Genomic DNA, 288,358 nt, shown 5'->3' on the forward strand with positions numbered 1-288,358 from the left:
AGTTGTTGCCCAGAGAGGTCAGCATGATTTTTTTCTTAATTTTCATTTTTTATTTTCTTTTTGTGGGAAGGTTACCAGGGTGGAGTGCAGATCTGGAAGGACTGGGAAATTAGTGGGATTGGGGTGCATGATATGAAATCCACAAAGAATCAATTAAAAAAATGCAGAAAGAAAAGAAAAATATTCAGAGCCTTATCTTGATAAACGATTGAAGATGGAGGGCCCAGCCCACTGTGAGCAGTGCCTGCCCTGGGCGGGTGGTCCTAGGTTCTATAAGAAAACAGGCTGAGCACGCCATGAGAGGCAAGCCGGTAAGCAGCACCCCTCCATGGCCTCTGCATCAGCTCCTGCCTCCAGGTCCCCAGTTTGTGTTCTTGCCCTGACTTCCTTCATGATGGGCTGTGAGCTATATGCTGAACTTCAAACCCTTTCTTCCCCAAGTTGCTTAGGAGAGCTGTTTAATTATCTTAACAGACAGCAAAGTAGGGCAGCCCACCCGTTCCTCTTCTTGTGGTTTCAACTGAAACATGGCTTTCTTGACCTCAGTTTGTTGTTGTTGTTGTTGTTGTTGTTGTTGTTTTGGGTTTTTCCCCCGTGGAATAGCATGAGCCACTCATCCTTCAACCGCCAAGGGCAGGTTACAAAACAAAACAAAACAAAACTGGCCACACTTGTCCTCATCCACAAGTAGTGCCAACTGATCAGACAGAAAGTCAGAGGAGTAACAGTTAATCCTGTCCCTGGATCTGGTTTCCTCCAGAGACTGACCTTACAGGTGGCTCAAAGTTGGGGCGCACAGGGATGTGGAGAAATGACAACCTCTGAATTATTAAGCAGTCATATAAAGCACCCATCTTTCTTCCCCCTGTCTACCCCGCTCAGCTTCATCATTACGAACCCTATAATCATCATGGCTTGTGCCCTGTGACAGAGCTTCTCGTGCAGTTTGTCCCAGGCAGTGGAAGGTGACAGAAACCTAGGAATGTAGCAGCCGCTGATTCTCACAGGAGCGACGAAAGACTCTAAGTAGCAGGGACCGTGGTGCTCTGGCTGATTGGCCTGGGAGTTCTTGTCTAGATGTAAAGGCGCTTAGGTTTGGAACCCGGACCCGCGATCCAGAGACTTTGTGACGTTTGAGAACCATCTAACTTAACTGAACTGTTTTCATTCTCCATACAGGGGTTAAGACGAAGATGGCAGACCAGATGCCAAAACCTTTCCTGCTGTATTGTGCAGTCCTCTTGTGAGATAAATCTCCCCTATGTGAAAAAGACTTGGATGAGCACCAGGACCCATCAGTCTCCCAGAACACAACCAGGACATACCCTCTGTCTTCCCTCCCAGCCAGAATCCCTCCCATTCTGCCAGCGTGGACATGTATGGTTTCTCCACAGATTTCAAAGGAAGTGCACCTGCACATGAGAGTGACAGACCACCTAGGGGTCTGGAAACTAGGTGCTGTGTGTTCTTAATGTCTGGAGCAGGTAGGGCCTGGCAGCTAGCCTAAAGCTCACAACAGTCAACATGTCAGTCATAGATATAGGAAGTCCCCAACACTCTGCCACTGGTGTTGCTGGAGTCCCTTGTCTCTACCTGTGAGAACGGGTTTCTCATTTTTACGCTCATCTCTTACACTTGAGCACTTTGAGGTCACTGGGACAATTCAAGCTTTATCTTAAGCACAAGCTACTGACCCTCGCAATCATATAAATGAGATGACCATGCTAATTTTACAGATAAAGAAACTGAGTCTAAGCCGGGAGGTGGTGGTGCACGTCGGGAGGCAGAGGCAAGCGGATCTCTGTGAGTTCGAGGCCAGCCTGGTCTACAAGAGCTAGTTCCAGGACAGGCTCCAAAGCTACAGAGAAACCTTATTTTAAAAAAAAAAAAAAAAAAAAAAAAAAAAAAAAAGAAAAGAAAGAAAAGAAACAAACAAACAAACTGAGTCTAGGAGGCATTGGGGGTTGTTGGAGACAGGACACTTGGGTGAGCGCCACAGGTAGAGCCCAGGGCTGCCCCTGAGCCTGGCGCTCATCTGCTATAACTGAGCCTGTGATGGGACCTGGCTTCTGCATCCGCTGGCATCCAGTCTCCAGGTACCTCCCTTCTGCAGGACTGCTAAGGTGCTTAGGGGTTCATCATGCCTCTCCACCATGTCATCCACCCTGACAGCAAGAGCCCAGTTGCAGGGCACACCTCTCTGTCAGGCACAGAAGCAAGCTGGCCGAGAGATCTGAGACTAGGTGTTGCTAAGTATATGTTTACAGGTTCAGCTCACCGGGCTAAGCTTCTGGAGAAACACCTCCACCCCATCTCTTCCCACCCAGAAGATGCTGTAATTCCACTGCTTTCTGGAGGTAGACAACCTAGGTCCCAGACACTGGGCTAGGAGCATTTGTGGAACCCTGTGTTTGCTCCTCGAAACTACCCTCAGACCTCAGACTTAGGTCACAACTGCCATCTCAGACATCAGACACAGTCCACCACCAGCCTTTGTGAAGACAAGAGCTTGGCCTTTATTGTGGGTCCAGGAGGGCACAGGGACAGGATGCACAAGGGTCGGAGGGACCCTCTGGCTGGTCAGGCCATGGCACAGGCAGCAGCAGGGGTCCACTGCAGCTGCCCAGGCCTCACTTGCTGCATTTCCGGGGAGAGCACCTGCACTGCATGGCATTGATGACCTCGTGGTACACGACGGAGCCGTTGGCGCAGTGCAAGGGCACACGCATAGGCTCCGTCCTCGAGGGCCAGCAGCAGGAGCATTGTTCCTGCACATCCTCAATGTCAATGGAGTACACGGCTTTGCTGGCACACTTGCCCTGTAATAGAGCAGAGGAATGAGGCATGGCGATCCTGAATGGGGCGGCAGGACTGGGACAGCCTGCACCCATCCTCCTCCTGCCTTCCTAAGCAAGACGGGCCGGGCCTCACCCAGAAGCGCCTAGGAGAGTTAGGCAACCTGTAAAGGTGGCTCTCAGGAACTACCTTTCTCCAGTTATTACACACACACACACAGCCAAATCCCTCTTGCTGTGGTTTCTACACACACTGACTAATCCTGAGTCCCCGTCTTCAAGAAATGACTTCCCGGTCTCTTTCCAAGATTTGCTTTGGTCTTACTTCTGGGTCCAATAATTCTACTCCCTAAATGAAACAATCACTTTAAAAAGCAATGTTTACAGTTTCTCGTATCTCTCTTCCTTGTAACTTTTCCAGGTTCTTCTAGATGACAACTAGGAAACTTTACCCTTTCCCTCCCAAGACGTCTTGGAGTCGCACAGCCTTACCTGGCAGTAGTGAATGTCCACTTGCTCTTGGGACTTACAGTCTCCCACTTTGACATACTGCAGCTTGGCTGTGATGTCCTTGCAGTCGGGTTCCTCACCTATAGAACAGGGGAGGGGTGGAATGGGAGGGCTGGCCGGCTGCGGTTCTACAGAGCGTTTTCCACATCCAGCGCCTTCCCTAAGTTGGAAAGGGTCCTCCTTCTATCAACAATTAGCCAGAGCCAGTTGCAGGAGGAGGAATTAAGTTTCTCAAGCTCGCCCCAGTTGCTCCTGGCTCCTCCAATTCAGAGATATCATTGCTACTGGATAACTCACTTAACGGCACAATTTTGATTGCAGAAGGAGCCTAGGTTGACTGTGCTTTGGTCATATAGATGGATGAGGCTTGCTTTTATATAATTTGAAATTCGGAAAAACGTCTTGGCCTGAGCAATCTTGTCATGCTGTAACTATACTCAGAAGCTAATGGACAATGAAGTTGCCACTAGATAGAATTAATATAAGTCCATCCCTGTCCTTGGCTAAGAAGACAAATGCCATGACCACACAGACATATTCACTCCCTCTACAGAGACTGGGAGACTCCTAAGAACCTTTGGGCCACCATCTCCTTGAGCATTGCTACTTCAATGCCATTGACATGAGTATTATTATATACAGTGGCCTTTACTCCTGAAGCTCTGCTTGACTCCCTGGGAAGTCTAAGCTCTGCTACCAGCTCACTATGATGATCTGAGTCCTGACAGTTTCCCATGTTGCATGGTTCCACATGTAGGCCAGCCCTGTAGACATATTAGCCTGCCTCCCAACTTCAGACTAACTTCTTGTTAGACAGAAAATTTTCCAACCGCACAAGAGGGTGAATCTGGAGCCAACGTGCAATATTCTCTTGTTGTAAGTTTAAATCCTTGAGCCTAGCTTACTTTCCTTCCAGGAGGCCTTACAACCTCCTGAGCATGTTGGCCATGGAAGACACTTTATTGCTGGTTTTGTAGAGAGCGGCCTCTTAGCCAAATCCCAAGAATAACGTCTTCTCTGATGGCTTCCTAAATTCATAAACTTAGACTGTTCAGAGGAAAATTTGCAAGGAAACACTCTCAGAGTGTGTTTCCTCCTCTGCAGTTGGGTGATGGCAGTCACTGGGGATGCGATAGCAAAGCCACCAAGAAAAGAAAAATGACAGAGGCCATTCATGTTTTCACTCTTCTCTAACTTCAACCAAGCATGAGTTCATGACTCCAAAATGAAACTAAACAAACTAAACTAAAAGAAGAAATATTAGTGTAAGCAAAAAAAAAAATGTGCTCATGAACACAAAATGGATGGGGACCTACTACCTGGTGCACATCTCCAAACCGCCCACCTCTGATTGGCTCTGCCAATCAAAGCCACTGATACAGTCAAGTGGGACCAAGGTTGATGAAAATAAGGCTATAAACTTGGACTGGTCTTGTGATGCTCCCTCATGATAGATATATGAACGATCAACTGTTCTAAAGTTCGTAAAAGGCTAGAGATGGAGATGGGAGGAATTAGGAAGTAGTTGCTTCATGGCAATCCATGAGATCTGAGCAGGCTGTGGGCTAATGAAGGTCAGGAAGGGAAGGCAGTTGACCAAAGGGATGCGCATAATGAAAAACTGATAGGGTAAGAACCGTTTTTTCTGGAATAAGGTTTTCTTCAAAAAATGGTGCCTGCCCTTGGTCTAATGGATGTCAAAGCATAGGCTGTTAGGAATGGACTCACATGTATCACAGCAGGTGCCTGGAATTTTCATGATTTTCCCCTAAGACAAAAAGAAAAGTACAAGATCAGGCGCAAATAATTCAACCTGGATGAGCTCTCAGGTCACGTGAATTTCTGGCTCTGAACGCAGAGCTCTGAGCTGAAATCCCCAGGTGTAAATGGCTTTTCCATCACAATTGTGAACCAACTGAATATTTCACCTAATCAGAATAGTCTTAATTCCCAGGAAAAAATGAAATAGGGTCCATTTAAGTGTTACAGCTTGAAGGGAAAGGTTTCCCCTATACAAGGGCTGCAGCTCTAAGGGGAACCGAGGAATACCACAGAGTCACCGCACAACAAACCTCACATAAGAGATTCATTGAGAAAGACACAGGGGGGTGACTGCCTCGGGTCAGGTGAGAACTGAGCAGGAGGCAGGCTTTATGCAGGGTGTCTTGGAGACAGAGATTTCCAGGGTAAGAATTGGTGAGATTTCAAGGAAAGCCCAGACATTGGTGGGTTTTCGAGATCAAAGATTGGTATCTTTGGGTGAGTTTTCAAACCTGGAAGTAGGCTCTGACCTTTTACCCTACAATCAATGCCCTGTCTTCCTATTCAAAGATCATGGCTTCCCTCTGGTGACCAGCTATTTTCAAAGCATCCTCTGCCTCAGAGAATTCTCTCCATCACCATCTCACCGATTCCTCTACCCATACATGGATCTGTCTTGGACACTGTGAGATTGCATAAGAGTTGCCCTTACTGTTGCATAGAACTCCACCTTGGAGTCCAACAGTGAGATCTTTAAGACAAAGAGAGTCTGAATTCTAACTACTCACGCCTTCAGCCAGACACCTGTGTTCATCGAAGGGCGGGCAGCCTGTGACTCTCTTCTCCCAGATGTACTCTCCTCTCTCGTTGACCTTGCAGAAATGGCTGTCACAACCATCCTGGAGCGTCTCATCTTGCTGTAAAGAAAGAGGAGACTCGATAGAACGAATTAAAGACAGCGTTTGGATCCAAAACGACTGCCGACCATGGCCTTGCACCTCTGAATTGCTAAAACAATGTGGAGAGCTACAGAAAAGGGATGAGACGATGTGTACAAACCACACACTCAGAGTACAGACTGGAGGGGGTGTCTCAGCGCCATCATTTATCCACTGTGATGACAGCTGCAGAAATACAGGAAGTCCCCGGACTCTTCTGGCCACGTACTTACAAGATGGAGATGCAGTGACAGTAAACTCATTGATAACCAGATGTGCTATGAACCGAGACACCACCTCAGACCCGCCAGTTAGTTCTAGAGGACACCCTGATTGCCTGTCCAGTCCCATAGGGCCTCAAGTCCACAGAAAATCTTTTTTAAAAAAAATAAAATGAATCTGCTCCAGATGAGGTCATACACCAACTATATGTTTGTCAGGAATGCAAAAGTCTAACAAAATCAATGAGGAAACCCTGTGCCTTCCACAAGTCATCTGCACTTCCCTTAGAAGACGAAGTGAGGAAAGAGGCCAGCAATGAGCCCAAAGATAGCCCTCCTGCTCGAAGAAAGACACCTCTCCCAGGGAGGAACCAACGGAGAGTGAGAGGGGACTCCTGAGTTCAGCTCGTTCCCACCTTCAATGTCATGATCTGTCCTCCTCTTAGCTGAATAGTGCAAGCTGTAGGCAAGCATCTCCCACAGCATTCACCCTGGTTCTTCTCTTCACGATAGCCCTGTATCCAGGAAAAAAATCAGCCATGGTTAAATGCCCAGAGCCCCGCAGTTATAACTCGGCTCACCAGACTGGCTTCTTGCCTCCGCAATCCCATAGTTACTCCCAGAGTTCAGCCAACATCCCATGGCTGTTCCCAGAGTTCAGCTAACATCCTACTCTACCTAGATCTTTCCAGGTCTCACTCCCTCTGACATTTCTTCCCTCCAAATAGGCGCATCTCACTCCAGTTGCAGCAATCTGAATTATCAGAGAAGACTTCTCCACTGAGCTCTGAATTTATAAATCCAACTGTGTACTAGATAACTGTTCGTCTAATTGTCTTGAGACTTCTATCCAAAATGAAACTTGACCTTTTTTTTTTTGGTACACCAAATATCATCCTCTTCCAGTTTTCTTTATCTTGGCAGATGACCTAACTGCTCGAACTGGACATGCGGTTGTTATAATGACTCCTCCATCTATTTTTCTAGTGCTTCCGCCACAGCCATTACCAAGTCCTGCATCTCATGCGCATCCACTGTTAGTCATAATCAACCCCTTCTATCCTTTTCTCAATTATCTAAGCCATCGTCACCCCCTACTGACTCTGGCAAAGTCTTATCTTGTCTCCCTGCCTCTGTCCTTGCCTCCTACCATAGGTTACCACATGTCCATTAGAATGACCGTCTTAAGAAATGTCCCACCATGACACTGTCCCTCTTAGGACCCTTTGCGTGCAGACCTGGTTCTAGTGGTGGCACAGAGGCTTGTATTGGATGGACCCCACCCCTCAGATAACAACGGCAAATGACAGACAGATGTAAAACAACTATTAGCGGCAAAATAAGAAATAAATTGTTGGTTGACCCTTGGAAAAAACTGAAGAATAATGAACAAAATTCACATTTTAATGTCTTTTCCCACCGGGCAGTTTGTAGGGCTCTGGACTGCCAGAACTCAAGAAGATTATTAGATGAGTCTACTCCTGGCAACATAAAAGACAAGTTCATAACTGCTAGAAGACCTGAAGACTCAAAAAGAAGAAATCAAAGCGAGGAAGCCTACAAAGCCCTGTGTAAACTCCCCTCAAGTGTTTGGTTAACCTTTGGTTATGTGAGTACTGAGAAGCCTGCAAGAAGCCCAGGGACAAAGGACAGGTGGACACTCAAGAGATGTGAGCAGAAAGTTCATCTGCCATACATCAGAAGAAACAGTTTGTGGGAGCTAGGTAAACAACTTGGGTGTCTAAGGAAAATTCACAAAGACACGAACTTACAGACACCAAACGAATAACCCTGATACAAGAGCCTATCTAAGGCATTGTATTTAAAAGGCGAAAATCAGAAGCCTCTCACTCTTCCATCATAGACATGAAAGTCCCATTTTTAATTATAAATAGATCTAGATGTAGATGTAGAAAGGGCACCATCATGACTAGATGAGGTTTATTCACAACAATGGTAACCTCACCACGTGAAACAAACAATGTAATTCTTCATGTCTCCAGAGTTAAGGGGAAACTATCAGATTGTCTAAAAACAAAAAGCTATCTGACAAAACTCAACGAATTATTCACAATTTAGACCCTCATCACTGTATGACTAGAAAGGAATTTCTTCCATGTGATAGAAAGTGATACACTCCTGTCATGCTCAGAGAACCGGTTCCCAATCGATTAAAACAGTTACACTCATCACTTCTATTCATTATCACGCCAGTACGATGCACAAGAAAAATAGCCTGGCTTGGTGGTGTACACCTTTGATCCCAGCACTTGAGAGGCAGAGGCGGGCAGATCTCTGTGAGTTCAAGACCAGCCTGGTCTACAGAAAAAAAAATACAAGAAAAATAAACAGAAATTATAAATATTTCAAAAGAAAAAGTAAAATCTGTCTTTGGTTGAAAGCATCATAATTTGTTTACATAAAAGATCCTTGGGGATCTGTTCTGCAAAAATAAATAAATAATTAATTAAAATGCTATTATTACTTCATTTAATCAGTGAATTTGCTAAGGCTGTGGAATACAGATACAGGATCAATGTGCTAAAAAATTAATTGCATAGTATCAATAAATGATATAAAGATAACATTTTAAAATTCTATTTATAATACTATATAAAACTCTAAAATTCTAAGAAATAAACTTTTAAAGGTTTGTGCAATACTCCTACATTAAAAGCCACAGATCACTTGGAGAAAAGTTAGAGCCGTTGCTGCAATGGGAACACATGGGTCCCTCTAATGTTTTAAATGCTGAAACTTAAACCTCAAAGTGACAATGGTGAGAGGCTGCGATCTTTGGGAAAATGACTGAGAGTTGAGGGATCTGCGCTCATGGATGAAATCAGTCCCTTGTAGGCGAGACTGACCAATATGTCTTCTGCCCGCGTGATGGGACGACATCCCAAGAAAGCATCGCCTATGAGGAATGGGCCAGACAGCAAGTCAACTGGGAGGCCATAATTTTAGACTTGCCAACCTCCAGAATTGTGAGAAAATAATTTTTTTCTTTAAAAATTACCTTTTCTCACCGGGTGTGATCCTAATTGTGTATAATCCCAGCACCTGAGGAAGAGTGAGAATTCAAGGCCAGCCTGGCAAGACCCCGTCCTTAAGACGGACGTTACCTAGTGTCAGTATTGTCTCAGAGTGGCGCAAGAGACTGAGACAAAACCTAAATAAATGGAGAGATACACTGTATTCAAGGATGAAAAAACTCAGGACCGTCAAGGTGTTCACTCTCTTAAGACTAAGTATATTCTGTGCAATCCAGTAAACTTTTAAAATCTTTTCATAAAAAATAAAGAGTTGACACTAAAGTTTTATGGAAATAAAATGACATACGATCACCCAGTCTTATAACAGAACAAATCTGAAAGAAAGCCTTACACTATCTGATCCAAGACTTAACTGTAAAACTACAGTCATCAAGTCAAGGATGTAACCACAGAATTCACACATTAATTGGATGACTAGAAAACGGAACCCAGCAACAGATCTACATATCCGCAGGCGATTCACTTTTACACAGGTATCAAGATAACTCAGTGAGGAGAAAGGTAATCTCTCAATAGATAGTGCTGGAATCACTACATAGCCACATTGGGGGTGTGGCTTAAATACTGTTGGTGGGGGTAGTGTGTGTGTGTGTGTGTGTGTGTGTAGGGGTGCGCTAGGGGAGTGTGCATGTGTGTATATATGTAGGGGACACACACATACATGCAAAACTAAATCCAGAGTGGTCATAGATCTAAACACAAAACTCAAACTATAACCCTTTAAAAAATAAAAAAAAATTATTTTCATGGCCTTGAAATATGGATTTCTTGAACAAAAACTTAAAATGAGAGGCCCGTGTCTAAAAGGCAAGCTGGACAGCTGACCTCTGGCTTTTGCATGTAAACACAGACACGCAGAAATAAATAAATAAAATAAAAATATAGATTTAGTTCTGTAAAATACAAACTCTTGCCATTCTTGTTTTCACTTGGCCACTTTCAGGGATCATCACACTGGAACTATTCACTGGGGTCCGGAAGACCCACGACAAAACTCTGTAACACTCTACGCATAGTGCCTCATGCCTAATCCTGACATTCAGGAGGCTAAGGCAGGAAAAATATTCTTATGTTTTAGGCCAGCCTAGGCTACAATATAAGATTCTATCTGGAGGGGGCTGGAGAGATGGCTCAGAGGTTAAGAGCATTGTCTGCTCTTCCAAAGGTCCTGAGCTCAATTCCCAGCAACCACATGGTGGCTCACAACCATCTGTAATGAGGTCTGGTGCCTTCTTCTGTCCTGCAGGCTTACACACAGACAGAATATTGTATCCCTAATAAATAAATAAATATTTTTTAAAAGGATTCTATCTTGAAATACAGGGAAAACAAAACAAAACCAAAAGCAAAAACAAAACTCTAACCAACCCGTTTTACACCCCAAAGAAGTCTCTCCAATGGGAAGGGCAGACATCAGTAAGCTTGCCCAGAAGTGAATTTAAGTAATTTGCTCCTCGTAAATCAACCTATGCACTCAATGTGCCTTCTAGGGGTGGAACATGAGGATGGAGCTCAACACAGAAGCAGGGAGCCTGGGCCAGGGGTCAAAGGCACCACTTTGAAATGATGCTACTGGATTTGAGGACCACATGATAGAGCTTCAGTCCTGAGGTTGAACCTGGTTTGAAAATGCACGGTCCCTGGAAGGTATACTAGCAAGGAAAATTAGAGAGGAAGGAAAGAGAAGGACTAGGCACCGGGTGAATGTGACTGATTGATTGGTTCTGAGTCCAATGAAGCTGCAGGGAGGCTGGTTTCACGGGAACTTGTGTTGGAGCATTTTTAGCGAGTGGCAGAACCGCATAGGAATTGGTGTCCTGATCAGGAAAAGGGGGCAAAGTTTCTCTCTACCCAAGAAGCTAGGAGACAGCTGCAAGAAGGGATGTGGTAGGAAGAGATAGAGAGTGGCTGGGAGGGCAGCCCACACCCCAGGGAGGCAGAGCCCAGCCAGGAATAGCAAAAGCAGAGAGGACTAGGAAGGGCAAAGGAATAGAAAGGGAAGAGAAAGAGAGTGGAAAATAAGGAAGCTGTAGTTTTCAGGGATGGTGAGGCCTTGGAGACCAGAAGGCTATGCATCAGCACAGGAGTGTGTGAAAGAAAACAGGTCCCTTACCCTCCCAACAATCCCCCACCCCCGACCCTCACCATGTCTGCTGCCCTGTGAAGTAGTTGCAGCCATTGCTAGGCCCAGAACAATAAGGGGACAGGAAGAGAGCCTTCCTGAGCACAGCTGGACACTCAGGTGGCCACTGCCAGCAGGTGCCACTCCCCTGGACATCCAATTAAACAATCAACTTATTGTGGAAAGTACACACACACACACACACTGTCTCTGGCCATCACTGGACTGTCCAATCACTGCAAGAAAAGACCAACTCTTCCTCCATCAGGGGGTCAAGTTCCCAGCCAGCCAGCGACATCCCTGCTACAGCCAGCGAGTCCTAGTTACAGCCATTTTAGTTCTGCTTCCTCTGTCCCACCTTGTCCCAAAGCTCCGCCTTGCTAACCACACCCTGGCAACTGTTCCACCCTGTTCTTGTTTGACCTTCATCTTGTTGTGGGAAGCCAGCTGAGCAGTCCACAGCAGAGCAGCCTCTCCTCTTCACACTTTCCCTATGCTCGTCTCTCAAACCTCTTCTCCCCACTCAGCACAAACCATCTTGTTCCGGTCTCCGTGAGAGGAGATGCTAACACTTGTATATTGATGGAGGCAGCAAAGAGGTCTACCTAGATGTCACTCATAGCGGTTGCCCTGCCCCCAGAGCCTTACTGAGGTCCTTCAAGGAGTATCAAGACCAATTAAAGATACCCACCTACAATAGGACCAGCTGAGGCAATTCTCAGCAAAGTTTGCAAAAACAAATGTAGAAGGTGACTAATCTAGTGATTCTAAAGGGGGCCACACTACCCTAGCAAGTTATGAAACTGTTGGAAAAAAAAAGGAATAATATAGAACAACACGGGCATGTGTTTTCAAATACGTACATCACCTCTGTGGGCAAAGGAAGTGACTGTACCACACTTTCTGAACACCAGGGGGTGCTGCTGCTGGAGGGGGGAGGTTGATAGACCTCCCTCACCCACACAAGCTACAGCCCCACCCCCTACCCTAGTCCCAGCTCAGCTTCCAAATGACAGTGGTGTGAATCTCTGAGTCTGTTTCCTCACTGCCTGGGATGCAGGTCAGCGGACAGCAAAGGAGAAAGGTGGCCTGCAATTCCAGACTCCATGATGAAGGCCTCAGCTGCTGCAGGGGAGCTGGTTTTGCATGTACATGCTAAACCCCGAATCCTAAAACAACAACTGCAATTTTGCAAAAGATTAAGAAACTATGTTTAATTGGTTTCTTTTTCATCAAAACATATGCATTCTCTTTGAATTGAACCCTCTATCAGAAAGAGCTGCGGCTCCCACAGGGCCGTCCATTCCACTGACCTTCCATTAAGTCCTGCTTTGAGCCTGACACTGTATAAGTGTCATGGAAAACACAGACATAGGTCACATGTCCCTTATTCTGATAAAAGCGGGAAGCACACACATGACCTCTCCACTCCCACTCCCAGGTGCCACTTTCCTGCCATACTCACAGAGGCCCCTATCCTATGTTTTTGTAGAGCTGACAGGGAGACCCCGTTGGTGTCACCTGAGTTACTGTGAAAATTCCTGCCTTTAGCTCACAGGAAGCTCACTTACCAACATATTGTCTAAAACAACTGAAGCCCAAACACAAGGGCAGCTAGAGGAGAAACTCGGGCCTCTTCAGACACTGTGTGAGGCTTATAATATCCCTGTTACATAGGCCTAAAAGCCATAATGAAATAATAATATTACATACCTCAAATACATATAATTTATGTGTCAATTAACATTAAGAGTAGATTAAACTAAACTATGCTTTTGAACTATGGCACATTGATTTTTTTCACCTACCAAACAAAAGTTATCCACTTGTCAGTTCTCTCCTCAAGACTGTATCCAGAACAACTGAGAATTACAACTTGATAAAAAATAAAGAATAAGAGTGTGTGTGTGTGCGTGTGTGTGTGCATGCGCACGCACACATGCATGCATGAATGCGTGTATGCATGTGTGCGCACATAGGAATTTATTTTCCACAGGCACCTTGTGGAGGTCAGAGGGCCACTTCAGGCTGTCCACATTATTCGAGATAGGGTCTCTTTGTTGCTCACCACCCTGTATGCCGGGGCCCATAAACTTCCAGGAACTTTCTCTGTCTCTGCCTCCTGTCTCTCCATAGGAGCAGTGAGATTCCAGACATGCTACTGCATGCAACTTTATGTGAGTTCCTGAGATTCGAACTCAGATCCTCATGCTTGTGCTGAAAGTGCTTTGCCCCCTGAACCATCTCCCTAGCCTCAAGATAAACTATTTAAATGACTGGAATGCCTACTAATGAAAAGTAGATTGTATACATTAGGTCATATCCATTTAGATGAAGGCCGTGTAGGGTCTTGCACATTACAAGGGTCTCACAAATATTTCTTGACTAATTGTTAATGTTTTCAGAGTATGGTGGTAATGTTTCTTAAAATATGTTTTTAAAGATACAGAGCTGTGAGTATCAAATGCCTTGAAAATATTGTGTTTATTTTTAAAAACACAAGAAGAAAATGCTTAAAATTTGTAAGACCAAATTACAATTATTTTTGAGGGACGCAGTTTGGGTAAGGGTCCTGATAGTTGTCAGATAGCGGCCATAATCAGAACAAAGGCAAGGTTTGAGGAACCCAGTGAGGTCCGGTTGCTTGGGTCCCACAGAGGCCGAGCATCCCTTAGCCCCTCGGAGGCTCTCTTACCGTGGGGCAGGCCGCACAGGTAGTCTTCCTGCACTCCAGCTTGAACCTGGAGATGGCCCCTGTCTGCACAACGCAGCGACAGGTGGTGCACAAGTCAACCATCACGCTTTTCTCAGGCTGGAAACAGAACCAGAGTCAGGTTTTCCCACAAGCCAGACACTCCTCCTGTCTCACCCCTCAAGCCTGCCTGCTTGCCTGAGGCTGCTAGTAGCCATCACTGAGATGATGTATCCCCTGCCTCTTATGGCCGTTCCATCCTGCCTCCCCACCTTAAGTGAGGACATGGGGAAAATAAAAAGAAGTGGCCAGACATGGGGAAAGGTGCTAGATGGGAATACGCTCTGTGACTGTGTTTTACATGTGCTAAAAACCATGTCGACATGTTGGGGTGCAGGTCAGGAGGTGAGTACAGAGCAGCCAGTCCAAGCCCTGAAGAGTGGGCAATGTAGCCCCACTGTGGCTATGAGGCTGAAAATCCCTAAAGAGGTCTCCAGCTTTCCCTCAATTCCATCTTAGTCTGTACCCACCCTTCCCCCACACACCCCCATCCCATGCCACCACCAGCTCCAACTTACCCCAATAATGGTACCATTGAGCAGGCAGGCTTCCACAGGCTCTGGGGAGAGAGGTAACACGTGAATATAGACACACCCTCCTCAAGCCTCCCTTACCAGTCTTCTCCATTTCTCTTCTGACTCCCAAAAGTTCTCCACATCCCCCTTATCCCATCCCCCAGGGTGCTGTGAGTCTTCCTGCTTGGGCTCCAGGGACCTCTCTTTCCCTTTCAACCGATAGATAAGAACTTCCCGATTCCTCATTTCCCATCCTAATAGAAGAGCCTCTAAGGCACTAGTTAGCTGGGATTGTGTTTAGGGAACAGATAGGTCAGTTGTCCTCTGGGCTTGCAAGAAAAAAACATAGAGCTTATGATTTGTTACTGCTGTTTGTCTATCTGTCTCCCTGCAAGCAGTGTTCAGGGATAGAAATGCCTTCCCCTAGGTAAAGCAAAGTTTTACTATAGAAAATGTGGCTCCAAAGTCAGAGAAACCTGGCCGAAGACAAATCCACCCCCTAGTCAGTATCATAAGGATTGCACAAGATGATGGGGAGAACGCCATCATTGGGCTCAAGCTAGGCACGGCGGCCTGCACAAAGCTCCCATTGTCTCCTCTCATCTGCTTTCTCCCAGACTCAGTAGTGACTGTCATAGTAGATTGTGTCCATTCCTCTGAGTTGCCAAACAGGCAGAGAACTCAGGGAGCTGAGGAGAAAGAGTTCTGAAGGTAAACCCAGGCCCAGCCAGGCCTAACCAGCCCTACTCACCACAGTGACAGCTGGGACAGCAGGCTGAGTTCTCACAGCTCAGCTGGAAGCCTGTGGGACAGGTGGGGACAGCCAGCTGTGGGCAGGAGATGTTCCTCTGCTGCACAAAGACGGCCTCCTCCACTCGGACACACTCGTTGACAAGGCAGGGGTTCTCGGGGACAGCCCACCGAGAGCCAACCTGCAGAATACCAGAATCCATCAGGGGTGCCAGGCAAGGCTGGGGCCCAACATCTTGGGGCAACATGCTGTTCTTGGGGAATTTTTTAGACTCTGAGGGTGAGCCCTCATTCAAACCAAAATCGAAACCATGGGGTAATGTTCACAGAGGGAATGACAGAGGTCATCACAATAAGTCTTGGTCTAAGTCACCCTGACTAGATCCTAGGCCAAAGACACATGTCCCTGACCCTGAGGCTCTCTGGGATTAGCGTCTCCCAACTCCATCCTCTCTAACTTCTGATTCTTACACCAGCTATAATTATCTAGGAGGTAATTCTCTGCTGTTAGTAAAATGACTTGGGCATAGCATGATGGTACCCAACACTCAGGAGACTGCAGGCAGGAGCATGAGTTCAAGGACAGCCTGGTATACATTGTAAAAAAAAATAATGTCTCCAAAAACGTGAGGAGACAGGGAAGTTTCTCATTTACACAGGTGGAACTTTAATGCAGGCACTCAAAACTGGCCAAAGTGCCAATAATACAGAATGGCAGAGTGCTCATCCCTCAATAAGACAACTTTAGCACCCCTCCAAGGCTCAGGGACTATCATAGAGGGGTAGAAAGAATATACATTCCAGACGGGGAGATGCGCTGCCAAAGAGCTGTCTTCTAGACAGGACCCGCTGTTGCACTCAGAACCTCACGGAAGCTGCAGCTATCTGCACAAGACCAGCACAAGACTGGCCCCTCCAACCTCAACATGGAGGCGGAGGAGCCTGCTGTGCAGCAGGTTCCTCCCAGACAAAGCTTTCATCTGGAAGGAAGGTCTTTAAGAAACAGGATGTTGTAAGAGGAGGCAAAACATTCCATTCTTTAAAATCGGAAAGTATGCAACTCAAAAGTCTTCAGGAAGTTACTGAAACTGACCAGAATCACTAGTCCTCCCCCTCTCCAAAGCTATATAAGCTATAGACTGCTCAGAGACATTCTAGACTAGCTGAGCTTCCTAAAAAAAGCTAAGACCAACTGAGTTGCCCGTAAGAGAAGGGACCAGCCAAGGTGCATGGAAGAGGCTCAGACCAGCTGAACTGCCTATAAAGGAAACTCTCTAACCCACTGAGCTGCCTGGAGGCCCTGCGGTGGGCTCCAGGTTTCCACCTCTAGTGTGCTGTCACCATGCTGGGGCGAGCTTTGCTGATGTAACTTCCTGTGAGTCATTTCTGCTCCTGCAAGTAACCCCAATAAAACTGATTGGTTTACCAGGCTAAAATTTGGTGTCCACCCTTTGATCTGTCAATGGTTTCCATTCTTGGGTCAAGAGATGATGGGTCATGTCTCCAAAAATAGTAGCACACAAGAGAGCCCACGAAACCCCCTTGAGGGGCTATCGGCAATTGACAACTGTTGGGGCTAACCACTGATGTTCTCATAATAACCTCCTATCCATACCAGGAAGAGAAACTTTAACTGAACTCAGTGGGCCACACACAAAAAGAAGGCATGAAAACAGAAGAGAGGCATATTAAGAAGGGCTTCAGAGAAGAAGGAGAGGAGAGAGTTGGGAACAGGACATGAAAATGACTGAAATTTATTATATAAATGTATGGAACTGTCAAAAAAAACCAAAAAATGCTTTAAGGAAAATGGCTTGATGAGCTGTCCAAAGTGAACCTCCAGGGATCACAGAAGACAGCTAACCAAGCTGCTCTGAACTACAGGAAGGAATTCCGCAGGCAGAGGAGACAGGAAAGAGCAGGAGACAGGGGTCAGCAATGCAGCCAAATGCTAAACCTAGATTTGCAGGAACCGCTGAGGAACTTTGCCGACAGTCTACTTGTTGCTTTGAATTGTAAGTTTCTCCACCCTCTCAGTCCACTGGGAAAGTTTCTATGGAAGTTAATGACAAAGTCCAGGGCTGACCAGCACGGTACAGTACAGTGCTTGTAGCCTGTAAAACCTGATGGACCACTTACTATCCAAGACGATGAGGCCAGCCCCCTCAACCACTGAGGGACTGCCTGACCTCAGAGTCACTGTGAGCTGGAGACCATAAGTCCCTGGGAGTTTATAGAGCTCTCAGGGAGGCCACCAGGCTTCTCCTCGAATCCACAAAATGGGAAGTCTGAGACAGCCTTAACTAGTTCCTAAGGGGTAAAGGGAACCCAGCTGGGATCCCAACAGTACCAATCGCCAGATAAGCTCCCTGTAGGAGAAGCAAAGAAGAGGGAGAAGAAAACCAGGCCAGAACTGATGAACAGCAAAATGGATTTCCAGGTTGGAGTTCAACACCTTCCTCTCCCCCTTCCCCGGGGCCCAAACTTACACTCTTCCAGGCAGAGTGGGAATCTCCCCGCAGAGAGCCGGCCACGACCTTGCAAGCAGAGGGCAGGCACCTTCCACAGCACTCCCCTTCACGGATAACATAAGAGAAGCCCTGAAAAGAAAAAAAACACAGAGTGGAGGCCAAACCGGCAGCTGAGAAACAGGGCTGACCTAAGCTTCAGGATTGCTGATCCCTGGGGCTGACCAAGACATGTGGGCTGGATATTTTCATCCTTGCTGCCCACTAGCCTCAGAATCACACCAAGAAGTGACCAGGAGACTCCAGTCCTGGGTCACTAAGCTAGGTCTTTGCTGGCTGAAGAGATCAACACCCCCTCCGGAACATTCCATGTTGAGACCAACATCTAGTGCGAGTGAATACTGAAGACAGTCGAGAGTTCAGTTAGACACACCTAATGAATCTGACCATGGCCACACCTAGGGTAGCTTGTTGACTGCCACACAACCTCCGAATGCCTGGGCTCTTGTCTTTGCTCTGCGGTGAGGACCTGCGCAAATGCGTATCTTGATCCTAGCACTCCTCACCGTGTGTAATGCTTTGGCTCTTAAATGTCCCTGAAATTACCACATGTTGTTCCCTAGCCTGTGGTACTACTGCGAGGTGGTAGAAAATTCTGGAGAGCCTAATGGAAACAAATTGGATCACTGAGGGTTTTTCCTGGCAAGGACAATTTTGGACCCCAACTGTGGTGATATTTTGTTTGTGTTTTAACAAATAAAGCTTGCCTGAAGATCAGAGTGCAGAGTTAAGCCACAAAAAGCCAGGCAGTATTGGAACACACCTTTAATCCCAGGACTCGGGAAACAGAGACAGAGGGATCTCTGTCAGTTCAAGGCCACCCTGGGCAATACTGAATCTGTCTAAGAGAAAAACAAAGCTCACACAAAGGTGATCCCAGCACTTGGGATCCCATGCCTTTAATCCCAGCACTAGGGAGGTGGAGACAGGAGTGATATGGCTGGGCAGAGACAGCAATATAAGGCGGGAGGAGACAGGAGCTCAGTGCAGTCTGAGGACGCAGTCTGGGGAGCCGACAGTCTGAGGACGTAGTCTGGGGAGACAGTCTGAGGACAGGATCGCCCCTTCAGTCTGAGCAGTGGTGGAGGTAAAAGGTCTCTCTAGTGGCTGCTCTGCTTCTCTGATCCTTCAGCTTTCACACCCTAATATCTGACTCTAGGTTTTATTTATTAAGACCAACTAGAATTCATGCTACACCCAGTCTGCCTCTGCACCCTCCCTTCATCTCTCCCCTTCCCTGACTACCATAAGATAAACTCTGCTGCACAATACCTTCCCCACAATGATATCCAGCCTCCCTGAAAAGAGAGTGACTGACCACCGTCTGAAACCATGAGCCATAATTAACCTTTCCTCCGAGCTGATTTTCTCAAGTGCTTTGTCGTAGTGATGCAAAGCCAGCTAGCACACTAATTCGTAGACATGAGCATCCTTGACATTTATCTAGTAGTTTAAACATTATTGCGTCTATTTAAAAAAAAATGTGGTGAGGAAAAGATAGAGACTGACCTTCCCCCAGAGACCCTCACATGGAAGGCCAGCATGCTAGAAGTTTGTCAGTCCATCTTGCCTCTGGAAGATCCTCTAATATGGCAAAAATATTAAGAACCCAGATTAAGGGGCTGGATGGATTACTGGGTGCTTAAGAAGACCCAGATTTGATTCTCAGCACCTACATGGTAACTCACAACCACATGTAACTTTGGTTACAGGGGATCCAACGCCTCTTCTGACCTGTGTGGCCACCAGACATGCATGTAGTACACACACATAGATCATACACCTAAAATTAAAACTTTAAAAAATATTTTTTAAAAACTCAGATTAAAATCCTCCTCTGAGCATCATGGGCAAAAAATGACAATGGCAGCGTGGCTGAGTCTGGAGCTCAGGGCAAAGAACCCAGGACAAGGCTTCACTCAAGGCTGTGTCCTTAAGAGAGAAGGAAAAGCTGGCTGATCCAGATAGCAGGGATGCCAAGTATACGCGGCTCCCCAGGCACACTCTAGCGCAGGGTCAAATCTGAAGAGGTACCAACACTGCTTCCCTGGGGACGTGCAACCACCCCAGAGACTTAGCTCGAGTTCACACCATCTCCATGGGACTTATTGACATCCCTACCCGCGTCACAGCAGTGCGCAGCAAGCTGTCCCTAGCCTTTTATCAACTAAGACTCGAGTCATTTACTGTGCATAGATGAGGTGCAGGGAGCCACGGAAGAGCTGACGAGCGGGATAATATACTCTATACACTTTCCACTATAAAACAGCACATGCCAAAGGCCGTGAGGGAAGCAGAGACCCCAGGGAAACCTGGGGGAGTTAAGCAATGCCTTCAGGCATTTGGTATACCTCCCTAAAGTCTTTAAAAGTGCCAAGTCATCAGGATGGCCGTACTCCTGTAGTCTTCTGATGCACCTCACACTGTCACTATTACAAACAATCCCTAGCTACCTTGATCCCAGAGACCCACTGGCTTCTCATGCCCAGATGCCCCAGCCACACTACAGACTTCCTCTTGCTAAATCACCCTCCCAACAATCTCAGAAGAGTCAAACAAAACAAATGTTTTCTTCATCTTTTTTTCCATTATTCCCCCAAGCTCTCTGGCTTACATGTATATTGACATGTCTTGTCAAAAGACTCATCTAGGGCCCTCTAACCTACTCTTTTTTTCACTGGCTCTCAAATTAAGAGAAGAGAGTATCAAGTATAGCCACCCAACCTGCAGGCATTCACCACTGGAAAGCAAATTCCTAATGTCCTTAGCAGGACAACCCTTCAACCATGATTACCATGACTGACATGTAGATGGAGTTCTGAGGCCATGACCCCTGTAGAGACTCTCTGGGGCCACATGCTGAAGACCCCATCCTTCTTTCCAGAATCCCACTGGTACATGCACCATTGGGAATATTAGTGACTTCTGTGTCGTTGTGAGCAAGTTCCTCATAGCAGAACAGGAATCAGGGAACCAAACAGGGATGGAAACCCGATTCAAACCTCACAGACACTCTCCCAGTTCTTCCAGGTAGGCCTTACCTCCTGCAATTTCTGCCACCACCCGCATGGCCCTACCACCTGGAACCAAGCATTCAGCACAGGTGCCACCACCCACATGGCCCTACCACCTGGAACCAAGCATTCAGCACAGGTGCCACCACCCGCATGGCCCTACCACCTGGAACCAAGCATTCCATTCAATACAGGAGTCTATATTTCATATTCAAACCATAAAACTTGGGTTTCAGTTGCATTGCCTAACAAAATGGGCTGTGGGCTGCTCTAAGTCACCCAAACTTTGCTGGTTTTGATGAGTTGAAGAGCTGTAGCCAACTCCACTTCCTATGCTGGCCCCTCATTTCTTATGGACAAATATAAAGAACAGCCTTCACTCTTCTTTCTCCTGAAATCATGAATATCATGAGAACGAATAAAACATTACCCTGTACCATACTGACATTCCAATCAACAATGGGCCACATGTATGGCAGTGTCTGATTAACATTACAATGGAAGCAGGCGTTCTATCTGGCACATGCCTGTAATCCCAGGACTCATGAGACTGCAACAGGAACAACACAAGCTTGAGGCCAGTCTGGGCCACATAGCGAACAATGCCTCAGTATTTTCTCTGCTTATGTTAGCACACAAATGTATTAGAGCGGAGCTAAAACATTCCTATCCTCTAGCATCCTAACATACTAGCACAGTGCACTGTTCTCAAGCTTGTGACATTGCTGTCAACAGACCTATGACCCAACCAGTCACATAAAAAGGTGGTATACACACTGCCACCAGTGTGCAGAACCTAGTGAATGCCTGTGCATCTAGTCTGTGCAGGCACGATACAATCACCATTATTTTTAATATATTCCTGCTGCTTGTAAAATAAAAAAAAATACTGAAAAACAAATCATGTCACACTGGAAACCACCTCACGCTGAGTGTGTCTTTAGATGACATCAAGAGGCCTGTCGAATGATTAACACAAACACCATGTAGGTCTAAGTACTTTCTGTCATGTTCTTACAACTATGAAGTCACCCAACAACGTGTGTCTCAGAAAGTGTCCTTGTCATTATGCATTGCCACAGATGTGACAAGAAAAAAGGAATGTCACATGACTATGCTGCCTTCCTATATACCACACCATTCATTTCTAGAAGGCGCCTCTGTATCTTTCCTTGTAGATTGTTTATTATAGTTACTGTAAATGGGTTCTATCCTTTGAAATCAAAATCTCCCAATGAAAATAACTATAACAAGGACGCCAACTGCTCAACATGCAGAGAATAAAAGACTACAGAGTACTCCGCCCCAAATGAGACATTCATATACTACTTCTCCCCTCTAAGGCTCAGGGGTCTTTGTGGAAGAAGAGGCAGGAAGACTGTGAGAGCCAGAGGTGGTGGATGACATCAAGGGAATGGGTTTTCAGACACCACAGGGCAACTGCACATGTGGACTCGTGGAGATTGTGACGTCATCACAGGCCTACTTAAGCTCCAGACAGACATAACCCCACCATAGGGTGGGGAAGGTGGATCAAATCCCACCACCAGCTGAGGAGCTGGAGGCATCTGAGAGAAGAGCGCCCACTTTCTTTAATGATGTAACCGACCCCTGATAGGTTGGCCCCCACTCCCAAGGTGATCTGGACAACACAAACTCATTGGGAAAAGAAGAAAAAGAAGAAGAAATCTCAACGTTGGTCGGTCATGATGGGAGAGTGGAAATGTTGGTAATAGGAAGAGTTGGGGGAAGTATAAATACATTCAATATACATTATGAAATTCTTAAAGAAGTAACAAAAATATTGCAAAAACATTGGGTGTCAAGTTTAGAAAAATGAACTCTAACACCTCTCTCCCTGTCTGATAGCCAGTTACTATCATCTCTGCCAATGGTCAAAGGGATGGAGTAGAGACCAGTGGAGTTTCAAAGCTGGGGTTCCCAGAAGGGCCTTTGTGGATTCTACTGCATCCCCTCCCAAAGGCATCAGCAGTTCCACGAGTCCCTCTGTAGGTAGCACAGCAGGTAAGTGGAAAGTTCTCCCATTCCAGAGCTTGTTCCAAAGCCCACACTTGCCCCATCATCCATATACCCCAAACAGCTTTGAGAGCACAGCCTTCCCTGCTGTGGACACTGACAGCAGCAATTGCAGGCACATGCACTTGCATGCTCAGCAACTCTGCTCTAACATGTCTGGGTTTACTAGACTACAGCGATGACACAGGATCAAGCCTGTGAGATCTGTTTGACCCACAGGTCTCCCTAAGGATACATGGTCCCTCCTTCTGGGGTCTGAGCAGTCATCGGTATGCTAGAACAAGTTCCCTAGCAGAAAATGACAGAATTTGGGGAGTACAGGTCACATGTTCTAGACCTCAAGTGATCCGAAAATTGTCAGTCTGTGTGGAAACACTGCCATGCTTTGAAGAAGGTGTGATTACAGAAAACTCAGTGTGGGTCTGTTCTAGGGTTAGCTGGGTGGTGTCTGAGGGTGGAAGAGACAAGGGTGATGAAAACGACATTTTCCTGTGACTCTGCTCAAACCAGTTATGGACTTAAAACCATGCAACAGCCACACCCACTAGCCAAGGCCAGACCACAGAAGGGCCGCATGACAATCTTTTTCTTACACTTCTTTCATTTTACCCAACCTTCTGAGGCCTGGATCTGAATGAAGTGTTGCTCCAAACATTCATGCGTTGAGGGTTTGAGCAACATGCACCGGTGTTTAAAAGCGGGGTCTTTGGGTGGTAACTGGATAATGAGGACTCCAACTTTATCAACAGAGTAAACCATGGGATGTAGAGCTTCACTGAATATTAGGAGACATGAAAACTTTAGGAAACATGGCCTAGCTAAAGGTCTATGCTATATTCTTTCTTCCTTCCTTTCTATACATCCATCCATTCATCCATCCCTTTCTCCCTCTCTCTTTCAAGATAGATAGATAGATAGATAGATAGATAGATAGATAGATAGATAGATAGATACTCTTCCTTCCCTCCCTCCCAACCCCCACATCCCTTCCTCTCTTCCTTACCCAATGGTTCCATGAAGCACCCAGCCCTTATGCCCCACTTACTGGCTGGCAGCTGTCTTCACAGGGCTTCTGAGAGCACTGGGCCACCCGCAGGCCCATGACAGTATCCTCCATGTCGGTGCAGGTGCAGGTATCACAGCCCTCCTCCCAGAACCGGCCCACGGGGTAGATGGTGCCTCGGTGGACACAAACCTGATGACAAAGTTTCCGGGAATGAACTCACTTAGAATCAATTAACCATTAGTGATAGCCATGGTGTGGAAAGCGTTTAGGGAATGGGAAACCATATTCCCCCACACACCAAGTCCATCATGGTGGATCTCTCCTCTTTCTACTGCTATTTATAGCTTACTGTTTGGAATTATAGACTAAGGCAATACATGCTAACAAGAGCAGAAGTCAGGATTGCATTCTACATGGTTCCCATAACACTGAACATAACACCAGTCTGTTAAAACATTGTAGTAGCTTGAGTGTGTGGATAGAGAGGATGGATGCATGGATGGATGCATGGATGGACTGAAAGCAATGGACAGATGAGTACATTATTAACTACTCTCTAAATAATCCTTGCAACCATCGTCTCTCCTTGGCTAACCTTGTTCAAGCCATGTGACCTCGGCGTCTAGCCTTGACGAATACATAGTAGATTCACTGTCACTACCTCCTGAGTTAATGACATTTCCCTGTGCATGAGAAGGAACACTGACTGCTCACCCTTGGTTCAGGGTGCAAGAGGGCTGGGAAGTTCAAATCTCCTGTGAAGAACAATGAGTGGGCCAGCATCGCAGCCAGGGGTGGGCAGTGCCTACCTTGTCGGGGAGACAGGTGGTTGTGGTGCAACCACAGTCGTTGGTGGTGGCTGAGGCCAGGTACCCGAGTGGGCAGCTCACTGTGGAGTTGGCGCAGCTGCAAGCACACTCATACTCATCACAGCACTGGGTCTTCCTAAGGGTCGGTGTCCGATGCGGGGGGCAGGTGGGTGGGGACACTCTTTTGCACTCTTCTTTCCTGCAGGCTGGGGTGGATACAGGTGACACCCTCAGTCCTGCCACACGGAGCACCATCCTCTGCTAGTGCTACGTGCTCGGCTGAGGCAGGGTTCGAGGAACCAGACCCTATTGAATCAGGCATGCGCACGCACTCAGCTCGGTGGCTATAGGATATTCAGATACCCCCAAAATGGCCACTCTTCTGAATGCAGCACTAATGAGAAATACAAGGAGTGAAAACCCTTATGGAGAATGGAGAGGCCACTCAATCCCTACACTACCAACCATAAGAACATGTTGATGGGGCGCGGTCCTTCCAACCACAGACTCAGAGAGATACCAGACACTTGCATACGCTGTCAGCTAGCAGGATCCTATCCCCACCTCAGGGCCTCAGACATCACCTTCTGGTCTTACCACCTCAAACAACGCACAAATGAAATGTTACCAACCAACAACACTGTCACCCACCACAATGTTATTTTACAGATGTTCGAGCCCATTCTTGTACCCTACACCTAATCCCAACTTCCTTATAATGTGACCACTTCAACCCCAAAGCCTGCATCGAGGAACTCAAGGGATGTTCCAAAGTAGGAATCCAAGAATGCCCCTAGACTTGAAAGGGACCCTTGGTAACTAATCACAGAATTCCATGTCTCACCGTGTCTAATTTTAGCTCACCTCTGCGCTAAAAATGTATTTTATGATTAAATATATAAGCGTGCAGAGAAAATACCCTATTAAGTTTGAAAATAAGGTTCCATGATGAAGATAGGCAAGGCAATGTCCCTTCCACTTCGTGGCAGAGAAGACGAGGCGAACAAGAAACTGTTGGGTTTGAAATCTCACTGCCCCAGCCCCATCATCTTCTTTGTGTTTGTTAGCTTGTTTGAAGTTTATTTCAGTGTGTTGATGTTTTGTCTACATGTATATCTGTGCAACACATGTGTGCCTGGTGCCTTCAGAGACCAGAGAAGAGTGTCAGATCCCCTGGAACTGCAGCTAACAAAGTTATGAGTCATGCGGATGTTGGCGATCAAACCTGCGTCCTCTGGAAGAGAAGCCAGTGCTTTCAACCACTGAGCTACCTCTCCAGCACTCCTGTGTCTTAATGTACCCCCCAAATGACATGGCTGCACCCACATCCACACTGGTACACCTGCGGCTGATATAGTCAGGGCTAGTAGAAAACTCAATTACATATGCACTTAACCCTTTTTTCCAAATGTACCCTAAACCGTAGGTTCAGCTAGCTGAAAAAGAAAATGAAACAATCTTGGTCCCCAAAGCAGAAGATGACTTTCCAAGGCTAGGATAGAATGGCCCCGCAGCTGCTCCTCCCCACGGCAGCCTTACCACAGGTGAAGGTGGGTCTGCACTCTCCAGGGTTGGTCAGGGTTAGCTGGAGCCCTCCTTCACACGGAGGCACTGGAGGCAAGTTGCAGTTGACCAGGTCACACACTTGGGTTCAAGAAAGAGTGGTTTATGCAGGTTTTGGTTAGGTTACTCTTGTAGTGCTTGTCAGTGAGATCCGCACACCCTCTCCTGTGGATTTCTATGACTAAAGATGGTGATAACCAATAGAGGTGGGTGGAGATGGAGATTTAAAGAGAGAGGGGTGAAACGATGCATGGATGGACAGATGGATGGATGGATGGACGGACGGACGGACGGACAGACGGACGGATGGATGGACGGACGGATGGATGGACGGATGGATGGACAGGGGTAGGGGAAGGTGAATGAGAGACAGCTAGTAGTTGTTCAGGTGAGTAGATGCTTAGATACAGAAGGAAGATGGATGATAGATAGATAGATAGATAGATAGATAGATAGATAGATAGATAGATGGATGACAGATGTCATGTTACCTTCACATGAACTAATATCATTTGCAAGGACTTGGAGCCTTTCCACCAAGTCTGAATTCTCTAGATCTCAGTTTCCTCTTTGGTATAGTGGAAACTCTAATATACCAGGTTCATTAGGATTTCATGAACTAATAGAAGTACAGTCCCTAGCACATTATAGAAACTGAAATTTGTCTGTAAGCTGGGAGACTGAATGCAAATGATCCCCTAATTTTCCCTATCACTAACATTCGGGAGATCTATTTGATAATATTGTTCTCAAACCAGATTGAACCCCTTATAAGATTTGTGTTGATATCTGATCCAATTTCATCAGAATAAATCAACTTCCCAGCATTCTGGCTTCCTGTCTAGTCTCTTGGTCTTTCCCTGGGCCTCTCTGCTCTCCCTTGAAGATCCACCTTCGGAGCATGAATTAATAAACACATCTGATGGGGCAGATATGAGAACGCCATTAGCGCCCTGTCATGCAGCCACGCATGTCTCTGAACCCCCTGAATTACGCGTCATTCACCACCATCACCGCCCCTCCCTCTCCCCCATACACAGCCATGTGCTAAAGGCCTGCATGTGGCCTTCCCCATAGCTCGTGTCCTCAAAATCTCACTGGAAACGTCTCCTGACAAAATGGCATTTTCCTCAGCAAACCTCTGTAGCTCCAGCAATCACCCCCAACGCTGTCATGGCTCTTAATCTCACATTCAAGCCACGCTGTAAGAAGCTGTCGTCTCCCACCCCCTTTACATACCCTGTGACTAAGAACAGAGCATTTTCGGGTATCTATGACCTGACCCACTTGGGGCTGGACTGGGGTCTGGACCTTGGAAGAATTGCCTGGGTGGACACATACCGCACTCATACTCTGGACAGCACCTGTTTGCACTCTCCTTGAGGCGAGCCACTTCACACGGGCCACATGTGGGAGCTGGGGAGAAGAACAGACACAAAATTCAGGGGGAAAAAATCAACTACGGCCCAGACTAGAGAAGGTTTGCAAAGTTCTCAGTCACAGAAAGCCAGCACAGACCCCACATGGGATTCCCAAAGCATTGGGACCATGGGACCAAGACAGGATGCTGGACAGAATGAGTCTTCACAATGGGTCTTGCTAGCATCCTCAGGATTTCCCTCCAGGGGCCTCTGAGTCTGATGACAGCACTGGGTGGAAGGACGGGGGAGATACAAGAGCATCTGCTCCAGGCGCCAAAAGGGACTCCTGGTCTCAGCAAATGGAAATGAGGTCTCTTGAAGAAAAACACATCCACGTGACCTTTACTTGGATTGGCCCATCATGGCAGGGTGGCTGGAGGCCCATGGAGTCCTTCTTCCTGCCGGGACAGCAGACATCAGCCTCACTTACCTCTGGCTGTGGGGCACGGCTGCGCAGTGCAGTTGACTTTCCTCCCACTGAGGCACACACAGATCTGACAGGGCTGATGGTCTGGGACCCAGGTCTCCAGGAACTGAGGGGAAGACAAAGCCACGCAGGGGTACAGGACACTGTAGTCTGAGTCAGTACTCCCACCTATGGCTTGGCTTGCCCTCTTGAGGGCCTGGAACATGGGGCATGAGGCAGTTTGCGCTACTTGTAAGAGGACCCTGTCTCAGAAAGAAACGTGGAGAATGGAGGAGAGGAGGACTGGACGCAGAAAACCACAGAAGAGCAGGAGAGGGGTGGGGTGTGTATACCTGTAATCCCAGCCCTGGGGAGACAGTGACAGTGGGATCTGGAGTTTGAGGCCAGCCGGGGCTAAATATAAGAGCTTGAATCAAGGGGAAAAAATGAGGCTTCGCATAAAGGAGGAGAAGGAGGAAGAAGAAAAAGAGGGAGAGAGGATGGAAAAAGAGAAATGCAAACCAAAAGAAAAGAAAAAAAAGAAAAAATGAGGCTGTTGTAGATGCTATTTCAGGCCAAGGCTTGGAGTCCCCGGAAGGTGCACAGGGCAATGGCTCCCTTCTGGGGCAGGAAGCTGAGAACGACAGCTGAGAAGGAGGGAGTCTTGCTGTGATGTTTCTGTTCTCTTTTATCCTTACCCATTCTAAATGCGGACCTCAGCTATCTAAAGAATAAAGCCCTGTCCAGCGATCAGAACGTGGGGTGCTGATAACGCGGTACGATTGACCTCCCTCCCACCGAGGCACGCGCAGACTCCACGGGGCTGACGGTCTGGAGCCCACCATCGAAAAGATACCCAAAAATGAGTGTTCAATTTATTCTTCTAGGACTTTTCACCTTCCTGGGAAGCTTTAGCCAAGCATACCCAAGGCAGGACACCGAATCAACTGCCCCTGAAAAAGCAAGTAAGTTCAGCTCTTGGAGATGCCACCAGACTGACTGCAGCAACTATGCCAGCAGGGGGCGCTATTACACAGGCCCAAGCTGTTTGCAGGCTGAACTTGTCATCCACAGAGTCCAAATCAAGGCGCGGAACAGGTATAAGAACAGCTGGATTTCAAGATTAAACAAAGGGGCCAAAAGAACAGGCTGCAGAGAGTATGGGGTAGGAAAACCGAAATGCTCAAGGCCAGTCAAAAGACACATGTCGCGATACGCCACCCACTAGAAGTTGCACGGTTTATTCAAGTGGAAGGTGCCAAAGGATTGTAGCCCTTAGCCAGAGCCTGAGCTTCAGAGCCTCTGGAGAAAGGAGGTGCCAGGCTATGGGCACAAGGTAAAGGATGCATGTCCCCCTGAACTGAAGGGGTACTCTGAATATCGATCGCTGCACCAGCAGCGGCTCCCGGGAGAGACCACAGCCTGTGCGGGACTCCAGACCCCATCTGATCCTACTACAAAAGCTCACATCTCCACGGTGCGTTCTGTAAAACAAACAAGAGCTATGGAAACTGGTAAATATTTTCCCTCTTCCCGGGGTATAGCAGATTTAAGCCCCGGTTATTTCCCTGAAGGAAGGTTTTCTGGGCTTTCTGTTTCAGTCTAAAAATTCATTTAATGGAAATGTTCTTCATATTAGATTTTCATTCTTTCTCGGCTTTAAAGCGGATGCTGGGAACACAGGTGGCTGGATAAGCGCTTGCTTTCTCCCATTTAAACTCTATTTTCTGAATAACTAAAACCGGCTGTGTTCTCGTCAGAGGTTTTGATTAATTCTATACTTGATTTTTTTTTCAAATATAAAACCGCTCTTATGTCCAAAATCATGCGCTTTTTGGACAGATCCCTTAATGCAACTCATATGCCTATTCCAATTTGTTGTGTGGAAAATAGAGGGAAGGAGAAACAGAGTCAGAGAGGAGAGGGGGAAGAGAGTGTTGACCACACCAAGGTTACAATAAAAGTCACACGTTTCCTGCCTTTGGGACCTGCAGACAGGTGACACTCCTGGAGCCAGGAACAGTCAGCTGGAGAGCTTACTCCTCACCACAGGGGGCCAAGGAAGAGGGCAAGACCGTTTCTGCCTTGAGAGGAAGCGCTTTGCGTTTCACACAATTTGGAATGACCACCGGGTGGGTGTTACCGCCATACACAAACGCCTTAGAGTCGCCCGCCCACCCCGCAGGAACCCAGGAGCCCTGAGGATCAGGGAGTGAAATGTGAAGTTTTGCCAACTCACTCGGGGACTCTTATGTCCCAGGACTTAATTAGCTCAGCAATTTGAAATATAGTAGACAAGTATGTCTGGGTTTCTTCCCTCTTCGCCTATTCATGGTGAGAAAAAATGGGGCTCACTGGGATGAAGTTCAACTACTGACCTCAAGCAAGAGACCCCACCCAGTCCCCAGCACTGCTCACATCAGTGCCCCTCTCAGCGCGGGTCCTCCATGGTCCTCCTGAGGTCCATGGCAGAGCTGGGACAACGCAGGATGACCTGGTGCCATCAACAGCAGTCCCGTCCATATAGCCCATGCCATATGAACCTTGGACTTCTCATCCATTAAATATGACATGTGATAACGACCCCACAGGGACTTGGAGAAAATCAATGTCACAGACTAAACAATGGAGCTACTGTGACTTTTGATTGTCTTTATTCTCTTTGGTTGGCTAGCTTTACCACAGCTTCCACCAGCTGTGACTAAATACAGGGGTAAGTTACCCCAGCTGGGCCATTAAGGAAAAAACGGTTCTCTTGCTGAGTGTGGTGGCTTGAAAGAAAATACGGAGTGGCACTATGAGGAGGTGTGGCTTTGTTGGAGTAGGTGGTGCCTTGTGGAAGGAAGTGTACCATTGTGGAGATGGGCTATGAGGTTTCCTGTATGCTCAAGCCATGCCCAGTGTCTCAGACCACTTCCTGTTGCCTGCGATTCAATATATAGGACAGACACTTGGCTACTTCTCCAGCACCATGTCTGCCTGCATGCCATTATGTGGCATCATGATGATAATGTACTGAACCTCTGAAAATGTAAACCACCCCCATTAAACGTTTTTTTTTTGTAAGAGTTGCCGTGGTCATGATGTTTCTTCACAGCAATAGAAACCCTAACTGAGAGAGAGGCTGGGTATGTTAAGTTTTGCAAGCACATTCCCCTTAACTGGGAACCAAATAGGCTTCTATATCTACCATGCTTGATGAAGTCACTAACAATGATGAAGGACGGGGCCACTATGTACCTCATCTTGTAAATATAGGGGTTATCAACTTAGAAGAGAAAAGACCACTATTATTGACCAATGGAAGGGTTGATAAATAATATCCTCTGGAAGTGTGTTCATGAGCTCCCGGAAAGCTAAAAGAATTGGCAACTCAATGATTCCCAAGCAAATTATCCCAGGAAGAATTGCAGTAAATGCTTCTGAATAATAGAAAGGGCAGGTCGTCAGAGTTACACTGAGCTTCAAATGCCAAGCGCAACATCAAACCCATCTCTACAAGCTGGATCCACAGGAAAGTTGACTCAGCTGGGTTCCTCGAGGGCTCTCTCTATTTAGAAGCAGGGTAGGTTAAAGTAGCATCTTCTGATAGAGCCTGAGTTCAAAGGATGTTTTATGCGCACGCACGCACACACACAGATACACACACACACACACACAGAGAGAGAGAGAGAGAGAGAGAGAGAGAGAGAGAGAGAGAGAGGCAGAGGCATGCACACACAGACACATGCTTCATAATCAAATAGGTTAAAGAAGCAAAAACCTTCTGAAACATTCGCCGTGTGCATCAGTCCACTAAAAGCAATAAAGAACCCCACATTGAGGAAAAGTCATGAACTCCTCATCTGTACCCCTTAAACTCACTCAGTCACAGGTGGCTACAGACACTCTGGAGGAAGAGAAACATGTCTTTAAAGAACATGAAGATAGCATATAAAGTACATAGTATGTCTGAATAGTGGCAGACATCATCTTATGTTATTTTCTCCTTCCCTCCTGAGTTCCTATATCACTCTACATGCATGAATAAAAATAATATTAAACGATATGCTAACACTTTGGTGTTTGGTCCCACAGCTACTCTCTGATCTGTCTGAATCCAGTGCTGGTATGCATGCGACCTTCCTATTCCTCTATAATTCCTTAAGAGTCAACCCTGCTGTGGGAAGTAGAAGGGCCAACCCACCGAGATGGAGATGCCAGGCTCCTACCTGATGTCGGACTCCATCCTCCCCAACACACTGAGTGCAGGCCTCCTCAGGGACACAGCTGCCATCCAGCATGACTTGGTGTTGGGGACAGAAGCAGCCTTCTGAGGGGTGGTCCCCACAGGAGCTAGTGTTCCCGTCACAGTGCCGAGGGCAGCCACGCTCACAGTGGTTATACACCAGGGACGGTGGGCACGACAAAGCTGCAGACAGAGAATGAGGTCATTCTCAGTAGCCTACACCAGCCAGAAGCAAAAGAAGCACGGCCAATTCAAGATGGCCAAGCATCCGGCAAACTTTCCAGAGCAGACACGATTGGTCTCCCCCAGTGTCCACTCTCTTCACCTTCCACTGTACCAGACTCCTTGCTTTGGCATGCGACCACTCAGAAGAACGAATACAAAACCTTCTTTGTGATTGTGTGCACTCACATGACTAAGTTCTGACCAATTAGCTGGGAGAGGAAGGAAATACCCTATCGGTGGGCCCCTGCAATCTATTTTACTTTAGAAAGACAGCTGAGTCTCCTTCCTGTAGTTCCGGTCAGACCCTGCACTTCATACCAAGAGCTGCATCTTCAGCCTTGGGAAGATGACCATGGTCAGCACCAGTGATGCCACCCCCGTCCCCCTGATCATCTAAATGACAGGAATTCTTACTTCTCTGCTACTTGCAGCCAGCTATAACCCCAACCAATAATATGAAATCTCTGCCATTCTTTCTTTGGAATACAGACATATCTGAGACTTTAAAAATCCTCTTAAGAGAAGCCACTAGGAAACTCCCTTCACACATTATAACCTGGCTGGACAAACTCACATGGCCATATTCATACAGCTAGTGGTGGTTTCCAAAGGCCTAAAGCACAGGGGTTATCTCTGTGTGCACAATAAACACTGAGGACGTGCACAACGCAGGTAAACATAGAAGGTGCTTCCATAATGCAGACCACAGCTTCTGCCTGTTGGTCTGCAAGCGGGTAGAGTGGAAGCCATATCATCCACATGGACATGAAAGCCTGCTGTGGAATATTATTTTAACTATGGAAAGATGTGTTGCATTTGTTTATGTTATAGAATATTACTTTAACTGTGTAAAGATGTGTTACATTTGTTTCTGTTGCATTTATTTAATTATGAAAAGATGTGTTGCTGTTTCACCTTGCCTGCCTGAGGCACCTGACTGGTCTAATAAAAAGTTGAACGGCCAATAGCTAGGCAGCAGAGAGGTAGGCTGGGCTGGCAGACAGAGGAAATAAATAGGAGGAGAACTCTAGACTCAAAAAGAATGAGAGAAGAGGAAAAGAGAACAAGGAGAAAGAGAGGGACAAGTCAGACAGCTGCCAGACAGACAGACAGACAGATGTAGAGACAGCAGGAAAGTAAAATATACAGAAAGAAAGAAAGTTAAAAAAAAACAAAGCAAATGTAGATAAAGAGAAACATGTTAAAATAAGAGCTAAGATAAGGTTGAACATTTATCATTAATAAATCTCTGTGTCATGATTTGGGAGCTGGTTGGTTGATATAGGAGGGTCTTCTGTTTTCTGCTGATTTCGTTGGTTAAATAAAGAAACTGCCTTGTCTTTTTGATAGGGCAGAAAATTAGGTAGGCGGAGTAGACAGAACAGAATGCTGGGAGAAAAAAAGCAGAGTCAGGTAGGCGCCATGAAGCTCTGGCCCGAGATGGACGTAGGTTAGGATCTTTCCCGGTAAGCCACAGCCTCGTGGTGATACACAGATTTAATAGAAATGAGTTAATTAAGATGTGAGAGTTAGCCAAGAAGAGGCTAGATATAATGGGCCAGGCAGTGTTTAAATAAATACAGTGTCTGTGTAATTATTTCAGGTGTAAACTAGCCCGGGGAGCCGGGCGGAGGGAAGTGGCTCGCAGCTCCCTTTACAGCTGGTAGCCCTAAAGAAAAGGCCTGGTACAATAAAACCCAAGAACTAAGAAATGTCTGAGGAGGCAGGGGACTAATCTGGTTCTTTATTCTACTTTGCCAAACCTGAGGTGTGGGAAGACTAAGAGAATAGCCGATCACTAGATGAGATGCCCACGTCCACAGCTCCTGGTCAAGGATGCGGATACTCTGTGCTGATGGACTCTGAGACACCAACATGTACAGAAAATCAATGATGCCACTTGGCATAGAGCAGGATGTTGGTGTTGTGTTCACACTAGCAGCTTGCGGGAACAGAATCCACATCTGATTCCCGCTGGTAGTCTGCGCGTTTCAGATGATAAGCCAAGGGCAGGCTCAATTAGGAAGGCTGCCTTGACGGGGCAAGGTCTACACTAGCATTTCCCTTGGTAAATCAGCAGTTCTGAGGAGCCAAAAGACAACATGCCACTCCCACTTCAAAAGCCTGCCCAATGGGTGCTCATTCCCCATTGGTGGAATTTCAAGTTCTATTTTACTGGTTTCACAATACTTAGCTGATGTCTACCTGTGTCTTAAACACAAAATTCACAACTATTTGAATTAAAGGAATGCACTTTTATCTCCATAAAAATTCTGCATTCAAAGGGCTTCCATATCTACAGTCTTGTTTGAGCCTAACCGGAATCCTAAAAGGAAACTCTCATCTTCATTAGGAAAATGAGAATCTGAAGACCAGAGAGTGTGAACGATCCCATACTTGATCTGTTTCCAGTGTTGACGGAGCGCATACGGGGACTCACCACAGAAGTCAGGTGTCCTCCAATCAACACAGACTCCATTGGTCCGACAGAGGTGAGCATAAGAAGCAATCACCTCGCACACTCGCTCTTGGTGGCAACTGTCTTGCTGGCAGATGGCATGGAATGTGGCTGGAGCGAGGACCTTGTGGCATTCAGCAAACAGGGCTGAGAGGAGGACCTGGCAGCGGGAGCTCTCCGAGACGGGACACTGCTCCTCGGGAACAGGCTGGCATGTGTGCCCTGGCTGTGGCACCGTCCATTCCTGGATGAGCCTTTTCCAGTCAGTGGTGACCGTGCCATCCCTCAGCATGAAGTCATTGGCCCCATTCTCATCACAGATTCCTAGAGCAACGAGAAGAGACAGCAGTGCCAAAGACTTGGCCCTTCTCCACCCTCAAGGATGCTCTGACCCTCACCACTGGATGCTTGAAACAGGATTCAGTAATATAAGCGCCAACCTCCATACATCCAGCAGGCATGGCTGGGTTTACAGCACAGAAGAGGGGCGGAGCAAGCACCTCCTTACCACAGAGACCGTACATCTTCGAAGCAAAGGTCTTGGGGCTAAGTTGCAGTTGGAATTCATTGTTTTGCGGAGTGAATGTGAGGATGTGGCCAAGATGGTTGAACCTGACTTCATACATGATCGCACCGTAGATGCTGACTTCCATGTCTCCGCCCATGTAAGGGGCAGGGACCAGTCTCCCATTCACTGCCATCTGCTCCAACAAGAAAAAGGTCACCAATAGTTCTCACGCATCAGAAGCCGCAGGGCTTCCCTCTTGCTTCTTACTGAAGCTACTGGGAGTCTCTGCGCTCACACTCCTCTGACTGCAGAGCTTAGCCCACGCCTGATGTTTGTCAGCAGCTCTTGCTAAACAAAGGGGCTTTGGAGAGCTTGGCAGCCTAGACCACTATAATAACACTGTGCAGGCAGCACAGACCACTGTATCACTGTGGACAGCTCAGACCGCTGTAACACTGTGTGGGCTGCACAGACCGCTATAACACTGTGTGGGCTGCACAGGCCGCTATAACACTGTGCAGCAGCACTGACCACTATTACACTGTGCACAGACCGCTATAACAACACTGTGCAGACAGCACAGACCGCTATATCACTGTGTGGACAGCATGCTCCTGAACCAGAAAGCCCAAGGCTCCAGGAACCTGATCTGTGCACCTCAGTATGGAAAGATGACCCCTTCCCGATAGGCCAGGGAAACTGCCATTGCACCAACTCCTGGGGCAGGGTCTCCAGAAGGACACCTGCCAGGATGGCTGCAAATCCTTCATACGAGCACAGTACCTTCCTTCTGAAGCCCCACCAGAGAGCATATCAAGCATATTAAAATGTACTCACATTCTGCAGCAAATGTAATTTTGTTGTAAGAATTTTGGAAGGGTTTTTTTTATCACTCTGATTTTAAGAATTCTTTGGCTATGACTCCTCGTTTGATATATGACTAACTCTGATTTCTCAGCAATTAGTGCTCGTACTCAGGAATCCTTACCAAGTGAGAAAATCAAGTCTACAAGTTGTTTTCGCGCCATGAAATATTTATGATTTCCAAATGAACAAGTAAAGACGTTGGCATAACATAACCTTTTGTAGGCATTTAATCAAACATTCATTTATAGCGGTTTGGCAGTCTCCTCTCTAAATTTTGAAGTCATACGTTTTTTTGTTGAGGCCCTAAATATTTTCAAAGGCCCTGATTTAAGCACTAAATATTTCCGTTTGGAAAGACCCCAGGCCTTGGGTACTGGGCTCACAATGCCTACTGCGTCCACGGTCCTGGTGCCAACCCAGTTCCTAATCAATGCCAGAAACTGGGACTAAATTCATAACTTGCTATCTAAAACTGATCCGCTCTCCCAAATCTGGACCCAGAGCAACGTAAAATCATGCCAAGACTGGGGAGATGGCAAGGAACCCCTCTGAAGGAGGAAGTGCCCTGCTAGTCAAGGCAAAGCTGACTCCCAGCACCATGCGGATTTTCCTAAAGCTCCGCTCTGCCCGGCCATGGATCCCAGAGCAAATTCATCTCACCTCCATGTCACTGTGCAGTCCCACAGAGAGGCCAGCATGCTTCACCTCAATGGACTTCATGCAGGCTTGCATGGGCCCAGGGCTGCAGGCCCCGTTGTGGAGAATCACCTCCAAGTCTTGCTCTGTGTTTCGAAAGAGGACGTAGGAGCAGTTGCCAGTCAGCTTGAAGTTCTGCCCATCGAAGGTGACGATGTGCCGAGTGGAGCTGCCCGTGCACACACCTGAATGGGGAAGGCAGACGATCCATGGAGCCTACCCAGCCCCCTCATGCAGGCCTGCAGCAATGTGGCCAGGCTGTGCCCAAAGTGAGCCGGCGGCTCTCCAGGTGAACCTGGCCAAGGGAACACAGTGATGTTCCAAGGGTGCAATGTCATGTTGAAAGCTTGAGCCACCGAGCAAGCTATTCATGACCTCGCTGAAAATTCACCTTAAGACTTGTGTCCCTTCATCTAACAGTACCGGTTGCCGCAGTGACTTAATCCCTCAAGAGATTACATGAGAGAAATATTTCCTGGGCCAAAATAAACAATTGGGTCTCAGAGCTCACTCAGGGAGCCACATTCATGTATAATCAGCAGATTCTCAATGTTCCTACTAAAACAGTATGTGAATGCTAATCACTGGGCATCCACATAAGACGACTGGGGAATGGGGGAAGGTCCCACTTTGAATGCCCCAGTGCCACTGATCTGAAAGCAAATCTTGGACCTAAATGAGTTTGGAGATGAGTTTTTCATGCAAATCATGACTCATTTATAGAACGAATGAACAGAAGCCAAGACATGAGAGGAAAGCTCAATGAGAAGCCGCCCACACCCCTTACTCATAACCAGGTCGGGGGCACCACGGAAGGTGAACATCAACACAGCTTGTCACTGGCAGGGTTGGCTGCACCATTCCTCAGAGCTGAGCAGCCTCCATGGCTTTCACTCAACGTCCCCACGTCCGTAAGCATTCATCAAGTAACAGACGGAACGCCACAGTCCTGTGGGTACCCATGCTGCTAGGGTGCCCTGCTAGGGTTTAGGCACGTGTCCCCCAAAACATTGGCTGCTGGCTGCTGGCCCTGCTGGAAAGCAGTAGGATTTTAAGGGGTGTAGCTGAGTAGAAGGGAATTGGGTTTTTTGGGGTGTGCCCTTGAAGGGAACATAGCACACCAGTCCCCTCCTCTCTCCTAGCCATGAGGTGAGCGTCCTCCTCCTGCCGCGTGTTTCTGCCAGAATTTTCCTCACCCAAGTCCCAAAATAAATGGAGCCTGGCAACCATAGACAAAAACCCAAAAACTTTGAGCGAAAGTAAACCTTTCCTTTGATTTTAACTTTGTGGTATCAGGTGTTTTGCCATAGTGGTAGAAAAACTGAACAACATAATCCCCCCAGCTCTGCTGTTAACAGCATTACATCAAGGCAACAGCCTCGATTGCCAATGACAACAAGTTATTAAATCACAAGACAAAGACTGTTAACCAGAATGGCTCTGTCCACCATCAGACCAACTGTGACACGGTAAGTTGGAGCCAAAGGAGCTCCGAACTGAATTGTGTTTTGCCGCTTGCTTGTGCAAGACCCTGCTTGAATACTGGACTTCAGCAATCCTCTCCTATCCCTCTTGCATGATAGGACTGCAATCACAACTTTTGGGGACTGTCATGAGAACTGGTGGCAATCTAGACTAAATGCCAACCTGACAGTACGTGGCATGCATATTCATGTTTCACGGATGAATCTGTTAACCTTAGGACTAAGCTAATGCCACAAATGAAATTCAACAGCTTTTAGTCATGACATCTCAGTGTGAGAGGCTTCCAGAATCTGAGTGACTTCTGTGTTCAGAATACCAACTTATCTTTCAACAAACCATCACAGTGTCACAGAATACTCCAGTTTGCTTGCTGGCCAAGCTTTCTCTCTCTCTCTCTCTCTCTCTCTCTCTCTCTCTCTTTCTCTCTTTCATCCCTCCCTCCCTTTATTTCTTTATTTAATTTTTTAGGTATGTACACGTATTTTGCCTGCATGTGTTTTGTCTGTGGAGGCCAGAAGAAGACATCAGATCATCTGGAGCTAGCGTTACAGAGAGCTTCGAACAGCCATATGTAGGCTGGGAATCAAACCTTGGACCTCTGGAAGAACCCCAAGTGCTTTTAACCACTGAGCCATCTCTCCAGATCCTACTACTACCAGTTGTAATGAGCCATATATATTAACAAACTCCAATGTTCAAGACACATGAAAAGTTAAAAGAAAGCTCCAACTGAAGAACGAGAATCTGAGACTTACATAATGTTATCACAGAGCTACAAAATATTTTTTAAATATACCACTCATAAACATATTCTAGAATCCATTTTATCTCTCCTCTCTTCTCCACATCCTATTATCTCACCGTCACTCCACATAGCAGAGAAGAATCTAAAGCCAAGCATTTTGTTAAAACTATAGTCTGGGTATCAAAGAATAACGGACGCACATAACAGATGTCAACTGACAAACATAAAGATTGACAGAGATGCTGGGAGCCGGAGACGGAGCTCAGTGGTACTGGGCTTGCCTAGTGCGTGTGAGGCCCCAGGTTCCCAGCACCAAAATCAGGGGAAGGAAATGGGAAGCTATTTGGCAATTGAGAAGCAACACATAAAAAATATCAAAGAGGGAAACTGGGAACCTGGAAAGACATTTTAAAGAGAGCTGAAACACCCCGTAGATGTGAAATTCTGCACACACATCACTAAGGAAATGACTTTCCCAACTGGATCATTGAAAGCAAAAAAAAAAAAAAAAAAGAAGAAGAAGAAGAAAAAAAGAAAAGAAATAAAACAGACAGAAACAGATCCACACAATGAACAATGAAGAAGGTGACAAAGTCTGTGAGAATGACTGTGGAAATCAGGAAGTAAAAATCTCAATAGAGACTCTATCCCAAAAATGTCATGGGAGAAAACTATGACAGGATATATGGTAATTTAAATATACTCAAAAATTTACAAAAAAAAGAAAACTATATTGAATATTTAAGGACTAAGAAAAGAAACAAGGCCAGACAGGTGGCTCTTGCTGCCAAGCCCAACGACCTGAGCTCCGTCCCCACGGCCTACATGGTGGGAGGAGAGAACTGACTCCCTATGCTGCCGCCTGACGTCCACATGTGTGCCACGGCATGTGGGATCACATACACAGACGAAAACACGTAAACAGAAAATGCAAGAAAAACTCAGAATGGGGATAGGTTTTTAAAAAGTTGATTGGGCTCAGGAGGAAGAAACGGATAAGATCAAGTCAAAAATGAAGGGCCCAGGGGCAAATGAACCACAGTGAAAAATGGAAAAAGAAACATTGAACAAAACAAGAAGTCAGCGTGAGAGCGGAGGGGGTGTATGAAGGAAGCAGGGGAACCAGAGAGGAAGTCAAGACCGCGTGGGGATGGAGTCCTTAAAAGGGATCAGAAAAGACATGGCATTTAAAGACTTGGTCTGACTCATGAGAAGACTCCGGACCACAAAGAAGAACCAAACCTGGATGCTGCCAGCATGTGACAAGTGTCTGCAAACTTTTACCCACATCTGCTGGCCCTGAGTAAACCTAGGGAAAGGGTGGAAAGGTAGCAGCAAAAGTATTCAACTTCTCCCGAGATGAGGTGTGGAAAAGAAAAAAAAAGTATTCAACTTCATTTTTTTGTTTTGTTTTATTTTTTGTTTTTCAAGACAGGGTTTCTCTGTAGCTTTAGAGCCTGTCCTGGAACTAGCTCTTGTAGACCAGGCTGGCCTCGAACTCACAGAGATTCACCTGCCACTGCCTCCCGAGTGCTGGGATTAAAGGTGGGCACCACCACCGACCAGCAAAAGTATTCAAGTTCAAAGATCAAGAAAATAACACTCGGGCTGGAGAGATGGCTCAGAGGGTAAGAGCACTGGCTGCTCTTCCAGAGGTCCCGAGTTCAATTCCCAGCAACCACATGGTGGCTCACAACCATCTGTAATGAGACCTGGTACCTTCCTTGCCAGCAGTACATTGGATACTTAATAAATAAATCTTTAGAAAAAAAAAAGAAAATAACACTCCAGGTGTCACGTAAAGGTATCCAGTAGTTCACAAAGTGAAAAACAAACCAAAACACAAAGCTTATCATCAGAATTCTCAAAAACAATATACAAAGCCATGAAAGCCCTGAGCTCCATTCTCCAACAAGAAGGCAGAAGTGAATCAAGAGCAGAGATAGAGGGGAATGAGACCAGGGAATAACATCCGTGTGGGCAAGCCACAGAATAGTTCAAACCCGTTCTTAAAAACTGCCTTTCCAATTAACAAATGATTAAATGAGGGAAAAGAGGGGAGAGGGGAGGAACTTCAAATCCCCACAAATGCATGTGTGGTAAAATTCATCAATATGAACAATACCCTATTTGATAAATACAGTAAAAAATAAACCTAATAAACAGCATAGCCACTGAAGGGCAAAGGGAGGGAGCTAATGTAAACAACTTGGGAAAACCAAATCTCACTCTGAGACTCAGTGCAGAAAGGACGGCACACAAGTGCTTTGGCTGGACTTGTTCTTCATACTGACTCTAGAGTGATATTACATGAATTCTATGATTAGGATTGGACGATGAGATCCAAGATTTATGCTGTCTGAGAAAGATCAAGTATGAAAGATGCCAAAAGGACTCAAATCAAATCAAACAGATGCCCAAGAGCCACAGCTCGGACCAATGAAGCAAGAAAACAACTGACGATAGCCAACTCGTACACAGAGTAGAGAAAGGCAAGAACCCATGGCATGGCTGCGTGAGCACAAATAGTTATTCCGATTGATTAATTAACTAATGAGAGATGTGATAAAGTTCTTTTGACAGAATTCTAACTAACATATATGGTATGGATGATAGGAATTGAAATCCCTCCCGACTGGACTAACAATACAGAAAAGCAAACCAACAATCATCAGTGGATGCTAGAACTGGGGGCAGAGGCTTTGTGAATGCTATCACTATGTACAATGAATATCCACCAACAGAACTGTTTTAAGACAGACTTCTAAAGTCAGAAGGAACTTTCAATTTTAAAGTATTTAATACCCCCAATATAGCTTTGTCACTTGATGCCTTTCACCCGTGGGTACAAAAGGAGGGGGTATTAGTACTAGGAGGTATTAGTACTAGGAGGGGGTATTAGTACTAGGCTGAGACTATCTTGACAGGATAAATCCTTTGTTGCCCATTCCCTAATAGGGAGAAATAGGAGGGCCATGCCCAGTGAATGGGACTCTCAGGAGGCAGGAGCTAAGTTTGCGTCCCAGTCAGTCATAGGGAATTCAGGACCAGTATCTGATTCTTGCCTGCGGGATCTTCCGGTCACACGTGGCCAGACAGCAAGAGGACGCTTACTGATGTTTGAGAAGAATCAGTAGCTCCGTCCCAGAGGTGGGATAAGGGCCGGACTAATCTTGGGGACTGGGTAGGAGCTAGGAAGGATGGCCAAGGGGCTGTGTTCAAAGTGATGCTTTCTAAGAGAATTTCTGTCAAAGAAAGAAAGAACTCTGTGGAGGGATTCAAGACGGACTGAAGACAAAGGCATCAGAAACTTTATGAAGAAATAGCAGCCGTCCAGGCCTGGGAACAGAAGCCCAGGGCAGGACTTCATGAAAGCCTCAAAAGAGCTCATGCACGGTCCCGTGTGACCTTCTGAGCCCATCCATCCCCTTCGCCGTGCTCCCAGCTATGAGAGAAGCTGTCCACACTCTTTTCCCCAAAGGCAGGCAGTAGCAGCTGCATCCGAGCAGGTATCTAAACTCTAATGGAGTTCCAAGTTTCAGTTATTACACAGCCACCTAGTTACCAACTGAGACTGTCTGACCATAGAACTCTTTATAAATAAAAGAGATGGCATGGACTCTGAGACATTTTCATCTAAGCAGAAGGGAAATGTTGCCCCCTTACATACATCCTAAAGGGCAAGTGAGATTGCGAACCACAGCCCTGATGGCATCCTACCTTTATGTCTGCTTCCATTGTTGAGAACAGATCATCACAGAAGCCATTTCCAACCATGAGGCAGAGGGCTGCCCCTCCCTGATGAGTATTCACCAAGGTTTACAGGGGATGAACCTGGGTACAGCTCTTATAACCAGGCCACCTGATAACATACAGTTGCATGCAGTCCCATACAACTATAGGTGTGACTCGGGAGGACTCTGGAGATGCCTTGGGCATGCTGCTATACTTCTGACATCCCAGTGCTATACATTCTTAAGGATTGACTCGAAATGGCCAAGTTGAATTAGAACCTCAGAAAAACAAGTTCCTGCAGTTCTGGGAAAATACATCTGTCTATGGATTTCCAGGACTCTGTGAAAACACATCCAGATGCCATTGGAGGAAAGGAGAAAAGGCAGGACAGGGCAGGAATGTTGTGAGGCAGGGGTACTTCCACCTATCCCCTTCCACACTGTTGCCTACACAGTGAGTTAAAAACCTGCCCCTTTACACAATCTAGACTAGGGAAATGAAGGACTCACAAGGGCAGGTCCACCGGCAGCCACAGCTCTCCTCCACTCGAATAGGGGACTGGCTGTTGGAACATGAAGGCCTGGGGCCATGGTCACAGTTGACTCTGTGACTCTGCAGCAAAGTCTGGCCATTTGGCAAGCAGGTCACTGTATGGCATTGATCTGGCAAGGTCCAGACATCCCCAGGCTGCAAAAAGAGAAAACAGATTTGAGAAAGGATCAAGATGAGTCACACTAAATCTAAATCCACCCACCATGGCACTGCCTGCCTCTGAAGATGGGCCAGGGCTGGACCACAGCCTTACGTTAAGGAGGCTCTACATGAGATTTGCCTCAAAATAGGCTAAAAACAAGCAGGAGAACGAGGCTAAAACCAACCAGGGTAAAACTAGTCAATAAGAACAAAAGCCCCCAACATTTATTTCTGACCTTTCCCCCAAATCAACAGGAAGGGACTTACCTTCTTCTCATTCCCGTCCTCGTCCACACAAACTCCAGAAAACCCTGAAACGGACATAAAAAAACTTGAGTAATCACCTACAACCAAGAATTCTAAACCATTCACATCTGCTAGTCAATGCACAACATCTGCAAGTCAACACATGGCATCTGCTAGTCAATGCACAACATCTGCTAGTCAGCACACAACATCTGCTAGTTAATGCATGACATCTGCAAGTCAACGCACAACATCTGCTAGTCGATGCACAACATCTGCTAGTCAATGCAATCTACTAGTCAATGTACCACATCTGCTAGTCAACACATATCTGCTAGTCAACACACAACACCTGCTAGTCAACACATAACATCTGCTAGTCAATGCACAACATCTGCTAGTCAGTGTACCATATTTGTAAGTCAACTCATGACATCTGCAAGTCAACACACAACATCTGCAAGTCAACACATGACATCTGCTAGTCAACACACAACATCTGCTAGTCAACACACAACATTTGCGAGTCAGTGCACAACATCTGCTAGTCAATACACAACATCTGCTAGTTAACACACAACATCTGCTAGTCAACATAACTCTAAAAAGAATCTGAGTGGGCTTCACATTGACGATATGAGTACACAAGGAGGTGACAATCTTATGGTCCTTCAGATGTACTTTATGATAATTAATAATTATGATAATGATAGCTATCACATGCAGTAACTTTCACTTATCTCATTTCATGCTTGCCCGCAGTAGATTGGGGGGGGGGGGTGAAGCAAGATCCATAAAACTTGAAAGAGATATACTTCATGGTTGCTGCCAAGGTAGCTACCATCTATAAGGAAAAGTCTGTAACTCTGCAGAAGGTTTTAATTTAAAACTATTTACAGGGGCTGAAGCGATGGCTCAATGGTTAAGAGCACTGGCTGCTCTTCCAGAGGACCCAAGTTCAATTCCCAGCACCCACATGGCAGCTCACAACAATCTGTAACTCCAGTTCCAGGGGATCTGATACCCTCACACCAATGCACATAAAATCAAGTTAAATAAATCATAAAAAATAATAACTACATTAATATATACACCAGGCCAGAAAACAAAACATGTTTCTAAAGTCCTGTATATGTGTGTGTGTATGTGTGTGTGTGTGTGTGTATGTGTATATATATATATTGACAGCAAATATAGGAGCATGACCTGTAGGATGCTGGGGTTCCTTCCTTAGATCTTCCAGTTCTTACATCCAAAGTCCCAGGGACAAACAAGCCAGGACTACTTCTGCTTCCGCTTAAAAAGTCGGATGGACATTTCAAGGAAGCAGGTTGGTGTACAGAAACTTTTCCAGAGCCCCCTGGAGGTGACAGTATATGCCTTCAGCAAGCAATGTGAAAGTTCTGAACCATATGGCAATCTTCATTTAAGACTAAATTTTATACATCAGCATCCTTGAGTCACCAGAGTGGTAGTTTGGCTTTTATTCGCTCTCTGGTTTAGTAGTGGTCATGGTGGCAGTAGTTATATGAGAACTGGAAAAAAACATATATCAGACAACTTACCAGAGCATAGTTTATGGAAGAAGGAATTGCCCAGGGTAACGAGGGTGGGGAGGTCTTCAACCTGCTGGAGCTTTACCACGTTGGAGTTGGCCCCTGGGCCTGCCAAGATCCTCAGCTGGGCTTCATCGTAACGATCCCCAACCCCAATGGGGAACACTGACACTCCTAAATTAGCCGAGCAATGAGAAAGGGTCTAGGTCAGATGAGAACAACATACACACTGCATCTAGCACTATGCAGAGCCCCTGCGATGCAGGCCACACACACAGCAAGCCTGCAAGGGAGAGGTGCACACAGGCAGCACATGCTGTGAGCTGCTCCTGTTCCTCAGGCTCCCTTCTCAGCAAAGGGGATACAGCAGTGAGCCAAGCAGATTAAAGCCCCCATCTCCTGTCTCCATGGCTAACACTAGAGGAATGCAAACAGCGCACACACAAAATAGTAAATGGCACATTCAGGTGTAGACAGATGCTTGGAAGAAACTATGAAATAAGAAGCATTGGGAAATGCACAGAGGGGGGAAGAAAATAATCATTTCATGGGGAAAGACCTGTGTGGTGGTTTGAAATGGCCCACAAAGGGAGTGGCACTATTAGGAGGTGTGGCCTTGTTGGAGGAAGCATGTTACTGTAGGGGTGGGCTTTGACGTCTTTTCCTCAGGTTTCACTCAATGTGACAGTTGACTTCCTATTGTCTGCAAGACGTAGCTCTCTCAGCTCCGGCACCTTGTCTGCCTGCATGCCACCGTGTTCCCTGTCATGATCATAATGGACGCCACCCTCAATCAAATGTTTTCTTCCTAAGAGTATTGGTGGTGTCTGGCCACAGCAATAGTGAACCCTAACTAAAACAGCCTGGAAAAGGCATGAAGGTGCCAAGAACACAGCTGGGCAAGAAATGCTCCACACGGAGAGTGTAGCAACTATAAAAGACCAGAGTGGAAGCAGAACATAGAGCATGCATGAGAGGATGTGAGGTCTGGAGTGTGCAAATCCTCACTGCCCACAGCACCAACCCAATGTCTTCTCCGAAGGAAACAGAAAGCCAAGACCACGGAGAAATGGCAGGAGCTCGTCTGTACAGCAGCTGTGCTGAGGATAAGCTATGAGGATGAGAGCTGGGGTCCCACTTAGAAGGCTGTCCCTGTCTCTTGGGTGTGAGGTGGTGGGGTTGGCACGCAGTAGAATGAGTCTCAGTATTTTCTGAAGATTTGGCTATTTGATTGGTTACGTTTGAGAGAAAGGGGGGACCCCAAAGGGGCTGGGATTTCTAACCTGTATAGCTTCAAAGAATGGAAAAGATGACAGGAGAAGGAACTGTGGGGATGCAGCAGGAGCAGAGTTACTGATGAACTGTGTGTCAGATCTAGGCTAGGTGAGGTCAGAAGTCTGAGACAGCAGTGTCAAGATCAGTGGTCCATAAATATTTTTAGACCCGTGACCCTGAAAGAGATCACTCAAGGGGATGAGTGTGAAAAGAAGAGGCTGGAGACCCGGCTCAGTAGTAGAGTGCTTGCCTAATGTCTGCAAGACCCAGGGTTAAGTGCCCAACACTGCAAGAGACGGGGGGGGGGAGGAAAAAGAGAAAGAACGCCCACCTACCCACGCGTCCAGCCTTTCAGCAGGATCTCAGGATTGAGCACCAGACACTTACGGTTGGATGTGGCAGCATCCGCTGCTGTGTCCACTGAATCCAAGGAGGTGTCCATGATGAGGATGACCACTGCTTTGGAGGCTCCAGGCCTGGCTCCGTGGATTTGTGAAGTTACATAGCGCACGGCAAAGGCCAGAGCATCCCCTGAGGAAGAAGAAAGGTCTAAGTCTGGACTGAGCACAAGGACTGAGTTTTCTAAACCCTCTGAGTATTGGGCTTAAAGTGGACCCTCAGTGAATTCAAAAGATGAACAGTTATGACTCAGAGCAACACTTGGGACGAGAAAGAGACCCAGGAGACCGTCTAGCTCCTTGCCATCCAAAAGAAGAAACTCAGGCCAAGGATTAAAGTTACTGGCCAAAATCACCCGGTCCCTAAAGTCAAGATCAGAACCAGAACGCAGATTTTCCATCTAGCTTGTGGGTCCAGCATTACCAACTTGGCTGGGGCCGCCCTCCCGCTGCATGAGGTCCACCAGACTCAGTAGGTGGGCTTTCTCCTGGGCCCCATTCCACGGTATGTCGATGGTATTGATGCTTCCATACTGCATGACGGACACCTGAGTGAGGTGGGGCCCTAACAGAAGAGAAAAGGGGAGACATTTAGAAGGAAGTGGACCCCAGGAAGAGCAGCTCCTACCTGCAGCCTCAGGGGCATCACTCACCAATGTTGGCCTTTGAAATGAAAGCCTTGGCAAAACTCTTCATGGTATCAAAGTAAGACTCTGGCAAACCGGAGGAGCCATCCAGGAGGAGGACCACATCCAGGGGTTGGCTGCAGTCTGCCAAGAAGAACAAGAAGATGAGTACACGGTGCCAACAGAAGAGCAGCCATCAGCCACCAGCACAGCCAGTGGCTCCTCAGGGCAGCAGTGAGCACATGGCAACACCAAGTAGGGGGGCATTTACCATCGAGGTCACAGCATGGGACTGGGACAGTTAGAGGGGCAGAGGAGGCAGTTCCTGAATCTGAGTTCTGTAGATTGAGAGACATTGAAAAGATCCCAGTCCCACCCACAGGCCGGCCATGCCTGCAAACGGAAGGAAGGGGCTGCACTCTCAAAAGCAGGAAACGTAAGTGGGGCTGTGTGGGGAGCAAGGGAGTCAGAAATCTCTATATATGAAAATGCCATTGTAAGACCCATGATTGTGAGAATTAACTAAACAATAACTAAAGCAATTAATAAGGAAATGGACTTCTTGTTATTGGGTCTAAACCTGGATAAATAAGGGGAAAGACACAGTATAGTGTGTAACGGGGAAAGAGGCTTGTGACCTTTGAAGGGGTCATGGAAATATGGCTTCTGTACATGGCAGAGAAGGAAGCTGTGTCATGAGAAAACTCACAGACAGAACGTATGCTAATGCCAAGGCAAACAACACAGTTAACACAGTTACTTCTCTTATTAGCAGGAAAAATTAAAGCAATATTAACTAAATAAAACAAAAACCAGGACTGAGTGCAGGGATGGAGAGACAGTAAAAGCAGCTGGTTCTTCTGCTGTAGTGACACCAGCTTGTCATCCTAGCTCCTCAGGAGTGCTGCAGCTTGTAAGGCCTGCTTGGGGCAGCATGAGCTTCAGGTCAGTCTGGGCAGCTTTGTAAGATTCTGTCTCAAAAGGGAAAGGAAGAGAGAGCTAGGTGGCTCCAGGATAGGGCACTTGCCCAGCTCAGACCAAGCCCTAGGTTCAATCTTTAGTCTCAGCATAGAAACAATCAAACTAGATACTGATATAAATTTGACACTGATATAAATTAAGAAGGCAACAGTTTAATCCCAGCCCTCAGAGGCAGAGGCAGAGGCAGGAGGATCTCTGTGAGTTTGAGTCATACCTGGTCTACATGGAGAGTTCCAAATCAGTCAGGGTCACTTAGTGAGACCCTGACTCAAAACAAAGAAAAAAAAACAGCAACAGCAACAGCAGCACGTTTTGCGTCAAGCATTTCACAAATAGTTGCTACTATCCGCAGTTCATAGACAGGGAGAATGGCAAGCCCAAAATTGTCAGCCACTGAGTGGCAGTTCTGGACTCTGGGTCTGGATCTGTCTGTTTAATCTATACCTCTTTTCTGACCGCCCCCCAGGGCCCGCAGCTTTGCCTCCAAGAACATAAGATACTTGGAATAATTCCAGGCATCAATGTGACCCTAAAGAGAAGTAACCATCACCAAAACTAGCAGAAGTTACTTGCCAGGCAGAAAGTGAGTCTGGACTGGGTGCGGGGGTAGATTAAGACTTATAATTTTTTATGCATTCCCTGTATTATTTAAATTTTATCAATGGGCCCCTACTACCACTGAATTTACAAGCCTGGGCAATAAGAAAAGATCCTTCTCACCCAAGGAATAACAGTTCAACTCTCTGCCTGGAAGAAAAGGAGAAACACAGGCAGGGTGAGGCAGGGCTGTGAGCTAGGAAGTTAGCATTAGAACCCAGGGCTTCCGGCATCATCAGAGGCACACAGTGCCAAGGCCATCACACACAGGCTACCAGCGTACCAGGAGTGGGGGAGAGGGTGGGCAGCTGCAGCCCCTCCCTGGAGCAGCACCTCTGCAGGACCAGGTCAGGAGCCTCTCGGGGAAGTGTCTCAAAGTCTCGGATGAAGATGGGAGCGTGGGGCCAGCCAATTCTCTCCAGTTCCTGTGGGTTGGCATGGGGACCCACCCCAATGGGTACCACCTGGATGTCTCCAGGCATCCTCTTGATCTCATCTGAGGCAGGGTTCCCTGTGACCATGTAGACGAGATTAGGTGCCTGCTTCCGGTCCCCCTGGCTGGGAGAGAAGCTGTGCTCAGAAAGGTACTGTAGGGCCTGCGCTGTGTTGGTCCTGTTGCCACCGTGGTAACGGATCTCCCGCACGTGCCGCAGCACATCGTCCTTGGTCTGGGCCTCGTTGAAGGTGTATTCCACAGTCACCTTGTATGAATACTGCAGCACCGAGATGTGGATGCCCTCCTGGCCCACATCCATGCGCTGTATCACCTCCTCCAGGAACTCCTTGCTCTTATTGAAGTTGGCTTCACCAATTTCATCTGACCCCTCCAGGACAAAGACCACATCCAGAACCATGGACTTCCGCTTAGGTCCAGGTGATGAAATCCCAAGGATCCCTGGACCCGTAGTGATTTGTGCTACCTGGGGTGGCTGAGTAGGGGCTTGGGCCTCAGGGGCAAGGTCACAGAGGTAGTTGATTATTTCATCCCTTCTCTGCTCCAGTTCATCCACCCCACTGAGCAGAAAGGCCTTGTTTTCGGGGGCCTGCTTCTCAATGAGGCGGATCTGCTTGAGACTGGCATGTGGCCCAATGCCCACTGGGATCACAATGACCTTCTTCTTCTTCAGGCCCTGGACATAGCGGACCAAATTCCTGGCTAGTCGTGGTGGCTCCTGGCTAGCCGTTAGAAGCAGAGCGATGCGGGAGGCTTCGGGGCGATCAATTTTGCCAAAGATCTGGAACATTGTGTACTTCAAAACCTCGCTGGTGGAGGCCACCTGGCTACCTGCATACTTCACCTGGCTGGCAATGCGCCGAAGCTCTGAGGGCCGCTTGCGGGCTGTGAGGTCGATGTAGGCATGGGATCCATCGTGGTATTCAACCACCGCCACACGGATGCGCCTCTGGGAGATGTGCAGCCTCTCCATCGTGCCCACCACGAAAGTCTTGAGTACTTCAAACTCAGCCTCGGACAGCCTGGAGGAGCCATCCAGCAGGAAGACAAGATCTAGGAGCTTGCTGCAGTAGAAGCTGTGCAGAGGTGGCTCAGGGGTGTCCTCAACATATGGGGTGGTAGAACTGACCGGGGTGTCTGTTGGGGGTACCACCAGGCCTCCAGGCTCCCGGCAAGCTTCACAGGTAAGGTTGACACCATCACAATGGCTGTGGCAGAAGGGAAAGAAACCAAAATAATTCAGGAAGAACCAGTGGGCAGGTAGGACCATCTCACGGGTCCACTATAGGACCTCCCCTCTGCTCCCACTGAGGGCCTTTCACCCTAATGAGATGTCACTTTTGACATTTGTTCCCAGGTGTGTCTTCAACACACAAGCATGCGTGCATGCGCGCGCACACACACACACACACACACACACACACACACACACACACACACGCATGCATGCACACGCATGAGAGAGGGGAGAAAGCAGAGCCTTCCTAAAGCTTTAATCCATCTTAGAAACTGAAAAACAGTCTTTGTTGTTCTAAGCCCCCCACAGCCATTTAATGTTGACTTCTTTCCAATCTATGTCTCCAACCATATTAATATTTAATTATAATCCAAACCTTCTTATAAGTGTCTCCAAGGGCAAATATCTTTCTAAAATGTTGGCACATGCCGGAACTTGTAAATGTTCCACTGGAGATAAATGGCTTACATTAGAAACCATTATAGATGTTATTGGAATTTAAGCTGTATGGATGTTGATGCGTGTTTAATTATGTCGGGCCTTAAGGAAAAGAAAAAAAAACTAGAGTAAAAAGATTTTAGAAAGATGAATGAAAGTTTAAAACCCCGCCGTTTCTTTCATCCAGCAGAAGAAAAGACCGTGGGAGGGCTAGGTGTGGTGGCTCCGGGAAGCACAGTAGCACCACCATCCCTTCTGGCCCACAGGCAGATGCTGAACACAGAGTGTCTACCAAGAACTGCCTAGCCCTCAGCCCCGCCCCAGGATACCCACAGTTTGTGTTGACTCATCACCTAGTCCACGGATTTCTAGAGTACCAGACAACCTTCCAGCCTTTTCTAATCACTGTAGCCTTTTGCCGTGTTCTAGAAAGTAAAGGAACAGGCCAGCCCACAGAGAAAATGAAGATGTGCTGTGGTGGGGATCCCCACAGGATGGGGTCTCCTCCATTCTGTACCCTTGGTCTTCAGTCTTTACAATAAATCTGAGAAGGTGACCTAAACCCTGAGCAGGTCCCATGGTCTCACTGCCAGCCAATGTCCCCAACCTTGAAACTTGCGCACATGGTGGGCAGTAACAGCTGCCCCTCTCTGCAGGCCAGCGGAAGAGACATGAGGCGCCTGGAGCTTCCGTGCCCTTCGAGCTGGACACCCTAAGTAAGCTTGCAGTGAACACCCTTTCCTTACTCCTCAGGTCTGTTTCAGCACAATGAAGTTGGGTGGGATCTTACCGGGAAGTCAGTTCCTACCTCCTCCTAATCCTGCGATTTATTGCCTCCATCCTTGGTTAACGGTGCATGAGTGACATACTTTCTGGTTTCCTGTGCTTGCTAGAAAATTCACCCTGGGCAGTGCTTGCTCTTGTTTGTGCAGATGGTGGCGGCAGGATCTGGCTATGGCAGCTGTGGCCACAGCCCCTCCCCAGTGACTTAAGGTTCTCAAGTTGAGGCTCCCATTATTCTTGATTGGTGTCAGGGAGTGGTGCTGACTGTGTGAGCGTTTTAATAAATGTTCCCGACCTAAGGGCAGGACTTCAGAAAACCCAGGAATCCGCCTCAGGACTCCTCTCCTCCCCAAAGCCAGGTTCCCAGAGTTTGTTCCAGCAAGAGCCCAAGGTAGCAGTGACTGTCTTCCCTCTCAGCTCTGAAAAGCCACGTCCTGCGGCCTGGACCACAGCCCTAAGATGCTTGTGTTACACTTAGGACCAAGGACCCTATCTCTCTTTTCCTTCCTACATTCACAAATCTCCTCAGATTGGATGTGATGGCCACTTATATAGTGAAGTAGAAATACTAACTGCCATTGCTTGGTCATACATGCTGCATACGTGTGTTAGGATATTATATTCCATCCCCCAAAATGTGTATTTTCCACAAACAAAACAAAAAGTCTTTAACAAATACTGGGGGGCAGGGGGAATCTCTTAAAGAAAGAGAATCAGGTTCCAGAAACAAAACTCAACAGCACAGTAAAGGGATGGATGGGTGAGTGGGTGAGTGGATGAATGGGTTGATGGATGGGTGGGTGGATGGATGGATGATTGGTGAGTGGGTTGATGGATGGGTGGTGGGTGAGTGGGAGGATGGATGGATGGATGAATTGGTCGATGGGTGGATAGATGGATGGATGAATGGATAAGTGGGTGGGTGAGTGGATGGGTGGATGGGTGGGTGGATGGGTAGGTGGGTGGGTGGATAGATGGATGGATGGATGGATGGATGGATGGATGGATGGATGGATGGATAGGAGGATGGATGGATGGATGGATGGATGGATGGATGGATGGATAGGTGGATGGATGGATGGATGGATGAATGGATAGATGAATGGATGGATGGATGGGTGAATGAGTGGATGGATGGATACACAGGTGCATGGGTGCATGGATGAGCTAATTAAACTCAGCCTCAGTCCATGGTGCCCCAAGGTGTTTTCCAGGGCCCAGGTTCTGAGAGCCAGCATGGGGAACAGCCAATCAAGAACTCTGCTTTACCAATTCTGACAGTGTGCAGGGTCATCAGGGTTCAAGGTAATTTTCTTTCCAGGGGCCAAACGTCGACCAGCCACCTCACACACAGGGCAGTCTTGGGGGTCCACACAGGTCTGCAGAAGTTCATCCAGGATTCTCCCTGCACAACACACCACGTTAGGAGCCCACCTCTCATATCAATCAGGTAGGTTCACCTGCCACTGAAGGAACCTGTCCCAGAAACCCACTCTCTAAGCTCCCAGGCGGTCACCTCACCACACAGGAAGCATCCTTCTTCTTTGGCGCCTTGTCTGCCCCTCTGGGAAGCTGGGATGGGGCTTCCTACACATCTCTTCCCTTCCCAAGCCCTAAGACAAATGAAATCTTATCTCTAAACAGTTGGGGAGTGTCTGGGCTCAGCTGGCTCCTCTCAAGAGTGAACTCAATAACTTTAGAGCTAGTCTGTCTAACGCGACATGCCATGAGGCTACTTCTATATAAATGAATCATAATTCAGCGAAATAAAGAGGCCTTTTCCTCACACCTACTAGCCGTCACTGCATTGACCAGGATGTTGCTGCCACTGCAGCAAGGTCTGCTGGAAAGTGTTGCTCTCTTTAACCCAGGAGGCTGAAGCAAAAGGATAGTAAGTTTGAAGCCAGCCTGAGCTATACAGAAAGACTTTACAGGGAAGGAAGGAGGGAGGGAGGAAGAGAGGGAGGGAAGAAAGAATTGACTGTTCTATGTGATAAACCCACAAATGAAAGGGATTTTCAGGAGGAATGGGGTGAAGCTAAGTGAAAGAGCACAAAGGGCAGGTGAGACAACCCTAACGTGGCAAAACTCAGAGCCGGCCTGGCTTTGATACAGAGATCCAGGCAATCAGACTTGCTTGAGGTCCAGTGATGGGGCGGCAGGAGATACCCCTGGACAGAGGAGGCCAAGCTGAAGCAAAAGGAATACACCTAAGAGCCCGTTCCTCCATCTTGCTCGAGCCAAGGAGAGGCCTCACCTGAAGGGCAGTGAGCATGGCACCCCTCCACACACTGCACAGGGCAAACCAGAGGCTCGGGGTGCTGACAGGTGACTGGGCAGGCAGGCGCACAGCTGTTATAGCGCCACTCGCACTCGTAGCCATTTTCCCGAAGGTTCCTCTCTTCGCAGGTCTGGGCTGTGGAGGCAGAGAAAGAGATGGTGACCCTGGAAGCTCCAGGTGACCCTGGAAGCTCCAGGTGACCCTCGGCAACACAACAGTGTCTCTTCCTCCAGGGTTTCTCCAGAAGTCTCCACATAGCCATCTTGACTCCACGACCCTACTCAGTCTGACTGTGAATTCCTTACTCTTGTCATCATATTAACCTTCTTCAGCATCTGTGTCCCCCTCACTCTTACGGAGATGCCTTCATCCCCGTCTTAACTCCCATATTTCCATTATTCCTTTAGTTTTTTATTTTTTTAAAATATATATTATGATTTAAAGTATTTTCTTTTTTAAAAGATTTTATTTATTTATTATGTATACAACATTCTGCCTCCATGTATGTCTGCATGCCAGAAGAGGGCGCCAGATCTCATTACAGATGGTTGTGAGCCACCATGTGGTTGCTGGGAATTGAACTCATGACCTCTGGAAGAGCAGCCAGTGCTCTTAACCACTGAGCCATCTCTCCAGCCCCCACTATTCCTTTAGTATAAACTTCCTCACCCCGCCGCTTCATCCCGCTCCACCTGTGCCTCAGGGCACTGGGGCCAGCCCTCTCCACACTAAGCGTGCTCTCCCGTTCTCCCCACAGACCTTCAAGCCTAGGTACTTATAGGAAGTTGCATCTGAGACTGTGAGACTTGGGAACTCACGGCACAGTGTGGGCGTCCTCCAGGCTACCACCTGGCCGTGTTGGGCACACACGTGGGCATAGGCAGCGATGGTGTCACAGAAACAGGTGCAGTCCCCAATGGACTCACAGGAACAAGTGTCATAAATGCAGACGTCAAGGTATGGCTCAGGGTCCACCTACAAAAAAGAACCTCACATGGCCCCAACCTGAACCTGGGGTGAGAACTCTGGCTTATGGTTAGGGTGCTAGGGATGGGGTGGTGAGCTCCTGCACCAAGGAAATGTAGAACGTGGGTCTTAGAGAATGAATGGATGAAGAGGCAAAAATTTCTTTGTTTCTAATCTGGATTCCACTAAGAAATACTAAGAAAAGCAAGGCTGGTAGCCACTCCTGCATATTGAGATACCCTCAGAATTTGCTAGAAGGTTCCCTCTGCTCTCTCCCACCTACCTGCCTAGCTGCCTGTCCTTCCCTGTAACCATGAGTGTGGAGTGTTTTTACACAAACACACAGATTGGTCACTCTCTGTCCTTGCCTCAATGCAGCAAACAAAATGTAGTGATGAATCAGAACACACAAGATGCTCCCCTGAGGAGCTATGGGGCAGCTCTGCTAGACAATAGGGCCTGGCTGGGCTCTGTTAGTTCCTGATCCCAAGTCTCCCTGTAGGGAGGCGTGTCTGCCCACAAGCATGACCAATCACATTGACCACTTCACTTTAATTGTCTCCAAAACATGCTACTATACCCTCTTGGCTTTTTAAAGTAGTTAAGAAGGAGATGAGTTCATCAGCCAACGAATTGCTGCTCCCAGAACATTTCATCATCCCATGAGCCCCAAGTCCTTCCCCCTGCCTTCCTTCTTCCAATGCAGATACTAGCAAACCATAGACCTCTGGCAGACTGGACATCTCTGGAAGGCTGAAGATCTGAGGTACATGTACTCAACCCATCCTCCATATGTTCATGGTACTGCATAGCACAGGTGTGTGCACATGGCTGTGTTTCTGTGTGCACATAATCACACATACTCACATGCACGCCTGTGAATGTGCCTGTATTTGTGCTTGCATGTGCGTCACACACAAATGCCCAAAGAAAGAAGTCCATCTAACTCCAGAGAACTCATCACTCTCATTTGACGCCGAGGAATAAAAGGATGCCAAAAATTCAAGGACCCCCCAAAATCTCTGGCGTTAAGGCCAGGGAAAGTTAGGATGAGAAGAGGACTGGGGACTGAAGCAGTGGTTTGCTGCTTGTCTTGTGTGTTGATGGTTGTGGGGGTCCTGATTGGGTCTGGTGACAAGGAAAGGAATTCCCTGGCTCTGGCAGGATACATGCAAAGAGGACTAACTTCAGACCAAGAGTCTTCTGGTGTATGGAAAAGTACTTGGCCAGCCATTGCTTTCCTCAAAAACTACCCATGTTCCCCCTCAGCTAGAAGCCAAGAAAGCTACCATGGTTTCTCAATAGGAATCATTTCAGGGCTCTGCCTAGGCAGTATTCACATTAGACATTCACAGTCAAGGAAGTCACAAATCTTTTTGACCACTCTGCCTCCCTCCACCCGCAAAGCCTCACCAGCCTGTTGCAGCCCTGGAAGATGTCGCTGGTAAGGATTCTACAGGATGAGTCCACCATCGTCTGCTTCATGATGTTGTTATGGCAGGTGGCCGGGGAAACATCTAGCGACAGCTGGAACAGGAGAGAGTACCAGAGAGGCCGAACGTCAGGCAGCCTTGTTGGAGGGACTCAGCCCAAAAGCCCAACTCTGCCACTGTCTACAGCTCCTGCCGCCACAGCCGCCGTGAGAATAGGGGAACCCTCCATCTGCTGAGCTGCCAGATGTACCTTTCTCGCGTCGGCACACTGTGAGCTCACTTTCCAGGAATTCCCGAAGTCGACAGGGTCTTCCTCCACCTGAAGGCTGCTGCTAGTGAAGTCATTGTTCTGAATGCCATCAAAGTTCCCGCACAGGCCACAAACCTGATCCTGAGTGAGGGGCGGGGACACACACTGTAAACCTTGGCACACTCTCTGGGTCAGGGGAAGAAGGTACCAGGTGACCAAGGAGTCAGAAATCATCAGAGGAGGAAGAAGAGGGGGAAACAGAGGAAGGAGGAGGAAGCAGACAGGGAGAGAGACCCAGGGAAGAAAGAAGGAGATCAGCAAAGTCTTGTCCTCATGCAGCCTTTCCCTGAACTTCCGCATTGACCCATCTCAAAGTCAAGGACTCAGAGAGAGATGATGTGCCCAAGCCTCATGGTCAAGGGCAGCAGGCAGCTTGACCCCGGGGTCCCTCTGTGAGTCATCAGTCTCCCTGGTCAGACTGTAAGCTGAAACAGGAGCAAGCACCACTGTGCATGGGTGAGAGAAGGAAGTAAGGAGGAAATAGGACAGCCCTGCTCTGCAGCAGACCTGTCTAAAGTCATGTCCCCATAAGAACACAATCTCCACTGTGGTGATGGAAAGCAAACTGTTGGCTCCACCAAAGATGTCCGTCCTGAACCTGAGAACTGTGACTGTGTTACCCTACTCGGGACTACAATTTTCACATGGCTTCCGTGTGCAGTTGGATTCCCCCAAAAGCTTATTCTCTGAAAGTTTGGGTCCCCAGTGTGACACTGAGAGGTGGTGTAACCTTCAGCAGGTGGGACCTAGTTAGATGCAATTGGGTCACTGGTGACGTCATCCTTAGAACAGATGATGTCATTCTCATAGGACCCCAGTCAGTTCCCACACCATTCAAGCTTTGTTCTTGTTTCTTCCTAGAAATGGAGATAAAGTAGCTCAGCAGATACAGAGGCGTCAGCTGCCAAGCATGGTGATCTGAATTCGATCCCTGGAACCCACGCAGGAGGCCTAGAGGGAATTAAGTTGTCCTCTGCCCTCTACATACCATGGCACATACATGCCCACACCCATAGATAGATAGATAGATAGATAGATAGATAGATAGATAGATAGATAGATAGATAGATAGATAGATAGATAGATAGACTGAATTTTAATTAAAATAAGATTTATCAGGCTAGGCCCTTGAATCCCTCTGAGTCCCTCTCTCATATGTGACCCCTCTGTATGTAGCCATTTTTCCTTCCCTGTCTACTGTTCCTTAATTCCCCACTGCCATAGCCAGGCCAATGCCTGCCACAGACCAAACAGATGGAACCACCCAGTCCTACACTTTCAACCTCCAACAACCGTAAGAGTTGAATAAACCTCTTTCCTTCATACAGTACTCAGCCTAGAGTGTCCAGAACATGGGGAAATCCCCAGGACAAAGGAACTTGGTACCGTTAGGTTAAGATCTTGAGATAGGAAATTGTCCTGAGACATCGAGGTGAGCTGTATGTAACCACGGAGTCTAACAAGGAGACAGAAAGAGGAGAGTGTGCAAGGCATTTTGACCAACAGAAGCATGGAGGGGTGGGAAGGCCTGAAGATACTACTGAATAGCAACTCACTGAATACAGGAGGTGGGGCCACAAGCCAAGGAGTGCAGCCAGACTCCAGAATCAAGAAAGTGTCTTTGTCCCTTGAAATCTCCACAGGAGTGCAACACTACCAACTTTCTGACTTCCAGAGCTAAAATGTAATACACTTGTGCTGTTTAAAGATACTGCATTTGTCCATAGTGATTTGTCATGGCAGCATGAGATATCTCTCTCTTTCTCTCTCTCTCTCTCTCTCTCTCTCTCTCTCTCTCTCTCTCTCTCTCTCTCTCCCTCCCTCCCTCCCTCCCTCCCTCCGTGTCTCTCTCTCTCTCTCTCTCTCTCTCTCTCTCTCTCTCTCTCTCTCTCTCTCTCTCTCTCACACACACACACACACACACACAAGATTTTTGCCCCTGCTGTACCTGCAGTACTTGGAACAGCCAATACATTGAGTAGAAACATAGTCAGGATTGTTAGACCTTTCTAGAAATGCAGTGGGCTGCCTCGTGCAGCCCTCACTGACATAAACAATTTAGACACAGACATTACTGTCAGCGATGTTGCAGGCACCACTTTCAACAAAAATAAACAGAGCTCCTTGTCACCGTCACACCACTTAGTAATACCATCAAAGCCCCCAAGTGTGGAAACCTACACAAATGCCATCGTAAGGAGATCCTCAGCAGGCTAACCAAGTACTCCCAAAAAAGCTAACCTGGGATCCTAAGAGGTAAGTCAAATGGTGACATGCTTGCCGTACCGGCATGAGGACCTGAGCTCAATCCCAGTACCCACGTAAAAGAGACAGTCATAGTGGCGTGCACATGTGACCCCAGCACTAGGGAGGCAGAGATAGCAAGTCCCCAGAGTTCACTAGTCCCCTAGCCCAGCCTGACTGATGAGAAATCCCAGGTCCCAGTGCAAGACTTTGCCTCAAAACACAAAGTGGATGGCTCCGGAGAATGATGCCCGAGATTGCCCACTGGCTGCCCTCCAGCAATGCCCACACATACACTGACATACATATGAACATGCATGCATACGCGTACACATGCATGTGAGCATGTGTGCTAGCCTGAGCTTGCTGATAAGATAACATTCCAGAATGGATGGCAATGATTTAATATTATATGTGCTTAATTTGCCTCTTTGGGTTAAGAAACCTAAAAAAAAGTCACCCTGACTACTCCTGTTCTCCCTCCCCTGGGCAAACAAAATTGTTCCTTGCTGGGCCAATCGAGACACTGTTAAAGATGCCTCTGTCCTCCCTGTGTGCAGCCAGCCTCCGTGGCTGCTTAGCTCTCTTTGTGTGGGGAGTAAGGAGGCTGGACCAGAGAACACTGTCTTCCAATACAATGGGGATGGGCAGCAGGTAACTACGTGAGCCACATGAGTCACAGGCAAGATGGAGCAAGAAGGGCCGCTGACCTGGTGTGTGTGCTTCAGGACCACGGAGACACTGAGGCGGCAGTCCCAGACCACAGAGAGGCCTTGACTCAGCAGCAGGATGATGTACCGGCCAGACTCCACCACCTCGAAATGAGACTCATCTTTTAGGGGCTTCTTCACGTTTACCTGAAGAAAGAAGGAACCCGGAAGGGAAGTAAAAGAAGTCGGAGTCCAGGGCTCCCCTCTCTGTTCATAGCTTGTCTGTCTGCCTTGCCAGCCGGCACCAGCGCTGGCCCTCGAGACCTGCGTGGGTCACCAGCCACTTTCAGAACTCCCTGAGGCCGGCACCACACCTGGGCTTCTGTGTCCCTCTGACCAGACACCCTCCCATGCTAACAAGATGGCAGTGAGAGCAGACTGGCCCATTTCCCATTACCTCATGAGAAGGGGAGAAGGGAGGGTCTCTGACCCTTGCTTGTCAACTATACCAGTCCCTGGCTTGTTTTCTAATGTGGTGATGATTTTAGACATCTTCAGTCACCTGGGTGAAAAATATACCCACCTATAACACTGAGCCCCCAACTCCTCGTACCGCCCTCCGTTCTCCGGGGTGACTACCATCAAGAGCCAAGACTGAAGGACAGGGACTGTTAAGCTCCATGCTTCAGGCAGAAGCTTCCAGAAGTCTGGCCTGAACTTCTCTCCCTGCCCAAGTTGTCTCCACTGACAAACCCTCAAGGGCCACCGCAGAGCACTCAGCGGATTGTCGGGTTCACAATGCAGAGGCTGAGACCAAGAACCTGCCAGTCTTCACGGAGCTCCTCTCCCGAGGAGCCTGCCTCACGTGGGGCTCATCATCTCTGCAAATTCTCGCCCCGCAGATCTGCCATCACCTCTGCAGGCTCACTGCTATCGTCTGCCCTGGCTGAAACTGAACTCTGAAATAGAGTTGGCCATGTCGGCTCCTAATCGGCACACTTACTAGACAAATTTTCTTTCCTGTCTATAGAAAATGCACTTCCAGTCCCCAGCTGTCAAGGGTGGGCATTAACAAAACATCGGGAAGCAGGCAGGAGCCACGGGAGCAAATGAACCCAGTCTTTAGGAGTCTGTAGGGTTGCACATATCCAAACCAACTGAATCAGATCTGTGACCCAGGGACAACCAACCAGTGCAAATGTAGATTCTGGGGCTCCATCTGATCTACCGAGGTATGACTCTGAGGTGGAGCCTGGGGACCTACACCTAACCCCTTCTTAAGCTATCAGGATACAGAGGCTGCATCTGTAGCTTCTGCTTCTCTTTTCACCTTGTCAAACCTATTCATCTGAGGAAATGAGGGTGTGGCTTGGTAGGGGAGCGCCAGCTCAGCAGGCCCAGGCCCTGGCATCCATACCTGGCATGTCCCTTCGATGGATGCACACGCGGTAGTCCCCACATACCATTTGTTTTGCTTTCTGTAGTTTCAGTTGATTACGAAAGTATTGAATGGAAAATTCCAGAACAGTGATTAAGCTTCAAATAACTTCCATCACAACAGATTGCATTATTGCTCTATTTTATTATTAGTCAGCATTCGTGCCTTTTTCTCTTTACTTCATAATCCAAACATTATCATCTGTGCTAGATAGTTTTATGTCAGCTTGACACAAGTTAAAGTCATCTGAGAGGAGGAACCCTCTGGTGCGGGACAATTGTCTATATTCTCTCAATTATGTTTTAAATAAATGTTGATTGGCCAGTAGCCAGGCAGGAAGTATAGGCAGGACAACCATACAGGAAGTAGAAGCAGGTCAATGAGAACAGGAAACTTCTGGGAAGGAGGAAGCCTATTCCTCTCCAGTCCTGCCCAGACATGGAAGAAGGAAGATGTGACCTGCTCCACTGAAAAAGGTACTGAGCCATGTGGCTAACATATACTAGAATAATGGGCTAATATAAGTTATGAGTTAATAAGAAACCTGAGCTAATAGGCCAATCAGTTTATAACTAAGGTAGACCTTTGTGTGATTTCTTTGGGGCTAAATGGCTGTGGGACATGGTGGGAGGACAGAAACCAGGCAGGACAAAAATCTCAGTCAACCCTCAGTTGAGAAAATGCCTCCATAAGATCCAGCTATAAAGCATTTTCTTAATTGGTGCTTAGTCAGGGAGAACCCAGCCCAATATGGGCAGTGCCACCCTTGAGCTGGTGGCCCTGGGTTCTAGAAGAAAGCAGGCTGAGCAAGCCATGAGGAACAAACAGCTCCCCTCCATGGCCTCTGCCTCAGTTCCTGCCTCCAGGTTCCTGTTCTGTTTGAGTTCCTGTCCTGAATTCCTTTGATGATGAATAGGAATGTGGAAGTGTAAGCCAAATAAACCCTTTCCTCCCCAACTTGCTTTTTTCCCATGGTGTTTCATCACAGCAATAGAAACCCTAAGACATCACCAATGTATATAATAGACCACACTGGTCTATACTATCTGTGACTTCAGGCATCCACTAGGGGTTTTGTCCCTCTGTCATGAAGAGTGACCACTGTATGTGGAAGGGAAACTCCTCCCCCAGTCAGCGCGGCCTCTTCCTGTATATAGGCAGAGATTACTGCTCATCGTTTCCCACACGCAGACCACACTTGAACCACAATGGGCTCACACACTCTGTATTGGTCTGTCATTGCTCTGCTCACAGGATAACATGTCAGGACCTGCGTACGTTGCTAGGCCTCCTTCTCCACACTGGCTGCCCATTCTAGCGGCACACTTCTCCGTGAACACAGGGTAAACACTCCTGATAAACTGAGGGACAAGAAGGGAAGGGGGGAAACGGGCGCTTACCTCTCCATCAAACAGTTCAATCTCCCCTCCCTCCACCAGGACAGTGACTCGCTTCTTGCACTTCACTGAAGGGTAACTGCACCCCTCATTTCCCACCAGGATCCGGAAGGTTCCAGGGTTATCGCCACAGTAATCCTGGAGGAAGAAGGCACCAGGAGGGAAAGATTAGCCCTTCTCCCAGACCAGAAGATGATATCATGACCTCTGGGGGAGTCTTTGAATACATGTCACAGAATATCATCAGATGTGCTGTGTACATGGGGGACAGGGAGCGGTGTTCACAGGTAAACTCGCCCATGTGTCCAACCTCAGGCCTCACAGATGATCCCGGTACCCATGGTCAGTGCAGTGACATGATAATGAACACAAAGTGGAACAGGGGAGCTAGAGGAGTCAGCATGTATGTCCACATACAAATACATATATAAACATACACCTACCCATATAATACACATATGTACACACATGCATGTACAAATACCTGTGCATATTTATACAAACTTGCACATACATATATGCACTCACATACACACATATACATATACACACGTATATACATGCAACTACACAAGCATACAACAATAAAGATGCATACACATATACATAAGTAAACATGTATCCACAGGTGCACACCTGCATACATACGTATAAAATATGTATGCGGTCATGTGTACCCATATACACATACATGCACACATATACATACACATACTCACACACAGATACAGAAAACACATCCCTGTGTCTGAAAGGGAGCATTAGTCCACTTCCTGGCACGGCTGGGTGACATGGCTTGAGCTGGTTCCTGGTCACACAGGTTAGAAGCAGAAGAAGGCTGCAGGTGTTGGCTTGCTTTTGTCCACAGCTGGCTTTCCGAGGGAGAAAGCTAAGCCTATAATGCCTCCCACAGGAAAGGCCCCAGGAGAAGGAAGAGGATCAAAGTGGGGGAGGAAGCCAACACAGGATCTGAAAAAGAATTTCTGAAAACAGGGTAGCTCTGCAAGGCTTGCCAGGCAAGGGGTGCCAGGGAGTGAGTAACGCCATCCCTAAATCCATTGCTTCTGGAAGTCATTAGACAGGCTGACCCTTGAAACTGGTGCCACCCTGTCTTTTGATGCTCAGGCAAAGAGTCTGTGGGGAAGCTCTAGGGGAAACACCCAGAGGCATCAGAAGAGCCATTTCAGGGTGTGTGCACATTGTCTCCCCAACACACTATCTTCCTGGGCCAGCTGGGGTACGTGAGGCCAGCCTGGCTGGTGCCCCAGAAAGTTCCACCCCCTCCAAGCGTGCTCTGCACATGGTGACCATGTTTACCAATAATGCCTGACACACATGTCCTACAGCCCCATCTCGGGCTTTGAAGTCCTACCTTCAGATCACTCCAAGCCACCACCTCCCCCAGAGAACAGAGACCCCAGGAGCTGCACCAGCTCAGTGTGTCACAGAGTACACAGGGCTGAGCTCTGGGGAAAGCTTTTGTCCTCCTTGATAAACCAGTTTTTCAACAAGAAAAACTCACAGCAACCCACAAAGCGGGGATAAGGAGGCACACGGGCTGTCAGGGACTCACTAGTTAAGATGTCCTAAATTCTTACTACTGGGCTGAATGGCACCGTGACCCCAACCTCCCCTCCTCACTATGTGAAACTGACCAGGATAGAGATGAAAATGGTAGCAAGTTTCAGTAGGGTCATAGGTCAGGCCATGTCCTCCAGGGAAAATGCAAGGAAGCCTTCTGCCCAGGGGTACTTCACAACAGTGGTCTGCCAGGGAGGGTGAAATCCAGCCAGGATCAGCTCCCCACGAATCCTGGTGTAGGTGTCCACCAAACTGAAGAGCTGTCGTTCTCTAATCTATACCTTACCTCACACCAAACCAGCTCAGAAAATTAAATTCTGTTCTCAAACTCCATAGACCTTCAGGTACCCTTTGGGGGCTTAGAAAATTACTCTCACAAAAACCAAACCCCAAAGTTCTTCCTACAGACAGAATCTGATCAGGTAACTCCCACACTGCAGCCAGCATGTCCTGCTCTGTTAGATACAGACGGTCCCTCCTCCCCTTGCTCTGGGTCTCACCTGCGCCAGGACATACTGGCACTCCCCGGGGAACAGGTACTTGAGTCCATCAAAGGTGATGTAGTGGGCCATGCCAAGGGCAGAGCAGGTGGCGTCACACACATGGTTCGTGCAGTTCCACTTCCGGTCCCGGCAGACACTAGGAAAAGCAATCCCATGTTGCTGGTTTGCACCTGAGTGCCAGGGGCTCAGTCGGGTCTCGTGAAACAAGGAGGCAGTGGGGGACAAGAAGACGCCAGATAGTCACCAAGGTAGCTTCAAGAAGTTAAGCATTTGCAGCCTGTGGAAGGAGCCTGGGCCTTACAGGCCTCACAGAGGATCTGCAGGGGAAAGGGAGGCCATGCTGTTCTCTAGCTCCAAGGATGAAGCAGGTATGGCGTGAAGCAGGTGTCCAGGGTGATCCAGGAAGTTGAAGGGAAGGTGGGAGTTCTCTATGCCACCTGCCATGGACTCGCTAAAGCGTGGCCTCACCCTAAAAGCTGTAGAGTGCCTGAGATTAGCCACAGGGTCACTGTCTTACAGACAGACCAACAGCCATCTCAAGATGAAGAAGCAGGGACATTCTGAGGCTGGAAATTTGAATGGGTGTGTGAGTCTGCCAGGAGCGGTTTTGTGTGTGTGGTTATGTGTTTATGTCTATGCCAATTTGCTGGCCACATGTCCCACCCCTCGCTGCCCTTAACCAGAGCTGATCTAGGGAAGCCCACTCATGCGTCAGAGGTGGTGAGCTCAGACCTCAGGCACTCATGGCTCCCCGACCTCTGTCCACATGGGCCCCTAAGATTGCCTACAGCCAGAGTAGAAGCTGGGGTGAGTGTAGGGGAGCCAGGGAAGGGTAACCAAAGAAGGCAGAAGGAAACCGCCACTGCCTCCTCACCCTCAGGACACTCATGGACAGCACAGGGATAGGGGAAGAGACGGACCTTGAAATTCGGCCTTAAAGAACAAAATGGATCGTTTGCACAATGGAACCTGGATCATCATGTTAAGCAAATTAAGCCAGACTCGGATAATTATCATGCTTTCTCTTGTATGCAGGGTCTAGATTTATTTAAAGGATGCAATAGTAGAAGAGGGACAACTTGTGGGAGAGGAAGGGACAGTAAGAACAGAGAGAGGGACAGGAGACGGTGACACAGAACATGTGTGCAAAATATACCCTACGCATGTATGTAAATGACTTAATAAAATCATTGCCTTGTATGACTATTAAAAATATATAAAAAAGAAGAAAGGAAGAGGGAGGATTGAGAGGACCTTTTCAACACCACCCCCCACCCTGGTCACTGGACGCCTCAGTGGAAGAAGTTCCGAGAACAGAACTGCCCGTCTGTAGGGAGCAGGTGCGTGGCCAAGCAAAGGATGGAAAGGGGCATTTGACAGACGGGGAAGCAGAGGCAGAGTCAGGACAAGAGCACTCAGGTTCTCAAGGGTGTGAGGACAAGTGTCACAAGTCCTGTGTCCCACAGACCCTTAGGCCACCTCGATGACTGGTCCCCAGGGCATCCCGAGAGGCTCACCAGGTATTGCAGCTGATCTTCACCGTATCTCCTGGGGCGTACTCTTGGCCCTGGTGGAAGCAGGGGCACCGCTCCAAGGCCACACACTTGTTTTCATGGCGGACCTACAGGAAAAGAAATCAAGTGTGTCGAGAGCCATAGGGACTGCTATCACTATTACAAAAGTGTCATGATCAAGCCTGCCAGGAGCCCAGCATGAAGAGAGGGACCGAGCCAGGGCAACCTCAGCAACAAATGAGCTAGGGCAAGAGTCAACACCAGGCTGGGTGTTGGCAGACACAGGCACCCTCTACACTGTTTCTCCCTGTCACCAGAGACACACTGCTTCTGCCCTGCTGGGTGATATAACCTGGGACACATTTGCAAAGACTTCAGAAACCCATGTCAGAAGCCCTAGGAGTGCATCTCCCAGGCTCAGCCATGCCACACAAAAGATGGCTCCAGCGGACGTGGGAGTTACGGGTGGAGACCAAAGGAGAATTATTTACCAGTGAGCGGAAAGGGGGAGAAAGGAAAGAGTCAAGTGTTCAGAGGCAGGCAAATGATGCAGTTCTAAAGGGACCCCAGGATCTGGTTTGCTGTAGGGTGCTAGAGGGTCCTTCACAGAACTCTTTAATGAGGCGAGCAATGCCTACCTACGTCGCTAGGCTTAAAATGGGGAGGAAAACTGCACACACGTATGGTTCCAATTTCACATGCATGTAATACAGATTTCATTGCTAACCAAAGCTAGAAGGAAATAGGGTGGCTGTCCCCAGGTAGTGAGCGTGAGATAAAGACATTCTGGGCTTATTTTCTTTTCTAGTTTTAATTTTTTCCCCAAATGTTCTTTGACAAGTAGATATCATATTTATAGCTAAAAATGGATCTCGTATTTGATTATAATTAATAAGAATTTAGTGCCCTGGAGGAGAGACTGAAGACTAGGCAGAGGAGACATATCAAAGTCCGGCTCAAAGCATGTCCAAGACACATGAGGTGACCTTCCTCCCAAGGTCACCTCTTCCAGTCCTGATGCTCTGACGTGCTATCCACAGAGGTGCTATCCCTCCTTCCTCACCCCCTGAGGAAGTGACTCTGTAGCAGGCTACACATCCCAGGTCTGCTAAGGACAAGTGGGTGGAGAAAGAAACCAGCCTGCTGGCTCAGTGGGCTTAAGAAACACTGCCAAGCCCACCCTAACCCCACCATGGCCCACTGCCACCTCAATCAAGAAGCCGCCTTGGATACCCGCACTGGCCCGAACTCACCTGAGATGTGATCCAATGTTCTTTGATCATATACTCTCCCCTGTTACCCTCTCTTGGTCCTAGGTGGGGCTCCAGAGCTACCCAGCTAGTAAGGAGAGGTACCTGGTCTAGAAGATTCTCACTCCAGCGATCTGGTGAGCTACCCTGCAAGCTTGAGCCCCTAGATCTGCAGATGAAACTAAACCCTGGGATATGTGTGTGCAAAGGATTTCCACATCAGAACCGTAGGTTGAAATTGTGGATGCACACATACATGTACTGGAAGATGGGGAGAATCCTATTCTCCACTTAGCACCACATCTGTCAGCCTCAGGAGGTGTCCCTGAGTCCCACATCATCTAAATAATGGGGCAGAATTGGTCCAAAGAAATAGGAATACGCCAGCCCACTGTGTTCTTCGTAGTGCTTAAGCCTGGGACCCCGGTGTTTAGAATACAAGGGACTTAGGTGACCAGCAGAGAAGGCAGCGGTTTGACAGGGGCAAGGTGGGGCAGCAAACCTCCCTTCAGAGCCTTCCAAGGTTCACAACAAAGACTCAGCCCTCATCCTCAGAGCTTTGTCGGGCTCGACTTCAGTCCGAAGTCTGTCACCTAGTGGCTACCCTAAGAATGGCCAACACACGTAGGTTAGTGGAGATGAGCAACAAGCCTTTATGGGAAGGAACACACTGCCCTGATAGATAACCAGGTGTCTCACCACTGAGGTACATGTTCTACCTGCCACTTGCAAGTAGGCTTGACGAGGGATTCCCAGGTCCCCTGGTGGGCATTCTGGCTGTCCGGAATTTCTCTGCTCCCACTTCTCCTAGATAGGTCCATGTGCCCAGCCCTCTTCAATGTCCATAACACTCAAACCCCACACAGTGCTAACGACCGCCCTCCTCGGAGTTCATACTGGCTATGCACACGCTCATCTCTGCCCTGACTTGTTAGTCAAAGCACATGGCTAACCGGCAAGCTGCAGCCACCAAGACCAGTCTCAGCCTTCCATACGATGGAGCCAGCAAGGAGGCAGCCCATGACCTGAAAGGAGAGGAGGGATTCCCAGGCACTGTGTGGAAACTTCCTGACTTCCTGAGAATTGCAAAGCCTTAAAAAAAAATCCCTGGCAACTGAGAACCACAGAAATAAAGAAGAAGCACAGGGAATGAGGGAACTGGCCCAGAAGAGGGCAAGTCAGGTCAACAGCCCATAACTGAGCAAGTCACGGTTTGGCGTGAAGACACCCATCTCTGCCCAGCATGTCCTTCACGAATAACAGTGGTACTGAGAGAAGACTTATGAAGCCCATAGAAGACTTTAGAAACTGTGGCAGAAACTGTCCCCCACATGGGTTACCAACTTGCAATTGTTCAATAAGCATTGCCCAAGCTGAGAACACTGTCCTCAGTCGGTTCCAGGAACAATTATGAGGCAGAAAGAAGTTCTCATCACCCTTCTCTGGAAATGCCCCTTATTCCTCACCGTACGTGAGCACCATATGGATCCATTGTCCCGCATTTGCCTCACCTGCCCTAGATGGCCCTGCTCCACCAGTATTCACAGCTCAGGGGAGCCGAGGTCAAACGCATGTCGATTAGGAGGACAGTGATCTGAACAGCTAACTTCCACTAACGTGTGAACGATACTTCCTGTGGGATGTCTCATGTTGTAAGGTTTTTTTTTAATGAAGTCTTGTTTGTTAACCAACATGAACATATGTCCATCACAGACCTGTGAGCCTGGCTAGGTGACAGATTGTGAGTAGAAGAAGCATTTTTGACAGAGGTGGGTTTGTTCTATCTTATAAACATTTATAACTTGATAAAGTACTCACCTAACTTGCACGAGAGCCCAGAAAAATCTCTGGTGCCCAAAAATGAAGTTCATTCCTTCATGAAACCTTGTATCTTGGATCTAGTTTTAAAAGAATTCTCTATGTCTTTCAGCCAATCCAAGGACCAGGAGCATGAGCATCCTTCACCGTGGCAGGATGTTCCCTAGTGCCCACAGAACCGTGTATCAGTTTGAAAGATGCAGCTGCTAGGTACATCAAAGAATAAATCACCGTCTCCCAGACAGCGTGCTACACTCTCCTCCAAGACCTAAATATCTGCTAGCCAGTGTCCCGTCCTGAGCATTAGGGGACCAGAGGGACTGAAGGGTCCTGGCTCTGCCCTAGGTTCCTACAAAGAGCCTCCGCAGTGGCTGGAGTACAGGCAGCAGGGCCATGGGCTGTGCTCTGCTGCAGACTAGTGGCAAAGTTAGGTAATATCCCAACCTAAAGGAGTGCCTATGCCAGGCAAAAGTTTAGGAATATTTTTTTACTAAAGTAAAAGGCTGAGCCTGGGCCACCTATTAAGTTCCAGCCTGGCCTGCACTACAGAAGAAAGCCTGTCTTAAAGATTCAAAACAATCAATCAAAGACTTGAGGAGCCTTTTACCACTGTCCATGAACTTACAATGGTAGAGGGGACATGGAGGGTCCTTAAAGGAGGAAGCATGGTTTTTAGGTGAGGACAATGCCACTCAGAATGAGGCCAGCACCAGAGCTGACCTGTGACAATGAAATTGCAGAAACAGACTGCAATGTCATGATGTCATGTCTCTCGTGAGTGATGAAAACATGTCTGTGTCTTTTCTTTCATTTTCATGTTTGTTTGGTTGTTTGTTTGGTTTGTTGTTTGGTTGGTTGGTTGGTTGGTTGGTTGGTTGGTTGGTTGGTTGGTTGGTTGGTCAGTTTTATTGTTTGGAGTGCTGGAGATGAACCCAGGGTCTTGCACTGACTCATATCCTGTGGTGGTTTGAATGAGAAAAGCCCCCCACAGGTTCAGCCTTTTAATACCTAGCCCCCAGTTGGTGGCGCTATTTGGGAGAATTTGGAGGTGTGGCCTTGTTGGAGGAGGGTGTCATTGGGAGTGGGCTTTGAGGTTTCAAAAACCCACACTACTCTTAGTTAGCTTTCTCTCTGCCTCCTACGTACCAAGAAGGATGTGAGCTCTCAGCTACTGCTCAGGACCATGCCTGCCTACTGCCATGCACGACGGTCATGAACTCAAACTCTGGAAGTGTAGCCCCAAATAAACTCTTTCGTCAACAAGTTGTCTTGATCATGGTGTCTTGTCACAGCAAGAGAACAGGAGCTAAGACACACCCCCAACTCCTATCACTGCTTTTTGATATTTCATTTGTTAATCCATTTTCACTGTATTGGCCCACAGCAGCCCGGAAATGGGAGAAAGCAGACTCACACCACCCCTCCAGTGGCCACTCCAGAGGCGCTAACCCACTCGGTTTCTGAGACTGAGCCTCGGTTGTTTACAGACAGCTCACTCACAGCTCTTACTACATCCTATGGAACTTTCTGGCATTTTTTAGACGGGATCTCTAAATCTGGTTGACTTTTAACTCCACATGTATCCAAGGACGACTTTGAACATCGGACCCTATTGCCTCTACCTACAGGCATGTACCGCCATCACCCATTTCATGCTGGGAGTTGATTCCATGGCCTCCTGAACGCTAGGAAAGCACGCTCCTAACTGTGTTCCATTCCCAACTCCACGATCTTGCTTTTAAAAGTGTTTTTGCACACATTTCCCTGTACCCAGAGCCGTTCAAGCGAGGAAGGCAGCCTGAGACCATCACAGAGGAGGCCTGTGGGATTCAGATAAAGACTGAATGACTACACAAGGGTGTGGGGTCAGAGGGTAGTGGAGGTGCTAGCTTAGCCCCTGCACCCCATTCCTCCTTCAGTCTCTGTTCTCAGATCTGTCTCCGTCAGAAAGTGATTTGCACACCCCCCCCCTTTTTTTCCAAGTCTTCAGAATGCAGAATCCCTGGCCCAAACCCTTGGTCTCATGCCATAGTCCTCCCTCATCACACTGAGAACAGGGAAACAGCCCTGGGTATGAGGTCTGGACCAGCAGAAGCACCCAGGCAAGATGTTCCCAGCTCCCTTTTCTTTGTGTTGTGGCCAGGAACACGTGTCGAATGCTGCAGCCAGCACACTGAGCGCACTTCATAAATTACAAGGCTTTCTCTGCTTTGCCGAATCTGGCCCCGGCTATCTGCACATCAGTCAGCAATGTAATGAAGCAGTTGTGAAAATAATCCAACCTCTACGGACAGAAGCTTTTGTGAGGGGACTCAGTTGCGTGCGTTTCTGAGCGTGCGTAGCAGGGGCTTCTGGACGAGAATGGAGTGCCTGGCAGAAGGTCTGTATCCTCGATCTGCAGTCACGGTCCCAGCCCAGGATTGGGGGGTCTAATGCAACTGTTGTAGTATTAAGTATTTAGTACTTCTTGGATGCTTTCCTACACACACACACACACACACACACACACGTGCACACACACTTCTCTGAAGAAACGTCCACCCAGTTTGACATGACGGAGTGAGCTAGCTACTCCAGAGGCTGAGGCAGAAGGATTGTGTAAGCTCCGTAGTTCAAGGCAAGCCTGGGCAACAAAATGAGGCTTTATCTCAAATTATTTTTAATTTTAACATAAAAGTAAATTAAATGCTTCCTGATGCTGGCATAATCCCGTAGTCTCTTTTCTTGCCTGAGGTTTCTCTCAGGTAAAGATTTCCTCTCCAGGGACACCATGGGGACAACAGTTCTTGTAAAACCCTGAAACACACACAGTAAGACCTTATCTCTTGGGGCTCTTATTCCCTGCTTGTTGCTCAGACCAGAGACTGAGTTCCATTTTCCTGTAGACCCCTGACATCCTTCTCTTGTAGTGTGAGTCACACTGTCTAGTGGAAGGGCCGTTCTCTATCTCCCTACTAGAGGAAGATGGTTCCAGAATCCTCATGGGAGAAGACAAGTAGGGAGCACCCTAAGGAGAAGCGGTAGAACTCTCCATTTGGGAGAGGGGACAAGGAAGGCAGTAGAGAGCAGGACTTCTGTCCCGCACATGCCTCAGTGTCTAGCCTTTCTAAGGACACGGAATAAGTTCTGGTTTCCATGACAGAACACCCACAGCTCCTCAGGCAGTGTCCTGGGCACCATCAGGGCACACTCACGCCATCCTACCCACACAGGTACCAGCCTCTATCGCTTTGTCTCAATCCTTCACTACATTCTCTGTGTGGTGGAGAGGGAAGCCAGGAACAGCAGAAAGACAGGATGCATTTGAAAAGGAAAAGTCCAGAAGCTGCATTCTTCAAGGTGATGATAATACTGTATGTATAATATATTTGATATAAAACTGACCTAATAGTAGCAGGAAGGAGGTCATAAGGCTTTGGGTATCCTTCAACCATTGCTACCAGTTCTAGAAGATACACAGAGAAGGGGGTCACGAACAAGCATTAGACCTTATGTGTCTTTCAGGGATATTTACAGCCCCAAAACCAAAATCATGGGACACACAGGGATGGCCAAGACCTCACAAGTCGTTTTATGGAGCTAGAAAACAAAGAGTGAGTGTAGGGAAGCCGGAGTTTGTTTGAGATAAGGCAGGGTTGTGGTGTTATTATCAACTTGACACAATCTCAAGTCACCTAGGAAGAGGGGACAGCCAGACTGACATGTGAGAGTATCTGTAGGCATCATCTTGATTGATAACTGACGCAGGAGGGCCCAGTCCACTCTAGGTGATATCGTAGGCAGGAGGGCCTGAGTCACACACAAAATTTAGCTAAGCCTGAGCCAAAGAGAAAGGGGGCAGTGAGCAGAGGTTTCTGCTTGAGTTCCTGCCCTGACTCCCCTCCGACCTTAAAGCATAGGTGAACTAAACCCTTTCCTCCCAAAGTTGCTTTTGGTCATGGTGTTTATCACCGCAGCAGAAAGTCACCTAGAAAAGACATCAACACCTTCTCTTAAAAGAGAAAGTTATGGACAAGTATATGTAAATCATACACAACGATGTGTGTGTCCTTCCACCCCGGCCGTGTGGATGGAATGTTATCCTTGGGGAAATTCTAGCAGAAATGCCTGCTTAGACATGTAAGTATTTTCTATAAATAGTTTCCTTGCTGCGTAGGGCAGTTCTGTGAGCCAAGACCAGCTCTGTGGATGTCCAATCCCTTTAGGATCCACCCCAGATATTCTCTTCCCAGATTCCTCCCTGGATTTGGTGGTTGAATCTACCCCTTGTCCCCGTCCTTGTTTCTTCCTCTCTCTAGTTCCACAGCCACCTCGATCACCTCTGCCTACAAGGGAATGGATCGGAAGGTGCTCCTTCACCCACGCAGCAGCTCACCATGCCTGGGGGACAGAGGCAGCCAGACACACAGCCCACGCTCATGCACTCCAGGTCGTAGTTCTGGCATGTCTTGGCACACTCCAGCCCTTGGGCCCGTGGGTTGTCGGCAGGACACACCAGCTTGACCATGGGTGGCCGACAGGACAGGCTCCTTTTGCCTGGAGAGAAGAAAAAGAGATTGTGAGCAAAGTCATGGCAGGTCACCCTTCTGCATTGTCCTGCGGCTCGCAGGTGCCGTCACTCACTCAGGAGACTCAGAGCAGCCCACCTTCCAAGACCATATACTGCCCAGCCTACAGTGTGCCCTAACTCTGAGTCAGGGTCTCCATGTGAGACCAGGGCTGTCACCTTATCTATCTCAATGCCTTGGGCCAAGCTGGTGGCAGTTCTGACGACCCTAGATGTCACCTGATGGCCTTTGTCTCACATCCCTCTTGACTCTGCTCTCCCAGTTTGCACTGTGAAAATTTCCAGACTCAGGCTTGAGAAGTCACAGATGAAGGTACTAGGAGGGAGCTTGGTGGGACCCAATAGGAACACTTATGAAATAGTTACAGCTCGTGGATGGAAAGGCCATCAGCCACAGGGACTCTTGAGAGGCTTTTGCTTCAAGGTCAGACTCTCTGTAAAGATGGCGGCATCACAGTGTGCCACCACTGACACGCCTCTCCCTCCTGCCGTGTTTTGCCCCCCACCCCGTACATTTGCCTCTGATCTAAAACTGAGACTTTCACCCCTCCCCCATCCGTGTCTTGTCTTCAAACAGGACAGCAACCGTTCAGAGGCTCAAACTGGAAGCCGCTGACCTGAACCCCTCTTCTTTCAGATTCATCCAATAAGATCCCAGGGAAGCGTCCTCATCAGCATGTCCACAGGAAACAAGCCGATGGAGAACAGTGGGTGCCATTCCTAGCACACCTGTCACTACCCCAGCTGCTCACTGCACTCAGACGACCACAGGCACACAGGTTTCAGGGATTCCCTCCCACACAGGCCAGTCCTGCTTGCCTCGATCACGTGAGTTTCCATGTGCAGAGATACATCTTAAAGTCACTCACACAAACAAAGGAGTCAAGGGGATGTGAGGCAGAGCCAGACCCCTGTTTGAATACTGCACACATCAGACAATACAGCCAGCTCTCTCCCCCCACCTATGGGAAGGAGTCTAGACAGGAGGGAAGAGAAAAGCCTTTCAGAGCTGCAGTACTCACTGCGGTGAGAGAAGGGGCCGCTGAGGACGCTGTCTGGCAACAGGCTTCCTGGGGCGCCGCTCGTGGTACAATGCATGAAGCCATCTTCACAGTAACTGCAGAGAAGACACCCCATCTTTTGCTGACGTTTTCTACACACATTGCCCCTTTCCTCGCCACCCACCCACCCTCCTCACTCTGCTCCTCCCAGCGGGACTTCCCATCCATAACTCTGGGAAGTTTGACCTGCCAATGTCACCAGTGACGGTCACTACACCAAGCCCAGTAAGTCCCTTCAAGTAATTTTCTTATGTAATGTCCCTTTGAACATCATCATCACTGGGCTACTCTATTCTCTTGGAGAATAAAACCATCTCCATTGCATTTTCCCCCACTTCGCCGGTTGCTCCTTCTCAGCTTCAGCTGTAGCTCATGCCTCCCCTTGGGCACCCCGAGCTTTCTCCTCCACTCTGCTGTCACTCACACCCAGCTCTCATTACAGAAATGCCTCGTTCACTTCCAACAGTGACCCCCTCTGAGCCTCAGACCTGTATATACTAATGTCTTCTTTATAGGTCCCTTTGGTGTCTCAAAGAGACTGCAGGCCCAGTGTGTCCATACCAGACCCCAGGCTTCTTCCAAGGCTGATCTGTGGACTGGGGTCGCCACCCATTCCATCTGACTGCCTCTCCTCAGACTCTAGGCTTCTTCCCCCTGTCCCTCTATGTCAGAGCCACCACAATTCAGGACTTTGCCTCTGACATTTTGCTTCAGTTCCTATGTGCTTGTTATTTCTCCTGCCAGTAGATGAGACGCCGTCACCTCCTGCCTGAGCCATGCAAGTGTCTCCTAACTCACGGCCTTGCATCTATTCTCGCCTCTCTCCAGAATACTCCTTTTTGGAAGCCAAATATCTTTTCAAACCCCAACCATGATTGTGCCCCACCCTTGCCTGAAATCCCTCAGGAGTGTCCCTCCAACAGACTTTCCCGTAAAGGGCAGATCCTTGAAATATGATTCCCGCCTTCCTCCCTCTTCTCCAGCTTAGTGACCATCTGTGAATCTTAAGGTGCATTGTTCTTTTTAAACCCAAGGGCTCTTGTACACCATTTCCCCAGAACTAAGGTCACTCCTACCCAAGACATGTAAGTAGACACACACCCACATCACACACGCACATATGAGCATCAAACGTACACACATAAACACAAAGAAAATATTTTAAGTTTCTACACAGCCAAGCATTAACTGAGTGATCCCTACAGAGCGGGAGACAAGCTTTGCCAGAAAGACATCTGACAGAGTATGTAAAAAAAAATACTAAACAATAAATGAACAAACAATTTAAAGAACAAATGGGCCAAGAGCACACAAACAGATCTCAAAAGAAATACAAACATTCAGTAAATACATGGAAAATGTTCAACCTCTTTAGCCACAAGGGAAATATAAACCTAAGCTACACTGAGATCCTAGCTCACCCCCAGTCAGCCTGGCAGTGATGATGAAGCCAGGCAGGTGCCTCATACCTGTAGTCCTGGCAGCTGAGAAGCTGAGGCAAGAGGATTGCCATGAACTAGAGGCAAGCTGGGGCTACCAACTGAGCTCCATGAAACCCTGTCCCCAAAAGGCCAAAAGAAAATAAACATAGAGAAGACCTGGAGAGAAGAAAGAGTCTCCCACACTGACCGTGGGGTGCAAATTAGCACAGCCACTGTGGAAATAAGCACAGAGAAGCCTCAAGAAACTTAAAACTACAATGACCAGGGGTACCAACCCTGCTCTGCATCTCTGAAGGACTCAGTCGACATCCAATAGAGATACCTACACAATGCTTTTCAGAAGAGTCGAGCCATGGCATTGGCCCGGATGCTGAACAGGTAAAGTAAGACACACACACAGTGAAGTATTATTCAGCCACGAAGAAGAATAAATTCAGATCGTTTGTGGGAAAGTGGATGGAGGTGACTGTGCAAAGTGAAGCAATCACCAGCCCAGAAAGACAAGTGAAGCATGTATTGCTCTCATGTGCGGAACCTAAGAAGAAGACACTGAAGCAGAGGGAAGACTGGGATGACAGGGGAGAAAGGAAGAGAAGGAAGAGAGAGGCGTGTACGTGCAAAGTACAGCATATGCACATTTGAGAATGCCATAGCCAGGCTCAGGCCTTGGCACAATTAATACACACTAACGAAACGCTGTGTGAAACAACACAACACGGCTCAGAAAGCTGGCGACCTAAGTAAACGGACACCCTTTGCGTATGGATCAGGAGGCATTACGGTAAGACGACAAGTCTCTGCAAGAAGTCACAGACAGAACGCGTCCAAACCAAATCCCAGCGGCAGTTTCTACATAAACTGAGGCTAGAATTTACATGGCACTTCAAAGCGCCCTGAACAGCAAAACAATCTTGACGAAGAAGAAAGATGGAGGAGCCACAGTTTCTGGCTCCAAACCTATTGCAAAGCAGCAGTAATTACAACAATGTGGACTGGCAGATAGACAGGTATACAGACCAGCTAAGTAAACAGCTCGGAAGTCAGCCGTCGCCTAGACGCTCAATTGAATTTCTACACCAGTGCCAAGACATGGAAAGGAATATATGCGGTGCCGGGAAACCGGAGTTCCATCTGGGAAAGGGTGAAGCTGGACTCTAACCTTACACCATATCCAAAACGTGAGCACCAAACGGATCAAAGATCTGAACATCAGTAAAGTCTTAGAAGAAATCATCAGGGTAAATCCTCATGACTTGGGATTTGGCACTGATTTCCTGGCTAGAATACAGAATCTTAAGGAATAAACTGAAAGAATAGATAAATTGATTATATTAAAAACATTTTACACATCAAAAGGGACTAACAACAGAATGGGAAAAAGTCACAGAATAGGAGGAAGTGTTTGCATTCGTATATCCAGAATATACAAAGATCTTCAATAACTCAATAACAAAATAGACAAACTACCCAATTCAAACTGGCTGAAAGATTCAAGTAGTTATACAAAAAATGATCTATAAAACAACAGGAGGCACATGAAAAGATAGTCAAGATTATTAATCATTAAAGAAATGCAAATCAAAACCACAATGAGATGCCATATCATACCTAGTAAGATAGCTATTAGAAATGGGAACGCTTGGGAGATGTCTCAGTGGGTAAAGCACCCTGCTCTATAAGCACAAGGACCTACATTTGAAAGTCCAGAACTCTTATAAAGGCACACATGGCAGCACACCTGTAATCACAGTGTGCCCATGTAGAGATTGCAGAAGACAGAAGAGTCCCAGGAGATCACTGTCCAGCTACTTTGGCACATGCAAAGTAGTAAACCACAAGAGACTCGGTTTCAAATAAGACGGAAGGAGAGAACTGGCACACAAGGCTGTCCTCTGACCTTCAAACATGTACTGTAACAGATGTACCTGAACTCTCACACACACCGGGAAGGGAGAGAGAGGGGAGAGAGAGGAGAGAGAGAGAGAGAGAGAGAGAGAGAGAGAGAGAGAGAGAGAGAGAGAGAGAGAGAGAGAGAGAGGAGAGAGAGAGAGAGAGGGAGGGAGGGAGAGAGAGAGAGATTGTAAAGAAGAAGATGAGGAGGGGAGAGGAAGAAGAGGAAAGGGAAGGGGAGGAAGAGGTGGAGAAAGAGGAAGAAGAGGAGGAGAGAAATAAAAGGTGCCAGGGAGGTTGTAGAGAAACAGTTACCCTGGTCCAGTGCTGGTGGGAATTTCAATGCTATGGACTCCGTAAAACAATAATCTGGTAGTTCTTTGAAAAGGTAAACAGAATTACTATATAGTCCGGCAGCTGCAGTCAGGGATATATACGCCCCCCCCCAAATCTGAAAGCACACACACACTCAGATACTTAAACACCAATGTCCATGACAGCACTGTTCACAACAGCAAGGAAGCATAAGCAGCCAAATGTCCACCAACAGATGAACGGATAAGCAAAAGGTAGCATTATGCGATGCATACGCACAGAGGCATACCAGTCAGTCATTAAAAGAACGGGGTTTGGATATATGCAGCAACAAGAATGAGCCTTGAAAACATTAACGCAAGTGAAAAAAAAAACAGATGCAAAGAAAAGCATGCGTGTTGGATGCCTCCACTCATATGAGATATCTAAAGTGAATATCTAAAGAGAGCCGCAAATGAATGGGGTTGCAATCATAATGGAAAAGTCAAGCGGCTATTACCAGGCTGGGAAGCAATGAAGAGTTACTATTTAATGGGCACCGTTTCTTTCAGAAACACAAATGCTCTAGAGACAGGTGGGAGGAGTTGTACAGTGTGTGAACGTACTTCATGCCACTGGTACGCCTAAGAGGCTCAAAAGGCAAGTGTCGCGTTTTTTAAAAAATCTTTCCGTTTTCAAGAGTCTGCGTGTGTATGTGTGTTTTGCATGTATGTGGACACACTTGTGCGCGTGCAGGTGCATACATGTGTGCATGTGTGGAGGCCCGAGGTTCATGTGGGGAAATCATCCTTGATTGCTCTTTTTATCCACGGAGACAGCATTGCTCAGCCGAGAGCTCTTCAACAAATCTGTCTAGCTGATTTGATCTGGAGATCCCTGTCTCTGACTTCTGAGCTGTCATTACAGGTCAGACCTACTCAGCGTTTGCATGGGCTCTGGGGATCCCAACCCCAGTCCTTAGACTTGCACAGCAAGCTCTTCAGTTGCGGAGCCATCTTCCTAGCCCACCATTTTACATCTTTCTTAATAATAATAATAAGCAATTGCTGAGGGGTGAAGCAAGCTCTACTTGCCCGCTAGTGTTTTAAGGTCCTGGAGGGAAACATTTGAGAAGTGTTACCAGGCAATCCTTTGATGGAGCTAAGGCCAAAAGATCTGCGCTGTGACATCTGCCTTCTGTGTCCCTGGGGTCCACATGCACAAAGTCAAGCAATCACAGGTGGAAAACATTCCGGAGAAAATGAACTGCATGAGACAGGCCTTGCTCCCTCTACTGCCAGGGCAGAGCAGTGGGACAAGGAGACACAGTGCTTACCAATGTAGGTGCTGAGCACCATCTGGAGATGACTTAAGTACACAGGAGGACGGACATGGGTCATGCGCAGGTGCTATGCTAGTCCAGGTGAAGGATTCTACGGCCTCACACTCAGGACTTGCTCCTCTCCTGCTCCTAATGCATGCCTCTTAGTGACTCCCTCTCAGGGCTAGAGGGATTCTCAAATTCCATCCCCCCAAGTTAGACTACAGGGTACGTCATCCATCTACATTTCCTCTTGGAAACTCAGTCCGTAAGGCCAGCATCTCCACTGCACTTCCAGGGAGCACTTTTGATACCTCCCGTCACTGTCCTGAGCACCTGCAGGGCCATCTCCCACCCTCTGGCACCTTCTTGTCCAGGCATATCTCCAGAGGCTCTGGCTTCTGGCCTCTGTTCTCCATTCCCCCTGGACCGCTTGCTCCAGGGCCTCACAGTCTTCCTGTCAGTGTGGTCAACATCTCCCCACAGTCTCCAGAACCCACTCCCTGAAGCTACACTTTCTCTTCCCTGTTCTCTGTTCACATCCCCTCCTAAGGGCCCCAAGAATTGGTCCTCTTGTGTAGTCTAACAGTCTCTGACCCTGACTCCAGGAGAGGTGGGAAGACCTGACAGATGCATCGCCTGTGGGTGGGGAGTGGGTTCGTCTCAAGAGACCAGATGAGTTATTGGGAGAAAGAATGGATACAAAGTGAGGCCGCTTCATGTACCATACATGTCTCCCACATGCCATGAGTTTCCCCATCCATGTGAAAAAAAAAAGATCTGAAGAACCATTTTCCTGTCCAGTTCTACCACCAAGGAAGTCATTGCCATCCTCCCAGGCATCAAGACTCACAGCCTCGCTGGCTGGCTGCACTTACCACATGGTGTGGTGGTCGGAGAAGATGTCTGCAGGCTGGAAGAGCTCCCCGTCATAGTAACAGGGACACTGGGCCTTGGGCACACAGTCCCCTCTTTCATCCTGGTAGAGCCCTGGCGGGCAGAAGCAACCCTCAAGACAGACGTCACTGCATTCCTCATCCGGGTAGGAGAGGGAGCGGCAGGTCAGGTTGCAGGAATTGCCGCACTGCAGGTACACCTGACCCTGTGGGCAGCTCAGTGCTGGAGACAGGAGATGGAAGAAGGCATCAGAGTTGACATTGTACCTTGCAGCTGTGACCACTGCTACAACTGTATGGTCGTAACCATCCCTTCCCCACTCTGAGCAAAAGTGTATCTTCAGGTGCAAAAATGTACATCGAAATTATGGGAACACACATTTTCTCTCTTTACCCAGAGAGAGAGAGCAGACTTTCCTTGCCTGCGAATCCTCCAAATCTAGAACATTAAAGTCCTGGTGAAATGGGAGTGGTGGGCAGGAGCATCTCCCCGGAGAGAAGGACAGTGGTGGCTACAGTTTCTGAGAACCTACTGTGTACTCTGCTCCTAACTAGGTTAGGTCCTATCACTCCCTTGTGGTGCCCTTACGCATAGACACCAGCAACAATTGAGCTAAGAGGCTTAAGGATGTGGCGTCTCTGGGAGCAGAGGTGAGATCTAAGCCCCAACTCTCAGCCCCCCTAAAGCTCATGCTCTTCCCCATCACACTTCAAGAAGGGAACAGTCCCTCTGCAGACATCCACGTGACAAGCCTGGACACTTACACCTACCCACAGCAAAGTGGACAGCCTCTGTCTGTTCACAGCCCTCACCCCCACCCCGATGCCGGGGCTTTTGAATAGAAATGCGAAATACTCTATGGCTATGCAGAAGAAAATGCTAAGGCAGCTAGAGGATGGATTCTGTACCCCATGTCCCCAGGTTCGAATCACAGCTCCACCTCTAGTTACCATGACACTCGGACTGCCACCCTCCATGGAACGTGGCAACAGTATCTGTTGGGTCTCTGTGGAGGTAAGAGGAGGCAACCTGTCACCGACGCTCACTGCTATTGTCATTGTGACATTGGAAGGGAGTCCCAGCCCAGCTCAGCAGGCTCAAGATGGGAGTCATGTCCCAGAGAAAGATCTTAACCTCAGAAGACCTGACTCTCCCTTCCTGCACTGCGGCCATCATGCACCTATAGTCTAGTGAACTCACAGATGACAAAAGGCTTTATGGGATGGTACGAAGGGAAGGGGGTGATGGGTGCCTTTTACCCTTGCCTGTGGATTGCTGTCCAGGAAATGAGAGCTGTGCTCTGGGCAGAGTCTTCCCAAGAATAATAGAGCCTTCCTTCTCAGGGACAGTCCCTTTCTCCAGCAGATACCAGACAGAGCATCCCATAGAAGCTGTAAGAAGTATTCCCAGCCATGAACTTCTGAGGAGACCCTGAGCCTCTCCCTCCTACCATCACCTCAGCTCTGTATCTTAAGTTAGCTGGGAAGGCAGACGATTCCCTAGTCACGTGAGTCACTGGCTTGCTTTCTTCTGGAGGAGTGGAGAGGCTGAATGTTCAGAGGGGAGGTAGGGTGATACTGGGGCAGGCTAGCCCACAAAGGCAGCAACTCCCTTCATTCTGCGTCATGCGCAAGCGTACTTTCGATCCCGTGAAGAGCAGTGGGAGCCAAGGGCTCCCCTCTCCACCAGCAGAGCATTTCCAGAGCTGGCATCCAGGCTCATCGAGTTTCTCCTTGAGCCTTCCTCCTTCAGAAAACCATGCACCCCTCAGTTAAGCAGAGATGTATGTCTATGCCAGGGCTGTGTGAGGCTCAGGGACACTGAGTCCATGCCTTCAGGGGTCCTTAGTCTTGTCTTCCCAAGAGGAAACAGCCATTTTACAAGGACAAAACAATGTGCATGCTGCCCCGAGTCTCTTTGGGGCATTACACAAAAGTAGCCACATGGCATGTCCTTGTTCCTTGATTGCTCCCAGTGACATTCTTCAGAATGGAAGCAGTGGTTTGGGAGCTCTGTCCATTTCTCAAGAAGACAGAAAGAGGTTGGGGACCAGGAGACAGTAAACCTAGGCTTCTATAAGTGAGGGAAGTCAGAGACTGGAACCCAGGAGGCTGGCCCACTCTCTTTGGGCTCAGAAAAGCAAGCCAAGGCCATCTGTCACATAAACTCACAGGGGACAGGTCCCTCTTGTCCTTAAACATCTCCTTCCTGCCAGTCAGCCCCACAGCTCTCTTCGAAAGGCTCAGGAGTCTGTCAACTGGAGTCGCTCCTATTTTCTTGGTTTAGGTTTTGTTTTGTTTCATTTCTCTAGACAGGGTTTCTCTACGTAACAATAGCGACTGTTCTGAAACTCACTCTGTAGACCAGGCTGGCCTCAAACTCAGAGATCTACCTGCCTCTGCCTCTGCCTCTGCCTCCTGAGTGCTGGGATTAAAGGCGTGTGCCACCACTGCCTGGCTAGTCACCCCTATTCTTAGCCGACCCACTCTGCAACGCAGTCAGCTCATTGCCCACGCTTGCTTCTGTGGAGGTGAAGAACAACTGCCCCTAAGAGATGAAAGAATGTTCCCGAAGGCTGCTGGCCTTCAGAGAGAATGGCCTGCATTAACACAGCCTTCTGAAGCCACTGCCCTGCAGACAGCTGGTGCGGAATTCCTGATACTGGTGGGCAACAGAAGCCTGTTCACAAACAGCGCACCACCGACTGGCTCCCCCGTTGCTAGACGGTAGACACAAAGAGGGGGGCAGAGGTGAAGGGCTCGGGGTCACAGAGCAGCTAGACCACAGGTGAAGTTCCAGAAAAGCCGGGGCTCCAACCTTTGGGCTCCCAGCATTCCCTCCATCCAGGGCTAGAGGGAAGAGGAGGGCACAGCGTGCGCCCCTTCATCCCCCCACCGTTCAACACATGCTCCTCTCTGTAAAAGACTGCTCGGACTAAACACAAGCTCGCAGGACAGCAATATTAACACATGTACTTCTCTTCAAATGCATAATGTCAATTTTGTTTTCAACACTGCCCCTAACTCCTGTTTCCCTGAGACCAGACACTAGCCAAATGTCCCCAGAGGAACGACAGCAAAGAGTCTTAGGGAGCAGAGACCAGCTCTGATGGCAGGAATCTACCCCAGAGAGGACAGATGCATAATCAGCTGGAACAATGACATTATTCAGCGCTGCATAACTTTATACAATGCCAAAGACGTGGGCCAAAACTCACTGGCGTCTTGACTGAAATGATAAAAGATTCCTGCATTCCAAACTCACTCCACGCACATATGGTCTTTCCTGACCCTACAAGGAACGAACACTAGGTGGCAGCAGTTACAGGCAATCTCAGCTAGGCACCGATTCACGCCGAAGTTTCACGACTTTGGAGTAAAGGGATCACACTTGCTTCTATGCAGGAACCCACGCCACCAGCAGCCAGGAGCAGAAGGCAGGAAAAATGGCTGCAAATGAACTCTAGATCCAGGTTTGTCACTGGGGCCTGTTTCCAACTGAAATAATTCAAAGAAAGGGTCTTTGAAAAGGACAGGTGAACACAGCCCCACGAGGTGCCAGGAGAGTTTGAGAGGTTTGCCAAAAGGAGGTAAAGTGCTTATGGGCACTCACCACAGAAGTCTGGCTCCCGCCACCCGATGTGAATGCCTTTTCGGGCGCATGCGGCAGCATAGTTGGCCACCGCACTACACAGGCAATCCCGGCCGTCAGCGCAGGAGCAAACATCATAACGGCAGTTCTGCAGGTAGGGCAGAGGGCTGACTGCGTGGTGGCAGGCCTCGAATTTGGAGGACGTCAGGAGCGTGCAAGCCTCCTCCGCAAACCTGGCTGTTGCAGAGAGAGAAAAGCCAGTGCGGGATAAGATGAGGGCCTGCCAAGGCCTCTGGGGTCAGTTACAAGGGATTCTCACATCCTTACCCCACCCCACCCCCACCCAGGAGCAGAACCTTGCTGCCTTTTCTGCAGACAGTTACGGCAAAAGCAAGTCTCTCTGGCTCTGGTTTCTGGGTCCAATTCACTGCCCTGCGTTTGACTCAGTTACAGGTAAAAATGCATTCCCACACATCCGCTGCCCGGAGACAGGGGTCAGAGCAGCAGAAGCTCAGGAGAGCAGAGAGGTTGCGGGGCTGTGTTTACACAGGGCCACCGCAATGCATATTACACAATAATTCCACCCTAGAGCCCGTTGCTGCCCTAAACTGAGACCTTCCCGGTCTAAATTATTGTGTCTAAGAAATGACAGAACATTCTCTTCTTTTTGGGGATTCCATACATGGAGGGTGTTCAATAAACAGACTTTAAAAAGGAAATTAGACAAATGTAGATATGGTCAAACACCAGTGGTCAAAACAAGGGCTGGGCCAATGGTATCTCTGCCTCCCCCGGAGTATACTGTCCCATGGAATGCCCGGAACAGGGGAGACCCCTGGGCTCTGGGGCTCACATACTCAAGCGTGGGTTCAGGCTGCATGGATCGCTGTGCTGTCTATGCAGGTCCGGACAGTCCCCTTGAAGCTTCCAGGAGTTTCCGAAGTCGACCACCATGGGCTCCGCGAGGCCGGCGGGCGTGAGGAAGTCGTCACCCTTGTTGCCATTGTAATTCCCACACAAGCCGCAGGTCTTCCCGGAGTAGACAGGGGACAGCTGCAGAAGACAGAAGACAGACAGCTGTCCCCAACCGCAGCAGGGGTCTCGCTTAGCTAATGAGATCGTTTCCCCACGTGAAAAATAATTGTCTATGACAGCTAAGCTCTCAGCTGCAAACAGGAGGGAAGCTGCAAACTATAGAGTCAGGGTACCAGCTCTGTCCTTGCTCTCCAGTCGCTGGGCAGAGAGCAGCCAGCCATGATCACTCTAAAAATTATATTCATTAATTAATTAATACATTATAATATATTGTATATTAATATATTTATTTAGAAATATATTGTTGATTTTACTTTTAACTAAGAGTATATTTATAATAATATATTCTTATTTCATACATACGATATAGTCACTTTGGAAGGCACAGTAGAGGCCCAGAGAGAAAAAGGACACGCCTAAGACCCCAGAGAGAGTGGTAGAGCTGGGAAGAGCAAGCAGGTTGACTCCTTCAAATTCATGTGCTTCCTGTACCCATGTCCATCAGTGAACATGGCTAAGCAACAACGAGATGACGTGTGAGCTGTCCCCTGAGCAGGTATTGGTCACAAGTGGGCAAGGCAGATAGCAGAGTGCAATCCAAGCCCCATGGAGCTCGTGTCTGGTGTCCAGAAGCAATGACTTTCTTCTAAGTCTCCTGCTGAGGACATTGAGGGTCGGATTCCATCCCCATCACTCACTCTCTGATCAGATCTCAGGGGTAAGCCAGAGGTCTGAGCCCAAAGTGCACATCCACGACCAAGTAGTGGCGTGGAGGCGGCCTTTCCCCAGAGCGGGGCGCTGATGGTTTCTATGGGGCAGATTTGGGGAGATGGTAGGGACCAAAGCCAAGAGTCCGCTCTATCTGTGGGTTGTTAGTAAGAACGGGTGACTCTACTGAAGTCCCAAAGCCTCACGAGTTAGGCCTGGACTCGAGCGGTCACCTCTGGGAGCCCCTTCCAGCTTCCAGCTGTGACTTAACAAGGTGGTTCCTGCCCCTCCCCTACTTTATTTCTCTCCCCAGGCTTTATTCTAATAGGTGACATTTAGCCTTGTTTGTTTTATTTATTCTCCGCCTTCCTCATTAGAACTCAAACTAAACGAGGCAAGCATTTTACTGCCGTTTCTCTGTTGGGCCTTCATCGCCTCTAATACAGTGGTGTCTGTCTTCTGTTCAGGTGGCAGTAACAAAATGCCATAGATTTGAGGGTTATAAACAACAGAAACGGTATCATCTGGAGGCCAGGAACTAAGGTCAAACCCCAGCAGATACAGCAGTAGCAGGGTACCTCTTTCTAGATACCAGCTTCTTGCGGCAAGGCTCATGGTGGAAGGGGCTGGCTGGCTCCCTGGAGCTCCTTATAAAGGCATTAATCACATTCTTAAGAGCTGGCCCTTAGTGAGTTCATCCCCGGCCAAAAGCCCCTACCTCCAAACACCATCACCTTGGAGGGTGAGGACCGCAACACAGGAAATTCACTGGGACACCCTAATATTTGTCAAATTGAATGAATGGGTTGGATGAATAAAAAGATAAATTGCCCCAAAAAGAGGCTCCCTCCTGATACCACATGAAACGCAGACTGTCAAGGCCATCTGAGCAAAGTGGCAGCAAGCTACACGCCTTCATCCCGCCTCCCCCACTTGTCGGCATCTTTCCCTCCTCCCTACATCAGGTGCCCCCAGGCTCCCAGAGTCCCCCGTGGCCACTCTCACTTGCCTTCCCTCAGCCGCTTCAAGCATGTTTTTTCTCTGTGTTCTCTTAGCCTATCTCAGGGGACACCATGGTCAGGGGTTGGAAGAGAGGGTGAACCCAGGGACACTGACCTTGGACACAGACCCTACAGTGTCTCAGCTCTGGGAATTTTGAGAAGACACTATCTGAAACAGGCCTCCCAGCTCTGTGACAATGGGGACTGACCCAGCTCCTCCTAGTACCTTCTGAGGCTGAATGTGGCCTGCATGGGAGTCACCTGAGCTGACTGACCATATCCCCACTGCCTGGGGTCAAGGCATGCATATCACACACAGGTGGAAAGAGATTAAGGGCCCCTGCAGCACCTTGAACCCCAGGCCTGCCTACCTCCAGCCAGCTCTTCCCCCAAGCTCCAGGGGTCAATTCAAATGCTCTCAAATCCTCCTGCCCCTCACAAATGCACCTTTTCATGGCAAAGCCAACAGTAGGATATTCCCATGGGCCTCGAGGTCACCTGACCTTGTCTTGCACCTTAGTCATGTTTTCTTCTCTTCCTTTTAGCCAAGATAATCAAACCCCACTATGGCCATTTCTACAGCTGAAGGTCTAGCTTTCTCCTCTTCAGAGAGACAAGGAACAGAGCATCCTGAGGTAAAGGCGGGCAGCTGCCCAGGAGGAGAGGTACAGGAGTAGAAACCACACAAAGCCAGCACACCCACCCTGCACCTTGTGGATGCTGGGAAGGTAGACTCCCAGCAAGCACTCCCTGGAGGCCTGGTGAGCAGAAGGCAAATTAGACCCAGGCCCGGAGACCCAAGGTCTGTAACCACAACCTCCACCTGCCAAATCACCATGATTCTAGCAGAGCCCCATCTCTAGCTCTGACTGGAAATGGGACAAGAGGCTCTCGTGGCTCCTCCTGCTCCCTGAGCTATGGCTACAGTCATTTTACAAAAGAAGAATGGAGTTCATGTGGATCTCTCTCGGAGACTCTACAGCGGGAGAGTGAATGTGGCCACATGGGAATGGAAGAACAGCATCTCGTAGGGACTTGTAACTCCTACCATGGAGTTACACCCAAGACACTGGGGAGCAGAGACCCCAGGATGTGGGGCAGGCTCTTCAGGCATCCTAAGTCTGCCCTAGAACATTGTTTCTCCAAGTAAGGTCTTGGAGCCCATCAAGGTCTTTTGAGGACCTTTCTAGGTGTCTTCGAGACTAAATCTTTTTTTTTTCTCGAGACAGGGTTTCTCCGTAGCTTTTGGTTCCTGTCCTGGAACTAGCTCTTGTAGACCAGGCTGGCCTTGAACTCACAGAGATCCACCTGCCTCTGCTTCCCGAGTGCTGGGATTAAAGGCTTGCGCCACCACCGCCCTGCGAGACTGAATCTTTTCATAGCTACGTAACCTTTGCTCTTGCTCTTGTCTTTCCCTTCTCATTCTCATACAAGCACCCAGTGGAATTTTCCAGAGGTCCTGTGTCGTGAAATATTGTAGCAGATTGATTGCAAATAGACCTGAGAATCCAGCTGTCTTCTAGTAAGTGAATCGTTAGAGAGCTGCGCAGCCATGCGCAGCCATGGCTCTCTTCTCACTGCCTAGTATTGTCTCCTGACTCCATCTAACTTATTTTTCCAAACTGCTTACCAATGTCTACTAGGTAACAAGGTTTAGCGTTAATTCATGTTTTAGCGTCTCTGGGTTAACTTTCCTGCTGTTTGGGGTTTCGATTTCTGTTTGTGATGGGGTCTTACTATGGAGCTCGGGTTGGCTGAAACTCACTATGTAGCCCAGGCTGCCCTCCAGCCCCTGTCTCCTCCTCCTTGGCCCTAGGATATGTCACTCTGCTCAGCTTTGACTTAACCATTAATCTGGGGATCAGTAGATATAATCTCACTGAAGATCTCAGGGACCCTCCTCAATCATTCTTAAGAATCTAACAGCATCCCGAGACCAGACAGTGAGGACCGTGGTCTAACGGAAGAACACCAGCCAGAGAACTAACTCTCATTGTGCTGTCACTGAGTGTGGCTTCTGGTATCCCTCCATGTCCCCTGGCTGTCTCCCTTATGAAACAGCACTAGCGAGAGTCATTCCTGCTTTGCCCACCTGCCAGGGACTTTGCACGGTCAGCAAATCTGAAAGCCCAGTAAATATACGTGTTACTGTCCAATCTGATTAGACAACCCATCCAGAGAACATGGCCCACGCATACATCAGTGTAGGAATGTGGACGATGCCCCCTGTGGCCTTCTCCAGATGCTGTAAGGGAGGATACCCGGTCTGAGCTGTGTGCTCCTACCTGGTTCTTCCCTTGCTCCCCACAATGAGTGTCCAGGAGTACCCCTTGATCCAAGGTCTCATTGCAGTGAGGAAACTGGCCAGTAAATCCTCCATGCCAGTCCTCCAGGATGGACATCCATTCTGGAGATCAGCACAGTACCCAAGCCCCAGAGCGAGAAACCCCAGGACCAACAAGGAGCACCCAGAAAACATACATCAGTTTCTCATACAGAGAGAGGCCTGTTCCTTACTCTGGGGGTGTGGAGGGTGAGGGGAAAGAAATTCTTCTCGTACCACACAAAGCCATTTTGCCCAGAGCACAAGGGGTACTTTGTAAAGGTCGGCTCCAGAAAGGCTGGAGCTCGGGAAGGGACCTACCTTAACCAGCAGCCGCCCGCGGCCATCCCAGTCCATCTGCAGATCTTCCCCATAGCTGAGGCGTACAGAAGCCATCACCGTGTGCTGGATGCGGAGGTCACCTAGGAAAGGACAGGGCGGGTGTAGGTTCAGGGAGGGAGGTGACAGGTGTGCTGTGAACCTGTGATGTCTCAAAGTATCATGTCAAAAACGAGCAAGGAGTGGAAGGCAGATAGTCGTCCACGAGGCTAGGGGTTGGGGGGGGGCAGCGCTCTCTGGAGGAACTGGGTGGATAAAGGTAAATAAATTCCCAGAGGAACCCGTGGGCTGCCACAACCTGTAATTCCCCTCGTGGACGTAAGAGGGCAGCAGAAGCTCCAGCATCCTCTGTGCTGGTGTTTGTCAACTAGAGTAACCTGGAAGGAGGGAACCTCACTTGAGAGGTTCCTGCACTTTGACCTGTAGGCATGTCTGTCTGTGACATTCTCTTGATTGTTGTTTGATGTGGAGATGCTACACCCGGGCAGGTGGCCCTGGGAGCTATAAGAAAAGGAACTGAACACCAGGCTGGGGAGCAAGCCAGTAGTCAGCCTTCCTCCTGCTTGAGTTCCTGCCTCGACTTCCCTCAGTGATGAACTATGAGGTGGAAGTGTGAGATGAGATAAATGCTTTCCTCCCAAGTTGGATTTGATCAGGTTTTTGTTTTGTTTTGTTTTGTTGTTGTTGTTGCTTTCGTCATAGCAACAGAAAGTGTCAACGACAACCACTAAACCTGATGCTTGAGCATGCTGGGCCCCTGTTGGTGTGCAGGCTGGATTGCAGTCCTCCTGGCTGAACCATGCTGTGTGCAAAGATGGAAGCAGGGGAGTCTGCTGCTGTGGGAAGGTGGAGATGCAAATAAAGCTCGTGCCTGGCCTGGGAGCCATTCATCAGCTCTCTGGGTGGTGTTCTCAGCAAAAATGCACATGAATACACAGTGTGCTCCCTCACCAGGCTCATCCATTGTGTGCCAAGCTAGGGTTGTGGGCTACAGGGGAGCCAGGGGTCATGGAGGAGAGATCTGAAAGCCACTCTGAAGGTTAAGCTTGGGAGTTGTGTGATAGCAAGTCAGTTAATGTGACCTGGGAAGGTTTTTCTCGTAAGGCACTTGCTCCAAGTGGCATCCTTTGAACTGACCTTTCTTCAGTCGCCCCTGACCTCTCAGCTGGGTCGACCTCTGCCTCAGGAAGCCCTTGCTTGCAGAGACAGTGTACCCAGGACACCACCGCCTGACCCCCACCACCACCAGTTAAATCTCTGTCACGTTCCCAGGAAAGAAAGGGGTGTCCTCGGAGGGCAGGGACAGATGTTGAGAAGATGCTACAGTGTGGAGGACGGGGTCGTGAGCTCACCTTGCAGTAAAGGAATCTGGACATCCTGGCCATCAATGGCCACTCCCCCTCCGTGTTTCAGCTTTACAAGGCTGTTGTGCAGGGCAGACAGCCGCACAGTGACTGAGCGGGTACAGACAGCATCAGGGTCATCGGCACACTGACAACGGAGATGCAGAGTGACCTTACCACAGCCCCTACCAGCTCCAGTACCCAGCCTCAATTCTAGAGGGCACGGGCCTCTAGAAGAGCACACTTCCGTTCTCACAGATGCCGCAAGTATGAGGTGCCCAGGGCTGTGCATGAACGCCCTAACCCAAGCTATCCTCCCACCATTTCCCATCCTTGCATGTTTTTTTTTTTTACAATGAATCTTAAGCCCTCAGCTCTCCTTATTCCTTGGGCCTGTTAAACCCCCCAAATTAGAGACTTCCCCTAGGGTAGAAGTCCTCCAACTGTTCCCATCCTTGCTGGATGTACCTGGAGAGTGCACAATTGTCTAAAGGAGAGGACCCTGCAGCTCCCCACCCCAATCCACCTTCAGTTTCAAAGAGCAGAGGTTTGGAGAGGCACACACTAGACCTGAGGGGCTGACCCTCTTGAAGAACATGGTAGCCATCACCAAGGGGCTAAGAAGAAAAAGATGGACTGGGTTTGCATGGAATCCCTGAAGACTGGAGGAAACGATTCCTCCTGTGCACAGGATGGGGCTCGAGCCTCCAGGACACTGCCCTCTCTCCACGAGGCTCCGCAGGCCTCCTGAGAGGAGCCCGGCCAAGCTCACCTGCATGGTCTCTATGACAATGGAGAAAGCATGGTCTTGGCAGTCCCGGGCCAGCAGGTACTGGCAGATGCCACTGAAGGTGAAGTACCTGTCGTCGAAGCTCTTGAAATGGGATTGGCCTGTGACAAGACACTCTCCTGGAAGGACCCAGAAGAAGGGGTTAGGGAAGAGGCTCTAAGTTGGCAAGGGGGAGTACACATAAAAACAGGGTGTCCCCCTCCCAGAGTTCCCAGGTGTCCTTTCCCCCAAGACAATCAAAACTAAGTGCTGGCAAAGAACTGCAAATCAATAGGTTTCCACTCTCACACAGGTTGTCCGAGCTGGTCAGTGCCCCCTTTACAAACAGAACGTCTAAGAAAGATGGTTACAGAGCTAAAATAGTCTGTGGTGGTGTCAGGGCCGGAAACCCGCAGCTCCTGCCCCTCAAGCCCACTCCACGGGCCCCAAGCTTCCCTGCTCAGGGCCAGGTCAGCTTCAGATGACCATGACAGAGCTCTGCTCAGCAGAATGGGAGAAACTACCTAGAAACACGGTTCACACTGAAATGGTCTGCGGGGGGGCAGGGGCCAGGAGGCTTTCTGCATACACATGGCCAGGCAGCTCTGACCTCCACAAGGCCAGCTTCCAGCCCAGGCTGATACATCTGCAGATGGGGACTCTACATGCCCCCTCCTATACAGCTGTGACTTTGTCTTCCAAGGGGTTCATCCATGAGCTCACATTGTCCTAGAAGACGTCTATGCAGAAGAGGCCCTGCCAATGTCTCCACCCAGCTTGGGGAAACTCCATCCTCAAAGCCTAAAATGGACCCTGGGGCTCAAACAAGCATCATGCTTTCTTGCCAACTTTTAGCTGAGTGTTTTTGCCAGTTTCTCTCATCTCCACCATGAGAACTTGTAGAAAATGCGTATAGAATTCTGTAGAAGTTGTGTCCCAGGAAAGAGTGGCTTCTTGCCACCCACTACCGGTGACTCCACACAGCCAGGGCTAGGTTCTCCACAGCACAGCCTGACCTTGGACAGTCCCCTCAAAGGTCCACAGCTCCACTTGGGCCCATCTCCAGGGCTGGTGTTGAGTCCTATGGCAGCCTGGATGTCCTGAAAGGCTGCAGCGTGAGTCTTCCTGCCCACATGACAAGGACAAGAAGCAGAGGACCCTAGTGTCTGCCCCCTCATTGGTATTCTCAGTAACAGGAGGACTGGGCCAGGTTAACTGTACAACTTTGAATTCGGGTGTGGCTCTGCCTTGAGACTATTTGAAGGTCAGGTATAGACAAGCAATCCCAGTGTCTCTCTGTCATCCCTTCCAGTGACTGGTGACCAGTGACCCAAACCAGCCTGAAGAACATGAAAAAACCAGGTAGGCCCTAGCTCACTCTCCTCCCATACCATGCCCTGAAATGGGGCAAGAGGGCAGCAAAGCTGGGAGAAAGCTGAGCAGCCACACGTTGGGGCCAGGGGTCACCCCAACCCATTGTGAACATCCTGGAATCCAGCAATGTCACAGAAAGGCCTGTCTTAATGAACATTTTTTCTAAAGTCACCATAGTTGAACAAACAGAGCAACGTGGCCGCTTGTGTCAAATGCCTTGACCTGGCCGCGGTGAAGTGGGTGGGATTCTTCCCCCAGACATCTCCATCCTCTCGGGAACACTCTTATCTGAGTGCGAAGCTGCACTTTCACTCTCTTCGACAATGCCCGGGGAAGGAAGGGTCAATGAGAAAGCACCGCGACTATTGGAAAGGAAAACGCTCAGCCTGGAATCTAATCCTCTGATCTGGCTTCCTGCTCTGACCCTGCTGATTTCTTTCTCAGCAATCAGAAGTCTAAATATTATATGTAGCTTATCTCCTCGGGACAACTGAGAAACTAGGCTGCGAACACAGGAAACCTGGGGAAATGGATGGGTGAGCTGCTGGGAAGTAGCTGGCCAAGGGAACCAGAACATCCCAGCAAACAATGAGCTTCATGGCCAGACTCACGCTCCTCAGCTCAGAGCAGGACAGCTAGGGTGTTTGTTCACAGGCAGGCGGTCAAGGGCAGGCACTAGACGTGAGACACACAAACTAATGGAAAGTTAGAGGTTCTTAAAAGAGCATAAAAGTAGAGCCATCTAACATTAAAGCCAGGTCCCTCTTGTGTAACGATCTCCCCCCCCACACACACACACACTTACAAGACGGAAGAAGAGGGGGAAAGGAGGAAGAATAGCAGGAGTAAGAGAAAGGAGGAGAGAAGAGAAAGAAAAAAAGGAGAGGAAGGAAGGGGAGGGCAGGGGAGGGGAGAGGACAGGAGAAGAAGGGAGAGGAGAGGAGAGGAGAGGAGAGGAGAGGAGAGGAGAGGAGAGGAGAGGAGAGGAGAGGAGAGGAGAGGATAAGGGAAGCAGAAGAAAGAGATCTCTCATCTAATGGGCACAAGCTCTTTTTCTTATAAGCAAACCATTTGGTGCGCAGCTAGTAGGCCCTGGGTAGGATGCCCTGCTTGAGATATTGGCTTTCACCTTTCCCTACAGTCATTCCTGCAGAATTGTCAGTCCACAGCCTCCATCAGGGTGAAAAAGACTTCCTGTAGACGCCAGGCTCCTCCAAGCTGGCCTTTAACTCGGTAATTTAATTCAGATCGAATATGTGTGCTGTGTCTCTGCACTCTCTCTGGGAGCCACCTCCTGGCTAGTGATGGACATTGTCATTCCCAGCTGGCAGATGAGCAAAGTAGAGCCCAGAGAAGCCAAACTTCTCTAAAGAAGTCACCATCTAAAGCAGTCACGGAGCACTCTAAACACAGGCATCACAGGCTGCCCCATGGGTTGGGCTCCACAGTTTCGAATTAGCCTACTCTCTTCAGCACCAAGCCTGGTGCCTCTCTGACCCTCGTCAGTGTGGGCACCTGCCAAGGGGCTTGAGAACAACACAGAGCCTGGGTGGAAGAAAGCCTTGCTATGAAACTGGCCTGAAGGATCACTGATATGACTTCTGGCGGTGTATGATGGAGAGGCTGAGAAAGAGCCACAGGCTGGCAGGCTCCGTGGAAACCACATGCTGCGCGGTGGGTGTTGAATGTCCACCAAAGGCCCATGTCCCAGGAGTGGCACTATCAAAAGTTGTGGCACCACAGGTGGTGCGCTTGTGGAAGGTGCTTAAGTGATTGACGTGTGCCCTTGAAGAGGGTTGTAGGACCTATCCTCCCACACGTACACCCCCGCTTATTGGTTTCGGATATAATTGTTCACTCTGATGCACGTCCCAGACATAGGTCTTCATCACCAGAGACTCTAATGAATGGGGTCACCTGACCTTAAACCTGCAGCTCCAGAATCTTAAACCAAACTAAACCCCTACTTCGCAAGCAAATTGTGTCAGGTGTTCTATTTTGGTAATACAAAGCTGATCAATGTACCATAGTTTTGCCCATAGATACCCTAACTTCTAGCCAGGAAGCAGAGATGAACAGGGAGGGGAGAATTTCTAGAAAAGCATCCATAGGGAACCCCAGCCCCTTCCCAGCAGACTGCTATGCTCCTAGGCCCTTTCCTCACCCTTCCAATTCTCAGTTCCCACACTCCACTCTTTGCTCTAGGCAGCCTTCAAAGTGAGCCATTGCGTTTGAGGATTTGTGGCACAGGGATCAATGACTAATACACTTTCTTCATTGTCCAGAACCAAAGCCCAGTTCTCTATGCCAAAGAAACATGACCCAGCCCCTCCAGGCTCTTCGCAAAAGCCACTTAGGGAGCTATGCATAGCCCCTTCCAGAACCTTCCCACTGATTCCTTCCACTAAACTGTTGCTGTTTATCTGAGAGATAAGACATTCCCACTGGCAATCGGAGAGATAAGCCTAAATCCAGCAACCACGGGTGAAGTTAGACAGAATTAGAGGAGGGTCAAAGCAGGGCTTTGAAAATGAGATAAGATCTTAGTAGCTTTGCTAAAAAAGCATGAAGCCACTCCATAGACAACAAGTCAGGACTGGCTACCTGCCCTTGTAGGCATCAATAGGCTATCTTGATCCTCAGAAAAACTCTCGTAGATTTTGAGTTGAAGACCATAAGATTGCATTGTCCAGACAAGACTTTCATGGATATAGTATATACAATTGGTTGAATGGATGAATAAAAGGATAATAGATAGATAGAAATCCTACCCTGAAGTCATTGATGTTAGGACTCTCACAGCTGGGAGTCCTGAAGAAAACACAGCCAACTAAACTAATTCTGTCCACTGTGGTCTACAGGATTTATGCAATGGATCCTTCTGGTTTAGCTATGGGAAGGGTCAGAGGTTGCAGGATATTTGATCACACTGTGTGAAAGGTGCCTTTTGATTGGTTTAATAAAGAGTCGAATAACCAAACTATTTGATGAAATATCACTTCTCCTAATCAAGAGATCTCTGTTGTTTGAACCTACTCTTTATCAATCTTGATGGTATCTATAGCTTTTCTTCTCTTGTGGAAACAAAAGCATAACCTCTCCCCCAATGCAACACATTTCCTGACTTCCATTCTAAAGTTAAGGCATCCTTAAAATATATAGGCTGGTTTAATTCAGTAGTTTTTCCCACAATACAATGTCTCTCAGCAGTTGTTGCTTCTTTTCAGAGCATTTGAAAATTTTAAATTCAACGAAACACCATATAGGATCCAGACACCCTGAGTATTTTCCATCCTTATGTGGCTTATTTTTTATTACTTTAGTCTTTCTTTAAAGACTTCACTTTATTATTTTTAAACTGTTTATTCTTTTATTACTGTCTATACCCATTTTTTCCTTTCTTTAGCATCTAAGCACATTTTTAAGCATTCTGTACCTACTTAGAGGTCTGTACCAGTTTTTGGTCTGAATCTGACTCTTTACATGTCTCCAGCCTTCTATCACTACATGAGCCAAGCCTTAACTCCCTAGGCTACCACTGTGGGGCTCTACTTAACACATGGCACTGGCAGTTAACTCCAACCAGGTGTTTTTTACCTAGCACACAAGCTGTTCAAGTTCTCTATTACACAGCAGGGCCCTTTAAAGGAGCCATGCCTCTGTGCACTGCAAGCAACAGGCTCCATGTCTGGGACTTTTCTCAGGTTCCTCAGACTCTCTGCTTGACTATATGGGTTGGGCCTCCATGTTTGACCCAATTGTAGCAGTACTTTCTCGTCAGGACCGCCAGCCCCCATATAATGACCCAGAGACTTATTAATTAGGAAAGCTTAGCCTTAGCTTGGGCTTGCCCCACTAGCTCTAATAACTTAAATTGACCTGTTTTTATTCATCTGCATTCTGTCACATGACTTTTTACCAATCCTTCATTATGAATGTCCAACTCCCTCTGTGTCTTGCTGGCATCTCCTATGCGCCTCAGATTCTTCTCCAGGTCCTCTCTCTCCCAGGAAGTCCCGCCTATTCTCTTCTGTCTAAATGTTGACCACTCAGCTCTTTATTAAACCAAACAGAAGGTGCCTTTCACACAGTGTGATCAAATATGCAACTGGGCTGTAGTTACGCTGAAGAAGAGCACAGACGGCATTTTCAATAGCAATCTGTTCTGCTTTCTTCTAGGATTATCCAAAAGATACAAAGAATAGGTGGCCACTCCTGGGAAGACTAAAGTAATTGATCTAGCTCCCATCAAGTTCCAGAATTTTCCCAGTGTATGGCATGTGTTAGACAAGGTCCCAAGTCATGAGGTCCCTAAAGCCTCTAATCTACAGACCTCACATATGAGTCCAAATATCCAAGCCTCCTCTGGCCTCCCTAAGTCTAGGGCCAGCAAAGGGAAGGGCAGGCAGAGAGTCCAGCTGACTGTGAACTTGAGTCTTGGCTCTGACCCTTAGTCATTTTGTGACTTTGAGAAAACTCATTAACCTGTCTGTCTGTTTTTCTCTTTTGCAAGGTGAAAACAAACTGTACTTGTCTCACGGGTTGTAACAGTGAGGTAGCATGGAAAGCCCTTAGCACAGTGCCCAGCATATCCAAAACATCACATGGGTGAGCACACATGAAGGGTGAGGCAGAGGAAGCTTTGGATAGGCGAGGTTTGCAATAAATAGAGCTGAGGTTATGCAGGTAAATACGGGCAGCTGAGAATACAGTGCAACTTCCTAAGCAGTTTCCAGATGGGTAACTAGGGAGTAGACCCTTCACTACCCCAGTTCTCCTAGCACCTGGACCATACTGTGGTCCGCACATTGAACGTTCCAGAAAATTCCAGTGAAACACATGAAAAAGCACTCAAAAGCTGCTTTTGCTAAAAAAAAAAAAAAAAAAAAAAAAAACAACCATTGACTTCTCATTTGCACCCATGAGCTTAGCTAAGAGCAAGAAAAATACTGGGCATTGATCTCTGCCTTCCCGGTGTCAGTCTCCTTTACTTTGGCTGAGGACACAGAGCTAAGGCATTGCTAACCTTTCCTCTTGAGTCACCTAGATTCCTGGAATAACAAAACCTCCCAGGGCAGAACCTCAAGCAGATGAGGGCAATTAGACAAGAGGGCGAGGCTGCACCTGCCTCAAGAGCAAACTTCTAGTAGAAACCAGATTGATCCCCTCAAGCAACACACACAACAGCAGTAAGGACTTCTTGGGAAGACTTGCTGTCACCGGTCACGAACTCCTTTGTTTGTCATCTTGCTAGAGTTGCTTCATCGAGTAAGTCCCCACTCTCTGCCTTTCCCTCTTACTCTGCTTGACTAGTGTACTGGGACTATAGAAAACTGGTTTCACCCGAAAAATCCAAGCCAAAAGGATTGTTGGAACCTTCTTCTTCCTCTTGATTTTCCAAAGAACACCTCTTCTCTTTGCTCAGCCAGCCCTGTTCAGGTCTCAAAGCTCAGCAACTTAATCCCCAGAGCAAACAGGACTTGGGCAGGGCAATCTACTCCCACTTTAACTGCTGTAGGCGAACCCCCATGGTCCACAGCCGGTGGACAGCGCAGCTGAGATCCATAGCCAGAGCTGAAGTCAGGAGGTCTGACGAAGGGGTCACTGTCTGATTGCTGTGGGCTCTCTGTCCAGCAGGCAAGGACACGCCTCTCCACAGAGCAAGGAGAGAAAGAGTATACAGAAGCCTACCTGGGCATTCTTCGTTGCTGCAGATCCATTGGCTGTTCCTGCAGATGCTGTTGGGCAAAAGAGGCTCAGGTCATTGGTTCTGCCAGGAGGGCACCTAATTAAATGAACGTTCACCACAGATAGCCCTGGCCTCCCGGAGCGGGATACAGGAGAGAAAGAAGAGAATGGTGCCAGAGCAGTCTTTAAAGGGTGAAAGTGGTACAGGCCATGCCTTTGGCCACAAAGGGTCCTTGGAGATGCCATAAAGGAGAAGAAACTGAAACAGAAATAGAAAACCTCCGGTGTCCGGGGCCCCAGTGGTAGTGAAGAGACTTGTTCCTATCCCCATGCACAGCAGGTGGGGGAAGCAAGAAAGACCTGTGAAGGAGGTGAGCCAGAGGCATGCTGGGCAGTGAAGGGACAGGGACAGGGCTCAGCAGGCACTAGAGCAGCGGCTCTCAACCTTCCTGATGCTTTGACCCTTTAGAAAGCTCCTCGTGTGGCGGTGACACCCCCCCCACACACACACACACACGCACACCATAAAATTGTTTCCTTGCTACTCCAAAACTGTAATTTTGTTACTGTCATAAATCACAATGTAAATATCTGATATGCAAGATGTCTGCTATTTGACTCCCGAAGGGGTTGCAACTCACAGGTTGAGAACTCCTGCACTGGAGGCTGCAGGCAGGGAAAGGCTGGAGGTGGGGCAAGGTGCTGTTTTCCCCAGTGTACAGAGGACAGTGGGCAGATTAGAGGCAATATGCAGAGTTATGCTCAAAGAGATGCTTGAACTAAGCAGGGGCAGGTACCCAGGCTAGGACCATCTAGGCTCCATAGAACACACGCCAAGAAGCCCCAGAGACAGGTGCCCAGGCTAGGACCATCTAGGTTCCACAGAACACAGCTAAGGAGCCCCTGCTAGGGAATTCTGCTTAATGTCAACCAGCAGACAAAAGACTTAAGAAAAGAAGCTATGTGCTTGGCATAAGACAGGCTTCCTTTACTAACCTGTCATTTGGCAAGAGCTAGAGCTATCAGCTGCATGGAAAAGATGTGCCCCTCTGATTTCCCTCCAGGCGTATCTGTGACATGATCTTTGCATACCACCATTGCCTTCAACACCTGCTCGGTTCCCGCTGCCAACTCCCCACCCCCACTCTCAACCCAGGCCAGCTCCTGGTCCACTGATGTTGCCTCTCCTGTCCCAACCCTCCCTCCCCCCCCCCCCCCGTCAAACCTCTGGGTAGACCATGCTATGTATCCCCAGTTACCAACCAGGTGTTGCAGTCTTGAGAGAGGGAGGTGCCCGGAGGGTACCGCTTCCCAGCGTGCACACAGGAGCATTCGGAGCTCTGGACACAGAGGCCTTCATCGAGGAGCTCTCCCTCTGGGTTCAATGGCATCAAGGCAAAGATCTCAGCACTGTCATCACTAATAACCTCTCACTTCTAGAACCCCATGGGTAATCGAAAGCTTAGCGCTTCTGAAAAACTCTAAGGATGTGTACCGCGATGTTTATCCCTAACAGTGATGGACTGGGAGGGAGGGAGGTATCAACCTCCATACTGCAGAAGCAAGAATGGGCCCAAGGGCTGGCTTGGGGTTGTCCAGTGGAGACACCAAGGAGTCTAGCCAGAGGATTCTCCCGAGAATCTTGGAGAACCTGCATGATGCGGTGAGAGGGGGATGCTGGGTTATTGCTATCCAATCCCTGCAGGATTGCACTGAGTCAATAGTTTTGCTAAACAGCATCCAACAGAGAAGTCATGAGCCTCAGGACTTACTACTCTGCATAGCTGAATATAACTCATGACTGTCACTCAGTCCCCTGGGCAGAGACTTTCTAACGCAAAGCCTTGTACAGCTGAGCGTGCAAGGCAAACCCAGGGCATACTTTGTAAGCCCTTTCTTCCAGACTGGAGTCTCGAACTCCAACTGAGAAAAGAAACCATAGATCAGACCAGGCCAGGGGCTCCTTGAACAAAGCCACTGTTAGGGCCAAGGCCATCCTTATTTCCCCAGACACAGAGCCTTATGAATACAGACCACGGGAAAACATAAATTAAAACTAAAGGCCAGTTTAATCCTGCGCTCCCTGTACAAAGACTTTAAAAAAGCGAAATAAAAGACCTCTGATTACAGCCATGAGGGGAAAACACAGTGGCCTTCATCTCTCTCCCCAAAGCCAAGGGCACTGGCAGGGCCTCGGGTTTGCAAATGAAGGGGGAAGTTTATTACCAGGGCAACCACAGCCGTCCACACAGTGCTGCTGACACACTTCATTGATTGGCAGGCTCTGGCAGGTTCTGGGGCAAGGAGACACGCACTCCTTATACTCCATGCCGGCAGGGCATGCTGGGTCTGAAAGACAAACCAAATGAGTCTCCCCAAGCAGTTCACCAGCATGGATGGGGTTTCCAAATCACACTAGTGACAAGTGCAGCCAGCTCGGCCCCCCTGACGGTCCACTCTGTCTACAGGGCCTCAGGGGCCGTCTCCAACCCACCAGTCCATGGTCCCTCTGAAGCCAGCATTTCCCTGAAAGAGCATCTTCCGTTTTGCAAGGTTCCAGCTAAGACTCAGTGAGATGCCTGGGCCAGCCACCCCTACCTCATAGCTATCTGTCCTCCATTCTACCTGGAGAAAGCGTGGGCATCTTTTGTTCCTCAGTGTTCTGTAAATGCCAGCTAAAACGTTCTCAGAGCAACACCAAATTCTGGGCTTAAAAAAAAGAATGGTTTCCAGGGACCAGCAAGAAACTATCACTTCCTCCCCTGAGGGTCCCTCTTCCTCATGATATTGGCTCCCACCAAATATCACCTTATCCCCAGCTCTATCCGTACCCACTTTGGTGACATTCATTTATTTCCACTGGCTTACTGGGCTGCCTCTGAACCTTATTGCCAAACTAGCTCTCTGCTCCCCTTATGGAACACACAAGTCCTTGTGGGCAAGGCCTGGCTCTTCCCAAACAATCTTCTCCACCTCCTTCTTCAGAACCATCTATCAGGTATCTCCTCCACCCTACCTTCAAAGGTCTGGAGACAGCCACTCCCTTTGCAGAGGAGATGGGCCGCTCTAACCCACATCTTCCCACACCCCCACAGCCGAGACGACAGGCAGAGCTGATGGCCACGCTGTTTGCCAGACGGTGAAATTCAAGTGCACCGTGTCAATATCAGCCAGGCCCTCTGCCTCCTTCATTCTGCATTATCCGCCTAATGACAGCCAGCCAGCTGGCCATCGAGTGGCTTTTGATCAGCGTGGTGAAAGAGAAGGCTTTTGCAAGGTGACCAGAAAATCTCTATTTAATCATGGTAATTTGGAGATGGTGACGACGACTATGGACCCAGTGAGATTTAGAGATGCCAAATGGACGTAGCAAGGCAGGGTTGAAGGACCAGTACAAGATGTGCCTGGAGGCCGGAAGGATGAATCAATAAAAGGGAAGGTTTAGCGAAGGCTTTCCTGTTTCTCTGGGGCCACCCCACATGCAGCTTCTATAACCTGACGCTCCTTCTAACTCAGGACTGAAGACAGACATTGAGACCTAACCGCCTGCTGCATTGGAGCAGAGACAACTGTGGGAAGCCAGAGAATGGGTTTCCTGAGTCGTGGGGTGCTGAGAGTATGACATGAAACCAAGGTAGGGACAGGGCTTGAAAGGCTTTCTCAGCTTCCACGTAGACCATGAGGGAAGGGACTTCCTGGCAGGCCAGTGCTCATAAGACTAGGTGACAGTCAAAAGAGCCATTCGGGACAAAGGATTCAATAGACCCTGGCTGATGGCACTGGTGGGAAGTTGTACTCACAACACAACTCCAGAACACCAAGTGCCACCACTCCAGGACAAACAGCCTGCGCCTAGCACGGGGGGAGAGCAGCGACTTACGACAGGCGCTGTGGTCAGTCCAGCCGTACAACACCATCCCTTCCTGGGCACAGGTTCGGGCATACTCAAGGAGAGCCGGGCATGCGCACTCTGGCCCATGGGTGCATGTACACAAAGTCTTCTCACAGAGAGCCACGAAGGGTTCGGGATCCACCAGAGGGTGGCAGCGGGCGAACACCGAGGCAGTCTTCAGTAGCTGGCACTGCTCCCACATGGCCTGCGGGGAAAGAGACTCTTCAGCACGGCCCAAGGAGGGTGCTGGCCTCAGCCATGTCCCTCTGAGGACGGAACTAAGGGAAACCAGGTTGTCCAGTCAGGATCCAGCCAGTGCTTTCTACAGCGCTAAGAGCCCTAGACCGGGCAGCTTCCGGGTCCAGAGGTGGAGGCAACAATTCTTCTGCCCTGACCTGGCCACTTCTCTTCCTTGATCTTAATTCTCTTCATTACCAAATAAAGGATCTAACAGGAGCAGGGCATTTTTTATGCAGTAGAGTTTCCTGCACGTCCACTGCCTGCACATCAGCCCATAGATTTAAAGAGTAAACTGGGGATGGGGCTTGGGAAGACATTTTTTTGACATATTCCCCAAAAGACTGCGGGGACCAATAGGATCAGTTCCTATTGGCAATAACAGAGTAAGGACCTGTTAAATGCCACATGCATTTAATCGCAGCACTGGGGATGGGGGGAGGACAGAAGCAGGTGGATCTCTGTGAGTTCAAGGCCAGCCTGATCTACAGTGTGAGACTACACAGAGAAACCCTGTGCCTGTTAAGTATCTCAAGACATGCTGTGCCAGGCGAGGCTTATTTTGGGTTTCCCCTCTGTTGATACTCTCAACTCAACCTAACCACACAAGGCAGGGTTGGAACGGTCAGTCCTTTCTTCTGCTGGTTCATTAGTATAAACAAACCTGCATGTTTTACTAACAAACATCTTTACGTCTGTGTTTTAATGATTCAGAATGCCTGTTGCCAGTTGTTGTCTTCATTTTATTTATTTATTTTTATTATTAATTTTTAACTGTAACCGTCTCTGCAGCAGGGCTGCCTCTAGCCAGGCTGGCGAGGTTTAACTGGCAGCTTCTCACTCTCGGTGCCACGTGGACCAGCAATGTCTATTAGAATCAATGACGTCTCCAACATGACGCAACACAATGCTACAGATAAACCACAGTTTGTTTCATTCATGATTTCTTTCATGCATATGCATGACTGGACATCAGCAGCTAGTGCAAGCATTTACAACCTTCCACTAGAAAGGAAAGAGCCCAAGAACCCAAGAATAGCTGTATACTATAAAAATAGCTACATAATACGAAATATATACTATATAGGATACTGAGCCATGAGTGCTAACTGGAGCCGATGAGTGTTTCGGAGCAGGGTCGTAGAAAAAGAAGACATAAGTCGCTAGAGGAGAAGAAATTCGGAGAAAGCCCACGTTTGTCGAGAGCAGGGAGTCATGCACGAGGGCCTCCGCTATGTGGCACCAGGGGAACCCCAGAGGTAAGAGAAGTCTGGCCTGTGTGCCACCAATCTCAAGATCCTCCCTGACACTAGGGACATGCTCTGGTTCTAGGGAATCAGTGTCCTGCTCCCAGCAGCCCTGGGCCGGGATCATGCATCTCACCTAGTCTGGTCCATCCAGAGTCCACAGTCAGAATCAAGCAAGCAGAACATAACATCACAGCTGTGGCATGACCAAAGTAGGCCCTGGGTCCACATGCAGCGTAGAAAAGCAGCCATCTATTAGCGTGGGTTACTGATACAAACCTGCAGGCGGTCTGAGGGCATGAGCCAGCCACGGCAACAGCAGACACGGTGACCCTCCCTATCTTCACCTTCCTCAATTCCCTCCTGTTGAATCAATGCCTCTGTGGCCAGTCTCTGGTAGTGGGAACTTAGACTAATAATTAGCTTGCCTGGTGGAAAGGTCCTTGAGCGAATAAGGAACACAGTCTTCACGTTACTTCACGGACTGCTATAAAGATGCCACAGCGCCTGTCACTAAATAGGCCATATGAATGAAGATACTTTAGAGGTGTTTGGGCCAGCTGGGTCTCAGCTACATGTGCCCTTCCGCTAGCCACCTTGAGGAGAAATAGATTTCCAAAGTTGATGACCAGAAGAAGTGACAGGAGCTGGCTGGCTTGCCTTGGCCTCGCTGTCACTTCCACAGCCCCAAGTTCAGGTTCGGGCTCATGCATATACCAGTTGCATGAACTTTAGCTTATCACCCTACCCCTTCCTCTGTGATGTGTGAGGGGGATCAAAGCTCCTGTTGTAAGTCTGCGGTGAGCAACGTGCAATTCATCCCAAGGAATGGTGACCCATATATCATTCATCTTGTGACCACCAGAGAAGTCCCTTCTGCTGTTCCTCTGCCTCTGCCATGGCAAGCAGATTTCCAGAAAGATGGGACATTCTTGTCCCTTTTCCTATCTCCCTGGGACATTCTTGTCCCTTTTCCTATCTCCCTGGGCCATATTGGGATAGTGGTCACCATGACAACATTATCACTTCTCTGGTATCTTGGGTGCTCCTTGGTAAGCAGAGGGGCAGCTTTTGTTGATTTCTTATTTGGAAAGGTCGTGATTCTTCCAAAGTAGCAAGGAGGCAAGCTGAAGCTCAGAGAAGGAGGCTGAGGTCTGGGTCTGTTTCCGCTCTGCAACACTGCCCATAAGAACACCACTCAAGGACGGGGGTCAGAGCTCTCCCAGAGGGCAGCTGAGAGTGTCCAACTGCTCAGTTCCTGCCTACCTGTTTGCCCACCTACAGTTCAGAGCTAGAAAGAAAAAAAAAGACAAACAAAAAACCCTGAAAATTGGATGAAAAACTATTGCCATTGCTACCCTAGGACTCTCTGTCAAGGGTGATTGCTATACACCATAGGACCAGCTCTGGCAGACAGGTGAGGATGAACTAGCAATCTTCTCCATGTAGGACACAATAGCACCCAAAGAAAGAAGAACTGTAGTTCAGGCGTCCTCCCCGCCTGGAGTCCTGGCAAGCCAAGGCCAGCCTGGCTCGTCTCCCATTGGCCCTGGTCCGTCTTGTCCCAGATCAGAGAGAAAATGGGAAGAACACTCTCGCACATTTCCTGGGTGGTCCCTGGAGGTATTAAATGGTTTGTAGAAATCCACAGCAAGAAGGGTGTTTTCAGGTTATTTCACTGCAGCATAGGAGTGTGATTTCTGCAGAAACTGCCTCCTCCCTTCCTAGAACAAATGCTTCAGTCCCTGTGGCACCCGCCTGAAATCTAGTTACAGTTTCTCCCTCCACAGAAACAAAAAGAAGTCTGGGTTCTCATCTTTCCCTCCAAGCTTCTGATGGTCACCCCTGACCTCAACCTGGTCTACAGTCTGGTTGCTAGGCAGGACCTTCAACATCTGCCCATCGCCTCCCGCAGGAATCTACCCCAACCCCACAGCAGTGCCCAGAGGGGTATTTAGCTCTCAGTCTCGGCTACTCACAGGCTTCTCTGTTCCACCTCAGACAGACCCACCAGGCCAAGCCAGGTACTGGGACAACATGGTCCAAGGTGGTTTCCACTCCTGTGATCCCAGATATGGCAGAAACTGATAGATAGATGATGCTAAAATAGTCAGTGCAGCTGTACTGGGTATGCAGCCTCTGGGTCCCTAGCACTGCCTCTGCTGGACAGAAAATGCAAACCTACACCCCATTCCTATTTTATAGGAAACATTCTAGCTCATTAGGAAGGTAGGGAGACCTAATCGTAGCAGTAACGAACACAAGTGTAAGTCACCTTCAGTTCCTCCACGGGCCTGTTTGCACACAGGCTGAAGGCTTTGCCCCTAACGGGGTCTCCTTCTCAGTGGCGCTGCCTACTGTAGCTAAAGGAAGCCTGAAGGTGAGGTGTCAGGGAAAACACCCCAAAGGCAAGCAAAGTCTTAACTGGGGCTGGATGCCGTGTAAGGACTTAAGGACAAGAGGGGGAACATGCTAGTTAAAGCTTTGTCCCCAGCCTGTGTGGAGGTAGCAGGACCCTTAGGTAGTGGGGCCTAGTGGGAAGAAATTAGGTCATTGGAAAGGTTCCTACTAAGGGGAGAGAGCAACCTAGGTCCCTTCCCCTGTCTTTGCTTCCTGGCCACCAAGAAGCAAGCATCTTCCTCAGTCACATGCTCTCACGATGATGCATTGCACTGTCACAGGCCCAAGCTGGTGGGAGCAAATGACTGTGCCCCTCTGAGACCATGAACAAAAATTAATATTTCACTTATCAAGTTGATTTTCTCAGCTATTTTGTTGCAGCAATGGAAAGCTGACTAAGACACCAAGGAATATCTCTGTGTACCCTGCATTCCTTGGACACATATAAAGTCAAGAAAATTGGTGAGTTGGAATGAACGGGCCAGAAAAGCCAAGCTGCAGGCCCAAGCCAATCATCTCTGACTTCTGTCTGCCCTCCCAGCCAGAGGCTACTGACCTAGAGAAAGGCAGCCAGAAAGCTCCACACAGCTTTCCTGCCCAGGTCCGCTTCAACACAAGATTGATACAAAGCACAAACCAGGTCCCTCTCCTATAGCGGAGACCCTCTTCTAACCCACATAAATGAAGTGGTTTCAAAACCCCTGCAGCTTTCACAAATTGGACCTTCAGAGACTGGCAGATACCTTCAAAGGACACAACATCACCTTCAAAGAAAAAAAAAATATGCTCATCCTTTTAGTTTGGGATAAGATTGGAGAGAGTAAAAAAGTTACCAGGTCATCCCAGTACGGTGGTGCATTCCTGCATCCCAAGCACTTGGGATGCTGAGGCCAGTTTGGGATGCTGGGGAAATGGAGGCCAGTCTAGGCTACATAGCACAATCTTGTCTCAATAAATAAATAAACAAACAATAGGGCTGAGCAAAGGCTCGGTGGGCAAAGCACCTGTTGTGCAAGTATGAGGACCTGAGCTTGAATCCCCAGCAACCACACAAGGCCGGCACGGTAGCATGTATCTGTGAGCCCAGGGCTGCTACCATCAAGTGGGAGGCAGGGACAGAACAAGCCCTGGAAGCTTACCTTGATGTACACAGTCACCTTGGTGTACACAGTGACCAACAGCAAAGAGACCCTGTCTCAAACAAGTTCAAGATGAGTACTGACACCCAAGGTCACCCTTGACCCCCGCATGCGTGAACATGCACACACATGCATACATACACACACATACATGCACATACATAGAAAATGAATAACTACAGCTGGGAATGGCACTCGGTGGTAGAGCACATGCCAAGCTGTGTGAGGCTCTGAGTTTAATGACTAATGTCAAAAATAAATAAACATTAATTTTTTAAAAGAACCCATACACGGACTAATGGAACTAACAGGCAAAAGAGCAAGTGCAAATGGCTAATGAGTGTTTTTAAAGTGCTCGGCGTCCTCAGCCATCATGGGAAAGCACATTGGGACTAATTTGAGATTCTTCGTGTTCCCCCGCCCCTGCCGCAATGGCCGCTATCAAGAGCAAAGAGGACAGCAAATGCAGGCAAGAACACAGGGACCAAGGGACCCTTCTTCAATGCTGACAGGAGCGTAAACCAATACAGCAATTACGGAAGTCAGTGTGAAGGAAGGCGTCCCAAAAAGTTAAACACAGCGATGGCACTTCAAGTCACACACCCTACGAACTCTCTGTCCTACCAGAGAGGAGCCTGCACTATTCACAATGCGTGTGCATTGCTGCACTATTCACAATGGCAAGGAAGTGGAACTGGCCTCATATGTGCACATATACACACATACATTTACACACACACACACACTATAACTCAGTCTCGGAAAAGGCAGAATTGCATGTTCTCTCTGTATGTCGATCCTAGCTTACAGGGTTTATACATATGTGTATAAGCAGGTGACTGTGAGTGTAAGCTATGAAAGGAGACCAGGAGAGGAGGAAATGGGCATTCGGGGAGAAGGAGGGCAACAGGACATGACATCAGAGAGGAGAGGAGATAAGGGTAGGGGAGGCGTGAAAGGATACAAGAGGGCAGGGGTGCGAGGCAGATGGGGCGGGAAGGAAAATCAGTCAAAAGGGAAAGTTTTGTTGGAAAATATCATAACGAATACTGTGTATGCTAATTCAAGCTTTACTTTAAAAATTAAAGAATTTACTAATTAGGCAAGAAATTCTCAAATTATAGCCCTGGGTCCCCTACAGATACCAAGATCCTCCAGGAACCAAAAATATCCAACTGGAATTCTGGGCATATTTTGTGCTTTTGGCTCTCCTCCCGTGGTTATTTAGTAATTCCTCTTTGATATCTGGCTTGAGAGAACTGAGCTGGCTTCTCATACTCGCGTTTCCATAAGCCAGGCATCAAAGAAGAGTTATAAGCCTGTGACACAATGCATTCTTCTGCCTTGAATTTTTGTTCTGAAATTTAGGGCTATCTTCGTTTTGTTTTTAATTTTTTATTTATATGAAATAAAATGAGGGGCTGGAGAGATAGCTCAGAGGTTAAGAGCATTGCCTGTTCTTCCAAAGGTCCTGAGTTCAGTTCCCAGCAACCACATGGTGGCCTGCAGGCAGACACAATACTGTATACATAATAAATAAGTAAATCTTTTTTTTAAAAAAAGAAATAAAATGAGTTTTATCCTTTCTTTAATTAATTAATTAATATGTTAATGCCTAACATGGCAAATACCAAGAACTATAATCCAAATAAGCAAATTGGAGTATCAATTAATTTTTGGGAGTGTAAAGGAATCCTGGTACTGAGCAGCTTGAGGACCACAGTACCAGTGATGGGGTAACCAGATTTGAGAACCACTGTACCAGTGATGGGGTAACCAGACTTGAGAACCACTGTACCAGTGATGGGGTAACCAGACTTGAGGACCACAGTACCATGATGGGGTAACAAGACTTGAGGCCTAACTTGTACTAGTCAGTGATACAGTAACCAGGCTTGAGGCCTGACTATACTCCATAACTCGGGCACTTGTCATCAAACCACAGGTTACAGTGAGTCAAGGATTTCATGGTCACAGATTCAAACAAAAATTTAGAATATTCAGGGCAAGGGGTTGCATGCATACTGAACATGTATCTACTTTTTTTTTCCTTTCCATTATTCTCTATTTTCACTATCCAATATGGTATGACCCTTATCTACATAGCATTTATAACGTATTAAGCATGAGAATAATCTGCAATAATTTAAAGTTTATAAGAGGGGCCAGGTCAGTGTATGAGGACGCTTGTTACACAAACCTGATGACCTGAACTTGATTCCCAGAACCCACATCAAGGTGGATGGACAGATCTGATTGCTCAGGTGTCCACGCATAGACATCGCTTCTCTCTCTCTCTCTCTCTCTCTCTCTCTCTCTCTCTCTCTCTCTCTCTCCCTCCCTCCCTCCCTCCCTCCCTCTCTCTCTCTCTCTCTCTCTCTCTCTCTCTCTCTCTCTCTCTCCCCCCCCCTCTCTCTTACACACACACATACACACACACACGCGCGCGCGTGTACACACACAAACAACAACAACAGAGGCTGGAGAACTGGCTCCATGGTTATGAACACTTACTGCTCTTCCAAAGAACCTGAGATCAGTTCCCAGCATCCACACAGCAACTTACAACCACCTTCCAGTTCCAGGGGGATCCAGTGACCTCTCTAGGGCTCTATGGCTGCTACATATACACAGTGGATACACACACACACATAATTTAAAAATAAATAAATACATCTTTTAAAAGTAACACAATAACAATAATTTTTAAATAAAATGAAGCATACAAGAAGATGGGGCAGACTGTAATGAGCTGGTATGCCATTCTATGTAAGAGATCTGGTCATCAAAGGGTTAGAAGGCAGAATGGTAAATGCAGGGGTTCTAGAAGCGTAGGTGGGCTAGGACCCCAACCCATTCCTTTCAAAGGGTGTGACTTTAATAAATCTATCCCACTTATTGATACTGTCATTTCCTCCGCTGCATGAGAAACTGTAAGAAAAGACTGTGTGTAACCCATGTCTGCTTCTCTTCCCCCTTAGTTATAACTCTCAACTTTCAGCTTCCACTTGGGTGCAGTTACCAGGAATGGAGATTCCATGTTCTCACCTGTCTGCTGCCCAGGGCAGCCCCAGCACACTCAGCTGTGCCCCAAGGAGAGGAGCCTGCCTGACTCCATTTTGAAGGCAGCCATTACCCTGTGCTTTTACTGTGAGAACTGAGGTGTTCTCTGTTTCCTGGAACCTGACCTTCCACAACATGTAACCTTGAATTGTTTCTGAGAATTCCTTTATTCTCCCTGACCTTCTCTGACCCATGCCTAACCACATGGTGAGTAACCAGATGTTTCCTAAAAGACTTTTTTTATTTCCTTATTGCCCCTTTCTGTCTCCCTTCTGTGAAACTACTTGTGATTTCACTCCTTGAAAGGAGCCCAAGAAATGAATTTGGGGCTACTCTCTCTCTCTCTCTTTTTAAATATTTATTTATTTATTACGCATGTAATATTCTGTCTGTGTGTATGTCTGCAGGCCCGAAGAGGGCACCAGACCTCATTACAGATGGTTGTGAGCCACCATGTGGTTGCTGGGAATTGAACTCAGGACCTTTGGAAGAGCAGGCAATGCTCTTAACCACTGAGCCATCTCTCCAGCCCTGGGGCTACTCTCTTTAACCTGTCTTAGAAGGCAGTTGCTAGCCAGCTTTTGGGCACATACCAATAAAAATCAAGCTTGCTTCAAATATGGCTCAAATTGTGGTAGTGGTCTTATGCTTGCCATTGGGAGTAAGAGCAGGACAGGCGCAGGAAGGTACCTTGCACCTTCCAGGAAAGTCCTCCTTTCCTGTCCCTTCTAATTCCGCTGCTGGCACGTGACTGTGGTGCCTGGAGCTTGAGATGACATCTTGGGTCATGAGTAAAAGCTCCATCCTGAAGGCACTGAAAAATGAGACAGAAGGACCCAGATGCCAGCAGAACAGGACTCTGGCCCGGCCCTGCACATCCTGCCCTGAGCTGCACATGAGAGAGAAATACACTAACTACAGGCCATTGTTACCTTAAATGTCCTGTCACTCATGGCTGGATCTACCCAGGTAGTAATACCTACCTCAGACCGTTGCTGAAAAACAAAATTAAATGAACTCAAGCAGAAATGGCTAGCAAGTGCTCACAACCATTACCACTCGCCAGTTGTCTGCACAGACTTCACTTTGGCTCTCTGCAAAACCATTCTGGCAGGGACACAAAATAAGGGTCAGCTAATTCGCACTTCCAGCATCTTCTGGCTCCAGTGCCCGGCACCAGCCACTTCTGTCTTTTTTCATCTCCTGTCGGTGGTGCCAGAAACTGCCAGAGAACTGCAGCCCCAACTCCATCAATCCATGACTTCACCCTCCTGGGCGGGTGTGCAGACCCAATTGTGGCCCATCTTAATCCCATTTTCCGTTCATCAGAAGAGACCAGGCCTCTTCCCTGGGGACGTGAGGCCCCATCTAGGGGGAGGAAGAGAAAGCAAGAGTCTCTCCCCAGGGGGGTGAAGGCAAAGCAGGAGAAAAAGCAAGAGCCAGAGGTCCAGAGCTATGCTATTGTTTCATCTCAAACAGCTGACTAAGGAGAAGGGGTGTGGCATGATCATTCCTAAGGCCTGAAGAGAATACAAAAAGGAGGGCGTGATGTATAAAACACAAGCTGTTTGCCTGCCCCTGATCTTTCCAGCTCCAGAGTGGGCGGAGGCGTGAAGCTGCCCCATATGGAGGAGGCATCTAGAACCTAAACTGGTCCAAAGCAGTGGGCTCAAGAATTCACTCAGGGCAGAAGACTGTTTCCCATTGGTCAGCCAGCAGGAATAAATGGGGCAAGGGAGGTCACTGATTCAATTTGTAACAGCTGGCTACCTTGGTATTTCTATCCACATTCCAAGCTACTAACTCATGGTCAAGATTCAGATCTTGAGCCTGGTTCATACCTGTCAAACAGATGGGGTTCCTAGAGATTCCTCTCCTGAAGATGGCTGGATGGGATGCTCGTAATAAGCAGGGTGACTAGATAGAACATAGTAGAAATGTCTGTGTCTACAGAGGCCTCCCTAGGTCCTTCTCACCCTGCCCTGGTTTCTTGGGAGCATATGGGTAGCTCTCCAGGATCAGCAAGACTCTGTCTTCTGGGAGAAGAGTTAGTCATTGACAATGTAGGAAACGTAACTCTAACTTTAATAAATTAGGGATAAGAAAGTTTATTCTCAAGCCAAAGATGAATGATCATGGCCCAGGAACACAGATTCTAGTTACTTCAAATTCCACGTTCCAATGTGTTTCACTGAACTATTAGTACAGTAACAGAACAAAGAAAGTCATACATGAAAACACTTTTCCCATGCACTGGTGGAAACACTAGGCAGGAGGATTAAAGCAAGTGAGGAAGTCTCTCCTCTAAGTCTCAGATGCTCTGCCAACACTCCTAGCCTTTTGGTTGGTGGAAGCTGGTCACCTACTAAGTAAACGTATTCCGAAAGGTTTATGTGTCAATCACAAGGATGGAAGAGGTAGGCCAGAAACGACTCTTTAGAGAGCTGAAGAAAGTCCAGGACAAAGTGTGGTCGAGCGCTGGACCTGCAACATTCCCACCTCCCCACAACCACTCGGTCAGTCTCGTACAAGAGTCCGTGGGAGGTGTGGCTTCCCTCTAGAAACTGTTGCTTACAGTCTTGTTCCCTGGTTTGCAGTTTAGAATCTGCCCAAGCTCTTAAATAACAGGTCCAATCTGAACCAGTCTACGCATCCCATGCACAGCGAGAGAAATCAGCAGCTCTGTGTCAGGAGTCAAATCACCGGAGCTGCCCCGTGGCTGCTGCCCTGTGGCTGCTGCCCCGTGGCTTCCCATCCATCAAGCAGATTGCCACCTACTGACTCCAACAGTGCTACTCTTGTCCTTTGTGATGGGTTAGGTTCTCTTGTGTCTGGTCCCTGGATCTCTGCCTGGTACAGTTTCAGCATTGCCCATGCCATACCAACATCTCAGTGAGAGTGTGCGGGTGGGTACTATCCCATTCCTCACCCATGCTGGTCCTCACTCGGGAGAGGACAAAGGAAAGGGAACACATGAGAAATACACTCACCCTTCAGTGTCCATAGGAAACTGCTTCTAGAACCATCCTCTCATATCAAAATCCATGAACGCTCAAGTCTCTGATGGAGCCCTCACACCTCTGCAGCACGCTTCCACCACCGTCTAAGTGACTTGCACTGCTAACTCTGATTCCAGTGCTGGGAAAGGGCTGTTCTAGCATATCATCACGGAATGAGAAGAAAAACCCCGTGTGTCCAGACAGATGCTATTGGTCTGCAGTTGGTTGAATCCACAGACATGGAGCCCATGGATGCAGAATGCCCATATTTTGTTATGGCTATTATGGTTTGTTGTATTGGGGAGAGAAGTGATGCTAGGACTTTATTCAACTCTCCTAAAATTGGGGTAATGTCAAATTACCCAAAAAGCAAAGCACCAACCGACCCAAAGGAGATCTCTGAAAACTCATAGCAGCTGCTGAGGCTCGGCTGTAAGGCTAGATAGACCATCATAGACAATCACCAGGGTCGTCATTGTCACCACAACCACTTAGCTCCTCTCCTGAGCTGAGGCTCGGCTGTAAGGCTAGACCATCATAGATCACCAAAGTCGTCATTGTCATCACAACCACTTAGCTCCTCTCCTGAGCTGCTCTTAGGTGGACACATATGAAGCAAAGGAAAGGGTTCTCTTACTCGAGTGCTCAGTAGAGGAAGTTCTCTTATGGGGGGCACAGAGAGGCCGAGGAGGGAAAGAACCCACGTGAGGACATAAAGGAGAAGCGAGCCCAAGACTCCTTCCTGCTCCTGTGTGTCCTCTGTATTAGCCTCACTCCATGCTTAGCCTTTTGCTGTCTCAGGAAAGACTTAATAAAGATCTCATCTTGCCAAGGGGAAACACCCATGGATGCTTGTGTTCAAACCCATGCGACAAGGCACAGGGAGTGGATAGCCTATCTGTAAAACTACCTCAAGGTGCTGTCATTTAGCAACTAACCTATACTTGGCTCCTTGTGTTTGCTGACTTCTATGGGCCAAAGTCTCCCTGTACAACTCTCTCTGAATTGGAGCTGGAGAGAAGGTTCATCAGTTAAGATCTTCCAAAGGACCCAGGCTCAGCTTCCCCCTTCAGTACCCACATGATGGCTCACAACCGTTTGTGACTCCAGTTTTAAGAAATCTGACAACCCTGCTGGCCTCATGAGACACCAGGCATGTGAGTGGTAAACCAACACACATGCAGGCAAAACACCCACACACATCCAATAATTTTTAATGAATAACTTTGAATCCCAGTCAAGAAAAGGAATGGCTGTTCCCAACTGCCAAGAGCCTACTCCAGACCGAACTCCTTGATGAAATCACCCTCCACACACACCTGTCGGTTCCCCATCCAGCTCCCTCTGAGCTGACAGAGCAGAAACTGACCACACACCCTTCACAAATAAACAATCATGTCATGAGGACGTGAAGAGTGAGCTGCTTTGTCGCCAACAGGATGGGTACTTCGTGTGCTTCCCTGGGCTATTGAGGAGAGGTGCTGTGGCTGTTCAAAGTCATCAACAGCTTAACAAATATTAGCCCACAAGACAGGTGACTTCCTGAGGACCAGGGAAGCAACAGGTGAACGTTGTCTCAGAGACAAAGAACGTTCTCTGGAATGGAGGGTGGTGAAAAGGCAAGTCATACGCAGCAGGGAAAAATGGCATGCACTTCCATAATAAACATCAAATCCAGAGTTGAAAAGAAAGCGGGAAATCTAGGGTTGTTAGGCAGTGAATCGAAGCACTATGGAGCAGGGACTCACACATCAACCCAGAGCAACTATACTGGGAGGGTCCTGCAACTCCAGCATTCGAGGACATTGAAGGACACGCGGAGTCTGCACGTGAGCAGAAAATGACAGGAGAGCTCTCTCGAGAAGCCGGGGAGCTTGCTAGAGCTGAGCTGTGTGAGATGGCCAGAAAGACCCTAGTGAGGCCCATCCAAGGCCTTGACTCCCCAAACCAAGATCACAGCCTACTCTGTCTATCTGGCTGCTGTTTTCCAGGAAGCTTCATGCAGTGGACAAGGAGCTTTGAGAATCTCATCCAACCCTTGAGTGTGTGGGGACTTGGGATTCCTAACTTTGATGAAAAGACATTTCTTCTGCTCCTGCCTCATCTGAGGATGCTGCTACTGCTGCTACTGCTGCTGCTGCTGCTGGATTTTTCCCTACTGCCACTGGATTATCCCCCTACCGTGGGCCAAGTGAAAACCAGCACACTCAGGCTTCCCAATAACAGCAAGTCATCTTGAGGACTAACTCTGAGCAATTATATGGAAATATTTTAATGTTAAGCATGGAGGTATCCTCACACTCTTGTCAACAGCCTCAAAGGCAGAAGCCAGTCTTATGACACTGGGGAATGTGACCTGAGGGTGGTGGTGATGGAGACTGGCTCTCCCAGGCCAGGCCAAGGCCACCAAGTGCAGTGCTGCAGGCTGAACCATGTCCAGTAGCAACACGCCAAGTGGGTAACATTTACGTGGTAGCATGGTCATCACCCGTGTGTCTGTGTATTATATGATGTACAGAGGTCATGGTCACTGTGGCCCATCTCCATCAGGTGGCAGAAGATTATCTTGGGAAGGGGGTGTGTTTTTCATAGCTAGCAAGGCTACTCTGTAGGCTAACAGCAGCCCTATGTGGCTTTGGACTCCAAACTATAGACAAGACACAGAGCCAAGACCACCATTACCTTATGATGCACAGGTTTTCCCCCATGCTCCCCAGACTGGATTTTCCAGAAGGAGAAAGGCTAATTAAGGATCTTTCTAAAATGTGCGTCGTGTGGTAACCATAAGCAAATGAACATCACTTATCTGAACATTTATGGCCTGGGCTCCAGACTCAGCTGGAAAAAGAAAAGGGGAACCTGCAAAATTGCACACAATCCAACAAGCCATTATCAGTCCCAGCAGAGAGAGGCACCAGGTCTGTTGGTACAACATTCCTCCCTAAGGAATAAGTAACACGACCAGGCTCTCTGAAAGGGCTGACTCTCAAGCTCAGCTTTGGAAAGGCCAAAAGCAGAAGAAATGAAGGTGACAGATTCCAAAAGCTGCCCAGCCTCGGAGTTATAGGCCAGGACAGCCTCTTCCAGAACTCTCTACCATTCCAACTGGAGCTTGAACCAAAGGGCAACCGCTGGTGACAGATGCCAGGTTGCCAGACCCAATTGCTGAGCCTGGAGCCCAGTGGGAATAAGAAGACAAAATAGTACAAAAGATGATACTAATCCCCTCCCAGGAGATGAGTCACTGCACAGCCAATGACAGAGCCCCAGTTGCGGGCAAACACGTTCTGACTGGCTAAGGGCAGAGTTCAGTTCTCCTGGTAAACAACCTGAAACAGTGTGCTGGGCTTAAAGGGGTTCATGCCTCAGAGAGATTAGGTGTGTGTTTGGAGCCTCAGTCTTGAACGAAGAACCAAGTACTCAATTTCTTAAGCTGTTCCCAGGACACTGGTTAACAAGGACCTAGCGCACCTGGGGGACAAAATGAGTAGCAACAAGCAGCTGGAGCCTTACAACAGTGTCCCCAGAGAAGAGCGAAATTGCTTCTACACTACACACACCTTTGTCTTCCGTGAACAAAGCACTCAGTCTTCCCCGCCCCAACTCAACCTCAGTATCAGGTTCTCTCCAGGAAAAGTCTGTCTGCACCTCCCACTAACGCCGTATAAGTGGGATTGTTCCTTGGTACTCTGAGTGTGGGGACCATCTGTCAAACCCTTGCTGTACGCTGGCCTGTGTTTGCAAAGTTAAACAAACAAAATACACCCTGGGGACCAGTCGCTCTCAGAACTGCCTTGAAGGAAGGGAGATGGGGAGCCAGCAGCCAACCATGGAACTCTAAGTTTAAAAATACAAAAGGGGAAATTAGAAAGCTCTTTCTTGCATAGGACCTTGAATGAATTTCTTCTGAAATTTGTCTGGATGACCAGTAATTGCTAGTCGAAGGCTTTCCTCCGTCACTTCCCTATTTGGATGTTATCAGTGTGTTGGGATCTCATTTTCCTCCTAACCTTGAGGAGCTGTGTTCAACTACCTGGAAAGAAACCACTTATAACTGGGAGGAGGGGTCTTAGGCTTCTGCGATTGCCGGGGCTGTGCTCACCACCCATACTCTCAAAGCATGTCACTCCTGTGGGACACACAAGACAACAGGAGAGTACCAGATGTTACATTGTCACCGTTGTCATCGTTATCACTCATACACTACTGGGGTCAACACTCATGCAAGCGACCTTCCTCTTAGTATTTTCCAGTGACCTGGTAGGTCCCATTCCTGAGCCTGTTTCACATGTGTGGGAACAGAGGGTTGAAGAGCGAAAAGCACGGATTTCAAAGAATAAGGCCTGACTCATACCCCTCTGTCAGCACAACACCCAATGTTTGCTTCTCTGTTTCTGTGGTAACCAAAGGCAACATGGGGAGGAAAGGGTCTATTTTAGCTTACAGGTTATAGCCCGTCATCAAGGAAAGTCGGGGCAGCAACCTGGAGGCAGGCGATCATGGAGGAACACCTATCATGGGAGGAACACCATTTGCCGGCTTCTTTCATGACTCGCTTATCTTGCTTTCTTGTACAATCCAGGCCATCTGCCTAGGGAGTGGCACCACTAACTACAGGGGCTGGGCCCTCCCATCAGCTATCAAGGCAGAAAATGGCCCACAAACAAGCCCACAGGCCAATATGATGGAGGTGATTCTTCAATCAAGGTTCCCTTTTCTGGGGGACTCTAGTTTCCGCCACTGAGAAAAACTGAATAGCACACCCCCAACCATGGGTGAGAGGGTCTCAAGGGGTCAGCCTGTTAAGGGCAAACATCAGACATTTCAAACTGGGTGGGGGGGAAGGAAGCCCTGCTTCTTACAAAGTACATTCCTCTTGGTGCTGGAGCTCAATCTGCCTTCTTAGCGTCCCTAGCCATGAGCCAGGTGACTACCCAGAGGGCCTGTGCCACTGAAGCACCGGAAACGCAAGGGGAAAAGGCTTTTAAGGTGTCTCTGTTGACGAGTTGAACTTTGTCTATTTAAGGGTTTAGGCCGCACCGGGGGTGGTGGCGCATGCCTTTAATCCCAGCACTCGGGAGGCAGAGGCAGGCGGATCTCTGGGAGTTCAAGGCCAGCCTGGTCCACAAGAGCTAGTTCCGGGATGGGCACCAAAGCTACAGAGAAATATCAAAGGTCCATTTGATGAGTGACCAGCTATTGGTGAAGCGTTCTCATGCTCAGCTGGTGTGTGAGTGACTGTCTCTTGTTGATGGTGTCCCTAATGTTGAAGAGGTGGATTCACTTACTTATGTGCAGATTTGGGGGAGTGGGGTTTCTACTAGTGAAGAATTCTGGCTTATTCTTAGGGCGATCATTACAAAGCTCTAACGAGCACCACCTAAAGTATATGTCCCCCACATACTGAATATTTTAGAGACCTATTAACTACTATACTTTGACATAACCCACGTACACAATAAAGAATTTAAGAACTAAAAGGAACCTTAGGAACCTTGTGACCTCCAGCTCCTGAAGAAGGGAAGGGTACAAGGGCTTGCAGATAGAGGGATATGGGCAATTCTGCTGCGGTAGAGCCATGTCAGCAACACTTTCACAGGTAGGGTGATGTGGGCAATCCTGTTGCAGGCAGAAGGATGTGGACAATCTTTTTTAATGATGTGGGCAGTCCTTTCACAGGTAGAGGGATGTGGGTAACCCTTTTGTAGGAAGATTAATTCAGGCAGTACTTTTTTCCTTTGCTTTTAAGCAATATAAGATTGGGACAAAGGGAGCATCCTTACCAGATAACAGATACCAGCACTTTCATCCTGGACCCAGCTTCCAGGACTATAATAATTTCCATTGTCTGGCATCATGTATTTTGTTATTGCTACACAAAGGAGTGGAGATACTGACCACACCCACCCATTTTTTAAAGAAAGTACAAGGCCAAGGAAAATATTAGAATTAGATAAAAATTCTAGCCAAAATAAGTTTTCAATTAAAAAAGACCCATAAGCACCCCATATGGAACAGCCAGAGAGACCCATTTCTCACCCAACCTCTGAAGAGAGAAAAGGGACCATGAGCCCAAGTTCCTTGCTTAATTCCAGGAGCCACACACCATCCAGACCACATCCAGGCTAGACTGTACCCACCTTCTGCATGTCCCCAGAAGAACTGTTGCAGTGGCTGCTGGGAGGAGATGCCCGTTTACACCGCTGCTCCCCACTGCTCAGGGCCCAGGAGTTGGCAAAGTCATAGGGGTCGGAGGTCAAGGCCCCTACGGAGAAAAGTTCCCAAGAAATGATGCTTCAGTTCAGCCTGTACCAGGACTTCTGCGTGACAGCTATCGGTCAGTTGTTACCTGAATCAAACTCCTGCTAGATGGGACCACAAGCATGTCATACAGTACTCAGCATCACACCGTGGGGCACGGGCAGTGAAGCTCAACAAGTGCTTAGGGACTTGACTAACTGCGGTCCGAGGGAAAGATACAATGAAGCGGGTGACATGAAAAAGGATGAAGATGTCATGGGAGAAGTTCTGTGTGCAATACATAGAGATCATTGCAGAAATCCACAGCTGGTCCAAATGTAGAGGACAGCTGACCGTGGCGTGCCCACCCCCAGCTGATACCCCTACAAGACTACCCCTACACCTAAGGCTCAGATAACCTCACAGAAGAGGAGCAGAAAGATTTGAAAAACCAGAGACCCAGGAAGTCTGCTGAGGCATGGTGTCTTCTATACATGACAGAGAAGCTGCACCCATGAGATGTCAAAAACATGACTGCCTGGACAAAACCAGCACAGCGACACCACCAGGGACATGCCAACATAGATGAGGGGAACTCTGACAAGGCCCCGTCCCTAGATGAAGTTCTAGAGACAATTAATGACTGACAGGAGAGGGAGAATCAGTCTCCTCTGGGAATGAGCCCCCAATGGGCTCTTCAGTCATAAGAGGTCAGCCCTGAACAAATACATATAAAGGCAACGCTAAATGGATTCATCAGGAGGGATGTGTGTGTGCATGTGTGTATAACAATAAAGAAGTCATAGGAGGAAGAGAGCAGAAGACACACAAAAGGAGGGGAGAGAGAGTAGAAATGATGCAATTCTCAGAAATAGTCGTTGAGTGAATTTAATATTTAAAATATTTTAAAAGAAAGATGGAGCCAGTGATGCCATCCAGCCTCACTTCACCATGCCTTAAAGTGCCCTTCCCCCTTTCTACGGACCACTCTTCTCCTCCTTTGTCATGGCTCCAGTATAAAATGGCCCCCTCCTAGCTCACGTGATCAAGACTTGGTCCTAAACTACTGGTACTGTGAGGGGGAGTGCTGTGGAGTAATCCTTCTATAAGCTGTGAATATGTATTGCTCTCATTGGTTAATTAAAAAAAAAAGCTGATTGGCCAATAGCTGGGCAGGGAAAGATTGGGCAAGACAACCTGATATAGAGAGAATTCTGGGGAAAAAAAAAGGCAGAGTGAGAGGAGTCGCTACCAGATGCAGAGGGAGCAGGAGATGAACATGCCATGCTAATAAAGGTGGCATCACATGGCAGAGTGTAAATAAGCAATATGGGTTAAATTAAAATGTAAGAACTGGTTACTAATAAGCCTGCGCTACTAATCTAGCATTTATAATTTATATTAAATATCTGAGTGTTTTTTTTGGGGGGGTGGGGAGCAGGCTGTTGGAACAGGAAATGTCCGTTTGGGACATTTGGGAGATGGAAGCCTAGCCTAGTTGGAGAAAGTGGCTTACTTAGAATGTGTCCTTGCCCTGACTTGTCCCTGTGTTTCTTTGCTCTGCTGTCTGTCTGCCATGAAGCAGGCTCCTCTACATGTTCCTGGTGGGCAGGCCAAGCCTTCAGACCACCCGGGGCCCAGCACACCGGAGATGCCTTTGGAGCCTCTCTCTAGATCCCCAGAAACTGCCCCAGCCACTTGCCATGATGTCCCACCTTGGCACAAGGCCCTGAATTAATGGAACCGGGGACTATGGACTGAAATCCCTGAAACTGTGAGTATGAGCCCAAAACAGATTCTTCCTTCTCTTTCTTATCGGTCTCAGATATTTTGTCCTAGAGACAAGCACATTCTTATCATTTTGACTGTCTCCACTCATTCTTGGAAACGGGAATTCCAAGAACAACCAGCCTTTTTGAACCAGCTCTCCTTCCTTCCCCAATCCAGTTTTGTGGGGTGTGCCCTTCTCCGAATTCAGCACCCCAGGCAACTCTCCAGAAAAACTCTTATTTTCTTTGGGCTCCTTTTCCGCTCTTTGACCTTCGTGCTAGTATTCAACTGTGAGCCCCTTAATGAAGGGCACGGATATGGGCGTGGCTCTGCCTTCTGAAACAGTGAGTTCTGGATGCTCAGAACATTTGTGTGGAGTGAAGATAAGGATGTGATGCAAGTGCTAAGACCCCTGGTCACTGCTTCTTCCAGGCGCTTCCAATACCCAGGGCTTCTGTGTTTGGAGCATTCGTGCTATTGTCTGCTACCATAGGAGACTCAAAGACGAGGTCCCTCCTGCCTGACATCCTTGCTGAGTATTCACTGTGACAGGAGTTCCTATCTGCTGTTTCTGTAGGTCTCTTACACAGCCAGAGCTGGAAGGGCGATTCAGGGTCAAGGAGTGCACAGGGGAATCAAATAAACTGTCTACAGAAAGAGAAGGGAGGCCTTTATGATCTGTTGACATCTAGAGTTAGATGAGCAGAAAAGAAATCCCCCCTTCAATGATGTGTTCATTTTTAATATTCTATACATATTATACAGCTAATTAAGTGATTCAGCTAAAGGTCTGGGGAGGAGGCGCTTCTCTGGGATCACGTGCATGGGTCCTATGTGCAGTCATGTGTATCCTCAGTGGATAAGCAGAGGGAAATCAGATGCAGGCATGCATGGGGGAGAGACCAGAAGGGCACGGATGCAAGCCCAGGGCTGCAGCAGCACCTGAAGAACTAAGAAACAAGTCCTTCCCTCCTGCTTGCAAGAGGGAACACTATCCTGCCAAGGCTTTGACTCGAGGAGCTGAGCCACCTAGTGTGTGGTAACTTCTTGGAAGTCAGAGGAAACTAACAGACTAGGGTAATCCAATGGAGGGAACTGAAAATTGCACAGTGTCCACTGGGTACTGGATGCTGTGATAGGTGCACTTTGGTACCCAGCCACTCACATCACATCTTAAGGAAGAGGTAGAGAACAGATCTCATGTGGATGGGAAGTTCCTCCTACCCGTCTAAGATCAGGGCCCCTCCCTTCATCCTGGGCATCTAACGCCTTCTTTGTACAGGAAGAGTCAGATTAGGTGGCCTCAAAAAATCTTTTTCAGCCTTTATTTTGTATAGTGCTTTATGGCTAAATATGAAGTGAAGCAGAAAGGTGTCCAATAGATGGAATTACAAATATTACTGTTTAAGGGGGAGGGTCTCAGAAATCAAGAACTAAAGCAAGCTGATAGGACTCTCAGAAATCAGAAACAAGGTTAATTGTTTGGGGACAAATAGTATTGGGTCTGAACTGAGAACTGAATTGAATAAATCTCTTTCTGGGGATAGTTCTAAAAATAGCACCAAAAACTGGAGTTTTGCCAACAAATATCACTTTCTTTCCCATAGCATGCTCATATATATATATATAAGCATACATAAGGGGTGTGTGTGTGTGTGTGTGTGTGTGTGTGTGTGTGTGTGTGTGCCCTAAAATAAGAAAGAACTGGGACCTCCTTTCCTAATAAAGTAGATTAGAAGAGTCTGAGCTAGGCTACTACAATAGACAAATGTTCTATTGAAGCCACGAATAACTTCATAAAAAGCAGACAGAATCTCAAGATAGAGAAAGAAAATTGAGGAAAGGAGAAGAGGAAGAGCAAGGATAAAATGGGAACTGGAACAGACAAGTCCGAGGACTAGACTGAGGCAGCCATCTTTTCAAAGGAGAGTCTTGAACCTGGATAATGGGGGAGGTGGAGACAGACCCTGTCATGAAGGTGTGACCCTTCAAGGAGGCTCTCTGACAAGAAAAACAATCTTCTCTGAAAAATAGAAAAATGAAAGTTTATTTCTTTGACCTGGGCTCGGGATAGGAGGGAAGAAAGGTCTACCCTGGAAACATCAAGGAAGGGGAAAGCCTCTCGTAGGCTTGGGATTCAGATGTATGCTTCTGTAAAGAGCCGTAATTCTGCCAGACATGGGTGGTACACGGCTTTGGTCCCAGAATTCAGGAGGCAAAGGCAAGTAGATCTCTGTGAATTCAAAACCAGTCTGGTCTACAGAGTGAGTTCCAGGACAGTCAGGACTACAAAGAGAAACTCTGTCTCCAAAAAATTAAAAAGAGAGAAAGGAGAGACAGAGAACCAGAAATTCATAGCAGATTGAAAATTCAGCATAAAATTCTTCTAAAGATAAGCTTACAATCAAAATTATGAAACACAAATTCAATGGATTATGAACAAGAGTCAACAGATATCAAGTTAGCAGGTTGAAAGCCCTATAGATACTTCAAACAATAGCTTACCTTCCTGCATCCTAAAGTCATCTTCAGCAAAAATGTTAAAGTCACCACACAGCCCACAGGTCTTGTTGAAGTGTCTGTCCGACATCAGAACTTGGAAGTTGCCATCACCGTCAATTCTGGCCACAAAACCGTAGGCCTCACTCGAAAGCTTGTAGTACCCAGCCTCGGTTTCTAGATAGAGCCCTTCGGAGGCATAGGGCATGGAGATGCTGGAGAAAAAAAGACAACCTCATTGGGTTTCTGGATCTTGCCAGCCTTCCTAGCCAACCCCGGGTTACAGGCTTCAGATAGCGCTGCCCAATGATCGAGGATCCTAGCCCAGTGCTGCAGAGACCTGGCCTTCAGCAGCCCCACTACTTACTTCCTTGGGCATGTATAAGTCCCGTCTCTGGGCCCCGTTTCCTACATTAAATTTGGATGGGCTGAGGAATGTATGAGACAGGACCCCGGGTCCTATCCAAGCCGACACCTTTGGTTGGAAAGTTCCTGACTTACCTTCGGTCCCCCTGCATCACGGTGCCATTGGCAAACAAATGGATGTCAAAAAACTCTCCAAGATACACAGACAGGCTCACTCTCTTGCCATCTTGGAAGTTCCCTGAAAGGAAAACAAAAAGTATCCCCCAAAATTAATAAATGTGTTACTATCGTTTATGTAATCTCCATGGAAAAACTCCCAAAACACTCAACAAAAGAGCAACAAAATCTCAAAAAGCCCACTCTCTGTCTGAAAGTTCTGATGCACAGTCCTCAATGGACTTCTAGAAGTTTGTCATCTCAGAGTAAGAGTAAGACCCACGTTGTCTGGCCACAAAGACAAGTGGTGCGAGCCGCTGGCACCCAGTACTTTCCCACAGTGCTGCTATCTTAGGAGACACCAGGCCAGAATCTACGTGGTGTTTGTCCAAAATGGGATCTCAAGCCCCACTGATTGACTGCACATGGTTTCCTGTGAGAAATTTACAGAGTGTGGGAGAACTGAACAGGGGCTCAATAAACTACTGCTGTCTCCACTAGTGATGTTTGTATGGCCAAACACCTGGTAAAAAGGTCTCTGTCGGTGGACTGGCTGTGAGGGGCAGACATGGAGACAACGGGAATGGGAGCTGGGATGGAAGAGAGTAAATTAGCTAGGCATTATCTATTCTCAAAATATAGCAATCCAGAAATGATCTGCAGAAACACCATGTCTGGGTACTCAAAGACAACAGGCTGTGTAACAGATAAAGGAAGCAGAAGGGTCAAGAGAGAACCTGAGTCTGGAGCCCTGGAGACAGAAATTGGAGGAAATTAAGTGAAGCCAGCAAAAAGTCAAATGCCTCAGAGAGAGTAGGCCATAAAATCAGGTGAAAGACTAGCCTTGGGAATGAGTGAATACATCTTCATCCTCCAGAGGAATGGAGGCTGTGACCTCTAGCTCCTCAGTAAAGAACCATCAAGGAAGCCTGTGGAGTCACACCCACAGAAGACTTAGGGAGGTCTGCCGATCTGGGATGTTGCCACCATAGTCAGGACCGCTGGTGAAGCAAGCTAAAGACAGAGCCCCTTCACCTCCTGAAGAGGCCGCTCTGCAGAGCCTCACAGCAACGCAGCCAGGATGAAAGCGAGGTGCCAAACTCAGAAAGAAAACATAAACTATCATCCGCTTGAATTGAGCTTCTACACCAGGTTTGACCCACCCTGTGTAGAAACCAAAATGCTACCAAGCAGAAACTAGGATTTCCACCCAACCTTCTGAGAAAACAGGAGAGACAGCTATTGAGATGGCTCGGCCGGTAAAGTATGCGGCCAAACTGGATAACCTGAGATGGATCCCCAGACCCATGTGTCGGAAGAAAAGAACTGACCTCCATAAGACGTCCTCTCACCTCCACACATCACACATGAGTAAACAAACAAACAAGTAAATAATGATGCGGGAGAGTGAGACAGAGAAGTGGGGGGAGGTAGAGAGGGAAAGCGAATAGCTCTACAGCCAGTAACTGCTTTATGTCAACTGAATGCGCTCATCGCTGTTCTGAGTCTTGTCCTTCGTGATCTGAGACCCCAGCCTCCTCTGTTCAACTCACGGTTTTACTGAATGATGCTAGAATAGAAAGCACAGCCAGCTCCAATCTCCTAATTGTCCTCGTTCAGCCCAGTCACAGGTTTCGAAACTGAATGTCTGGCCTGCTCTGCACTTTTACTGAAAACAGATTTTTTTTTTTTAAAGATTTTCTTTGAATTACATATAGGTGTGAGAGTTCGAGGCAGGGAGGTGGGTATGCACATGTCTTCTGCAAGCACAACATGGGCTCTTAACTGCTGAACCATCTTCTCAGCATGAGAATCCTTCTAAAGCGTGAGTACTCTCTTCCCAGGTGGTGATGGCACATGCCTTTAATCCCAGCCCTGGGGAGGCAGAGGCAGGCAGATCTCTGTGAGTTCGAGGCCAGCCTGGTCTACAGAGAGAGTTCCAGGATAGGCTACAAAACTACACAGAGAAATGCTATCTTTAAAAAAAAAATTAGAGAGAGAGAGAGAGAGAGAGAGATAACTGTCTGGCAACAGGAGTTATATAAGTGGCAATCCAGGACCATAGGTGTATCCTATTACTATGTGCTGGGAAATGCCCGTACTAAAATGATTTTTAAAAGACAAACAGCATCAAGCTTCAGTGTGATAGCCCTCTTAAGGATCGTTCCTGTCCCTTGGCATTTGCTGTGGATCCAAAGCCAAAATCCATCTTAGGCTAGCCTGAGGCACACACGCATACCAACAGAGCCAGTGATGAGGTCAAGGACCTCTTCTCCTTCCATCCAGATGCCCATAACCCTGATGACCTTCAACAACTTGCTTCCCCACGGGTCTATTCTTCCCTCACATCCCCAACCTCACAGTGCAGGTGGACAAAGATGTTCTGTCTCTGTTTCCTAGGAAACCTCATCAGGTGTAAAAGGCACCTTCCTCCTAGGAAGAGAAAAGGACTCCCTGTGGGTCATTCCTTCTTGCAGGCTCTCCCTCCAATGGGGATTCAGGGAAAGTGTCGGGGAACAAGTGAGCCAGGGAAACTGTGGCTAGGGGTGGTGCTAGGAAATGCACAGGAAGCCTCTGGGCAGCTGGGGAGGTGCCCTGGCCACACAGCTCTGAACCAACAATTCTTCCTTGCTCTCAAAGATGCGATACAATGCTCACAGGTCGCTGTCACTGCCAGCCCAGAACATAGCAGCAGAAGAAAATCAAACAAGGACCCTGAGCCATGTTGGGGAGCATGAGAACTCCCTTCTTCCCAAGAGAAGGATGAAGAATAAGGGAGCACTTAGACTTGAGGAGAATGAAGAGAAGGAGGAAGATGAGGTCAGTTTGACGTACAAAGAAGAAAGTCTGAGGAAAATAGAAGCAAAATCCAGATAAAGTGAGGTATGTGGTCCCAGTACTCAGGGAGGCCAAAACAGGATGATCACACGTTCCAGCCAACCTGAGCCACACAAGATCCAGACCAATCTAAGCTACACGAGTTCCAGTCCAACCTGAGCTACTCAAGTTCCAGTCCAACATGAGCTACGCAAGTTCCAGGCCAACCTGAGCTACATGAGTTCCAGGCCAACCTGAGATACATGAGTTCCAGGCCAACCTGGGCTACACGAGTTCCAGGCCAACCTGAGCTACATAGCATAACATTTCTAGAACAAAAGGGAAAGTGGACCAGTTGTTTCAAAGTTACCTTACACATAAAAGTGACAAGAAAGAAGACAAACTGACTTTGTGTAATAAAAGCTGTGGAATGTGGATCCCCACATAGTGACCCTGAGAGTCACCAGCCCTACAGCACAACATTTGAAGGACTTGCTCGGGACCCCAGGACAGAATCAGGAAGTCCAGGGAACAGTAGTGTCAAGGTAAGCCGGATGTGAGCAGGGCAGAGCTGGTGGCCCAGAATCTTTACCTACTGTTACAATAGGGGGTCCTGAAGTGGATAGTTTGGTTATGGTAACCAGGCCCCATCTGCCACTCAGAGACATCAGAAATCCAATGTAGGGTCAGGTCGGATTTAGCACTGGGACCTTCAGTGAAGGCAGAACTGTGGAGAACCTTAGCAGCTGGCCCACATCCACTGCTGAGTGGCCCGGGGATTAGTGGTATTTAAAGGGCACGCTATGACAGTGGGGAGGGTCTCAGAGGCCATCTGGATAAGTGGCTACTAAGTGTCACAGTCAAACCAGACTTTCTTTGATGGAGGAAGGTCATTGGCTAATAAAGGAACTGCTTTGGCCCACTTCATTGGTTAGGACATAGGTAGGTGGAGTAAACAGAACAGAATGCCGGGAGGAAGAGGAAGTGAGGTCAGACCCGACAGCTCTCCGCTCGGGAGCAGACGCTGCAGAGAGAAGCCATGCTACCTGCTCCAGGGAAGATGCACGCTATGAAGCTCCAACCCAGGATGGACTTAGGCTAGAATCTTCCCAGTAAGACCGGTGCTATACAGATGATAAGAAATGGGCTAGTCCAGGTGGGAGAGTTAGCCTAGAAGATGCTAGGTAGAAATGAGCCAAGCAGTGTTTAAATGAATACAGTGTCCGTGTAATTATTTCGGGGCATAAGCTAGCCGGGTAGGCGGCTGGGTGTTGGGGACGCAGCCCCGCCACCGCCGCTCATATTACTACATTTCTTCATGACCCAGGACAGGGTTTCTGTTTCCACCCTTTCCTGTGCCACTCACGCTGAAGTTTTCTGACATTCGCTGTTCTTTGCAAATGCTACTTACAGCCATGACTTATAGCTCAGTTTGAACAACAATGACCTCAACTAGATGCTTTCTTCCTTTCTTCCTTCCTTTCCCCTTCCTTTCTTTATTCTTTCCTTCAAGAGATAGCATCTCACTGTTTAGCAAAGGCTTGGCTTGAACTCAAGGTCACCTTACCCTTCCAAGTGTGAGGATTTTTGTGCATGTACCATCAAACCTGAGGAAAATAGATACCATATTACCGTCAGAGAAATGGAGGCTTCAATATGCACTCTGATTTCACCATCTCACCACCATTGACTAGGGGCTGGATACTCCGCTACAGGGCCCACTACTAATGGCTGAATAAGTAGTAGCATCCTGGCCCCACACTAGATATCTGTAGTGTAGGACCCAGGGCAGCTTGGTACACACTTACCAAGACAGGCTTCATAGAAACCAAGCCAGTAGGCCTGAGACTCAGTTTACCCTAAGGCAACACCTTACTCCAGAAAAAACTACAAACTGGGACCACCCAGGCACCACCCCAGAATGGGCCAATCAGCATCCAAAAGAAACACCTAATGTTCCAACCATTGTAGACAGGATGTAGACCTGATGTCCCTAGCCCAGCACAAACCCATTCCTTTTCACCAAGACACACCTAGACAAACGTCAGGGGTCCTGAACCTTAGAAATCCCTCACCCCAACCTTTGCTATTATAAAAAATCCATCCCAACTGAGCTCCAGGCTCTCTGATCATGCCAATGCATTGGACACATGGAGAGTCCGAATTCGAACTTGAATAAAGGTTCTTTGTTTTTACATATGGGACGTATGTCTCCTTGTTGGTTTTGGGGGGACTCCGTTGTAACCCAAGTAGTATGTACTCAGACACTGGCAGTTGTCCTCTGGTGGGGAAACCACTCCGACTAAGAATGGTTTACACTATTCACCTGGAACAGAACACACAAGTTTTCTGATCCCAGTCTCGCGTCTTCCGGCGAGATGCAGCGGCCTAACTAGGATCTCTCGGTGCCTCAGGTCAGCAACCCACTGACACCGACAGGCACGCTAAGCTCCTTCCTTCTCATTCCCCTGTTTCCTTGTTGCAGATGCTGCACAGCCATCAGGAAAGCAGGCTGCTCCAAGTGTCCACTGACCCCACAAGGGAACTCTACGCACCATAAACCTCCAAGGCAGCACTTCCTCGCACTACTGGGAAAAGAGGGGCTGGGTGTCCACCAAGAAGGAAGACAAACCAGCCAGGCTCCTAGCTGGCCTTGAACAAAATGCTCAGTGAGCTGTGAGCCATCAACCCTCACGCCAGCCATCGGTGGGTGCAGGAAACGTCCTGCCCCATCTGAAGCATATAGGAGTCACTCTCAGACATCAGAGAGGCACTCGGATACCGCATGTCTAAGGAACACGACTGTAGTGACCACGAATCTGCAGCAGGGAGTCCTCCATCCAGATGCCTAACCAGTTCTGACCCAGAACACAGAAGTTGAAGCTTGGACTGTGGAAGTGACTCAGCCGAGTTCCGGTTGCTCTTGGTTCTCCTTGGGCTAATTTGGGAGCCGGATCTTGCGGCCATGACTCAGAAAGAGAAGGTTCTACAGAGCAGGAGGAATCAGGACTCCCGGGTCTCTCGGGGGGGGGGGGGGGGGGGATCCTGTGTTCACCGCAGAAGACAGGAAACCTTGGCCCGGGACCGTGCTCACAGGAGGGCTCCCCTTACTATCAAGTGGGCTTTCAAGTACAGACACAAACACTTTACCCAGGATATGAACAAGGCCCACAAACGCCCAGACAGGAATGTAAATGGTTTAGAACCAAGGAAACCGGATGTCACTGGAGAACAATTGACCACAAAATGATCCTGGGCCTAGAAACGAAACCTAGGACCCAAGGCCCAGGTTCCTTCCCTTGACCTGGGACTCTAGTCCCACCCCTGACACCGCTCCAGCTGCCTCCCACATACCACTAATACCCACAGAAGAAGTTACCACCGTCTTTCTGGTGTTATAGTGGGATTTGGGTGGAGATGCCGATCTACAAATCAATCTTTTGCGCTACAACTGGTTCTGAGCCACAGCTTCCAGAAGACTGACGCGGACCCCTGAGAGGAGCAAGTTGTCATGAGATAAGAATCCTAAACCAGTGGGGAATCAACAAGGATATCTGGAAATGCGTGGACCTTCCTTGAATCTCAAAATGCCTCCTGGATAACCAAAACAAAGAAAAGGTAAAGCCACGAGGCTGGGCCTGTGGTACAGCCTTGTGTGGTAGCAGGAGGGGTTACCATGAAAGAAAACCTGACCTTGACAGAAGTTCACTGAGGGCCTGCAGTGTGTGACTCTGATGTGAGAATTCAATAAACGGACGTTCTACGATGGCTCAGATGCTTTTGTAACTTAGTTTGGATACCAGATCACATTTTCAAAGAGCTGATTTCACCTGTGCCTCACTCTGCCTGAACCTTAAAGCCAGGAGACTGAAGAGACTGTCATTTCCCTGGGAACTCTGATGGAGAAGGGTTTATGGCTCTTTCTACACTTCCGGCTTCCCCTAGGAGCATAGCCTCCAAGTCTTGGGGAATATAAGCCGATTGACCCAAGTTGATGAACCCGGTGCTAACAAGAACCAAGTAGTCAAAGTGGGTATGATGGTTACTCTCAGCTGTGGACTTAAGAGATTCTAGAACCATCTAGAAAAGAAGTCTCTGGGAAGGAGTACCTAGATTAGGCTGTTCTGTGAGCATGCCTAAGAAGGATTGTCTTGGTTGGGCTCAATGAAGTGGAAAAACCCATCCTAAACATAACTGGCCTCATATCCTGGGTTGGGTCCTGAACTGAACAAGAAAGAGCAAAGGTCTTTGTCAATAAGCACTTGTTGCTCTCTGTTTCCCAGTTGTGGATGCCGTGTGACCAGCTGCCTCATGCTTCTGACCTTGTGACTACCCTTGTAGCCAGTTCTGAGCCAAAAGGAATCCGTCTTTAACTGACTTTTGTCAAGGTATGGCCTGGTCCTAAGATTCCGTGTGTATTGATTACTAACCTGTCTCCAGGCAGGGGCCACAGCAGAGCAAAGTTAATGCAGACAGATCCAAGGCAGCAACCCCCTCCAGGGCATCAGCGTCTCCCTCCCTGAATCTAAAGCCACTGGGTAGAAAACTGAGTGATAACTGTTTCCCTTGACAAAACCATGTGTCGAGGCTGGAGAGATGGCTCAGCAGTAAGGAGAATACACTCCCCAACGCCTCTACCAGGTAACTCTGTAGCTCTAGGGACTTGCAGGCTCCAGCATACACATAGCATACAGTCACACATACAAATAAAAATAAAGATCTTTTAAAGACATAGTCTAAACAATCTTCTGCTACTCCTACCCTTCAATGCTGACGCGCCAGTGCCCACGGTCGTCAGGTAGGATGTCTGTACCTCTCTGCCATGGTGGTTAAGTAGAGAGAGTTCCCCTTAGAATACACACTGGGGCCACCTCAGTGGCAGTCCTGAGTTCCTGCCTCCTACTTGGGGTGGGAGGAGATTTTGCTCTCCTAAACTAGTCCCTAGCTGTTGCTTCTGAAGCAAGGTGGGACCCCACACACACACACACAGCCTAGTGTTTAGGGCGGCTTCCATAGCTTGTTACATCCTGAGGATGTCTCTGTCCTTTTGTAGCTCCCATCTTGTGGTGTGGGAGGGCCTTCAGTCTGTGTGTTGCTTTTCTTGGTTAATGAATAAAGAAACTGCCTTGGCCTGTTGATAGGGTAGAACTTAGGTAGGCAGGGAAGACAGAACTGAATGCTGGGAGGAAGAAGGGCGGAGTCAGGGAGAGACACCATGGATCTGCCACCAGAGATAGAAGTGCTGGAACTTTGCTGGTAGGCCAAGACCTTGTGGTAATACACAGATTAATAGAAATGGGTTAAATTAAGATGTAGGAGTTAGCCAATAAAAAGCAAGAACTAATGGACCAAGCAGTGTTATAATTAATATAGTTTCTGTGTGGTTACTTTTGGTTCTAGGTGGCTGGGACAAACAAGCAGGTCCTCCTCCTACAGTCTTGAGACTGTGACCCAGCCACACAATCTTTGCTTCCCATATCTCTGGGTATGCTGGATTAAGTAAGAACGGCCCCCCGTATTCTCATAGATTTGAATGGTCATTAGGGCATGGTACCAATTGACAGGGTTTAGGAGGTGTGGTCTTATTGAAGGAAGTGAGTCTCTGGGGTTGGGTTTTGGGGTTTCAAAGTGCTCAAGTCAGACCCAGTGTCTCTTCCTGCTCCCTGCAGATCCGGATGTAGAACTCTCAGCTCCTTCCCCAGCACCATGTCTGCCTATGTGCTGCCAAGCTCCCCACCATGAGGATGGTGAACTAAACCTCTGAAACTGTAAGCCAGCCTCAGTTAAACACTGTCCTTTATAAGAGTTGCTGTGTCTCTTCACAACACCTCGACAGTGACTAAGACACTTCTCAGCACCCTTCACCAGTACTCTAGCTCTTTCTGACCCTTCCTTGCTGTCCAAGTTTCCACCCTGCTTCCTTCCGGTCTGATGAATGGAGCAGACACCCTGTGGTGGTTTGAATGAGAGTGCCCCGCATAGGTTCATATATTTGAATACTTGGTCCCTAGTTGGTGGAATTATTTGGAAGGATTAGGAGGTGTATCCTTGTTGGAAGAAGTGTCTTACTGGGGGTGAGCTCTGAAGTTCCAAAAGCCATGACACTCTCAGTTGGCTCTCCCTCCCTCCTTCTGCTTCCTACCTGCAGATGAGGATGTAAGCCCCCTGCTACTGTTCCAGACCCACACCTGCGTGCCTGACTGTTTCCATGTTCCCGGTCATGATGGTCATTGCCTCACCCTATGGAATTGTAAGCCTTAATAAACTGTTTCTTCTATACTTTACCTTGGTCAAGGTGTCTCTTTACAGCAATAGATAAGGAACCAAGACACATAGCCAATCAGATTCAAAGCCCTGTACTTCAGCTTCATCCACTCACCCATAATTACGATCTTGTGCCTGATAGTTTTATGTCAACTTGAAACGAGCTAAAGTCATCTGAGAGGTGGTCTCATTCCCAAGCTTTTGGAATCAGAACTCAGAGGTTAAAACCAAGCAATAGCTGTAGAAGTCCCCTGGGTGATCCTGATGCATCTCTCCAGACTTAGTCATCACCACCCTGGCTCCTCACAAGGAACACTCCCTCCCTCCTGCCTCTCCCTGGCTCATTCTTCCCCCAGTGCATGGAAAACCTCCCTGTCTTCTCCAGCTAACCCAAGCCCCTAACTCAAGGCTCCTAAATGTCACTTTGCTTTTGCAGAGTGAGAAGATACACAAGGTTTCTCTGTGTAGCCCTGGCTGTCCTGGAACTTGCTCTATAGACGAGGCTGGCCTCAAACTCACAGAGATCCTCCTGCCTCTGCCTCTTTCTTGAGTGCTGGGATTAAAGGCGTGTGTCACCACTGCAGGTGAATACTTTTCTTTAATATAGTGGTTCTTAACCTTCCTAATACTTTGACCCTTTAAGACAGTTCCTCATGTTGTGGTGAAACCCAGCCATAAAATTTTTATTGCTACTTCATAACTGTAATCTTGCTACTGTTGTGAATTGTAATATAAATATTTGTGTTATCTGATGGTCTTGGCAACTCCTGTTAAAGGGTCATTCAACCCAGAAAGAGACTTACAGGTTGGGAACCATTGCTTTAATACAACAGAACACCGGGATTCACGGATCTTTCTCTAGTTGTTGTTGGCAGAGATCCTACTCAACAACAGAAAAGAAAGAAAAACAAGATATTGTCATTGCCCTTGGGGGGGCTCCTAGAGCACAGGGAACATGGAGGGATGCCAAAGGCATTCTGTGACAGATTTGCTAACAGGCGGGAGAACAAGTGCAAAGATACCCCAAGAAAGTGTCTTAGGAACTGGGCAGTGGTGGTACACGCCTTTAATCCCAGCACTTGGGAAGCAGAGACAGGTGGATCTCTGTGAGTTCAAGGCCAGCCTGGTCTAGAAGAGCTAGTTCCAGGATAGGCTCAAGCTACAGAGAAACCCTGTCTCTAAAAAAAAAAAGATTGAAAGTGTCTTAGGGTTTCTATTACTGCAACGAAACACCTTGACCAAAAAGTAAACTGAGGATGAAAGGGTTTTGTGGGGGGGGGGTGTTTGTTTGTTGGTTTGTTTTTGTTTTGTTTTGTTTTGTTTTGGCTTACACTTCCACAGCACTGTTTATCACCAAAGGAAATCAAGACAGGAACTCAAACAGGGTAGAATCTGGAGGCAGGAGTGATGCGGAGACCATGGACGGTGGTGCTTACTGGCTTGCTCCTCGTGGCTTGCTCAGCCTGCTCTCTTATAGAAGCGAGGACCACCAGCCCAGGTGTGGCTCCACCCAGAATGGGGTGGCCCCTCCCCCGTTGATCACTATTTAGGAAAATGTCCAATGAGCCTTCCTACAGCCGGATATTATAGAGGCCTTTCATCAATTGAGATTCCCCCCTCTCAGATGACTCCAGCTTGTGCTAACAGAAAACTGGAGAGCACCTCAGAAGCGGGAGGAAGCCAGGAGAGTTGGTGCACACCTATAACCCCAATACTCAAAAGGTTAAAGTGGAAGAAGCTCCACTTCAAGCCCAGCTTGAGCCACCTCGAATCAGGGGATCTCACAGCCATGGCCGCAGTCAGCCTACCCCTTTCCAAACAGCTCAACACATGCTGCATCCACAGAACGGCACATGCATCCACAGAGTGACTGACGGAGAAGCCACCATGGAGTTCTCCAACCCATGTGTCAAGCAAGGTCCTGAATGCCGCCAACCTTGTGTCAGGCTCCTTTCAGCTCTCGAGATGAGGGCCTACCCTGGGAGTCTGTCCTGGTATTTACCCACATAGCCCAATATCTATGGGAATCCCACTGGGCCAGTCCAGAAAAAAGAAAGGACTGAAGAGATGTTTCAAAAAGGAAAAAACACCTGCTGTGCAAGCAAGCCCACAGACAGAAGTTTGAACCCCAGATCCCACCTTTATATTTTTGGTTGTGAGCCTAGTCTTTAACGGCTGAGACATCTCTCCAGCCCCAGAACCCACCTTTAAAAGCCAGATGCAGGGATGTGCATTTGTGAGCCCAGCACTCCCAAGGTGATTTGAGAAGTGGAGCTAGAGAGGAGACTGGCCCAGAAGCTCAGGGGCCAGCTAGCTCTGATGTGGGAGTGTCATATATCAATCTGTTGATTTCATTGGTTAAGAAATAAAGAAACTGCTGGCCCTGATAGGTTAAAACATAGGTGGGAGGAGTAAACAGAACAGAATGCTGGGAGGAAGAGGAAGTGAGCTCAGACTCAACAGCTCTGCTCTCTGGAGCAGAGACACCATGTTCCCCTCTCCAGATGTGATAGCTCTGCTCTCTGAGACACACGTGATGAAGCTCCGAGCCAGGATGGATGTAGGCTAGAATCTCCCTAGTAAGCCACCTTGTGGGCTACACAGATGATTAGAAATGGGCTAAATTAATATGTGAGAATTAGCCTAGAAGAGGCTAGATAGAAATGGGCCAAGCAGTATTTAAATGAATACAGTTTGTGTGTTGTTATTTCAGGCATAAGCTAGCAGGCGTCCGGGGTGCTGGGGACGCAGCCCCGCCGCTCCTATTACAACATAGCTCAGAATACACGGCACAGCAAAAACAATAAGAGAGACCCTGCCTCAACCAGGCAGAAGGTGAGAACCAACTCCTGAAAGTCATTCTCTGACCTCCACATGAACCATGGTACCCTCACACATGTAGACACATATGCACACGTGCACACTAGTGATAACAATTATTGTTATTACTATTAATTAATGAAGTTTAGAAAAATTCCTCACCCTTGTTATATGTTCAAAGACAGATGCGCCAATCTTAATCCCACACCTTCCCTGTCTGTCACTTGTAGTGGAAGCCCCAGCCAATCACCTTGCTTGTAGGGCGGGTACCCCTTAGGCGAATGTTTACCTATAAATCTGGTGGGTGTGCTCCCTGCGCTTCCTTTTGTTTCCTGCTCTTCGCTGGAACCCTGGTTTTGTAAGTTCTCCCCTTATTAAAGCTAAATATATTATATTGAACTTGTTTGGCTAATTCTGTTCGCCATTCATTTACGCCACTTCATTCTGGCACCCTAAGATGTGGTCTACATCAGTCACTCCAGCTGGTCCTCACCAGGAATCCTATCAAGTGGGATTAACCAGAACCCTCTTTACCCTGATGCGCCTTTTTGCAGTGTTCCATTAAGGGCCTCACACAAATCCTTGACTCTAACATTCATCTTCCTTTCCTTCCTTGTGGAATTCTGGAGTCTGACCATCTCTCTTGCTCTCCCCTTCCACAAACCCCCACTACCGCAGTCCCTCTTGAACTCAAGGCCTTCCTTCCCCATTTTAACAGGTTCCTGAAAGTGTTTCCTTAACGATGCAGATCTGTCTGTCATCTCACTTCCCCAAGGCAGAGGACCCCTTTGCTGGATTTACAGCATCCCCTCCTCACACATCATGACAGATTAGTTCTTACACCCTAGTTCTCTGTCACTGCCTCCGACTTTAGGGAGCACTCTCTCTCCCTAGTGCAGAGGGCGCGCCTTTCAACGTGAACAGACTGAGACAGGGGTCCAGCTCCTCTAGGAAGGATGAAGCCGCCTTCTTTGGAAGCAGTCTTTCATTCGTATTCAGAGATGATCATACCTACTTCCCACAGCTGCAGTGAGAATCCAGACACAACACAGATAGACTATTGGCATTTTTCTGGCAACTTAGGAAATATTCTGTTGGGAGATACTCAATCACACTTTGAACCCTGAATTTGCATTTGTGTTAGTTAAGATTCACCTTGGGTCAGGAGACTGAGTTAGCAACTAGTTGTCACAAGCAATCATAGAGCATCAGAGGGTATCTAGGAGAGAGAGAGATGCAAAGAAAGTAGTAGGAAGGGATTTGGAGTGACACAGGTTTTTTTGTTTGGTGGAGTCGAAGGAAGCTCTCTGTTTTTGGAGACGCCAGCAAGGAAAGAAGGTTATCTAGGTACTACTCAACCTCCCTGCACTAGCAGGTTTTCACCCCAGCCTTTGATTCTCAAGCATTGTTTATAAACAGAATGATAGAGATCTAGTTCGAGTTACCTTTAGCAGCAACGGCAGAGTCAGAGTCTGTGGGAACAGAATTCCCTCCAAGCTCTGGCCTGAGCAGCGAGGCTCTGCCAGAGAAGCAGGCCAGTAACTGCAGAGTCACAGTTGCTGGCTGAAATACCAGTAGGTTACGGCACAGCCACTATGTCAAAGATAAAACATTTGACACTCCAGCCTGTTGCACGACCACACAGACAGAGAAGTCACAGCAGCTGGTTCTGCCACGGTTGCTGCCAGGGCCTCCAGAAAGCAGGCTCATGCTTAGAAATTGCAGAAGGGGCCTGAGTTTGCCACTGACAAGACAGACAAACCAAGAAGTCAGCAGGTTTGGTGAGATGCCTGGGAAGTCCTTCAGGAAAGAGTTAAATAATATTAGAAAAAAAAATCTTTCCCAAGTTAAGAATGGGGACCATTACAATGCAGGCACTAGGGCCCTTTTGTGCTACTATGGATGGTTTGATAAAGAAAAATTTAAATGAGGGGGTAAAAGACTTACCTGAGACTGGCATGTTGTTGATTGCAATTATTACCAGTTTGGTAATTAATACTTATCCTTTAAAATGTGGAATTAAAAAATCGTAAAAAATGGTTTGAACATTGTCAAATATAATAATTTAACTACTAAAATGCAAGCTTTAGAAAGACTTATTAATGAAAATAAGAAAAAAATGGGTGATAACATACAAGTCTTAGGACTTATTATTCATGATACAAGCTTTAGAAAGACCTACTAATGAAAATAAGAAAAATACTCAAATGCAAACAAAGGATTTTAAAGCAAAACCTGATACTCAATTGCATTGTGAAAATTAAGAGGAACAGCCTAAAGTTATTAGAACACCAATATTAATTTATCCAGTTGCCATGCAAAAATGACCACCAGATGATAGGTGCCCCCAAGGCTATGCAGAAGTTATCTGGAATTCTGTAGAAATGTTAGATTTGAAGAGATTTAAGAATGTGGCCCTAGCTAGGCAGTGATGGTGCATGCCTTTAATCCCAGCACTAGGGAGGCAGGGACAGCTGTGAGTTCAAGGCCAACCTGATCTACAAGACCTAGTTCCAGGACAGTCTCCAGAGCTACAGAGAAACCCTGTCTCAAAAAGCCAAAAGAAAAAAGAAAGTGATCCTTTAGTATGGCTTGCATTTATCCTTTGTGAAGCAGAAATTAAATTCATGGGCAACTAGGAACAGAATTATTCCACAAGACTGGAAATACTTAGTTACAGCAGTACTAGAAGTTGGTCCTCAGTTACAATGGAAAACATGGTGGAGAGGGGAAGCTCTGTCATAGAACAATGAGGAGGGCTAGAGCTACTGAAAATTCCCAAGACCAGCTTCCCAGTGAGGGCCAGCATGCTGCTTTGCAAAGACAGTCTATATTTAATGATCACATTTTGGTTCTTTCATAAAGGATGTTAAACAGCACTATTTTGTGTCAATATTTTGTACAACAGCCATTGGAAATGATTTTTAATCAGTTTCCTCAATCTATAATTTACCGCTATATGGATGAAATCAGTTGATTCAGAGACAGATACTTTAGAAAAATGTTTGATGAAGTAAAAAAAAAAGAATTTTGCCTTGTTGGGGATTACAAATTTGCTCCTGAAAAAACACAAAGAGGAGATTCTATTAATTATTTAGGATATAAGATAAGTTTATAGAAAATTCAACCACAGAAAGTACAAATCAGGAGAGATCAATTATGAACAATTAATAAATTTCAAGAATTTCTGGGAGATAAGTAATTGGCTATGGCCCACAATTGGACTAGCAGTTCAAGAACTAAGTAATTTATTTCAAACTTTATAAGGTGATAAGGACTTAAATAGTGCAAGAAAACTATAAACTGAAGCTGAAGCTGAGAGAGAATTACTGGTAGAAAAGAAATTATAGAATACACATGTGAATAGCTTTGAGCCAAAGCTCGACTGTGGTCTGGTTATTTTACCTTCTACTCATTCTCCTACAGGAATTCTTATGCAGAGAGAAGATAATATCTTCAACTGGATATTTTACCACACAAAGAGAAAAAATATTAAAGACCTATGTAGAAAAAGTTTCTGAACTGATTCTGAAAGGAAAATTAAGACTTCATCAATTAGCAGAAATAGACCCAGAAAAAAATGTGGTACCTTTTCTAATGCTGAAATTTACTCATTTGGGGCAGAAAATGAACATTGGCAAGGAGCTTGCAGCAATTTTGGGGGAGAGATTAGCAATAAAGATCCCAAAAGCAAGAGACTTCAGTTTATAAAGAGAAATAGTTGGATACTTCCTCACAATGTACAGGGAACATCAATTTCTGGAACCCCTATGTTCTATACTGATGCAAATAAATCAGAAAAGGCAGGTTATACTCAGGAGAATTGAGTAAAGTGGCTCAAGGCCCTCATGATTCCATTCAAAAATCAGAATTATATGCTATTCTCATGGTATTATTAGATTCTTCAGAACCTCTTAATATAGTTCCAGACTCTCAATATGCAAAGAGTTATTTTACATATTGAAATTGCTGAACTTATTCCAGATGATTTAGAATTAACTTTGTTAATTCTACTACAATGAGTAATCAAAAATAGAAATTACCCTTTGTATATAACACATATCTTTGTATATAACACAGGCTCTACAATGAGTAATTTATTCAACTATAATGATTAATCAAAAATAGAAATCACCCTTTGTATATAACACATATCAGATCTACCCAGGCCCTCTAGCACAAGTTAATGATAAAAGTGATCAGCTATTGGTAGGAAATGTGCTAGATGCCTCAGAATTTTATAAGAAACACCATGTTAACAACAAAGGTTTGAAAAAAGATTTTTCTATCACTTTGCAACAAGTCAAGGAAGTTACAAGAAAATGTCTTACTTGTTCTTTGTATAATCAAATTTCATTACCTGCAAGAAGTATACCAAAAGGTACTCAAACGAAATTTGGCAAATGGATGTGTTTCATTTTTCAGAATTTGGAAAATTAAAATATGTGCATCATACCATAGATACATATTCATTATTCCAATAGGCAACTGCTTTAAATTTTGTAAAGAAGGATTCTGTAACTACACATTTATTAAAAGTTATGACCATCATGGAGATACCTGTACAAGTTAAGACTGACAATGCTCCAGTTTATGTCTCTAATAAAATGAAACACTTTTTTGCATATTACCACATAAAGCATATTACAGGTATACCACATAATCCTACAGGACTAGCAGTTATAGAAAGGTCTGATCTCACTTTAAAAGATACACTTAATAAACAGAAAGGAGGGGACTGGAGAGATGGCTCAGTGGTTAAGAACACTGGCTACTCTTCCAGAGGACCAGGGTTCAATTCCCAGTACCCACATGGCAGCTGGCTACTGCCTGTAATTCCAGTTCCAGGGACCTGACACCCATGGAAAAACATCAATGCACATAAGATAAATAAATTTAAAAAATAAACAGAAAGGAGTAATTACGATACCCCAGAGATAGATTACACAGTATTTTATTGACTTTAAATTTTTTAATGCTAATGAAAAAGAACAAGGACTGCAGAGAGAGATTGGATAATAGAAAAGCTGCTGAATTAAATCAGTCTATATATTTTAAAGATATGTTAACCTCAGAACGGAGAGTGGGGAGAGGAGAGGACAGGAGAGGAGAGAAGCTACCTCTGAAACAGAGAGGTGGGGGAGGAGGAAAAGAAGAAACTCAGGCTGGAAGTGGAAGGAAGATCTGCTTGCCTCAGTGGAAGGGGAGGGGAGTGGGTGGGGTTTATCTCTTAAAGGGACAGGACAGACCATTACAAGAAATACAGGTTAGTAATTAGTCATATATAATAATCAAACTTGTAGTTAAGTTAGATGTTTACAAAGTTAAACAGAGATAGATTTTAGATAGGTGGTCTTCAAACACTTCAGAGACCTATAGAATATGGCATTTAAGATGTTTTAATAGCCCACGAGAGTGAGACACATCTGTTCCTGGCAGCACCAATTTACTTCATAAAAGGATGATGACACTGAAGAACCTCCATATGTAGCTTGCTTTTGTTGTGGCAAAGTTAACCACTCGGTGAGAAACTGCCCTTGTCTCAGTTGCTGACAGTATGCTGTCCAAACTGGATGAGTAGGAGACAAAAGAATGCAACTATCTGACTTTGCCAAGGTAGGACAGTCCTTCAAAACTGCTGTTTTACAGAAAAGTCTGTCAGGTAGTCTAAGCCTGTAGGACAAAGGTGAATGCATGCAGTGGCATCTCCTCTCTGACCAGTAACCTCCTCATTTATGCTATGAGAAGTTCAACTAGATGACCACATGAAAATGAATCCAGGCAGCCAGCTGTTTCTGTCATTTCTATGGTTTCAGAGGTTGTTTGCTCTGCACTTCCTGTTTACTCGGGTGATATTATATCCTTCTCGGGTCTCCAGTGGAGTTAATAATAAGATAAAGTTACAGTTTTCCTTGTTACCACATTCAGAAAAGAGACTCACAAAAGAGATATAAAGTTTATAAGGTTAAGAGGCATAAAAGCTTAAATTGTTTAAGAAAATGTTTTGAGGTCTAAGAAAATAGTTTTGGGTTAGTAATACACATTATAATTGAAAGCGAATTATGTACAAAACTTTGCAATCACTAAGATAGGATAGATAATAGAGTAGTTTCTTTGAATTTACCAAATATAAATGGACTAGACATTGTGATTGTAATCCTTACTTGATTAAGTGTTCTTATTGTATATCGTTTTACTGTGTTAGAGTTAAAACCTTTCCTTTTTGTTGTTTAGACAAATGGGGAAAATGTTGGGGGATATTCAGTCACATTGTGAACCCTGAGTTTACATTTGCATTAATTATATAAAATTAATCTTGGGTCAGGATGCTAAGTTAGCAACTAGATGACAAAGTCAAGCATAGAGCATCAGAGGGCATCCAGGAGAGGCAGAGAGATGTACAGGAAGTAGGAGAGAGGGAGTTGGAGAGGCACAGTTTTTCTTGTTTTGGCAGAACAGAAGGACACTCTCTTTTTTTAGAGATGCCAGCAGGGAGAGAAGGTTAGCCATGTACTCCTAAACCTCTCTGAGCTAGCGAGTTTTCACCCCAGCTTTTGAATCTCAAGTCTTATTTATCAACAGAACGATAGAGATTTAATTCAAGCTACCTTTAGCAGCTCAGGCAGACTCAATGGGAATAAAATTCCCACCAGGCTGTGGCCTGCGCAGCTGGGCTGCTGCCAGAGAAGCAGACCAGTAATGGCAGAGTCACAATTGCTGACTAAAATAGCAGTAGATTAAGGTGCAGTCACTGTGCCAAAGATAAAACCACAGTGTTCAACCTCTTAATTCCAAATTTCACATGTCTCAAGCTCTTCGACATCATCCTTTTTCTCTGCAATTTTGAACTCCTGGAATCTTGTCTGGACCCACAGCAACGGACAGCATAGACAGACCCTCACACCAGACTCAGGGAAGGCACCATCATGGAAAGACCATTGTCCTCAAGGGAAGGTGTCATGGGAAGGCCACTGCCCTCTACAATCTCAGGTGCGTCGTGAGAGTTGGAACCCTCCCCCAGCTCAGCTGCCCCTGTTCTGAGATCCTGCCATGGGTATCCAGGACTCACCGAGAATGGAGAAGGAGCGTTTGTGGCAGTCCCCAGCCAGGAGGTAACTGCAACCTCCAGCAAAGCTGTACATGGTTTCATCAAAGGTATTGATGAAGTCATCCCCAAAGAGGCTGCATCGGGCCGTCGATGGGCGGTCCTGAGTCTTTTCTGTGCAGACGGTCCCTGAAGGAAGATTGCACAGATGAGCATGTTGTGACCATCAGCCCAAAGCTCTCTGGGCTCATAGAAATGGGCTTGCAACTGACAGAAAATAGAAACAAGGAAGAATTTTCCATTTCCCCTTGCCTGTGAGCATGACCCCAGACTCGGGACAATAATGGAGAAACCATCTTCTGGGACCTGTGTTCATTATAGTGAAACTTACTGACTTAGGCAATGTTGCCCATTAGCAATGTGCCTTATTCTTTCTGAGGAGTGGATAGGGGTGAGGTGGATAGGTAGAGGGAATTGGAGAAGGGGAGGGAGAGAGAACTAGGACTGATATTTAAAATGAAAAGACAGCCGGGCGATGGTGGCGCACGCCTTTAATCCCAGCACTCGGGAGGCAGAGGTAGGCGGATCTCTGTGAGTTCGAGACCAGCCTGGTCTACAGAGCTAGTTCCAGGACAGGCTCCAAAGCCACAGAGAAACCCTGTCTCGAAAAACCAAAATAAATAAATAAATAAAATGAAAAGACAGTTTGTTTTCTTTAAAAAAAATTAAAGGAAGGAAGGCAGGAAGGCAAGCAGTTGAGTACCATGAGTGTGAATTTATAATAAACAATTTTAAGTTATAAAAAGAGAAAATTGTAAGACTAGAGAAGCAAACACAAGAGGAGTTAGAGTCATCCGTGGTCCATCACTGGGCGTTCCAGCGGTTATCTCTTCACTCTGCTTCATGGCACATGGTCAGAAGGCATTGCTGGCCTTCCCAAACTCTGAATGTCAGTGAGGGAAGAACAGGAGAACAAGCAGTGTGGTGAGAAGTGGGGAGGGAGGCCTAGAACCCAGTCCTCTGACGCTGGCTCTGTGGGACCCTAGTGCAGTAGCATCTCCTCTCTGACTGACAGCCCCCTCATCTATGCTATTGGAAGTTCAATGAAATGACCACATGTCTACTAGATTCTGTCTCTCCCATTCTGTGCTCCTGTCACATGGGACAGTTCTGTGCCACCTTGTCTCTTCAGATATTCAGTTGGCAGGGGTGGGGAGGGGCATAAATCAGAAACAGGATGTTCTTTATAACTGTCATAAGAGGTGACCACTGACTTAAAGTCACAAATCTAACACAGACTGAGCACAGATGCACTCCGACGCATGTATTTAGTCCTGGAAGGAAATGTTCTCAGTAGCCTTGGGCAAGGGTAAGGAAATAAAGCATTTGGTACCTACCTGGCCAGGTGAGGACCAGAGCAAGCAGCCAGATCTCAAACCTGACACAATTCATCTGCAAAATAAAGGGGAAAGAAATGAGCTGGTTCTCACTGTCCAGAAAGATGGCTGTTGGGACAAGCTACTGTCAATGCATCCAGCAATGTGGCATTTTCTTAAGCCTATATGGGGACAGAGGCAGATGGGTCTCTGTAAATTCAAGGCCGGCCTGGTCTACGGAGCAAGTTGCAGGACAGTCAGAGCTACACAGAGAAACCCTGTCTCAAAAATAAATAAATAAAAATGGTGTGTGTGTGTCCTCAGTGGCTCCCCATGCCTCCCTTGAAGATGGGGAACTAGTGCCCAAAATGCTCCAATGGCAGTGCCAGGCCTAAAAACAACGATCTAGGTGAGCCCTACCCTACATTGCTGGGCACCCTCTCCAGACACTAGTGACAGGACCACCTGGGGTGAGGGAGTTCTGTCTCTCTTCTCCTGTCAAGGCTAGCCTGGTATCCCAGGTCCTCACAGCAGCTGAAACATAATGCCACTCAGTCACCATGCTGGGCACCCAACTAGGAAGAGAAGGAGCTGGCCCTTCTGTTGCTACCATCAGAATCAGACTCACAGACCAGTCAGAGGCCACCACTGAATACTTATTGGTCCTCTACCCTGGGCCATGAGCACCTTTAGAACAGGGACTGTCTCTCTCAACAATGTCCCCGGGATCTGCAAGGACACTCAGCATCCAGTACATGCTCAAGCAATGTTTGCTGAATGCCCTTGACAAGGGGACAGGGGACTAACAGCCCTGGATCTGAGGAAATTTCTCTGCAATGTGCCTCAGGCCACAGCCCACCAGACAGGAGCTGACAGAGCACAGCGTCCCAACCCTCAGAGCCCGCGCCCCAGTCCCTCTCTTCTGAAGAAAGTTACAGGAAACACAGACGGTGCCACCTGAGGCAGTTAGGGAATCACTCTTCCTACATAATGCCCATTCAAACCAATGAAGAGGGAGAAATCCAGCATCTCATGAATGGGAACTGAACCCTTTGTTCCTTTATATAGCCAAAACTGGGTCACCAAGCAGGTGCCCCTCTCTCCTGTCCTCCCAACTCACTGGACCATCAGTGACTCCCAGCTGGTACCCAAGAGGGGAGGGGAAAGTGACTGTCAATCTCATCTAAGTCCTGCCAGGCTGGAAAGCCTCTTCAGCAAGAAAAGCAGAATCCAGTAGTAAGGAGAGAAAGGACATTAGAATCAGGCTAGCTTCTAATCACCTCTCCAAACAAACCCCTTCTGCTCCAGGCATAGGAACCCCAGTCAGCACCTCAGGGGCAAGGGTCAGCCTTGGACCTCCCTCCCACGACTGAGCCATCATACCTTTCCCCTGCGGATAGGGGCTGTCTCTCCAAGGTCCCTTGAGAAACTTGGTCACTGCGCAGTAGTTCCAGCACTCCTAGGTCATGTTCTCAGCAACCACTGGATAGACCGGCTCAGACTCTGAGCAATCTTGCTGTCAAGCAGCCCAGGGACTGCAAAGTCCCCACAGTCAGGGAGATAAAGCCCAGGCTGTGGCCAAGGACCCAGCCCTCTGCACCACGATAGCTGTGAGCCGCCACAACAGGGCACTGGCCTTCTCTTAATGACCAACGGGAAAACAATGGCAGGAAGCAGTAGCAGAAGTACTTCCAGGCTGATAAGGCCTAAAGAGCCAGGAGGGAGAGCTCCGGGAAGCTGCCACACCACCACAGCTCGGTTTGGTCCCTGAGACTCCCTGAGTGCCCCCACAGACAACCAAGACCAGGAGCAATAGGTTCCCGGTGGCAGCATGGTCCAGGCTAGGGGAGAGAACCAGATTACAGCAACATGGTTCCCGGATCCAACTACCAGGGCTAAATCCCAGGGGTTTTTAAAACAACAGAAGATAAAAATCCTGGTCACAAGTTCAAACCTTTGGAAAGGGAGATGGGTGGAAATGATGGTTTCATTCTAATACTCTCCCAAAGAGTCACACACACACACTAACATACATCTGAACACACACACACACACACACTAACATACATCTGCGCACACACACTAACATACATCTGCACACACACACACACACACTTGTTCTCTGCTAGGCCTGAATCCAAGGCCTGTGCATGATAGACAATCTTTCACTGAGATATAGCCTCAGGCCCTGACTCTTTACACACACACACACTAACATACATCTGCACACACACATACACTCCACACACACACACTAACATACATCTGCACACACACATACACTCCACACACACACACTAACACACATCTGCACACACACATACACTCCACACACACACACTAACATACATCTGTACCTACACATACACTACACACACACATGCATACTAACACACATCTGCACACACACAGGCACTCCACAAACACACACACACTAACATACATCTGCACACACACACAGGCACTCCACACACACATGCACACTAACATACACATCTGTACACACATAGGCACTCTACACACACACACATGCACACTAACATACATCTGCACACACACCTGTTCCCCAAAGCCTATTCTCAGCAAGCTCTGACTAACTAATCCTTTCCCAGAGAGGAGAGCTACAAGGGGGGGATGAGGAGCAGGTTGGGGAGCAAGGCAGGTAGGGGATTCCCTTGCAGTGGGATCCCTGGCACTAAGCTGAGCATTTAGGAGCCGCCCCCCACCTGCCCTAAGACTCTGGAGAGCCATTAGGTCACACCTTCCCCCTTCCCACATCTCACACACCCCTGTTCTCTTTCCACCGTCTTAGCTAGGTGTCTTATCTTAGCTAGGTATCTTAGCTTGGTGATGAAACACTATGACCAAAAAGCAACTTGGGGAGGAAAGGGTTTATTGAGCTTACACTTCCACATTGCTGTTCATCACTGAATGAAGTCAGGACAGGAGCTCAAACCAGGAAGCAGGAGCTGATGCAGAGGCCGTGGAAGAGTGCTGCTTACTGCCTTGCTCAGCCGGCCTTCCTAGAGAACCCAAGACCACCAGCCCAGGGATGGCACCACCTGCAAAGGACTGGCCCCTCCCCCATCAACCACTAATAAAAATGCACTATAGGCTTGCCTACAGCCTGATCTTAAGGAGGCATTTTCTTAATTGAAGAAACCCCTCTCTGGTGATGTTAGTTTGCATCAAGCTGACGTAAAACTAGCCAGCACAACCAGTCAAGGAAAGAAAAAGAATGGAAGAGGCAAGATTTGTCCTTAACGTTTCTGTTACCGGAGTGGCTGGGGTCCAAGTCTGACTCTAGAAGCCTAGTGAGCAAGCCTTGGCCACCCATCCTTGGTAGACCAATTAAAGAGGCACATGGTAATGAAGGGCAGAAGATTTATTCAGTGTGACCACACTGGGAAGCAGAACAAGGAGGTCCAGTAGCCCCCCACCCACCCTAAAGCCATCTTTGAGGTACTGACAGGAGATTGGGTTTAAATAGAGGGCACGAGACATATAAAACTAAGCAGTCTTGGTCAAGGTGTGGTCCACCCATCACTCATCTGCCCTGTCCTGACTCCAGAGTCTCTCCTGTAAAATAGTCTTATAAGTTGTCAGAACTGTGTGAAATATTTTCCTGAGAAGCCAGTTTCTCCTCTGGCTTCCACCTTTCCCTTTCCCAGCATAAGATTACTGGGAAAACTCCAGTTTCTTAGGAATTGTCTCAGTAGCCTGATAGCGAAAGAGAGGGGCCCAGGTGTCTCGTTAAAATATCCTTCCTCCCCTTTGGATGTCAGTGTGGTGATTTCTCAGAAAATTAGAAAACAGCCTTCCTCAAGAGCCAATAATACCACTTTGGGGTATATATTCAAAGGATGTTCAATTGTACCACAAGGACATGTGCTCAACTATGTTTATAGCAGCTTTGTTTGTCATAGCCAGAACCTGAAAACAACCTAAATGCCCCTCGACCAAAGAATGGATAAGAAAAATGTGGTACATTTACACAATGGAGTACTACACAGCAGAAAAAAATAACAACATCTTGAGTTTTGCAGGCAAATGGATGAAGCTAGAAAACATCATTTTGAGTGAGGTAATTCAGACCCAGAAAGACAATTATCACATGTACTCACTCATAGGTGGTTTTTAAACATAAAGCAAAGAAAGCCAGCCCACAAATCACAATCCCAGAGAATTTCGACAACAATGAAGACACTAAGAGAGACTTACATAGATCTAATCTACATGGGAAGTAGAAAAAGACAAGATCTCCTGAGCAAATTGGGAGCATGGGGACCTTGGGAGAGGGTTGAAGGGGATGGGAGATATAGGGAGGGGAGCAGAGAAAAATGTAGAGCTCAATAAAAAATCAATTATAAAAGCAGAAATCAAGTCTTGGAAACATTTAGAAACATACATAAAGGAAGTAGGGAAGTCCGAATTAATAATAAAAAAAAATATCCTTCCTGCTTCCTGCTGGGGACCGGAGAGATGGCTCAGTGGTTAAGAGCACTGGCTGCTCTTCCAGAGGACCTGGTTCCACTCCCAGCACCCACACGGTGGCTCACAACCATCTGTAACTCTACTTCCATAAGAACGCCTTTCAAAGAGCTGAGCAACATAGGTCACTTTTTTTAATACTCAGCTGTCCCCGAACTTTGTATTATAAATGAGCTGGGACATGGTGGTGTAGGCCTTTAATCCCATCCCTCAGGAGGTTGAGATAGGAGGGCCATAAATCAAGACCAGCTTTTGCTACATAGTGAGACTGCTCAGTCTCATGGAAAACAAAAATAAAATTAAACAAAAGCCTTAAAAAAAACTGTTGGAAAAGAAATCCGAGAAAATCATTCCAAAAAATAAGAAAATGACAAACCGTCAGAATTGTAGCTAGGTGGTGGTGGTGCACACCTTTAATCCCAGCTCTCAGGAGACAAGTAAATCTCTGAGTTCAAGGCCAGCCTGGTCTACAGGGAGCGTTCCAGGACAGCCAGGGCTACACAGAGAAACCCTGTCTCAAAAAATTAAATTAAAAAAAAATAAGGTGTTAGGGAAAAGCCTAGAGTGAAAGGAGCAAGGAGAAGACCAAGAGCCAACCCCGGGACTCTACAGACAGCGGCGTCTTTGCGTCCACAACCACAGACCCCGGGCATTTTAGCACAGAGAATTAATAGGCTGGGCAGGAAACCGCAGCTGGGAAGTGGACGTGAGATATGGGGAAAGGAAAGCCACTAGGAAAAGATGTTTATTAAGATATCCGTCAGGAGGGGGAGGAAGGGAGGGAAAAGAAAGGAGGAGAGAGAAGTTTAATCCTTGGAGGAGGGGGTGATATGAGGAAAGACAGCCTCAGGGGCTCTAATATTCTGCACCCTGTCAGTTGTTGGCCCCGGGGGCTCCATCAGACATTCAACACCCTGAGCCTGACACAGAACTGGTCCCCAGCTAAGTCAGGTCCGAGGGCTGTGGGAGGGGCTGTAGCAACTGATCCCCTAACTTAATCATCATTCAGAGTTAGGGGATTTTCTCTTCCCAGACAAGGATGAGTTTACTATCCTCAGTCTTCCTGAATGGACGGCTAAAGAAGGTACGTCAGGAAGAAGGAAGTTAAACCAAGAAAGAAAATGCTAGAAATGAAAATGAACAAAGAATTTGGAAGCTACAGGGTGAATGTCAGCAGGCAGTGACTTCGTAAAACAAGGGTAGTGAGAACACGAAGAGTTAAAATAATAAATAGAGCTGGGCGGTGGTGGCGCACGCCTTTAATCCCAGCACTCTTGAGGCAGAGGCAGGAGGATTGCTGTGAGTCTGATCGAGGCCAGTCTGGTCTACAGAGCGAGTTCCAGAACAGCCAGGGTTACATAGAGAACCCTTGCCTATAAATAAATAAATAAACATATGCAATAATAAGGTGGATAGCCTATCTGTAATCCCTCAGGAGGCCGAGGCAGGAGGATGATGAGTTTAAGGTCAGCCTGGGCTGCACATAAGACACTGTTATAAAAGAATAAAGGTAAAAAGGAGAGCAACATGGAACCAGAGCACTAGACATTATAGCACAAAGGACAAGGAGATGTAGTCACCATGAAGGTATTGTAAGGTTCCTGCACTCTTCAGACTTATGACAGAAGTGCATAGAAAATGTGTAAAATAGCGGCTTGGGTGTATCCTAGAGTGTGTGTTGGGGTGTGTGCTGGAGTGTGCGCTGAAGTGTGTGCTTGGGTGTGTGCTGGAATGTGCGCTGAAGTGTGAGCTGGGGTGTACACTGGGATGTATGCTGGGGTGTGCACTGGGATGTGTGTCGGGTGTGAGCTGCGGTGTGTGCTGGGGTGTGCACTGGGGTGTGAGCTGGGGTGTGTGCTGGGATGTGTGCTGCGGTGTGTGCTGGGGTGTACATTGGGGTGTGCACTGGGGTGTGTGCTGGTGTGTGTGCTGGGGTGTGAACTGGGGTGTGCACTGGGGTGTGTGCTGGGGTGTGCACTGGGGTGTACACTGGAGTGTGTGCTGGAATGTGAGCTGGGATGTAGCATAGCCAGTAGAGCACTTGCCTATTCCACAAAGCTCTGGAAGGGTCCCAAGGGATTCCTGCCTTCCTCTCTGTTCCGCGTGTGAGACTGGGTGTGGCTGGTTCGTGGCCTGTAATCCCAGGACTTCAGTTAGAAGATAGAAACACCAGGACCAGGTTCAAGGCCATCCTCTGCTACACAGTGAGTTCATAGCCAACCTGGGCTACATGAGACCCTTGTTCCAACAAACAAATTACCAGAGGGTAACATTTATATGAAATTAAAGATCCCATAAAATAAGGGGTTGGAGAAACGACTGGGGTACAGGGCACATATTCCAGAGGACCCAGATTCCATTCCAGCAACCACATGGCAGCTCACATCCATCTCTAACTCCAGTCTCAGGGAATTCAACACCCTCTTCTGGTCTCCAAGGGCATTGCATGAACATATCGCACAGACATACCTGCTGGCAAAACACTCACATACATAAAATCCTTACAATCCTTACAAAGGAAAGACTATGTGATAAAGTTTTTAAAAGCTGTATATTTTTGTTTATAAATATGGCTAACTGTGGAAAATAAATGTGGTCCAGTAACCATTAAATTTAGGATACTGGTGACCTCTGGGGAGGAAGAGAGAAGGCAGGGTCTACAGAGTGGTCCGTGGGGACTCTCTGTCTATGTTTTATCTTTTAACCATTTCAACCCTATGGAGTAAATGGGGCGTTGGGATGGGCAGAGCTGTGTAGAATGCAAGTATTTGGGGCTGGAGAGATGGCTCAGAGGTTAAGAGCATTGCCTGCTCTTCTAAAGGTCCTAAGTTCAATTCCCAGCAACCACATGGTGGCTCACAACCATCTGTAATGGGGTCTGGTGCCCTCTTCTGGCCTGCAGGCATACACAGAGACAGAATATTGTATACATAATAAATAAATAAATAAATACATAAATACATAAATATTTAAAAAAAGAATGCAAGTGTTTTATGTTAGCCTTTCTAGGATTCTATACGGTTGCAATTTTCATTTAGATGACAAAGTTCTGAAACCAGGTGCCTTGGGAGTGTTGGCTTTGCTTTTCAATAGCAGGGTGACATCCGGCAAGGCACTCCTACCATGCCACATGAGCGAGCGCAACTTCCTGCTCCCCTAATCAAAAGAAGCTGATGTGTCAAAGGGTGCAAAAGCTGTCAAGACCTTCAGTATACAGCCTTCCAAGGACTGTGCCAATGAGCACTTTCGTTACTTTCTGATTACCTGGCAATATAACTGAAACATAGTTACTGCTCTAATGTTCGTCCACTTGGTTTTTAAGGGAATATTTTCTAATATCATCCATCTGGATTGATTTGAATTCATTTGCATCTTTAGGTCATTTATTTACTTACTTTTATTTGTTTGTTTGTCCATTTACTTGTTTATTTGCTGTAGTACCAGGCATTAAACATGGAGTCTCACACAAAGCAATCATGCTACACTAAGCTGTCTCCACCCTCTTTTTTCCCTTTCTCATTCTGAGACAGAGTCTCTCTCACTAAGTTCCCGGGATGGGCATTCAGCCTGCAGCCCCTGCTGGCCTTGAGTGGGCAGTCCTCCTGCCTCGGTCTCCTTAGTACCTGGACTCCTTCTCTCCTGGGATGCTGTATCTTTCTGTAACATGAGAAAACCCTTAGAAGGCTGAAAAATTTATTCATTTTTTTTCTCACATTGATTCATGGATGCTTTTCCAGTTCCCCATGCACCATGAAAATTTGTTCAGGATTGGTATATTTGCTTGTTTGTTTGTTTTATGTCTGGGGACCCGTTTGATGTTATGTTTTAGGATGAAGCAAAGCAAAGAGACACACAGCGAGGTGTCGCCTGTCTCTTCCTCTGGACTAGACATCTAATCATCTGGCTGTGCTCCGGACGGAGGGAGTTTCAGGACTAAAACTGGGGCAGTTCTCAGCAACTAGGACAGCTGGTGACCTTACCAGATCCCTAGTCTGGCCAGTTTTTAGACAGCCTTCAAAAGATGTCCCAAGCATTTGGAGTATCTGTCTCCAGCTTCACCGTGGGGACATGAACACGCCGTCATTTACAAGTTACATGAGTTGCCTTCTTTTGACATCGAGTACCATCATAGGCACCAAGGAGGTGGAAGCCCAGCAGAAGCAGCTGCAGTACAGAATGACCACAGAGGAGGCAGCAGAATGAGGGGGCCTCTTCGGAGAGTGTTTCCATGGAGACTGTTGGTTTCCCTGGGATCTTACAGGTTTTTTTATGTGTGGGCACTGCCCAAAGCACACCAAGTGCTGGCGCTCCTGTGCTGATTGACCTCACGCCATGATTTGGCAAGGACTCACAAAGTGTCTTTTATCAACTTTTGTGGTTTTTATAAACAGGCTGCATGCTAACGCCTTATCTCCAATTGGGCCACCAGTTCCTTGAGAATATGAGTGGAATTTTGCAAGCATCCCTGCCTTCTCCGACTACACCCTGCATCCCCATCCAGGGGCAGGACTCTCAGTAACTGAGGGAGCCATTATGGGGCTAGCAAGAAACCTGACACTAGAGAAGTTCCCAGGAATCCACAAGGATGATACCAGCTAAGACCCTAAGCCAGAGTGGAGAGGGTGCCTGAACTGGCCTTGCCTTGTAGTCAGATTGATGACTATCTTAAATGTAATCATAGAACCTTCATCCAGCAACTGATGGAAGCAGAGGCAGAGATTCATAGCCGAGCACTGGGCTGAGCTCCCAAAGTCCAGTCGAAGTGAGGGAAGATTGAGAATATGAGCAAAGACGTCAAGACCGTGATAGTGATACACAGTGAAACAGCTTACCTGAGCTAATGGGAGCCCACCAACTCTGGCCTGGCAGCGGGGTAACCAGCACAAAACCAAACTAGGCTTTCTGAATGTGGGTAGCAGTTTTACTGCTGGGGCAGACTCTTTGGAGGGATACCTTGCTCAGCCTAAATATAGTGGGGAGGGCCTTGGTCCTGCCTCAAAGCAATGTGCCAGACTTTGGTGACTTCCCATGGGAAGCCTTCCCGTCTCTGAGTGGGTGGGGGAGGGGGAGGATGGAGGCAAGGTGGAGGGAAGGGAGTAGGAACTGGGATTGGTATGTAAAATGAGAAAAGATAGATTTTTAATTAATTAATTAGTTAATTAATTTTTTTAAAAAAAATATACCCTCCAAATGGGCACAACTTGCCTCCCAGCTAGAAGGTAGGAGGTTGGCACACAGCCTGTCAGTCTCCTGGTCTTGCACTCTGGTCCCCACGGCAAGGGACACACTCTACTCTGAGCACTCCTGGGAGGGGAGGGAGCCCTGTAGCCCTAGGACCTACACACGCAGCTCCAGATCTAAGAGTTGCACTGATTTCTTTCTGATTTTGTCTTTTTCTTCTCTTTCTTTCTTTTTATTTAGTGATTTCAATTAATTTTATGTGATCACTGTAAAACATAAAGAAGTATGTTGAAGAAGAAATGGCCGTACACTGTGCTGGTAAAGCAACCTTGATTCTAGGACAAAGGCAGCAACCACCAGGCAGCTGGGATTAGTCATAAAGTTCTTGGAGGACTTTGCAGGTGGCTAGAGAGGACAGGAGGAGTTCAGAGGAATTTCCAATGCTGGAGGTTCTGAAGAACGTGGAGAGGAAGTCGGCCAATCTCTCCAATTTCCTTGGGATTTTTTAGGTCTTTATCTCAGTTTCTGACTCCTGAGTTTTTATTACACTAGAACAAATTAGGTAATCATTTCTTCTGGCAGCTACAGCAATATAAACAAATAAAAAGTAGAAAATACAGGAGCCATGATGGCAAATTAGAAGCAAATAGCAGTAACGGTTTAGAATCAAGTAACCCTCTGACTGAGGGATCTCTGAAGTCTAACATCAGACGGAGTAAAAGAGATTTGCTTCTCAGAACAAAGAACAAGAAAGAGCCACATAGATGTCAATGTGGAGCCCACAGCTCTATGGTAGCTAAGCCAAGAGGAGGAGGAGCAGAGAAGAGAGGGAGACAAGGGTGGGCCGAAAGTGACACAGAAACAGAAACAGACCAGAGAGGCAGTCTGAGGTGAGCGTGGTGGCTCACAGCTACAATCTCCACTACTCGGAAGGGTTGCAAGTTTGAGACCAGCATGGACTCCATAGCAGTCCTAGGCCAGCCTGGGTAACAGAACGAGACTCCGCCCTAAAACCACTCAGCAGAAAGGCAGCCTGATAGGTGGCGTGCGCTCTGCTGTAGAGAACCGCTGAACAGAGGCACAGGGGTGGGAAGCCATCTTGAAAAGGTCAGCCCCAAGCTTGCTCCTTTGGGAGAATAAGCCCCTATGTCTTCCTTTACTTGGAACTTAGTAACGTCACACTGTCCTTGGCAGTGACTAACTTGGAGCACAGTGTTTCCTGGGCAGAATGCCTCTGAGGAAAGTTTATTGACAAGTATATATGATGGAATTGGCATTGGAGACATAAAATAAAGTATGACTTGTTTTCCTATTAAGAACGGTGGCTCTAGCAGTCAACCAAAGAGGACTGAGAGACCAAGAAGACATGTACTCGTGTGAGCAGAGACTGGACACCAAAGAATCTGTAGTCATGAGTGGCAGAAAGTGTGGACTTCTGCATCAGGCCTGTGTGTTGCTCTCCATGTGGACTGGCTGAGCGGGGCTACTCGGCTCAGTGATAGCTTGACCTGAGGGTCCATCAAGGTAATAAGGCCAGAGGAAACTGCAATCAGCATAACCTTGGTTCCCTGCTACCCCTAGTAGTAAGCAGGGAACAATGCTATTCTAACCAGCTCCAGTGCCAAACCACTTTCACTGGCCAACTGGTAAATGGAACAAGATGAAAGAATAAAATAATCCTTAGCCTTCGCTCTCTAAGGAATGCAAAGCCCCAAGGCATCACAAGAGGAGGAGAGGAGCATCCTTGCCTGCATGCCTGACCCAGGACAAACAGTTCCTTTGGAGCTTTTTGTTTGTTTGTTTGCTCATTGGCTTGCTTGCTTTGGGTTTGGTTTTGATTTTCTTTTTCTTTTTAACTTTTCTTAACAGCTTTTCTTTCCATTTATTGATTGGTTGATTAATTAGTGTGTGTGTGTGTGTGTGTGTGTGTGTGTGTGTGTGTATACAGTATTTTTCATACATATTTTTCCAAAGATAGTCACTAGAAATTGTCAAAGGGTACCATACTTAAGAAGGTATGACAATTGTAAATGTATGTGCTCACCACTGATCCACTCCATGTCATCAAGCAAATACTACAGGACATACAGGGGTAGATAGGTTAATACAATAATAATAGATAGTTTCAAAACTGTGCTCCTACCAGTAGATGGATCATCCAGACAGAAAGTTCCGTTCAACTGCTCTGTATCTCGAGTGGACACAACAGACGACTGCAGGGCATTCCACCCAACACTGTATGATCGTAATCTCATCACCAGCTCATAGAACTTCCTCCAAAATCAGCCACATTTTGGTCTATAAAACAAGTCTTAACAAATACAAAAAATACTGAAATAATTTCTTGCACATTGTTAGGTCATAGCGGGACAAAGAAATCAACAGGACAAATTGCGAAAGCCTCCATAAACACATGGAGTTTTCAACAAACACATAGTACTTCCAGGAGGTGGTGTGGGAGTTCCTTCTATCTATGTGTTGCTTTCATTGGTTAATAAAGGAACTGCTTTGGGCCTATAGCAGAGATGTAGGGGAACAGAGCTAGGTGAGGAAAACTAAACAGAATGCTGGGAGAAAGGAGGCAGAGTCAGAGAGATGCCATGGAGCCGCCAGAGTCAGACATGCCAAAACTTTGCAGGTAAACCAATGCCATGTGGTGATACACAGATTAATAGAAATGGATTAAATTAATATAAGAGTTAGCCAATAAGCTAGAGCTAATGGGTCAAGCAGTGATTTAATTAAGACGGTTTCTGTGTGATTATTTTGGGGCTAAGCAACCGGGAACTAACTAACTAGCGGCTCCTCCTCCTACAAGGAGGTAGTTCTAAAGAAATTAAAGGGAGAGTTAAAAATGCATAGGTTCAAATGAAAAAGCAACATACCAGAATGTGTGTAGTATAACAAAGGCAGTTCTAAAATTAAAATTTAGATATATATAGAGAGGTAGATATGATACATACATACATGTATTATATGTGTTTTAACCTCTGTCATGCCAAAGTGGATTTCTGTGACTGCCACTTACCTTGCTACACCTATAAGTCTGTTCTCTTATAGTTTTACATCTAAACAGATCCACCATGACCTCCAGTACCTCTAACTTGTACCTTCCATCTGGTACACTCCCACTTTCCTGCTTCATTTCACAATTTAAATACCAGTTCCCTTCCTCCGACGACTCCATGGAACTCACACTCTCCAATAGTGCCCCATTGCCAGTCTCTGTACCCTAAAGAACACAGGCTAAGCAAGACCAGAGCTGGTGGTAGGCTCCTGAGGGGACACCTCTGTGTCTCCCCACTGAGGGGACATCTCTGTGTCTCTCCACTAAGCCAGAGAAGCACACTTCTTAGTGAAAATATTCCTTTTAGAAGAACTCAAACAACCAAATAGAATTGAAAAGGGGAAAGAGTTGAAACTGAAAGGAACACCCACCCACTACAGAAACTCAGACAAGATGAATGAATGAAGAACATGAGACAGCAAAGGCCCCCAATCCCTTATAAGGGACCCCCAAATCCCAAGAGTGCTGAAGTGTCTGAGAAAGAAATGAGTCCTACTTAAAAAAAAGTATTAATGATTATATACACATCTCAAATAAGCACGTGAATGAGCTAAGAAAACCTGTACACAACTCCAACAGGACCATCACCAGAGTGAAGAGTAAGTAAATTTGGGGAAAAAGTGACAAGCGAGGAAGAAAATTCAATGAGGCAATCACAACGCCCAAAAGGAACAAACAGAACTGGAAACAAAAGAAGCAATCGATCAAAGAGGAGCAATTAAAGCCACTTTGAGATTCTATCTCACCCCAACTGGGATGGTTGTCAGCAAGAAAGCAAACATACGTACTGGAGAGATGGCTCAGAGGTTAAGAGCACTGGCTGCTCTTCCAGAGGACCCAGGTTCAATTCCCAGCACCTACCTGGCAACTCACAATTGTCTGTAACTCCATTTCCAGGAGATCTGACACCCTCAAACAGACATACGTGCAGGCAAAAATACCAACTCACGTGGAAAAAAAAATAAGTAATAACAATAACAACAATAATGATGATAAAAGGTAAATGCTGGTGAATTTGTGGGGAAATAGGAACCCTGTCCAGTATAGGTGGGAGTATGACCTAGCACAGCCAGTGCAGAAATTACTATGCAGGATCCTCAAAAAAAAAAAAAACTAAAATTCGAACCATTATATGACTATATGACCCCTTGGGCATGTGCCCCCCAAATTATGCATTCTACACAGACTCTCACTCGTCTGTGTTCATTGCTGCATTCTCCACAACAGGCAGGAGTGGACCCCGTCTAAAAGTCCATCAACAGATGAATGGAGAATGGAAATGTGACAAAATACACATAGAACTTCAGCCAGTTCTTTAGAAGACTGAAATGGGGTCTGGAGAGATGGCTCGGTGGTTAAGAGCATGCAGTGATCTGGCAGAGGACCTCAGTTTGGTTCCCAGCACCCACACAGCAGCTCACAACCACCTGTAACTCCAGCTCCAGGAGCTCTGGTGCCCTCTCCTGTCTTCCAGAGACACCAGGCTTGCCTGTTGTATTCATACATACACGTGGGCAAGCAGTCATATACATAAACCTCCTTTAAATCTTTTTCAAAAAAAATTGCAGGGAAATGCATGGATTTGGAAAAGACACTAAATGAAATGACCCGGTCTCAGAAAGGGTCGAATGGCTCTTTCATGGGGGTCACCTAAGACCATCGGAAAACACAGATTTTTACATTACAATTCATAACAGCAGCAAAATTAGAGTTATGAAGTAGCAAGGAAAAAAGCTTTATGGTTGGGGGCTCACCACAACATGAGGAATTGTATTAAAGGGTCACAGCATGAGGAAGGTTGAGAACGCTGGTATAGACTATTAAACTTTATAGGAGAACTTGAGAGAGGAACAAAAGATGCTGAGGATTGAGGGAAGGTGGAAGTTCACATGGGGCATAAAAGCAGAATTCTAGGAGGCTTTGAGTGTGAGAGAACACAGGGAGGGAGGGAGGAAGGTGGGGAAGAATTCAGGGAGAGAAACAACAACAAAAATTTTTGTTTGAAAATGCATAATGAAACTTAACTCTTTGTAAGCTGCTACAAAAATTAATAATAATAATAAATGAACACAAAATTATTCTAGAGGTTAGGCATAGTGGTGTGTGCCTGTAATCCCAGAACTAGGGAAGCTAAGGTATGAAGATTTAAGTTCTAAGCCAGCCTTGTCTACATAAGAAATAAACAAACAAAAAATTTCCATCTATTTGACATTCTAAAGTGACTAAATGGCCTATAGGTTAAAAATAACTCATAAGATAATTTTTCTGATATTGAAAAACAAATAATATATGGATGGAAATGCTGTCTCTTAAACACTATGCAGTGTGTGGAGATACAGTGGAGGGCGTCCACTGGGGAAACTTGCTTCTTTCTTTTAATAATATTTGTACTAAATATTTGAGATATTTAATAAATATGTACCTCTCTCAGCAGGCACCAGTTGCCAACGGCTCCTCAGCTAGGGTGGGGCTTCATGCTCACCCGATGCTGGGATCGTGCCTGGCCTGAACATGCTCAGGACTCGTGCATGCTGTCGCAACCGCTACGAGCTCATGTGCGCAATCGCCTGCCCCGCCGTGTCTGGAAAACGCTGTTTTCCTGTAGTCATTGTCTGCCTCTGGGTCTCGCAATCTTTTCATTCCCTCTTCCACAACAATCCCTGAGTCTTAGGGGAAAGGGTGTGATACAGATATGCCATTTGTGCCTGATCACACCACAATCTCTTCATTGCAGCTTTAAGCCTCTGGGTTAATCACCATTTACCGCAAGAAGTTTCTCTGGTGAGGGTTGAGATATACATTAATTATTAGGAGTCATTTTAACGCTGTGTCCATTTGGTTGAAGAGTAGTGGTTTTTCCACTAGGGTGTATCACCCTTCTAGCCATAGGTGCTTTGCCCTGATAAACCAAGTAGGGGTACCATCTCATACAGTGGCCTTAAATCCAATCATGTTTAGTTATGCCCATAACATTAATGCCACTATCGCAGCAGTGGGCATGCCTTGCCAGGGCAGTCATTACTGTAGCTCTTAGGGTTCACAGATGGGAGAGATTCACGATTGCTTTTCTTCTCTGGTAGCAAACTCAGTTCTTAAATCTGGAAAGTGTGTTTAAAAAAAAATAGTACCGTGGGCTGGGGATGTAGCTCAGTGGTAGTGTTTAGCATAAATGAGGCCCTGGGTTCCACAGCTAGACTCATAGACCGTTTAAAAGGTGCCTTTTGATAAAGCAATTTGACAACACACAACGCACCCGTCAATTGCACTTCCAGGAACAGATCTTGAGGAAATCCTTTACAATTAGGGCAGAGATCTACCTGCAAGATAGGCAGCCTGCATTGTTTCTAGCTGTCAAAAGAAAACACAAGCATCCCAATTGTCCTGATTTGGGAGGTTAAAGGTCATATGGCATCCAGTCAGGACAGATTTTCACATAGCCATGAAAAACAATGATATGGAACAGTTCTTGAAAGGCTGGGAAATGTTTCTGGTAGAACAGGACGTGCAAGAAAGCCGAACACCATGAAGAGAGTGATCTTAGCTGCGTCAAAAATAAACACTCAGCAGTCTCCAGAGAAGCCGGAGCCACACTCCCGGGGACTGTTCCTCTCCTATTTCCTCCTCTCCTAATGCCAGTGCTTAAGTATATGCTAAAACTGTTCCTTACTTTAAAAATAAAATAAAGAAGGAAAGGCCAATTAGACCGCTTATCAGGTAAGGTACTGGCTGCACAAACCTAGTGACCTGAGTTCAGTCCCTGGAACCCACAGAAAAGTAAAAGGAGAGGGTGAGCTTCACAGAGCTGCCCTCTGGCTAACACACACGTGCACACGCACATGCATACATGCACACGCACGCTCGAACGTGCACACGCACATATACACACACAATAAAAACAACATTTTGAAGAAAACAATAAGCTGCTGGAAACACACACGCTGTGAGATTATACTCTGTCACAAGGGGGTCGGCCACTGTCATTTCCTGTAGTCTCCAAAGAATGTGGCACCATGTGCTTGTAGCTGTACTCGATTACTTTAAAGCATTTATTTAGGGAGACTGGTGAAATGGCTCAGGGGGGTAACAGCACTTAATACACATGCGTGAGGATCCACCTTCCGATTTTAGAACCCACCTAAAAAGTTGGGCATGGGCATGGCCATGTCTGCGGCCCCCAGCACTGTGTGGGGTGCAGCCAGGGGAATCCCTGAAGCTTGCTGGCTGCCAGCCTAGCTCCAGACTCAGCGAGGGACCGTGTCTCAGAGGAGTGAGGAGGGCACTCTAAATGCACTACACTCATGCAAAAATAGTTACTTTTTAAAGAGGTTTATCTATGCATCGTGTGTGTGAATGCACACGTGCTAATGTGTGCGTGTACACAAGAACATGCTAGACTAACACTCCACCACTGAGCTACACACCCAACCACCTACTTATGAACTCTAAGGGATAGGAACAAGCTCATTCTCGGCCTGCACTGATTCTAGCTTCCCTGGAGGGAAAATTAGCTATTAATAGCCCATTACACACAAAACAACTTATTTGTTGTGTGTGTGTGAGTATGTGGGTATGTGCACATGGCTGCAGGTGCCTGCAGAGGTAAGAAGCTTCAGAGCTCCTGGACCTGGAGTTACAGATGCTGTGAGCTGAATTCTGCCAAAAATCAAACTTAGACCCTATGGAAGAACAGCAAATGCTCTTAACCATTGAACCATCTCCCCACCCCAAGAATTATTATTTTTTAATTGTAGGGGGGCAGTTTGAGCTGCTCAGTGTGGATGCTGGGAATTGAACTTGGGTCCTTGGCAAGTGTGTCCAGGTGTGCTCTATCTGGGTGTCCTTGCAAAGTAGATCAGACAAATAAACAGCGGCACAGTCAGTCATCAACCCTTATCCTGTTTTGTTTCCCACAGTCACTGGCAATTGTGACTTCAATAGGAAGTTCTAGAAATAATCAACCCATAAAATTTAAATAAAGTTCAATTACATTGTGACAATTCCCCAGTTTTGTTACTATTTATTATTGTTAGTTTTTTTCTGAGCCTTATGTATGACTTAAACTTTATCATGGATATGTTTATATAGAAAATGGTAGCGTTTTATTTTTTATGTACCTACCTACTTATTTATTTCAAAGTTTTGGGAACGAAGTTTTTCTATGTAAGCATAGCTGACCTGGTATTCACTAGATAGCCAAAACTGGCCTCTAAAACACAATCCTCCTGCCTCAACCTCCCTCTAGCTGGGAATAGAGGCATGTACAGCTCCACCAAGCGGACAGCACAGGGTTTCTAAAGCCAGGTGTTCTTCCTGGTTCCAAGCGGTCTATGGTATCTTAGAACATATTCCCCAAGATAAGGCATGACTCTTACACTCAACCACTGGATTAACATACAGCTGTGAAAATAGTCTGCAGTCACACGCAGTGGTATGAGTGAACCTCACAAGTGTAAATCTGCGGGGAAGAAGGGAGACTCAGGAAAGTGTTGCCCACGTACACAGAACACAGCATTGGCGGGACTTTACCTCTGTGGGTGGAGGCCAGGAGAGCGGACCCTGGGCGACTGGCAGCCAGCGGGGGGCATGAGAGCATCTCCCAGGGACTGTAGCGTTGTCTCTTAACCTAGATGCTGGGGACGGTGAACTCGTGGACGAGTATTGAGCTGCAGGCTTATGATCTGAGTATTTTCTGTATGAATATTGAGCATCAATCTAAAGGTTTTTTCATAAAGTGAAAAAAGTCCTAATGGTGCTTAAAAGCACACTTGGAATTTATTTCCTCTTAATTGGACGAAGTTTCCCGAGAAACACTCTGGACTTCCTAGAATTTTTATTAATAATTCAAGTCTCCCAAGCCGAGATCCTGGCAGAGCAGGATCTGCGAAGCCACTCCCGCACCCCTTGTTAGGAAGCCCCAATTCCACCCTGGCTGCTGTCCTCTGTCCCGGAGCTGACTGCCTCTCCTGGCGGATACAGAGGCAGCTACTCTCACTGCTGATAAAGAGCTGCTGTGATTTGATGCCCATGACACAAAGACAGCAGCAGGGCCACACAGGGCACCACAGGGCCACACAGGGCACCACAGGGCACCACAGGGCCACACGAGGCACCACAGGGCCACACAGGGCACCACAGGGCCACACAGGGCACCACAGGGCACCACAGGGCCACACAGGACACCACAGGGCCACACAGGACACCACAGGGCACCACAGGGCCACACGGGGCACCACAGGGCCACACCGGGCACCACAGGGCCACACAGGGCACCACAGGGCCACACAGGACACCACAGGGCCACACAGGGCACCACAGGGCCACACAGGGCACCACAGGGCCACACAGGGCACCTTGGGGCACCACAGGGCACTACGGGACACCACAGGGCACCACAAGGCACCACAGGGCCACCCAGGGCACCACAGGGCACCACAGGGCCACACAGGACACCACAGGGCACCACAGGGCACCACAGGGCCACACAGGGCATCACAGGGCCACACAGGGCACCACAGGGCACCACAGGGCCACACAGGGCCACACAGGGCACCACAGGGCCACATAGCGGTGCCTAAAGGGAGCAAAATACCAGTTGGAAAGAGAGTCAAATCTACAGAGGAGTCCTCTCATTTTTACATGTATGCTGTGGCATGAGTTCACAAACACACATACACACACACACACACACACACACACACACACACCACCTAGTCCAACACATCACCAACGTGCAGGAGGCTGAAGCAGAAGGAGCTCAAGTTCAAGGCTGACCCATACTACAAAACAAGACTCAACGAAAGAGACAGAAACAGAGAGACAGAGACAGAGACAGAAAGCAAGGGGTGGGGGAAGGGAGAAAGGGAAGGAGGGAGGGAGGGAGGGACAGAGGGACAGAGGGAGGGAAGAATGAAGGATCACATAAATCAAACAACATGCCATACCAACAAGGGGAATATACCTATAAAATTCTTAACTAATAAAGACCTGCTGTCCCAATTATATAAACAACTCTCACAGACCAATTAAGAAAATAACCCAATGAAAATGCCCAGAAGAAAAAAAAATAGTTTCTTCAGAGGAAAGAAAACCAAATGGAATAAACATTTTTTTATCTGCAAAAATCAAGAGGTGAGCTTCTTGAGTCCCGGGGAGAATAAAGGAGGGCGACAGTGGGTCCATTGCATTGGGGGGTCAGCTGCCATGTGTCTACAGTGGGTCCATTGCATAGGGGGGTCAGCTGCCATGTGTCTACAGTGGGTCCATTGCATAGGGGGGTCAGCTGCCATGTGTCTACAGTGGGTCCATTGCATAGGGGGGTCAGCTGCCATGTGTCTACAGTGGGTCCATTGCATAGGGGGGTCAGCTGCCATGTGTCTACAGTGGGTCCATTGCATCGGGAGGTCAGCTGCCATGTGTCTACAGTGGGTCCATTGCATAGGGGGGGTCAGCTGCCATGTGTCTACAGTGGGTCCATTGCATCGGGAGGTCAGCTGCCATGTGTCTACAGTGGGTCCATTGCATCGGGAGGTCAGCTGCCATGTGTCTACAGTGGGTCCATTGCATCGGGAGGTCAGCTGCCATGTGTCTACAGTGGGTCCATTGCATCGGGAGGTCAGCTGCCATGTGTCTACAGTGGGTCCATTGCATCGGGAGGTCAGCTGCCATGTGTCTACAGTGGGTCCATTGCATCGGGAGGTCAGCTGCCATGTGTCTACAATGGGTCACCTGCATCGGGAGGTCAGCTGCCATGTGTCTACTGTCTCCGAGGTTTGTTGGAAGATGCTTCCATGTGAATGTGTGATCTGCTGCTAAGCCTATAAATTCTTACAGCAACTTTGAGCCCAGATGGAGCCTGTGAGCTTTTGTCTGTCTTAACCTTATCCATTTCCCTCCTCCCTGGGACAAACACGGGCACCTGGAGACAGACGCAGGTGTACACAGCAGCACTGTTTATATAAAAATAAGCGCATAAAGTAGGGCACTGTTCCACAAAGCTCAAAACCAAGCAACGGAAGTGATAAGAAAAGCTGTGAGTGTAAACGTGGGTAATGTTTACATTTTTACAAAATTTTACAAAAATATTCCCATTTCTTTTGTGTGTGTGACCTCTTAGGGTTTTTAATATAGTACTACACACTGCACATCTCTGAGGACGGGTATGTAAAACCAAGCATTGGTCAGACTTTTTTCTTTTCTTTTCATTTTGATTGTGTGAATGTTATTTAACTGCTGTTTATGAGCAGACACAGGGTGTTTTGTCCCATTTTCCAACAGACCTTTCATTGTAATACCCCCCCCCCATTTTTACTTCTCTTGCTATAACATAAACATTTAAAGCTCCCTTTTCACTCCCTCTGGTTCTTTACCCCTTTCTATTTTATTTTATTTCATTTTATTTATACATACTAATCCCAGTTCCCTCTGCCTCTCCCCCTACTCTCCCTACCTTCCCCTCACCCCAATCCCCATCTGCTCCTCCCTTTGGTAGTTAACAAATTCTATCACATCACCACATCTAGAAAGGACCAAGGCCCTCCCTCCTCGTGTCTAGGCTAAGCAAGGTTTCTCTTCCTAGGAAATGGGCTCCCAAAAGCCAGATCATTCATTAGGGATAGCTCCGGTCCCACTGCCGGTGGTCCCACAAACTGCCAAAGCCACTCGCAGTTACTTGCTTTCAGGGGGTCTAGATTGGTCCTAGGCAGGTTCCCTGGTTGTCAGTCCAGAGTCAGTGGGCTCCCACTAGTTCAGGTCAGCTTTTTCTCTGGATTCCCCCATCATGGTCTTGACCCCTTCGCTCATATTCTCACTTCTCCCTCTGTTCAGCAGGACTGCGGGAGCTCTGTCCAGTGGTTGGTTCCACAACTAACCACTCTGTTCTGCATCTCTGCATCTGCTTCCATCAGTTACTGGATGAAGGTGTCAGGAGATCATGCCTATTTCCCCTTCCTAGGTGGATCTATGTATGTCTCTCTTAGGGTCCTCTTTGAAGCTACATTCTTAAAGCCAAGAATTAATAAATGTGAAATTCAGGATAGTGGCCACCTCATTGGAGGAGACAGCCACAAGGAAGGGGAGGGATTTACAGGCAGATGCAGCAACACTGACGGCTGCTCTAGCTCTCGGATGGGGTAGTGTGCACCCAGATTTCCATTATGTTAGTATTCTCCACAATATACATTGTTTTCTAATATAAAACTCCTTGCTATGGTGAATGGTGTATGATGAGTCATTTTGAATTATTGTTGCTGTTGTTATTTCTCTCTTTTGATTGTTGAGAATTTTATACATGCATTTAATGTGCTTCCATCATGAATAAACCCTATTACCTCTTCTTCAATTCCCCTATTCCCTCCAATTTCATGTCCTTGGTTTTTAAACCCCCTGAGTCCACTCAGTCCCCCTGTGTGCACCCAGATCCAAGGCTGACTACTAGAGATGGGTAGCCTCTCGGGGGCTACATCCCTAAAGGAAATGCACCCTCCATCCTCAGCATCCCTAAGTTCCCAATAACTTCTCAGCTTGGGGTAGAACTTTGGGAGCCTCTCCCCATCTATTTTGGGGTTTAGGCTGACTCGATTTTGTGCATGCTCACAGCCACTTGAATTCACATGTGCAATGGCTTTGTCATATCTGGGGAGCACTGTTTTGTAATTGATGTCCACTGCCCCCGGCTCTCGCAGTCTTCTGCGCCCGCTCTGGGCTTGGTAGAGAGGGAACTGTGATATTGATGTCTGTTCAGAGCTGAGCACTCAACTATCTCCTCATCGCTGCATGCTGACCAGCTGTAGTCTCTGTATTAACTGCAGGAAGAAACTTCCAGGGGCCAGAGAAATGACTCAGCAGTGACTTCAAGAGGATCCAAGTTTGGTTCCCAGCACACATGTCAAGTGACTCACAACCACCTAGAATTGTAGCTCCGATGGATCCAACAGCCTCTTCTGGCTTCTGAGTGTACGCACACATACGCATGTAACATGTCCTCACAGACATGAATAAAAATCATAAAAATAAATTGTTTTAAGTTTCTCTGATGAAGGTTGAAAGATGCACTAACCTATTGGTCTTATGGGATCTTAGAAGGCAATTAGTTTATCGCTGTGCCATTTAACAGAACAATAGTATTAGGCTCTCTGCTATGACCTAGGACCTAGCCAGCCACGTGTTTGGGCCTAGTTGGGAGTAAGAAGCATGAGTTTCAACTTGTGGGACAGAATTCAAACCAAGGCAGAAAGTGGTTGGTTATTCCCATAACATCTGTGCCACTGTTGCACCCGCGTGCCTATCTTGCCAATCTAGTCATAATTGCAACTCACAGCTGAGTAAGATTATTGATCACTTTTCTGTATCAGTAGCATGCATAGAACCTTCCAGAACTATGAAAGCTGGTCTGCATGGATGAAATTTCCGTGCATACATGCTACTGCAACCAGGTCAGTATCTGCTTGATTTTGTCATGTGAAATAATTCAAGTATGTAGTGTCTTCGGCAATAAGATGCAGGCATATGTGTACCATGACAAATGTATAGAGGTCAGAGGACAATCTCGGCTCCTTACTTTCCACCTTGTCTAAAACAGGGTTGAAGCACGATTACTAAAAACTCAGAGAGAGAGAAATTGGGGTTCAACCTGAAGGTCAGAAAAGCAAAACAGCCAGCCACTGGCTCTCACCTTGACCTCAGTCCAAAATGGCAATCCTGCCTCCAAGAATCTCAGAATGAGACTGTGTATCTGAGAGCTGTCTCCTCCTGTTTTATATTCCTCTTTAGGACTGGGAGTAAAGGCATGCACTGCCCAGTTTCTATGGCAACTAGTGTGGCTACTGAGATTAAAAGTATGTGTTACCACTGCCTGGTCTGTAAAACCAGTGGGGTTGTTTTACTCTCTGATCTGCAGGCAAGCTTTATTTATTGAAATACAAATGAAATGTCACTACACAGAGTCTCTCTTATTCATTGCTGCATGTCAGGCTACATGGCCTCTGGCTTCCAGCCACTGGGCTGTCTCCACCCCCTTCTCCCGGCAGGGACTATGAAAACAAGCTCATATATGCTACTGCAACAGCTGTTATCTGAGTGCCGGGACCTGAACTCATGCTGTCAGATTGGCACGAAGGGGCTTTACCCGTCTCACCAATCCATACAGGTTTAAAAGGACAACAAGATCTCTCCCACAGAGAACAGCTCCTTTGACCAACACAGGGAAGAGCTGGGTCCTTGCTTACAGAAGGTGACTGGGCTTCTGAAACATCCAGTTGCCAGCAAGATTACACACCAGCTTCTGGATTTTTCTGGAAGCCTGGGCAGGCAAGACATGGCTATGTGTCAAGCCACAGGTAGGAAGTTGTTCCCTTCCGCACAACAGACAGGTGGTGGAAAGCAGAGCGGAACAGTGGTGGCCCGGCACAACCCATGTCAGTAGAGGAGGTGCAGGGTACATGGACAGGCTGGCCAAGAGCCAAGAGAAAGGCATGAGGGGTGATGGGTCACAGACAAGCAGCCTGGCCAGGGGAGGCGTGGGACACAGCCAGCTCAAGGACACATCCTTGGGCGAATCACAGCCACGCGTCCCCACAAAGCAGAGGAACAGGAATCAGTCAGAGCCTCGGGTCCAGACTGCACATAGCTCTTGTCACCCTTGAGAAAGGAGGCTCCTAGAGATAAAGGAGCCATATACCAGCTGGAGAAGAAATGGGATGGGGGAGAACCTCGCTTTAGAATGCCCAAGCAGCCAGTGCTTAACACCATCTCTGACACTGAGACCTACTTCTCAGTTAAGGCTCTCCTGTTCTCTATCCATCCATCCATCCATCCATCCATCCATCCATCTATCTGTCTATCTATCCATCGAGATATATATATATATCCTCTCCTTTCCCCTCTTCTCCCTACTCCCCTCCTCCCCCCATTCTCCTCCTCACCCTTCCTTCCCCTCTCCTCTCCCCTCCCCATCCTTCCCTTCTACCCTTCTCCTTGCAAAGGCTATGTGTTTGTTTTGCTGAGAGCACACTCTGCCACCAAGTTTCCCCCTTTTCTGGGTTCTTTTGAGACGGAAATCACTTACACCTGCCTGGTGTCTGTCCCACCACATTTAATGATGATTACAGGTCACAACCCTTTCCTGGCCTGTCCAGAAATATAATGTCAGGCCTACAGCTAAATTCTTAAGTTCCCTACCAGTTTCCACAGACGTCTATAAATAAAATATCCCCATAAACATTGGTAAGATTTTAAGAATTTTTTATTAGTATGCAGAAGGGAAACAGCGTGCACCATTGTTGTCAGCCACTAAGACTTTAGTATAAATTAGTTTTCAGGATTATGTTATGGTAGATTTTGACAGGAAGGGTGGAAACACTGCTGATAGTAATTGTTTTAATTATGAGGTTTCTAGAAGCAAATGGTGGAGGGACAGAGTTCAGTAGAGAAAAGCACTTTGTGGTGCAAACCTGATGGCCTGAGTTTGACCTCCATAACCCACATTTAAAACGCAAGAATGGAGAGTTGACTGCTCTTTCAGGGGACTCAGGTTCAATCCCCAGAACCCACATAGTGGCTCACAGCAATCCGTAACTCCAGTTTCATGGAATCTAACTCCCTCTTTTGACCTCCATAGGCAAGAAGCACGTGGTATACAGACTTACATGCAGCCCAAACACCTATACCCACAAAATTAAAAATGAGTAAATAAATAAAAGTCAGATGTGGGGCTGAAGTGATATTTCAGTAGTTAAGAGCACTGGCTGCTCTTCCAGAGGTCTGGTTTCAATTGCCAGCACCCACATGGAGGCTCACAACCATCTGTAGCCAGGCACATAATTGGTGCACAGACATACATACAGACAAAATACCCATACACAAAAAATATTAAAGTAATAACAATAAAAGCCCGCTGTGGTGGCCTGTATTTGTAATCCCAGCAAGATAGGAGACAGGAGCAAGAGAATTACCTGGAAGTTTATGGGCTAGCCTGGGGTATGCTGCACAGAACAGAGAACAAGAGAGACCCTGCCTCAAAAACAAAGTGGTAGGAGGCAGTCAACTCCTGGATATGTCCTCTGACCTCTACACACGCTGTGTCACATAAATGCATGCATGCACACACACAAACACACATGTATACACACATATGACACATATGTATACATACACATACAGATACACAATAAATGATTTTCTTAAAAACAGGAAGAAGCGGGGCTACTGGCGGCCCTGCTTAGTTGCTGAGGAATCTCATCAGGACGGAACTTTCATCTGGCGACGGATGGAGATAGAGACAGAGACCCACACTGGAACACTGGATAGAGCTCCCAAGGTCCCAAGGAGGAGCAGAAGGAGGGAGAACATGAGCAAAGAAGTCGGGACCACGAGGGGTGCACCCACCCACTGAGACAGTGGAGCTGATCTACTGGGAGCTCACCAAGGCCAGCTGGACTGTTACCAAAAAAAAGCATGGGATAAAACTGGACTCTCTGAACATGACGAACAATGAGGGCTGATGAGACGCCAAGGACAATGGCACGCGGTTTTGATCCAACGCAATGTGCTGGCTTGGTGGGAGCCTAGCCAGTTTGGATGTTCACCTTCCTAGATATGGACGGAGGGGGGAGGACCTAGGACTTACCACAGGGCAGGGAACCCTGACTGCTCTTTGGACTGGAGAGGGAGGGAGAGAAAAGTGGGGGGAAGGGGAGAGGGGTGGGAGGAGGGGGAGAAGAATGGGAGGAGGGGGAGGGAAATGGGAGGCTGGGAGGAGGTGGAAATTTGTTTTTTTTTCTTTCTTTTCTTTATTCTCCTTTTATCAATAAAAAAAATACATAAAAAAAAAACAGGAAGAAGCTGGGCAGCCTTTAATCCCAGCACTCGGGAAGCAGAGACAGGCTGATCTCTCTGAGTTAAGACCAGTCTGGCCTATAGAGCAAGTTCCAGGACATCCAAGACTGCAGAGAGATAACCTGCTTCAGAGGAAAAAAAAACCCAGGAGAAAAATTATATGTACTCATTCAAAGAAATTACTTCTTAAGTTATGATTTATTCATGCCCTGCAGCACTGTGGCAACATTAAATATAGACACGCCTGAAGGACTGGCATGGATGGGTATCAGACATATGATTAAGTTAAAACAAAACAAACGCTTGCAAAGCCTTCACAATAGGACCTTATTTTTCTCTTAAAAGGAAAACAGAAAACCCATGTTTGTACGCATGTGTGTGTAGAGGTCAGAGGACAGCCTCGTCTTCAGGACCGCTGTCCATCACTTTGAGACACCTGCTCTCTTCTGCCTGAAGCTCACCGCTAGCCTGTCAGTCCCCAGAGATCTTCAGGTCTCCACTTCCCTATCACTGAGATTACAAGCCCGTGCCACCATGCCCAGCATTTTCACATGGTATCTGGAAATCAAACTCAAGTCCTCCTGCTTGCAAGGCAAACACTTTATCCACCGAGCCATGAGCCCAGCCCCACACCAAGACGGTCTGTGTGCCTAGCTTACCGGCGGCCATGCAGCCCCACACAGAAGTTTGCAGACCAGGAGAACAATTAGGCATTGTGAAGAACTGCAACAATGTCCCTTCTCAGGTGCTGATGCATGCATGCCCTTAGAGCCTCACCTCAGGGGGAGCATGAGTCAGCCTGGCTTGTTCTTTCCTACCCCGATATGTCCTGGAAGGTTTGGGTTCCCATATCTGGGCAACCAGTACTGGTTCATCCCCTCGGGGGTCCAGCAGAAACTACCCAGCAAGGAAAGTCAAAGACCAAACTGCCAACCAAATAAATAAATAGTGGGGACAGAGGCCTAGCTAGGACACACAGCCTCATCCCCTCACACCCGATCTGTTCGCCACCAGAACCTCCTCTCCAACCCTGACTCCTCTCCCACCCCTGTGTTCCTACTCTGTCCACTCTGAGCAAAGATCAATCATTAACAGAACTTTCCATCCCTGCTTCCTGGTGCCATCCTCACTATTCAGATTCACCAACGTTGATGTCAGAGGCACTGGCCTGGCAGAACTGGTAACCTCTGGGAGTCTCAGGCCAGCCTTGCCTTCTCCTAGCTTCTGCAGAGGAACTATGCCCCTGAGCTGCTCAAGCATGACCCCCCACATGCTGTCCCCCACCCTGCCACAGTCCTGAGCCCTGCTTTCTGATCTGTGGACGCAGGGTGACCACCTCATGCCGCTGGTCCCAGGCATTCCCTAGTAGAGTGGACAATTGCTTCTTGTCAGTGTTTGGTTACGGAAACAAGACAAGCAACTAATACAAGGAGGAAGAGAATGGAGTGAAGAAGGGGGACAGCAGGGGCATCCCATAAGGGAGCATGGATCTGATGAGGGGGAGAAGTGGAGGAGAGCATCTCGGCTGTGGTGACGCTGGAGACAGACATGCGAGGAGGAACAAGTCACAGAACAATCTAGAGAAGAAACCTGAAGCCAAGTAAGCTCAAGGCAGAAGCTCAGGACACTCTCGAGCGACATGAGCAGAACTAAGAGCAGAAGAACAGGGGGAAGGGAAGCTTCGGCAGGGATTGCGGCCAGTGAGGGTGAGTCGGGAGGGGACAGAAACCCTGGGGATTTTCACCAGGGAAGGGGCGTGATATGGTTTATGCTGGCAGAGGGTCATGCTCAGGGCTCAGGCTGTGTGTTGTCAGGGAAACATGAGTGTAGAAGTGGGGAGTACAGCTAGAGGGGCTGGAATGGTCAACCGTGATCATCAACTTGATTAGATTAAGAAACAGCAGATGTGGTGGTTTGAAGACGAATGGTCCCCATAGGCTTGTATATTTGACTGTTCGGTTCCCAATTGGAAAACTGTTAAGGAAGGATTAGGAGGTGTGGCCTTGATGGAGGAGGTGTGCCACTGGGGTGAACTTTGGGGTTTCTAAGGCTCCCCCACACACTTCATCTTGTGAATAAAATGTAAGTTCGCAGCTACTGCTCCAGTGCCATGCCTGCCCTCTGCCCACTGCCCTCTGCCCTCTGCCCTCTGCTCTCTGCTCTCTGCACTCCTCTGCCCTCTGTCCTCTGCCCTCTGCCCTCTGCCTTCTGCCTTGCTTCTCACCATAATACCATGACCTGAAACTGTAAGCAGCCCCCAGTTAAACACTTCCTTCTGTAAGTGTCCTTGGTCATGCATGGTGTCTCTTCACAGCAATACAACAGTAATTAAGATAGCAGATGAACGGCTCACACCTCTGGATGGGTCTCTGAAGGCATTTCAAAAGAAGATTAAGCAGAGAAGTTATACCCAAATGTGGGGTGTCAGTGTCCCATAGGTTGAAGATCCAGAGAGAATGCACCTCACTTCTTACAATTCATGTTATCTGTTTTTCACTTATTATAGCAAATGCCTTCAGCTGGGTGCTCTATGAAGAAAAGAGATTATTGGGTTCACGTGCCTGGATGTTCAGTCTAAGAGGAGGTGGGCACACTCTCCTGTGACCCCCATGCTCCCAATTTACTCAGGATATCTTGTCTTTTTCACCCTCCTGTGTAGATCCATGTATGTCTCTCTTAGGGTCCTCTTTGTTGTCTAGTTTCTCTGAGGTTGTGTAGGCCTCCGCCTCTTAAGATCCCGCTACTTCTTGCTGTCCCTGCACAGATATGCAAGTTTTCAACACATGAGCCGTTAGGAGAGAAATGACATCGAAGCCTTAGCAGTTAGTCTGTAGGCAGCAGTGCCAGAAGAGGTCCACCAAATAACCATCGTGCCATGATACAGCCCATACGCCTCCCTTGTGTGATTCTCTCTGCGTGGGTAGCCCAGACAGCACCGCATACAAAGTTGACATCTTTTATCTCGCACCGTCTCAGGTTACACTGTGCTTTGGTTGCCTGAAGGAGAGAGAAACAGAGTCATAGATTGGAACTAGACTGAGGACAGGAAGGAGCCTCTACCCTTAAGGACATGCATCTGTCATTTCCAATCACTTTCCCTTGGCCACAACTTGGACATGATGCATCCACTCTGGCTCTAAAGGAACCTACAAAATCATGACTTCATTTCAGGAAGCTCAGTGACAGAATCATCGAGGGGCTGGGGAGCAGAAGAGATTGCTACAAGTAGCTCCTTCTACCTTAAATGTCATGTTCCTCCTCCCTGTGGGCATCTGAGTACAGGACCCAGCTTAAACCCTTAATTTTTGTACAGTGACTACAACATAGTTAATTGTTCTTGACCTTCACAACATCCCATGAGCTAAGCGTCTGGTCCGATTTCATCCATGAAAGAACCAGGGCTCAGAAAAATAGAAAATGTGCAGAGGGTCACAGGCTGCTGAAATGGGATTTGAACTCATCTTCTCTCCTTCCACTAGCAGGGCAGTTAGTGGAGAACTGTGATGTAAGGGAGGTGACTGAGCTCATCCCACTACCACTAGGACCTTCTGGGAAAGACGGGGCTACAGATAGTACACCTCGAGCCGGCCATGCAGAGCACACACTTAGCATGTGTGAGATCCATTGCTAGCAACTCCAAAAATAAATAAATAAATAAATAAAAATGACTGTGACCTGGTAACACACAGGCAAGCCCATCATTCTCAGTGAAGGAGAAAAATCCTCCCCACCCCAGCATGTCCGTCTGTATGTGATCCAGAGAAAGGGGAAGCAGGATTGAGAAGCCAGGACAAGCCCTGGGACCTGGTCTGATGCAGGTGGCATTCCCAAGCACAGACAGTCTGCTTTTTCCCAGAAGCATCTGTAAAGATTGGCAGATGATCTGTGATAATTGGCAGGTGGTCTGTGGTGATTGGCAGGTGATCTGTGGTGATTATCAGGTGATCTGTGATGACTGGTGGGTGATCTGTAGTGATTGACAGGTGATCAGTGATGATGGGCAGGTGAGCTGTGATGATTGGCAGGTGATGTGTGGTGATTGGCAGGTGATGTGTGGTGATTGGCAGGTGATCTGTAATGATTGGCAGGTGATCTGTGGTGATTGGCAGGTGATCAGTGATGATGGGCAGGTGATCTGTGGTGATTGCCAGGGGTCTAAACTGCACAGCTGCCGGGTGTTTTTAACATCATCCCCCATAACGCTGCCTTTGGTGAGTCTCAAAATATCTCATCATCTGAGCTTCAATTCTACCAGAAAGAGCAAGCCAGTCCCACTCCATGTAGCTCTGAGCATGTAGGTGCAGCAAGAGATGTGATGGCTGTATTGCAAGCCCAGGCTGCTTCTGGACAGAAGCAGTGTCCTCGGTGGTCATGTCAGTAAAACACAGACGGCAGTGGCAACAAAGAGCTGCCCCACTCTGGCTGTGCTGATGAAATAAGTTAATACAGTTCATCCTCGCTGTTCAGAGGGAGCATCTTCTAGAATTGCTGCGAACGCTGAGCTAGTTTATACGGAGCCATTGCTCCTAGGGGAAACACAAGGTTAGCTTCCCCCAAGCCACTACTCACGTCCTCATCAACTGATCAGTGCACACGCTTGTCTTATGTGCTTCTGTTTACGGAGACTGCACTCAGTAGACGTCATTGACCCACTGGCCTTGAATCCACAGCAAATGGCACCACAGCTCATGTCCGAACAAGGCTGTTCTACCACATCACAACTGTCCTATACACGCCACCACTGTACTCAGGACCAATTTAAACATCACAATAGCAACAACAACAAAAACACAAAGATAAACGATTGCTCACTAAATCTATTTTCAAGAAGAGCCTTGTTTAAATTAAGCGGAGACAAGAGAGCGGGATATTGCCTTGCCCGGGCTCAGCTGGGGCACTCAGGTCTCAAGCTTTGGTTCTCTCTGCTCTGTGCGTGCTCAAGAATGGCCATGGGAGCACTGTGAGTTGATCTGAGCTTTATACGTACATTTTGTTAAGTAGGCAAATCAGGTAATAGGGCCTCTGTGAGTGATGAGGAGAGAGGGTGCACAGAAAGTCACCGGAGCCACGCCTGACACGTGGGAAGCACTGGGCAAATGACACCAGCTTGCTGAGACAGAGACTGATCTTCTCAGTCCACAGAAGAGGACAGTGGGGCTGGAGAGAAGGCTTTGAGATTAGGAACACTTGTTGCTCTTGCAGAAGACCCAGGTTCAAATCCCTGTACCTATAGGGCAACTCACAAAGATCTGTCTTCACTCCCGTTCCACCTCTTCTTAGCTCTGCAGGCAGGAAGGACACACATGGTGCACATACGTACATTTAGGCAAAACACTCATACACATATACATAAAATAACTAAATCTAAAGGGCAATTTTAAAGAGGAATATGTGTATTCCAGAGGTTAAAGACCTGGGCCCCAGTCACCTGCTTGGACCACAGTGGTCAGAACTTGACTAGAGGTTTCAGCCGGAATCCCTATTTCTTGTGATATTGCCAAGGATGGAGACCCTTGCTCTGTCTCCACTGCCTCTGCATACATACAGGCTCTAAGCATAAGTGTGTGCACACAGCCCATACATGTCAACAGCATCTCCTGTGTTTATTTACACAAGAGTTTCCTTTCTCAATGTTTCCCAACTCTGAGGCACTTTAGGAACGAGATATTTCCCAGATTCCTGCCTGTGAGATAGAATTCCTCCATGATCTTCCCATAGTTTCCAGACCTTCCACTCTGCCTCAGTACCCCTCACTCCCCCACACACACACCCCTCATAGGACCATTCAGGCAACCAGGCACACAGTGGTCATGATGTGGCCTCTGGGCTCCCTCCAGAGCTCACTGGGGGGTCCTCTACGGTTCTGGCTCACTCCACCTAGAAGAGGAGTCTGTGAGGAAGGAAGGAAAGCAGGAGGTAAGAATTGAAGAAGCTGGGGGAGGCTGGTCAACAGAGAGACACTGAGGGGCAGAGCGATGAAGAGCCTGTGATGTCAACATCCCACATCTGGGCCACGCAGCTAACCTTGCCATCCGCAGAGCCTGGGTTCCTGGAGTAGAGCCAAGGCTCGCTCTGGAGTCTGGAGTCTGGGAAGCTATACCATGCAATCTACATTTGCTTCCTCTATTAGTAAGGATCAGTAAGCCTTAGTCTGTAGGCCACATCCAGTTAGCAATCATGTTTTCTGGCTACTCCCACCAGGACCCTGAACAGTACCCCTGAAGCCACCAGCTTCTTCTGGTCAGACACAAATGTGTTTCTGATGCCAGGACACCAGCCACCACCCTATTCCGCCCTGGCTCCCCTTTCCCGGCTTCAGGAGAATTTTCAGTCACTTCTCCGAATGTTCAAAAACAATTCGTGAGTACAGCATGAACAAGTGACCCTTTTTTTGTTTTGCTTTGTTTTTCAAACTTGTGATCCTCCTGCCTCTACCTTCTTCAGCAAATCCAGCCTGCGTGTGCCACCACAACCTTGTTTTGTTTTTTCGAGACAGGATTTCTCTGTGTAACAGCCCTGGCTGTCCTGGAACTTGTTTTGTAGACCAGGTTGTCCTCAAACTCACAGAGATCCACCTGCTTCTACCTCCAGACTGCTGGGATTAAAGAGGCATGCCACCACGGCCAGGCTGACAAGTGACTTTATAATGAAGAGACCTGACAAGCATCCTCTCAGCCAGGCAATCAGGGTCACCCTCAGCAGTCATGAGTGGGGTTGAGCCCTAGAGTGGTACTTCATGTCTGTATCTTTTCCCAAAATCCGAAGCCTGCATCTCCTGCCCGTATTCTTTTAGACTATCAAGGAATGGCTAGGAAACTGTCATGACCAAGATCAGGCTAAGGAGGCACAGTACTGAGTGTGACACACTATTGGACGGATGCCAGAATGGAAAGGGGACATTAGGAAGTGGCAGATGAGGTGGGGAGACAGAGGAGAAAAAGTAACTGGAATAAAAGTGGGGGCCAGTTGATTATAATGGATCAATACTTGTCTGCTAACACAGACATGATGTGTATGGATAAAAGCTATGAACACCTGGGAAAGGCAGATGCCCAGAACATAGAGACTATGACTGTATTAAGACTCTGTGAATCCAATTTTTCCTCTAAAATAAGAAAGGTTTTATTTTTTTAAGATGGCTATTTCATCCTTTTCCACCTGGAAAGCGCAAAGCCTCCAGGTGTATGTAAGAGGATAGTGTCACCAGACTCCAGCCTCCCATCAGGAGTGTGAGACCCAGCTCTGCTGTGGCCTCTGAAATGCCATGGGTGAGTTACTGGTCCCCTCTGTGTCTGTTTCCTGTATATGAATGAGAAGGAGGTAATGACAAGGACATCTATGTCAGGGGGCTATAAAGAAAATATGTCTTTCATGATAGGGCTATGGCTGAGGCCTTCCAAGCCCATGTCAGACCTGAAGGGCCATCCCTTCCTGAAGCAGACAGACATAAGGAGGTGGAAGGCAAGCATTTGGGAGACTCCTGGCTGCACAGTTACTCAGGAGTTTCCTCGGAATGCTGGAGGAAGTGCAGGGTGTTGTGTTACTTCAAAGGAATTCTGGTCTCTGTGTTCGTGACCGGGGCATGTCGGGAGCACAATGCCCGGAAGGCTACTCAGGGCTCATCAAAACAGACAAAGTGTCTATTGCCTTCCCTTGCTTCCCAAGAGAGTTGCTCATGAAATCTCGCTAAGGCACCCCACCTCTGCCCGGAATACCTGACTCACCACCTCCAAAGAAAATTCTAGAAAATCTAGGCCTCCAGCGCCCCCACCAGTTGGGTCACCACAAGACTATCTCAAGGTGGCCTGGCCAGAAAACCTTAGGATTGCCAGTCACTCAGCACTGATGGGGCATCCTTAGTGAGTCTCAGAAGGACCTTGATGGGTGGGGTGAGACCAGTGACAGCCCTGAAGTAGATGCCATTAAACTTGGGTGTGAGATCACTCAGGTGTGGGATCACACCAGGTTCTGCTTATCTAGATGACCTTAAGTCAGTCATTCAACTTCAACCTGTCACCAGGAGAAACAGCACCTATCTGGAAAACCTCACAGCCTGAGAACTCGCCAGCACATCTTGTGGGAAGGAAGAGGAGAGAGCCGCGAATGGACCGCAGTCCTATCCCTCACCAAGTGCCTCCAAACAGGCTTTCTGGGATGACCTCGCAGCTAAAATCCACATGAGGCAGCACATCTTCTCCTCGGGGTCTCCAGATCACTTCCTTATGGGACCTACTGGTCCTCGTGAGCACTGGTCTTGTGTAAATGACGGAGTCTAAAGCCTGAGTCTCAGAGGGCTGGAGCGGTTTGCCCAGAGATACCCAGATTAGCCAATTAGCTGAGAAACTGGTCCCGGGACTGGACATCCTTCCATCTCAAAGGGGAGAAGCTTGGCTGCTGGATTCAGCCTGCGGCTGGACACAGGCTACCCGAGCTGGATCTTGGCCTCTGGGTAGAGCTCCGCTCTCTCTAACTCCATGTTCCTCGCCGGTGGTACGGACAGAATGAACACAAAAGCATTCAGTCTGGTTCAGACTCAAGCCTGGGCGTGTCAGTGAGTACCTGACTTGGGGGAGGCAATTTATCAGTCTCGGCAGTGGCTACAACAGGGACCTCTAGTCTCTGACCTCCTGGAATGGGGATCTTAAAAACCTGGATTGAACTTGGGAGGAACAACTTCACAGCTGGCCTCTCTTTTTTCTTTAAGATTTATTTATTTATTATGTGTACATCATTCTATCTGCATGCATGCCTGCACACCAAAAGAAGGCATCTCATTGTAGATGGTTGTGGGCCATTATGTGGTTGCTGGGAATTGAACTCGGGACCTCTGGAAGAACAGCCTGTGCTCTTAACCTCTGAGCCCCTTGACCTCTCTTCTTGCTTTGTCTTCAAAGGGACGCTAGTGTTACCCACACTGGTTTACAAACATGATCTCTCAAGGGGGAAGAAGCCAGCCCAGTGTGAGAACCATGAGATTCTGACTGAATCCCTTTGAAGTCTCTACCTTGGGTGTGGTGAGACCTTAGAGGAGACAGAGATGAGAAGACCCGCCCCTAGCTGAGTAGCTGTTGGCATTTGATTGCTGCCCAGTGAGTGAGAGCAGAGTAACATTTAGCTGACCACACTCCAGGGCAGGCCTCATGCCCAGGAGTAGCTGCCCAACACAAACTGGACTCCATGGTTTGGTTCGGGTTTTTGTTTTTAAAGAGAGGGAAGGAAAGGGGAGAAAGAGAGATAACGTGAAATTGGGTAGGTAGGGAGGTAGGGGAATATCTGGGACAAGTTAGGGAAGGGAATGTATTCTGAATGTAATCAGAACACATTGTATGAAATTCTCAAAGATATTTAAAAAACTAAATTCTTAAAAACCCGAATGTAAGGTAATTTAGTAAGACTCTCTTAGCCAAATCTAGTGTGGCACATCTGAATTCCCAGCACTCAGAGCAGAAGAATTTGACGTTTTAGGTTACACTGGGCAACCAGGGAGACTATGTCTCAAACAAACAAGCAGAAGGACTTTCTTAGCCTCAAGTGACCATAAATAGAAACCAAATATTAGGTCATAGGGGTGAGTAGGAGTAGGAAGAGGCCGCCTTCCGGTGTAGCCTGGTGGGTTCACACATCCCAAAGACTCGGGTTCTTTCCATTTCTCAGCTTTAACCTCCCTGTGCTGGACCCTGAAGGCTACCTGAGAGTCCCTGCCTTTCTGTCGGAACCCCACGGTCAAGTCTCCTTGGCTGCATTTGAGGCACAAGTTCCATCCTGAACTCATGACCCTCAAAACTGACTATGACTCTGAGCTGTTGGATAACAACTCACAGGACTAACAGGATAGAAACTCCCACCTTGCTGGGCATTGGTGGTGCACGCTTTTAATCCCAGCACTCGGAAGGCAGAGGCAGGTGGATCTCTGTGAGTTCTAGGCCAGCCTGGTCTACAAGAGCTAGTGCCAGGACAGGCTCCAAAGCTACAGAGAAACCCTGTCTCGAAAAACTAAAAATAAGAAAAGAAAAGAAAGAAACTCCCACCTAGCCAGGTAGACTCTATTGTTTTTTCTTTTCGGGTTTTCAAGACAGGGTTTCTCTGTAACTTTGAAACCTGTCCTGGAACAAGCTCTTGTAGACCAGGCTGGTCTCAAACTCACAGAAATCCACCTGCCTCTGCCTCCCGAGTACTGGGATTAAAGGCGTGCACCACCACTGCCAGGCAACCAGGTAGGTTCTTAAAGGAAATTTGGATATTGCTTTGCCAAAAAGGATGAAGGGATGCTATGACCAGTTTAGTTATGTAGAGTAAGAGATTCTTTTTCTGGTTAATTTGCCTACAAAATGAATAAAAGTAGCCGAGCTAGGTGAAAGGAATCTTGATACGGTGGGTTAAAATGACCCTGTCCCTGTTTCTGCCTCACTTGGATTCAGTGACTTTGTCCTTGATTCCCTGAACCTGATGTCAGTGGTCACCCATCAGAAACTGTTTCTTCTTCACTCCGTTAGTGTCTAAAGCACAACCTCAGAGCCAGCTACTTGGATAACATGGTGGGGGGGGGGGGATTGGGGCCATTCCCACATCATGCAGTGGGATAAATTCTGAATGGATTATGAGCCTACTCATCTAAGAATGAAATAAGTAAGCACTCAAAGAAGCGTGGGAAGAAACCAGGCATGGTGGCACATGCCTTTAATCCTAGCACTTGGGAGGCAGAGGCAGGCAGATCTCTGTGAGTTCAAGGCTAGCCTGGTCCACATATTAAATTGAGCTACACAGTGAGACCCTGTTTCAAAAAAGAAAGAGAGAGAGAGAGAAGAGGAGAAGAGAGGAGAGGAGAGGAGAGGAGAGGAGAGGAGAGGAGAGGAGAGGAGAAGAGAAGAGAAGAGAAGAGAAGAGAAGAGAAGAGAAGAGAAGAGAAGAGAAGAGAAGAGAAGAGAAGAGAAAATTCAAGACAGGAACTCAAGAAGAGCAGGGACCTGGAGGCAGGAGCTAATGCAGAGGCCATGGAAGCATGCTGCTTATGGACTGCTCAGCCTGTTTTCTTATAGAGCTCAGGACCACCAGCCCAAAGATGACACTACAGACAATGGGCTGGGCTCTCCCTATTGATCTCTAGCTGAGAAAATGCCTTAAAACTGGATTCCAGGAGGCATTTCCTCACCTTAGGCTCCTTCCTCTCTAAAGACTCTACCTTGACCCAGCCAGTACAGAAGGGGAGGGGCAACAAGTCCTTCTGTGACCTTGGAGTAAGAAAAGGCAGATAAATTTAACTGTAACACATATATTCCACATATAATCTTAGAACACAAAGTAGAAATAGCAAGGAAAATATTTGTAGCTGATATAAAGACAGAGTTATTTATTTTCCCTGACACTAAAGGATTTCTAAAAATAAAGAAAAAAAACCCAACAGCCCTGTAAAAGAGGGGAAGCTGGAAAAATGGACATAAAGCAAATATAATCTCAATTTTGTAAAAAAACAAAGTGCAATGTTTGCCTTGCTCTTATTTAGGAGAAATGCAAATTGGAACCACATGCAGAGAGATACCTTTTAGGATGTCAAAAGTCCAAACTTTGACGATATGCCCACTCTGCGGCAGGGCAAGGGCCCTTTTATACACTACTAGAGCGACAGCAAGATGGTTAATCTTTACAGTAATTTGGCAGTGTTTAGCAAAATTATATATGCATCTAAACTGCAGCCCACAGTTTATCTAGGAATTCGTCCCATGTGTTAAAAAAGAGAAAACAGAAAACACACAAGGCAGGACCTTCTGTAGTAACAAATACAGGAAACAACCCAAATACTCATTGGTGAGGGACTAAGTAAATTAAGCAACAAAATACTGTGTAACTGAGTAAAGAAACAGAGAAATGAAGGCTGTCTTCATAAACCACTGTATTCTCCAAGAAACATTATCGAATAGAAAGAAGAAGATAGAGGCCAGCAATGAGGCTCGACAAGTAAAGATGCCTGAAGCCAAGCCTGGTAGCCTGAGTTCAATCCCCAGGACACACATGGAGAAAGGACAGGACTGACTTCCACAGATTGTCCTCTGATCTCCACATGCGGGTGCCTTGGCACACTCCACCTCTTCCTCACCCCCCACCTTTGGAGGCCCAAAAATGTGAGCCTATTTCCACCTTGTCTGAAGGTCAGAGAGTTTGAAGTTGCTCAACTATTAACAACAATCCTGAGTCAGGATGTGGCTACTTGGTTCTTTTGACATTCAGATGGCCCATACAGCTAGATCCACTCCGTGCTGACCCATGGTCAGGAAATTCAAGCACACTTCTGTTCCTTCTTTTGAAACAGGAGGTTTGAACTTGGGAGTGGCTGTCTTCATTTGGTCTAGGGTGGGTTCATTCCCTAAACAATGGAATATTAATGACTTGATATCTCAAAGTATTGAAGCAACTAAATATTCTAGTTGCCCTTTGTATCATGTTAAAGCAGGCCTTTGTCTTCTTCCCCTGTGGTATTGGGGTATAAAAGTGTATGGAAAATTAAACAAGGGATTTCAATATTCACTGGAACTCCCAGTACTATTCTGTGTTTTTCTGTCTTATTATTTTTAAACACATCTTCATACTTTTTTCTGATATTTCTAATCCCCATGCCCCTACCCTGGCAAGTAGTATTTTTGTTGAGGCTAGTCCCTGGCATGCATGCACGCACACACACACACGTACAAAATTAGTAATTTTTTATTAAAGAAGAGCAAGATGAAAAGGATGTACTCATTTTTCCAAGGAGGAAAAGAAGGATGTTAAAATGCATATATATTCTATTTAGTAAAACAAAATAACCAAAAAACAAACTAAAGAGTTACCTATAAAGAGATATGTTTGTTGTAATAAGGGGAGCGGCGGCGGGGCTGCGTCCCCAAACACCCCAGCCGCCTGCCCTGCCCGGCTAGCTTATGCCCCGAAATAATTACACAGACACTGTATTCATTTAAACACTGCTTGGCTCATCTACCTAGCATCTTCTAGGCTAATTCTCACATATTAATTTAGCCCATTTCTAATCATCTGTGTAGCGCCCCTAGGTGCGCTTACCGGGAAGATTCTAGCCTAAGTCCATCCTGGGTTTGAGCTTCATCACGTGTGTCTGCCTGGGAGCTGGGCATGGCGTCTCTCCTGCGTCTGCTCCAGAGAGGAGAGCTGCGGAGTCTGAGCTCTCTTCCTCTTCCTCCCAGCGTTCTGTTCTGTTTACTCCACCCACCTAAGGGTGGGCCTATCCAATGGGCCTAGCAGTTTCTTTATTGCTTAGCCAATAAAATCAACAGATTGATATATGACACTCCCACATCATATGTTTAAGTCTCAAATCCTCGGACAAATCACCAAGATGTCTATTTAACACTCCAAAGAGGATCTGGCCACTAGGTTGTCCCAGCATCCCTCAGTCCCTACCCATTATAGGTTATGATTGGGTGGTCCCTGCCCCTTAGTTCCCAGCCAGCTCTCCAGCCCAGGGACTGGGTTGCCCTTCCCCCAGAGACTCTTCCATGTATAACCCAGCCATTTTGATTACCCACCCCTCTTTTACCTTTTGCCCTCTTGGCTGCTGCACCTAATTCCCCTCTCTCCCTTCCCCTACTCTCTCTCCTTATAGGGCTCAAGGTCATGTCTACTCTGACTGGACTCTGCCAGGTATCTCTGCCTCTGGCTATCCTCTCCCTTTTACCTACAATAAACTTTCCCCTCCACCATACCTAGGAGCAGTCATGTTCTTCCCCTTTATTTCATCTGGTGCAGAAACCCAGGAGACTCATAGATGAGCTCCCCTTTCAAGGAGCTTGGACCCCCTAGCTGAACCAAACTGCCAATTTTGCCTTCCTGGGTATGGATAACTTGCCTGTCCTGGCGTCTGCCACCCAACATATTTGACTCCAAATTCTCTAGTTTGGCTCCTCCACCTTTTCTAATCATCTCTCCTACTTGGTAAGTGTTCTCTCTCTGGCTTCTGGAGCTTGCTACACCCTTTGGGGCACCCACCATGTGGGCATTTCTCAACTATGCCCTTTGGGACCCCAGATTGAAATTCTTGTCACCACAGGGAACCCTGATTGCTTTTCGGGCTGGGGGGGGAGACTTAATTGGGGGAGGGGGAGGGAAATGGGAGGCGGTGGCGGGGAAGAGACAGAAATCTTTAATAAATAAATAAATTTAAAAAAAAAGAAATTCTTGTCACCACACTTACCCACCTCTACTTCCTTTGCAAAAGGAAACTCACCACCACCACCTTACTCTGTTTCTATCACTCTTTGACCATGGGCTCCTCCCACTCAAAACCTAACCCCTCAGCTCCACCTGCTTATCTACTCAAGTCTCAACACACCCTCAGACTGAGTGATGTTATGAAGCCTTGCTGCTTCGTTTTTTATCGCAACACAGCCTGGCCACAATACAAACTTGACACTCAATCTCTATGCCCAAAGGATGGCACATTTGACTACCAAATCCTCACTGATCTTGACAAACAGTACCAACGCATAGGCAAATGGCTTGAGTCTGCCTACATGCGCGCTTTCTCCTGAAACTGACCAGGATCCAGACCCCTCTGCTTCCACTCTTTTTGACTTTGATATAGAGGACGCAGCCCCACCCCAGCATCTCCTCAGCTTAATGCTCTTCCTCAGCCTCAACATCATTCTCCTGCACCCTCTCAGCCAGCTCCCCGCCCAATCCTAACTCGGCCTCAACCACATTCTCCTCATTACTTCCCACAGCTCACATTTGATCCCACGCTAGTGGCCTGTGCCGTCTAAGGGAAGTGGAAGGTCCTAACAGTCTCCTCCATGTACAAGTCCCTTTTTCTATGGCTGATCTCTCCCAGATAGAAAGGTGCCTTGGTTCTTTCTCTGTTGACCCCTTCTGACTTCACCAAAGAGTTTAGGTACCTTCCTCAAACCATAACCTCCCCTGGCATGACCTTTATGTTATTCCTTCCTCCACTCTCACCTCTAAGGAAAAGGAGATCTGGTTGACTGCTCAATCCTATGCAGTTGCGATCCCCTGCAGACTCAGTTTCCCAGGAGCACCACCACTGTAAGTACCAGGTTAATGAAGAGAATCAGTCCCCGGGTAGGGTAGCCCAAGACAAAATGCTTACTTGCCTCCTGGCTGGCCTCCAAAAAGCCTCTTCTAAGGTAATTAATTTTGATAAATTGAGGGAGGTCACCCAGAGGCTGGAAGAAAATCCTGCCAAGTCCCTCACCGACTTCCAGAGGCCCTCCTTCAGTACACACAGCAAGATCCTAATTCTCAAGAGGGCATGCTTGCCCTTGACTCTCACTTCCTCTCCCAGTCAGCTCCTGACATTAGAAAGAAATTTAAAAGGTTGGATGGCAACCCTCAAACTCCCCAGAGATATCTGTTGAATATGGCATTTAAAGGAGGAGCGGGAAAAGATAGAGAAAGCTTCCCACGGCAGAAAGAAGTGCCAATTCCTGTCAGTTGCCCTAAGATCTCTGCCTAAGGGTGCAGAAGAACTCCACCTGGAGCTTGCTTCAAACGTGGCGAAGCTGACCACTGGATGAAAATCTGCCCTTCACCTCGCCTGGTACCAGAACCCCATCCAGACTGTGGTCAAGCAGGACACTGGGGAGGTGATTGCCCCACTTTGCCTAGACAAGGTAGGTTGGTCCCCCAGATTCCTCCTCCACAGGAAAGGCTTCCTGGATCTTCTGAGCCTGGAAGCCAAAGACTAATGCTACTCTGGAATCCCTGCCCCCAATGAAATCAAGATTACCACAGGGACCTAGGGCTGCTGTCCCGCTAGCCTGTAAGTCTCTATCATTTTTAATAGATTCGGGAGCTACTTTGTACTTCCTGATTACTCAGGTGAAACTTATCCTTCTTAGATCTCTGGGGTAGGTGTTGACGGGAAGGTCCAGCAGCCAAGGGCTACAGACCCCTCCTCTGCTCACTCTAGGGTCACCTGATTGCTCATCCCTTCTTCGTACCTGGTTGCCCAACCCCCTTATTGGGCAGAGATATCAAGGTCAAGTTACACTTTTTTTTTTCCTCAATCAACTCACTCTGGAATTTTTCCTCTTCTCCTTGCCTCTGAAGAGCTCCTACTCACATTAATACTTTGTCCCATCCCCTACCAGACCCCCTTGTTAACCCAAAAGTGTGGGACACTCCTCTCTCTCCATGGCCTCATACCTTCCTCCTATTAAGATCCTACTCAGGCACCCAACCCCTACCCTTGTCGCTCTCTGAAACACAGGGTGTAAACCTATCATAGAGCATGTTCTTGATAAAGGCATTCCCAAGCATGCTCACCTACCCTATAACGTTCCTATCCTGCCTGCACTTTGCCTGATGGTTCTTACCGCCTAGTCTAGGACCTCGGGATTACTACAGCGGCTGTAGTCCCTAACTCTTAGACTCTCCTCTCCCAGATCCCCTTCTCCACCTCTCATTATACTGTCCTAGACCTAAGGATGCTTTCCTCACCGTTCCTTTACACTCTGAATCACACGATCCTTTGCTTTCACCTGGGAGGATCCTGACATGCATACAGCATCCCAGCTTACGTGAACTGTCCTTCTCCTGAGGTTGAGACAGCCCCCATTTTTACTGACCTGGTCTGCTTTGATATGTTAAATAGGAACCTCAGCCAAAGAGGGACTGTGATAAAGGAGATCCTACGACATTGACTGACTTATTAATATTCATTTAATAGATTTAACTTTGGAACCACACACTTTCTTTAATTGTAAATTTTTTCAGTACTGCAGATGGAACCCAGGACCTCATGTGTGTTAGACCAGCCATCTACCTCTGAGTTACACCCATACCCTGCTAAGTTTGCATAAAGAGGACAAGCTGCAAAAATGGAAAAGGGCCTAACTGTACATGCGGTTGGTAACACACTGCCTGGAGAAGAGCTCTATGCGACATAGGAAATTTCTCAGTGTGTTTATATGTGCAAGGGTATGTGTGTAAGCTGGATGCTCACACCAGGTGTCCTTGTCAATCGTCCTCCACTTTACGTTTTTATCAAAGCCCAACTTGCTGAGACCAATGAGTTTATTGGGTTTGTTCACGGAGCACAGATGGGAGATCACCCATAGGAATGTGGGTGGCCCCCAAACAGGTGCATGCAACACCACAAAGCCCCAGCCCACAGTCGGCGGCAAGCGCGCAGAAGCTGCACTGTGGAGTATCACTTTGTTCTCATCTTCCACATCTATACGGTCTAGTATCTCCCAAGATGGGGCTAGTGTAGACAGCCGGAATCCCAAGTAGAGATTTTGCAAGTCCTCCCAACCCCTGGAATATCAACAGCTCCACTGTCACTATCACAGGCCTGGGTACCACTCTATGATCCTGCTCTAGTCACCAAATTGATGCCTATTCTAAGATGGCACTGTGTTATCCACAAGCGGTGAGATGCTAGGCAACACTCCACCTCTGTCCTTTGGCCCTTACTTTCTTTCCACTAACACCACCCTCCTCTTTAGTGTTCCTCGAACCTCAGAAGGAGTGACATGCCCATGATCCTTTGCTTAGCACTGGGGAGCCAGACCACCTCGACAGCCCCTTGCTCTCAGCGGTTTAAACAGTTATGAGACTCTCCATCAACAGTCACCATCCACGGTAAGAAGTCCTCCCCCACCACCAAGGCAGACAGCAGCAATATTAGGAGCATGGGTGACCCCAGAATAGCTGCATCACCTCAAAGCCCTGCCCCGCTGCAGACAACAACCTCATGGAATATGCATCATGAAGTTTCCCCCACCTTGGGTTTTTGAAGCAGAGTCTCTCACTGAACCATTGAAATCCCTTCCTGTAACCGACAGCAAATACAGCGTGCCTGGGGGAAGCCCGCTACGTACAGATGTGGGAGAGGGGCTGTGGTGGCTTAAGAGAAAACGATGTGGTCCTGTTGGAGTAGGTGTGGTCTTGGAGGAAATATGTCACAGTCAAAGCAGGCTTTGAGGTCTCATATATGCTCAACCCATGCCCAGGGAGTCAGGCCACATCCTGTCACTACATATCAAGATGCAGCAAGCACCATACCTGCCCGCACAATACCATGCTTCCTGTCATGATGATAATGGACTGAACCTCTGAATCTACAAGCTGCCACCTCCATTAAATGTTTTCTTTATAAGAGTTGCATTTTCATGGTGTCTCTTCACAGCAGTAGAATCCCTAAGGAAGGTAGATACCCCATAAATGACCTATAAAGAGGTGTGAATCTCTAGACCCATTGTTTTCTTTTTTTTAAATATTTTTATGGTTTATTTAACTTTATTTTTATGTGTGAAGGTGTCAGATACCCTGCAACTGGATCTTCAGACAGTTGTGAGCTACCATGTGGGTGCTGGGAATTGAACTCGGGTCCTCTGGAAGAGCAGTCAGTGCTCTTAACCACTGAGCCATATCTCCAGCCCCTAGACCCATTGTTTTCCAGTGAGTGCTTTTCCCTCAGCTCACTGACCCACTCTCACTCTCATGAGTGCTTTCCCTTAGCAAACTCTGTTTCTATTTCTGACCATGCGTCCCTTGTCCCTTTCTTTGGAGACCGGGAAAAAAAGACTTGGAAACTTGAGTAGGTGTCCTGAGACTCAGATCCACACCTACCACATTTGATGACCTGCTAGCTAGAAGGGGGAGCCAGCTAGGTGCTATCTCTGTTTGTTTGTTTTATGTGTATGAATATTTTGCCTGCGCGCATACCTATGTATCATATTTGCAGCGGGTACCTACACAGATGAGAAGAGGGTGTCAGAGTCCCTAAGACTGGAGTAACAGATGGTTGTAAATTGCCACGTGAGTGCTGGGAATCAAATCCAAGAGCTCTGGGAAAGCAACCAGGGGTCTCAGCCATGGATCCCTCTCTCCGACCCCTATACTATTTCTCATTTCACATCCCTCAACTGTACCATCACCTACCTCCTGTCCCTTCCACAGGGCACTGGAAACGTCTGTTAGTACAGGGACACACCTCTCTCTCTCTCTCTCTCTCTCTCTCTCTCTCTCTCTCTCTCTCTCTCTCTCTCTCCATTCAGGTGGGCCTCCAACTTTTCTCCTGTATGATGGGAAATAGCCAAGCTTTTGAGGGTAAAGTGTGGCTCTCGCCAGCAGCTGACCTGGCCACACCCTCTGACTTTCCTCCCACCAGCCAGCATCCGCACACACATCCTTCTTACCTGGAGCACAGAGATGGGGTGAGCAGACTCCTACAGGATATCTGGTCATAGTTCTGGAAAACGAGATTTTCTCTCTCTCTTTCCCTTCTTTTCCCTTCCTTTTCAGGGCTGTGGTGTTCCATAACTAGAATGTGTGGGGTCCCTCTCCCCATTCTACTGGTATTTGTTGAATTCGTGGCATAGTAGAAAAATGCACCCATTAACAGCATCTCCAAACCCAGACTTAAGCTTAGAAGGCAGCTGCTGGTAATGGACCACATTTAGTCTAGATATGTGGGCTTCCCTGGTAGTAAATGGCCCACATTCTCACCAACCACCACGATAGATAGAAACAAAATGGAGACCCCTTTCCCAACATGGTCATTTATAGTCCTCAGCTCTGCTGAGTCCTTAGAGCACCACCACGCCCAGACTTTCCTATGCTGTCAGCATTGGTTCATGCGCCCAGATCCTCCTTCCAGACATCTGCCTAGATACGGGGGCATACCGGGAGGCAGCTCCAAGACTCCCCGGCACTGTGGATGCCACCCTGCTAACAACTAGCCAGAGAGCATCCCTCCACTTTACTGTGACTTATTTACCTCTGCTTCGGCTTCACTCAACTCCAACTGCTCTCGTTCCCTCCCTGTTCCTTTACTGTAGACAGTCCCATTCCTAAGGGTGTGGAGACAGTTCCCTAGCTAAACAGATACACCCCTGAGCTTTTCACTTTTAACCTGAATGGACTTAAAACCAAAACCCTGCGCCGTTCATGGAAGTGAGCGACTCTCTAAAGCAAGCAGTCTACTAGTTCAGATGCTATTTTTCACTAATTTTTTAAGAGACTCTCAGAAGAGTGACTTCACCATACTAAGATAAAAACAACCTCAGAAATGCTCCTAAGAAAGTAAAAATTCAGGTATTTTGTTCATTAAAGCAATTGATTTAAACCCCAACAGGAGAAGGGATACGTGCAAAAGAGTTGGGAAGGCAAGCCAGGGTCTATGATTCCCCTGTGACCATGCTCAGACTCACCAAGGGATATCTGAGTAGGGTGTGAAGGAACTCTCCAGTCCATCGGCTCTTAAGGGCTCTGAAAAGGATGAGATACATGCTTTTACCCACCTTGTGGCCCTAATACTTGTCTCTTCATTTAGCATCCCTTGGACCACACACTATAATGCATCCTCAGAATTTAAGGTATAACCTGAGAGTCTCAAAACAGTGAGGTCAATATGGCACTGAAATACTGCCTGACCTCAGTACAAAATGGGTGGGAAAACTTTGGTCAAAGGATTAATGTGTATCTTACACCTGTTAGAATGGCCAATATCAAAAACACTGGTGACAACTTATGCTGGAGAGATTGTGGGGAAAGGGAACACTTCTGCATTGCTGGTGGGAGTGCAAACTGGTATAGCCCCTTTGGATGACAGTGTGGTGATTTCTCATAAAATTAGGAAACAACCTTCCTCACGATCCAGCAATAACACTTTTGGGTATATATCCAAAGGATGCCCAATCGTGCCAAAAGGACATGTGCTCAACTATGTGTTGTAGGGAGAGCGGGTCCTTTTGTTTCATCCTTCCCGGCTAGCTGGAGTATTACACAGCAGAAAAAAAAATAACAACATCTTAAATTTTGCAGGAAAATGGATAGAGCTAGAAAATATCATTTTGAGTGAGGTAACCCAGATCTAGAAAGAAAATTATCATATGTACTCACTCATAAGTGGTTTTTAAACATTAAGCAAAGAAAACCAGCCTACAAACCACAATCCCAGAGAACCTAGACAACAATGAGGACCCTAAGAGAGACTTGCATAGATCTAATCTACAGGGGACATAGAAAAAAATACAAGATCTCGAGTAAATTGGAAGCATGGGGACCTTGGAGAGGGTTGAAGGGGATGGAAGAGGCAGGGAGGGGAGCAGAGAAAAATGTAGAGCTCAACAGAAATTAATAAATTTTTTTAAAAAAAAGGATCAATGTATAAACTAAAACACTGTCGTACAGCTAGAAAAACTCTGTAAGAGATAAGAAAATGGTCTGCAGCAGCAGGATACTGAAGGATAAGACAGCTGTTCTAGAGCAAACATAACCATGGCTTCCCAGTTCCCATCCCTTCTGAGATCATCTGTTGGCATAATCACATTACTCTTGTTTAATCCTTATATTCTAAAGTTGTAATGTTTGTATCTTCTAGGATATGTAACAATTTCAAACTAAATGCCCTATAATTCAGGGATTCCAACCAACTCCTATTATAGAAAAGCCAAGCCCCGCCCCTCCAGTCGGTAGATAGAGATTCTTGTGGTCCCTTTTAAGCACAGACTACAGACTACACTCTCATCAACATGAAAGCAGTTACAGAAAATTGATTCATCATTGCCTTATGCTGCCCCAAAGAACTTCAGGGCCACAACTCTCAGAGGAGGAACTAGAAAAAGCTATCTCAAGGTTAATATGAAAAAAATCACAATAATAATTATTTCTACATGAATAGGGGACCACATAAAGAAAGTGCCAAAAGGAGGGAATGAAGTCTTGTAGACCACATAAGGAATACAGTTTCCAGTTGTTCTTCCTATGCCACAGTACCCAACCCCTTCAGTGTAGATGGAGGCTGCCCATTTATTTCCTGGCCACCAGACCAGAAATAATTACACAGAAACTATATTAATTACAACAGTGCTTGGCCAACTTAGGCTTCTTATTAAATATTGCTTACATCTTAAATTAACCCCTTTCTATTAATATTTCTGTGTATCACCACATGGCTGTAGCCTACCAGTAAGGTTCAGTCTGGTGTCTGTCTCCTTCAGCAGCTACATGGCATCTCATTGACTCCACCTTCTTTCTTCCAGCATTCAGTTTAGTTTTCCTGCCTAGCTCTATTCTGCCCTGCCATAGGCCAAAGCAGCTTCTTTATTAACCAATGATAATAAAACATATTCACAGCATACACAGGGGAATCCCACATCACCTCCCCTTTTCTGTCTAAATAAAAAGGAAGGTTTTAACTTTAACATAGTAAAATTACATATAACAAAACAGTTATCAAGCAAGAATTATGGTTACAATATTTAGTCCATTTACATTTGGCAAATTAAGGAAAATACTCTATCATCTACCCCATCTTTGTGAGTCTAAATTTTATATCTAATTTATCTTTTATATCTTATATAATTATAATTATAATCTTCCTTCAACTCCATCAAAGACTCCAGAAGGATATAAGATTACCTAAGTAAACAGTAAGTGCATTGTAAGAAACTTCTAAAACTCTAGAATTGATGGAGACATCTCGCTACCTGGACAGTCACCCAAAGTTCTTCTGTAATGTTGGGGCATCCATCTTAAGCCTACAGGCCCATAATATCTGGCAGACTTTTCCATAAAGCAGAAAATTTGAAAGACTGTTTCACTTCTATTGGCAGTTTGTCAGTCACTTTTTTCTATATCCTGCAGAATGTCTGGCAGACTCTTTCATGAAGCAGGAACCCTGAAGGACTGTCTCACCTTTAGACAAGTTCAGCAGTCATTTTTCTGCAGGTTCTGCATGTCCAGTTCATACAACATACCATCAAGCAGTCCAGGCAAGCGCAGTTTCTTGCCCAAATGGCTAACCTTGTCACATTGAAGGCAAATTCCATCTTGAGTTTCTTCAGTACCCATCAACTTCTCTGAAGTAATTGGTGCTGCCACAAGCAGACATGTCTCATTTTCATGGAAAGTCCTAAGTTTTTAAAACATTTTAAATGCCATATTCTATCCATCTGAAATATATCTCTGTAATCTAGAAAACCTAACTAACATGACCACAAGCTAGACTATTATAGATGACTATCTATTAATCTATATTTTTAATTATACATTATATTTTTAAGTGAGCTACACAAACACAGTACCTTAATTAAGAGCAGAAATATACATCTAATAAAATTGACCTTAACTTTGTATCAACAAACTAAAATCCATACCAATGTAAAGTATTCATCTCTATATTATATACCCCTTTAAATGAAAATAAGCATTTATAAACAATATTTGGAAATTTGGGTGTAGTTCTCTCCAAACTGCTTCCTGCTTTTTGTTGAGTAAAGTATTTTGGGGGGTTCACAGAGACCTTTCAGGAAATCTTAGTCCATCAAATCATGATAGTCTATAAGAAATCCACAGGTTCTCATCCTCTGTGGAAACAAAAGCAGAACATCTTTTCCAAAAACAACATACCCTTAGACCCAAATTTTGAAGTCAAGATACCTTTAAAATATATATGTTGGTTTAGCTTAGCAGCCCATACAATATGTCTCTTTGTACTTAACTCATTCACAGCCAAAAAATTCAAAGAAAATACAATAATCAAGACTCTCTGTGTATTTTTCATCTTTATGTGGCTTATTTTTCTTTACTCCTTTTATCTATGACTGTCTGTACTCTGACTCTATAAAGACTTTACTTTTTTAAAAAAAATACTTATTTTTATAACTATTTCCTCTCTCCCAAGCCTACATACAGTTATCCAACACCACGACCCATTTAAAGGTCTTTTTCATCTGAATATGACTCTATTGCATATCTATAATTATTTTTTGATTAGAAGCACTGTTTTTTCAATGCTAATTGGGCATGGTTAGGACTAAGGCTGCTTTGCCTTTTGACTCTGGCCAGTCCAACATGGCAGAGGTATGTTTACCACCAGCTCTATGGGCTACTCTCTCCACCCCAGCTCCAGGGATGCAGCAGGTCCACTTTGCCATCAATCAACCTGTAGCACTCTGCTCACAAACCCCATTCAAATGTTCGACCTCCTGAAAGAGCCAAAGCTGGTTGTGCAACTATCAGGAACTAGGAAGCCTTTTTAAAGGAGCTGCACAGTTTCTGCTGCTCCTGCTGAGTCAGGAAGCCCTCTCTTAAAGGGATCCTGCCTCTGCTTGCTCTAGCAAACAGAGCAAATCTGAAAAAAAAAATACAGCTACCAAGAAGTTATGCTTAACTCTGTGTCTAGGATTTCCTTTTAAGCTCTCTCAGGTTTTATGTGGCTGTAGAGGCCTCACATTGGCACCATTTTATAGACTGGGGGCCACTTGTTCATTTCCCGGCTGCCCAGACATGAAATAATCACACAGAAACCATACTAATTACAATACTGTTTGGCCTATTAGCTTTGGCTTCTTACTAACTAACTCTTACATCTTAAATTAACCCATTTCTATTATTCTATGTATTGCCATGAGGCTCGTGATTTACTAGTAAAGTTCCACCTGGCAGCTCGTGCCTTTCTCCTTCAGCAGCTGCATGGTATCTCCCTGATTCTGTCTTCTTTTCTCCTCTATCTCTGCTTGGAATTCCTGCTTAGCTCTATTCTGCCCTGCCATAGGCCCAAAGCAGTTTCTTTATTAACCAATGGTAATAAAACATATTCACAGTATACAGAGGGGAATTTCACATCACCTCAGGGACAATTATAATCCATGTTTCCAATTATAGGGCCTCAGCAATATAACTAAACACCAAGAGGCTTCTCTGAAGATCCGAGAACATCACTGGACAGCAAGCAAGACTGCTCATATCTAAATCTGTCTCCTGTCTTGATTTTCTCTTCATTTATGGGGATTCCCAAAAAACTCAAATTCCACATCACTCAGCCCCCAGATAGACTTTTACCTTCCCGAGTGGGTACAACTTTCAGCTTGGCAAGCTATTCCTCTGTTTGCTTTTTGCTGGACAATGAGTAATCCTAAACTTTAAAGACCCAAATAACTATGTTAATTGAAAATGGATGCTTAAAAGAAATCTCACACTAGCTCAGAATTGAGAACAATAGAGGGTTATTTATTTAGGGGTAGACTCACAAATAAATATCTTCTGCTGGAACAGAGAATAGCAACTGAATCCTGCAGCCAGAAAGGAGGCCAAAAGCTCGCTTTACAAGGGCATAAATAGTATAAGAGGCCACGCCCAAGTGGGTGGGTAACTTAAAGGCTACTGGCTGTAGGAATTCCTACAGCAGTTAACCCATGAACTTCCAATAATATAGAAAACTCAAACCTCTAAGAATCAGCTGCTGAGACATTACCTTCTAGATGGTGAACAAGTAGGGCCTAAAGTAAGGGACCACATTATAAGACTGACCATTCCCTATAAACAAGACAGAGAAAATCAAAAGGCAGCTCTGCACTGCCCAAGAAAGGGTCCACACTGCATTTTAGCATTGTTCCTGATTCCTGTCATAACACAAAGAAACACTACCACATCTGGAGTCCTTGATGTCCTGAAGATGAAGAAAAAGGGTATTCTCTGATCTCTTGCAGCAGAAACCTAACAGGTCAGGTGGCACTAACCGTGACTTCCAAATAGAGTCATCTGCAGAAGGCAAAGTGACATCATCCACATCATAAATGCAAAAAGAACCTGAGACACTGCTGCTGGCAGCTCAAGTCATTGTTGTTATAAAGACTCCTGCTGACGTCAAATCCAATCCCCATGCTACGCTGGCCAGGGCTGAAGTTCACCTGTGACTGGAGCCACTCAGATTGCTGCCCTCCTTCACCTTTGGGCCTTCACTACTCAGATCCAAGCAACTTTCAGGGGCTCACACGTTTGGGTGGTAAGTGATCCCAGGACTGACCACCAGCCTCTCATAGAGGAGTCTTATATCAACCTGCCTACCATTGCTGGTGTAACATAGACTCTCCTTTGTGCTTTGAGGACCTTGTTCTCTCATGCAGCAAGGGAGCTCCCTCAATGGGCCTACTGTGGTGGATGCTGGCCTGAGAAGTTGCGTGCTGCACTGCAGCTTTAGAAACTCCCCAGTCACTAACCTTCCTCCCTCTAAAGACGCAAGAAATAGAACCTTTTTATCTTGTGAACATAATTGTGCCGTGTTTGTCTTCATAGCTGTCAGGTCACTATTGTGTGTCATTTTATGTTAACATGGAACTAAACTCAATCTGCTCCCTAAACTTGTTCAAACTAACTGAGAAAGAAAACTGTTAGATTCCGTCTTGAAATTTTTCTTTTGTGTCTTTACACATTCTTAATGTGTAACCATCATTGTTTTGGGTTTTTTTAAGATTTGCTTCCAATTATGTGTATATACCTGTTGGGGAGGTCCTCTGCAAGTGTGAAAGCGGGTGCCCATGAAAGTCAGAAGAGGGGACTGGGGGCTTGAGTTACAGGCCCTTGTGAGCTGTCTAACATGAATCCTGAGAACAGGACATACTCTGTAAAGACACACCCACCACATGGTCCCAGTGACCTACTTCCTCTGGCCAGGCCCTACTTCCTAATAGTCCATTCAGCTATTAACCCATCAATCCGCTGATGAAGTTAGAGCACTCAGGATCCAGTCACCTCTCGGGTGGCAATCAAGCCCCAAAGGGACAATTGTAGATTCAACCCTAAAGAGAACTGAGACTGAAGTCTGGTGCCCTGTGGCTACTTCCTCCTCACTGAAATATTCCCTCCTGGAGTCAAAGGCTTAGGAACCTAGGTCTTAAAAACTTCTAAAAATCAGGAAGCTAGCTGGGCGTGGTGACACACACCTTTAATCCCGGCACTCTGGAGGCAGAGGCAGGAAGATCTCTGTGAGCTTGAGGCCAGCCTGGTCTACAAAGCAGCTCCAGGACAGCCAGAGCTGTTACACTGAAACCCTGCTTCGAAAAACCTAAATAAAATAAAAATCAGGAAGTGCAGAAATTTGTGATTCACCAGCAGCTTGCGTGAGTTGCCGTCCATCCCGGAGGGGCTTTTCAGAGAAGCAACTGCCAGGAGTCAAGCCTTGTTCCTGTAAACCACTTCAAACACCCGCCAATTGGCCCAGGGAGGCAAAAGAGGTCCTTGTTGGTGCCCTGAGGTAAATAGAGGCTTATTCAAATCCCCCCAAGAAGGTATGCGACAGCTGGGGCAGGGGAAAAGTACCAAATCCTTCATTAGCCAGCCACAGGTCCCTCACTACCCGCCTTTCCCCACCCCACCCTCCACCACTGGTCCTGGCCTCAGCTACCCCAGACCCACGTAGTTTTTTCACAACCCACCACTTTTGTACTTTTGCGTTTTTCCCATCCTCCACCCCTGCCTATGTTATGCCCAGTCCGTGGGGACCCCAAAAGACCACCAGGGAGACCGACTCACCGAAATGCAAAAGCAAGGTTTATTGTGTACATGATTGCAAGTCGGCAGGGGCTTCAGCAGCGCAGCAGCAAGAGGAGGTGCCCACCCTTCTAGAGGGCACCGTTTAAAGGCAAAAACCAGAGAAGTTACATTAGCGGGGTGTGGGGTGACGGCTCAATCCTGATTGGCTGGCATTTGTCTAGGGGTGTCCTGGTGAAAAGCGATAGGTGTATGCTGGCAGGTGATCCTATCTACAACAGTTGAAAGGTTGGAACGTTAGGAATTTCCTTTGGATGGTCCATTCCTGGGTGGTGCCCGGGGTAGTCTCAGTTTGTGGTCTTCCTCAGAACCAGGTATTGCCTCAGAGTAAACTGCTGAGACTCAGGCCTCTTGTAGTAGCTGGGTCCTACACCTAGCCCCTGCCAAGGCTTTTCTCAGTTGGCGCCTCCTTCCTGCAGCTTTTTCCAAGTCCAAAATATCTCCTGCGTTTCCACAACCGCCTCTAGAGGCTCTGTGAGAACACCCAGGCCTTGTCCTCCTTGGCCTCACTATCCACTGTGCGGCCTGAGGTCTGGAGATGAGCCCATCATAGACCCACTGTCTACTCCACCTTTCCTATCTGCATCCACTTCCAGGCTCGGCCTCGGATGACATGGAAGCCTCTTCCTTCAACTGTCTATTACTAGAACCAGGACCAAGCTTGTGTCCAGTGGTCCTATGGGAAGGGCTTTCCCTCTACACCTCACAGTCCCTGCCCTAAACTGAAGGCAGCCCCAGGCAGATTTTCTGTAGCAGTTTTCACCTCAGTCTAGAGAGGCCACAGGGCTCTGCTCTGGCTGGCTGTCACCATGGCACAGGGAGGTTCTGCTGTCCACGCTTATTCTATACACACAGGCACTCTGTCAGAGCAACTCTGATAGGAATCGGGGAAGTGACTCAGCCCTCCCTCCTGCACACAATCTTGTATGTGGGGGGGGGGGGGGCAACCAGGCCTGAGGATAGAATATTGAACGAGCTTCAAAGATCCCTCCTTTCTGTGGACCAAGTCATCTCCAGTGTGACCGGACAGCAGGGAAGAGAGAAGGCAAAGGAGGCTGGAGGAGCAAAGAACAAATAGAGGGATGGAAGGCGAGCCACAGAGGGGACCATTGGAAGCCAGCTCTTCCTTGCTGCTCCAGAAGCCAGGGAGGGGCCTGGAGAGGGATTCCAACCACAGAGAGGTGTTGTGTCCTTCTGGGGCGATGGTAGCAAGGCACCACAGACTGGGTTGTTTAAAGAAAATTGTGCAGTCTTGTGATTCTGGAGCCAAAGTCAGAGATCAGAGTGTGGGCAGAGTAGTGTGGGCAGAGTAGTGTGGGCAGAGGGTGGCACAGGCAGAGGGTGGCATGGGCAGAAGGTGGTACAGGCAGAGGGTGGTACAGGCAGAGGGTGGTGAGGGCAGAGGGTGGTACAGGCAGAGGGTGGTACAGGCAGAGGGTGGTACAGGCAGAGGGTGGTGTGGGCAGAGGGTGGTACAGGCAGAGGGTGGTGTGGGCAGAGGGTGGTACAGGCAGAGGGTGGTACAGGCAGAGGGTGGTACAGGCAGAGGGTGGTACGGGCAGAGGGTGGTGCGGGCAGAGGGTGGTGTGGGCAGAGGGTGGTGTGGGCAGAGGGTGGTACAGGCAGAGGGTGGTATGGGCAGAGGGTGGTACAGGCAGAGGGTGGTATGGGCAGAGGGTGGTACAGGCAGAGGGTGGTACAGGCAGAGGGTGGTGAGGGCAGAGGGTGGTACAGGCAGAGGGTGGTACAGGCAGAGGGTGGTACAGGCAGAGGGTGGTACAGGCAGAGGGTGGTACAGGCAGAGGGTGGTACAGGCAGAGGGTGGTGTGGGCAGAGGGTGGTACAGGCAGAGGGTGGTGTGGGCAGAGGGTGGTGTGGGCAGAGGGTGGTACAGGCAGAGGGTGGTATGGGCAGAGGGTGGTGCGGGCAGAGGGTGGTACAGGCAGAGGGTGGTACAGGCAGAGGGTGGTACAGGCAGAGGGTGGTACAGGCAGAGGGTGGTGTGGGCAGAGGGTAGTGTAGGAAGTGTTGAACCCTCCTGTGGCCTGTAACTGGGATGCAGCCAGTCTCGTCTTTCCTGGTTCCTGATTCTCTGCAGTCTGAGCTGTCTTGTCAACAAATAGTCTCTAAGTTTGCCATCATCTCCTGACTATGCTGCCTCCTTATTTCCGCACAAGTATGTTTATGAACATTATGAAGCATACATAGCGCCTCAGGGTGCAGTGGAAGCTGAGGTGAGAGGATCCTGTGCTCAGGCCCAGCTAGGGCTGCATTCTGAGACCATCTCAAAAACAAGGTAACATAAAAGGAGAGTGGTGTCTGAGCCTCCCTCTGCTCCCAGTGTGTGGCGCAGTGTGGCAACCCTGCTCCAGCTCCTGCCACAGTTCCGTCCTGCCATGGGGGGGCCGCAACCATGCAAACCTTTTCTCCTTTAAAGAGAAGGAGGGGAAAAAAGAAGGAGGAGTAAAATAAAAGTAGTTTTTAAAAACCATTATAAGCTTGGCAGTGGTGGCGCACGCCTTTAATCCCAGCACTTGGGAGGCAGAGACAGGCGGATCTCTGTGACTTTGAGGCCAGCCTGGTCTACAGAGTGAGTTCCAGGAGGAGAATCCCTGTCTGAATGAATGAATGAATGAATGAATGAATGAATGAACCATTTAAACCATCTTTTAACTACACAGCATAGTGACATTAACTTTCGCTATCCAGCTCCAGAATTTTCAGTCATGCCAACCTGGAACCCCGCATCTGTCCACGGAACCTTGGCTCCCTGTGCCCCATGGAGTCCCGAGTCCCTGGTAACCACTGTTATTTTCTGTCATCTGGCTCTTCTAGGTCCCACTTAACTGGAATTGTCCAGGACTTGTTTTCTGTGGCTGGCAGTCTTCTCTTGGTAATTTCAATGTTTGTGTGCATGTGGCGTCTTTGGATAAGGACAGCAATCACGTGAGACTGGAACCCAACCAGCTCCAGGGTGACCACATCTTAACAACCAGCTGTGACTGCAATCGCCTGATGTCCAACTGAGTTCACAGTCTGACGCACTGGGGGTTAGGACCCCCACCATGAATACGGGGGACACAGCCCGACTCTAGCAGCCATGCCTACAGACAGCATAAGAAACGGTTTATCAGTAACCTTTTCTTTGTTGACCATTAACGCCTTCACCTCTACAACTTGAGGCTGCAAGCAGGGTCCATTGCCCTGGTACATTTTTCCAGCCCAGTTAACTCACTGCTCAGGAAGAGAAGGGCAGGAACTGCTGGCAGGCGTGCCAGTGCAGTCTCTAGCAAGCTCCCAGCACCAGCCCTGAGGCTTCAGTGTGTCCCTCTGAGGGACACCAAGTGCGTATCTACCCACCTACTAGGGCCTGAGCTGTCCGGGCTGAGAGATTTCCTCCACAAGCTCTTCCGGCCCTACAGAGTACCACTTCCTACTGTGGTAAGGGCCTGGTTATAGGAGAAAAAAAATGGCCTCTGCTCTGGGAAGGTTTCATGGAAGTGGAAGGGGATGCACAAAAGGAAACAATTAAAATAAAAATTAAATGTACCATGAGACAGGCGATTTGGGGATCAAAGCAGAAGGAAATGCCTTGGAAGCTGTGGACTGCAGAGGGCCAAAGAAGGGAGAGACCAGCCAAGCAGATATGGGGAGAGAAAGATCCTGACTGAGGCAGCCACATGCACCGGACCTGAGAGGAAGTGGAGTCCAGAGAATGTTAGGGAAGGGAAGGGAAGCAGTGGGTGACAGTCTTAGACCCGAAGGATCTAACAATGGGTGTCGCCCTGAGAAATGGAGAACAGAAAGAACGAGGGGCCTGCCTAGGATGCTTCAGGCCCTGGGTTCAGTGCCCTCGCGCTGTCTTCCAGGGCCGATCCCCAGGAAGCACTCTTCCACCGGTAAGATTCACACTAAAGAGACCTTGGTTAATAAAGTGCTTTGCGGCCCCAGTGTGAGGAGCTCTGGGTCCTGGAGTCAGGGCCCCACATAAAGCCCACTGCAGCAGCAGGCATCTCTGATCCCGTGCTCTTACCGTGAGACGCAGGCGCACGCAGAGGCAGGAGAATCTCTGATGAAAAGTTACAGGAGAGCCAACCTGGTTTACACAGCAACAGACAACAAAAGACCCTGTCTCAAGCAAGGTGGCTGGAAATATCTACAAGGTTGTTCTCTGAGGTCTACGGACCTGTCATGGTATAAGCCCCTACAAGTGTTCTCTCTCTCTCTCTCTCTCTCTCTCTCTCTCTCTCTCTCTCTCAAAAAAAAGACACTTAGAACAGAGCAAGCTTAGAGGATGATAAATGTAGAGAAATACAATTCTCACCTTTAAGAGCCATTTTCTCAGCCAGGTGGTAATGGCACACCTTTAATCCCAGCACTCACTTGGGAGGCAGAGGCCGGAGGATCTCTGTGAGTTCAAGGCCAGCCTGGTTTATAAAGTGAGTTCCAGGATAGACAGCTCTGTTACACAAAGAAATCCTATCTCAAAAAAAAAAAAATTCTCTGCCAGGACTGGATTGGGGGCGGAGGAGATCTTCCTTGCTTGACTGTTCCTCTTTAAATGTAAGCTGAAAAGGAGACCTCATGTATCTTCAGGTGAGTCACTTTGACTCAGAACACAGGCTATCACAGCTAATTCCATCCACAGACAGGATAGAGGGTATGTGTATGTACCACACACATCACAAGTGTGGGGGGGAGGGAGGGAGGGGCAGGAAGGGAGGGGGAAGGAGGGAGGGGGGAGGGAGGGGAAGGGAGGGAGGGAGGGAGGGAGGGAGGGAGGGAGGGAGGGAGGGAGGGAGGGAGGGAGGGGAGCAGGGAGGAGGTACCTACAAGCCGATCACGCAAGTCACAGAGGCAAAAGGGTGGCAGGAGAGATGTGGGCAGAGCCACATAAATGCTGTGGGGTGGGCACATTCCTGTGGCTCAAGGATTGGGGACAACAACCTGAAGATCTGGCCAAGTTCATGCCAAGAGGGGCGCTCGTGGGATGGAGCGGGGCCAGAGCTAAAAATACAATGATATTTCTGTGCCCGGCAAGAGCATTAGTGTCTGTGGGGTTTGTGTGGTGGGAAGTGGGGCTTTGAGGAAGGGTGGCCAGCCTCAGGGAGGAGCTAAAGTGAAGGCTGGCCTGTGACAGAAAAGATTCCAGACAATTAAGGCAGGCCTAACCCCAGAGGTCTGTGTCCTGCTCCCCTGGAGCAGTAGGGAGGGTGGGGTAACCCCCTCCCCAGGGAACAGGTAAGGAACCTAGAAGGTATGGCTGTGGGAGGGGGGTACTTTCCATACTGATCCACAAAGGTGTTTCAGTTCTTTTCCAACAGATTATTAAAATAGAGTTCAAAACAAAAAAACAAAAATCGCCCAATCCTGGGGCCACCCAGGAAGGAATTAGCAGAGTTGGAATTGGGCCCCCATCTCTGCCTCCCCGCAGCAGGCTCCCTGGAGGTGGCCCCAGAGGGCAGGATGTGGCAGGCTTCCAGGCAAGAAGGGAGCATTTCTACTCAGTAAGTCTACCCAGCAATAAAGGCCTAGCTCAAAGAGCAGGGAGCTCACAAATGTAGGCTTCCGAGGGACGTCTAAGGTCTGCACCGCTCTGGGAAGCCACATTTTTTAGGAGAAACACAGAAGTCCTTGGGATTCAATAGTGCCCTTGAAATGACATTTGTGTAAGGAGTCCCACTCCAGAAAGGAAGAAAGCGTAGCACCAGTCCCTTATGGACCCTGCCTGCTCACAGAGCAGCCACTACCCTGGATAGCACTCCCAAGACACAGGACACAGCGACCGGTCCTTACATTGCCTGCCAGTGTCTAGGCAAAGGGCCCCTCATAAGGGAATCAAACACACCAGACAAGAAGGAGGGTTGTGAAAACCCAAGGCCTGGTTCACAGGTTGCTTCCTGGATCCCTCAGAAGTCAAAAGAGAGTTCAGTGAGGCCCGCAGAACTCAGAGAAAACCATTACAGCCACTCACTGTGCACACAACAGTGCCAAAGTCACCCTTTCTTGAACATTTATGGATATCTACACACTCAGCTAAATGTTTAGTGTATGTTATCTGATCTCATCTTCAGAGCAACCCTGTGAACTAAGTGTTCTTCCTATTTCCCTTTTGCAAGTAAAACAGACTCACACGGTGACATAGTGTTCCAAAATTGCACAAGTGGCATGTGGCTAGGTCTGGATTCCAGCCCAGAGCCTCCAGACTCCAGACCCCATGTGTAACCATGAGGAACCAATACTCCTGCAATCTCCCTAGTGATAGTGTTAGATCTCCAGCGTTACGTATAGCTTTCAATGTTCCTGTGATGGATTCCCACAAATCCAGCACAAGTATTTATGTATAATGCACTTGAGGTCAGATCTGACACGTGGGTCTTACTAGGACGAGATGGGTGGGCAGGACTGCCTTCTTTTTAGCATCTTCGGGAAATAGTTCATTACCTTGCATTTTCTGCTTCTGAAAGCTGCCAAATTCTTTGGCTTATAAAAACCTCTCTCTCTTTAGCTGCCAAGCCATCATAATCCTGTCTCTCGACTCTGTATCACAGTTCTCTCTGAAGACACTCTACTTTAACTCTATGGGGTTAGAGACCATCTGAACAATTCAAACGAATCGCTCTCGTTGCAAGGCATTTAGCCTTAGTTGAATCTACAAAGTCCCCTTTGCCATGCTAGATAACACTTTTTGGGTACCATAGGGTGTGTACATATCGGGGATCCTTTAGTGTATGAGTGTGAATATGTACGCATGCAGGTGCATGTGTATGTGTGCGTGTGTGTTTTCATGTTTATGTGCACGAGTGAAGGAAAGAGTCCATGCAGGTGAGAACATGTGTGTGCATGTGTGTTCTCATGTTTATGTGCACGAGTGAAGGAAAGAGTGCATGCAGGTGAGAACATGTGTGTGCGTGTGTGTTTTCCTGTTTAAGTGCACGAGTGAAGGAAAGAGTGCGTGCAGGTGAAAACATGTGTGTGCATGTGTGTTTTCATGTTTATACGCACAAATGAGGGGAAGAGTCCATGAAGGTGAGAACATGTGTGTGCATGTGTGTTTTCATGTTTATGTGCACAAATGAGGGAAAGAGTGTGTGCAGGTGAAAACATGTGTGTGCGTGTGTGTTTTCATGTTTATGTGCACGAGTGAAGGAAAGAGTGCATGCAGGTGAGAACATGTGTGTGCATGTGTGTTTTCATGTTTATGTGCACGAGTGAAGGAAAGAGTGCATGCAGGTGAGAACATGTGTGTGCATGTGTATTTTCATGTTTATGTGCACAAATGAGGGAAAGAGTGCGTGCAGGTGAGAACGTGTGTGCATGTGTGTTTTCATGTTTATACGCACAAATGAGGGAAAGAGTGTGTGCAGGTGAGAACATGTGTGTGCGTGTGTGTTTTCATGTTTATGTGCACAAATGAGGGAAAGAGTGTGTGCAGGTGAAAACATGTGTGTGCATGTGTGTTTTCATGTTTATACGCACAAATGAGGGAAAGAGTGCGTGCAGGTGAGAACATGTGTGTGCGTGTGTGTTTTCATGTTTATACGCACAAATGAGGGAAAGAGTGTGTGCAGGTGAGAACATGTGTGTGCATGTGTGTTTTCATGTTTATACGCACAAATGAGGGAAAGAGTGTGTGCAGGTGAGAACATGTGTGTGCGTGTGTGTTTTCATGTTTATACGCACAAATGAGGGAAAGAGTGTGTGCAGGTGAGAACATGTGTGTGCATGTGTGTTTTCATGTTTATACGCACAAATGAGGGAAAGAGTGTGTGCAGGTGAGAACATGTGTGTGCGTGTGTGTTTTCATGTTTAAGTGCATGAGTGAAGGGAAGAGTGCATGCAGGTGAGAACATGTGTGTGCGTGTGTGTTTTCATGTTTATGTGCACGAGTGAAGGAAAGAGTCCATGCAGGTGAGAACATGTGTGTGCATGTGTGTTCTCATGTTTATGTGCACAAGTGAAGGAAAGAGTGCGTGCAGGTGAGAACATGTGTGTGCATGTTGTTTTCATGTTTATACGCACAAATGAGGGAAAGAGTGCGTGCAGGTGAGAACATGTGTGTGCATGTGTGTTCTCATGTTTATGTGCACGAGTGAAGGAAAGAGTGCATGCAGGTGAGAACATGTGTGTGCATGTGTGTTCTCATGTTTATGTGCACAAATGAGGGAAAGAGTGCGTGCAGGTGAGAACATGTGTGTGCATGTGTGTTTTCATGTTTATGTGCACGAGTGAAGGAAAGAGTCCATGCAGGTGAGAACATGTGTGTGCGTGTGTGTTTTCCTGTTTATGTGCACGAGTGAAGGAAAGAGTGCATGCAGGTGAGAACATGTGTGTGCATGTGTGTTCTCATGTTTATACGCACAAATGAGGGAAAGAGTGCGTGCAGGTGAGAACATGTGTGTGCATGTGTGTTTTCATGTTTATGTGCACGAGTGAAGGAAAGAGTGCATGCAGGTGAGAACATGTGTGTGCATGTGTGTTCTCATGTTTATACGCACAAATGAGGGAAAGAGTGCGTGAAGGTGAGAACATGTGTGTGCATGTGTGTTCTCATGTTTATACGCACAAATGAGGGAAAGAGTGCGTGCAGGTGAGAACATGTGTGTGCGTGTGTGTTTTCATGTTTATGTGCACGAGTGAAGGAAAGAGTGCATGCAGGTGAGAACATGTGTGTGCATGTGTGTTCTCATGTTTATACGCACAAATGAGGGAAAGAGTGCGTGCAGGTGAGAACATGTGTGTGCGTGTGTGTTTTCATGTTTATACGCACAAATGAGGGAAAGAGTGCATGCAGGTGAGAACATGTGTGTGCATGTGTGTTTTCATGTTTATGTGCACGAGTGAAGGAAAGAGTGCATGCAGGTGAGTACATGCATGTAGAGGCCAGAAGCCGACATGAAGTTGTGGGACTTTTTTGGGACGATGTGAACAAACCAACCCAGACAGAGCACTGACAACAAACCGAAGAAACAAGTCCACCTATTGCTGAGAAGTATCCTTACTTTTTAATGATGTGAATCAACAAATTATTTAAAGATTAAATATAGAAGCAGATACGAAGCTAAAGCTAAACAGAGTGTTAGCTTCTCAAGGGACCCCAGCGGCTAGTGGGTGAAGGGTGGACCCCAGAAATAGGAATTCCAGGATGCATACAGCATGGAATGGGAGAGCAGCAACACCTATCAAAGCCTCGGGCGGAATGCAAGTTGGGGTACCCAGGGGTCTGGCATTCTGTTTTCCTCGCTCGCCTGGAAAAGATGGTTGGAAAAGTGGGGGAGTTGCCAGCAGAGGCACGGCCCAAGCAGCTGGAAGATTCCCCAAAGCCAAGGATGCTGAGATCCTTCTTAGTGGGCAGGGTGGGAAGAAACTACAAGACTCACCCACTGCCAAATAGAGCTGCGAAATCATCCTAGACACGGGCTGAAGCCAAATCTGAGAGCAGACAACAGAGGACACTGGAGATGGACAAACCACAAAGAAAAAGGAGCAGACTGGAGCTGGCGTCTCGCTCTGCCGCAAGCTGACACTGTCCTGGTGAAAACCCCTGGAAATGTGGCCCCTTGGGTGGTTAAATGGCTGGAGAGAGAATGAGAAGTCATATCTATCAGTGTTTACTATAGTCAGAATGTTCTTGAGGTTCAGAGATGGAGGTTTTCTAGGTGGGGCCTAGCAATTGGGAGTGTGTGCCCTAGAAAGAATTGAACGGAGCCGGTAGAGGCACACACCTTTAATCCCAGCAGAGACAGGCAGATCCCTGCAAGTTTGAGAAGAATGGTCTAAAGAGTGAATTCCAGGACAAAAAAAAGAAGAAGAAAAGAAAAGAGGGTTGAATGGGTGAATGAGTTTCTTTAAGGACATTAGACAGTTGATGATGAGAGGGAGAGAGAATTATTGCACAGCTGAACCTGGCCCTGTCTGGCCTCTCTCAGCTTTCTGCTGGGTATGCCATCCTTCCCTGCCTCCTATGCCCCCACCGTCCAATTCAGGGCCACGCCAGAGTTCACATCACACTGTTTGGAGCTGCTGTGTAGCTATGTCCTCCTAAGCGGAAAAGGGAAGCTCCTAAGTCCCTGGATGGAGCGGACATTTACAAAGCTCAGAAAACATGTCACAGGGCTTCACCCCATGATTGTGCAGGCTCTTGTGGGAGGAAGGAGACTTCTCACGTCACAGGGCTTCACCCCATGCTCACAGGCTCTTGTGGAAGGAAGGAGACTTCTCACGTCACAGGGCTTCACCCCACGCTCACAGGCTCTTGTGGAAGGAAGGAGACTTCTCACGTCACAGGGCTTCACCCCACGCTCACAGGCTCTTGTGGAAGGAAGGAGACTTCTCACGTCACAGGGCTTCACCCCACGCTCACAGGCTCTTGTGGAAGGAAGGAGACTTCTGCATGGAACGTCCTGCAGGTTACGCAGGTGCCTGCAGTTATGCAGCTTCCCAAGAGTCATCACCCACGCTGTTCTGCCTTTCAGTCGCCCCCCCTGCCCCTCCGCTCCTATAAGTAACCCCAATAAACTCGCTGGCTCACCTAGTTCCACTCCCGCGGAATGTTTCTTTGGTCTGTTGCTGGTGCCTGAACAAGTCAAACAACAGGGTACCAAACCGTGTGCTAAGAAAAAATGTTGTCTTCATGAGTAGTGTCCTGGTTGGGTTTTTGCAGCGTGACACAAGCTTTGGTTACCTGGAAGAAAAACCTCAGTTGAAAAAGAAAAAAAAAAAAAGGCCCCAGAGGAAAAGGGGAAAGTGTTGGAATTATATTAATCTCAAGGAAAAAAAGGAAAAAAGAAGGAAGGAGGGAGGGAGGGAGGGAGGGAGGGAGGGAGGGAGGGAGGGAGAGAGGGAGGGAGGAAAGGAAGGAAGAAAGAAAGAAAGGAAGAGCCTCCATGACACATAAGCAAGTCTGTAGAGCATTTTGTTGATGAATGGTTGATTTGGGCAGCACACTGCTGGGCAGGTGGTCCTAAGTGGTATCAGAGCAGGCTGAGCATCATGGGAAGGAAGTCAGTCAGCAGCGAGTCTCCGTGGCCTTTGTTTCAGTTCCTGCCCTGACAGTTCCCTTCATAATGGACTAGAGGAGCTTTAAGCTATTGGCTGAAATAAACCCTTTCCTCGCCGAGTTGTTTTTGGTCATGGTGTTTTTATCACAGCAACAGAAACCTAATTAAACAAACAGAAAATAAAAACAAGGGCGCTGGAAAGATGGCTCAGTTGTTGAGAGTCCTGGCTATTCTTTCAGAGGACCTGGGTTTGGTTCCTGGTACCAACCCAGCGGCTCACAACAACCTGTAACTCTAGTTTCAGAGAATCCAACACCTTCTTCTGGCCTCCTCGGGCACTGAGGCAAAACACTCGCACACACACATAAATAAAATCTAAAACAAGAAAATAAAAAAGAAACCTAAGACAAGCAAGTGCCTTGTCGTGTTGATAAAAAAAAAATGACAAATCCAGTATTTGTTCATTTCTGCAGTAAAAAGACACCCAATCAAGCAAGAGCTGAATAGCGTGCTGTATGCCAAAGGGAGATGCTGAGCGGCGTAGTGCTAACAGCCAGTTCCCCAGACGCCCTGCTAACCAAGTCCCAATGTTGGCCCTGCCGTCAGAGAGGAGTGCTGCTGGAAGATCAAGGGTTTACCGGGAATAGAGTAGTTACCACACACACACACGCACACACACACACACACACATGCGCACACACGCGTGCTCACATACACGCGCACTCGCACGCACACACGCGCGCACGTGCACGCAAGAGACATAGGGCCGAAGGTGGCACAGCAGGAACAGAGCCCAGCAAGTCACCCAAAAGAGTCTCGGGAATGCAAAACCCTGAAGACTGTGCAGGGACTCGGACTGGACTTTGGAACATAAAGACATCGGTGAGGGGAAAAATGGGTGACATTTGAGCAAAACCTACAGCCTAGTTAACAGCGTTGTGCTGGATCTGTGTTCGTGGTTTTTTATCAATATGCCACAGTTATGTTAACTTTAGGAAGGGCACTCTGTAATCCCTGCAGCTTTTCTGTAAGCCTGAAATTATGGTGAAACAAGAGTTTAGTGAGTGAGAAGGGGGGGGGGGAACCATGTTATTATATAAGGCACCAGAAGAGGGAAACTTGGGTGACAGGCATCAGCAGAAGCCAGCTCGGGGGGCTCTATGTCATAAGATATAGTCCAGACTTGAGTGTCTCCTAGCAGCGACTCCATGACAATAATATACAAGTCCAGTGGACATTCATGACAGTTCCTTTCTGTCAAGTTCATCATGACTTCACTTTCCTGTATCTGCCTAAACTCAGACTCTAAGGTCCACACTCTCATACACACACATACACACACACACACACACACACAGAGCCCATCCCAGACACAGCTGGGGAACACAAGTTCCCCTACAAGGAACTTCTTGTCCCTGAGACACAAGAACAGTGTCAACAAGACAATTAGTGGTTTTTTCTTGCCCTTTAGTAGAACCTTCTCAAGGCAGACTCCACTGAGCAGAAGTGGGAGGTGCCCCCTCCGCTGTTCCCACCATGCCCAGCTCTTGGGTTGTGGCTTCAGGCTACTCCAGGTCAGTCAAGTGTTGTGTGTTCCCACATCCCCGCTGGCCTTTGCCCTCACTATTTTGCATTCCGGTTGGGTGGCAGACTCCTTTTAAGTAGAATGTGGACCCTGCCTGTGCCTGTAACCCCACAGGGCCTGGCGCTCAGTGAACATGTGAGGTAGATGAACGGTGAACATGAACCAACACGCGCTGAATGGCGATGCTCAGGAGACCAAACTTGCTCTGCAGAGAGCAAACGCGTTCCTCTTGCCAGAAGTCCAGGACTCCAAGGCTCGAGGCCATTTATCCCAACGTAACACCCTAGCCACCACACCTTAGCCGGAGAGTCAGGTTCACAGTTAAGTGTGGGCCTGGAAAGATGCCTCCGTAGGTAAGAGCACTCGCTGCTCTTCTAGACGACCTGAGTTCAGATCCCAGCACCTGCGTCAGGAGGCTCTCAAGTACCCGTATCTCTGGCTAAAGCAAGAGGTAATGTGAGTTACAAATTGTCTTTATTACGGGGATACAAAGGAAATGGGATTCAAAGGGAAACACAGACTCACAGAATACCAGACAAGATGGAAGCCACCATGTCCCGCCGCTCTGCCCAGGGAGATATGAACAATTGTACAACCTTGCTTCTGCTCTGACCTCCCAAGAGAGTGAGCAAGACCCTTCCTCTCCCTTATAAGCAATCAAGTCTGCACACAGAAGCCACGCCTTAATGCTGGTACCCAAAAAGCTATGGGCAGAAAGGAGTTCCCACAACATCTGGCTCCAGAGAATCCAGTGCCCTATTCTGGGCCCTGTGATCACTCACGCATGGCACACACATACACATAAGTAAAAAGTAAAGTTTAAAGGGTTTTTGTTATGTCTCCAGTTTATAGAGCACTTCCACATCCAAGAGCTCATTTGGTTCTCACCGATCACACAGGAATATCAGCCCACTTTATGGATAAGGAAATGGAGTCTCAGAAAAGCAAAGCAATTTGCCTAGGTTGTCATAGCAACCAGGTGAATGCTCTGGAGTGTAGACCTGTGACTGCTAATATTTTCCTTCTTCTCTTCCTTCTTATGAAAGAAACACACATGCACACACACGCACACACATGCGCACTGCACATGCGAGCACACACACACACACACACCCAGAGTCTCTTCTGCTGAATCCAGAAGTACCCTGAAGAGAAGCTGCTGGTATTACCTGCAGTCACCATTGCCTCCCACCAAGCCAAGAGCAGGTCCCCCAGGGTTCCCACCCACCTACCCATCTTTCAGGGTACGGAAAGAGCTGTGATCTCCATGCTACTGTGGAAGGATCAGCTTAGGAGGGACAGACAAAGACAAAACCAATCTTCAAACTCACATGAGAATCGGTTTGTTTGCAGGTAACCTCAAGCTAGCACGATCCCAGGTCGCCACCTGTAGCCTCTTCCTCACCCTCTACGATTAAAGGACCAAATAGTGAAGGGGGCCAGGTGCAGCATCCCCATAAACCCAGATATCCCAGGTCAAGCTGGCACAGCAGGAGCAACAGAGACCTCCTTTCAGTCAATCAATAGGAAAAAAGCACCAAGTGGTGCCAACAATAACACATCAGCTCACCCTGGAGATAGTCTTCTAGCCTGAGGCTCTGGGGTTGGGCCATCTGAGTTTATTCAAATCCAGGCTTCCTCAAAAGTTAATAAACCTTTGTGACTTGTTTGCTTTGCTTACAGGTGATGATAAGACCTCAACCACAGAGGGCATCTGCATACTAAACGGGCTCCTCAATACCAGTGAGAATAGTGCCCGAAGTGAACCAGACACCCGGCCGTGTTTAGTTCTAGAGGCTTGGTTTCCGCATTCTGAAACTGAGCTGAGGGTCAAGTTTGAGAGCGTTTGTTTGTTTTGTAAATGCTCAAGACGTAACGTTACAGCCCAGACTGGATCTTTGACAAGTCTAGTCAAAAGAAACAAGTAGCTGGACAGGAAGGCTCATATTTGTAAGACTGAGGCAGGAGGATGGCTCTGGGTTCTGGGACTAGCCTGGGCTACAAACTAAGTTCCAGGTCAACATGGGTTAAAGATAAAAAATCTTGTCACAAAAAAAATTAATAAAGGGCCAGTCATGGTGGCACACTTTTTTAATCCCAGCACTTGGGAGGCAGAAGCAGGCAGAACTCCCTGAGTTTGAGGGCAGTCTGGTCTACACAGACTATGTACTTAAACCCTGTTAAAAAAAAAAAGCTAAAATAAATAAATAACAAATAAAAAAGAAATTGCCATAGGAATATGCTATGAGAGTGGACCTAAGTAACCTTTGATGGCGACAATGCTGGGGAAGTAATGGCTCAGCTAGCCTCAGAGAGGGCTAAACTGAAATGGCGAAAGACCAGGAACTGGGGCTGGGGAAGGCAGTAAAGAACCCAGACGTGGGGGTGCATGAGACACCCTGAAAGAGCAAGCAGAATTGTAGATAGTGATGCAGAAGGGAGAGCAAAAAGCTCTCCTGTCCATTTAGATCCAGGATCAGGTTCTTGTACATTCTATATTTCCTATAAACAACTTTGTGCCCGACCTGGTCAAAGCACATAAGCTGCAGCAAGAATGGCCAAGGCATCCTTCTTTACAGAGCTGACGTTTTAGCTGGAATAGTAGAGTAGATAATACACACTCTAAGACTGCTTCATTTTATAAGAAGATATTACCAAAAACTCACTCAGAGGTAGTAACGGGACTGAGAAGTCTTCAAACGGGAAAGAGGAGCAAGGAAAGGTGAGGCGAGCTTCACAACAAATAGACCAGACTGGCCTTGTACTCCGAGATCCACCTACCACCGCCTCCCAAGTACTGGGATCCACCACAGCTGTCTGTCCTCCACATACTAAGATTACAAGTCACTTTGAGAAGCGTTTAACAGAGTGCTAGGGACCCAAACTCTGGTCCTCAGCGGTTGTGTGACAAGTGAGCCATCTCCCAAGCCCCTCGTCACTGCACGGTAGCCGGCACACAAAACGATGAGTTTCGCCGTGGCGTTTTCTTACATACATACCCGCCATTACACTGTTCATTCACATTGACTGTGTCCATCTCCTTCCTCAGCCCTTTCTCCCATCTAGCTGCACACTATTAGACAGTTCCCAGGTTTGCGTGCCATCCTGGCAGCTGACTGTAAGGACCAAAAGGAATTTTTAGAGTGCTTGAGTCTGAAACCCCCTCACTCACCCTACCCATGAAAACTTGATCAAAACCACACCATACGCAGGTGGACTTTGTGCTGAGTGTGTGTGTTCAGTGTAACAAAAACAATTACGGATGAGGACAGAGCGCTCTCCTCGGTGCCATCTGGTAAGGTATGCAGACTAGAAAAGCCAGGGAACAGTGAGCCAGGACAGTGGGGAGGATAGTGCCGACTTCTGAGGGTGCGGCCCCATTACGGGAGACAACAAGAGCAAGGAAAGATGAGGAACCAATGTGAGTCAGAATCACAAAGCCTGAGGTCTTACCTTCACCTAGAACACTAGACCCTATTTGGATCTGTTTCCTGGGACGGTTTAGTCTTTCCATCTCAACTGGGTCTGAAATCACTGAGGTTGGGCTGCTGGGCACACCTGTGAGGGTTGTCTTAACCAGGTAGCAGCCCTGATAAGGGAGACCCCAGGGCAACACTTTGCTGTTTGCCCCATTGCCTTCACATCTCGTTGGCAAGTTCGACTCTGCCACCGCCATCACCGCTGTTGCCGCTGTTTTCCTCCCCTGATGCCAACTTCATCAGGCTTCCAATGTGGACTGAAGACCAGTCCCTCTTCAAGAACCCTCCAGGCCCTCGGCACACCCGCCTGGGGTGCTCACAGACTGAGCACCCACAGTTTCCAGCTTCTGCAGAGTGAAGAAAGCCACTATGGGGGTGACTAGTCAAATCACATAGGGTAAGCCATCTCAGCAAATCCTTTCATATAAACTCAGTCTATACCTTCCATTCCTCTCAAGAACCCTGACTGCTGCAGTTCTTCACTGGGCAGTGCCCGAGATGCCCATTGGCAACAACACGAGAGACATTAGTAAGCAAAACCCCTATTCACTCAGCAGGCAAGAAGCTAAGGACAAAGGGGCGAGTCAGAGGCAAGGCGGGGCTTGGGTGCGGAATGAAAGGAAGACAGAAGAGAAAATTCATTTTGCATGTAGGATCCCACAGATTTTACACTCGGGTCATAATGTTTATTTTTAATAGCTGTGTTCATTTCCCTCGGCTACTGTAATAAATTATGACAAATGTCGTGGCTTAAAATAATGCATTTAATTACCTTACCATTCCAGAGGTCAGAGGTCTAAAGTAAGCGGGCAGTGGTATACTTGTTCTTGCTGACAGTTGTGGGGGAGAATTCATTTCCTCACCTGGCCCAGCTTCCAGAGGCGTCCCATGTCCTTGGCACACAGCCACACATCGTCCCAATCTGGGCTTCTGGCCTCACCGCTCATCCTCCGGTTAGGAAACTCCTACCTCTTTTCTGTAAGAACTCTGGTGGAATGGAGAGCTGGCTCAGTGGTTAAGTGCACTGTCTTGTAACTACGTTTCAGAGGACCTAGGTTCAATTCCCAGCACCCGTAGGACGGCTTTCAACTGTCCGTAAATCCAGTTGCTGGGAATCTGACCCTCTCTTCTGTCCTCCGTGGGCACCCAGCGTGCATGTGGTGCAGAGACTACACACGCCAGAACACTCATCACTCATACACATAAATAAAATAAAGTACTTTTAAGGCGAGAACTCTTTGTAAACCTGGGGATGGTGGCACACTACTGAAATTCCAGGGCTCAGGTCAGATGTGGTAGCGCACACCTTTGACGCCAGCACCCAGGAGGAAGAGATAAAATGATCTCTGTGTGTTGGAGGCCAGTCTGACCTACATAGTGAGTTCTACGACAGCCAGGACTATGTAGAGAGACCTTGTCTCAACAACAAAAATTCCAAAGAGAGAGAAATTCCAAATTCCAATACTCAAGAAGATGAGGCAGGAGGATCTGGAGTTCAAGACCAGCCTGGGCTACTTAGTGAGATTCTGTCAAAAACAAAAGCAAACAACAAAACTCTCTTTTGGTCACAAAGTTCTACCACAATAATCCCCGTTTTAAGATCCTTTAAGTTAATCCATCTACAGAGTCCCTTATGCTAGGCATAGTGGTATGGCCACAAGCTTCGGGAACTAAGATGGGACACATTTGGATTGCTGAACAAATACGATGACTTGAACGGACAGAGCAGTGAGCTAAACACAGGAAATGGTGAGAGTCTGAGTAGCCCACAGGAGAGCCGAGACACTGCAGGCCAACGCCCAAGTGTGGCATATCGCCCTTGAGCTCACGCCAGAGATGTCTACCATGTGCACAGAAGGCCAAGCGATGGAAATTAATCAAGGCAAACGTTCTTTTTAAATTTTTATCTTAATTTTTATTCTGGGTATGCATGTAGATCTAGGCACCATGTGAATGCCTGGTACCCACAAAGGCCAGAAGAGGTTATCAGATCCCCTGGAACTGGAGTTACAGATGGCTGTGAGCTGCCATGTGGGTGCTGGGAATTAAACCCAGGTCCTCTGGTAGAGTAGTCAGTGCTCCTAACTGCTGAGCCCCACTCCCATCCCCAAATCGAGTGTCCTTTGAAGGTGGTCACCACCAACATGTGTACCAACACAGGAATACGGTGACAGCAGACATGTCCCACCAGGCAATCCATGAGGATGAGACTAGAGTATTTGAAGAAGGCTCACATACCGGCCTTTAGAAAAAGGGCAGCAGCCGAACATTCTGGTAGTAAAAGCAAAAAACCCAAATGGTTGCTGGCACAGGAGGAGGCTCCTGGCAGGGAGAAGAATCTTGCCTGTGACTGCGCATGCAGGTGCCCACACCTGGGGTGGGAGGGTGAGTAGTCTATGAGACAGGAGGAAGAGAAAGTCGGCTTGGTCGGATGTGTTTAAACTTTACCACTAGGGGGAGTACAAGAGCCAACATGGACCCCTGAGTTAAGGGGGTTTTCCTGAAACAGGATACCCCCAGGGAAGGCAGAAAAAGTTTCCCCAGTCCCAACTCCAAAAAAGTTGGAAGGCCTGGCTGCCGCCATGTGATCTCTGACTCAGGGCTTACCCACATTTTCCTCTTCTAGTTAAAGCAAACCACGTTTTTTCCATCCCTCCCTTTTCCTGGTTGCTTATAGCACTAAGGTCCTGTAACAAACACTGTTAAGCCCAGAATGAACATCACTGCACCATACAGGGTCCAAAGACAGGAGCTGACCTGTCCAACGAAGCCATAGAGTAGGGACGAGATGTGGATCTCCTCACTCCAGGTCCAATTCTCTCATATAAGGCTGCCACACTGAGTGGCACTGGGCTCTCAGGCAGGGGGGTTTCCAGTTCAAGATCAAACTGAGATTCTGCAAGAAAAACAAACAAAGAAGGCCGGGCGGTGGTGGCGCACGCCTTTAATCCCAGCACTCGGGAGGCAGAGGCAGGCGGATCTCTGTGAGTTCGAGACCAGCCTGGTCTACAGAGCTAGTTCCAGGACAGTCTCCAAAGCCACAGAGAAACCCTGTCTCGAAAAACCAAAAAAAAAAAAAAAAAAGAAAGAAAAACAAACAAAGAAAGAAAGAAAGAAAGAAAGAAAGAAAGAAAGAAAGAAAGAAAACGCTAATTATATGAAACAGAGTTCTTAAGCTGTTCCACCGGTATAAATAATAATGATGGCAATGGGGTGGGGAACGAAGGTGGGGACTACCTCCTTCAGCACTCACTGCTACCCAAAGTAGCTTCCGTTGTAGCTGGAAATGTTTGCTGAACCCCTGCTCTCCCATGGCAGGAGGGGGTACAAGAAGATAAAGCCTTTTCTTTAGACCTATTCTCCCAAAATGGATGGAATTCCCCTAGAAGAAGGAGGCATTGTTTCTCTAGCCTATCCCCGTCCCTGGTTGTGACACACATCCTAACGGAGCCATCCTCAGAGAGTTACTAAAGCAGCAGAGCGCTGTTGACATCCACCCCTCCTGGCAGGAGACTCAAGTTAGGCTCTGCCTCTCCTTCCCTGTCCTCCACCCAGCTCCCCACTGCGGATAGCTTCCCCCATCCCTGCCTCGACACAGACAGCTGCCGTGTTTTTGTTTCAGTGCCTTCACACACAGCTCCCCCCACCCCTGGCTTCCACCATGCCCCCAAGCTTAGGGGGCTGTCGACTGACTTAGGGACATCCATGAAATTGCCCGTTAGGGTCTCTTACACCATGTATCCATGGATAGAGGTGACTTTGTGGTGTTGTACTTGGTAAGATGTAGTAAGACCTAAGGAAATTAAGAACAAATGAAACAGCCCTTAGAGGTATACCTATCTCCAGCTCAGACCCCCCCGCCCCCCCCACCTAGTCTCCTGGGCCTCCGTCTGGAACCCCTGCAGTTCATCCACTCATTCTCAGGAGTTCTCTCCCTAAGACCATGCCCCCCCCCGCCCCGTCCCAGCTTTGCCAGGCTTCCCTAACTGTAACTCTCACTTTGGGATAGTTGGGATACTCATCCTAAAAATGGAAGATCGAGGGTCTCTCCTCTGAGCTCTCAGAGACCCCTAAATTGAACACCCCACCCCACCCCGAGTCTCCTGCCCGTCTCCCTCCCTCACTTCTCAGCTGCTTCGGAGAAGGAAGAGGAGAAAGTCTGCTGCTTTCAGCTCCTGCCCCCAGTGAAGAACCTTACTAAAGTGGACTGTGGAAAAAAAATCGTTTTAAGCGGATCGATTAATGAAACCTGTCCACTGATAATAACGAAGAGGGAGCTGTCTGTGCTAACAGAGGCTGGTTTGGCTACCCGAAAAACTGTCTTTGTTTGGGTGTTTTGTTTTTGGAGACAGGCTCTCATGTAAGCCCAGATTGGCCTCCAACGCACTGGGTAATCCGGGTGAAATTTTTAACTCACGTTCTTTTTGCTTCTCGGTATTTTCTGATGTTTCTGTAATGAGTATGGTTTGCTTTTGCCATAAAGAGCTCTAAGGGAACTTCCTGCGGGGTGAGGGAGAGAATACTGCAGAGGATGTTGAGAACAACCTCTTCGCTGGACTAGAAGAATCAAGAAAGAATTTAAAAAGCCATGGAGCAGGATGTGGTGGCCCACTAGCAATGTGGGCGCAGGAGGATTTGGGATTCAGGATAGCCTGAGCTACATAAGCTAATTCCAGGTCCGCAAGGCTGCACGGATAACTAGACCTTTCCTCAGAAATAATGAAATTGCAGGGCATGATGGCACACACCTATAATCCCACAGCAGAGGCAGGCAGGTCTCTATGAGTTTGAGGCCAGCCTGGTTTATATAGCCAGTTCCAAGCCAGACAGAACTATGTAGTAAGACTCTGTCTCAAACGAAATAATAAGTTTAAACTTAAATAAAAGATAAAACACGATAGAATTTTCACAGGTACAGGAGGCAGGGGCAGCCAGTCACGCATCAACTGCCGGCTGCGAGGTGGGACAGAGCAAGGGTGTGGCACCAGGTGGGGTAGGGAATGCGAGGAGTAAATTTCAACTGGACTGAGTTTGCTAATAAAGAACTATTGTGAGCAAAGGAGAAATGCTCAGATTGGCATCTGGAGCATTCTAGTGGCCACAATGTTCAAATAAGTACGTTCAGTCCGGAAAGGTTTACAAGGAGATGGAGAGGAAGCAAGGCAGGCAAACAGGGTCCGGCAGACTTGTCTTGGGAATCTAAAAAGGTCCTTTAGATTAGATGACCCTCGGGGGTCTCCCAACTTAAACTCTTAGGCGCCGCGCCCGGAATGAACCGGAAAGGCTAGGCCTACATTTAACACCCGGGTAAAAGCAGCCGGGCCTGGAGGTCTGAAAAGACCCCCCTCCCAAGACGGTGGGAAGGAGGAAGTCGAAAAAGGAAAAGGATCTCTGGAATGAGACCCGAAAGAGCAGGGTGCACAGCGAGCTCCAGACTGCTGTGGAGCCGGAGCCCAAGAACCTGGGTCTGGGTAGGGGATGAGACATGGGCGGGGCAGGTGGGCCGGGGGGCGGGGTCGGCATTCCTCGGCACATGCGCAGCGCAGCTGGCCGATCGCCGTAAGGAGTGGCACTTTTTAAAAGTCGAGCCGTAGTCCAGCCCCCAGCCTCAGCGTGTCTCAGTCCGTTGTCGCGTCACTTCTGTCCCAGTCGTGCGTGCTTCTTGTCCCACGGAAGTCCAGCTTACACCATGCCGGTCAAAGGAGGTAGCAAGTGCATCAAATACCTGCTCTTCGGATTTAACTTCATCTTCTGGGTGAGTGAGAGGCGACTGTCGCGCGCTCGTCTCCGAGGCCACCTGTTCTGGAGCTCGGGACGGCGTCCGGAGCCGTGGGTGTCCCGGCGGCCGGGAGCTCGGGGAGCTGGTACTGCGCGCGCCAGGCGGACTCCGTGCGAGAAGAGAAAGGCGCGGCGGCTGCCAGCTGGCCGCGGGCGGGACGGGCAGGTGGGCGGGAGAAGCAGGGGTCCTGGTGGCCCGGGCTGTGAACTCCGCTCCCGGGTCCCTCTGCCTCCGAGGATTTGAGATTGGGTCTGTGCCTGCTGTCACCCGGAGCACCCCCGATTGCTAGAGGGGAAGGTGGCGGGGAGGTGCGGAGCACCCCTTTTCGAGTAACTCGAGGCCCTTTCTGGCCCGTGAGGCTCCTGGCGAGCAGGGCAGCGAGTGACTTCCACTTCAGTGGTCTCATATGTGGCAAAGGGGCTCCCACAAAGGGCTCCTGGCACCCTCACTCTGCAGAGGGAGTGGGTGGGGGAGTCCTCTGTACCTGGAGGACGGACTTTACATATTCCCGGTCTGGACTCTCGGTCCCGTGAGAACGTCCATTTCTCTCTCCAAGATACCTGAAAGACTAGATTGTCTTGATTCTTTTTCAAGAGCGATAACTATCTTGGCTGGAGAGAACTCTGGGAGAGTTAGGGAGAGGAGGGAGGGGAAGGTGCCTACCGGCGCCTCTTGGTGGAATAAGTCGGGTGTTTCTGCATTTCCTAAGTAATGAGGTCCTAGAAATGACCAGGCGGGCCGCCAGTAATGGCCGTTCACCTGGAGAAGACGGGGGCGGGGGAGGTGGGAGGAACTAGTAGACACTCCCTACCTCTCTGCCTTTGAAAGTCTGGGGAAAACAGCACGAGTGTCCGCTTTCTAAGGGACAGGAGCAAGGAAATACAAGGACGACCCTTGTGTCCTACTTCTGAGACGGCACAACCCCTACACACAAATGGACAACATTTGATCCCAGGCAAGCAGAAAAGGGCTTGGCCAGGCAATCCCTGTGTTGCACTCTCAAGAGAGATGACGGTTTAGAAACTAGTTACGTGCCACCGGAGACTTTTAACCAAAAAAAAAAAAAAAAAAGCACTATTCCTTGGAGTGGCCGTCGGGATGTTTACCATCCTCCAGCTGGCAGGTGTAATATTTACTACTTTCCGGGGCTGCTGTGTGGAAGTGTTCTGCACCCTGGGAGGTAGCGCTGGGTTTCTAGGAGTCACCACACCCATACAACTTAAAGAGGAGGTCAGATTCCCTCCCGGTGTTTCCCCAGCTCGGCAGACAAACAGGCAAGCCAGCTATGAGGTTTGGCTTGAGCCTCTCATCTGCTTAAGCACCACAGAACAAAGTCTAAAGACAGCTGACTCCACCCAACCCCGCCCTGTCCTTTGGCGAATTTTCCTCACCCTACCCTAGCCATCCCTTCCCTTCCCGTCTGTTGGGTAGTCTGCCGATGCCTGCCTAGATGCGGTGAAACTTTGGGGCTAGGGGGAACCACACAGTGCCACAGCATGTCTGCATCCCCCATCTGCACCCATGGCATATGCAAGGGGCTAAGGGGAGGTGCCCATGGCCAACCTATGTCTACTCAGTCTGTTGCCTGCTGGTCCGCAATCTGTCCAGCTTGTCTCCTGCCTGCCACTCCGTTCCTACCCAGAGCTCCCTGCCCGCGCTAGACGCTGCTGGTTGACTATTGAAACAGAACACTCTCACTCTGGAAGGACTTGGTTTTAGGGTTGGGAAGGGCTTAGAGATTGTGCACCAACTTGTAGATGTCAGCCTTCCTGTTCACAGTGGGAGACACAGAGTGCCAGGGGCAGTGACTTGCCCAATTTAGGGGGTGGGCAATTTCCTAAGTTATTATTATTATACCTGTCCTACTCTGGGGTCCAATAGGGACAAAGCCCCCCCCTTACAGTCTCTGTGTAAAGTGTTTTACAGTCTGCAAAGGCCTCCCATAGCCCCAGGATATAGCAGGAGAAGGAAGTGCTATCCCCATTTTACCCATTGATGAGCAGAAATCTGGTCCGTGAAAGGTTCAGTGGCTACTCAGGGTCAAGTGACGGGATATTATCACATGAGGCACCCAGCTGGGTTTGGCTTTTGGGTGGGAGTAGAGGGTAGGATGAAGTTCCTCAAAATATCTTCATGACAGGCTATGATCTCAGGGGACCGCTGGGATTACTATGATGTCACCTGTCACCGCCTCCCTTTCTTGAGACCAGTGATTTATGAATGTGGAACCTGAGGTGGGGTTTGCAAAGCAGGGGCCACCTTTGTGTGCCGAGGATCCTGAGGGGATGGGAATCCAAAGAGAAGCCAGCCTTAGTTACGTGGGACAGTGGAGCAGAGGGAAGATGTGAATAGGAAACCTTGTCTCTCGTCTAGGCCTGACTATGTCCCCTGTGGTTGCTCCTTGACAGCTGAGCCTTCCCAGCCTGCCCTCTTGACGCTGGGCGTCTCATGCCCACAACCACGCCAGCGTCAGTCTGGTTTTCCAGTATTTTCAGGGCCAAACCTCCCCAGCCTATTTTGATTGTTCCTGAATTTCCCTCAGACCTCATGTCTATCCCTTCACTCCCTCTAAAAAAAGAGAGAAGAGAAAAAAATTAATGAGAAAGGATCAAGAAGGAAAACATCTTTCTAATCACTGAATGGCAGGTGGTAGGGCATTTCAGGCTACAATGTAGTGACTAGCCTTGGGCCAAGCCAGGAATGTGACCTTTTCCATAAGTTTTTTGTTTGGGGTCTTGCTAGGCAGCCAGTCTGGCCTTGCTTGATGGTCTTACCTCTGTCTGATCTTTCCCCACCCTCCCTATCCCCCAGATCCTGAGCCTGCGTAGTGAGGACTTCCATCCTCCTAGGCTAGTAAGGGACAGATGGGCCCTACTGGGAGAGTCATGCCCTGCTTCTGTCCCGTCTTTCTGCCCCTGCCCCATCCCAAAGGATGGAAATAGCAGAGCAGTGTCTTCTTCCTCCAGAGATGGCCTTATCTTCGTGGAAGCTACTTAGACATAGGCAGAGAGTTGGATGGGGTTCAGAGCCTGGCTGAGAGCAGCTTATCTCCAGATTACTTTGAAATTACAGGCAGCTCACTTTTCTGATCCACACTAGTTTCACCCTCAAAATCCGTGAGTTGAGGCAAATGGTCTCAATGATCCATTCAAGTTCAGGCTGCGGAACTACCTCCTGCGGTACAAACCACCTCAGGGTTGGATTTTGACCTTGACCTTAACCCGTGAACAAACCGCTCCAGGGGCTTTCCCTCACCCTAGGCGGGGTCTCCTTAACTTCAGGTTCTGTTGTGTGTGTTCCTTTGCCTTAACCTTTTGTGGTCAAGACCTTAACGGTCCGAGCACGGCCCTGGAGTCAGCGTCTCCCTCCCCTGAGTGCTGCTGCGTGCTCATCAGAGACCTAGTGGTACGGGGCAGGTCAGCATCCACCTGTAGCTATTATATTATGCTTCACTAGTAGGTCCCTAGTTAAGTGTTGATGTTTAAACCACAGATTAGACCACACTCCCACGCAGCCTTCCGTCTTTTCCACATCTCCCTGCCGTCCGAGCCAGCCTCATTCTCCAAAGCAAAACACTGACTCCATTTTGTGTGTTGCCACATATCTGACTCAGGGAGGAAGGGACACCCACACTCCTGGAAAAAAAGGTGCAGAGCCTGTAGGGGCTTCTAAGGCATCTGGGTTTGAGTCGGGGCAGACTCTGGAGAGGGGTGGCTGTGATGAGAGCCCCTCCTCACACAGCTTGCTGCTTCTCAGAAGTTGTTTGACTTGGATGTTGGGCTGAACTGTTGCATAAAATGGCTTCCCACAGAGCGCCTGGGCTGGAGTAACACTGCCCTGCTTGTGCTGGAGCTGGCAGGTCGGGGAGTGGGTGAGCTGAGGCCAAGTGTCTGCACCGGGATGGAAAATGGGACCTGGCCCCCGCCTGGATCTTTGGTTTCTCCCTCACCACAACCATAGTTACCGACGACCAAGATCAGGAATCCGGATCTCTGGGTGGCGGCAAGAATTGGATTCACGTGCACACACTCACACTCGCTCTCACACACACCCACACTCCTCTCTCACAGACTCTGCCCCTGTTTTCAAAGTGCCGGTGGCAACATTCCAGAGCTTGCTATGGATCCAGAGAAGCCCTGGCTGCTGGCTGCCAGTTACTGGTTACTTCCCAAATTTGGACGGGCTTTGCTATGCAGCCTTATAGGAGTGCATCTGGGGTGGCTGGTCAGTGCTTGCTCCCCTAAATGAGACTTCCCCGGCTTCTGCATTCACGAGTTGCCATTCTCAGCCATCCCTTCGGGAAATATGGTGGACGTGAACCTTTAATCTTACACATAGGCCTGTGTATCCGGGGGTGGTTCTGTCTGGTTTTTGCTTCAGTTCATTTTTTCTGAGGAGATGTGGCCTCAGATTGGTCACCGCACAGTTTGGGACCTAAAAATATCTTGGATTTACAAAAACAAACAAACAAAACAAACAAACCACCACCTTTTCTTTGGTAACACATGGAGGTAGGTAGATGGCTTTTGCCTGGGTATTTCTGGCTGGGGGACAAGGCAGGGGCTCGGCTCTCAGGGTCCTGGTGGCTTTGCACACTGTTGCTGTCTTAAGTGTTCTGGATAAACCCGTGAGGCACTGAGGAGAGAAATGGAATTGTAATCTCTGAGTTCCTCTCTGTCCCGGTTGAATCAGAGGACCTTTAATAGGATCTGCCAACTTTTTTATTCTTTTGTTTTTGATGCTGGTGACTGAACCCACAGGCTCGGGCAGGGCACAGGAGGCAAGCTTTCTACCCTTGAGCTGCAGCCCCAAAGCCCTCAAAGTTTTGGGGTTTCTACTCTCCTGTGAAAGCCTTGCAGAAATGTATTTTACTTATTACACACAGAGAGTAACAACCTCCCCGAGTCAAAGACTGGAAAAGCTCCCTGGCCCTGAACTGTTGTAAAACCACGGGTGAGGGACAGACTGGCCATCAGACAGGACTTATATGGGAAGGAAGTTTACTGGGGAAAGGAGCTGGGAGTCCTAACATGAACTACCACCAGAAGAAATATATTTCAACTAAAGAAATTCTGGATTCGTTAAAAAAAAAAAAAAGGCCAGTCTTAGTATTTTTTGTATGCTTTTGTGTTTTGGAGGTCTGACTGTACGTCACCTGGCTACTCCGTTCTGTGGAAAAAGTCAGGCTGGTCCAGGGACATTTTCATTTTCCGTCGAGTAGTGGCATGCAGCTGTGGAAAGCAACATCCTGTCCCCAGATGAGACAATTCTATAAAAATTATATCCATCCGGGTAATTTCCTACCCTGTCCACCCTAGAAAATACTTAGTCATGGATTAATGGGGGTGTTGTTTGGGGGTCTGTTGTTTTGGTTTCTGTGGAGGATTTTTTTGGGTTTTGATTTGTGAGACAGGGTCTCTGTAGTCCAGTCTGGACTGGAACTCAGAGGTAGATAGATCCGCCTGCCTCTACCTCCCAAGTGCTGGGATTAAAGGCGTGGGCCAACACCACTCCCAGCTAAGTTTTAATAAGTATTATGTGTATGCTATTGTAGACTTGGAGGTCATAACCTTTTTAGGGAATCCCGTGAAATTAGTGGGAATTTCTTCCAAGGGGAAAAACACTATTCATGGTTGGTTTGTTATGATTCCCCCCCTTTTATTGTCCCGGAGGCACATGAACCTCAGATCATGGGTGGCCCCTGTATTGGTTTGTTTTCTTTGGTTTCCAGGTAACCTCCTGGATTCCATGTTTTTGACACAAGTGACTTCCTGGAATAAATGGGGGAATAATAGAAGGTATTTAAAAGTGTAAATGAATAAGGAAAAAAAACCTGAAATAACTAGGTTAATGCCATCTTGTCCTAACTCCATTTGGGATTTGCTCAGACAGTTCCCAGCTCTCTCCCCCTTCCCCACAATAGTCAATCTGCCTTGGCAACACATTTGAGATTTCCATGACAATGGTCCAGATGTGTTAACCAAAATAATTGGCAAGTTATATCTAAAATACCTATTGTGCTCTTCCGTGAATGAACGTTTCAAGATTACTCTGCCCAAAGCCAGGCGGTGGTGGCGCACGCCTTTAATCCAAGCACTCGGGAGGCAGAGGCAGGCGGAACTCTGTGAGTTCAAGGCCAGCCTGTTCTACAAGAGCTAGTTCCAGGACAGGCTCCAAAGCTACAGAGAAACCCTGTCTCAAAAAACCAAAACAACAACAACAACAAAAGATTACTCTGTCCATCATAGAGCTTTGGTGTATCTTTGGGGGTTTTGCCTTTTTAAATGCTAAATCCTTGAGTTTGGGCACCAGGAGGCTTTCCAGAGAGAGGCTCAATCCTGCTCTTGGTCTGGACATCAGTGAAAAGGATTTACAGCTTTGAATAGTCTCAATCAGCATGGTTGTCAATAACTGTCTCATGTGGATTGCTACAAAAACAGAACAACAAAAAATAAACAAAAGTTCCCAGCTGGCGCTGTGGGGGCCTTAGAGATGGCACCGTGGTTAGGAGCACCTGCTGCTCTCTCAGGGAACTGAAGTTTGGCTCCCAGCACACAACCATCGATACCTCTAGTTCTTAGGGATCCCCTACCTCCTGATCTCTGAGGGTACCGTGTGTTTTTAAAACTTTTTAACTTTTTTCGAGCCAGAGTTTCTTTGTGGAACAGCCCTGACTGTCCTGTAATTCGCTCTGTAGGTCAGGCTGTCTTCAAACTCACAAAGATCCACCTGCCTCTGCGTCCCAAGTGCTAGGATTAAAGGTGTGCGCCACCACCGCCCAGCTTCTTTTTAAAACTTTAAAAGACTGGAGGTGTGGCGTGCAGGAGTCCCCACTATCAAAAAGACGAGACAGAATGGAAGCCTGAACTCCGGGGACAACCCAGGGCAGGCTGGGCTGGGGTGTCATCTCCCCGCCCGTCTTCACGGACTCTCCGCTTGGTCATTACTGAAAGAATGGTTGACACTCACTTTCCATCTAATCCACGCAAGGAATTCAGCTTCATAAGCTTCCGGGCAGGTTTTGCTCGTTGGTGACTCCTCTTCCTACTCCATGGAGCTTGGGAGACCTGACCCAGCCTTATCTCCTCCTCTCCTCTGGGGACTTTGAGACAGGCAGAATGTCTTTTTGGACCAGGGGTAGGGGTTGGAAGGCAACAAACCACCTGGTTGAGTGACAGGAAGAGACAAAACAGTCTAGATTGGAAACTGCCCCTTTGTTAATTGGATTCTAAGGAAGCTTCCGTGGATTGGGAGCTGATGACTTGGAGAAGTAACAACAGCCTGGGTGCTAAGTCCTTCTTGCACAGTACACACGATTGACACTGTGCAGAGGGACAGAAATGGCCTTCACAGATGACCCGATGCCCATCGGGGGTCCTTTGAACACTGCTCACACCAGGGGAATCTCAGTAGCTGACTCCCACTGACACCCCACCTCCAGACAGCTTCCCGGCATCAGAAGGCAGCTCCTGTTCACTCACACAGGCCCCAGTTTGAACCGCCAGTATGTCCAGATCAGAAACAACATGGCCCTATGTGGCTCACTGGAACTGTCCTAGACTTGGGCTAAAAATACCAGAAAGTAAATTGAACCATTTTATTAAAGTCAAATAGATTTCTGCAGTACTCTATGTCGCTCGAATTCTAATTGGTCTTAATAATAAAAACCCAGAGTCAGATATTAGGGGGTGAAAGCTGAAAAATCAGAGAAGCAGAGCAGCCAGCTACTAGAAAGTTCTTACGTCTACGCAGTCCTCAGACCGAAGGGGGCAAGATCCTGTCTCCACGGAAATGCCTGCCTTTGCCACATAATCTTCCCTTCTCTTCCACCTACAGTGAGTCTATAGTACGATGAGTGGCCGAATGAAAAGATGGGCAAAGCCGTGAATAGTGAGCTCACCAGTGGGAAGCTTTTCCAGTGCCTAGAGGTGTAGGTACTGGAGTGCGGGTCACTTCTAAGTGAGCACTGGGCAGAGGGCTAGTAGTTTGCACGCACACCACGTGTTCGCACCCCAGCTCTGATGGGTGTTTTCAGTCTGAGGAACCACCAGTGCTAGTCCTAGGGAGGAAGGTGGCTTCCTGCTGCCCCTTTACACTTCGGGTACCACCACCTTTATGATGCTGCCAGTGTCTGAGACTAACTAGGTAACCCAGGCTAACCCAGAATGCTCTGTGTAGACAATACTGGCCTCAAACTCGCAATAGTCCTCGTGCCTCCGCAAAATTGGAATTATGGATACCTCTACACCTGGCAACATTCAAATGTTAAAGACCTCCTTTCCCAGCCCGGGACACTCTTGGATAATCTGCTTTCCTCTAATCAAATTCTGACCCTTTGTCTAAGGCACATAACCTTTAAGTGACCCAGAAAACTCGTTGCAAGCAGAAATTAGATTATGCCAATGCTGGGGTTGGAGAGCCCGTGGTCCTTTGTAATAGGAAGCTGACGTCACCCTCATGCCGCAGTTACCTCTCGGACCCCGTAGTACGTCTTTAGAGCTGGAGCCATTCATCGCTGCAGGGGGCAGGCAGAGGGTCCAGGCTGGATCTCAGAAGCCAGTTTTCAAGACCTTAGGCTACTGACCGGCCTGGCAGCCCTGACCCACGGAGGCTGTGGGCAGTGGGCAACTACAGTGGTGAAAAGCTAAGATAACAAGTGACACCCAGTCACTCAGGGCTTCTGCTCTCCAAAGTCCTGCTTATGTGGAGTGGAGCAAGGATTTGGGCAAAGCTAGGAGGCCAGCAGCCAAGGGAAAGAAGCCCAGGCCCTGCTAAGGCTCTTCTTCATTGGTAGCTAACTGAGGAAGGCCCGGCTCAGGAGCCGTCAAGTCAGACAGGACAGTTCTGGGACTGGGAATGTAACTTCAGAGTCCCTGGGTTCAGTTCCCACAGTGGGGGTGGAAGAGATGCATCTTGACAAAATGACTTCGAGTCAAGTTCAATACATTATGTGTGGTATCATCTCAGAGAAGCAACCTGGGCCCCAGTGTTCTCATATCAAAACAAGGGAGACGGAGTCTAGGGATGGCTCTCTTTCAGTAAAATGCTTGCCTAGCATGTGTGAAACCCTGGCTTCAATCCCCAGCCCCACATAAACAGATCCTGGCAGCCCCAGCCTGCGATCTCAGTATTTAGGAAGTGGAGGAAGGAGGATCTATGGTTCAAGGTCTTCCTCGACTACTTAGTGAGGCTAGCCTGGGTTGTAGGAGACCCTGCTACACACACACACACACACACACACACACACACACACACACACACACGGAGGAGAAAGTCTGTGTTATCTACCAGAAGGCCCACTCTGCAAACAGTTCAAGTGAATTGACTGCCTAGGGGTAGGGTGTAGGTGTGAGGGTGGATGTGTGAACTCTTGTCATTGAAAATTAAGAGACCTAAAACATGAAGGAAGGGATTGTACAAAGGGTCAAGACCTGGGATAGGTAAGGCACCGAATCTGGAATACCTGTCTGCCTTAGCACCCAAATATGTCGTGATGGGAGAGATTTGGCCAAGCAGTGCTGTGAATGCCGTTGTCCAACACTGCCGCACACCTGCGCCGTGCAATTGAGAGCTCTAAGAGAAGGGTCACCTCCCACGTCTCGGGTGATCCGTGCCTGCCCATCTTCACTTCTGTGGATGGGTGAGAGCTGCTGGCCCACACAGTCAAATGTGGGAAAACGGGAGTGTGGGCATCTAACCACTCCCTGGACACGGTAGTGAGGTGTGTGCACTGGAGAAAACAAATGTGCGGTACTCTGGAATCCGAAGCAAAACATTCCACACACACACAGACACACACACACACACGTCACATGATTTTGGTTAAGATCAAAATGCCTGCTTTCAGCAGAACGGGGATTATTTATGAGCTGGCTGGGGGGTGATGCTGTGTGTCTGGCAAGCAGGCAGTGGAAACTTCAACGGAGATGTCTCGATCCAAAAGAGGTTAGTTAGCCTGGGCCTCGAGCATGCAAGGCCAGACTCGGCGGCTGAGCAACAGCCCCAGCCCAAGGGCTCTGGTTTTTAAATAATTCTGACTCTGCCTATGCAAGGGGGATTTCATAATTCCTGAACTTGTCCAGACCAAGTTGCCTCATTATTAGGGTGATACCCTGAGAAAGCGTCGATGTGACCCTTGATTCTCTCCCACACCCTAGAGGGTAAAGCCACACACACACACCCTTTCTACCAAGAATGAGATTTCTCTCTCATGGCCTGTGTCATGCAGGTGACAAAGAGAGCCCACAGCTGAGTCACCCTGAACATGCTGTGATGTGGGCAAGTTGTTTGACCTCTCCGAGCCTGTTTCCTCATCTCTGACTGACTGAGTCTGACTGTGGAAGCCACCTAGAGTGCTAGAACCCTAAGATAGAGAGCTCCGGGCAGGGCAGCATGCAGACCAAACCGCATTCTCAGACTGCCAGCCACACAGAACAACCTGAGGAGTCAAGGAAGCAAGTGGCTTCTTTAACTTGTGTATTTTTACAATTGGATTTTTTAAATGTTGAGTTATATGAATATTATAATTTTTTTTCAAAATTCTAGATACAAAATAGGAGTTGCATTCTTAAGGGCCTGGCTTCTTATGGGCAGCTGGGATTGTTGTTGTTGTGCCTGCACACTGCCCATGATACTACAAAAAAAAATCAAAGGGACCTGGGCCAGGTGTCACATGCCTGAAGTAGGATAAAGAGTTCAGGGTTCACCAAGTGGTGGTGATGGTAATGATGGTGAAAGCCTTTAATGCCGGCACTCTAGAGGCAGAGACAGGCAGATCTCTGTGAGTTCCAGGCCAGTTGGGCCTAAAAAACAAGTTCCAGGACAGCCAGCTGTTACACAGAGAAACCTGTCTCAAAAAAAGAAAACAGTTCAAGGTTCTTGTCTTAAGGCTAGTGAAAGCTGCATGAAAAACTGCCTTAAAGGAAAAAAAAAGAGCAAAATGCACACCTTAATCCCAGCACTTCGGAGGCAGAGGCAGGCTGATCTCTGTGAGTTCGAGGCCAGCCTGGTCTACAGAGCGAGTTCCAGTACAGGCTTCAAAGGTACACAGAGAAACTCCACCTCAAAAAAACAATAACAACCAAAAAACAAGAACAAAAGTTAAACAAAGGTTGTTTATGAGCCAGAGTAATTATTGAGGGAGTTTGTTTGTTAAAAACACAGGCTTCTTTGAGAAGTGGCAAATTAGTGGCTTAGCCTCATGTTCCCTATCTACGTAACAGGCAGTAATGCAGCGTTCAGTGCAAAGCTCTTGTCCCTTTCCTGGCTCACAGAAAGAACCCAATGTCTGTAAGAGCCTTAATGACAGCAGCCCCTGAAGCCACAGCACCGCCTAGCTTTCTCTAAATGGTTTGTGGCACAGAGCAGACCCCAGACATTTCCTCTCCCAGGTCTCCCTCCTCCAGCTGTGGAGGTGGCTCCAGGGGTGGCTCAGAGCTGGAACTGACCCCCCCCCCCCCCCCGCCAGGACTCGTGTCACAGAGATTGCCTTCCCATCCACTCTTGGCTGTCCCCCAGTTTGAGGAGGGAGGCAAAGTTAACCCCATAGTCAGGGCTCACCTCAAGAAGCTACCTTGGATTTTCATTCCCAATAGTTCAGCATGGAGGTACATACTTAGATCCCAACTCTTGAGATGCACAAGGCAGAGTTCCGGGTCATCCTCAGCTACGGAGCAAGTTAGAGACCAGCCTGGGCTACATGAGACCCTGCCTCAAAACAACAGAAAGAATGAAAGGCAGAGCAGGTGAAAGAAACAGTCTTACTTTACCCCAAACCAAGTCTAAGACCTTAGCCCCTCCCCCTCCAGTTCAGCCCCCTCCCCCCCACATACACACACACACACACACACACACACACACACACACACACCCACCCAAGGACAGGATTGAATTCTCTTAGCTAGAACCTTCTGGACAATAAAGACCACCACCACCCCCTCCCAAAAACATAATAAAACAGATCCTAGAGCAGCGGTTCTCAGCCTTCCTAATGCTTCGAGCCTTTAATACAGTTCCTCATGCTGTGGTGACCACCCACCAAAAAATTATTTTCGTTGCTACTTCATAACTGTAATTTTTCTATTGTGTTTATTTGTTTTTTTGTTTTGGGTTTTTTGAGACGACAATGTTTCTCTGTGTGTATCCTGTTCTGGAACTCCCTCTGTAGACCAGGCTGGAACTCATAGAGATCCGCCTGCCTCTTCCTCCCCAGATGCTGGGATTAAAGGCATGTGCCGCCACCGCTCAGCTAATTTTGCTACTCTTATGAATTGTAATATAAATATCTGTGTTTTCCAATGGTCCTTAACCAATCCCTGTGGAAAGAGCCAGTCAACGCCCCCAGGGGTCTCAACCCACGAGTTGAGAACCACTGTCCTAGAGGGTGTCAAACCAGCATCTCCACTGCTTCTGTGAAGAGCAGGGACGGAAAACCAGGGGCACCTGAGTGGCTGTCCCTGAAGCTGTTTACCAAGGACAACCTCCTCTCCAGCCCTCAGCAGAGGAGACAACAGTGAGCCTGAGGAAAGAGCTGGCCTCTGCCCTCCCTCCCCAGGCGGCTGACATCATACAGAAAAGTCCTTGTCACTAAGGTTTAAGCTAGAATATTTTTCCAAATCCAACCTGTCCAGGCCACCGATCCCACCTGGACAATTCTTAGGAATAGGTTTTTTATCTCTACAACCTTGCTTCAACTTGAGTCCTTCCTGTTCTGACTGTGTGGTTCTGAGTGAGTTCCTTAACCTCTCTGAGGCTCCCTGGACGGGTGCTAGCAGAGTAAATCCCATCCCACCATGCGTGGCACGCGTGGGTTGCTATTGTGCCATTGTTTACGTCACTGTCACCTGCCTCTGGCACCTGCTAGAAATTGAGTCAGTGCTAAAGCTGGAGCCTACAACCCGAGTTGTGTGTTTTCTTGTTTAAAAATAAAAAAAGAAAAATCTCTTAAAAAGTTTGGGGTAGCACGAAGCCCGAATATGCCCTCACGCATAATAGGGAGTGGTTTTCACCAAACTTCAGATGGGGCTGGCCGTGGGAGCCTCTTACACACCCCCTGAGTCATTGGAGAAGAGCTGGGTGAGGAGAGAAACGCACCTTTGGCAGCCAAGTGCAGGTTCCAACTCGAGCCTTTTGCCTTCGCCTCAACTTCCTGGCCTTAATCATTCAGCTGGAGCGGCCCAGTCAGTGAGACTGCCTCTCAGGCTTCCCACCCCCACCCCGGCCTTCACTGATACCAGCCAGCAGTCCAGGTGGACTTCCTGTGGCTTTGGGGTTGGGTTGGTTAGAGTGCTGGAGCCCCATTCCTGGTGTCTGCGCCCTGTGAGCTAAGGCCGTAAGTTCCCCTCCCACAGACGTGCACCTGACCGTGGACACAGGAAATCTCCTCCCTTCCCCTCAGTGTTTTTCAGCAACATCACAAGTCCAGAGAAAGCCGTCTTCTGTCCATCCTTCTTGTGGGGTATTTAAACAAAAGCCTAGGGTAGGGAATATGAATAGGAAAGAAAGTATCAATGCCCCAGGGCAGGAGCTCAAACACTGGCTCCTGGGGAGCTCCCACTCCTGCTGAGCTGACACTGGTCTGGGAGGGAAAGGTCACTGTGCAGACGTCTGGCCCTGGTCCCCTTGGCTTTGCTGCAGAAGTGGATGCTGCTCACTTGGTAGAAACTGAGAGAGCAGAATTCTGAGGCTTGGCCCCAGCCTGCTGGCCAGTCCTTTTCTTAAACTCAAGTTTGTGCTGGGTTCTTTAAACATTATCATGAGCTAATTGTTTGTGATCTCGAGGAAAGGGGCCATGGAGTCCCATCTGTTGGAGTAGACCTGAGTTTTGTTCATAACTGGGGAGAGGGGCCATCTGTGGGAGTACCCCCACCTCTAGCACAGTCTACACACCCTTGCCCTTCCACAGCTAACAGTTCCAGTGTCAAGAGGGAGAGGGGGACAAGGAGAGGATTAGTGGGGGCTGCAACTTGGGCTCCTGTGTGTTCTTGCTGGCATTGCCTGGCCCAGCCTCCTAACTGGCCACTCGGCCCATTCAAGGCTTGGTATTTGCTGGCGAGAGGAGGTTGCCATGGGGATGCGTGAGGCCCGGAGCCCACACGTCCTGGTAGCCTGACTCGCTTGCCTGTGGACACAGAGGACCTTATCTCCGCCTCAGTGGCTTTCTTCAAGCTTGACTGATATTTTAGGGTCTGGAAACAGAGCGGATGGCAAAAACTGCATCCTGGTAATTCGGTCTGTTTCTGACTTAAGGGACGGTGTAAGCAGCTGTGCCCACAGGTGCCCACGTCACTGTGTTCAAAACAAAAACCAGAAAGCAGAGCGGTGGGCATCCGCTGATGAGGAGAATGAGGAGCTGGTGTCGTTTCCTTGGCAAGCTAGGGAGAACCCTGCCCTCCCTGCTCCCTGCCCATTCTGGAACCCTAGGAGAGGCCATAGCCTGGGGTCTGAGCACACCTCTCCAGCCTCCCTCCTGCCCCACCTCACCTCTGTCTGCCATTCCATCCAGTCCCAGGCTCTGGCAAGCATTTTGTGGGTGTGAAAAGGGTAAATTTATCCGTCTGCCTCCACCACCCAAGAGACACACAGTCTCAGGAAACAGAAACCCAGTGTCGCACATTATCCTGTTTCTGCTGGCCACCTTCTCAGCTCATAGGACACCCAACGTCCACCAAGTGCCTGTGACTGCCCCGCTCATCTGTGTCTTTCTCAAGGTTTATTACTGTTATTGTCGCTATCATTACTATTTCCCCCATACATGTTATAGCATCCTACAGTGTCCAAAGGGTTTTATGTATTTCTTTGACCTTGACCTTCAAAGGCTGGAAGTGAAATAATAGTGTGTGTGTGTCTGTGTGTCTGTGTGCGGTGAAGGCCTGTAATCCCAGCAGCATTCAGAAGGCTGAGGCAGAAGGATTACCACAACTTTGAGGCCAGCCTAGATATGTATCACTGAGCTACGGTAAGGTGAGGGGAAATGAGGACTCTCAAAGCCGGAGGAGAGTGCCGTGTGTCAGAGCTCCCAATGGCAGTACCAGAATTGCACAGGGTCCTTCTCAACAGAGATGTGTGGCCATCACCAGGCAACCACGCAGAGCCACGGCAAACTCATGTGTAGAATTCACCAGGTGATGATGGCATCCTACATGTCCAGCTAGGAACTGGTGTTGTAGTCATGCAGGTGACAGGTGGCACTATAGAGCTTCCTGCTTCTTGATCGCTACGTTTCTATCATGCCACCGTCCTTTCCTAAATTAGCCATTGTTTTTTTCCAGAAAGACAACAGGAAGTAGGAAATAAAACCCTCCTCTTTTCCCAGACCTCCTCCACTCCCCGTGGTCCACCTCCCTCCCTCTACAGCAGAGGAAGCTACCAGCTACCTCCAGTCTGTGCAGAGTGGGCTGGAAGTGAGTCAGCTGATAGAATGCTTTCCTAGCATGCACAAACCATGAGTTCAGTCCCCAGTACCCCATAAACCGGGCTTGGCGGCGCGTGCCTGCAATCTCAGTACTGTGGAGGCTGCTTATCGTTTACACCTGGGCTACATGAAACCCTATTTTAACCCCGCCCCCTGCCAAGGATGGAGCAATCCCAGCAGGCTGTGTGGTCTGCTCTCTATTTTCTGGATTCTCTAACTCCAACTAGGAAAAGCAGGACAAGAATTTTGGGGCCGGGCGGTGGTGGTGCACACCTTTAATCCCAGCAGAGGCAGGTGGATCTTTGTGAGTTCAAGGCCAGCCTGATCTACAAGAGCTAGTTCTAGGACCAGGCTTCAAAGCTTCAGAGAAACCCTGTTTTGAAACCCCCTAAAAAAGAATTTTGCCCTTATTTTTATATTTATTTATTAAATATTTATTTATTTTTAAATAAAAGTATGGCCAGTCCGGCCAGGGTATGGAAGATCCCCACTCTGGAACACCCAACACACCCAACGTGCTTTGACTGGGATCTGTCCCACAGGGTCACGTGCTGCCTCCCACCGAGTTGCTAGTCTCCTCCTTGTTCATCTGCCCACAGACTTGAGTTTCTAACAGTTACCCTTCCCCCAGTGGGCACGTACCTCCACAGGTTCTGGCTGGATCCAGTTTTGCAATCTTGGCCAGGAACAACTGAGCTGCCAGGTACCCCTAAGCTCCATTATTACCCTTTGGCTTTTTTTTTTTAAAACAGTCCTTTGGAATCGGAGGTATTTCCATTGGCTGCAAGTCATGTTTCAGGGTGAGACTGTCCCTGCAGTGAGCTGTGCGTTGTGACTCACTAAAGCCTTGATCTGTGGATCTGGGCAAAGAGAAGTGAGCTATGGCGCAGCGGAGGGCTTGGGGGCTTGCCTCACATAAGGCCTGGGTTCGGTTCCAGCGCTAACACGGGAAAGGAAAGGCAGGGAGAGAGAGGTTTTGTGACTCTGGAACTGGCATAGGCCTGACATGATCGGGTTATCACCCAAAACTGGAGGGTATGGCTGGATTTCTCGAAGGGCGAGCTGCAGCGGGGTCAGCGGAGCAAGCACTTTGCAGAAACTTGGCTTTCGGAAGGTTTTAGGAGAGCGGGGCGTGGTGATCCACGCCTGTAATCCCAGCCCTTGGAAAACACGGTGGCTCGAAAACTTGAGACCGGCCCCAGCTGTGTATAGAGAAATCCTGGCGGAAGAAAGAGACTTAGTGAGGATTGGCCCCTCCGCTTACCCCTTTCATGTGGGAGGCAAGTGCCCTACCTCTGAGCTAGTCTGTTTGGGTTTTGAGTCAGGGTTGACTATGTCGCACAGGCTGACCTTGAGTCCACAGTGGAGCCCGTGCTGGCCTCGGAGATCTGCCTCAGTCTCCCAAATGCTAGAATTATAAGTGTGACCCATCACACCTACTAGGGGCCAGGGCAGGATCTCACTGTGTAGCCCTGACTGGCCTGGAATTCACTATATACTAGACCAGGCTGGTCTTGAACTCACCGAGATATGCCTGTATAATTAAAGCCCACACCATCTCACCCGGTCCCCAGCCTCCATGTTAGGATCCTGCACAGGCAGGAGCCATTGTGCCCAGCTTCGTTTGTTGTGAGATATTGGAAAAGGGCTCCAGGTGTCTATTTGGAGTCGTTGTGTTCAAAGAACGGATGGGTGGGGAGTGGGGGGTGGTAAGACAAGGAGCAATCTGACCTTGAGTGGGTGCCTTGGTGGACCGTGCTGAGAGTGCTGGAGCCAGAGCAGCCCAGGTGGCCAAGGAGGCAGGAATGTTAGGTGCTGAGTCAGGAAATTAAGATTTCATCAAAGGAGGAGGAGCCTGGGTTCCTTGGCATCATCTGCAGGTTGGGACACCTGAGTAGTGAGTGACCTGTCCGTGAGGATTCAGGACTGAAGGGACACAGTGTTGAGGAGCAAGGCTGAAGAGAGGGAGTCTAGGTTTCCATTTTGCTGGTTCTTTTTCTTTTTTTCTGGGTTGAGAGACCTACCAGTGTAGTGTTGGCAGAGACAGAACACAGAAGCCGTAAAGAAGCTAATTAACTGAGCAGTCCTTGAAGGAGACTTGAATCTTTGTGGGGGAGAGACAGACAGGCGGCGGCGGCTGCTTTTTAGTACCGAGAGGCAGCTGCCAAGAGATTGTAGCCTCCTGGCCTTTGCTGTCCCGTCATACCTTGCCCTGTTTCTGCAGCCACAGCGTTACTGGCTTCTTGTTTGTTTGGGATCTGAGCTTGGGGGAGGTTTTGTTAAGCAAGTTTTTACGCTAGAGCCCAGCTATCCCAGAACTCACTATGGAACATGAAACTCCTGACTTCCTGCCCCATCCTCCGGTGTTACAGGAGCACAGGCGTGCGTCACCACACATGATATTGCTAAAGATGGCCACACTTGCTTACGTTTTGTCCTTTCTGTTCCCTTATGTCACCCAAGATCCCACATAACAGCGGTGTTGTCCTAAACCGCTGGTCTGTGACAGACAGCTTCTGACTTTCCTCATGATCCTGACAGTTTTTAAAGATGCCGGTCACCTAGCCCTGGGGAGATGGAGTAGGACGGAGGAGGGTTCAGGTCTAGCCTGGACCACATCATGAAACTTTGTCTCAAAAACACAAAACAGAAAGCTTGGGGTCTAGGGAGATGGTTTGGTGGGATAGATGCTTTCCCAGCACATCTGAGGACCCAAGTTTGCATGCCCAGAACCCACATAGAGCCGGGAGTGGTGGCACTGGGGTTTGTAGGGAGATGGGGCGGGGAAGCCCCAGAAGCTCCTGGGCGCTAGGCTGGTTAACATAGCAGCAAAGAAGAAACCCTGTCTTAGGGTGGAATGCAGGTTGCCCTCTGACCTCCACACCTGTGTTATAGTGCACACTAAAGAAGAGAGAGAGAGAGAGAGAGAGAGAGAGAGAGAGAGAGAGAGAGAGAGAGAGACAGGAAAGGAGAAAGAAATTCTGATCAAAGTTCAAAGTTCTTTGTAAACTGTACACAGTTTAGGTTTGTATCATTTTTCTTATGGCCCGTCTTATAACACTAATTTTATTTTATTGAGCTCTACATTTTCCTCCACTCCCCTCCCTTCCTCTCCCCTCCCCTTCTACCCTCTCCCATGAACTCCATGCTCTCAATTTACTCAGGAGATCTCGTCTTTTTCTACTTCCCGTGTAGATTAGATCCATGTATGTCTCTCTTAGGGTCCGTCATTGTTGTCTAAAGTCTCGGGGATTGTGATTTGATAACACTAATTTTTTAAAACTCCATGTGAGCGACAAAACAAAGCCAGTCCCCGGGAAACAATGGGAGAAACTCCTCTTTTTCCTTCGCTGTCACATGGATGGAACCATTTGGGGCCAGATGGCAAAGGAGCTTTTCGAAGCAAAACCAGACTGTTTCCATTTGGCTTTTGTTGGAAACAAAAAAGGTAATGAGGCCAAGTGCAGGCAGGGCCCCTGGCTGGGGCGCTGCCTCTGGACTCTTCCCTGTGCTTTCCAGCTGGTGATCCGCACGCTGCTGGCCCCTTCCTAAGGGCCCCGTGTGAGCATCCATATCGGACCTGAGCGGCTCATGTGCTAATGGACACAGCCACCACGGCCTGGGCACAGTTCTGTAGCTGATGTGACTGCTGCGTGTTGGCCTGGAAGGCTTTATTATTTTGTTGTTTTGTTTGGTTTTGTGATAAAGTACTGAGAAAACCAACTTGAAAAGAAGGGTTAATTTTGGCTCCAGTTGAAGGGCACAGCCCATCAAGGAAGAGAAGTCCTGAGGCTGGAACTTGGGGAGTCAACCCCTTCACCTCACAGATACAGCTATTCCCTGCTGTCTCCAGGATCGACATTCCAGGAACTCCTGCCCTACCTTGTCCAGAAGCTCTTGCCCCTATCCCTACCTCTGCAGATGCCAAAATCCAAGGGTGCCTTAAATACAATGATATTACATATACATGTAACCCACACTTAATCCTAATTTGATATAAATGCTGTATACGTAGCTATACAGTATTGTTGAGGGAATAATGCCCAGCAAAAATCCTACTTACCATGTTTATTCAGCCCAGCCACACGAGAGACCTAACTAACTACCCATTGCACATGAACCTGCTTCTTCTCGGGCCATGTGGAGTCCCTTGGTATTTGATTGGCAGGATGCTTTTGTAAAGGTCAGAGCTGCCTGGTTCTTACCGCTGGTCTCTTCTCATTTAGCTTCTCCTATGACTGAAGTGGCTGGGGTCAGAGCAAGGAGAGGGGCAATGGAAGTCCCCTAAACACTGCCACCAAAAGCAAGCGCCCCCGGAAGTAGTCAGCTCCTAGTAGCTAAATGTGAGCTATTCAGGTTTCACAGCCCCATCATCCCAGCCGACCTAGCTGACCGTAGCTGTCTTTCCATTACGTACAAGGCTGCTAATGACATACGTAACGTCCCCCCCCCCAGCCACTTAGCACCGGAGATCAACAAAAATAGTAGCAGGTGCATGCCTGGAACCCCAGCACTTGGAAGGCAGAACAGGTTTAAGACCAGCCTGGTCTACATAGCAAGTAAAAGCTATTGAAAGTATAAGCCTTGAAAATCAGGCTGCACAGTGGGAAACATGTCTCACAACCAGACAAGAGCTGGCGCTCACACCCTTAGTCCCAGCCACAGAGACAGAAGTCAGCCAGAACGACATAGTGAGACCCTGTCTCAAAACAATAACAAAAACAAGCTGGAAGTTGGTGGCGCACGCCTTGAATCCCAGCACTTGAGAGGCAGAGGCAGGCGGATCTCTTTGAGTTCCCAGACAGCCTGGTCTACATGGAGAAACACTGTCTCGGAAAAAGACAAGAAAACTAAACAGACTAAAAGATGGCAGCTGGCTCACGCCCCTGATCAAGTGTCCATATACTGGACTCTTTGTCCCATTGTCCCTCGGTCTGCCTGTCATCTCCTTTCTTGAGCCTTCCTCTTCCCCGCTGGTGACTTGCAACAAATGTACCTGGGGCTTGGTGGCTTTTTCCAAGTCTCTGCAGCCAACTGCATTCACTTCTTCACTGCTAAGCAGCCCTGTGGTGTGGACAGCCCAGCCATGTCATGTTAGGGCTTGTGCAGCCCTGTGGTGTGGACAGCCCAGCCATGTCATGTTAGGGCTTGTGCAGCACTGTGGTGTGGACAGCCCGGCCGTGTCACACTGCTGGACAATGTGATGGCCCACAGGTAGAACCAACTTCTGCCCTCGGCCATGGCCCAAATGAGACCTGAGATATTCCTTTCCTGCCAAGTTTCAATTTTCTAACCGATATTTCTTCCTCCTACCTGTGCTCACAGACTGGGGAAGCAGGGCTTCAAAAGTCCTAACCCAGGTCTTCTTACATTTTTTCCACCCCTTTACACCATAGAAAAAAAATTTCATGGCCTAAGGCAGATAGGTATATCAAATAGGTATGCAGATCATTTCTGATAATAAACCAGCGTAGCTCAGAACCCAGCCCTTCTGCCCCAGCCCCGATCCTGGCACTCCTTGTGTTCAGGAATACTCTTTTGGAGGAGGTGAGCCAGCCGGGCCCAGCTTGACTCACCTTCCTTCTGCGTGAAACTGTGCTCCATTTGGATCAGTCCTAAAGACTCCCATGAGTCTTGCTAAGGAGAAAAACCTGACCCATGTCTTTGAACACATAGCTCTCAGGTTCATGTTAACTCTGTAATTCCTGTACCATCAAGCCTGGTTTTTTGAGCTCTTCCGGTGTCCAGCCAGGGACTCTCGGCCTCAGGGCCTTCTTAATAGTATTCAGCAATGTCTTCTCTAAGAGGGGGACTGAGCAGCGTGGGAAGGTGCCAACTGATCATCCATGGGATAGAGGGTCCTGGGTCATGTGACCGTGCACTGAGAAGGTCGGACTGTTTCTCTAAAGTCCGTTGGATATCTTCTCTTTCAGGAATACATGCTCCAATGTAAGCCCCTTTATTCTCTGGCCAAACTGGCACGGCACAGGCAGGCCAGGCCGCAAGCACCATTCCTGTGTGCGGGTGGGAAGGCTGAAGCAGTAGAACGCTAAGCCAGGAAAGACAGTCCACACTGTGGGAACTCAGTACATGATGGAACTGAATCAGCCTACACCTCCATGGATATAGGTGAGGTGGTTTCTATAGACTGACGTCCTGAGTGTCCCTTCCCATTGTCACCGTGTGCACTCAGCACTCAATGCGTTCGAGCCAATGCTACATCATGGATAAAGTCAGAGAGAAAGGAAAGGAAGAGGATGCTGTCTACCCCCTAGACCCTCACAGCTCCTAGGGCAGAGCATCAGGTGGTGGCATTGGTGGCATAAGTGCCTCTGTTAGGCCGGGTAGACCAGCAAACCCCCGTCTGCCTCCAGTACCCAGCCCAGCCGCTACACTGGAGGGCTGTGAGTCACTCCCCCGGCAAGCCCTGGTACCAGTGATGAGAGGTCAGTTAGCGCTGGGGGGTGGGGGTGAAGAGGCTTGGCAGAAGGCCTCCCAACAGCATCTGCTTCCACGGTGCCAGGACAGGGGTTAGCTGCAGACTAAAGGCATGACGTGGGTATGTGAGGAGGGGTTCTGCTATGTCACGTGCTGAGCACGTCACCGTGGCCCTGAGCTCCCGGAAGTGCACGTGGAGTTAAACAGTCATGCTTGGCATGTGTGTCTACCTGCTCTTTGAGGAGGCTGAGGCAGGGCGATAGCTTGAGCCCAGACGTTTGAGATCTGCCTAGGCAACACAGCACGGCAAATTAAAGATACCATTAAACATCCTACTCTATATACTGACCCACCCTGCTCAGCAATTCCTGCCTGGAGCTTGTCCCTCACTATATGATCATGGCTTTCTTTTCCTTTATCACTTCTATGACATCCATTTTATATGTGCACAGCTTAAACAGCATACTGGTGTTTAACTCTATAGAATCCTAGTTTATGAGGTCAGCGGCTCCTGCCTTTGTTAAACATTGAAAGATACACTTGTAGTAGCTTGTAGCTATCATGATGCTTTTCAGCACTGTCTAGTACCCACCTACTGACCTACTGTTTTTTTTTTGTTTTGGTTTGTTTGGGGTTTTTGCAGGGGCAGAGGGCTCAAGACAGAGTTTCTCTGTGTAGCCCTGGCTGTCCTGGAACTCACTGTGTAGACCAGGCTGGCCTCCAACGCAGAGATCCACCTGCCTCTGCCTCTCTTGAGTGATGGGATTAAATTGTGGCACCACCGCCCCCGGTAGGGAATTGCTAATCCATGTTTACTGATAGTTTTGGCACACGGGTCAATCACACACTTCCCTTGCTTTCTGCTACTGCCAGATGCACTTGGAGGGCAGAAAGAAAGGAGGCTGCCGAAGCCCTTTGCGCGTCTCTTTGGCATTTGTTGACTGTGATATCCCAGGCAGTCGGTACTCACGCCAACGAATTGTTGTGTGTCTTGCAGCTGGCCGGAATTGCGGTGCTTGCCATTGGACTATGGCTCCGATTCGACTCTCAAACCAAAAGCATCTTTGAGCAAGAATCTAATCATTCCAGTTTCTACACAGGTGAGAGGGGGAGCTGGCACTTCCGCTCTGGAGCCTCCAGGTCAGCTGACCTGGGTACTTGGGCCTGGGAGAGGCTGGTTACATGAACCAGTCCTGTCCCTTTCAAATGAGGTGGCTTTGTGAGTCTGTCCAGCTGTGTCCATGAGTTGGCATCTGACTGATGTGGCTTCTTTCCTTGCCAGCTGAGTTTGTCATCTTGACCATCCTCTGATGTCAAGCTGGGTCTGGCAAGGCTGCTGCCATCCCAAGGGGTTAGGAGCCTTGATTCACACACAGTGTATCTCCAAATTAAATCATAATCTTAAGTCCCGTGTGGTACTGCAGAGCCCGGGAGAGAAGCGGCTCCCCTCCTTGTCTCAGATCAGCTTCCAGGGTAGATAGTCAAAATTAAGGTTAATGCGGGTAGGGACTGGAAGACTCCGGAGGAGCTTGCATGTGGCCCTAAGAAGGGGGTCAAAGGAGCAGCGAGGTAAGGGACAAGTGCCAGAAGATAAAAAGATGAGGAAGGAGACTGAGAGAATCTGGAAGTGGGAGAAGAGAAAAAGGAAGCCAATAACTCAAGAGACCATCCATACTTTGAGAACTGTTTTTGCCTTAGGGTAGGCGTTCCACTTTGTATATGACTGGGATCACCCGAGTTTGAAACAGCTTAGTAGCTTTCTTTACACAGGTTTCATGAGCCTTCCTGCCTCCGTTCAGCACCTTCCTCTGCCCCGTAAGAGGCGATGCCACTGAGGACGGTCTCATATAGCTACCAGCTTGAGTAAGCTCGGTCTTTGGTTTTACTCTGCCTGGCTTGGAAGTAGGAAGCCCCCTATTTTTAGAGTGATCATGTCATGCCATCAGACCCAAATGAGTTGTCACTTCCTTTCTGCCCACCAAAGTTATTTTTACAAAAGACAAGTGAGCGGTCAGACACAGTTATCATCTCCTAGGCTGTGGGGACCAGGGGCCTGTGGCCCTGCTGCCCTTGCCTTCCCCCTTGCCCTCCTCTAGGGCTCCAGTCAGCCTCTCCCTGGGGCTAGACATGGCCAGGTAGCGGAGGGGAAAGGTCTCTAAGTGACAGAGCACCTGAGTTCTCTGTTGAAGTCTCCTAGTGGCCTGCCCTTTATCAGTGTTCCTTGGCAGTGGGTGGGGAAGGGCTGGGTATATTGCCCTATTGTTAAAAAGAAAGCGGAGGAGAGAAAGCTCCTGGTTTATGGCTGGCCTTTTGTTTTGATTTTTTTTTTCTAATCAAGCCGAGTTTTTAGGGAGCAGGTTTCCATAGTGCCCTGACTTGTTTTAGCAACAGAGCTTTGACTCTGCAGCAGAAATGCCACGGCAGAGCAGGAGGGGGTAGGGTAAGGAGGCCACATTTCATAGGAGCAGGGAGCAGGGGACCTTTCATACTCCATGCCCTAGCACACAAGGGAGCAGTGAGCTCACTCCCTGGGGGCATCAGGTCCACCAGCAGGAATGGATACCTTTTCAGCCCGTTAGGAGCTAGGGCCCCACAGTCCCCCTGTGTCTTCTAAAGTCCTGAGTACTCGGGCCTCCCGTCCTTTTGACTGCTCCTGGTCACCTAGTCATTCTTTCCATTATCCAGGACTCGGGATAATGCTGCATATTTTTAGATGTGGGAAGAAAGGTTCTTGCTGGTGACTAGGTGACCTGGGAGGAAACCGCTCCCAGGTCTGAGCCCTTCCTGGTGTATTTCCCTGGCTCTATCCCTGAAATGCTACAAGAAACAGACACCAATCTAAGTTCTGGTGCCTAGAACATAAACCCCAGCTCCTCCTGGAATTCTCTGTGCTAGTTTAAGGGGGGAGCTCCCCTTGTAAGAAGTGACCATTGCACCCCTTTGTCGGGGACCACTTGATTCCCCCATGTTTTAGTGTCTTTGACAGTAGCCCCTCGTCCTGGAAGCAGAATGAAGTGTTCAAAGCTTAACTCTTAGAAGGCTTGGTGGCACAGGCCTGTAATACAGCTACTCTCTAAGAGACTGAGGCAGGCCCTGCCTGCGCCACCATTACATTTTGGGGAAACTGAAATTGCTGTCCCTCGGCAGAGGGCCAAGGAGGCTTTGTCCTCTGTGTCCCCTTTTCCCACTGGACTATGAGACAAGGCTTTTGTGTGAACCACGCCCCTTCCGGCACAGGACCTAGGAGTGCCAGCTATACCCAGGCTGATACCCGACATCACGTGGTGGCCAGCTGTTGCGCATGGCCAACCTCAGGCCAGCCTAAGTATGCAACTTACTTTTCAGGAAACCTTCTCGGGTTTCCTAGGGTGAGACCACAGCTTGCACAGTCCAGAAAGCGTGTGCGGTGAAGCAGAGAGGCAAGACTTCACAATGACTGATGGTCTGACATGAGACTTCTCTCCAGCTCGGTCCCCGGTAGATTCATCCTATCACCAGGATGCTGTCCCAGGCTTACAAACAGGCCCCAGAACTACATTCTTCTTAACTGTGGTGTCCTTCTGAAATCATGGTCAGAGCGAAGGAATTTAGGAATTTGGGCCGTGAGTTCCACCCCTCCTTGGAACCTTCCGGATGTAAATGTTCTCCGTGAGCTGGCCTCCCTGCGCTGTCTGGCCTGTGGTTGCTCACTGGCTCATTTTTCCCCCACCTGAAGCCAGCATGGCGCGCACACCCGCACCTCTCTGAGTTACCGTGCGCTGCAGACGAAGCTCTTCTGAATGCGCAGGGGGTGGGAGAGGGGGTAGAGCGGGGTCCGGTATTTTGGGGATCATGAATGCAAGCAAATGAAGATGAGCCTGGAAAATCAGCTCCTCTTCCACACAAGTGCTCCAAGGGAAATGCTTATGAGGTTGAGTTGGGGCCGTGAGGGGAGCCCAGAGCCCAGTTCACAGATGAGACAGAAAACCCTGATTCCTGTCTAAAGGACACCCTGACATATGCTACCACCATGCCAGTCCTTCCTGCACCCTATTTACATAGACCTGTAATGTCAGCCCAAGAAGAAGAAAAAAAGTACAATAAACAGCCCTTAAGCAATTTAGCATGGAAATCCTCTGACAAATAAATTTTTCCATGAGTCAGACAGAAAGCTAACATTCGCTTGTTTTATAAAAGGGAACACTTTGTCTTTATCACTGCCAGCCTTGCTAACAAGTGTGGGGGCTGGGAGCAACTTTCCCAAAAGGAAGCAGTGGACAGTTCGTTTTAAAAAGCCAAGCCTAGAGCTCCGAGGTGAGCTCTGGCCTCACCTTCAGGAAGCCCCGCAAGGTCTGAGCTCCAGCCCTGCAGGACGAAAATGGTGAGTGGACACGATCCAAGGCTCATACTGGGTCCGTGACTCACGAGGGTTGGGAGACCTACTTCCAGATGAGCCACTCCGTGGCGTGGCTCTCTCTTCTCCTGACTAGAGGAGCCTAGCAGCCCGTCCAGAGCTGCAGCTGTCTGAGCAAGATTTAAAGCCAACAGACCCTTCAGTTTAAAATCTTTCTGGAGTGGATCTGTCATATGAACCGAGAGGCCCGTGAGGGGAGCATTCTCTCTCCTGAGGAGAGAGCCTCTTAGCACCACTTAATGCTACCACAGCTGCCCTGGCTTTGCCAGGGTGTCCAAGTTCCCATACTAGGGTGTGAACCCCGAAAAATGCGCTGGTTTGTTTGCAGTTGATTCTATTTCGTGCACTTGTAAATCCTTTTGATCTCTCAATGCCACCCCCCCATTTATTCAGCCCATGCTCTGCAGCCCAAAGGAGTGACCTCATCCTTCATTGTCTTGCCCTGATGTGACAGTCAGAAATCAGGATTGTACTACTGCCTCACTTTGTGGTGTCCCCTTGGCAGCTGGTGCCCCTCCCCAAGAGCCATGCCCGGGACTGCACTGCCTCCCAAGTTCAGGCCCCGCTGCATTTGACTGGCTAGGAACATGAGTTGAGGACAAGCTGCATCTGTCCCCTTGCCCAGTCTGGGCCAGGCATGCACAGAAACAATACCCATATTCATACAGCATGGGGTTCGCCAGTAACCCCACGTGACTTCACATCATGGCAGATGGGAGGAGGCAGGAGAGGCACAAATGCCCACTGTGTGCGTTCCACTCTGGGCTGCCTGTGAGCATCAGCTGCAGGCCAGTCCCAGGTCTCCCGCCTGCAAAGTCTAGCCCTACGCTGGGTGCTGCAGATGGAGGACAGTGAAGTCACTATGGCACCTGCCAAAAGTTCTCGTCATGTGGCGTGTGCTATGTAGTGTGAGAAAGCATCCTATTCCCCCCCCCCCCACACACACACACACACACCTTGTTTTCAGCCCCTATTTGGAGAAGTCTCTGAAGTCCCTGTGGCAGAATAGGGAGAGTATCAAGTACATAAAAATTAGTGCATGTTTTTTGCGATGGTTACCAAGTCCTTACATTTTTTAGATTAATAACGGCTGGCCCTTGGCTGTACACATGTGGAGTACATCCTCTAACAGTTCCAGGAGACTACTCTGTTGCCATGTCCTTTGTGTGGTGCTAAAAATGGACCCAGTGCCTCACACACAGTATACACCCACCCCAAGTCCCAATCACCCTATGTTCTCCAGGTCACTGCCTTGACACAGGGTCTCACTGAACCTGAAGCTCCCCTTTTCCCAGCCCCAACCACCCCACATTTTACAGATAAAATAAGCTGGGTATGGTCACGTATCTCTTTTTTTTTTTGGCACGTGGTTCCTATATAGCCCTAGCTGTCCTGGAACTCAATGTGTAGGCCAAGCTAAACTGGAATGCAGATCTTCCTCTGCCTCCATGTCCTGGTATTAAAGGTGTGTTAGCTGAGCAGAGTGGTGCACCTTTAGTCTCAGCACTCCAGAGACAGCAGCAGGTGGATCTCTGTGAGGTCCAGGCCAGTCTGATCTACAGAGAGAGTTCCAGAACAGTCAGAGTCACATATGGAGATCCTGTCTCAAAAGAAACGCCCCTCTCCCCTAAAGAAGAAGAGAGGTGTGCCGGCACACCTGACTGGTAATGCACTCCTTTAAAACCAGCACTTCCGGAGGCAGCAGCAGGTGGATCTCTATGAGTTCAAGGTCAGCCTGTTTTTACATAAAGTTGCAGGCCAACCAGAACTACATGAAAAGACTCTGTCTTAAAAAAAAATTATATATATGTATATACACACAAAAAATAATTTTTTCTTAAATAAATTCCTCTGAGATTACAGAACTGGCCTTCAAAACCAAGCATTCTATGCTTTACAACTGAGACTCTTGAGATGTCACAGTAGCCCTCCCAAGGTTGGCTGAACCTAGGTAGCAGGATGGGAGGTATTGGAGCGGAAGGAGTGGCCCAGTGGGTTAAGATGCATTCTGCTCTTACAGAGGACCCAAGTTCAATTCCCCAAACCTATGTTGGGTGGCTCACAACTGCCTATAACTCTAGCTCTCGGGACTGCAACACCCACTTCTGGTCTCCTAGGGCAACTGCATTAATAAGCACATGCACATAATTTTTAAATATAATATATATAGTGGGAGGCACTACAACCTCTCCTGGGTTTCCTAGAGGACTTGGGACAGACAGAAGGGGGTTTCTCTCAAGAGTGTCACTGTACGAAGGACTCTATGGGCACAGCCATGGTGAGCTGGAATAAATGTAGCCAGGGCTGCTCCACTGTGGTTCCAGATGCAGGGATTTGCATTCTCTAGGCCTGGGTAAGAGTTAAAGACTCTTCGTCCTTTTCCACCTCTTCTCCCCTTTAGCCACTCCCATTGAAGATGCAGGCATGACATCACTCACTCGCCTCAGGGTGAAGCTCATTCCAACCATGACATTTCTTCAGGGGCTGAAGGCACATCTTGACATTTAAGATTGGTGTGCATGTGTAGGAATCAGATCCTGGTGGCTGAAGTTACAGGCATTTGTGAACTGCCCACCATGAGTCCTAGGATCCATCTCTAGTCCTTAAGCAACAAGTACTCTTATTCTCAAGTCCCAAGCTGTTAACCCTACTTTAAGAGGTCTGAGTTAATTAGCTCAAGTGGGAAGCTAATGGAAGGGACAGAGCAGACTGGAACCAGGGCTGTGCCTGTCCTAAGTAGAATCCGAGGGTTCCTGTCCTTGGGCTCCTAGGAAAACACAGGATAAGGTAGAGAATATAAACATGCTGGAACAGAGTTCTGGGGAAGAGAGAGGGGAGGTCAGGAATGGAGGTGGATGCTGTTTGGTTGAGAATGGGGACTCTTTCCCTGGAGTGGGGACAATAAACATGGAGGCACGGGCTGGCAGAGGAAGGGGCCTGGGTCTCCTAACTAACCTTTCCAAACTTGTGTCCTTTCCTTCCTTCTCCCCTCAGGAGTGTACATCCTGATTGGAGCTGGGGCCCTCATGATGCTGGTGGGTTTCCTGGGCTGCTGTGGAGCTGTGCAGGAATCCCAGTGCATGCTGGGATTGGTGAGTACTCCCAGTAGCGAGCCTGTCTTACCTTACTCCTATTCTTTTCCCCAAATGTCAGACCCAATATACAGGACAGGTAGAATGGGTGGAGTAACGAAGGCACCCAGACAGCTGAGCTCTGCTCAGCCTCCCCAGTGTCCTCATTTCAGGCCCCGCCACATCTGCCTGACTCCCGCCACCATCTTGCCCATGGCCCTGGGCAGTGGTGTCTTACTGCTGCCCGGCTCCAAACTAATACCCTTCACATACCAGTTTAGAGCGGACTGAGCCCACATTTTCCCCCAGAATGCCATGGGGCACTCAGCTTTCCCTGTCACCCCTCCCTGCCTGTTTATTTGTGCACCTACGTGCTGCCTGACCTCCACCCCTTTCGGTGTTGCTGACCGACTTACTGGAGCCCGTCTCATTGCTTCCACGGTGTCTTCTAGTTCTTCGGATTCCTCCTGGTGATATTCGCCATTGAGATCGCTGCAGCCGTCTGGGGCTATACCCACAAAGATGAGGTAGGAGTTTCTTGGGTCCTGCAGTGATTTGAGTTTCTGAACGGGGAAGAGGGTTGATGAAGATTAAAGGGCCCAGGCTAGTCTCCTGCTTGGCTTTCCACAGAATCTACCTCTTTATCTGGTTTGTTTCCACGTGGGAGCAGAACATGGCACTCCTCAGGGCTGTGACTGTGTTTAGTCTGCCCTGTGTGGCGAGCACATAGTAAATACTCCAGAACTATTTATTTTGGAAGTCATTTGTATACGCATGCCTATCTATATCTGCCAGTCAAAGCTAAGCGGCTCTTCCAATCCTTAGAAAGGTTCCTAAGAACAACATAGCTTTCTGTAATCAGGACTCCCTTGCTCTAACCTGTAACTACATACCACAAGTGCCACACCAGACTCTACGCAAGGTCCCCACGTAACTGAGTTCCAGGTCCCCACTTTCAGGAATTTTGCCATCTAGTGTGGAAGAAAGAGGTTTGACAAACGTGCACGCAAGTTGTTTATAACCACAAGTACTTTGAGATTTAAAGGGTGAGGTCGGACGGGGCATCCCTTTTGGCTTGTAGAGAAAGGAGTATGGACCCTGAATGAGATAGGGGGTCTTGAGGGTAGTGGGAGCAGTGGAGAACTGCTGGGCAAAGGAAGGGACTGAGCATGTCTGAGCTTGAGCTCCTAAGGAGTTGTAGATCAGGCTGGGACACACTAATACAGCTTTTGAAGGTGGGGCACCTTACAGTCTTCAGTGAGAGAGGAAAAGAACAGGGACGCTTAAGGCAGGATCCCTGTTTTCAAGAAACTATCCAACTGATAAAAGAATTTAAGACCAGATAAGGGCTGGGGATCCCAAGTACCACACCCTCACCTCAGAAGAAATTTAGCCAGGGAAGATGGCAAGCTCCTGTCATCCGGATACTCGGGAGGCTGAAGCAGGACAGGTGCTGAGAAGGATGCTGGTGGCAGGTAGCCAAATACTTGAAGAGCATCTGTGAGGAACTTTTCTAGAAACCTGTCTCTGTTTGTGCCTCCCAGGTGATTAAGGAAGTTCAGGAATTTTACAAGGACACTTACCAAAAGCTGAAGAGCAAGGATGAGCCCCAGCGGGAGACACTCAAAGCCATCCACATGGCGGTAGGTCACCTCTGCCGTGGGAGCCACTGACCCCACTGCTTCATCCCTACAGAGCCATGCCCTGGGATACAGCAGCCTGGCAGACCTCTTTTATTTTTTTCCTCATTCCCATCCCTGCCTTCTTTTTACAGTTGAACTGCTGTGGCCTAGCGGGAGGCGTGGAACAGTTTATCTCGGACATCTGCCCCAAAAAGCAACTTCTTGAGAGCTTCCAGGTTAAGGTAAAGTTACAGAAAACCTCTGGCACCCTGCCCTGTTGTTTAGGCAAACCCCTACAGGGCAAGGGTGAATTTAGCAACATTCTTCCCCAGGGCCTCTTTCCTTAAAGGGCAGCAAGACAAAGGCCAGGTCCGAGACGAGGTCCTTTAGTCTGCCACCCCAAGTCCCAAACTCTAAAGAAAGCCTACTCTGTGGAGGGAAACAGGTCCCGGTTGGTCAGTTTTCCTTAATCCAGAAGCAGAATAATAAAAGCAATTCTCCAGCCATGTGGGAGTAGACCCCAAAGGGGACTCTCTTAGTGGCAGAATATTTGCCTGGTGGGTGAAGCTCCAGGTCTCTTCTCCAGTACTGCCAAAGAGAGTAAAAAGATGAGGGGTAGGGGGTTGCCTAGATAGTTAGCTCTGTAGTAAGAGCACTTGCTGCTCTTCCAGAGGACCCGAGTTCAATTCGCAGCCTTGTGTCTCAGAACCATCTGTAAATCCAGTCCTAGAGGGTCCCATGGCCACTTCTGAGCTCCACAGACTTCAGGGGCAAACGTGGTATACACACATACATGCAGACAAAACACTCACACATAAAATGTAAATGGGAAGAAGAGAACGCAAACCTCCCCGCTGCCCTGAAGTCTTCTCAAGTTTGAGGCACCCACACCCCTCCCGTATCTCATTTTCTCCCTCCATCCATCCAGGACAGCCCTGATAGCCAAACACACCAATCCCAGTTGGCTCTCTGGCCTCCAGGCCTCCCAGCGTGAGTCAGGAGTCAGCGAGCCAGCAAAGAAGGGGTACACACCCAATGTCAAAACTGTTTTTGATCCTTGTCTTCTTTGCCTCCCTAAGTCCTGCCCAGACGCCATCAACGATGTCTTCAACAGCAAGTTCCACATCATTGGAGCAGTGGGCATCGGCATCGCCGTGGTGATGGTAAGTATCCGGTGGTCCAGGGAAGAAACAGTTCCTAAGCTCTGCCCAAGCATTGTCGGAAGTGCTATAGGGTCAACAGCTAACACAGCCCTGGCTGTCCTGGCCAGCCAGGTGCATGCTGTCAGTATTTCCTTTTTACTACTAAGAAGCAGGAGCTCTGGGCCTGTGACTCAGAGGAGGACACTTGGCTTGGCTAACAGGAGCCAGGCCCTGGGTCTCATTCCCAGCACTGCAGAAAGAAGAGGTGGGGGGAGGTTCTCGTCTGCGCATTGTGTTGACAACGCTGAATTCAGCATTTAAGGCTGCGTTTGTAGGTTCTGGCCCTGGATGCTCTCTTAGGAAATGGCTCATGCAGCATAGCTCAGCAGCTGACTGGCTGTTGGAGAACAAGTTGGCCGTCTTTCCTGTTATCTGGCCTTCATCTCCCCTACATCAGTACCCCTTCTGGACCTCATTACCTCCGTCTCAGACTGAGTGGAGCCCTTTTCCCCAGGCGAACCCCCACTTTCCCTGTCTTTGCAGATCTTCGGCATGATTTTCAGCATGATCCTGTGCTGCGCCATCCGCAGGAGCCGAGAAATGGTCTAGAGTCTGCCCCAACCCGAGCAGGAGCATCGGCCCCAGGACTAGCGGGCTGTTTGGATTTTGTTTGCCACTAATATTAGTATTCATTATGCATTTCTAAACAAAAGTTATTCTGTGTTTGTCTTTTTAATGCTTTATTCATTATTGACATTTGTAGTTGAGGGATCTGGGGGTTCAGTTTGCTTCGACTTTTTTTTTTTGGTTATTTTTGCTTGTTATGTTAAGCAAAAATCCTGCAATGAAAGGTACTATATTTGCCAGACTCTAGACAGAAGATATTGTACATAAAGAGAATTTTTTTGCCTTTAAATAGATAAAAGTATCTATCAGATTTAATCAGGTTGTAAGTTATATTGACGACAATTTGATACATAATAAAAGATTATAACAATGTCTAGGACTGCTTGGGGATATCGCTTTCTTTAAATTGGGTTGTTTGTTTGTTTGTTTGTTTTTTAATTTGTGGTCCTTGGCCAGGGTGACACGTGTGGGAAGCAGAGGCAAGAGGATCTCTGTGAGTTCAAGGCCAGCCTGGTCTACAGAGCTAGTTCCAGGACAGGCTCCAAAACTACACAGAGAAACCCTGTCTTTAAAGATGGATGGATGGATGGATAATAGATAATAGATAGATAGATAGATAGATAGATAGATAGATAGATAGATAGTCAGTCAGTCAGTCAGTCAGTCAGTCAGTCAGTCAGTCATGCCTTCCTTGTGCTCCACCACACCTGGCTCTTCCAGCAGCCATTGTGGTCTACCGGCACTAAATTAGGAGTAGATTGGAAGGTAGGTCTCCTCGCCTCCTAGTGAAGAAATTGGGGTGTGATTGAGAGATTTCGATCTGATGTCACATCATTTTGGTTTGAGTCCACGCTAGGATGAGTTCCCAGCTCAGCAGTGTGTGGTGTCTTAGGGTCTCATGAGTCTTTGCTGTTCTCACCATTTGGTCTTCAGCACCAAACCTTGGTAATTGGGCATAGCCAGTGCTCAATATTCTTATTCATGAATTGGTTGAAAGGCTACATCCATCGGGATTTAGCCAAAGGAACAGAACCACTCTAAGATGCATATGTGTGTGACTTTATCACAGAAATCTGTCCCTGGAACTAGTCCAGTAGACAGACGGGTAGATGGATGGCAATGGGGAGAACCAGCTGGTACCCAGTGACAGGCAACTGTGGCAGTTCTCACCTCTGACACTGGGGAGAGTCCTGCCTGGGCTGGGCCCTCGGCAAGAGAGCTGAGCAAGCTGATCGCTAGACGGAGGGTGGGGGCTGAATGTATGCCCCCAAGGAACCAGCTACTTCATTTCTCTCAATCAGAAATACCAGGAGGGGGAATTCTTGGAGGTGTCATTCAGCATAAACAGATGGAAAGAGAGATTGCAGAGCCCCACAGCATAGGCAGTGACCCCCAGCTCATACCATGTAGAGAGAGCAGCACTGGGGAGGTGAGGAACAGCAGAGCAGGGTATAGAACAGAAGCATGGGGAACATCTTCATTAACATCCTTTTTAAATTTAAAAAAAAGAAAAGTAGTAGCTAGAGAGATGGCTCAATAGTAAAGAGCACTAGGTGCCTTCAAAAGAACCCAGGTTCTAGTCCCAGCCCCACATGACTGTCCACAACCACTTAAACTTCCAGATGATACGACACCCCTCTTCTGGGTACCAAGCATGCGTGTGGCGCACAGGCATACTAGCAAACAAAACGCCAATACACAGTTAGTAAAAATGTGTCCTATGGGGATGCGGTCTCCGCACTCAGGAAGCTGAGGCAGAATTGATAGTTCCAGACCAGTGTGGGCTACATAGCAAGGCCCTGCATCAAAACAAGAGAGGCTCAAACTATTCCTGAATGCTATACATGTTCATAGCAACAGATGACAACATCAGAATATTGTCTGGAAAAGGCAGAGAGGGGTGGCACACTGAGAGACAGAGACAGGCAGATCTCTGAGTTTGAGACCAGCCACAGGGCTACAGAGAGACTCTAACCTCAAAAGAGGGGCTGGGCTGTAGCTCAGTTGGTATAGTGCTTGTCTGACATACAGAAGGCTCTGGATTCAATCTCCAGCACTGCATAAAACCAAGTGGGGTAGACAGCACCCAGGAAGTAGAGGCAGGAACGGCAAGCACTGAAGGTCATCTTCAGCTACCAATGAGTTTGAGACCAGCCTGGGATGCTTGAGATCGTGTCTCAAGAGAGAGAAAGAGAGAGAGAGAGAGAGAGAGAGAGAGAGAGAGAGAGAGAGAGAAGAGAGGCAAGTGTGACCCAGTGCGACCCAGCAAGGTGAATGTGCCTGGAAAACACTACAGTAAGTGAAAGAAGCCAGGCAGACGCGAGGGCAAATATCTATAATTACATGAAGTACCTGAAATAGGTAAAGATGGAGACAGAAAGTAGAACAGAGGGGACAGGGAATAACTAGAGGATTTTTTAAATTACTTTTTTATTGCATATGCTTATTTAGTCAGGGAAGTGGGGGTTCATACCACAGTGCATGCATGCGTGGAGGTCAAAGGAAAACGTGAGAGTTCTCTTCCACTGTGTGGGCTCCAGGGATTGAATCCAAGTCCTCAGGCTCCGTCAGTGACTTAAAGCGCCTTTAACCCACTTAGCCATCCATCATCTATCTTGCTGGCCCTGGAGTTACCGTTTAGTGAGAATGGAGATTCTTTTTGGGATAATGAAGTTTGGGGGTTGTGTAAAGAAATGAAGGGCTCGTGTGTTGTGTAGTTTTAAATGGTGGAAGTGGCATGCTGTATGTTGGGTGTATTTTGCTAGGAAAGCAAAAGGGTAAATCAAGTCAGCTTTCTCAGATCCCACAATCCCACTGTGGCCCTGGACCCCTTCGCAGCTGGAGAAGACAGCCAGTATGGCGCTGGTTGTGGAAACAGATCAACCATTAGTTTTGTGGGTCTGAGGAAAACGGAGAAGTTAGATGGCAGCCTTGTCCATATAAGGACTTCTCATGGAATCTGGTCTCTTCACCCCCTCACGGTGCAGGCCCAAGTGACTGGGGGTGTCCACCCCCCCCCTTCAGCCTCCATGCTGGCTTCATGAGTCCCGAGCAGATAATGCAATTGTCCCCACTCAAGTCTTGGCCATCAGACCCCTGGAAAACTAATTCAATTGCTTTCCTTTTAAATTGGATTTTCCCAAACCATCTGCTTCCCTTATGGAAATACAGGCAAGGTCAGACCTTCTCCTGCCATAGAACCTCCCCTCTACAAAGCCCCTGAGCCAGGCCTGCCTTGCTGGCCAGGCAAGACCTTGAGGACTCATTCCCCACGGGGGCAGGGTATGTTGTTCTAACAACCTCTACCTACCGGGGACAGTTACTAGCACCCACAGGCCTCAGCCTGACTTGAGCATATGGACTCACCAGACCATAGCACTCAGGCAAAGCCCGGGAAGGCATCGCTCTGGTGGCAGGAACAGCGGCCCTGGACGTGGATCCGTGTCCAGTCCATTATCTCTGACATGTCACCTGTCTAGAGACACCCAGGACAGTAGCTAGAATAAGCATTTACAGGGCTGTGACTCAGTGGTAGAGGGGTTGAATAGTATGAGTGAGGCCATGGATTTAATCCCTAGTACTGAGAAAAAACACATGAGCATTTCTGTGTATACCATATGTGGGCGTATGAACTGTGTGTGAACGGTGGCACCATGGCAGCCGCAACACATCAAGGCCCAACAGGTGTGATATTCCAGGACTCAAGCGTCACTCTTGAGCAAGTTACACAGCCCTTGAGGACTCCTGGGAGTGTGGGAGGCGGTGGTTTGCCAGAACTTCCGCAAGGATGAGTCTCGGCCTCTGACATGTGATGGGAAGGCCTATTCTGCTTTTTGTTTCTTGGGTTTTGGGAGTGGTGTTGGTTGTGTTTGTTTGTTTGTTTGCCTTTTGAGATGGCATCTCAATATCTAGCCCAGTCTGCCCTTGAACTCACAACCCTGTGTCAGCTTTGTGTGCTGGATCATAAGCATCGCCGCAGAGCCAGGTGAGGGTATGGCTTTGATGAGGATTGCTGTCACATTTGAAGAATGTGCTAAGCCAGAGGACTGTGGTACCCACCTCTAATCTCAGCACTTGAGAAGCGGAGGCAGGAAGAGCAAGTAAGTTAGCTTCAGGCTAGGGAGGAAATTAAAGGTAAACCTGGGCTACAGCCCTGTTTCAAAAATAAACAAAGAAGCCAGGTATACTGATGCACGGCTTTAAGCCCAGCACTCAGGAGGCAAAAGCAGGTGGAGGATCTCTGAGTTTAAGGGTCAGCTTGGTGTACAGAGCAAGTTCTGAGATAGCCAGGGTTTCCCTGTCTCAAAGAAACAAAATAAATAAAATAGTATCCTGAAGGCATTTCAAAGTAAGGAGAAGGAGAAGGCATCCTTAAAGCTGGGAGAGGGACACACACATACACAGAGCTGCACGGGGCAGTGATGTCCACATGGACCAGCTCTCCTGCTCTACCTAAGAGAATGAAGAGAAGGGAGATGGTGAAATTAACAAAATGAAAAATGTGGAACTCCCCTGTCTGTCTGTGAAGCAAGCTGTGGCACCAAAAGAGGCAGGAGGAGGCTGGACAATTAATTGTCTCTTTGAGAACACTGCGGCTCTTGCAGAGGACCCTCGCTCAGTTCCGAGACTCCCAAATACCTATAACTCCGGCTCCCTCACACAGGGGGCATACACATAAATAAAAATAAATTTCTAAAAAAATGTTTTTAAGCCTGGAGAACTTCCAGTCTTTCCCCAAAGGCCTAGCCTTAGCTAGACCTGGAAAAACCCAGCCAGTGACCACACCCTCTGCCTCAGACGCTCTTGTTTCCTTCTGGGACAACCTGAAGTTTCCACCAACTGCTGCACCCCACATCCTCCTGGCAATGCCCAAGCAACAGAGGGCACAGTGATAGGGCAGACCGTGAGTGATTCGAGCCACCTGCTGGGCTGAAGGTGAAGGCAAGTGCTGAGCGAGGGTCGCCTCTCCTGGGAGCCTCTGGCTGATGGGAGCTAAGATTAATCATCTCCCTGCGCAGTTCGGCCACGGTATGTAGTATAATTTATATCTCCTTTCAATTGTTGATGATTGGAAATTGTTAAATGGCCAGAGGAGAACCGTGGTCTAGCCGGGAAACAAAATATCAAATAGATAATTCATCAGGATAAATTGAATCTGGGAAATTGGTTAAGTCCTGGCAGACCGAGGGATCTCTTGGACAACAAGGCAGTCATGTGGATGAAGGAACAGCTGCCAGCCCTGTGGCAGGGACCCCGCAGGGCAGGAAAGCCTGGAGCGAAGGCGTGTTCCTACGGCTGTGGGTTCCTTTAGGGGGACTCAGAGAGACAATTCTCAGACTGTTGGAGTCCACACGTATCATTACCCATCATATTTCTCTGAACCCTGGCTGGTGATTTCTAGAACCTTCCCTGAGGGCTTCAATAAGGGGAAATGCTCAATATCATTAGGCAGGAGGAATTACATATCAAAACTACAATTCCCCATAGAATGGCTACGCTGTCGGGAACCCTTATATACTGCTTGTTAGAAGGTAAGCTAGTCCGGCCACTAAGGAAATCAGCACTCCTCTTCAAAGCGATAAAAATAGAACTACCAAGTGATCCCGTCATACCCCTGGCTATCTACCTGAAGGAATGTAGGCTGCCTCCCACAGAGACACTTGCACATCTGTTTATCACAGCGCCATTCAAAACAGTCGGCAAGCAGATTCGGCCCAGATGTCCATCAACCGGAAAGGGGATAAGGAAACTGGGGTCTGCGCGCTCAGAGGAGTATTATTCGCTCCTGAAGAGGAAAGAGACCCGCCATCTGTCGCGCAACAGAAGCAGAGGACGCGATGTTGAATGAACGAGCCCAGAGTCAGAGAAGCAAGTCTCACGTGTTTCGTCTCACGTGTGGAAACTGAAGATTACTGTGATTGCAGGGATAGGGGAAGGTTGGGAATGGAGTGTGAGAGATGTCTGATGAGACCGTACACGCTGTGTTTGTAGGTCTAGCACACGAACACGTTAGTGTGTTCAGTTAACAGATGTGTAAATATGTGTTAATAAGAACAATAGATGCAGTTAGGTGAGCAAACAAGGAAAGGAAAGCTGTGCCCAGCTCCCTTCCCTAAGGCTGTCCCTGCCCCGCACAGGGACAACAGCCATTGCTTCAACTATAATCAGAGGCTTTGACAAAGGTACCTGTGACAAAGGTGACTTTGCACAAGGAAATTCTGGACTCGAGACTATATGGTGCTACCCAAAATTGCCAAGAGACTTCACCCAGAAGTGACTGCAGAAATCTGAGACCGGCTCATGTGGATGATGGGCAACTAAACGTGGGCCCAGCTGATTTGGCCTACTGTATACCAGTGAAAAGTGCCGGGCACAGACACACAATAATGAGGCTGTGGCTGAAGATGGGTTCTTTGGTTCATTATCCTTGTTTTGCGTGTGTTTGGCCTTTAAGGTTTTAGGGTGTGTGTGTGTGTGTGTGTGCGCGCGCGCGCCTGTGTAAGGATATACACACGAGAGGGCAGGTGCTCAGAGACAGTGGATTCCCTGCAGCCGAAGCTATAGGCAATTGTAAGCCACCCAATGTGGGTGCTGAGAACCACAGCCAGGTTCTCTGGAAGAACAGTGAGTGCTCTTCACTGCTGAGACATCTTTCCAACCCTCTGTATTCTGTTTTCCAGCTCTCGCTGTGCAGCCCTGACTGGTCTAGAACTCAGTATGTTAAGACCAAGCTGGCTTCAAATACGCATTGATCCTCCTGCCTCCTGCTCCTGAGTGTTATGATTACAGGCAGATACCACCATACCCAGCCTGGGATCTCAGGTCCTGAGCCCTCCTGCAATGCCTCACTGACTGCAATATAAATTGATTGCTCAGCATGTACGAGACCCTAGATTCAGTCCCCAGAACTAGGGGGAGGAGGGGTTAGACCACAAACACACAGACACACTACACACACACTTCTCTGAAAGATTACAAAGTCCTCAGGCTCCAAGGAGCTAAAAGCAGGACTGTCTAAAGCCACTAGGCACTCATTGTGGGTTCCTCCACAGAGCTCAGTCAGGGCCTGGAATTCCCCGCTCTGTGGGCAGGGCTGTCCCCGCCTCAGCTTCCCAATAACAGAGATCTGCAGATGCTGGGCCACTCCCCACAGCTGCCCTGAGTTAACAAACCCAAACCCAGAGGATGAAAGCAAACTACAGGCCCTTTCATTAACAAGATAAGATTGACATTTCCTGGAATGAACCAACGCAGCTTGCTGACTGGGTTTATGACGCTTCCTTCCCCTACTCCTCACCCCCAAAGGGATAATCCTTATCTTCTACCCCGAGTATGGGATCCAATGGATTCGTCCTGAATCCTAGGCGCTTCACCCATGAGAAATGGCCCAGTTCACATCACAGGTCCTAACTGTGAGGAACTGAGGGCAGAGGCAGGTTGACACAAGTACCAGGTCTTCTGTTTTTCTCATTCTTCACTGTGTTTATATACCTCTCCACCTTGAGTGCAGACCCCAGTGGGCTCTCCTCTAGGTCAACAGGTAGCCTTAATGCCCGCTGTGCACACCACCCGCTGAAAGCCCCTCCCCCCTTACAAGGCTGGAGAGATAGCTCAGTCACTAAACTGCCTGCTGCTTATCATGAGGACGTGACTTCAAATCTTTAGCACCCACGTCAAAAGCCTGGCACAGCACTGTACACATCTGGAACCCCAGCAGTGCTGGGAGAGTGAGAACAAGAGTATCTATCCAACAGTTCATTGGCCAGCCAGCCTAGCCAATCAGTGAGCTCCAGGTTCAGGAAGAGACCGTGTTTCAAAAGGCAAGATGAAACTGGGTAGTGGTGGCGCACTCCTTTAATTCCAACACTTGGGAGGCAGAGGCAGGCGGATCTCTGTGAGTTTGAGGCCAGCCTGGTCTACAAGAGCTAGTTCCAGGACAGGCTCCAAAGCCACAGAGAAACCCTGTCTCGAAAAGCCGAAAAGGAGAAGGCAAGATGGAGAGTGGTTAAGGAAAACAATTGAAGTCAGCCTCTGTCCTCCCGCATGCCTGCACACATACATACACTTCTCTCTCTTCCCCCCTCTCTCTCATACACACATGCTCACACACGGGCACACACACACACACACACACACACACACACACACACACACGTCCTTGGCCATCACCGCCTTAAAAACCCAGCTTAGACCATCATAACCCGTCACAGAGCTGATGACAGAGACACCCCTCCCCCAGCTGATAGGTCCCTCAACTGATGATATCTCTCTTGGGTGGGCAACCATCACACAGGAAGTGGCTTCGTGTATGAGGGACAATGAAACTGCCTCTGGCCAGTGGACTAAAAGCAGAAGTGATAAGTGCCATTAGCCACACAGAGGACTGAGGAAAGAGTTTCGTGCCTTCCCTATCCACTGGCTCAACAGAGACAGTTTGAGGATGCAGAAGATGGGCCAATGTATCCCGGGCCTGGAATGGCCTCCCAACTCCTGCTGGCAAGACTGCATGAACAATGATGCATCCAGGAATATTTTACTTTGTATTTACCACAAACTGACTAAGCTGTCTGCTTCTCTGTTCCAGCAGCCAGCCTGGCTCTGTCCCCTTTCCTTTGTCCACTTTCCCCTCCAGTACTTACTAGCAGAGAAGCTCAAAGCCAGAGGCAGGCACATGTGAGTGCGTGTGTGTGTGTACATACATGTGTATGTCCATAGTTGTGCATGTGGGTCTACAGGCATGCATGCTTACAGATGTGGAGGTCATAAATCAACGTTGGGTATCATTTCCCAGGAAGCCATCCTTCTGAGTGGATCTGACTGGCTGTGCAGCAAGCACAGCAATCTGTCTGTCCCTGCTTTGCTCCCTCTGGGATTTCCAGCACACACCACCAAGCCAAGCTTTTTCACTTGGGTTCCAAATTCAGGCTCTCATATTCTCACAAGTCAAGTCAAAGATTTTTATGCAATGAGGAAATTGTATCACAGACAGGAAGTTCAAAGTCAGGGTGTCCTGTAACTGAGTGCCAGTAGATTGGTTTTTTGCTCTTGAATTTGTCCCGTTGTGGTGACATGGTAGCTATAGCAACTCAAGGCCTCATCCTCTCCCACAAGATGCATTTAAAGACTGGAAGAGAAAAATATCCCTATGTTGTTACATTATGTTTTCTCTCTCAGTGTGTGTGTATCCTTTGAGGTTTTACTTTTTATTTTGTTTTGTTTGGCAGGGGTAGTGGTGGTAGTGTAAGACATGATCTCACTATGTAGCCCAAGTGGATTTCAAACAGTTCTGTTGACTTGACCTCCCCGAGTGCTGAGATTACAGGTGTCACTCCCCATATGTAGCGCTTTTAAAATATGTAAATTACTCCCAGAAGTCCCTCGGAAGACATCTTGTCACATCTCCTTGCCTTGGTCAGAACTGGCCACATGGCTGTTCTTAATGACAAACTGAGTGGAGCAGGATTAAGTAACTGGATTAGATAGGCCCAGGCCTGACGCTCTGACTTCAGCCGAGGCATGTGGCCTGTGGGCACCTGCAGCCAGACAGGACATGGCAACTGGACAGGGCCTTGTCTGTAGGCCAGATTTACTAGTCCGCTATTGTTCTCTTACATTCTCAGCCTGGGAAAGATATAGAAGCAAAGCAAGAAATCTGTATTCAAGAATTGGTAGCAATTGGCTGGGAAGTTGTCTCAGAGGCTAAATAGTTTGCCATGTCAACTTGAGGACTGGAGTTTGGTTTCACAGAACCCAAGTCAAAGCTGGGCAGGCATAGCAGCCCACGTCGAATCCCAGCATTGGAGTGGAGAAGGAACCCTGAGACAAGCTGGTTATCTGGACGACTAGAATCCACAAACCCCAGGCTCAACAGGAGACCCCAGAGCTCAGAAAATAAAGAGGAGAGTGATTGCGGTAGACAGACGTCTGACAGCCTCAGGTCTATAAACATACACGCACACACATGTGCCCACAACATGCCAACATGAATACATACGCTCACACATACCACATAGGCACATAAAACAAGAAGGAAAAAAGTGTCTTGGTTAGGCTTTTGTTGCTCTGAAGAGACACCATGACCATGGCAACTCTTATAAAGGAAAACATTTAACTGGGGTGGCTTACAGTTCAGAGGCTCAGCACATGCCCATCATGGTGGGACACAGCAGCATGCAGGCAGACATGGTGCTGGAGAGACAACTGAGAGCCCTACATCTTACAGGAAGTGATCTGCCTCACTGAGTGTGGCTTGAGCATATATGAGACCTCAAAGCTCATCTCCACAATGACACACTTCCTTCATCAAGACCACACCTCCACCAACAAGGCCACACCTCCTAATAGTGCCACTCCCTTTGGGGACCATTTTCTTTCAAACCACCCCAAAAAAGATTTATACAATCATGTTGGTGAGAAAGATATTTTACCAGGTACCAAAATCTTCAAGGAGAGCTAGTGTATAGCTCACTGAGAGCCCTGGGATCCATACCCACTGCTGAAAAAATGGAGAGTTAAAAACTTCAAGGCACGGTGGGGTGCTCCTAACTGCTTCCTGTCAGGCTCTAACTTGTCTCTGCCTCATGACACAATCTCATCGTTTATCTAATCTCAGAGATCTAGAGTCCTTGGTTGGAATCTCCTGAGGCCAGCAGCTGCTCTTTGCATTTTCTCCACATACAGCTCTGGGTCTAGGGTTGTTATGCAGTAAGGATGGTGGACTTTCATGAGTGTTTACACTCCAGCTGGGGAGAAAAGCCCACGCAATACAGTGTGATGGTCCAATGGATTGGTCAACCAACAGTGAGGACTGTCTGCTAGTGAGGGAGGCTTTGAGTGCAGAGACAGACTCAAGTTCAAATCCTGCAGGGGTCATTCACAAAGTGACCTTGGGTAAGTCAGTTAGCCTCCGAACTCCTGGCCTTCCTCTGTTGCAAGGTAGTGACTTAATAGAGCCCAGAGACATGCTGAGCAAAAACTGGCCAACCTGATTCTGATGTTGTTGTCATCACTGATAAGCAGTGAGGGTGTAATGATCTACTGTGTCTCTTTAAGAGACAAGCAACGCCCACTCCCTCCCCCATCCACTGAGGCAAGCTGATCTTCAGCTTCCTGCCAGGAGTCTCTTCCTTCTCCCTCTCAGAAGGCAGCTTTCCTCTCTCCCTTCTCTCTCTCTCTCTCTCTCTCTCTCTCTCTCTCTCTCTCTCTCTCTCTTCTCTTCTCTTCTCTTCTCCCCTTCTTCCTTCCCCTTCCATAACCCACTAAATAAATATCCAACCTCACTCTGCATGGCTTGCCTATCCATGTCTGTCTCTCACCCGCTGCCGTGTGTCTCCCTGCCCAAGACCAGCCACCTTCAAAGGCCTGCATCATGCTCTCATGGCCAGCTGCCTGTTGCAGCCACTTGGGGACCTGCAGCATTTTTAATTAATCCATTACAGTGGGTTTAACAGGAAATCCAAGGACTAGGGATGTAGCCTGGTTGACACAGTGCAAGCATGAAGCCCTGACTTCAGTCTCCAGTATTTCATTTAAAAAATAATCACAGCAGGTGAGACTGGACTCAATAGAGGTGCTGTGGACTGGACTCAATAGCGGTGCTGTGGACTAGACTCAATAGCAGTGCTGTGGACTGGACTGAATAGCGGTGCTGTGGCTACAAACACAGGTTACAATGGGCTGATGAGTAGAGCCAGCAGCCACTCAGGTGTAAGAGAGGGACCAGTTAAAAGACAGTCTCAGAGCAAGTACTAAGGGCCACCTGGAAGTAATTCTCTCCCAGCTCCCGTGACATTTCTTATGGATTCTATTTATTGTCTTCTGCTTCTCCGTGTGTCAAACTTGTGCTCATGTTCGTCGTGATCGTGTGGCTGTGTCCCCCTGCGTGTGGACACCAAAGGTCAGCACTGGACGTCTTCCTCAGTCACTCTCCACCTCGAGACAAGGTCTCTCATGAAATCTGGGGCTCATCAGAAATGGCTAGACTGACCAGTGAGCCCCAGGCCCCCGCTGGCTTTTATTCGCCGGCTCTGGGATTAGAGACACATATTGCCACACACAGCATTTTTCTGTGGCGCTGGAGATCTGAACTCAGGTCTTCACGCTTGCACGGCAAGCACGTCATCAACTGAGCCACCTCCCTGTAGAGACCAGGCTAGCCTCAGATTTGAGGTGATTCTCCCCACTCTGCCTCCAGAGTACTAAGACTACAGATGCGGTCCATCGTGCCAATCTCTGAGAAAGTTTTGATCCTAGAAAACTAGTTTTCTCTCCTGCTCCATATCTTACCTAGTCTTTTTTTGTTTGTTTGTTTGTTTTTTGTTTTTGTTTTGTTTTTTGAGACAGGGTTTCTCTGTAGCTTTGGAGCCTGTCCTGGAACTAGCTCTTGTAGACCAGGCTGGTCTCGAACTCACAGAGATCCGCCTGCCTCTGCCTCCCAAGTGCTGGGATTAAAGGCGTGCGCCACCACTGCCCGGCATCTTACCTAGTCTTAAAGAGTTCAGGGTTCATGATAAAAATCCTTCCAGTGGGTTCTGGGGAACATTCCCTAGCATGTAGCTCCATCCTAGGGGAAGCATGGTCTTAGCATGTACAGAGCCCTAGCAAATCATCAGACCTGTCCTTTCTCCCAAAAAAAATCTTCCCAGTGATCTGGCCTTTCCACCTATTACTTCACCTGCTGCCATAGCCGGTGGCATTTAAACATCTTATGACCCAGCCAGACATGTGGCTCAGAACACACAAATACACCAGGTATAAACACCCTATCTACATACACACACATGAAATGAAACAACTATGTAATACTTACCCTTGCTACATGTATCACACTGTTTTCTGTTTAGAGATGTTGATTGCGACCCACTAATATAACGGAATGAGTCACCATGGGCCTTGTCTCGCAATTTGAAAACCACTGTCCGGACTTTTCATTATTTCACCTGGATTTGGTTATTATGGTGGTTTGCATAAGAAATGGCCCCCATAGGCTCATCATAGGGAGTGACACTATTAGGAGGTGTGGCCTTGCGGGAGTAGGTGTGGCTTTGTTGGAGGAAGTGTGTCATTAAGGGGTGGACTTTGAGGTATCAAAAGCTCAAGCCAAATCTAGTGGCATTCACTTCCTGCTGCCTGCAGGATGTAGAACTCTCAGCGCCTTCTCCAGCACTGTTTATGCCTGTCTGCCACCATGCCATCTGCCATGATGACAACGGACTAAACCTCTGAACTATAAGCCAGTCCCAATTAAATCATCTCCTTTATAAGAGTTGCCTTGACCTGTAAGTGGTGGTGCACACCTTTAATCCTAGCACTAGGGAGGAAGAGGCAGGCAGAAGTTCGAGGCCAGCCTGGTCTACAAAGTGAGTCCCAGGACAGACAGTTACACAGAGAAACCTGTATTTTTTGTTTGTTTGGTTGGTTGTGTGTGAGCTTTTTTTTTTGTTTTTTGAGACAAGGTTTCTCTGTAGCTTTGGAGCCTGTCCTGGAGCTAGCTCTTGTAGACCAGGCTGGCCTCAAACTCACAGAGATCCGTCTGTCTCTGCCTCCTGAGTGCTGGGATTAAAGGCGTGTGCCACCACTACTCAACAAATATAAAGATCTTAAATAGATTTTATTTGAGATTTTAGAATGAGACCACACTTCATCCTATCAAACAGAATGATTTGTTTGGAGAGTCCGAGTAACGGGAAGGAATGAGAAAAGAAAGGGCCATCTCAAAATGACTCTTTTTGCCTGGCAGGATGGGGAGAAAGAGTGATAGGAAGTAACTGGTTAAGGTCAGGTTGCTTCAAGTAGTTTTTCATAAGGAGGAGAGCGGAGAGACTTCTTTACTGTGGCCATTGAATCCAGTCCTCTGAGAACATTGGCCCTTACCTGCCTTGGTTTCCTGGGATGTCAGATTACAACTGGGTTTCTGTAGGTCAGTGTACAGCCCTGATGTAAGGAGCTCCGGTTTTGCTTGCAGTTTGGGGCACTGGGGTCTCTGCCAGGAGCTCAGTCTGTGAGGATGCCGCCTGCACTCAATAGCCATGGGGGGAGTGGTGGAGTCAGAATTTCAGCCATGTCTGTGTTCCACATCACACACCTCTCAGGGACCCAAAGGCTTGAGAGCTTGGGAATCTAAACTCTAGGATACCAGATGTCTGGCCTCCAGTGCCGCTAACAGGAAGCAGACACCTCAGCTGTGCAAAAGACTGGAATATAAGAGTCCATCTATCCCAGCAGAAGGACTGTGACTTTCTAGTGGCCATCAGAGACTTCACCAGATCAGGTCCTCCTGCCCTGTGTCCAGGGTGTCCCCTTCGCACTCATGGACCACAGAGGTAGATGTGTCATTAAGTTGTTTGAAGTCAAGCCTGGTGCCCGCAGCCCAAATGACTGGACATCTGTCCTCACAAGTGACTGGGCATCTGTCCTCACAAAACCAAATCACCTGCCACAAGTCAAACAAACGAAGGTGACTTTCTCACCTGGCCAGAACTAGGTAGGCCAGTGTTCAAGGTGGCCGCCAATGTCACCTCTTCCCACCTCCTGTGGGAGGACTCTGGCTTCACACTCCCAAAGGCACCCCAGGAAGACACCTATCACAAGCACCCAACAGGAGGCTGAGAGCCAGGACAGAGACTCAGAGCAAGAGAGGGTGGGACTTCATGGCCAACGGAAATGGAGGAATTTCATCCTAGAAGCTTGGGGTATTGGCAAGAGGGCTCTAAGAAACAAGAAACAGGAACAAAAGAAATAGCTATCCAGCAATCAGGAGCCGGAACTGTGGACACACCAGGCCACTCTCATTTTATAAGGCCTGTGATCTAACACCCACTTTCAAGATATGCTCACTGCAGTGTAAAACTCTTTCTGTCTTGCCAGATTATTGGAAAGTTTCACACACACACACGCACACATGCGCACCACTTGTGCCTCTGGGTGAGGTCGTGAGGGGGTGGATTTTGAAATAAAGGAAGACAGTGGCTGGGTTGACAAACAGAAATGACGAAAGTGTTAAGATGGTTGTCTAGATAGAAGTAGAAATCAAGGGCCAGACAGAAAGTGCAGCCCCCCCACACACTCACAGAGCCTCTGAAATCTGGGGGAAGTGTTGAGACTTTCCACAAAACAGGGCTCAAAGATAAGAGACAATCTTAACCAGACATCGGGGGCGGGGGACGGACCCCAGGCTAGTGCCTGCTTGAAGGTTCATTTTATTTTGTTCTTAACTGGCACACTACTGACCGAATCCAGAGCCTTGCGCATGCTAGGCAAACGTGCTACCTCTGGAGTACATTCCCAGTCTTCCGTTAGGTTCACCCCTACTCCCACTCCCCACCCCCGAAACTGAACCTCTCTTTAGCCTTGGCTGGCCTGGAACTCACTCTGTAGACCAGATGGGCCTTGGACTCATAGAGATCTGCCTGTCTTCGCCTTCCAAGTGCTGGGATTAAAGATTTCATTAAAGATGTGTGTCAAGTTGTTTTCTTTTCTTTCTTTCTTTTTGTTTAAAGACAGAGTTTCAATGTGGAGCCCTGGCTAGTCTCAAATTCTCCATCTTTCCCCGCTGAGTGCTGGATTTTTACAAGTCATCCGTGTTGGACAACAGTCATCAATTGGTCAAACATTTGGTTGGATGAGATTTGCATACTCTGCATAAAGCAGGTTATATGGGTGGGCACCATCCAGTCTGTTGAAGGACTGACCAGAACCCGGACAAACTTGAACTGCACCATGGACCCCTCCCTAGGTTTCTGTCCTGATGGTCACAAGCAGTTTGGACTCACTAAAACTCTAATTACAAGATTCAATTACCTAAGAATCGATCTCGGGCTCAGCCGTTAATGGAACATGCTGCTTCTCCAGAAGGTCCCAGTTCAGTTCCCAGCATCCACATCACAAACTGCCTCTCTAACTCCAGCACCAGGGACCCTGACACCTTTGATCCCATGGCCACGGCACTTATGAGCCCAGACTCCCACCGAGACATAATTAAAAAGAATTTTTAAAAGATCTCTTTCACCATTGCCCCCACCCCCACACTATCTCTCTCTCTCTCTGTCTCTCACCCGTGCCCATCCACACACCTCCTATTCTCTACCCTTTGCAGACCCCTGACAAACACAGCCTCTAGACCCATCACATACTAGGTATGGTCTATCTAGACTGCTTCTGGATGTATCAACCACACATTTACACAAAATCTTGCCAATTCTTGTCACTTCCAACTTCAATGTGGTTCTCAAGCAGCTTTCTTTGCTGAGACCCCATGGCTTCACCCATGCCAGGCAAGTTCCCTGTCACTGAGCCACACCTCAGCCCTCGAGCCCCTGCGGTAGAAAGGAGCTTTTCCAATAAGAACACAATGTACAGTTGGGCAGCAGTGGTACCCACCTTTAGTCCCAGCACTTAGGAGGCAGAGGCAGGAGGATTTCTGTGAGTTTGAGGCGAGTCTGGTCTACTGAGCTAGTTTCAGAACATCTTCAACACTCCCCCCACCCCCAAAAAAAGAAGAACACAACTTACAGTTTCTCTAACTGTCCTTCAACTGGTTGGGGTACACTGGCTCATGGGTCCACCACAGCTAAGCGACACAGCCCCATCTTTACACTCAGAGAAGGACATTCCTGTTGTGTCCACATGCTTCTGATGGCAACTGTGGGACAGTCTAACAGTCAAAAGTGACTAAAAACTCCTCACTCCGCAGATGAGGGACAGAAGTCACTGGGGTCCTGGGTAGGTACCGGCCCTGCCATCCTTGGGAATTCAGACTATCCTGCCCTCCCAAAGCACTGGAAGCCGCTTGCCCTCCCAAAGCACTGGAGACCACCGACACACGGTCACCAGAGTTCCTCCATCCGCAGGTATCTGTTTGCTCCCTTCTTCCTTTGGTTTCTCTAGGGCCCTCTTCCCATTCTTCCTCCTGCCTCCGCAGACAGATCTCATTAAACTGTCATTTCATACTCCGGTTTGTTTTCATTGTTTTCTCACATCTCATACTGTGACTCAGGCTGATCTAGATCTCACGGTGCAGTCATGCTGTCCTCAAACTCAAGGCAATCCTCCCGCCTCAGCCTCCCGGGTGGTGAGAAGCTGGGGATGCCTTCTCTTTACACCAGGAAGCAGGGACTTGCTATGAACTGTGAATGATCACGGGAGCAGAGGGCAGGAGCAGGGCTTAGGTTGTGACTGCCTAGGGCCCGAGAACTCACGAAATGGCTCCTCAACACGTCCGCAGTCCATCCTTTCAACACCTCCAGAAAATGTTATCATCTCTCCTTGTGAGGCACGAACTAAAGTAAAGGTCAGACCGTGTGGTCTGTTAGTGAGACTCCGCCTAGAACAGGCCTTTCTACTGCATCTGAGATGTCCACCAAGGGCCTATGGATTACAGGCTTGGTCTCCAACACCTGAAGCTAAGATGGAATCTTTAGGAGGCAGAAGTTAGGTCATTGGGGATGGGCCCTTGAAGAGGATATTGGGACCCCAACCAGTGTCTTCTTCTTCCTCTCTCTTTGCTTCTTGACTATCATAAGGTGAACACACCCACTTTGATGCCCCACTACAGACCCAATGCCTCAGGACCAGGACCTCAGAAGAAACCTACAAAAACCTGAGCCGAAATAAATGTTTCCTCCTTTGTGTTAATCACTCCACGTATCTTTGTCACAATGATGGGAAGCTGACTAACTAACAGAGGCGTCACAGCAGAGCTCTCTGGAAACCCCCCGGAGTTGCACAACCTCCCAAAGGGTCATGGCCTCTGCTGCCCCACCTGCTGCCCTCCCAGGAAGATACAAAGAAATGTGAATGAGGACCAATCCTGCTCCAGAGAGCATCCCAAGCTCGGCTCTCACTGAGAGGAAAAGTTAATTTATCCTCCACAACCACAAAGGGGGGGGGGGGGACACAGAACAATGAAAATCGTGTGCTAAGGTTTTTGTGCAACGTGGGGAAAATGGAACAGAATGTGAATGTGTCTGTGTCTGCTTAGATGGAAGGATGCCTCCAAAAGCTGTAAAGACGGTTGCCTCTGGGGAGAGAGCCTGCCAGGACGAAAGGAAAGAGGCATTCCAGCGTGTTCCCTTCTGGGCCTTTGGAAACAGTTGAAGAAGGAAACACAGAGGCTTGGCACACAGCTCAGTGGCGGCCACTTGCCTAGCTGGCCCCGGGTTCGTCCTTAGCACTAGAGACAGAGTAAATATAAAATGCGCACAAGTGCTTGATGGAATAAGCAACAGACCACTGAAGGTTCCCCACATGATGGTACCCCACAACTGAGATCTAAAATGAGTAAATCCTCAGCCGGGCGATGGTGGCGCACGCCTTTAATCCCAGCACTCGGGAGGCAGAGGTAGGCGGATCTCTGTGAGTTCGAGACCAGCCTGGTCTACAGAGCTAGTTCCAGGACAGGCTCCAAAGCCACAGAGAAACCCTGTCTCGAAAAACCAAAAAAATAAAATAAAATAAAATGAGTAAATCCTCTTTTCTGTGTATATGTGCTGTTGGTAATCGAACTCAGGTCTCCTGAGTGCCAGACAAGTGTTCCATTACTGAGCTACAACATAAGGTGACTTTTTCTTTTTTTTTTTTTTTTTTTTTTTTTTGGTTTTTTCGAGACAGGGTTTCTCTGTGGCTTTGGAGCCTGTCCTGGAACTAGCTCTGTAGACCAGGCTGGTCTCGAACTCACAGAGATCCACCTGCCTCTGCCTCCCGAGTGCTGGGATTAAAGGCGTGCGCCACCATCGCCCAGCAGGTGACTTTTTCAAGGGATTCACAGAATAAAGGTCTGGGGATTGGGGATCAGAATCCCAGAACTCCTTGATGACGGTCATCCTTCTAGTAGGTGGCCTTTTTATTTCTTTTTTCTGTTATCTTCCTGCTTCTGCCTTTGCCCAGAGGTCCAGCTTGCCACCACTATCCTGTCTGGTCACGTTCCTGGCCACCAAGGCTGTATCTGCAAGTCTGTGGTGAGGTGGCCTTTGAGGGTGGCACCCAATCCTGTAAAAGCAGCCAGTTATGGGTCAGGACAGGAAGAAGCCGGCCTTCAAGATAGTTGCTAGGAATCTGCAAAGCTTCTCTCAAAGGGACTGCAGTACACGAAGAGCCCAGGATACCATGGATTCGGGAGCCTGTGTTCACCTCCCCAGAGTCTGCCTCTCCTGGATGTGTTCTCATGAACAGAGGCCAGGATACAATGAACTGTGATATTTGTTCCAAAAAAGAAGGTTCAGAGTTATAGGGCCCAGCCATGATGAACTCAATAGAGGCCCGGGGCTCAGTAGTTTACCCTGAGGCAATACCTGGTGGGTTCCAAGTGAGACCACTCAGGTACTACCCAGGAACAAACCATCCAAAAGAAATTCCTAACGTTCCAACTGTTGTAGAAAGGATCACCTGATGTCCCTTAGCCCAGCACACCCATTCCCCTTCACCAAGACACCCCTAGACAAATGTCAGCCAATCAGGGGTCCTGAACCTTAGAAATCCCTCACCCCAACCTCTGCTATTATAAAAGCCCACCCCAACTGTCTCAAAGCTCTCCAATTGTGCCAATGTATCAGATGCACAGAGTCTGAATTCAAATTTGACTTTTACATGCATGACTCGGTCTCCTTGTTAGTTTGGGGGGGACTCTGTGAACTGGGCATAACAATAGTCAGAAACACTTGGGTGCAAAGCCCTTGCCTCTCTCCTCAACTCTGTTCTGTTCTCTTTGCCAGAACTCTAACAGTGGTGAAAACATTGGCAGTTTGGGGAAATACACACATGGAAAAACAGAGACACAAAAAAATCACAGTAAGCACATGGGATTCCAACTCAAAGTCTGGGCCTTTTACTCATGTCATTCGTTAGCACTATGACTTTAGGCAGGACGATGAACTTCATAGAAACCCCATATCTTCACTGATGAGGGAACCGTGACACCTAATTCCTCAAAGTGCCTGGGGGATTAAAAAAATTAATATGCATGACAATGGGACAGGACAAGACTGCAAAGGTTCCTCCATCTTACATTCCTTCTGGGACCATTTTAGGTTTAGCTAGAATTTGATCACCTGGATGGAAAGCCCAGTGGAAAATTACCCAAGTCTACTCTAGGTACCTGAGGTCAAGATGCCCCAGCTAACTTATCTGAGCTTCTGTTAAACTGCTTGCTTGCCCAAAACCTCCCCTTCCAGCTGCTGAGCCTGCTACCAAGATGTGGTTTGTTGCCTTTTAAAACCCCTTACTCTAAATGCTTGGCATTATACTTAGGTACTGAATGCCTGAGTGTAATCCTGGCCAGCTGGGAATGAAGATTTCTGGAAACTGGGTCTGAGTGGTCATCTCGGATGAGCTCCCCATATAACCAGACTACTGGTTGTGCATAATAGGGGCTCTGATCCATCTCTCTCATGCATGATGAGCAAATGTTTTAGCACAGAGTGGTATCCCCAGACCTCCCCCTTTCTCTCCTCTGGCTCCCTTTTCTGTCTTCCCTCAGTGCCACAGTCACATAGTTCTCATTTCCCCACCTATTACCCCAGACTCTTTGCTCACAAGTCACAGCACACCCTATTCTGACTGAACCAGTGTGTGAATGGAAATGTTTTGGCTTTATTTTTGTAAATGTGAGTGTGTCGTGTATATATATGTTTGTGTGTGTGCGTGCGCATATGTGTGTGTTGATGTGTGTAAGTGCATGAGTGTGCAGGTATGTGCAAACATGGGCGAGCATGCATGTAGACACTAGAAGACAACCTTGGATATCACCCTCAGAAATGCTACTCATGTTCTTTAAGAAAATACCTTTCATTCGCTTGGAGCTCTTTGGCTGGCCATGAAACTTGAGAATTCTTGTCCCTGCTGCCTCCAGTGAAATGTGACTGACCTTGGATTATGATCAGCTCTGATGTCATCAGTGTCAACTATATTTTGAGATGTATTTTTTCCCCTTCTTTAGTCAACAGATCACTCTTAAGCGCCTACTGTCTGTCTTTGTCTGGTCACGTGCTGGGTATAGAGGAACATTAGTGAACCACACAGACTAGCTCCTTATCCTTCTGCACCTTGCAATCTGGTAATGGAGGAGGATGAGAAACCTAATTAATACTAATAATACAGGGCTTGGGTACAGCTCAGTAGGGCGTGGTCTTCCTAGCACGTGTAAGGCCCCAGGCTTCATCCTCATTACCTCAAGAAAAAATAATAATAATAATAATAATAATGCACAGGAACTCACATAGTGAGGAGGTGATTAATGAGATGAAAAGCAGAGCCAATTAAAGACAGCCCAGACTACCCGTGTGATAATGGAGCATCAAAGCAGGTCCCAGAGCAAGGCACTAAAGCAGGAGAGAGCTTCTCATTGCAGATAGCAGAAGAGGAAGTTCCAAGCACAGAGAGCAGCAGATACCAATGTGCTCCGGAAACAAGATGCTCATCTGAGTGGACTGGGCAAAAGGGAACAAGGAAGAGTAGAGTCAGAGCTACGCCTGGGGGTGACACAACCCAGCCCAGCTACTTGGGAGGTTGAGGCAGAAGGCCTATAAATTCAAGGCCAGCCTGGGCAATTTTTTCTCAAATAAGGTTTAAGGGGGAAGACTCTGTGATGATAGTTCTGTTGGCAACTTGATACCCAGAATCTATGTAAAAAAAAGCCCATAGGGTGGCATAGACTTCTAACACAGCACTGGGGAAATTGAAACAGGCAAAATGGGCAGAATCCTTAAGAGTTCTCTAGCCTGCCTCGCCCACTGGGTGAGCTCTGGGCCAGTGAAATACCTTCTCAAAATAAATAAATAAATAAGTGGTCAACTCCTGAGGAACAATATCCAAGGTTGTCCTCTGTCTTCTACACAAATGTACATATAAATATGCACACTCAATATTTTTAAAGGAGGTGCTGGAGTAGTACAAGAAATATTAATCTTTTCTATCAAACACTGTTAAACTTGAGTTTATGGCAAGGAATTCAGATATTTTATCTCTCCCACTTTGTAAGACTTCCCTGCAAGGCAGGCAGATCTTTCTTCTGCTTCCAGTCTGAGTCCCTTGCGCTCTCTCTCTCTCTCTCTCTCTCTCTCTCTCTCTCTCTCTGAAGCAGCTTCTGTCTCTCCCTTCTCCCCTTCCCCCCTCTCTCTGTTCTCCCCTTCTCCCCTTCCCCTCCATAACCCACTAAATAAATATCCAACATCACTCTGCATGGCGTGCCTATCCAACTAGGTCTCTAGTCGTGGCTCCCTGCCTGGAATTTGGCTGCCTTCATGGCCCGCTGTGGTCTCGTGGTCCGAGATGGTCTCAGGACCTGCTGCTTGCTGCCTGCTGCTGCTTAGGGACCTGCGGCGTGGTCTCATGGCCCGCTGGCCACTGCTGCCACTCAGGGACCTGCAGCATTTTACTTAAACCATAACACCTCCTCCTGCCCAGACCAGGCAAACCTTTCTTTAAACAGGTGCCCAGTCGCGTTCTCAGACCGTAAGTAGGTGAAGTGACCACCTCTCCCCCTCTCCTTCATTTCCCTCATGCAGGAGTATCTTAGAACTTGCCAGTCTACAAAGATTGTGAGATCCCACCCTAGCCAGTGAGAAAAAGAGAGTCACCACCGAGTTAGAATGCACACCAAGCGCTCTTCCTGCCCCATGGTACTTTCACATTCTCTCCACCAAGAGTAAAGCGTGGCCTTCTGGAGACATTCCAGCTGGAGTTTATTGCGAGCATAGAGTACCTGTCTGTTGTGTGCAAGGTTCTGAGCTCAATCTCCAGTGCTGCCAAAAATAGAAGAAGAAAAAGGTGAGGTCAGAGAGTGACCCCTGTGGAGGGCCTGGCTGCAGTGCGAGTGGGACACTGTCTCAGCTATCCACTGCCACATAACAAATGTTCCCAAAACCGTCCAGCTAAAATAAGAGTATATCCCTGTGAGTCAGGAATCTGGACACGTCTCAGGGGAGCCCTTTGTTTTAGTCTCTCCTGGGCTGAAATTCAGGTGCTGGCCAAGACTAACCAGCTCAAGGCACACCTGGAGAAGGAAGGCACACGTGAAGCTCTGTCATATGACTCAGGACTTTGACATGTGGGCTTCGTCAGCATGTCGATTAAAGTAAGCAGGCAGAGAACAGGAAAGGCGAAGAAATCTAACTAGAGAAGTCACAGTCTTTTCTAACCTAACCTCAGAAGTGAGATCCAAGCTGGACACAGGGGTGCACACCTGTAAACCCAGCAGTTTGGTGGTAGTTCAAGGCCTACCTAGAAATTTACCAAGACCTGTGAATCACACCAGGTGAGTTTTTTGGTCAAATTTGAAGCAAGTTTTATTAAATACTGGCCAGGTCCAAACCAAGGATTCCCAGAGTATGACTGCAAAGTATATTAGTCAGAGGCTTATAAAGGCAAAACCCATAAGGCTACTCACTTCCTGCCTTTATCCAATCAGGGTAAGCACACATCCTATGCATGATCAAGCACACATCTTGTGCGGTTGGTACAACCAAGCTTGTTTACAGAAGCAAAAATGTGGTTTGTTATCTTACATGAATAATCCCCAGCATTCTGGGAAGTATTCTGCGGGCAGTATTGAAGTACTGGGCAAGTGGGCTTAAAGGTTAGAGGTATTTTCTTTCATAGATCTCTTAAGCACCGTAATTTAAACTTAAAACATAAAGTTAGGCCAGGCGGTGGTGGCGCACGCCTTTAATCCCAGCACTCAGGAGGCAGAGGCAGGCGGATCTCTGTGAGTTCGAGACCAGCCTGGTCTACAAGAGCTAGTTCCAGGACAGGCACCAAAGCTACAAAGAAACCCTGTCTCAAAAAAACAAAAACAAAAAAAAAACCATAAAGTTAGCCATCACAAACCCCATCCAAAAATAAAATGTAAAAAGGGCTTTAGGGTGAAGGAATTTCAGTAATAGAATGTTTGCCTGGTGTGACCAAGGTCTTGGTTCTATTCCCGTCACAGGATGGCTGTGGAAGGGAGGGCAGGCGGAAGGGAGGGTGTTGGGGGTGGGGGGCTCAGCCCCAGGGATGCCCAGAGGGTAAAGCATTTGCTTTGTAAGTCTGACAAAATAGTTCAATTCCCAAGCTCTTTTACAAAGGAATAGATGGGGTTTACACAAGGATGGTTTTGACTTTGGAAAGCTCCTCGGAGAGAGGCACTGTGCATCCTTCCACCTAGGTTCTCTACTCCTGGGAGTTTCTGAAAATCAGCATCCTGAAAGAACTTCCTTGTCTGGCCACACGAGGAAAGAAAAGCCCCAGCTGTACAACTAAGATCACAGGCTCAGTGCGTAGGGAAATGTCCTACTGCATGTCTATATCACTCTGCAACCCTAACACATGTGGGGATTTATCCCCACTAGGAGGAAAGTCACTCCGAAGCAGACAACAGCGGTGTGCTGTGACCCGTTCAGTTCTAACACTGTCTACCTAGAGATAACGTCAAACCTCACAGTGGAGGGTCCCCTTCAAAACTGTCCCCCATGCACGCAGGTGGGAGGTCAAGATTAAGTTCCAGGTTGCCTCAGCACCTCCGACCCACAGACTATAAATCAAGATTTCTACAAACCCTCCTTGAGTTCAGTCACTTAGCTTCGGTGTTCACCGGGCAACACCTACTAAATTAATATAAAGGATCCTTATGATGTAGACCAGATTCGCGGGGCATGGAAAGGAAGGCATAGCCAGGGCTTCTGTCAGAGAGGTATATCTGAGTCTATAGGGCAGACACTGAAGTTTCTAGGTGGCTGGGTCCCTTTATAACCATTCGTAGAGAGACACATGGGTAGTTACAGCAAAGCAAACCAATTATTAAGGGATGTCTTAGTTAGGGTTTCTATTGCTGGGAAGAGACACTATGACCATGGCAACTCTGGGGTTTGTTTTTTCTTTTTACTTTTTATTTTTTATTATTTATTTATTTATTTATTCTGTACACAGTGTTCTGCCTGCACATATGTCTGCCGGCCAGAAGAGGGCACCAGATCTGATTACAGATGGTTGTGAGCCACCATGTGGTTGCTGGGAATTGAACTCAGCACCTCTGGAAGAGTAGTCAGTGCTCTTAACCTCTGAGCCATCTCTCCAGCTCCAACATAACAACTCTTATAAAGAAAAACATTTAGTTGGGGCTGGTTTACAGTTCAGAGGGTCAGTTCATTATCGTCACGGTGGGAAGCATGGCACCTTGCAGGCAGACACGGTGCCAGAGTAGAAGTTGAGAGTTGTACATCTTCAGGCAGCAAACAGAGAAAGTGACACGGGGCCTGGCTTGAGCATTTGAAACCTCAAAGCTTGCCCTCAGTGACACACTTCCTCCAACAACAAGGCCACACTTCCTAATAGTGCCTATGGGGTCATCTTCACTCAAATCACACAAGGGACAAGTACAGAGAAGCTTGGAGGTGCGAAAGGCCTCACCTATGGCCTGGCTGAAAAGGGAAGAAGGACAAAGCAAAGTCCACAATGACATTTTTGATATTTTATGGGTCACTAAAACAATACCCTCCTCTCCCAAGCTGGGACCATGGGAGTTTCTCAGAGCCTGTTCCCTGGGTTGAATGAAGCTCATGGCAATAAGGGCCACCACTGTTTTCATTGCCATCCTAGGTTGGTCTTCTCCAGGGATCTTTGCTGTCCTGCCTTACTTCCTCATTCCAGCCTCCGGTAACCTCTGGGCCTCTCTGAGTCCCACCCTTCAGAGTGCTCGGGGAGTGTCAAGAGCACACAGACACAGATTGTCAGAATTGTATCTTTCCTTGACTCCTTAACGTCACACCCGAGTTGATTCAATAGTGACAATAGTGACAAATGCTTTTTCTTTCTTTCTTTTTATTTTATTTATTTATTTATTTGTTTTCTGAGGCAAGGTTTCTCTATATAACGTCCTGGCTGTCCTCGAACTTGTTCTGTAGACCAGGATGACCTCAAACTCACAGAGATCCACCTGCCTCTGCTTCCCCGAGTGCTGAAATTAAAAGTATGTACCACCACCGCCCATCAAATAATGACAAATTCTAATCCAGCCTCCATCTTTCTGGTGACAGCATCCAACCTACACGGGAACTACCATTAGATATTTCATACAAAAGGATGCTACCCATTTCAAAGAGTCCTAAGAGCTTCCAGAGTTATATGCCAGGAAACCGAGATGAAGACCAAACACATATATTGCAAAATCAAATACATTTATATGTGAGTTAAGGTTCTCCAGAGAACTCCAGAGTCTGAAAATGTTCTCTAATGATTCTACAGACTGTTAGGACCTGACTGGCTAGAACATGCTTGATTGTGGAGAGGAGGAATTGAAGGTGGAAACCCAGGGTCACTCAGGATGAGACTGAGTCTCCCAAAAGGCTCCAGCAGGCTCTGGCCAGCCAGCGGGTTAATCGCCTGTTAGGTTCACACTATGATGGTGTTGATGCAAGAACGCAACCCTGACCTCAAAGGAGATAGGAAACAGTTTATTCTGGAGTGAGATATGAGTCTCATGGCCAGCAAACACAGATTCAAGTTCCTCAAATTCCACATTCCTCCATTGAAGGTTTCAGAGTAACAAATTCAGGATACACCAGTGGGAATGGCAGAGAGGAGGGTCACAGCAAGATACAGATAGCTCAGCTACAGACCCGACGTGCTATCTGACGGAATTCTTCGCCCTTTTGACTAATAGAAACTAGAGGTTTGTTTATATGTTCCAAAGGATTTTTAATCTGTTAATCAGTTGGCGTTAGGTTTGAAACGCAGATGGGCAAGGAATGGCTGTTTAGAGAATAGGACAGCCAAAGATAAAGGGCAGCTAGACCCTGGACCTGCAACATTCCAGTCTCATGGTATCACTGGAGTTATAATCAGCCAATTATCCTCTGCAGACACAGCTTCTTTCCAGGAACTGCTCACAGTGGCACTTTGGGGAAGTGACTGAAGCTTTAGAGTGGGACCCAGGTGGAGGAAGTAGGTGACTGAGGACCAGCCTTTGAAAACACTGTCTTGAGAACTTCGGAGGGTCTACTGGAGAAATACCACAACTCAAGTGAAGATAATCTCCTCTCTAGGGACAGGCCATCTTCCTCCACCATCCGTGCCTCTTTGATGGCTGCATAGAGCACACAGAGAGGGGAGGAAGGAAGGGAAGAGTCAGCTAGCTGACCACCCACGCCAACCTCAGCAACCAGTGTCTCAGGTGTTACAGTCAGGAGGCCTTCGCATCCTGGAGGGTTCATCTCGTGATGGACACTTCCTGTCTTTCTGTCCACCATGCGGCAAGTCGCCACGCTCTGCCTCACGCTCTGTGCCCTCATGCCCCATCTTGCCGTGCACAGACCCAGAAGCGATGAAACCCTAGCAAATATTTCCCTCTTGCCGGGCGGTGGTGGCGCACGCCTTTAATCCCAGCACTTGGGAGGCAGAGATAGGTGGATCTCTGTGAGTTCGAGACCAGCCTGGTCTACAAGAGCTAGTTCCAGGACAGGCTCCAAAACCACAGAGAAACCCTGTCTCGAAAAACCAAAAACCAAAAAAAAAAAAATTCCCTCTTTATATCGCTTTCTCTCCTGTATTTTTTCACGTGGCGAAAAGCCCTTTAATAGCCCACCTTTATTTTTGTATCTAACCTAATATTCTATGAACTTCTCAGAACGTACCCCCAAGTCTAGAAGACCTCTAGGTTCCACCAATACGGAAGCTACAGGTAACATCTGAACCTATAGAGATGTCTCCTCTGGGCTGTAAGCCACTGTGCAGGTCGGCTTTCTCTTGCTCTGATGAAATAGCATGAACGAGGTGACTCACAGAAAGGTTTATTTGGCTTACAGTTCCAGAGGGAGGAATCCCTGGTGGCAGGGAAGCATGGCGTCATGCAGCAGACATGGTGGCCGCGGCAGACGCTGAGAACTCACATTTTGAACCACGCACCAGAAGCAGAAAGAACACTAGGAATGATGCAAGGTGTTTGGAACCTCAAAGCTTGCCACGAGAGACAGACTTACTTGCCTCCAGCAAGGCCACAGCTCACCCAAACAGAGCCACCAACTGAAGAACGAGTATCCAAACGCCTGAGCCCACTGGAGGGGGCGTGTCCATTCAAGTCACCACACCCAGCGACCTGAAGAGCCCGTCAACAAGACTGATAAGTGTCTGGATTCCTGATGATCTTCCGTGGTGTTGCTGTCAAAATTCACGTGACTTCTTCCACGATGGAGCACGTGATTCAAGGAAACGCTGATCCACCCACAAGTCACAGGGGCCCATATTTGGTCTAAGTTGAATATTTTCTGGTTTCCTTTAAAATAACATTATTATTTCATGTCAACACACAATACCTCCCTCCTCCTCCTCCTTCTCCGTTCTTTTAGACAGGCTCTCTACATAGTTCTGACTGTACTGGAACTATGTAAACCAGTAAACTAAGCTGGCCTTGAACTCACAGAAACCAGTTTGTCTTCCCTCCCAAGTGCTGGGATTAAAGGCGTGTGTCGCCACAACTTTCAAAAAAAATTATTTTTTTTTTAATTTTAAATAACAACAAAAGAAAAACACTCCAGCAAGAAGGGCTTACTATAAGAGATTCACTTAGAAAAGCCCAAGGCGACACATCATATAGTACACCAGAAGCCTTTGGCTTCCTGTCAATAACTCTCCGACAGGCTACACTCAGAAAGCAGGGAATTTAGCTGCTAAGAACAAGGAAGGCAGACACAGCCTCTGTTCAACAGTCTGCAGAGAGTGGCAAGGCCTTGCAGCCCTTGGTGCTGAAATAAGAGACCTAGAAAAGGGCAAGAAAATGAAGCAAGAAGATGTAGCCAACCACTTCCTCTTGGCTCCCTGGTCCCCAACACTCTGACCTTTCCCCTGCTTGCTCCTTCTTGTTGCCAGGTGGGCCCCAGCCTCGGGACCTTTGCCTTGCATGTCTTCTCTGGGAACATCATTCCCTTTCTGGATAGCTCTGCGCACACTCTTCAGCTCTGGCAGGCTGCTCAAATGGCCCCTTCTCAACAAGCCCTGGCCACCCTCCAGAAACACCTGTCCCAGCGTCCCCATCTCCTCTTCCTGCTTGATGTATTTTTCTTCAGTACTTGCCATCTTCCAGCGTTTGGCACATTTGTTTTTATTAGTAACTGCTGCCTTTCAATTGTCTGGAACAGGGCCTGGACCGTGGCAGGCACCGGAGAAACACTTCCAGAGCGGTGGACAGATTCATCCAACAGCTAGGCCTGATTGACGCTGATGGTTGTGGTTCTTCCAGCTACTACGGAGGCTTAGCAGGAGAGTCACAAGGTCAAGGGTTACCTGGGCTAGAGTAAGACAAGGCCAGCCTAGGGAACTTAGCAAGGCTCTGTCTCAAAATAAATAGGGATGGGGGGGTGGGGGGAAGCTAAGTGATTTTAAAACCTGAACAAGGGCTGGCGTGAGAGTCATTTACATTTTAAGTATTAATTTCTATGCCTAAGGGATCCGTGAAACAAAAATGCCTCTGCCCAGCAAGCCTCTTGCCCAAGGACAGATAGTTCCTGAAATGCTGGAGGCTGTTGTTTATGAGATAACCAGCCACGTGTTTTCACTCCCACAAACAAGTCTGTTTGGCCCCTCTGCACCAACGTGCTTGATCACACGTGGGTGGGAAGTTCACGGGCAAGAAATACATCAGGATAGCTCCTCGCCCCTGATTGGATGCAGGTGGGGGGTACGTCAGGATGAGTGCTTGCCCTTAATTGGACCTGCTGGGAAATACCGAAGCCGACCTAAACCCTGATTCCGGGCCGTGTTCAGGAAACCCAGAGATGGACCTGGCCAGAGTCCATCCACCTAGCCAGTATTTAACTAAATCTTGCTTCAAATTTGGCTTAAAATTGTGGTTGTGGTCTTATTCTCGACCTGTGGGATTAACACTGGCAAGACGGTGCAGTGGGCGGAAGTAGAAGCCTGACTGAGTTTGATCTATTTCAGGAGTCCATGGTGGAAGGAGAGGACCAATTCCCAAAAGCTGTCCCCTGACCTCCACAGATGTAACATTGTACACATATGCCATGGCATGCCATGGCTGCACTAACACTCACAATATAATACACACACACACCTCACAAATAATAATAATAAAATAAAAATCAATTAACTAATGAATTAATTTTAAAAAGAACTTATCTAATAGACTTTTGTGAAACGTACCCTGCTACACCCTTAATCCTGGTACTCAGGAGGCAGAGTTCCGCATAGGGAATTTCAGGACAGCGAGGGCCAAGTAGAAAGACAGACCCTGTCTCAAAAACAGAGGCAGAACGAAGCCTACTCTGTGACAGGCCTGTGACATGAACGCCCACAGTACAGACACAGGCTGCACATTGATGCAGCCGCCCAGGCCTCTTATCCCAGGAGACAGCGAAGGCTGAGAGGTGAGTGACTACGCCAACTTCCCTCCCACTACGGGGGTGCAGTGTTCACAGACAGGGTTGTCAGTCTCTTCAGGGTTTAGGCCTGCATGTCTCTGGACAAAGAAACTCACAGATCTGGATTATACCAGGGAACACACACACAGGGCGGGGGTGAGGGGGTCAGCAAAAAGAGGAAGGAGGGAGGAAGGGGGCGATAAGCCCTGACCCTGAGATGGCTCAGTGGGTAAGAGCAGTGGCTGCTCTCCCAAAGGTTCTGAGTTCAATTCCCAGCAACCGTCTATAATGAGCTCTGGTGCCCTCTTCTGACCTGCTAGTATATTTGCAGGCAGAACACTGTATAATTAATAAATAAATAAATAAATAAATAAATAAATGTCATTACCATAAAGACTATGTGGCTCAGGCTGGTCTTGAACTCATGGGCTTTCAGCCTTCGCCTCAGAAGTGCTAGAATTACAAGCCAGCTCCCCTGTGTGTAGCTATGTACTGAGACATTCTCTAGAGCAGACTTCACACTGCAGCAGACAGAAAGTACTCCAAGGATAGGACATCTGAAACCATCCTTACCCTGAAAACTAAGAAAAGGTTCTGGGAAGAGTTGGAAAGGGCAAGAGGAGCACATCATAGAGGGGTTGGCAGCGGTGAGAAAAAGCAACGGAAACAGCAAGGGACAAAACCAGGGAGGCATGGCCACTCCGAGGCCGAGGAAGTGAGCAGTGACAGGAACAGGAAGAACCCTGCCATGAAGCCAGCTGGTCAGAGACAGGAGCTTCAATACCCACCCACCTCTCCTCAAGCCTGCCAATCCTGCTGGGGCTCACACTGTGGGGTGGACACTAGAGAGGAAGGGAACTCTGTAGAAAAGTGACTGTAGCCAGTTGCAAGGGCCAGTCCAAGCGGAGAAGGATGGATAGCAGGCATGGGGGCGGGGTGGCTTTATCTGGGTCTACCATACTTCCTTGATCAGACTGGGAAGCCAAGGCACAAAGAAGCAAACTTGTCCTCCCCAGCAGACAGGACCTAAGGGGATTAGAAGGGAAGTGACAACAAGCCACGAATCCTTGAGTGAGGGTGCAGGAAGGCTAGGAGCTCAGTTGACCATTGCCGTGGCAACCTCCGTGCACTGCCATCCAGGGCCAAGCTCAAGGGCCGGGGGTTCCCCTTTTCCCTCACCCACCCAACCTTTTCCCAGCTTTCTTTTCTTCCCGCTTGGTCCTGGACAGAATAGAGTTTCTGTGAGAACAATGGATGGAGGTTTGGGTGTGGCAGCCATGGCCTTCCTAAGCAGGAAGGAAGTGTGGGGAGGCACAGTGACATGTGACTGTGAGGTGGCACAGGGAGTGCAAAGGAGAGGGGACTGTGGGAGAAGGGAGGTGGCATCTCCGAGGAGCAGCCTGGCACCTAGCATGCCTAGCCTGTTGTCAACAAACAGCCTTTACTGGTGTTGGCTAAACACAGTCATGGTAACCTAAGATGCTGTGTCCTGACGCAGAGGTCCAGATAGAAGGGGATTTCCATCCATTCTTCCCCCAGCTAATTTCTTTAGGACCAGACCTGCCTGCGTGCCTGAGGCAGGCTTGCTGGGCCAAGCCATCCAGTCTGCTCCCTCTTGGCCTCCTCCTGCGGTCAGCACGCCCTCCAGAGTACTTGTCTCCTCTTTGCCCCCAAATCCAGCCTGTTCCGAGCTTGTCGGGTTCTCATTGCTACTCAGCATGAGGTGTTTCTTCTCCACTGCCGTTTATACTACTTTGCTTTTACTCTGAAATTCTGAAGCAGTCACAGCTTCCAAGAGTCAATTTGCATCCAGTGTTCCCTTTGAATTTATATCATCATCATCATCATCAATCATCATCATCATCATCATCATCATCATTTTAAGTGTTCAGTCCTTGAATTCTGTGGGCCAGGCTGGCCTTGAACTTGTGGAGATCCACCTGTCTCTGTCTCCCAAATGCTGAGATTAAAAATTTACACCACCATGCCTGTCTGCCCCCTCCCTGCCTTTTTATGCTGCAGCTGAGTTATTTTCCCAGCCTCCTTTTACAGTGTAGTTTGCCTGATTTACTAACAGCCTGGAATCCCCTGGATTGGACACATACGGTGGGCACCTGAAGAGCATACACTAATTCAATGAGGAAGAGACACAAGGCTCTAGGACCTACCACTGTCTCGGACTTTAATATTGGCTGCTGACCTCTTGGGGACTAATATAAAGGAGTTGCAGGGATGTCATGCCATCAAGTGCTTGTTTAGAATGCACGAAACCCTGGGTTTGATCCTCAGCCCTTTATAAGCCAGATGTGTTGAATCACAAGTTCAAGGCTATCCTAACTATCTGGTAAGTTTTAGACTAGCCTGGAATATATGAGTCTATAACCAAAGGAGGAAAAGAAGAAGGAAGAGGAGGAAGAGAAGGAGGAAAGAAAAAAAAAGTAAAAGTAAAGTTTCAAAATTTATCCAGTTCAATTCAAATCATAATGCTGATGTCACCGCTCCTAGGGCTCGGACCCCGTCACTTACTATTTAACTTAGGAGGAAAGTAGTTTTGTACAAGAAACAAGACCCTAAAGGATGGAGGGAGTTTGGGCCCTCAGAGCTCCATCTTGGGGAACTCTTAGGCACGAAAGACTTTCATAGAGGAAGAAAGGAAGAAAATGTGTGGGATCTCCTAACTGTTGCTGCTTCCTCCTCTTCTGCCAGACTATTGGACTCCGTCTCTACCTCCCTGGGCTACTGTCTGTATGTTTGTATTTAGGGCTTTTGCTTTGTTTTGTGGTATGCAGTCCTGTCTTGTGGCCAAGCCTGGACTGGAACCTTTGCCTCTGCTTCCCAGAGTGCTAGGATTACAGGTATGTGTCACCAAGCTCCACCCTGCAGTTCTTTAGACTAAAGCTGTATTTTTCCACAAGTTACACAGCTGGGAGATTTGGGAGCTCTGTGTTTGCTGAGCTAGAGCTAGGAAGAACAGGAAGCACACTCCTGTTATCTGATAGACACCCGTTGTTTTGAGTTCCGTAAATCTCAAGAACTGTTTAGATGTAGGTGTGGCCTCTAGAATGGTAGGCACAGGGAGGGGCTGTTCCTTACAAAGGACTGCTCACAAAGAGAGTGGCCTCCGCTCCTTCACAGTCTGACTGCACCAAAGCCTTGCACATTCTTTTCTCAACCTCTCCTCTTTTTGGGGGTGTGGAAATTGAGGCTCAAAACAGTTTGGTGATAGTCAAGCAAGTGTCTTTAGTCCCAGCCCCAACCCTCAGTGGGCAGAGAGAGACAGGTGGATCTCTGTGAGTTCAAGGCGAGCCTGGTCTAAAGCAAAGGCAGAACCTGGCAAAAAGCAGCTTGAGGAAGAAATCCCTGTTTATTCTAGCACACAGTCTGTGAATGCAGTCCGCTGTGGCATAGAAGGAATGACAAAGAGTGGCCTCACGGTGTGCAGAAACATGGGGAAAACATTGCTCAGAATAGTTTCTTCCAATCATTTCTCCTTTACAGCCCAGGACACCAGTCCAGGAGATGGCGGTGCTTACACCCAGGGTGGGTCTTCCTCAGTTCCAACTCTCTGGAAACTCCTTCATAGACACACCCTGAGGCCTATCTTTAAGGTGATTCTAAGTCTAGTTAAATTGGCGAGGAAGACTCCCAGCTTAATACCTAGTGTCTAGAATACACTTAGTAGCCAGAGGTGGGTGAGAGAGGCTACTGGCTGGGAGATGCTCCACAGAGCTAGACTCCAGGATGGAATGCAATCCAAAGGAGAGGCAGGATGGGTTCTCCTGGAAAACAGACCAAAAAGAGGGTTTA

General features: G+C 48.0%; 2 protein-coding genes across 2 annotated transcripts; one reads left to right on the forward strand and one right to left on the reverse strand.

Annotated features, from left to right (window-relative positions):
* Positions 1–2,492: 2,492 nt before the first annotated feature.
* Vwf (von Willebrand factor) lies at positions 2,493–147,405 on the reverse strand. The gene is made up of 52 exons (XM_075982709.1): positions 147,177–147,405; positions 145,815–145,869; positions 144,442–144,606; positions 125,451–125,553; positions 124,956–125,164; positions 120,581–120,705; positions 103,344–103,560; positions 101,690–101,812; positions 100,727–100,838; positions 99,467–99,513; positions 92,405–92,541; positions 91,642–91,780; positions 90,272–90,372; positions 85,741–85,936; positions 84,905–85,120; positions 81,274–81,514; positions 75,410–75,504; positions 74,196–74,356; positions 66,756–66,859; positions 65,236–65,374; positions 63,158–63,292; positions 60,380–60,526; positions 57,366–57,506; positions 57,096–57,209; positions 55,535–55,691; positions 54,693–54,851; positions 53,705–53,840; positions 49,807–51,185; positions 47,973–48,089; positions 47,744–47,884; positions 47,309–47,452; positions 45,656–45,820; positions 44,112–44,155; positions 43,661–43,838; positions 37,151–37,371; positions 35,624–35,816; positions 35,098–35,439; positions 32,416–32,615; positions 28,229–28,331; positions 27,719–27,793; positions 26,354–26,458; positions 24,815–25,020; positions 24,045–24,194; positions 17,910–18,020; positions 15,422–15,602; positions 14,674–14,714; positions 14,099–14,215; positions 6,642–6,740; positions 5,855–5,983; positions 5,034–5,073; positions 3,288–3,385; positions 2,493–2,819 (listed from the first exon to the last, which is right to left on the reverse strand). Exons 2-52 carry the CDS (start codon positions 145,867–145,869, stop codon positions 2,631–2,633), a joined length of 8,442 nt encoding a protein of 2,813 aa, XP_075838824.1. The 5' UTR covers positions 147,177–147,405; the 3' UTR covers positions 2,493–2,630.
* Positions 147,406–221,286: 73,881 nt separating this feature from the next.
* Positions 221,287–254,585, forward strand: Cd9 (CD9 molecule). Its single transcript, XM_075982710.1, has 8 exons — positions 221,287–221,484; positions 244,356–244,458; positions 250,746–250,843; positions 251,275–251,349; positions 252,367–252,465; positions 252,597–252,686; positions 253,524–253,607; positions 254,130–254,585. The coding sequence occupies exons 1-8, from the start codon at positions 221,419–221,421 to the stop codon at positions 254,193–254,195; spliced, it is 681 nt and encodes a 226-aa protein (XP_075838825.1). The 5' UTR covers positions 221,287–221,418; the 3' UTR covers positions 254,196–254,585.
* The last annotated feature ends 33,773 nt before the right edge of the window (positions 254,586–288,358 follow it).

This window comes from Microtus pennsylvanicus, chromosome 8 (genome assembly GCF_037038515.1).
Source record: "Microtus pennsylvanicus isolate mMicPen1 chromosome 8, mMicPen1.hap1, whole genome shotgun sequence".
In the NCBI taxonomy this organism is placed as follows: domain Eukaryota; kingdom Metazoa; phylum Chordata; class Mammalia; order Rodentia; family Cricetidae; genus Microtus; species Microtus pennsylvanicus.

What these genes read in the sequence shown, in the direction of transcription:
- Vwf (XM_075982709.1), bottom strand. Translation starts at nt 145,869, where the DNA reads ATGAATTGTGTCAGGTTTGAGATCTGGCTGCTTGCTCTGGTCCTCACC. An exon ending in TTGTCATAGAGACCATGCAG is followed by an intron (nt 91,781 to 92,404) that starts GTGAGCTTGGCC and finishes CTCCGTTGTCAG; the next exon opens with TGTGCCGATGACCCTGATGC. An exon ending in CCTGCACACTGTCAGAATTG is followed by an intron (nt 51,186 to 53,704) that starts GTAAAGCAGAGT and finishes CTTCTGCCACAG; the next exon opens with CCATTGTGATGGTGTCAACC.
- Cd9 (XM_075982710.1), top strand. Translation starts at nt 221,419, where the DNA reads ATGCCGGTCAAAGGAGGTAGCAAGTGCATCAAATACCTGCTCTTCGGA. An exon ending in CCCAGTGCATGCTGGGATTG is followed by an intron (nt 250,844 to 251,274) that starts GTGAGTACTCCC and finishes GGTGTCTTCTAG; the next exon opens with TTCTTCGGATTCCTCCTGGT. An exon ending in TTGAGAGCTTCCAGGTTAAG is followed by an intron (nt 252,687 to 253,523) that starts GTAAAGTTACAG and finishes TGCCTCCCTAAG; the next exon opens with TCCTGCCCAGACGCCATCAA.